Here is a 227,800-nt window from a genome sequence, read left to right on the forward strand (position 1 = left end):
CCCAACACCCTCCCCCCCTCCTTGGGCCCTGGCCCTCCATAATAAAAAGCTGACTTTTGAGATGAAGCACGGATTTGGGTTTTTATTGCCGTGGGCAGTGTCGCAATTCGGTTCCGCCTGTGATCAGGCCTGCTGAGCTGGGCTGGGCTGGGGTAAACCTGAACCCTCGCTCCTCTGGTCTTGAGGACCTAGCCAAGGTGCTGGCTGTCCTCCTGCTGGGAAAAGACAGGTTCTTCCTCTTTGGTCTGGGGAGGGAGACAGTTCTCTGAAGGGATGGGGCCTACAAGGACTTGACCCTAAAAGGAGCACATCCTCTAGGCGTTCACTGACACGGAAACTTCTCTGCGAGTCATGCCATATTGATGACTCCTTGAGTCTGGCCATGTCAGACTCCCAGCTCCCGTGCAGACCTTAGTCACCTCCCTCGTAGGGCCGTTCGTGAATCTGATGGTGGCAGAGGCAGGGGGCTGGCTGACAGGTCCGGGTGCCCTACCCCGCTGCACGCTGCTGGGTCCGGTCTGGCTGACCCCCTTATTGCACACATCTCACTCAGCCTGGAGGCTCTTGAAGGGGGGAGCCCTCTCTCGGGGATCTCGATTTGCGTGGGTTGTTCACTTGGTTTCTCGTGGGGGATAGAGTGGGCACTGGGGTTCCAATTCTTTCCTTATCCATTCGAGAATCCAGGAATGTTCAGGTGGAAAGTCCCTCACGGTCATGGCAGTCAGCCTTTGAGCATTTTATAGATGTTAAGTGAGGTCCGCAGGGGAGAACGGTCTTCCCAGGGCCACAAACAAGTGGGTGTCAGTCTCTCCGGATTTCAGCTCCCTTGAGGCCCCCAGCAGGGCCTGAGTCAGCCGTCAGATGGGTGGGTGGGGGCTGAAGGAGGGTGTGAATTCTCATCAAGCAGTGCCTTGTGCCCTCGGAGCCTTTGCCTGAACTTCCACCCTGTGTGGCCCGGGAGTCAAGGCCTGGGGGTCGGTGGGGCAATGGGTACAGGCAAGCCCAAGGGGTCATGCAGCGAAAGAGCCGCCGGGTCACACTATGTGTGTCATGGCCGTTCACAAGTATCGGGATGTGGAAGCCAAGCAGCCTCAGCCACCGCAGGGAACGTCATATTCACTCCACCTGGGACCCAGCCTGGAGGCAGGACATCTGGTGGACCCAAGGGGACTTAACACAAAGCCATTTGCAGCGTAGGTGTTCCGGGACATAGTAGCTAATGTGGAAAAGAGATGAACGTACACCGAGCGCCTGCGTGTGGGGGGCACGTGGGAAACATGGCCTAACGACAGCCCTCAGTAATTCCACCTGCCCATTTTAGAGGCTAGCGGACAGGTGCAGAGAGGTCAATAACTGGCCCAAAGCCACACAGCCAATGAAAGATGAAGGAAGATTTTAACCCAGGCGGGCTGACACCAGGGCTCAGGGGAAGCTGTCTCTAGATAATTGGGGCCTTCCTGGGGCTAAAGCCCGGAACTGATAGGAACACAAGCATGGCTGGTCCCGAATCCCAGACCCTCAGGACCTGGCCTCCTGTCCTCCTTCACGAAGCGCCACGGGTATGATGGAAGCAGCCGCTTTCCGTGCTGCTCAGAGCCTTCCACACACGCACCTGGCTACCTCACTCTCCTGCTTGAACACCTGTTGCCCTAAGGAGGAAACTGAAGCTGCTTCAATTGTCCAGCACGCCCCCCGCCCCCGGTCCTCTTCCGACTCTCATGTCTGTGCCCCAGTGGCTCGGTGAGTCAGCAGTTACACGCGTGCACCCAAGGACCTGGAACTCCCTCCCTCTGACCGTCCCACCATGTCCCGCCTAACGGGCTAACTCCCAATTCCCATCTATTACTGAGTCTCCGTCTTTGAAGTGGCAGGTGCCTGGGGGTGGGGGTGGGGAGCGCTTTCCTCCGAGCCCCAGGTTCGGATTCACCTTTGCAAGCACAGCCTCATCTAGTTTGGATCTGACAGCCTACTGGGATCAAAGGTGGTGAGGGTATCAAAGGAAGAGGGGTGCCTGTGACCTGGAGGGGAGAGTGTGTGGCAGACAGGTGAGGATGTGAACAGCCCACTAACACCTGGAACGTGGTGACCATACACAGTCACTGCAGACGCCAGGCCCAAGACCCGTGAGCACAGCGGGGGCCTCACGCCCCTCTTCTGTTCCCTTCGTCCTCCTCATGCGGGAGGAGTACCAAGGCCAATCTACTTGGCCTATCAGAACAAGAGTAATTTTTAAAAATGGGTGGGTATTTACTCAAGTTGGCTCCTATGGTGCATTACCTAACCGGGTGGAGGATACTGACCTTGACTACCAACTGGTTATAACCTGCACAGCATAGTCCTTGCACACGTCTAAGAGATAAACAGAGGATAGGCGCGGGTGAAGGGATCGTGACCCCCTCATTTAACCTCCCTACCCCATGGTGGCCCTAAGAGTGCACTCATCAGTTCATTCATTAACATTTATCGGGAACTTCTTCTGTATCAGGACCCGTCCTTGGTGAAGGGGTTCCAGAATCCACCAAGATCGGTCCCTCGCTCTCGAAGAGCCCAGGGTCTATTTGGGAACGAGGGGCTTGCACATCGACAAGTCTGAGAATGACCACAGGAATCAAAGGGTCCAGAAAACATGCGGGTGACACTGTCGACAGCCCCTGGAGTTTCCGGGCACTCATCAGGCCCAGTGGACGGACTGGGACCAAGGCGGTGGCTGTGGTAGGGAAGACAGAACAGAGGAACCCGAGGAGACAGGACTGTCTGCGCTGTTGTCTAGTGCCGGGAGCCATTCACTCCTCCATGTGAGGACAGTCTGGCCCCCACAGGCTTGCAAGAAGGGTCTGAGTCAGTTTCCGAACCAGAGTCTGGGTCCCAGTCTTTCAGGCTGGGAAGGAGCCCTGAGATGCTCCTTTCTTATGCCAAAGGGCCTCGGGAGAAGCACCAGGGCTCAGCGGAAGACTTGGAACTGGGGCTTCTTCTAGCAGGCACTGAAGGAGGCGGGAGGGACCCCTGTGCTGCCGTGCTGTGGGAGAGTGTCTTGGCTCCTTGTGAGCAGTGAGCCTGTTTAGGAAGTATGGGCCTGAGGACTATTGGGTGTGGGCCTGTTTTCTGGCCTGTGTGTCTGATGCTGACCATTTCACCTGTAGGACCATGGCAGGGCAGGGTGGGGGCACGCGGCGGCCAGTAACTGCAGGCTTGCTCCAGTATGGGTCATCTCTGGGCCATCCCACTGTTCCATCTCTGAGGGTGTGGGACCTGGCAAGATCAGCTCAGAGTGCACAGAGATGTCCTTCCCACTGCAGAAGTGCTTAGAGGCTGTTCTAGCCTCTACTGGTTCTGGGAGGCCGGCACCCAAGGGCTTTGCTGGCCAGCGCAGTGCTATTCCTAGGATCCAACATCGGGAGCACTGCACACCATGCACTGGTGTCAAGGGCAGCCAATGGCTGTGGGTGGTCTCTAGGTTCCGGCCTGGGGAGCTCAAGATTGTCCTCACCCCCTCCACTGGGCTGAATCCACTCCTGGTCCCAGGGTTGCCCCTCGTCGGCCCCCCTGGTCTGCCTCAAGGCTCTGGATGGGTCCCCTCCCAATCAGGACCCTGGGCCGGGAGTGAGGTGTGTGGCCCCTTCCCCTTTATAGGCCTCTCTTTTCCCAAACGAATAATGAAAATGTTGGATAAGACCAGTGGTTTCAAAGCTTTCTCAAGTTTTTCTCACCTTGTCAAGTGAAATCTTGTGTGAAGCCCAGTAGATAATACAGATGAAAATAAAGCTGCTGTGAATAAGCTGGAGGGAGGGGACCTGGACCTCTGTCCACATGGCTTTCCTTCACTCACAGCCCACCAGGCGGCCACTGAATTCTCTGGAGACTTCTAGGGCTCTAACAAATGCACCTGGAAGGCTGCTAGGCTAGGAGGTCGTCTCTCCAGTCCTCTGCTCCGATGTCCTGGGGTTTTGTAACTTCCTAAAGCCTAGCCCTCACAGACCCAGCCCTCTCCTGAGTCACAGAGGGGAGGTGGTGTGGAACGGGCCACAGATGGGGCTAGCTAGCTGGTGACACTGCCACACAGTCCTCCGGGGAAAGCCATTCTCTGAAGCCCTCTGGCCAAAGGCCTGCTGCCAGTCATAGCAGAGAGACAGGCACTATGTCCCCCAGAGCCACAGCTGCCACCTGGGGAAGGCTGGTGCCCATTTTACCTGAAGGCCCTCCTCCTGCAGAGGCAGATGTCAGGGGTTAGGGTCAGACTCCCCTTCCCATGCTGTGGACCATCCCTCTTCTGAAACTACCCAGCATGGCTACTAGTTACACAGACCAGATCCAGGGTCCTGCCTGGCTCGGATGAAGACACCGATCTTCTGAGAGCTTACTGGTTCTAGATTCCCTTGTCTGTCCCAGGCGTCTCCTCTGTTAGGTCTTCCCAGAAGTCTCTTCTCTTTTCTGTCTCTTCCTCCACTCACTCATCTCCACTTCCTTCCAGCCCCGTGTCCAGAGCCTTCTCCCTTTTCCCTTCACCCAGTCACCAAGACAAGAATTCCTTTCCGTCCGAGTACCCACCTGCCTGACCAGGGTACCCCAACGTCCTTGAGCCAGCAAACTAATGCTCCAGGCACTGAGAATCCCGAAGGCTGCTGGCCCATAATGATCACAAGGGACGGGGCTGGGTTTTCTGTCCCCACTAGGTAAAGACAGGCTGGAGCCTGCTGTTTTCCATGTCCTTTGGCGATTTCAATTTAAATGTTGCTTAGAGACCAGATTCCCCAGCCTTGCAACCAACTTGGGTTCTTGTTATTGCCCTCATGGGGGTCCCTGTTCCCATCCATCTGTGTCCTTGAACCCCAGACACTGGCCACACCGCCTCCCATCGTTCTGGCCTGTGGTCAGCCCAATCGTAGTGCCTCTGAAGTCCTTCTCAGGCCAGCCCCACAACCTGACCAAGCAATCCTCTGGGAACACATTGGGTGGGAAAGGCTGTTTTTATTAAAGGGCCCCTGTCACAAGCCCCTCATTTCTGGACCTGCCAGATGGGCTTCGGGTAGAAGTTTCTGGTTGCCTTTCCTTCCAATTTCTCTCTTCGTTCATGGCTTCCCGAGATTCAGCGTCCTCAGTGGCATCTGGGGAAGAGCCAGTGACCTTGGGGCACCGGCCCAACTCAGGGAGGGCTGGCAGCTGGCAGAGGGCCAGGGAATGGCCAGCCCCACAGCCCACAAGGAGTCCCAGTGACGAGCGCAGAGCCTGCATGGGCTTCGGGGCCCAGATGTCAGCTTCGGAGCCATCCCCGCACATGCCGTGCTCGTTCCAGCCCCAAGAGTAACACGTCCCTCCTGTGAAAGAGAGAGAAGACTGCTCTAGAAGAGGTTTTGAGCACAGGGCTGAAACACTCACCCTGGGGGCACAGGGAGCACCACGAAGAAACCAAAGCTCGACCCTACGTGGTGGCATGCTCACTACCCTGGCTTCCACTCTGCCCCCCAGAGCCTTTGCAGCGTCTCCCACTCCCCTAGTCCACAACTGTCCTGTCCCAAACACGGCCTTCCTCCTTGGCCCTCCCTGACTATAACCTCCTCTACCACCGGCCCCCACCCACCATGATCCAAAACCTGCCAACTCTGCCTCCAGAAAGACCCCAAATCTTTCCGCGTCTCTGCATCTCCACCGCCGTCCCTGATGCTGACACCACTCTCCCACACGCGGAGCCATGCCAACAGCCAACAGACTAACCGGGCCGCGCACCACCCAGCCCAGCCCTCAAAGAGCATCTAGGTGATCTCTGACACCTGCAGGTCTGCAGGTCCCCAGCAGTGACTGCAGCGACTTCCCAGGCCCTTAAAGTCCTTTCCTTGGCCTGCAAGGCCCTGAGTGATCTGGCTCCTGCCTACCTTGCTGGCCTCCCCTTGAGCAACTCCTCCCCCATCCCACTGCATTCCAGAACCCCTGCCTTCTTTCGCTTCCTTGCATAGGCCTCACAGGGCCTTCCTTTCTCTAGAGGCCCTCTCTTTACTGGGCTCCAGACCTCCTCGTCCTTTAGATTCCAGTTACATGTCGCTCTGCAGTCCGATTCCCTGGCCACCCAATCCAACTTAGATTCTTGCTATCGCCCTTGGACTCTCCCCTCATGGGGGCCCTCGCACTTTGCGGTGGACCGATGACTTGTGTGGTGATGTGCGTACTGTCCCCTCTCCCTGGACTATCTGCTCTACAGGGAGGGAAGGACTGTGTATGCTCCGTTCCCTGCTGTATCCCTAGCCTGGCACACAGCTGGTGCTCAATAAGGGCTCACTGATGGGGTTAAAGATTGAACGAACTGAGGCACAGAGCCAGAGAGTCTGCAGGCCAGTATTCGAGCACAGATTTCTCCTATAGCCTGTGACGCCCACACCCCATCACACACCCTCTTCCTAGCCTTTAGACCCTTTCCTAGAGCCAAACTCACTTATGTTTTCCTGTAGTCATTAAAAAAATTTTTGTCCAGTTTATTAAACTAATACATCTTCATGACAAAAATTGGAAAATATGGATGAGTGTAAAGAAAAAGCAGACTTTGAGTCTCGCCACTAGTATGAATATTGTAGTCTCTCTCAAGACCTTTAATTTGTGAAATTTGTAAATATTTGTGTACATTTTGTCCTGCTTTCATTCCTCACTACTATAACACAAGTACTTCTCCACAGAACTGCAAATTATTCAAAAACTAAATTAAAAATAATTTGTTTGAAATTTTGAAATTTCAATATGCAGAAAGTTCAATATGCAGAAAGATACAAAAAAATGATTTAACAGAAAAGACACATGCCCCATCCAGACTTAGAACATTAGTCAACATTTTGCTGTATCTGCTCAACCCTTCCCTTAAAAAAAAATAAAAAATCATAAAGAAAGAAACAGTCTAAGCCCCGCCTCCCATTCTTGCCCTCCAGCCACTTCTCCAGGAGACAGCCGCTGTTTCGAAGCTGGTGTTCATTACTGGTGTGCTGGTTTTATACTTTCTACCTACATGCCCTTAAATACTCTGTAATGCTTTTAGTTTGTTTTAAAGATTTACATAAATAGTATCATTGAGATATCTTTTTATACTTGCTCTTTTTTTTTTTAAGATTTTATTTATTTGATAGAGACAGCCAGAGAGAGAGGGAACACACGCAGGGGGAGTGGGAGAGGAAGAAGCAGGCTCCTAGCAGAGGAGCCTGATGTGGGGCTCGATCCCATAACGCCGGGATCATGCCCTGAGCCGAAGGCAGATGCTTAACGACTGCGCCACCCAGGCGCCCCTATACTTGCTCTTTATTCTCAGTATTGTTTTTTGAAATTTATCTGTGCTGATAGTTAGGGATCGAGTTTGTTTATTTCAGCTGTGCATAGTATCCCATCAGGTAGAAGTCAGATTTTACTTACCTATTTCCCTTCTGATGGACAGTTCTTTAATGATAACTGTTGCTATTTTATTATACAATATAATGTATAATATACAATAATATACAATAACAGTAATATTGCTGCTATTAAAAGAAGCACTACCATGAACGTTCTTGAGCGTGTCCCCTTGTACAAAGTGGTGTTTGTGCAGGGTTGGTCCCTAGAAGTGTGAGGGTGGTGGAGTCACGTGTTTGGACTTAGGTATGGCCCAATAGCCGTCCACAGTGGCTGCAGTCGCGTCCAGCCCCATCAGCGATGGACCTGAGTGCTTCCCTCCATCTTTGCCTTTAGACTCTTGCTATTCTGCTAAGTACAATGAATGAATCTGCATTTGCCTGACTACTAGTGAGACGGATTGTCACTTCATGTATCGCCCTGAGTTGCCTCTTCTTATGAATGGCCTCTGTACATTCCTTACCTGTTTTTCTGTTTGCCTTTTTCTTACCGATTTGTAAGCTTTTTGTGCGTGTTCCTTTATTTACATAATTCCTCGCTGTGCTATGCATTCTAAGTGTCTTCTCCCACAAGTCCATGGTATGTCTCTTCACTTCGCTTATGGTATCTTTTGTTAACAAAGCCCTTTAAAATGACCGTCTAATTGTCCATTGCAGAGATTCAACAGTTTCCTTAACCTGTATCCTATTATCAGATACATAGGTTGTTTCTAATCTTTCATTATTTGGAACAATATTCCTATGAACATCTTTGCACGCGTGAATCGTTGTCTATCTAATTGCTTTCTCAAATTAGATTCTTCGAATGGGAATTCCTCATCAACTGGCATGGACATTTCTGAGATTCCTGAGTGCTGTTCTGAGTGCTTCCACAGTATTTTCTCAAAAAGGCCACCTGAATATAACTACAGCAACCTGCGGAAGTCTCCATTTCACTCCAGCACTGCCAGTATTTATTGTTTATTATAACATTTAAAAATCTCTAATTTGAAGACAGAAAAAGTATGTCATTGCTTTTATTGGTACTTTACTGCCATCGAAACTGAAAAATAATTCTTATGTTTCTCAGATATTTGTATTTCCTCTTTTGTGTACTGTCTGCTTTGTATCTTTTTCCTCTTTAGTACAGAAGGCTTTACGTGTCAGACCCAAGGGCCAGATGGTCTGGGTTCAAATCCCAGCTCCTCCATTTATTAGCTGAGTGACCTTGGTCAAGTTACTTAGCATCTCTGTGTCTCAATTCCTTCATCTGTTAAATGGGGACAATAGTACTGTTACCATAAAGTTGTTTACAAGAATTAAATCGGTAAGTAAGTATAAAGTACTTAGAATGGTGCCCAGCACGTAGTACTATATAAATATTTGTTACTGTTCTCAGTCAAGAACCTCCTTGTTTTAAAGATTTTTGTTTTAAGAATATTAATTCTTTCTCTGCCATATCCGGCATACATATTTTTTCTCAGTTAGACTTAAAATTTTGTTTTGGGTCTTTTGATATAAAATCAGCTTTGTGGTTCTTTGTACTAAAATTCATTGATCCTCTATAATTTCTTCTACTGCTTCTAAGAACTGAAAGCCCATCCCTATCTTATCAGGAAATATTCTTTTTTGATTTTTCAATGATTTGATTTTCTTTCTTTTTTTTTTTTTAATCTTTACATTTCACTCTTTATCCACTGAAAATCTGTTGCACAGACCACTTTTTCACAGGGGGAGGCTGGCTGGCCCGGGATTACCCTTCCTTTTCCTTTCCCCTAGTAGGAAGGGAATCACTGGCCAAGAGCTCCGGTTTGGGGAAACACAGATGTCCCCCTGTTTGGCCCACGAGCGAGGAAATGCACGCAGAGAGGACGGGCCCCGGGCTGCGGCTCCGACAGCTATACAGCACTCTCAGCCAGGTCAGTGCGAGGCCCGAGGTGGGAAAGTGGAAGGGGCCTGGTACCTTTGGGCCTCGCTCGGCACCTGGCGTGGGCCTGGTGCCCGGCCCCGGTGAGTGGCAGCAGCTGACGGTCAGCAGGAATGGGGGCGGGAGGAAGGCAGAGCTGACCCACCGGCAGGATGCCGCACAACGGGCGGCCGGCAGGTCCCTCTCCTCCTGCCAAAGGAAACTCGCTCCGAGGGGCCGGGGCAGCCAGAGGCCTTGAGCCAGGGCTTTCATGCCCACTGGGTCGAGAAGCCTGGCCAAGGGCCAGAAATTTCCTCCCCCACTACTTCCAAAGAAGCCTACTCGAAGTGAGGTGTTTTACAGTCTTTATCTCATTTAGCTCCGACAACCCTGTGAGGCAGCCATGTTTTCTAGATCATCCTCGTTTCGTAGAGGAGGCCGCGGAGGCGCCAGGAACCAGGCGCGGTGGCTGCGGCATCCGAGCCGACGCTGCACATGATACACCGGGCCTTGCCAAATTCGTTCTCAAAAGGCGGATAGTAAATATTTTAGGTTGGAGAGCCTCATTTGGTTTCTGTTGCATGTTCTTCTTCTTTATTACAACCCTTTCCAAACCATTCTTAGCCCACAGGGCCACACAAAACAGGCCACAGGTCAGAGGTGGCCCATGGGCCACCCTTCGCCGGCCCGTGGCATATATGTAGAATTGCACTATTTGCTGTGGACTGTGCTATGCCATCCTGGGTCCCACGCTCCCAGACATCTGCATGCTCGTGGTCGCTCTGTCCCCATCTCTGTCACAGGGTTGCTAGGGGGAGGACTGCACGAGGGACATACATAATGCCCCGGCACAGTGCCCGACCCTCCGTGACAGCGCATGCCCACGTATGAAGCAGACCACGGGGAGGGGAGGGAAAGGCAAGAGAGGCCTCGCCCATGTCCCACATGGGGGGGCACCAGCAGATGGGAAGGGCTGGGGTGCAAGATTAGCTAGCCCCTGAACAGAAGACACCTTTAAGTACTGAGCCCCTCCAGCACTTTAGAATCGGTTTCCTATATCCCCCTCCAGCCTCAGCGAGAAGCTACTGGGCCGGCTGTTCTCATGAAGACGTGAGAGGAAGGAGAACGCGGCCTACGGTAGGCCTCTCCCTAAGCTACCCGGAATACAGAACACCCAGTTTTCAAGGCCACAGGTAGGTCACAGGATGACTCCTGGCTTTATAGAGGGCTCTCTGCCACATGCCTGGCACTTACCAGGGCCCCGAGGCACTGAAACCCACCCAACTGATCCAGGTCTGCTTCGCTGGCCCCGAGGCTCATTGCTGGGCCTTGGGTGGAAAGACCACAGTTACTGGGGGATTCCCTAGCCTCTTAAGAGTACAGACCCCTGCTCATGGGGCTCAATGGAGTTGGCCTGATCCAGGCTGTGACAAGTGATGGGCTTGTGGCCCACCACATTTGCGTCAGCCTAAGAGCCCTGCAGGCAGCGGAACCTAGGGACTGGCAGGGTCCTGGCACAGGCTGGACACAATACTCAAATCTGTTCAGGCCTTGTGGCACCTGCCTGAGCTTCTTGGCAACCTGGGTCCTTCTAGGGCCTTATGGTGCTGGGATTACAGCCCAGTGCGAGGGAGGAGGCCGCATTTCCACTGGAGGGCCTTGCTGAAGAGGGGCGAACACCTGAGCATGCGCAACAGCGCACGTGTGGTAAAGCGTCCTTCTGAACCACACAATGAGGACTACATTTCCCAACCTCTCTTGCAGCTGGGTATGGCCAATGAGATGTATGCCAGAAGGTTCTGTAACAGCTTATGGCACCCTGCCTTCAAAGATGGATGGCATGCACCCTTTGCTCCTTCTTCTATCTTGTCACTGGGAATGTGGATGTGGTGGCTGGAGCTCTAGCTGCCATCTCCAACCACGAGGATGAGGGCTGCGATCTCCCCAATTTCACACAGATGGCACTTAATCACCACAGCAACCTCTGAGGTGTTACGATCTCCATCTTACAGATGAGGTAACTAGGCTCAGAGGGGTGAAATAACTTGTTCGTGGTCACACATTCTGAGCTAGGACTAGAATCCATGACTCCCAAGTCTCAGGTTCATTCACCAGTGCCAAATCATGTGAAATGTAATAAAAGTCACTGAATGCTTACTGTATGCCAGGCCCTGTAGTAAACACTTAGTTCACTGAATCCCCCCAACCAGACTGTGAGGTAAAGCTAACATTATCCCCATTTTCCAGAGGGAAGGCATGAACCACGCAAGGTAATTTAGCTGGTAAGCAGCAGAGCTGGGTTCAAACCTGGCCAGTGTGACCCCGGGGCTGCTTCTGCTAATACACTGTCCTCTCTAGCAAAAACCCTGCTTCCCAGGGAATTAGGGAAAGGTACAGAGTAACAGCCCACCTGTGTGGGGACAAGGGCCACGGTGGAAGGCAAGAGCTGCAGTTGGCGGGAGAAGCTCTCTGCAGAAGAGCACAAAGCACAGAGCCTGAGGAGGCCACGCAGGCCCTGCCCCTCCCACCTCTGCTGGTGGGGACGGGAGAGAGGAATGCGGGCAAAAAGTCAGGCAACTAAAGGCTCACCTTGTCTCCCGTCAAAGACCTCCCTAGACCTAGAGCACCAGGAGGGGCTGCTCTTCTGTCACTCCAGGCAGAGCGAGACAGGACGGGTGAGGTCTGAGTACCCTCACGGAGCAGGTCCTGGATTCAGGAAGCTGGTAAATGTCAGTGTGGCCACAGCTGGCCTGGGAGCTGAGTAAATTTGGGAAAGACTTCTGGGTGTCCAGCCACAAAGCTCATGCAGATCCCACCCCTTTGGAGGTAATTGCTGGGGTGCTCCCTAGGGTCCTGCTGTGTGAGCAAGGCATGTGAAGAACCCAGAATTCAGGCCTCCTGAAGTGTTTTAGGTCTAGGTGGTGACTTGAGGGTGGAAAGAAGTTCAGGTCCTCACCCTGTCTTGCCTGGACAACTGTAACAGCGACTCTACCCTTTACGCAGAGGCGGCTGGCCCGGGTGGGGGGCTCGGGCAGCAGCACAGCCTGGAGTAGCTCCTCCTGGGGACAACCTCCCGTCTCCTGCCACCAAGGAGCCCAAGGCCAGCACTCTTAGCTGGCTCTCCAGGCCCTCTGTGGTCTTGGCGGTGTCACTCCTCCTCCCATGGCTTGCTGCTGCTCCCCAAATTCCCCCGGGCCGTTCGCACTGTCATGATTTGGCTCAGACGAGTCCGTTTATTGCATCACGTGGGCATCTCTTCTGCTTAGGCCCCGTGCTGGACACAAGACCCAGAAGAGGAAAATTCAGTTTCTGCCGTGGAGCTCCCAGTCCACTGGGGAAGACGGCCATGAGAAAAGAGGATGATGGGGACCAGTAGCCTGTGTTCGCACAGAACAACACACAACTGTGTTAACTGCAGCACTGTCTGAAGTTGCAAAGGACTGGGTGGGGGTGGGGGCAAAATATTCATCAATATAGGAGGGTTTAAAGAAACTATGATTCAACCCTACTAACTAGATGCTATGCAGCTATTAAAAATAATGAGGTAGCTTTCTCTGGCCTGACATGAAAGATATCTAAGACATTTTAAAGAGAAAATCAGTTGCAGAACAATACAGAGAATATGGTTCAATTTATGTAGATCCCCTACATATTTCTAAACGCACAGATCTTGAAGAATACATCCCCAACTAAGAACAATCTCGGAGAAAGAGAGGGAGAAATGGGAGGGAAAGAGTGACCAAGATTTTGTCATTTGTTTAAATATTTTACAAAGTAGTAACAAAGGATGATGATTTAAAAAAAAAAAAACTCAACAGTATTTCTAAGGGACAGAGGTAGCATAGAGGACAGGATGACATGCTCTGCTGGGGAGAGGAGATGGGTGTCACTGAAAGTTAATTCTTAGCTGGGTTTTGAAGGGTAAATAGGAGTTCACCAGTCTTAAATAGAGGGTACCCATTGAAATTTGCCCAATCTGAGCTGCTTTCATTGATCCCAATGGCATCCTGTTTTGGTGCGGAAGTGAACAGTGGCTGGGTGTAGGGCTGGGTCCCACTGGCTTGTGGGAAGGCTGTTAATTTCACTTCCTCTGAGCTCCTAAAGCACCCAGAACCCTCTAAGCATATGTACCACATCCCTCCTAGTTCTATAGGTATTTATATTTGCACTTGGCTCACCAGTCTGTGAGCCGGGTGGGATTGGGGTGCTGAGAACAGGGCACACTCATCAAGCAGTCCTCAGGCACGTGGGACAGGCAATCGGGATCCAGCTACTAAGGGAAAGTGAGTACATGTGGCCCTTTCCCCGCCTGCAGTCTGTCTGGAAGGCAGCAGGGAGGGGCATACTCATAATGCTGAAATCGGGTGCCATCAACCCCAGTCCTATGTCTGCTTGCTTGCCTTTATTCCCTGGTCCATGGCCAGAGCGGCCGCCTGGTCACAGGCATCAAGAACAGAGAGCTGCAAGTCTCTGTCCCCAGTCACACTGCCCAGAAGAGGGGCAGATCCTACAGACAGTAGTCATGGGAACGGCTGGGAGGACAATGGCCCCAGTAGGCCCGGCTGAGGGACGAGGCATGGGCAGTGCAGGACCCTTCCAATAACTAGTCCATCCCTCACTCTCTAGGGCCAAGGATGCCCTGAGGCAGGAGCTGAGGCAGCAGGAAGAAGCCATTCCAGAATCAGAAAGTGGGGCTATTCGCCCACAGAATCACTCTGGAGATGTTCTGGGATTGTGGCCCAAATTGCCTCAGGGAAGGCTGTCAGTGGAAGCGGTCTGGCCTCGGGGCCCTTGCAGACCAGGATCCACGGCAGCACTGAGAATGCACTGAGAAGATGGGGGTGAACGCTGAAGGCAAGGCAGAGGAGGGTGGAGTGTTCGCGTGTAAGAAAAGATGAGGGCCTGTGGAAGAAGGGATTCAGGGAGGTAACGTTCAGAACACGGCCAGAACCTGGCCACTTCTCGCCAGCCCCATCACCTCACACTGAAACTCTGTGAGGGTTTCATACTGTTCTCTCTGCTGCCTCTCTTGCCTCTCACGGTCTGTCCTCCACACAGAGCCTGAGTGATCCTGTTAAAACCTAAGTCAGACACAGCACTGCTCACTCAGAATCCTCCAGTGGCTTCTCTGCTTACTCCGATAAACAACAGCATCCTCTCTGACCTCAAGTCCCATGTGTTCTACCCTGCTGACATCTCAACAGCTACGCTGACTTCTTGCTCCTCAAACAGTACTCACCTCAGGACCTTTGCACTTGTTGTTCCTGCTGGCTGGAATGCCCTTGCCGCTGATATCCACAGGTTCACTCCCTCATGCTGCTCAGGTATGTGTTCAAATGTCACCTTATCTGAAAGGTCTTCCCTGACAACTCTATGTGAAATAGCTATTTATGACCCTCTCCACCTCTGTCTCCTCACCTGCTTTTTCTTTATATTTTTACTGTCGGTTTATTATCTATCTCTCCTGACCAGAACACAGCTCTTTGAAAGCAGGGACTCAGTTTTGTATGCTGCAGTATCCCAGCACCTAACAGTGCTTAGCATATATTAGTACTTAATAAATAAATACCTGTTATGGGAATGAACCAACAAACAAATGAACAAATGAATGAATGAATGGCTAGTGAGAGAAGGGAGCTGCCTTGTTCTCTCCCGGAGGGCCAAAAGACAGCCTACAGATGTGGGGAGGGAGGAGATGCCGTGGGCAAACCGATTTCAGCTCACTCTCAGGAAGAAGGCTGGAATGGCTGGGAGGCTGCCCAGGAGAGCAGCAGGCGGCCTGCCGCTGGAGGTTCCAAGCCCCTGGCTGGCGTGGGCCCTCCTATGGTGACAAATCAGAAGTCCCTCTGACCGTGGAGAGCTTGTGCGGTGGTGCAGGTGGGTGTGGACGTGCATGAGAGAGGGAGGAAGGGAGAGGCCGAAGAGCAGAGTGGGGGCGTACCCACCCAGGCCCCAGGCCTTCAGGTTGGCTCCCTCACACCAGACGGACGAATGGCCTTGGTTCAGATGATAAATAGAAATGCATTGAATTTCTGGGTTTGCCCTCATAGGTCTCACTTTGAGGCTGCAAGGCTGGGACTGCTTGAGAACCTCTTTTAAAACCCCGTATCTCCAAAAGTTGCCCAGTTCTTTGTCAATTTCTGTCCCGTTACCTAAGAGGAAAGTGAGGCCCAGAGTGGGGGTCCTCGCCTCCACGAACCTTCCCGCTGCTCTCCGCCTCCCCCTTTGCACTGCTCCGGGCACTGCATGTGGCGGTCAGGGCGGCCCAGTGAGGAAGGCGTTGGATCCACACCGCATGGGAGAGAAAACTGAGTCTGGGAGAGGTTCTGAAGCAGCAAAGCTGGGAGAGGCAGGGGCCAGCCTTCCCGCCCCCCCAGAGTAGGAGGTGCTGGGGCTGCTGTGGCTACATTTCCCCAGTCACCTGCGCAGAGAGCGTGCTGTGGCACGCGGCACGTTGGCTCCGCTGGGGGACTATTCTTAGATCTAGGGAGCTAGGAATGATGGATTTAGAACTTACGAGGTGGAAACGTGTTGGCCTGTTTTATAAACAACTGAAATCCTCCCCACAGATTGTCTTTCTGAATTCTGTGTTCTCTGCGGAACTGCTGGCTCTCTGGGCTTCCTGGCTGTGCCGGGAGAGGGAACAGAGAAGGCAACTAAGCCTGTCGAGGGCCTACTGTGGCCACATATGGTACCAAGGCTTTTGCATGACCCACCCCATTTAACAGGGCAGCCCTGGGAAGATGGCATTGTGGTCACACTCTGTGGAGGAAGAAACGGGCTGGGAGAGACGCTGGAATGAGTAGGCCTGCTATGCAGCCTGGTCCTGCCAGCAGGGGTCTGGCCCTGGTGGGTGGAGCGTTAAGGGCACAGGGTGGCATCTCTGGAGTTCAGTTCCTTCACATGTTGCAAGGAGCTCTCCTGTCCTCTAAGATTTCTTCACTGGAGGTGACATATCATCCCCTGTACAACCTGGTGACCTGTCCTCACTGCCAGCCAGGGACCCTGCTCTCCGTAGTGTTCCAGGTTGCCATCACCCCTCTCTGAGTGTGCTCCCAGACCTGGCCAAGGGCTCTGGGGCCCATGCGCCCCACTGCTGGTATACCTGGTCCCAGAGGCTGTCTCTATCAGTGTAGCCTGAGGTCACATTAGCTGCACTGGAGTCCAAGCCTGCTGACGCCTGCTGAGCCCACAGCCCACACGTATACTCCTAAACTGAGCACGAGAAGTTGTGCTGTCTCCCCTGGCCTCTCCTGCGGGCTGCTGTTCTGGACCTGGCCAGAACTTTCAAACTGTCTCCATTAATTATCATCTTATTAAATGAACAGCCATCCCTGAGGGGCACCTGAGAGGGGCGGGGGCACAGATGCAGCTCTGGGACCAGGGGCAGTGGGACTCCTGCCATTTCTGGAACCTGGTCATCAACAGAGTGTCTCTACGCTTTGCTCCCTGTGCCTCTTTGGGAATCACCAGTGTGCAGGAGAGGAGGCTGGGAGTTAGAGCAACAGCGGGGGTGGGGGTGAGAAGGTCTGTTCTGGAGCCCAGAGCCAGGGCCAGAGCAATCCACATGCAGATCAGAAGATTAGAGAGAAACCGCTGGATAGCACACACCTGAGAAGGAACCCTCCCTCACTCTCCAGTCACTTACTACACGCCTACTGAGCGTCCGCCCTGTGTTTGGTGCCGCACCTGATTCAGTTCACTGCTCTTGGCACAGCGAGCAGCCCTCAGACAGCGCGGGTGCTGGGTCTGGGGCACCCGGAAGAGCAGCGGCCCGTTCCTCCGGGGGATCAAACCCTTTTGGGAAGAGAGTCTGGTTCTTCCTTACTTTTCTCTTTTCAGATAGTAAATTTTTATTGAACTTCATGACAGAAAGGAAAAGAAAAAAGAAAAGAAAAGAGAAAAGAAAAGAGGAAAGGAAAGGAAAGGAACATAGTAGTACAAAATAGGAAAAAAACTAAGGGATTAATCCTTTTAATTTACATGAATGTATTGTTTTCCTTCTAAGAAAACTCTATTTTAGAGCAGTTTCAGGTTCATGGAAAACTGAGCACAAAGTACAGAAAGCTCCCCGCCCCCACACACTCACAGCTCCCCCACTGTCAACATCCCCCCCTGAGCGGTACATTTGCTACAGTCGAGGAACCTACCCGGACACATCATTACGGCCCAAAGCCCACAGCTGACGTTAGGGGCCACTCCTGGCGTTGTGGTACATTCTGTGGGTTTAGACAAATACCCAACGACATGTATCCACCATTACAGCATCAGACAGAATAGCTCCACTGCCCTAAGTCCTCTGTGCTCCACCTACTTATGGTTTTATCCATCAGAGTGAACACATGAGTGGAGGAATGGTTCTAGAGTGCCCGAAGGTTCACGCATGGCTCTAGCGGGAGAAGTAGGGCAGTAATAAGACACAGGTCCCTGTCCTCCAGGGGCGTACATTCTAACGGGGGAGCAACAAGCAGGGATCCACAGATGCAGCTAGCGAGCAGAGCTATAATGAAACAGAATGGAATGATGCGATGAGAAGGACAGGTGGTCAGGAAGTCCTCTCCAGGGAGGTGGCCTCTGAGCTGTGCCCTGGAGGACGAGAAGGAGCCAGCCACACAAACACCTGGAGGAAGAGCTCTCCAGGCCGAGGCCACGATAAATAGAGTCCTGAAGGGGGACGTCCTGCCAGGTCCAGGAACAGCGGCGAGGAGGCCGTGCCTGTGTGGAGCCCCGGGAGCTGGGGTGGGGTGGGCCTTGGGAGGGAGGGGAGGCCTGCTGAGGAGCTAGGAGTTTATTTTGAGAATGCTGAGAAGCCACTGGAGGGTTTTAAGCAGGGACTGAGAAGACCTGACTTCCGTCTGAAAAGGCTGCTCTGTGAAAGGCGAAACAGGGAGACATTCCGAGGATGGCACGAGGGGGCGAGGCTGAGCGGCTGGGGGCAGTGGGCATGGACAGAGTCACTCTACTTTGATAGTAGGGTGTCTAGGACCTGCTGATGTGCTGACACAGGGAGTGAATGAATGGGGGGGTTCACTCCAGTAGCACTATTGATGGGCCGAGGAGCCTGGGGGAGGGCCAGGCTTGGCGAGAAAACCCGAGAGTTTGGTTCTGGACATTTTAAGGTAGAAGTGCCTATTAGACATGAATGAATGAATGAATGAATGAATGAATGAATGAATGAATGACTTGCCCCAAAAGACAGACTTCTGATGAGCCTAAGAGATTATGAACCTGAGAGAGAACTGGGAAAGCGCAGGAATGACAAACGTAGGCGCTCCCAGGTGAGCAGCGGGCAGCTCTAGGTAACTGCTTCTCACTCCATGGGGCCTGATTTGGTGCCTTCATCACTCTAAGGTCCAGTCTCTGTTCCTGTATTTTCTTGAATGAAGTGCATGATGGGGATGCATGCATACTAGTCAGGCTAATAAATATAAATTCCCTTTGTGCACATCCCTACTTCATAAAAAAAATGCATAATGCTTGAATGCAAAACTGCCCTTTGGGTAATTATAACCCAAGTTCTCCTGCTGGTCAGGCAGGAAGCAGCAGCCTGCCAGTAGCCTGGTGAGTGGCCAGGGCTGCCGGGCGGGGACCCACATCAGCACAGCACTCCACCCCCGCCCCCCCGGGGGGGAGGGGGCGTCAGCGGGAGGAGTGGCAATGGTAATCCGAGAGCCTGCGGGGTCTGCGCTGCTGGGGAAACGCTGCAGCTCCTGCTGCCAGGCCATCGAACGTGTTCCTGGGGAGTGTGAAGCCGCACAAAATGAGGGCCCGCGAGAGGGGCAGCTCAGGCCCTGGCCCTGAGAAGAACACAGACCTTAGGAGCTGGGGAGGCCTAAGGGCAAGGCCGGGCATGTGCCCCCAGAGTGCAAATCTTCCAGTGGTGCCTTAGCTCAGAAGGAAATCCAAAGTCCGGGCCTTGGTCTACAGGGTTCCACACCATCTGGGCCCCAGCTACCTCTCTGATGTCTATGCTGCTGCTCCTGTCCCCACACAGTGGCCTTCTTGCCGTTCCTCCAATTGGCCAGTCAGGCTTCCAGCTGCAGCCTTCACCCTGGCTGCTCCCTCTGCCTGGGACTCTCCTCTCTGGGTATCCACATGGTGCCCACCCTCCCTCCATTCATTCAGGTCTGTTTCAATGTCACTTCCTCAGAGAACTTTCCCTGACCACTCAACCCCATCCTGCTACCCCCTCACACTGCTTTATTTTCCTTGCTGGCACATAACACCCCATTATATATTTACTTGTCTCTCTACTAGAAGGAAAAACTTCATGAGAGCAAAAATTTCATTTTGTTCAACCGCTGTGTCCCCAGCACTGAGAATAGTTACGGGTATATAAAAGGTGCTCACTATTTGTTTTAGGAATGAACAGGTCACCTGCCCCAGGAGGAGCTCCCTCCCTTGAAAGGAAAGTCCAGTCTAAGAGCTGGGCAGGCCGCCCCCGGGGTCACCAATCCAGAGGACCGCTGTGGGGGCGTCTGGAGGGGACAGTCAGGGCAGCCTGTGTTGAAGGGACGTGCAGTTTGCAGAGTGCCCGCAGCCTCGGTTGTGGGGAAGAGACATTACAGCTAACGACTGGTCGGACTCGACCTTTGGCTCTCGGCCTGGCCTGGCCAAGTCTGTCCTGGCTCTTGGAATAAGTACCCACCCAGTCCCCCGCAGGCAGACGCCCCACTGCCCCGGACCAGGAAGAGCCCGCTGGACAGCATGTATCTCAGGCTCTCCCTGGATGGGCCAGAGAATGTGGAAACCATTGCCGCTCCTCACTAGCTGTGGAGCCAAACAGGCCTGGATACGATCCTGCCTGTCACCCGCCGTGTGGGTCTGAGCTCTGGTTTCTTCACCTGTAAATAAGGACAATCACCTTCCCTTCACCATTTTCCCCCGAATGAATGTGTAGCGTGCCCAGCACAGAGTCCATCCTGTGATACCTGCTCCGTTGACACTTGTTCCCTCCCCCATCTCCCCAGCTGCCGCTGGGGTGGCCTCGTGCCTCCTGCCCAGGATCCAGTTCCCTGCCCTCCTTGGTCTGGTCTATCTTGCTGCCAGCTGCTAGTACATTTGGGAGAACCCCATGATCAAAGCATGCCATCCCTCCTCTCCTCCCATCCACCAAGACCCCTCGTGTGGAACAGGGAGGTAACACTTCACACGAGTTCTAGCTGAGAGCTCAGATCAGTGATTGAGGTGTCCCGACAGGCACAAGCCACTGAGCATTGCTATGGAAACCAGTCTGTTATTCTCCACGGTGTCACTCGTTTCCTGGCTCGGCTGCCTTTGCGGCTCAGGGGGAAGGGCGTGGAAGAGGTGGGGGAGGATGAGACTCCTAGCGGGGCCTCTGCGCCTATGGGCTGCCTGACCGAGCCTAACTCTCTGCTTCTTCCTGGGTCTTACCTTCCCCAGCACTAGGCTGTAGGCCCCTGTTTCTCAAACCATGGCCTAATGACTATCTGCACCCATTAACAGCCAGAGTTCTCATGTCTGGTCGCACCGGCCATCAGAGTCTCCCTTGGAAGGTTATGATGAACACCAGAGTTTGAGAACCAGGGTTAGACAAGCTAAATTGTTTTCCACCTCCCTGGGGTAGAACAGGTAACACGGAAGCTCCTCTCACTGGAACAGGGGTGATGGGCTCAGAGGCCCACGTGCTCAGCACCCCCCACAACCCCATCTGGCTCCATAGGATCCTAGAGCTTCCACCTAGACTCAGTGATTTCTAGCATCTTCTTTAGAAGGGAAGTCAGATGTTCATTCATAGATACGTAGTAGGTGCCTTCTGCTTTCTTTACGCAAGCATTTGTCGGAAGTCAGTAGCTCTACTACTTACATAGGTGTGTAAACTTGGGCCAGTTAATGTCTCTGGGGCTCAAATCTCTCATTTCTAAAATGGGAAAAGAATACCTTTTTCCCTACCTTACAGGATTCTTATAATGGCCAAATAATCAAATGAGAACACCTATGAAGAAGTGATGAGGGGCTTCTGGGGGGCTCAGTTGGTTGGGCATCCGACTCTTGGTTTTGGCTCAGGTCATGATCTCAGGGTCATGGGTTCGAGCCCCACGTGGAGGGTGTCTGCTTCCCCTTTCCCTGTGCCCCTCCTCCCACTTGCATGCGGTCTTTCTCTCTCTCAAATAAAGAGTATTAAAAAAAAAAAAAAAAAAGAAGGTGCCTGGGTGGCTCAGTCGGTTAAGTGTCTGCCTTCGGCTCAGGTCCTGGGATCCAGCCCCATGTCAGGCTCTCTGCTAAGTGGGAAGTCTGCTTCTGCTTAATCTCTTTCTCTCTCTCACATAAATAAATAAAATCTTTATATTAAAAAAAAGAGAGAACTGGTATGTTACCCGGAGGAGACTCTCCAGACACTAACCACCACTGCTCCTGCTATTAGCAGTAGTATATATAACTTTCTCAAGTCGCTGAATGAATGGTCCTCAGAGGCGTCTGGAAATGTTAATCTCCTACTTTAGCTAAACTTCCAGAGGGTGTTACAGGGCTGGGGGAGCCACTGGTCTGAAAGCTTCATCTGAAAGACAGCAAGCCACCCAACAGGGGTGTTCCTGAGGTTTAAGATCATTACTCAGTTTGTTATCTTCTAAGTGGATTATTTCTCTACTATCCAAACTTTCTTCATTGATCATGTATTACTTTTATAATAAAAGACTTTTTTAAAAACTGTTGAAAATACTGTCTGATATACAAAGTTCTTAAAAACTGTTGTGCCTTTATCTGATGCTTTAAAATGAGTTCAAATAAGAGCAAAGGCAAACGTCAGGCTCTGCTGGGTGTGGGCCGCATGGCCCTATCAGAGGACTGCGGGGCCAGCTCTGCCACTGACTCAGTGCATGGACGTGGGCGAGCCACTGCCCCTCCCAGGTCCTCTGCTTCCACTTCTATAAACTGAAGGCACCAGCTTTACTGATCTCCAGCTGTGACGGTTAGTGTTTCAGGATAATGCTCCCAACACACCCAGGCTGTCTGTCATTTCAGAGCACGTCCAGATGTGCTAAAAGGCTGCAGACTTGCTGGGCTCGAGGTGGCACATGGAGAGGCCGTTGCTGAAAACAATGTCCCTCTCCCTAGTCACCCAACTGGAGTTTCAGACTTTCCAAAGCACCCTCAGCCCCACTATAAACCCAGAGCAGAAAGATCAGGGGACGAGCGTGTCTAGAAGAGAGGTGCTCACTTAGGAACTGCACCCTTGGAAGTGACGGGGTCATGACCAAAATCATGGCATCTTGACTCCAAGCTCAGAGCTCCTCACCTCACTGGGATCGGATCCCAGGGCTCTCAGTCCCATGGAAGAAACATGGACCCAAAGAGCTTTCATCTGGTGGGTCACCAGAGCTGAAGTCGGAAGATGGGGCCATGCCCCTGCTCCAGCTCTTCCTGCCGTGTGTCTCCGGACCATCCGCTCCCTGGTACTAAGCCTTGGGCACGTCCTCCTGAACTCGGGGAGAGTACTCCTGACAATCCCATGCTACAGTGAGGTTCGTGTGAGGGAATGCAAACCTTTTGTGTACTCTAAAGCTATTCATTACCATTTACACCATATATCGTGCCCAAAGGTTGACAGAATCTATTTGTGTCCTTCAAGAAACCAACAATCCTGGGAAGTACAAGTCCTGGGCCACAGGGCAGCTGCATCCGGGACCCGAACGGGCAAGTCACTTCCCTCTGTGGGCTGAGCAGCACAGGACCCTGGGCCTGCCTGACTCCAGGCGTGGGGAGCCCAAACAGCACCAAAGCTGAACACACCTGACGGGAGTGGAGAGCCCGCCAACATGGGCAGTTCTTCACTCTGAGCGGTCATCCAATCCACAAACACCCTTCTATCAACTCAGACGCAGGCTACCGAGGTGCTCACGTGTACGAGGAAAGAGAAGGAGGAAGGAGCGAAGATGAGGAAGAGTCCCCATTTCTTAAGGAATTCCCAATCTCTTACTAACCAACATTTCCTGAGCACTCAACGACATTCCGGGAATCCCGTAGAACTATTTCCACTCTCTCAGTTCACACCTGTCATACCGCGGTGGGCAGCCATGTTCAGGATCCCTATTTCACCCCTGAAGAAGCTGAGGCTCAGGCTCCCCTGGAAACTGAATGGTGGAGCCAGGACTCAAACCAGGTCAGTCTGTCTCCAAATTTGAAGTTCTTAACTCCTGTATTCCATGGCCTCTGTATCTCGGATACCTCAGGCAAGCATCTTCCTCTCTGGATCTCAGTATGCCTATGAAACGCAGAGGTTCAATGATGCTAGCAGGTACAAGAGATAAGGCGAACACTTGTGAGCCAAGACAGAGAAGAAGAAATGGCCCCCTGAAGTAAGGTGTGAGGGGCAGAGACCAGTCCCCACGCCTCAGGAAAGGAAGGCAGAGTGTCCTCCCCCCATTGTCTGGGTGGAGTGAGGCCACCGTCAGGCCTTTGCCTAGGGCTCAGAGCAGCAAGTTTTGGAGAGACAAGGCTGACACCTGTCCACCTCTACCAGTGTCTTTTCTCCCACCAAACCTAACTGCCCACCCCATCTACTCTCTCCATCTGCCTTCCCGGCCCGGCCTTTGTTCATACTACTCCCCCTACTCTTCCCCATCTCCTCTCACTTCTTTCCTCTGCGAGGTCTCTCCTGATCCTGAGGCTCTCCCGGACAGACTAGAACAGACAGAATGGATAGCTTTAACTACTTAAATACCATTTCACCAGAAGCCCCCATACCAATGGAACAGCATTTTCCTTTAAGATCTGGTCCTCAGTGCATGGCTCCCTGTCTTCACAATTTGCTCTGTCTCTACTGGAGAAAGAGCAGTGGCCCTTCTCCATCTGAATCGTTCACAGCAGCAGATGCCAGGAAGGTTGCCTGGAGAGTCTGGAATGCCACGTTGCCATGGTAACAGCACACTAAGGTTCGGGATGCTTTATCCCCCATGAGCTGCCCTGGCAGTGCCATGCCAGGCTGCTGGTGGAATCTTCCTTGATGAGCCAAAAAGAATCCCATTAATGGACAAGAAACTGCTCCACTGGTGTTGAGGTTCAGCTCTTGCGAGCACACTTGTGGGCCACTCAAGTGGCTGTTGGCTGATAAGGACGCCAGAGTCCGGCTCTCTGCACTACGGCTCACTCGGGGTGATACGGTTTTTAACTGGCTCAGCCAACAAAGCAGGCCCTCCCCCACTCCAGCCCCCAAATTACCACTTCTCTTGTTTGATGCTGCCAGCCAGGGATCTGCCTGCATGGACCCTGGCAATTAGCACAGCACTTGCATTTGTTGGGGAATTAAGAGTCACTGATTAGCCTAATTCCACGTCATTTACAGGCAGTGAGTATCAGCCTGAGACTGACTTTTCCCAACAGTGGCCCAGAGGTGGCTAGATCATGGCCTGAGTCTGAAATGGAGGCAAGGGCCTGGTAAGCCAGACTGCGAACCAGGAGGAGAGACAGAACTCACCTCCAGGCCTGGCAAAATGTCAGCCATTGCCTCCCCCTGTTCTGCCTGCCTCAGGGAACCGAAGACCAGAGGAAGGTGTCTCCAAATTGAGGTCATGCCTGTTTCCAAGCCAATCCTGACCAGAAAGGGAGCCCATTTCCCTTTGACAGCCTCCCTGCTGACCGCCCCAGGGAATGCCCAGCCAAAGGCCTAGTGACCCCTAAACTGAGGATTGCTGAGGCTAGAGGGTCTGAGTTCACTGTAGCTGGATGGGCAGGACTCTGACACTCTGCCTACCTCTGTTGCCATCTCACCACCTCAGGACCTGAACCTTGTATCTGTCCCCCAAGTTGATATCTAGCTGGATCCCCCTGGAATCTGAATGCCCCGCAATAATTACTTTAAGATTCCTGCTCTCAGACCCCTTACCTTCCTGCTGAAGGACCCCAAACAACCCCTCCAGGATACATTCCCAGGATCATACAGCCCCTACACCTTGGATGGTTGATCCCTATCCTGACCTAGCAAGAGCCAAGTCCATAGCTAGTATGGTTCTCCTGGGTTTCTACCCTCTTCTGCCAATTTGCTTGTATGCAGCAGAGAGGCGGCACGAGCATGTGGAGCTTGCTGGCTGAGTATGTGCCCACGGACACTGGGTAACTTCCAGATCCCCTCAAGGAATTGCATAGGATCGAGGCCCTTCTGGACAGGCCTTGATGACTGAGCTTCCCCTAATTTCAAGCTTGCTCAAAAACAGGGGGCTAAACTAGGTCTTTCTAGTCACTCACCCTCCCCCCAAAACCATGTGAGTTTACTTTGGTAGATGCTATAAGGGATACAGAATGAACCATCAACGAGTATGTAGTCTAGGTGGTCAGAGGAGACATCCCGACGAAAAAAGAAAAGTTAAGAGAGGGGGAGGAAGGGCCTTCCAAGCAGGAGTAGAGTGAGCTTGTAGAGCTAGTGGTGGTAGCTCGGTCTGGTGGAAGGAGAGGCAGTGCAAAAGGCAGTAGAAGGAAATAAATTTGGAAGGATGGGTAGGGGGCATATCACTGCAGATGGCTCAGGAAATATAATCCTCAAAATGCCTGACTACAGATTTTGGACTTTATCCAGCAGCCACTGGAAGCCACTAAGACTTTTGAGCAAGGGAGTAGCAGAATCAGAGCTGTGCTTCAGAAAGAAAATCTGGATAATAACTGTCATCATCATTGTCGTTGTCGTCACGGTGGATAACACTGAGGGAGCACTTGGACTGAACGCGGAGGAGGGGCTGCAGGAAGATCTGCTCGGAGGCAGAGGCAAAGTTCAGGGGGAAGAGCATGAGCGAAGCCCATACTGTCTCTCAGAAGCAGTGGGATGAAGAAGACAGACGGCGGGAGAGAAAGCAAGGAGGCGGGACCAAGAGGGCCTGGCATCGTGAAGCTGCGGGTTCGGAAGGGTGACAGGAGTCAGCCTGAGCCAGAGGACTGGGAGGATGGAGGTCACAGCGAGGTCTAGGATGTGACACTCTTTGATTCGTAAGCCTCATAGATGGATCTAGAATCCACTCCCAAGGACACAGTCAAAATACCCCTCCTGTCACCCTGACTTCAAGAAAGCATCCGGGGAAGAACAAAGCATGACAGCAGGGCAGCTCTCTGGGGCAGACTTACTCTTCTCCACTCTGCCCTGATCCTACCAACCAAGAACCTGCTGGCTGAAGCGAGAAGGAAGGGACCTGGGGGGGTGTCCTCTCCTAGCTTTGACCCATGTCCCTTCTTGGTTGGAGGTCTTTCTGTCACAAGAAGCATCAGACTGGGGTCCCCCGTTAGGGAGGGGCCTGGTTTTAACCCGCGTTGTTTGCTTCTCTGTCCGCAGGGACCGCGGCTGCCCCACGGCCCTGGGGGTGAGGGCTCTCAGAGGGACGGCAAGAGCTACCTCCTCCGGGACTGCTCTCACTCCTCACAAGCCACATGAACCGTCTGCCTTGATCAGGAGGGCTTTCCACCCTGCTGCACCCTCCCCCACGCTCTACAGTCTCTGACTGTGCTCACACACGCTCCTTCCACTTCCTCCAGTCAGGAAGGCCTTATCCATCTCTCCTGGGCCAGTCCAAATCCTCGTCTAGCCTTCAAGGCTTGGCTCCAGTCCTCCTTCCCCTAGAAAGTCTACAACGAGCATTCCTTCCCTGAGCCGAGCTACAGCACTTCGAAAAGAAGTTCCAGAGCAGGAAAGGAACTTTGAGATCACTGGCCCAACCCTCTCAACGCGACTGAGGAGGACACTGGGCACTGGAGAAGGGAAGAACTTGCCCAAGGCAGAGGACTAGGACTAGGTGAACTCCGTGGACAAGCCTCTCATGAACTTTATGGCTCTGCTCTGTTTCACCTATCCATAACACAGATCGGGGTACATGTATGACATTGTGGGGGAAATGCCTCCTGTATCTCTTCTGCACTGGCGCAGAGCCCTGGCTTGCAGGCAGCTCAAGAAATACAATCCTCACTAGCCAAAGGCTCAGGAAGGCAACAGGTCCTGAAGAAAAGCAAGACACAGGTGAAGAAGGAAAAAACTCCTCCTTCCAGCAATTCTTCACTGTTCTGGGATACAAGCCAAGCCTAGTCTCTAGATTGGGGTGGGACAGAGACGATGCATTCAAAAGGACTATGACATCCAAAAGAAAGTTCTGCAACCAACAGAGTTCCAGCCCAGAGCTTCCTGGGAGAGTAGCTTGAGAGGCTGGCAGAAGGGGCCATGCTGAGGCCAACCTCCGACCTGGGGGCTCTGGCGGTGATGGTCATACCAGCTGTGGGAAGATTTTCCTTTTAAAGCTGAATCTTCGGGTTTTTAGAGTGAAAAGAACTCCTCAAGATCACCTAATCCAATTCCTGAATTTTTCAAACAGGAAAACTGAGGTCTTGGAAAGAAAAGAGACTTGATCATGTCATACCACACCTCAGGGTCACAGCCAGAACGCAGCTCCAAACCTTTTCTCAACTGGGTCCCACATGGGTGTGGAAGGACAGGGCCCAGTAGGGGTAAATGGCCACCAGTACTTCCTACTTTGATTTTTAAAACGTCCAAACTCAATTACTGACTGACAGACGATTTGGGTTTAAAGAAAAGTACTAGGTTTGACTAAGGCTCCAAGGGAAGAAGCCACTTGCTTGAGATCATACAGCTAGAAAAAGGTGGTGCCAAAACTCAAGCGCAGACTGACCTGGTTCCAAAGTCCTTCCTTTTTCCACTGGTTCATGCTGCCAGCCATGCTGCCTCTAGGCCCAGAAGAGAGGAAGAAAGACAGGACAGACAGACACCCTGAGAGTCTGAGAATGGATTCCATTGGACAGATACCTTCTGGAGGAGCCCCTCTTTTGTCTGAGATCCCGAGCCTGGTGCTGGAGACACAGAGAGGAAATGAGATCCAGAAGCGCGGAGACTGGTAGGAAACTCCCAGGGAGATTCTAAATGAGCAGTGATAAAGGTTGGAGGAAAAGCACACACAGTCCTTTAAATTCTAAGAAAGAATGAGGTTGAGGAACAGACAAGAAAGGGATGGTGAGAAAGAACTGGCCGGCAGGGTCCTGCCTGACGATGTGTGTGCCCCCTGGGCCACAGTCATCTTGGTGCTCGCGGAGCACAGCGCCATGCCTGGCCCACAGAGGCAGGCACGACAGAGCTGCTGAGTCAGTACACAGATGAATGAAACTCCTACCCCACAGGGAATCGAGATGCAGCTCCAGTCCCTGCAGAGAAAGGGCCTGCCCACCCAGTGGGGTCCTGCGCCCCCTCCATCTGTAGAGGGACACGAGGCAGCTGGCGGGTCCAAAAATGCTGACACAGAGAGGGACAAGAACTTCCAGCCCCAACCGACTTCTCCATGGCAACAAGCTGACAGAAAACTGCACAGGAGACTGAGAAGCCAGTTTTAAAATAAAGACACAAAACACTCTGAGTCTAACATTGCACACGCAAAGTAATAGCTCAGCCTCCCAGGCCCCTAGGAGGGGTAGGCACAATCACGAAAAAAGGTACCTCCTTCCAGGCCGCCCATTCCCCTGCCAAGGGCCCCCATGCCTCCTCTCCTCCTGGGTACTCTTCCAAGAGCTGCCCGGCACGGGCTCTCTTGCTTTGCACTATATGCTTTAGGCACTGCGTCAAATCTGACAAGCAAGGGTAGAGGCTCCTCCGGGGCTGGGGCCGGCCAGCTCCTACAGCAAACGGGCAGTGGCAGCCGGCTTCCGGTCGCACGGCAGCAGCGGGGGGCTGCCGCAGGGGGCCGAGGAGGAAGAGCAGGGCAGAGACCCCTTTCCTCCTTCTGTCTCCTGATGGTCAAATCCTGCTTCATCCTTCAGGGCTCAGCTGTATTTGCCTTCATCTCCCTAGGATGACTCAATCGCACTCACCTTCCAGTGTAAATCCAAAGCCCGGTGTTTACCTTTCAAATATAAAACTTTTCATTATACTTCTGCTTGCAGAAGTCGACAAGACAGTCTACTTTGCATTCTACTTCTGCTGCCTTATTCTGCCCCCCCTCCAGTAGAGAGCCTGGTCTGTGATAAAGCCTCAATAAATGTTTTCTGAATTGAATCAACAGCACGAGAAAACATTTTAATTTGAGGAGCTGGAGACTAACCCTCCTAGTGTCCACTGAGACAAGCTTGTCCGTCCAAAGCCTTGGGTGCTTTGGGAGCATGACGGCAGTACCACCCCCTCTCTGATGCTGCTGTCCTTCCCGCTGGGTCCCCCCACTGGCTTTCTGTCTCCTCACTGTGTGCTCTCCTTTACAGTTCTGTAGACGTTACCGTATTTGAAAGGATACCCCGAACAAGCTGGGTTCAATGCTAGCTATATCGCCTCCTGTCTGTGCGAACTTAGGCAAGTCATTTAATCTCTTTGACCCTCGTCTACAGAATGGGAACAGTCCATTTCTGTACCTATATCCTGTCTACCTCCTAAGATTGGCGTGAGGAGCAGAGATGACAAATTGTGAAGATGACTCTAAAAGCTACAAGGCAGGTGGGTTCAGTGTCCGACTCTTGGTTTTGGCTCAGGTTATGATCTCAGGGTCCTAAGACTGAGCCCTGCATCCGGCTCTGCACACAGCACAGAGTCTGCTTGAGATTCTCTCCCTCTCCCTCTGCCTCTGCCCACCCCCCTACACACATACTCTCTTAGTAAATAAAATCTTAAATAAAATAAAAGCGGTAAGATGGTAACTAAGCAAAGCTAAGGTGGAGTGGATTTTGCTAAGTGCGGATTAAGCTAAGAGCTTTTTCCAAGATTTGGTAAAAAAAGAAGCTGAGGCCTCAATTCAGGAAGTGACTTGTCCACGATCACACAGGGAGGAAGTGGCAAAGCAGGGTCCAGGTCTAATTCCTGGTCCGGAGCTTTTCCCCTAACCCTATGCTGCCTTAGAAGTCCCATCCGGGCATTCTTTGGCAAAAGCAATTCCACATTCCATTACACTGAGAAGCACTTTGGATCACCTGAGGAGTATAAATCTCGAGATGGAATGGAGTCCAGCTCTCTACTTCCAGGCAGAATGCCACCTGAAACGTTCTAGGCAGGGAGTTAACTCTCACTCGCCCAGTAAGCCTTTCCTCACAGTCTCTCCGCCCGTGCTAACTCGCCCCGCACCAGAAAGGCCGTCCTGGCAGGTCAAACAGTCTTGCCCAGGTCTCCCAATCCAACCCAAGAACAAACATAAGGAATGCTACACTGCAGGTTCCGGAGAAGCGGATTGGGAAGAGCCTGGACAGCACACAGAGGAAAACTGGTATGGCTCCGACTGCAGACTTTAATGGAAAACCGTGAAGGCTGCTCCAGCACTTGACTCAGGAAGCAGGGACACCGATTCCCTAGGGTGTGAAGTCAGCAGAAACAGATCTCAGAGAGACAGGAGGGACACACGGGTCTCACTGCCCAGATTCTAACAGCTTCCAGGCCCACATGCCAGAGATGTCACTGAGTGAAGCCTCTTCAGACCTCAGCAATGACTTTGAAAAGGAGGGAGAAAGAGAGTGAAGGGAATGTTTTTGTTGAGAACCCTAGCCCTTTCATGGTGTAATGGTTAACTCTGTGCCACCCTGGCTAGCTTACGGTGACCAGTTGTTTGGTTAAACACCAGTCTAGATATTGCTGTAAAGGTATTTTTTTGGAGACATGATTAACATTTACAATCAATTGTGGTGGGCCTTATCCAACAAGACTGATGTTTCCTGAAGAAGGAATCCTGCCTCAAGGCTGCAACACAGAAACCCTGTCTGAGTTTCCGGCCTTTGGATTCAGGACTGCGACATCTACTCTAACCTAAATCTCCAGCAGGGCTTGCCCCAAAGATTTCAGACTTAGCAGCTTCCATGATCATGTGAGACAATTCTTTAAAATAAGTCTAGATAAATAGATAGCTAGAGATCGATCGGTCCTATTGGTTCTGTTTTTCTTGGAGAACCCCAATCAATACATGAACACGTGTGAGACTGGGTGTTTTCATCTAGCTTACTTCATGTAACCCTCCTAACGACCTGAGAGGAGGTTTTGCTGTTTTGATGTTTGCTTACAGGTAAGGAACCCGAGGTCCAGAGAGTTGAGTCACTTGGTAAGAGAGACCCCAAAGCCCATGCTTTACCAATTTCATCACAGGGCCTGAGGGAGTAGAATTTCTCTGAAGAAAGCCAGGACAAGAATTCCTCCCAAATACTATTGCTGATTCCTGAGTTTTTCTCCATGGCGACGCAGTTAATGCCAACCAGAACTGGGGGTATGAATAGGTTTGCTCATTCAAGCAGCACAACCTGCTTTTGTAAAACATGGTCTCTAGGCTCTCCATTATGCCCTGGGATTTGTATCTGATTTGGAATTTGGGTCTGCATCAGTACTTCAGGGTCTCATTGCCTTTAAAGCTGAGCTCTGAGTGTCCGGGGAAGACACGGATTTTGTTAACCTATGAGTGGTCTTCTTCCTGAAGGCAAATCCAGCCTGGAGACCATTTCCATCTGACTCCTGGTGGGAAGCAGGTGGACTGTGTTCTCTGCTTGAACAACAGACCCTAAGGGACTGTATTCCCTGGGGTGGTGACGGAGCAAGCAGCTTTTCCTGGGCGTCCTCGGGCTGCCCCTTCCCCACCACAGGCCACTCACCACTGTCTCCGGGGAAGCACAGGAATTCTTCCCCTGAACGACGTTAGCCCAAGGATGGACGAACCTCTTTCCTCAGTTCCCATTAGCAGAGCAGAGGCAGCACAGGGTTTGCAGAAGTTTACTAAATGCTAGCGGCACTGAAAAGAAAGAATCCCAGCAATTTAAAACACATCTACAGACAGGCAGGGCTGCCAAGATGAGGTTTCTGACCCTTTGATATCGCCTCTCTCCCTCCAAGGGGTTGGGACATACATCTGCAGCAGTCTTTGCTTCCTGTCATTTGAACTTCCTGCAGTTCCCACTTGGTCACTGTCTTGCTTACTGTCTCAAAGGCACAGCCTCCCAGAGCAGTACTTCCTGACATGTTAAGGCACACAGAAGAAATGATTGTGTTTGACACACTGGCTGAAGGGAGAGGTGACTGTGTGGTCCCAACACTGGCTCCTGCCAGCCCAAGCTTGGCCAGCCCCTACGCCCCACCCTGTCCCAGGGGATCTTGGTCTTCACACCCTCGTTGGGTAATCTGTCCTACAGAGCCTTGCTGCCCTTGTGACCCAAGTCAGGAGATCCAGAATCAACTCTGCCTTCTGCCTAGGCCAATCCTTTCACTTCGGAGCTCCGGTCTAGGGGTCCTACTTCCTCCTCCGATGATGGCCTGGAATGTGATGACAAGCATATTCACCTCTCAGATGAAATCTGAAATAGAGAAGTGCCCTTACCCATTATAGACCAAAGGGTCCTCCTTCGAGGACCAGGAAAAGTATTACTTTCCCTTAGGAAGCCTGCCAAGCTTTGTTTTGTGCATTGTTTTCTGTGTCTTTTCGAAGACCAGGGATCCCGCCCTTCCTCTGTGGCTGGTGTTACTACTGTGCACCCCTTCCTCCCCCCAGAAAATAGTCACATGCATGTTTACAGTAGCCGCTAGAGCTTATGGTCACCATCAGCCAGAACTCCAGGGAAAGGCAAAAGCTAGTGTAATAACAACTAGCATGTACGATGGACTAAGCACTACTTTGAGCACCTCACATGCATTAACTCACTAATCGATCTTCACCATAACCCTTTCATTATACCCATTTTACAGACAAGAAAATCAAGGTGCAGAGAGAGTAAATGACTTATATAACTAGTACGTGGCAGAGCTGGGATTCAAAACCAGGTACTCTGGCTCTATAGCCTTTAATCCAAACAACTCTGCCAGGTTAGTTTTATTAATTGAGGAAATTGAGGTTTGCGCACTCGACTAAGATCTCACAGCTAATAAGAGACAAATCGAGTTATTCAACCCAGAGGTTGCATCCCTTCTCAAACTCTCCCTGGTAAGGATTGTGTTGCAATTACTCCAGGCTGAATTCAGGGAGGCCAGCTGACTTCATTTATCCTCTGGGTTGAAAGGCCACAGAACCAGGAATGGATGTCCACTGCTAGCAGGAAGGTTCTTTCAGCAGCTGACTTTGAATGAGGAGGTTTCCAAGGCACTTTATATATAAAGATTATATATATAAAATTCTCTCCTTCCCTTAGATGGAAAGAAGGCCTAGGAGAGCCTCATTCCTGTGACCAGGCACACACTTTCCTGTTATTGTTCTGAACAACACATGGTTATAGCTTTCTGGATGTCCACTCTACCCAGGTGCTGCTCTAGGAGTAGTCTCATACATGAACCTACTTGTTTCCGAGACTGAGTGAGACACAGGAAGCAGAGTCTCCAGTGGAAGGGCAAAGGCTTAGAGGGACCCAGAGCTACTACCGACTTCCTGTGGGGATTTAGGCCAAGTTTCATAATCTCTAAGAGTTTCAATTTTCTTACCTATAAAACAAAAAAAGCAAACAAAGAAATTCTTCCTTTCAGGGTGGTTATGAGGAAAAAAAGAAGTATGAAATTTTACAGCAGAGAAAGAAAACGCTCTATATGTATGTATCACATTCTGCTACCTCCCCTTTATCATTAAGGAAACTGAGGCTCAGAGAGGTTAATGCTTGTTCACTGTCACATAATTAGTTAGTGGCATGGCTGAGTCGTGAACCTACACCCTCTGGCTTGAGCCTGGAAGCTTTACTGCCACACCATCTGCCTCCCTACAAAGGCCCAACAGGCTCCCCAGATTGGTGGGGCACCTCAGGCCTTTCCTTGTCAGCTCAGCCCTCTCCTACGGGGCTGAGGCGGCATGGACCTCCCCGGCTTTGGTTTCTGTAAGGTTTCCATAAAACGTAGGAATGGAAATTCCATGCTTGAACTTGAATGATCAAAGGGAAGGAGGAGAGGCCATCGTGGTAAGATCGCTGGGTTTCAATTTTGAGGGACGGAGGCTATTCCTTTGCAGAGCCTTGAGCACCCATGCCTGGGATGTGGCAGCTGCTGTTGTCTGGGAGATGGGTACAGAGATGGGCCTTTGGCGGCACCAGACCCAGTGGGTGACTCAGCACCAGCTGGCTCTGGCCCTCTGCCCCTGCAGGACAAACCGCAGAAATTCATGGGTCCTCAGAGCGGCTCTGCTGGGGGTGTGTGGCCTGGCTCTGTGGAGTCCTAGTAGCTGTAGCTGTTGTGGTTCTGTCTGATCCCCGTAGCTCCCGGTCACCCAGCCCTATGGGATCTGCCTAAAAAGATCGAGATGCTGTTTCCTCTTCTCCATCCTCATTTTTGCTGCCCTAATGTCGGCCCTCATCATCACTTACCTAGCACAATAATATTAACTAACATGCGCTTGAAGCGCATTTCTTTCTTATTCTTTTTTGGAAAACTGTGCTAAAACATACCTGACATAAAGTTTGCCCTTTCATCCATGTGTCAGTGCACACAGCTCAGCGGGATGAAGTACACTCACCCTGTGCCACCGTCACCACGCCTTTGTGTCTTCCCGCAATGAAACTCTGTACTCGTTAAATAATAACTTCCCACTTCTCCCCCTCCTCAGCGCCTGCCACCCACCACCCTAGTTTCTGTCTGAGTGTGCCTGCTCTCGTGCCTGCTAGGAGTGGAGTCACACAGCATTTGCCCTTTGTGACTGGCTCGTGTCACTGTGCATGACGCCCTCGAGGTACGTCCGTGTTGTAGCGTGCGTCAGAATAGCCTTCCTTTTTAAGACTGAGTGTCCCGTGAAGTGCATTTGCTTATTCAATCCTCCCAAGAGTCCTCTGAGGCAGATACGTTATTATGGCCACTATACAGAAAGGAGATGGAGGGACAGAGAGACGGGGTACTTGGATCACTCAGCTGGCAGGGAGCAGAGGTGCGACTGAGGCCCAGGCTGTGGTGCTCCGAACCCTCGTGCTTCCCCGCTCTGCTGTGAGCTCCGCGCCTTCTCCCCGACATCCCTCCTACTCACAGGCCTCCTGAGCTCCACTCCCCATCAAGGCGGTAATCGTTCTAAAAGGCCAATCTAACATTGTTACGCTCTCCTTCAAACCCTTCCTTGGTTCCTCTGCCTATGGTGATCTTAAACCCACTAGCACGGCCTTCAGGCCCGGCCCTGAACCAGCTCCCACCTCCTTTTCTGGCCTTTCCCCTCTGCTCCCCCAAACCTTAGTCCTCAGCACCCAGACTCTGTGCCTTTTAACCTGCTGTTCTCTCTACCTGCAACACCCGCTCCCCAAATGAGACAAATTCCAAGTCATCTTTGAAGGCCTAGTCTAAGTATCCCCTCTTCCTCCTCCCCGGATCTCTCCAGGCAGCTTGTCCAGCTTTCCTCTCTGCTTCTGTAGAACCCAAACATCGCTCTGTAAGAGCACGGCTCACATGCCATCTGATTGGTCAGTTTAGAGCTCCATGTCCCAAGCTACTGCTGTGCTGGCCAACATATTTGAGTATGAGGACCCCTCTTCAGTATCAGAGAACTTCAGGATCTTTCCAGACACACAGATCAAAGCAACACGTAATAGTAAGAAGTCACTATGAGTTCAGTAAAGCTTTTAAATGTAACTGCAGGGGCGCCTGGGTGGCACAGCGGTTAAGCGTCTGCCTTCGGCTCAGGGCGTGATCCCGGCGTTCTGGGATCGAGCCCCACATCAGGCTCCTCCACTATGAGCCTGCTTCTTCCTCTCCCACTCCCCCTGCTTGTGTTCCCTCTCTCGCTGGCTGTCTCTCTCTCTGTCGAATAAATAAATAAAATCTTTAAAAAAAAAAAATAAATGTAACTGCATCCGAGTCAATATGATACCATCTCTATATATTTAAAAGCAATGCTGCTTATAGGTCTATATAGTGATCTGGGGACCTTTTCTATACACTGGATTCTAAGTGCCAGAGCTTACAGTTTATGAACCACTGCTCTGGCCCAGAAAGTGAGCTTTCTGATGCAATGGAAGTAACACTGATGGCCTCTATTATATTCTGGGCTGTGCTAGTCCCGTCTCACTTTTATCTGCTTAGTATCTCAAAAAAAAAAAAATCCATATTTTTTCCAGACAAGAAAACAGGCTTGGAAAGGTAAAGTACACCTGGTCCGCGGTCACACGGTGAAAGAGAGGCAGCGCGGGATTTCACCCTCCACATTTTTCTCCTTTGCCACGCTACCTCCAGGGTAAGGACAACACGGTATCCATCTCTGAGTTCCCAGGACCTCCCTCAGAGCAGTGCTCAGGAAATGCAGGGGGCTTGGCTGACACAACCAGAGAGCCCCCTCCAGCCCCCTGCCCCCAGCCTGTACCAGAGTCTCTGGCCAGGTTTCCCCAGCCACAGGCGAGCACAGAGAAGGCATGGTGTAAACCTCGGAGATGGCAAAGCATGCCCCACTTCTCCTCTAGGTGCTATTTCCCTCATTTAGTACTTACCCCCGCCCCAAGCCTGGCTCGAGGCGTCCCTTCATCATCAGAGCCCTGAGCCCCACCTTCCCGTCCCTCCCCCAAACTTCCCGTCCCTCCCCCAAACTTCCTGTCCATCTCCACTGCAGCCTGCTCTCAGCAGTGGTCTCCCAGCTAAGACTAGTTCCCACCAGATCTTAATGCTGGTAGAGCTGGATATGGGCTTCCCATGGCCACTTGTGTTTTAAACCAAAGGACAGAAGCCTCAAAATCTGGCTGGTCAGGAGCCACGGGATGAAAAGAATGGGTTTCAAAGTCAGACATCTCCTCGTATCCATCCCTGATTCTGATACTTCCTTTTTGAATGCCTTCGGGTAAAGCACTTACTTTCTCTGAACCTTAATGTCCTCAGGTGCAAAATGGGAACACAACCAATCTCACGGGGAGAATATCCAAAGGCTGTATAGCCTTGCACTGTGTGCTGGGTTAAACAGTGGCCCTCCAAAAGATATGTCCACATCTTAATGGTATGTCCTTATTTGGAAAAAGAGTCTTAATAGATGTGATTAAGTTAAGATCTTGAGACAAGAAAACTGTCCTGGATTATTTGCGGGGACCCTAAGCACCACAAGTGTCCTCTTAAGAGAAAGGCAGAGGGGCCTCTGACACACAGAGAACAGAGGAGGAGGCAATGTGACCTTGGAGGCGAAGACTGGGGTGATAGGGCCACAAGTCAAGGAATGCCAGCAGCCATAGGAAGCTGGAAGAAGCAAAGAACGTGCTTTCCCCTAGAGTCTTTGCTGATGTAACTGTGTGACTACATGAAGGGCCTTGAGAGGAAATCGTCTGGGATCATCGTGGTGGGCCCTAAATCCAATGACAAGTGTCCTTATAAGAGTCACACTGGAGACACAGACACAGGGGAAGGCAATGTGAAGAGGAAGCAGAGAAGGGAGTTCTGCAGCCACAAGCCCAAGAGCGCCTGGAGCCACCAGAAGACAGAAAAGGCAAGGACGGGTGCTCTCCCAGAGCCTCTGGAGGGAGCACAGCCCTGCTGACACCTTGTTTTCAGACCCAACGGTGACAGAATGAATTTCTGTTGCAAGCCCCTCAGGCTGTGGTACTTCTTACTGCAGTCCTGGGAAATGAACACCACCTATCTTCCAAACTTATCACATACCACCCCTTCTCTCCTGCTTTCTGTCGGAGCCATACAAACCACATGTACAAGAACACAGGCTTCTGGGGGAGTGGACTTTTGTCTGATGAGGGCACTACTCTACCCCAATGATTAGCATGATATCAGGAACATGGTAAAGGCTCAATCCGTTTGTTCGAATAAGTGAATGAGCTGTAGTTCTCAGAGGGCAGGGGCTATATGTGATTTACTTCTACATCCTCAGCGCCCAAAGGAGATACTTCCTCCTTTCATATATTCTAGCACTGAAGGGGCGGCTCTCGGAAAAAGGGGCAAATTTTATCATGTCGGTACCCAGAAATAAGCCTACAGGCTCCAAAGAGTCCTTCAGTCCTTTCTAGACCTTGTTTCCAAGTTCCTTCTAAACAGAAGCCTTGGAGAGAACCCATGACTGCAGAATCCTGGGGATGATACTGTTTAATTAAACAGAGACTCAAGTCACCAGCCTCTGGCTCGGGCTGGGCTTCTGGGACCTGAGCAGGCAACATTTCATCATTAGGAGGAAAGGAGATGACAAACTCTTTCCTGAAAGAACCCAGCAGGCAGTCAGAATTACTGGATGTAGATAAATAAAACCATTATTTCCAAATACATATCCCAGGCAGCACTAAATGCATTCTCCGTATCACAGGCAATACTAAATTTAGAACTGGCAGTTTGAATCATATGCTGATTCCTGAAGAGAAACACCAAATTCAAGGGGGAAAAATCAAGTGAAATATGAAAATAAAAATTCAGTCTCGGTCCCTCCGAGCAAGCTGTCAGGAGAGGTGAGGGAGAAGTTTCCTGCATAGAAATCTGGCTAGAAAGGCTCTTGGGCGGGGCGGGGCGGGGGCAGTGCCACGCTGGGTGCCACAGGGACAGCAGCCTCTGGGGAAGCCTCTGGAGCGCCTCTCTGCGAGGAACTGCAGGGGCAGGCGGGGAACCTGCGTGCGGAGCAATAATGTGGGCGCACCGCTTCCGAAGCCTGCCACACACTGTCGCACTGAAGCCTTTTCTCAATCCTGCAGTGAGGGTGCCATCACCCCCATTCTGCAGCTGAACCGAACCCAGAGGGGTGTGGGGACTCGCCCAACTCATATAGTCAGGGAGCAGGAGAACAGGGACTTATTTTAATCAAGTTCTAATTTTAGAATAGTGTTAGATTTACAGAGAAATTAAAAAGATAGTACAGCTCCCAAATGCCTCTCCCCAAATAGGGGGGCCTTCTTAGTAACATCTTATGGGACCGTGTGGCATCTCTGTCACAACGAAGGGACCACTATTATTCACTAAATGCCACATTCTGTTAGATTCCCTGAGTTTTTCCCCTACCGTCCTTCTACTCCAGGATGCCCTCTGGGACACCACGGAAGACTTAGAGGTCATGCCTCCTTAGGCTCCTCGGGTCCATTACAGTTCTTCTGACTTTCCCTGTGCTTGCTGGCCTTGACCGTTTTAGAATTACTAGCCAGGTATTTTGTAGGATGTCCCTTAGTTTGTTTTTTCCTGACCTTTTACTCATGGTTAGGCTGGGATTCACAGAGGTGAAGTGCCCTCCTCATTGCGTCATATCCAAGGTACATAATATCAACACAATTTATCCCTCATACTGTTAACTGCGATCACCTGGCCTCAGTAACGTTCGCTGGGTTTCTTCACTGTAAAGTTCTGCTTCCTTCTACCAGCCGTCCCCTGTCTACTCTTTGGAAGAAATCACTGAGCAGAGCCCACACTTAGGGAATGGAAAGTTAAGTTCCAACTCCTTCACAGAGGAGTATCTACATAAATTATGTGGAATTATTCTGTATAGGAGAGCAAGGATTAAAATCTGGTCTATGTGACATACCACCTACAACATGCCCCCCCCCCCCGTTTATCTCTCATTGCATCCTGTTTTTTCCTTGACACTATTTCTCACAATTTGCAATTACATATTTATCAATGTTTTATGTATTTATCAATTTGTTGACAACTGCTACTCCCTGTGTCCCCACGGTTAGCAGGCATCATGAGGTCAGGGACAGTTTTGCCCATTGCTATAACCCTAGGGTCAAGCAGAATGCCTGACATTTAGTAGATGCCCAATAATGCTTGTAAAATTCTGGTAGTATGGCAACAAGATGATGCCATCCCTGCCCTTGGGGCAGGCACACATGAAAAGCTTATTACACAAACTTCCAAACATACGCAAAAGTAGATAATATCCTGCATAATTCTTAATAGCAAGCAGCTCATGATGAATATTAAAATATACACATAGGCAAAGTGCACAGGAATATAGGATAGGGAACATTCTGCATGTGCTTCCAGTAGGAAATGTTTGGGTGGGCCTGAAAGGATGGATAAGATATTAGGGTGTCAAAGGGCAGAGGGCATAGTTCAGGTAAAGGGAACTGAAAGGCAGGTGAGTGCAGGTATATTCGGGGAATGGGGCTAGGGACACGGTGTCGGTGAGTGGGGAAGAAAAGGTTGGGAAGACAGCTGAGAGCAAACTGAGCCATTCCCTCCAGCCAAGCAGAGGCATGGGCTACCCTGTGGACAGCAAGACCCATCTCCTCTTGTATCTTGCTCAGGGTACCGGTGGTGGCTCACAGGCTCTGAGAAGTGGGACGGTTCTCGTGACTGAGAAGCTCATTTCCACACTGCTCTTTCCCCAAAGTGCTCATGCTTCCTGAGGCAGAGACTACTGGTTATCGACCCAAGATCCATCTCCCCAGATTTCATCCAGGGAAGCTATGTGTCCAGCTAAAAGACTAATTTCCCAGCCTTCATTACGACCAGGTGTGGCTATGTAACTAGGTTCTGGCCAAGAAGTTGTAGGTGGACCCTGCTGGGTACCACCTGAGGGAAAGTGCCTTAAGAGGGCTACCTTTCGTCCTCTTTCCATCTACCTGCCTCCTGCCTGAATATGGATGTGACAGCCAGAACTCGAGCAGCTATATTAGACCATGAGAAACCTTGAAGAAGAAAGCCTGTGCTAAGGAAAGTGAAATAGAGAGATCGCTATTTATTCAGCTGCTACACCAGCCCTGGACTGAATATCACCAGGACTTCTCATATAGGAGTCTCTCAATCTCCTCAGGCTGCCATGACAAATGCTACAGACTGGGCGGCTTCAAGAACAGAAATGTACTTTCTCACATTTCTGGAAGCTAGGAATCCAAAATCAACATGCCGTTATGGCTGGTTTCTGGTGACACCTCTTCCCTGGCTTACAGATGGCCTTTCCATTGTGCCCACACGAAGGGAGAGTGATCTCTAGTGTCTCTTCTTCTGGAAGCAGCATGGTTTCAGTGTTTTTTTCTAGAGCAGAGAGCTTATTAAGACTGTGAGTGATCACTTTGAAATGGTGCAGAGACTGGGGACTGGTAAATCCAGAATGCTCTGAAGCTTGGGCATTAGGCACATGACTTTATGAAGAAATAGCAAGAAGACAGGAGTCCAGAGAAAGGCCAGGGTAGGTGGAAAGATGAACTATCGAGAATGAAGTCAATATGACTCACCCACAGAGCTCCTTTCTTGGTATGCCACGACGGGTGGCATCTTATGAGAGAAAGGGTATAGGTTTGAATCCCCACTCTGCTACTCACTACTGATAAGCTCGGTAATTTGGGGGGTGTTAACAGCTCAGAGCCTTAGCTGCTTCATGTAAAATGAAGATGATATCCATCTATTGTGGGGATTAAATACCAAAACATTATACATAATAGCTCCGCCAGAGTGCAGTAACAGTAACAAGAGCCTGCCCAGACAGGTCTTATCTGTGCCAGGCGCTGTACTATACACATGACATGAGTTCTTTCATTTAATCTTCACCAGGAGGTAGATGCTATTGAAGAATTTAAAAACTGTTGGTTTCTCCCCAAAGCGACGCCAAGCCACATCCTTGGGTATTTTTAGAAGAAATGTACCAGTCCTTGGAAGGCTCTTCGCAGATCCATCCCATGCAAAGCAGCTGTATTGACATCTATTTTGTAACCGTTTGCAATCCCCAAAGTTTGCAGCAAATGGCACAGACCTTTAACTCCCAGGCTCCCCCGCGGGAGTTTGGAGAACTCAGGGAAAACCCTACCAAGAGCCCCTTTCCAACCCCCATGAAATGGGAAGAAAGACAGTGAAGAATTTGGAGCATGCTATTGAAAAAGAGAGTGACCAGAGCAGAAACGGGGGATGGGGAGTCATTGTTCAATGGGTAGAATTTCAGTATGGGAAGATGACAAAGGTCTGGAGATGGATAATGGTGACAGGTGCACAACGATGTCAATGTACTTAATGCCACTGAAGTGTACACTGAAAATGATTAAAATGGTAAGTTTTGTTATGTGCATTTTTTACCACAATAAAAGTTCTAACAGTAATAGTAATAATAATAATAAATAGAGTAACCATGGTGGTGAGTGGTCTAAAATCCATATATGATAGACAGCACATGAAAGAACTCAGGTATTCTTCAGGCAAAAGTTTGGAAACCTCTGGTTTTCAGAATCATGATATTGCCTGCTTATTATCAAGCACATCATGTATGTAGCCACTTTATCTGCATTATCTTTATCTTTCAGTAGGGCTCTTCAAGGCATTTCTTGCTTAGAGAGATCAGGTGACCAGCCCAGGATCATACAACTAGAAAGCAGTGGAGATGGGATATAAAACAAATCAGTTCAAAATACCATGTCCTTTTATACCATGCTGCCTCTCACTCAAATACTGAATAGACACCTGGATTTTAAAATGCTAATGATTTCTTTTAATCTTATTGTTCTGAATCGGGGTGTGGGGTATAGGAAGGTCAGATGTCCATCTTCTTGAAGGCTCCCTGCACTGCCAGGGCATGCAGGTGAACCCAACCCTATTGCATAGGTGTCCTGCACTCCAGGGGTAACCATTCTAGTAAGAGGAACCTGGAAGACCTTTGAGATTAGAAGCAGCAGAAATACCAGGTTGACGCTACCAGGGGACTGTATCAGGACCCATGGACCACAGCTAGCTCCCATGGCTGTGGAGGAGGCCATCAGCCAACAGAGAACACAAAGCAATCTCCAGATATAGCAAGAGCTACTGAAAGCATTTCCCTCCAGCTCTCTCAAGTGTAGCCTTCACATCCCAGAAGAGAAATTTGGAAGAGGAAGAGGAAGGAAGAAGATGAAGCAGAGGAAGGAATTAGAGACAGGTGAGAGGTTCTGAAGGCGATGGCTTCTCTTCAAATCCCAGTCCACTGTTCTGTTGGTAAAAGCAAAGTCGTTATCACTCTAAAGCCAGCACATAATCTCATGACTGCCTTGGGTGTCCTCAGAAGTCCCCTGGCATCACCTTCTGTTTTTCAGTGACCTCCTTCCAGCCACCAAATCTTGCCCCCTATGGACAAATGGGTTTGGGAAAAGGTCCTCAGGTCTAAGTCAGTATCACAAGCACCCAGACAAAGGCATTATGGCAGAGTCAAGGGATGAGTGACAGGAAAATGGGTTTTCCATAATGCTGGCTGTTGATCAGAGACTCCTAGACACTGACTCTGTTTCTTCCATACTGGCCAAAATGTGGACTTGCTGACCCCGAGTTTGCTTCCAAAAGCAGGAGAGCGTTTTGTAAGAGAGGTGTTTGTATACATTCTCTTAAAAGAAAACAGAGAAATTATTAAGTTCTTCAGGAACGATGAGCCAGGCCTTGAGTAAAAAAGATCGGAGCTAGAAGTGGCTGTTTCTTGGATGCAGTAGGGCCTCCTCTGCATGGACAGCATCACGGGCAGCCACACGCGCCATGGTGGAACCAGGGGCCAGCGAAGGCAATGCTGAGATACTCCGCATCTGCTCCAGTCCTGCCCGGCCTCCTGACTCCCAGTACATACCTGTATCCTGGCGTTATTAAATCAGGAACTCAATATAATCTTATAAATGGTCTGTGTGTGTGGGGGGGTGTTCATTCCCACCAATCCAGAGACTCTCACTGCCTTTCTCCCATTCTCTTTCAAGAATCTCATTTAGCTGATCTGTGGTACTCATTTGTAATGGGGACCCGTTCACAGGAGCTACACGGCCACCGTGTATCGGCAGCAGGAGCAAGGAGCCCTGAATTACTGAGCAGAGCCAGGGCTGACCAGCCCTGCCACGTGGCTCGAGCGGGAGTCGGCTGGGCTCCACTCCACAACGGCGCTTGGCTGTCGCCTGCTCACTTTGAGTGGAAGATCCGGCACTTATTTTAGGCCCTTATAAATAATACATTTTGTCATCTTGATTCTTCAAGGCCTTCTTTTAAGCTATTTTTTCCTCTTTGGGAAAACCTCTTTTACTCTATGAGACAGAGTTGTTCATAAATCAAGAGGAGTTCCAAGTGACCGAAGCCTGAATTCCTGACTTTGGAAAGAGTGGGAAGACACCAAACCTGACTAAGTCAAGGAAGAGGCTGGCCTCACACAGGAAGAGGATCTTTAAGGATGAAAACAAATGCTCACAACATCTCTGAGGCCTTAACCTCTGCCCCAGGAAGTCCTCGTATCAGACCTTTAAATATCACCTCCAACTCCTGCCTTGTTAAGAGTCCCTACAGGTGGGGTACACGCAGGAAAATGTGAAGGGTTCTTGCTATCTGTAAAAGGGAGACAAGGCTACCTGTCATGCAGACTTGTCCAAGTGCCTGGCATAAAGTCAAAACTCAGTATGTGAGCTCCCCTTGGACTCTCCTTGTCCCCTGCAGCTCTCAAGAAGATACATTTGTACCTTGAGAAAGTGTCATTGTCCCCACTCTTCAGTGACCAGTAACCACTGAAGAAGAGCTCTTTAATTAATATGGCGCAAAGAAGCTCACCTGTACAGGAGACAGAGCCCTAAACTTGGAACTGGATAGAACAGGGCTTGAGTCCTGATTCTGCTGCTTGTTATGTGAACTTGGGTAAGTTCCTCAGTCTCTCCAGACATTAGTGTCTTAATCAATGGGGATAAATCACTAAGTTCATAGTTTCTTTTAAACTCGAATGGGCAGATGAATTGCCAAGGAATCTTACTAAAATATAGATTCTGACCTAGCAGATCTCAGCTAGGGCCTGAGGTTCTGCATTTCTAATGACCAAGGCCAAGGCTGCTTGGTTTGTGGATCACTGTTTGAATAGAAAGGACATCCACGGTCTGGGCACTGGGTGAAGGGCTATGTCAGTTTAAGCTCTGATTCCTTCTCTGGTGTTCTACCTTAAAATGCAAAGAAGGTCATTCTACAACTCAACTTAGACTATGTATTAATCCTTGATTCTTTACAGGTAAGCCAAATACCAATTATTTAGTAAAATAACAAGGGTTGGGGAAAATCACTTGTCACCAATCCTCTTCCCCACAAAACAAAACAAAACAAAACAAAAAACAAACAAACAAACAAACAAAAACTAACCAACAAAGCACAATACATCAGCTGGCTGATGTAAAAGGCAAATTTACAAACAAATCTCCAAAAGAACTTAAAATCACTTCAGATGAAAACTTGTGGGGTAACAATGTAAACAGCACCTCTCCACACACAAAAAGGCATTGTTTAAAACCCCAAACCAAAGCTTTGGCTTACACTGAAGGCAGGATTTGGGAGGATGAAGGAGGAAGCAGCCAAGACCATTGAGTCCCTGAGACTGGTTTGATGGGGGAGGTGGGGAGGAAACTGATGAGAGAGTTTGATGGAACGGAATAAGGAAGCCAGCGGAAAGGACTATGAAAGAGGCTTTTCTTCTTGGAACAATCACACTTGTGTTCAAGACACCGCTCCAGGGTCACCTCCTTGGTGACACTTCCTTGGTGACACCTTCCCTGACAGCTGGTTCCTGCTCTTGTTCCCAAAGTACTAATGACCACCTCTCTACCCCACCCACCCCATCCCCAGAGCTGGTCTTGAACTGTAACTGAATGCTCATTTCCATATTGATCTCCAACTCTTTGAGGTCAGGGACCACTTCTTACTTATCTCCATATTCTCAGCCTGGCACAGCGCACTGACACATATTAGGCATGGATTAGGCACCCAGTGAATGATGATTTGAATGCATGAGGTGGAGGATATTAAAGAGAAAGCTTAATGACTTTGCTTCAAGGTTTATCTTTCCTGGAGGTATTCACTCATATATTCATTCTCTCGGTAAACATATATGCTCCAAGTGTGAGTACTCAGACCTTTTACCAGTTTTCAGTGTATTTTTGAGAAATGTCTCAAACTTTCTTGATCCTAAGATTGTCAGCTTAGTAATATATATAGTAATTATATGTTATAATTTTTATAAAAGCTTTTAGCATTTTTCCAAAGTGCTTTTCTATTTTCATAATAATTGAATACATAATTTCTCCATTTTCAAACAAGGAAACTGAAGCCCAGAAAAAAAAAATTAAGTGATCTAAGGCAGAGTCTCAAACTTTAGGTTGATAAGAATCACTTAGGGGCACTTGTCAAAAATAAAGTCCTGAAGGAAAAAAAAAAAAAGAGTCCTGTCCTCCTGCCCCCAGAGATTCTGATTCAGTAGGTACAAGATAGAGCCCAGGAATCTGCATTTTAATGTTCTCCAGGTTCTGCGGCAAGGGGTCTACAGACCTGGGGCCAGGCCCCCAGATGACTAGAGCTCACCCTAGTGCCTTCCTCAGGCCAGGTACCTGGCATATTCTAGAGCTCAGTCTCCGCTGAAGGTTGTTTCGCTTTGGTTCCAAACCTAGAGTCATGGGATAGGACGCAAGTCATACAAGATTGCATCTTCACAGGGCCTGGCAGGAAACCTAAAACCAGAGACGCTCAGATGATGATGGCAGTTCCCATATCCCACCTGTAAAACCATGAAGCCAGAGTGGTAGCTGGGAAATGGATCATATTCCTGAAGACGTAAGACCTAGAAGGCCAGGTTCTGGAAAAGAACCAGACCCTCTAGGCAACAGGGACCAAAAAAAAAAAAAAAAAAAAGGAAAGGAAAGAAAGGAAGAGAAGAGAAAAAAATTACAAAAAGGCTCAACTTAGGAAATACTGAATTTGTTGGATATATTTATTTTGGATTTGTACCCCTTCTTTCTCACTTCAAGGTAGCTTACCAAAAGGAACCCAATGGTACAATCCGGTAAAGAACAGAAACCAAAGGAGGACAAGCAGAAGTCTCCCTCTTGTTTGCCTTCCACACGCACACCCTGCTGACTGGACCTCTGCCTTGTCTCTCCCATCAGCCCCTTCTCATCACCCACTGCCATGGCCCTGATTAAAGACCCCGGGTGCTTCCGTTCCTCGGAACTTTATATAAAAGCCTCCCCAGGCTTTCCCTGTCGCCCTTCCCTTTCCCTCAATCTACCTCCACCAGAACGACTCATGAATCTCCCGAGCACAGATCTCATCTTGGAGTGGAAAAGACCACTGTATCTGAATCCAGAAGATCTGATTCTGGCCCTACCTCCAGCTCCAGCTCCGTCATCAACTAGCTGCCTGACCTTGGGTTGCTAACTTCCCTTCTTGGGATTTGGTCTTTACGTGTGAGGCAAAGGGCTGCACTGGCTCATCTCCAAAGTCCTTTTCAACCCTAGGATTTTATGCATATTCCTGCTTAAAAACCATTAGTGACACCTTATTGCCTGTAGAATTAAATATACAATTGCCTCACCCTGGAACACTTAAGGGAGCCCTCCGTGATCTGGCCCTACCACGCCCTGCGTGTTTGTGTCCCCCCAGAATTCATACGTTGAAACTCTAATCCCCAGCGTGACGGTGTTTGCAGGTGGGCCTGTGGGAGGTGACTAGGTCATGAGAGCGGAGCCCTTGTGATGGGCTTAGTGCCCGTATAAGAAGAGACACAAAAGAAAGCTTGCTTCCTCTCTCTCTGCTCTCCACCATGTGAGGACACGGCAGGAAGATGGCCATCTGTGAACCAGAAGGAGGGCTCTCACCAAGAACCTGACCATACTGGCACCCTGATCCTGAACTTCAAGTCTCCAAAACCATGAGAAATAAAGGTTTGTTTAAGCCACCCAGTCTATAGTATCTTGTTAGAGCAGCCTGAACTGACTCAGAGAGGCCCCAACTTCTTAAAAAGCATTATTCCCTTTTATGTTCCCTTTGTTAGAGTCAAAGTGAAGTATTTCCATTTCTTAAACATGCCTGGAGTTTTCTGCTTCCTCAGTGCTTTTGTCATTATTTTGGAAAACCTACCACACCGATTTCAATGGGGACGATCCCTACATTTTTCAAGGTCCAAATCACATATCACATGGATCTCTTTTAGGTTTTCCCTCCATGCCCCAGCCTAAAAGCAAACTCTCTCCTCTGACTGCTGGTACTTCAGCTGGCCCTCTCTCACAGCTGGTATTACAGCCCTTCCTGGGCTTGGCTCACACGTGAGGGCGGGGCCTGTGTGAGTCTCCTCCCCAATTAGCACAGGGCCATGCACAGCGAAGGGTTGGACGAGTAACTGCGGGGGTAACTGTCAGAAAGCAGATGCACTCATTGTAGTTACATCCTGAATTTCAGTAGCAGCCAAGACAGAGAAGGTCACACGGGCAAACAGTTTCCAGTCTTACAAAAGAAAGAATATAAATTCCTGTTAAAGTCAACAACCTTTTCTTGAAATCAACTCCAAGGCTGTGAGCCATAAAAAGGGGCCACCTTATTTGGCCAAGCAGTGCACCCATTGCTCATAAAAGCCAAGGGCTGGGGCGCCTGGGTGGCGCAGTCGTTAAGTGTCTGACTTCGGCTCAGGGTGTGATCCCGGCGTTCTGGGATCGAGCCCCACATCAGGCTCCTCCGCTGGGAGCCTGCTTCTTCCTCTCCCACTCCCCCTGCTTGTGTTCCCTCTCTCGCTGGCTGTCTCTGTCAAATAAATAAATAAAGTCTTTAAAATAAATAAATAAATAAACAAATAAATAAAAATAAAAGCCAAGGGCTAAGTGCCTGAGGCAATTTTCCCCTGCCAACAACAGCTTGGGCTGAGGTGCTTGGTTTGGTGGTGGCAGGCTGACTGGGAGCTCCATGCAGCCACAGAGCACGTCCTCATGGCCATGATGGCTCCGGGATTTTAAGCCCTACACGGTGTGGTAAAAGACAGACTTCTTGCTTAAATGATGTACTTGAAGGGATTTCTTCCTCTGACCTTCCCTGGCCCTGGATCCGGCCTGTCCCAGCTTATTCTCTGCCCAACTGAGGTCACAGTCAAGTATGTATGTGTTTTATCTCGCTGTCTAGACCGTCAGTTCCTGCCTGGAAGGATCTCATTCATCTGGTATCTTGATCATCCTCCTATCTCCCACATGCCTAGCACAAAACCCTGCTCATAGCAGATGTCAATAAATGTTCTCTGGATGGATGCTCAAATTTAGATCAAATTGACTGAAATCCCAATTAAAATCCCCAGTCAGGAAGACAAGACTTAATTCATATGTTTTTCCTACAAAAGGGACAATCTTGCTGTTTAATATAACCTAATACATTTTCTTCACAACTCAGAGATAGACACAGGTTTTGTTTTTAGAAGGCATATCTGAGATGTTGTAAAGTAGTGTTTAATTTTGATATTTTATTCTGATTACATTTGAGGACTATCAGAAATACAAGCGATGACTTGGCTTGCTCTGAACCATTCTGTGCATTATCCGAGAATCCTAGGACAGAACAGTGAAGGTCTGTGGAAACCAACCAAGTCATTACATGGCTGAGAGAAAAGAGGTGCAAGAGCTAGGCTTAGAACCCATGTTTGGTTGGCTGGTTCATTGGTTTTCTTTGCCCTGTTTGTTTACTCAGGTCCTGTGTTAGGTGCCAGGGATACGGAACTGGCATAGACAACCATGGCCATGACCGAGTTCCCAGACTAATGGTCACTTCCTGGTCCATTGGCCCAGGACATTTTACTCTCTTCAAAGGAGCAACATGGCCCCTTTAAGAGCGCTTCCTGGAGAAAGCACCAATGTCAGCTGGACAAGAAAGCCTTGCATTTACTGGAGCACTACACATCCCTACCAGTCAAAGGCATCCATTCCAGGGCTAGTGCACTGGAACTCCTTGAAAGCCTAGTACTTTCTGCCTCAGCACCACCCCCTTGGAATTCATTACAACCATGGCCACACTCAGAAATATCTTCCTTCAGACTAGATTGTTACTTCTCCCTTCACCGTTCTCTACCACGTCTTACACAACGTAGGCAACTTATACTTGTGGCTGATGAGACAACTGTACAAGATAGTTTTGGGTCCTAAACACCTTCCCCTTTCAACTCATACACAGACTCGTCTTCTTTGGGGAATGGAGAATAGGCCTCATCCTCTGCCAGTTCTGGCTGACTGGAAGTGACCACCCGGTGTGCTGTGTTGAGAACATTTCTGAGGCTGCATCCAGATGCAGTAGGAAATGGGGATTTGACTGATTGGTGGTCTATGGGGGAGCTATTTGCTTTCTACCAACTAGACCCTGGCTTTAAAATCTCTGTTGGTCCCCTGGTACCTAAACCATTAAGTCCAACACTGTCAACACGGCACACAAGACCCTTCACAGGGCAGTCACCAACCTTCAACACCAGCCTGTGCCTACGCCCCACACACCCTATACCCTAGCCATGCTGAGGTGTTTTCTGTTTCTTGAATATACCCCACTCCTTCAGGATTCTGGGCCTTTGCAAATGCTATTCCTTTTTTTCTGAAATGCTCTCTCTTCTTACCACCCCTGCCCCCTTTTTAAGTAGAGAACAAATAGATATTAATGGTCATAAACTGTTGTTCCTGGCTATTAGTTGTATTATTTTTAACTACAATTTTTTTTATTGATATATAAAGGATAGTTGTCTCCTTAACCCCTTTTAATGCCTAGTTTCTTTGTGAAGGCTTCCCTGACTTACCGTATGAAAAGTTAGTCCTCTCCTTCGTGGTCCTATACTCCCTTGTTTGTCCTCTTGCCATGATACAGACTGAGATTTATCTATTTATATTTCTATCTCCCCCAAGAGGGGAGGCCCTCAAGAGCAGAGCCTTATCTTGTTTGCCAAAAGTAGAACACCAGCCACAGATAAGGCACTTGTTACAGGACTCAAGAATGAATGAATTCTTTGAAAACGTCTCCCTTTTTCACTTCTCCAAGATGTCTTTCTGAGATGCAAGCACTGGCCCCTACCTACAGTCTTGCAAACTCGCAGACGTGCGTCCTGGCAGTGAGGTCTGTCACCTGTCAACATGTCCTCCCGGTTTAGGAACTGAAACTAGGTATCACTTGATATACACGAATTGGGTACTGAGCAGATTCAGCGGAATGGATTACTTCATCTAACCCTTCGTCAAATCCTGTTGCCCTAACTTCAACATAATCACAAATGTATCTGACAGTCTCCACTGTCCTAACCCCGTCCAGGCCATTGTCACTCTCCTGGATTATTATAACAGCCTCTTAACCCGTATTTCTGCTTCCCTGTTCACATTTTACAATCCGCTCTCCACTTAGCCACCTCAGTTTTCTTTAAGATCACACCTTTCCCTTGCTTAAAGCCCTTCAGTGGCTTCCCACTAATCCCAGGGGGAAAAAAATCCAAACTCTTCTGTGGCCTCCGAGGCCCAACACAATCCAGCTCATGCTTTCTGATCTTATGGCTCCTCCCTCCGGCACAGTGTGCCCCAGACATCCTGACCTCCATTCTACTCCTCGAATGGCCAAGCTCTTTCCAACACCGGGTCTTTGCTCCCATGGCTCTCTCAGCCTTGAATGCCTTGCCCTGGCTTTTCACTTGCCATCTCGGCTCAAAATATCACCTTCTCCAAGAGTCCTTCCCTGACCATTCTATACAAAATGCACAAAATATCTTCCAGTTACTCTCCATCCCAGAGCTCTATTTATTTCATTTATGGTACTTAAAATCTAAAATCATCTTACTGACTTATTTTTTGGTCATTGACCTCTCACAATACAATATGAGTTCCGTGAAAGACAGACCTGACTCCTTCAAGACCACAGCTACTAACACCGGGTCTGGCCGAAGCAGGTGCTGAGGGGCTGGGGCCTGGGGTGGCTCAGTCAGTTAAGACTCTTGTTTTTGGCTCAGGTCATGATCTCAGGGTCGTGAGATCAAGCACCATGTCAGGCTCTGTGCTCAGCGAGGAGTCTGCTTGTCCCTCTCCCTCTGCTACTCGCCTCACTCTCACTCTCTCTCTCAAATAAATAAATAAAGTCTTAAAAAAAAAAGCAGGTGCTGCATAAATAAATTTTTACTGAAAGCCAAATGAATCCATTTCTGAGAATCCCCAAAGACAGGGCTCCTATTTTTTCCCCTGACCTACGGCATACTCCTCTTAAACATTAAATTATCATAAGCTGGAGAACATGATGCCGGGAGTCAGGAGACCTGGATTCTAGGTCACTTCCATGTGTGGCCCCTCGTGAAACTCAACACAACAACCTGAAAGATCCAGGCAGGATGCCAAAATAAGGAAAACAAGCTGTATTTGCCTTAGAGAAAGTCAGGAAAGGGGAGAGCCCTGCAGCTGGAGAGGCCAGAATAGGCTTTAGCGTTCCAGAACACGGCCCTGGAGCAAATGTCAGGGGTGTGGTGCAGCATGCCAGGGAAGGATGGTGTTTCCTGAACTGGCAAAAGACTAAACAGGCAGCATCTGACAGGGAACTCAGATCAGAGGCTGCAAGTGTCCTCTGGGGGGTTGGCGGGGTGTGATGAAGAAAACTAGGGAGAAGACTTCAGCATGACCTCAGCCTCTAAATATATTAAATGGGATGCAGTGGAAAGACCACTGCCTTAGGACGCAGAGGGGGAACTAGAGAGGGCAGAGGAGCACTGACTGAGCACCCCCTCTGCGGCAGGCTCTGTGCTCGGCAGTGCACCCACCTGACCTCATCCAGTCCTCGTGATCACCCTCCCAGGGAGGGAGCAATATTCTCATTTTATAGAGAAACCGAGGTGCAGACAAGTTACTTTAGCTCTCTGAATTTCAGGACGCTTCTCAGTAAAACGGGTCATAATAAAACCCATCTCACAGGTCTAGTGTGAGAAAGCAGGGAGACATGGTGGGAGAACACCTATACCGCGCCAGGTGCTTTGCCAATTTTACTGTTACTATTAATATTAATCACTACTTGTAATATCAATCACTAGCTTGTGCAAGGTCACACGGCTCATGAACATCAGAGGTGAGATGTGAATGCTGGATGGGGTTTTTACCGTCAGGCTGCCCCGTAGAAGACCAGGAACTGAAACACAGCTTTGCCAATAATTAGCTGTGTGACCTCACAGACTATTGCACCTTGCAAGAGCCATGCTCCCTTCATCTGAATAAAGGGGCCAAGAACTCCACCTGCAAGTTGGTACAGCCACTCTGGAAAACAGTGTGGAGGTCCCTTAAAAAGTTAAAAATTGAGCTACCCTATGATCCAGCCATTGCACTACTGGGTATTTACCCCAAAGATACAGACGTAGTGAAGAGAAGGGCCATATGCACCCCAATGTTCATAGCAGCATTGTCCACAATAGCTAAATTGTGGAAGGAGCCGAGATGCCCTTCAACAGAGGACTGGATTAAGAAGTTGTGGTCCATATATACGATGGAATATTACTCAGCTATCAAAAATCTTTCTCAACATTTGCTGCAACATGGACGGCACTGGAGGAGATAATGCTAAGGGAAATAAGTCAAGCAGAGAAAGACAAATATCATATGGTTTCTCTCATCTATGGAACATAAGAACTAGGAAGATCGGTAGGGGAAGAAAGGGATAAAGAAGGGGGGTAATCAGAAGGGGGAATGAAGCATGAGAGACTACGGACTATGAGAAACAAACTGAGGGCCTCAGAGGGGAGGGGGTGGGGGAATGGGATAGACCGGTGATGGGTAGTAAGGAGGGCACGTATTGCATGGTGCACTGGGTGTTATGCGCAACTAATGAATCATCGAACTTTACATTGGAAACCGGGGATGTACTGTATGGTGACCAACATAATAAAAAAATATTATTATAAAAAAACTGTATAATAGCACTTGATACTATGATAATGTATATGTTTAATAAAACCTTCACAGATTAAAAAAAAAAAAAAAAAAAGAACTCCACCTGCAGAGCCTGCAGGGAGGCTGGAGGAGTAAATAACCAGTGAGCGTAACTCTGCCTTGGGTGTGCAGTTGGGAACCACGATATCTGTGGTAAGTACCCCAAACGGGGACAAGCGTCTTCAGGTTGGCATGATTCAAGTGTGTTACATGGTGACACATAAAGGCAGAGCCATGCCTGGGGTGCCAAGGATTTGCAGGCAGCAAATGGCCTTGAGTTTACAGCGACTGTGCTGGCTCCATTCAAAGGCTAGTCTATAGCTTGTTAATGTTCCCCTGGAAAATAAAAACAGTGTGCACTTCCTAAGGCAGCATCAGAAACATGCTACAGGATTTTATCCAGTACATTAGGACAGAAATCGGCTTTAGGACAGAGCTGGCATGAAAAAGGGACACCGCCAGAATTCTTAAGGGGGTTGAATTGCAAGCCATGTGCCACCTTGGGCACATGAAAGGATCTTTTGTAATGAAGACGGAGTGAGTTCTTTGGAGAAACTTAAGCCAGGTGGGCTGCTTGCTGAGCGGGTGTCTTCTCAGGCAGAAACAGGACAGTGTGTCCCTGCCCCCTCCAGGCCGCCAGGGAGCTGACACACGGCCTGCATATGTGCTCTGGGGGCAATAAATGTTCTGGGCACAGCATGCGGATCCAGGCCACGCGCACACACCAAAGAGCTCACAGCTGATGGGAGGCACCGCAGGCTTCGCCCATTCTTACACCCTGGGGTGCTGGCTGCGAAGCTTAACTCAGCTGGCCCTGGTACACACACAGCTCTGCAAGGCATCATGAAGCTGGTTTGGCAGACCGGGAGAAGGAGGTGCAGAGAGCAACTCGCCCAAATCACAGTTAGAAGAGGTGGAACTGGGATTTAGCCGAGGTGCTTCTGACTTCAAGGACCCTTCAAGTCCTTGACAGACTTACTCGTCAAGATGAAAGGCAAAGCCAGGAATCAGAGAATCTTCAGAGATGCAATTCTCAGCCCACCATCCCACCCTGGGAAGCAGTCTCTCTGTCCCACCTGACACATGGTCAGCTCTCTGCAGGGACATCTCCCCTAACAGGGGCCCACCATCTGCTCCCGTTGTAAGAGGTTCTATGTTCCACTGACACAGAGAAGGTCAGCTTTCCTTGAGTACCTGACTTGGCATAGCTTTTCCCCTCCCTCACTGCACGTTAAATATACTAGAGGATTTTTAAAAGGACGCCTATGCTCCCTTTGATGATGGTAATCGCTCACGTAGCTCATGGGTTTACATTTTCACCAGGCAGACATGTTCTTGGAGCACGTATCTATTCCACTTGGGTATTCATAAACCGTATCACGCGCTGCCAAGGCTGGATGTGTCACTCTGCTGCTCCCCTCCCCCCACACCCGCCCCACTGGCTGGTTGAACTTCCTCGACCATTCCACGGGAGGACACAAAGCCTGCTCTGCCACTTCTCTCCCCTCACAGGGACACAAAGAGACGCTCTCAGACAACAAGCCAGAGCACATGGCACAGGCGTAGGGTGGGCAGTGGGGCTCAGACTGCCCAGCTGAGCCCCATTCAAAGTGAAAAACTGGCATTGATGTAGTTACTGTCTAGGGAGACTCTGCAAAAGACAGGAGGCCCAGATACAGACCTGGGAGTCGCAGCTGCAGAGGGAGCCCCTGACAAACCAACTCTCTGAACTCAAGGACATGCCCCCTCGATAAAAGTCAGCAGCTCAGCATCCCAGAGATTTAGTATTCGGAGAAAGGGCAGCATCCTGCTGGCACCCTTGTGATCACAGGAACAGCAATGCCAAATGGGTTCTGGGGATGTCACTTCCCAAAGAACCAGGGGTCCTTTCTGACTTGGCATTGTGCCTGCCCCATTGTAGATATATATTAAGAGCAAATATTTTAATAATAAATGAATAAAGAAATGAATAAAAGAACACCCATCAAACACAAGTATCTCACACACAGATTTGGGGAAAAAAGCACCTCAAACGACATGCATCAATATCTGAACTGTTTCTCCTGAAGGAGCAGACTCTCCCCAGACCGTTCATGGGTCAGACTTCACAAGCTGAATTCTCTCGTGTGTCCCTTTTCAGGATATTCTGGTAAGGAAACAGAACCATGAGGACCCGCCATGGGTCAGACATCATAGGCTGAATTTGCTCATGTGTTCCTTTTCAGGATATTCTGGTAAGGAAACAGAACCACGAGGGGAAGCAAACTAGGAGTCCTCAGACTAACTGGACTAAAACAAGCCTGACCCCCACAGAGGCTGGATCTGGGTCAGACTACCCAAAGGCATTCCAAGGCCATTGTGTCCTACCATGGAACATGCATGGAATACGCTTGGATGTCTAAGAGGCACCTCGAGCACAGTGTGTTCAGATTCTCAGATCAAGATATTTCTACCCAAACCAGGTTTTCTTCCACCCTTTTTGTTTTTTTAAACTTAGAATGGCAGGAAACCTAGTGGTTGGGTTTTTTAAAATTTTTTATTTAAATTCAATTTAGTTAACATATAGTGTATTATTTGTTTCAGGGGTAGAATTTAGTGATTCATCCGTTGGATAACACCCAGTGCTCATTACATCATGTGCCCTCCTTAATGCCCATCACCCAGTTATCCCGTTCCCCTCCCACCTCCCCTCCAGCAACCCTCAGTTTGTTCCCTATAGTTAAGAGTCTTTTATGGTTTGTCTTCCTCTCAGTTTTTATCTTATGTTATTTTTCCTTCCCTTCTCCTATGTTCATCTTTTTGATTCTTAAATTCCACACATGAATGAAATCATGTGGTATTTGACTTCCTCTGACTTACTTCACTTAGCATAATACCCTATAGCTCCATCCACACCATTGTAAATGCCAAGATTTCATTCTTTCTGATGGCTGAGTAATATTCCATTGTATATATATATACCACATCTTCTTTATCCATTCATCTATCAATGGATATCTGGACTCTTTCCATATTTTGGCTATTGTAGACATTGCTGCCATAAACATTGGGGTGCACGTGCCCCTTTGAATCACTATGTTTGTATCCTTTGGATAAATACCGAGTAGTGCAATTGCTGGGTTGTAGGGTAGCTCTATTTTTAACTTTTTGAAGAACCTTCATTCTGTTTTCCAGAGTGCCCACACCAGCTTGCATTCCCGCCAGCATTGTAAGACAGTTCCTCTTTCTCCACATCCTCATTAACATCTGTCTTTTCCTGGCTTGTTAATTTTAGCCATCTGACAGGTGTGAGATGGTGTCTCATTGTGGTTTTGATTTGTATTTCCCTGATGCCGAGTGATGTGGAACATTTTTTCATGTGTCTGTTGGCCATTTGTAGATCTTCTTTGTGTAGAAAGTCTGTTCATGTCTTCTGCCCATTTCTTGACTGGATTTTTTGTTTTTTGAGTGTTGCATTTGATAAGTTGTTCTTTAAACTCTTTCCTCATAGCTGTATCTAAGCCATCATCCAGGCCTCCAATTCTACCTCCTAAATATCTCAACCCCCCTCATCCCTCATCTCTGCCATCACTACTCCAGCTTTGCCCAACATTATTTCCCACTGGGACAAATGCAAAGCCTCCTCTGACCTGGTTTCCCACAACCACTCTTGCACCCTCCAACCCATTCTCAAGACCCCTGTCAAAAAGATCTCTTGTAAATATCAAATTGGTCATATCTCTCTCCACATGTGCACACACACATATTTTGCTCCAAAGCTTTCAATGGCCCCAATGCTCTTAGAATAAAGAAAAAAAATCCTTAACAAGGCCCCGATTTCCCTTTCCAGTCTCTTCTCTTCTCCTCTTCCTCTCTCTCTACACTCAAGTCATACTGAGCCTCTCAGTTCTCTAAAAGCACTAAGCTGCCTCTCACCTTCGGGGCCATATTGGTACATATGCCTATAAAGCTTTCTGCCCAACCCCACCCACTCCCTTCACCTAATAAACTGCTAATGACCCTTCAGATCTCAGCTCAGATGTCACTTCCTCAGGAAATAGGTCAGGATCCCTATTATATGCTCTCATGGCAGCTTGTCCCTTTCTCTCGTAGCATTTATCCTAGTTTGTGATTTTAAATGACTGGCGCAACTAGTTCAATAGTACCATGCATGTGGTATTCATGCAGTCCTCCTCATACTATGGGGTGTACATTATTAATCTTATTTTGCTGATGAAGAAACTGAGACTCAGAGGGGGCTGGATAAAACATGATGGGGGATTTGCACCCGTTTGACTCTAAAGTCTATAGTCTTAATTACCACCTGCTGCCCAGTAAAATGGAGCTAATCATACCTACTCATAGTGATGTCATGAAAATTCCAGCATAGCAGGCACTGGGTAAGGGGTGGCTGTTATGATTATTGTGGTACTGGAGGCATTGTGGAGTGATCATTTACCATTTTGCCCAGGAGAGAGCTAATCTGATTGCCTTTCTGGGGCTGAAACAGTTGGACTTGGTTTGAAAAAGAGACTTTTATGAAAAGCAGCATGCTGTGGCAGTTCCAACACCGAGTATGTGGAGAGGGGAGCTGATGTGCTAACAAAACCAACCCTAAGATCTCTGGCCCCAGGAACTAACCATTCTGAATGAACTCGGGTTTCTCACGGTAAGTCCAGACATTGGGCCTGCATGGGGAATCCAAACCTACAATAGTTCCTTGAATTTCTTTTGCTACTTCTTTTTCTACGTCCCTGTAGCAGAGTGAGAGAGAGAACACACTGCGTCTGCAGTCGGATTCTAAGTCTGAATTCTGATGCGCCCAGGGCTAGGCAAGCAGGGATGCACCAAGGTGCCTGCGCCTCAGTCAGAGCCTCAGGGTCCCAGGGAGCCAGGAGACAACAAGGGACCACATGTCATTCTCTTGGCCTGCTTGCGGATGATCCACTCTTCTGAGTCTCCCCTTTTCCTATCACTCACCAGTGGCCATATAAAGGAAGAAAGCAGCCAAAGGAAATGAGTTCCTACTCTACTATGTCAAGAACTTTTACATGCGTATTCTCATGCAGGAAGTTAATCCTCACAAATACCGTGAGCAAGAAGAGCTATTATTCACATTTTATAACGAAGGAAACTGCATTTTAAAGAGATCAAATGACCTGGGACAAACTACTACACAGTAAGAGGTGAGATTCAAATCCAGTTTTGTTAGGTTCTGAAATCTGTATTTCTATTTACCATATCAAAAGACTTACAACGACTGAGTCTACAGGAAGAGTTCTGGAAATTACTCAGATGTGCAGAGTGGTAGTGAAGCCCATCTGTTCCCTCCTTTTGTTTACTAAGTACCTCCTCTGTGCCTGATATTGTGCTGGATGCCAGAGAAACAGAGGTGGGCAAGATATGGCCCTGCTCCTGAGAGGGAGCAGTACAGCAAGGGAAAAAAGGCGAAGACAAAATCAGGAAACTGAGCAAGAGAAAGAAGGCAGAGGATTCCGAACATCAGAACCAGATGGGGTTCTTGGAAGACAACTGCTCAAAACCTGGCTGCATCACCTGGAATCACCTGGCTGAATCACCTGGGAGATTATTAGGACTAAAAATTTTCAAGTATTCAAGTACCAATTCCACAAATGTGCAAGTGGGCCCAGGAATCAGTACATTTCACCATTATCCCAAGTGGTTCGGTAGAACTGGCTCCCAGTCCAGGTGAATTAAACCACAGATCCATCTCCTTCACTTGGCAGGTCCGAGAGCAGACGGGCAAAAAGTGAACATTAACCCAAGGACACACAAGAGTCCATGCTTCAGACTCCCAGCCACATGACTTGAAGTCATTTTTCAAAAAACTCAGAATGATTTACTTTTAAGCATTACATATGCATTTATAAATGCACACAGGACATATTTTATGCACATGGACTGGGTAGTTCTTTCAGGACAATGTGATGTGCCTACTGGAAAAATATTTTTTACAAAAGTGTGGTGTGGAAAATAGCACAGATCAATTTAGAAGACTAAACCGGATATACTGAATGGATGTAGGTTTTCATAATCAAAAACAGTATTCTTCGCCCTCTCCTACCTCTGACCACCTCCATCCTAGGGGAGCACTACAGGGCAATAAACTTTAATTAATCAAGGACAGCGCTTCAAGGTACAGGTTCCCAGACTGCGGTGAAGGGCAAGAAAAAGCAGCAAACAAGCACTTCACGTTGGCTAAAGCCTTGCTATACCTACAGCATCTTTTTCCACCCAGGAGGGGACATTCTGGTCACTGAAGCAGCGCTGAGCCTCCTGCCCCTGACTTCTCCACGGGCAGCTCAATTCCCCTGCCTCACTAAAGTATCGGAAAGATCCTCTGTCCGTCCAGCCTTAGATTCCTTCCACTGGGTAATGCAGGTGACATGCAAAGGTCAGAGGAATAGAGGTTCTGAGGCTTGAGCGGAGGTAGGCCTTTCTGCAGGTGCTCTGAGCTACTTACCAGCCATCTCCACTGCGTCTCCTTCTTTTTCAGTTCACTGAGGTTTGGCCAGACTGCTTGTTGGAGCCCTCTGACAGCAAACTACATGCTCTGCCTCAATTTCCTCGCATCCTGCTTTTTGGTAGTCTTGCCGAATTCCAATCCCATTTACCAATAAGGGTGTCGTCCTTGTCCAAGGCCCTGCTAACCTTCTCTGTATCATTCCAATTTTAGTCTATGTGCTGCCAAAGCAAGCACCCAATTCCATTTACCTTCTGAGGCCCAGCTACCAGAGCTACTCCTTCCTCTTCCACTCGCAGGCCCCCGGCTCTGAGGCTGGTAAGGGAGCCCAGAAGCAGTGTTTAGAGAGGTAGGCAGGAGAGACTCAGCAGAGCTCAGTGTTAGAGAAGCTAAATACAGAAAGGGTTCCAAGGAGGGGTGCAACAGCAGGGTTGGGTGGGGAAGGGGCCTCGGGAGGACTGGAGGAGAGACAGGCTCAGCTCACTGGCCTCCCCACCCTGGCTCTGTCACTGATATGCCAGGCAAGTCACACCCTTCTTTTAGCCTCATTTTTCTCATCTGTAAGTGAGGAAATTGAATTAGCTTGTGTCCATGGTTCCCATCCAGATTCTGAAATTCTATTTTTTTCTTTTTGGCATTGGATACAAATGACTAAGATTGACACTATGACTCAATAATAAATGTTTATAATCCAGAACTACAGATTCTGAAATCTTAGAGCTAGAAGATATTGACCGATCCAGTTTTTTTCTTTCCTACCCATTTGATGATAAGGAAATTAAGGCCCAGAGAGGGACTATAAATTCTCTGAGGGCTGGGGCTATCTGTCTCATTCCCCACTGCATGCCTGGCACATTTTCAGAATGTTTGTTGAATGAATGAATGAACAAATAACCTCCCTCCAAGGTCATGCAGCCTGGGGGCAGGGGAAATATCCTCACTCCTTGCCAGGAGGGAGGGAGCAGGATAAGATAGCAGCCTCAGGCTGCTTCTGGCCCTTGAAGGTATGGTGCTCTCCAGCTGGAGAGCCAGAACAGAGCCAGGAACAAATTCTCAAGGCTGGTGGTGCCAGCGGCGGTTGGCCACAAAGTGGGCTTCTGCTAGAGTCCTCCGTGCTGTGCATAATGAATCACGATATGTCAATTACTACATTCTGTTAACAAGCTCGTGTCTGCCTGTGCATCGCCAATGAGTGCCCTGCAATTTGCCACGGATCTGTGGCAGAGCAAGTGGGGCAGAGGATTTCGAGACACTCCAGGCCCAGGGAAATCAGGTGGTTGGGTTTTTTTTGGCAACTACTGGCCTCAGAGATTGGGCAGCAGTATGTAGGGATGTGCGTTGTTCTTTCTAGGGAGCAGGTCTGTGTCCTGGGTACCCTTCCGTGTTCTGGAGGGAAAAGGATGTCAGACTCAGGTAAGTCCAGCTAGAGGAAGCCATCTCTGCACGATTTTGTCTGAAGTACCAAACAGTATGGGGCAGAGGTAGAGTGGGAATTTAAAATCACCCCCAGCATGGTTTGATGGCCTGGTCATCTATCACCAGCTCTGGAATCACAAACAGGACTCAAAATGTGGCTCTACTGCATATGAGCTCTGTGACCTTGGGTAAGTATCTTAATTTCTCTGTGACTCAGTTTCCACATCTGCAAATTGGGGATAATAATACCTACTTTGCAGGGGTATTTGTAAGGACTAAATGAGATAATGCATATCAAACCCAGAATAGCAGCTGGCACGTAGCGGGCGTGCAATTCATCAGCCTCCTACCATATTCGAGATGTTTTCTGAAGGGATTCTAATCTCTGGAGGAAGACTGGGGCCAGGACCCTAGGCAATCCCAGACAAGCGCGTTTCAGATGTGCATGCGTGCCTCCCTGTCCTCCACCAAGTGGCCCCACGGTGACGATTACAACTGCAGTCCTGTGAGGATGTCAGATGTGCCTTCCTCACCTCTACACTGGCTGCGTGAGAAGTGAAGAAGCCTCCCGGTGAGAGGGGAGGCTGCTCATTGCTCAGGCAGCACCGCTGCAGCCCCTGACCTACTTTCTTACTAAAAATAGCCCCTCTTAGGTCACTGCTGCAAATTGAATTCCACTGCTTCACTGCACCCTGGAAGCAGGTGGGTGGGCGTCAGAGCACATTTGGTGAGCCCAGCCTCCGCCTCTGTGGCACATGGCTGCCCACTACGCATGCTAATCCCACACATCTGCACACAGGCCAAGGGCTCCAGCGCCCACCCCGCCCCCCGCCCCGCCCATCTGCACACGGCAGGGCTGCACCTGGCCCACGGAGGGTGCTTTGTGGGGGGCAGAGAGGAAGAGAAGGGGCGGTAACAGAGGTTCCAGTTCCTGGGCTTATTAAGTCTGATAGAACAACATTCAACTATGAGCTCCACTGTGTTCTTATTGCTTCAACTTGAGTAAGACACTTAACTTTTCTTTGCCTCAGTCTCCTCATCTGTAAAATGGAGATAATAACACTGACCTCAAAGTATTATACAGATAAGAAATGCTGTATGTAAAGCAGTCGCTGGCAAAGAATAGGTGCTTGATAATGTAGTGATGACAGTTATTCTCCGCTGTCTGGTCTGCTGCTCCACAAGGCCCTCATGCTGAAGCCTCTGAGGGCAGCAGGGGCAGGGCCAGCAGACTCCCAGAACCAGACAGAGTTTAGGCTGAAAGCACCTTAGAGGTAGTTAGGTCAAGGGTTCCCACACATGGCTAAGCATCACAGTACCAAAGTAGCTTGTAAATAATACTGATTCCCAGGGCACCTGGGTGGCTCAGTCAGTTAAACATCTGACTCTTGATTTCCGCTCAAGTCATGATCTCAGTACCGTGAGATCCAGCCCCACATCGGGCTCCATGCTCAGCTTGGAGTCTGCTTGGGATTCTCTCTCTCTCCCTCTGCCCCTCCCCACCACTCTCTCTCTCTCTCTCTCTCAAATAAATAAATAAATCTTTAAGAAAACCAACCAACCAATACTGACTTCAGGTCTTTGCCCTGGATTTTGGGATTTGGGACACCTGTCCGGGACATGGGAATCTGAATTTTAATAAGCTTCCCAGGTATCTGTGATGCATTGCCAGGTTTGAGAACCTTTGAGTTAAGTCAGTCACCTCCTTAAAAATAAATGGGTAAATGAATTACTGTTATCTGTCCTCCATTATAAGGATAATGAATGGTCATTACAAAATATGCATAGAACATGGAAAAGCAGAAAGTAAAAGTAAAAAGTGAAAAACAATTCAACCAACATGTATTGAGTACCCATTAAATGCCAGGCCCTCTGCTAAGCAGTGGGCATTTGGCAATAACACAGTTCTGACCAGGACACCTGGGTGGCTCAGTCAGTTAAGCGTCTGCCTTTGGCTCAGGTCATAATCCCAGGGTCCTGGGATCGAGTCCCACATCGGGCTCCTTGCTCAGCAAGAAGCCTGGTTCTCCCTCTGCCTGCCGCTCCCCCCCACTTGTGCTCTCTCTCTGACAAATAAATAAAATCTTAAAAAAAACACACACAGTTCTGACCCTCAAGGGGCATCCAGTCTATGTGCAGAGACAAAAACAAACACGGAAAACTAACATGATTACAGACATGTTAGAGCCTTCTTACAAAATGTACAAAAACGGAGATGAAGGCGCAATTCACTTTTTCTAGGAAGTCAGGGAAATCTACAGCTGGCCTGGAACGAGAGTAAGTATTCGCCTGCTGGCCAAGGGAGGAAAGGGCATTTCAGAAGGAATGAACAGGACATACAAAAGCACACATGGTGTTTGTTGGGAAAATGTCCTAAGGTCACCATCTTTGGCAAATGGTGGCACAGGGGTAGCTGGTGTGAGTGACTGGCGAGATCATGAAGGATCCTGGACGATATCAACAATGTTGCCTACATTGGGAAGTATGATTTTTCCCACTATATATGTATTTTTTATAGATGCGTTTTTGGTTTCATTTTTACATGACCAACGCTGGTACTCTTGGTAAATACTGCAAATTAGTCAAGGAGATGAACCATAATTTATCCAATCCCAATTATCAGACATTTAGGCAGTCTCTAGTTTTACTAAATTATGCAAACACTATGATGAGCTCCTTTAACCATAAAGCTGTTTCCATATTTAAGGTCTTTTCTTAGGAGACAATTCCAGGATATAAATTAATAAATGAAATTGGATGGGCATCTTCAAGGCTCTTGATTAATAGTTCCAAAGGATTTGCCAAAAGTGGTCTGTTTTTGTAAATGAGTTAAGGCCTAAAGAAGTTATACGTCTTGTCCAAGTCACACTGCTCAATGGGGGTGGAACCAAGAGCAATACCTGAGTCTCCTAACTCCTGGTCCAGCATTCCTTCTTCTACATCACATTGCCTTCCTACAGAGGAGGGCTGAAAGCATTAAGATCTATTCAGCCAATGCCTGTGATCACTTCTAACTAAGGATTTTAGGTTAGCAATGTACATGGGTAGGATATTAGAGTAATATGTGTATGTTTACACACAAATACACATGTGAAGCTCTATATGAAAGTCTGTTTTTCTACCCCTATCATGTATGCGCCCCCCGCAATTACAGTTTCTGTTCTAACCAAGCCAAGCATATCTTACACTGTCTTACCTCTGTACCTTTGATCCTCCATGAAATGTCGCCTGTCCGCCTATTCAAATTCTATGCGTATTTTAAAAAGACAGACCTACATGATCCAAAAAGCATTTCCAGACTGTGGGCATTTACCATCATAACACCCATATATGATCCTTAATTTATTGCTTTGCAGCACCTCTGGTATTGATATAAATTATGTAAGTTTATCTACAAAAGAAAAGTCTGTCTCAGGCCTCCGTTATTAGAGGTAAAGCAAAAACCCCTGCACCCTTCTAAAGTTAATGAGAATAGATTTACTTCAAAAAGGCACTTCTAGAGTTTGATGGGCTCAAGACAGATCAGTCCCATACCCTGTATCTTCCGTATCACTACAGCAGACAGACATCCTGGTAGATTGGCAAGGATCGGGAGAATAATAGTGTCCATGTGCTGAGGACCTACCCTGACCAGGCACAATGCCAGCTGCTTCACACACATTACTTAGAACGACCTTAAAATAATCCCAGCAAGGGAAATAATTATTCTTGCCGTTTTACAGATGAGGAACGGTGGGGCCTGTGAGACTGAGTAACTTGCTCAAAGGTCAACACCATTAGAAAGTGTCAAAACTGGGATTTAAACCCAAGTATGTCTGACTCAAAGAACCTGTTTTTTTGTTTGTTTGTTTGTTTTCCTGCTTTACTACACTGTCTCAGCAAATGTCATCTCAATTCTGGCTCTGCTGTGATCAAGCTCTATGGTCCCCAGGGAGGATTCATGCTGAGTCCTCGCTTTCTCGCCTGTAAGATGGAGATAATTATCTCCCCATCCTGCCCTCACTTCCAACACACACACACACACACACACACACACAGCTGTTGCCATGACTGAATGATATGAGGGTCAGAGATCCAGACAGACATACGATTAGAGTCGTGAACATTACAACGGGTCATTATGACAATGACTGGAGACCCTTCCAAGAGCCTCTGTCATTTAAGAAGGATTTACTGACGCTTACTAGTCAGCTTCTCCTAGCACCAGAAAGTGACTGGCTGCAATGCATTTCATAATGATCCACAACAAGCTCTGAAACCAAGAAGTTAATACTCAGAAAATCCATTAGCCAAAATACTGCGTTCATGGAGCACTCTAGAGAATCATGGTTTCCCAGGACATTTTCCTGCTTCGTCATTTGCATATATGTATTTGTACATGAACCCGTGTGAGCACTCATACACGTCTGTTACCAGCAGCCGTTTCCAGAAAACAGGATTCAGCAGAAGGAAGGCTGGGCTCGGACTCCACCACCAGGGGGCCAGTTTTAAATGGGTTTGGGGCATTAATTCCAGTTTTGCAGAGGCTTCTGGTACAATGTCAGGAGACCGGTTGAGGTGTCAGGAGAGCTGGCTTATCATTCAGATTCTGCAGCTTACTAGTTGTATAATCTTGGGCAAGATCTGTGACCTCCCAGCCTCCATTTTCTTTTACAGAAAATAGGGATAATGTCTTATCCTACACCAATGAGTTAACCTCCCCGGACTGCTGTCCGCTGTGCTCTAAGACCAATGCCCCAGTTATGATGTGTCATGGGCTCATTGTGTGCCTGGCCCTGTGCTGAGGCTTTGCAAGCAGTCTTTCACTCAACCTCACCTTCCGAGGATATGGGGACTATTATCTCCATTCAGTAGACGCGGAAGCCTACACTCAGAGGAGCTCAGCAATTTGCCCCACGTCGCCCAGTGTTCGGCTGCAGAGTCAGGATTCAAACCCTCATCTCTTGCATTTGAAGCCCTGTGGTCTTCACCACCAAACCAAATTCCTGCCCACCAGAGAGCTGTTGCAGGTGACACGAAATAACATTTATTACTGTAATGTGTGCATCGTGAGAATGGAAGGGAGGGATAGGAACTGCCAGAAAAAGATTTACCGCTGTGCTCCCCAAATTCATGAAGTCAGCCGCACAGTGAACATGGGCAGGGTGATGGATGAAATCCTCACAAGCTGGAACAGCCAGAGAGCTGAAGGCTGGTTTGGCAGGGAGAGCCCTGCTGAAGACCAGGACAAAGTGCTCATGTCCACACATCAGCATAGCTCCTCGAAGCTCATGATGTCCAAGGTGACCACGCTGGACACGGAGGAGGAGGAAGGTGCTGCCTGTGAAAGTGGGACAGTCCCGTCCCCACTCTCACCCCGACCCCCCACTCTTACACTGAAAGGAGAAGGGACACTTGAGGCAGACACCACATTTTTAAACCTTAGGCAGCATCGAGCTAAAAATAGAGTTGTGAGTCAAGTGTCTATTACTGAGTCCTCTGCCTCTGCACTCTGGAAATCAGACCATGTCCTTCCTCATCAACCCCACCATCCCAAAGGCGCTCATTGCCACAACTTGGAGACGCGGGGAAGTAAGTGTTACTGGGAGTCTAATGAGCACTGCAATCATGCTTTGCCATCTCCTCTGAGCTGCGCGACAACACTGTGAGGCCGGTCTTATCACTCCCATTCTACAGATGAGGACACTGAGGCCCGGGTTGGCACGAGGACTTGCCCAGGGTCACTCAGCTTGTAAGAGGTGATGCTGGGAACAGAACCCAGGTGAATCTGGGTCTGGAACTCATGCTCTTTTGAATACACATGCCTGCTACACTTTAAAGAAAGAAGGTGAGCTTCACTTAAGAATAGTGACTGGTGAGGGGTCCCTGGGTGGCACAGCGGTTAAGCGTCTGCCTTCGGCTTAGGGCATGATCCCGGTGTTATGGGATCGAGCCCCACATCAGGCTCTTCCACTATGAGCCTGCTTCTTCCTCTCCCACTCCCCTGCTTGTGTTCCCTCTCTTGCTGGCTGTCTCTCTCTCTGTCAAATAAATAAAATCTTTAATAAAAAGAAAAGAATAGTGACTGGTGAAAGCAACAGTGCTATCCAATTTACCTTCTGGCTCTGGGAAGGACACAGAAAGCAGCCATTCGAATGATTCACTCCTGTGATTGACAAGAAGATTCCTCTCGGTTATAGCTTTGGCAGCTGCTGAATCTACGTGGCCACCCCACGCCCTCCAGCCGGCTCGGGGAGATGGAATTATTTATATGAGAATTTTGGTGGCCTCCTATCTCAAGGCATGATCATCAGAGACTTTTAAGTGTTAATGCCATAAATCAAAATAAAGGACACGAGGAGTCAGGGTCGGAGGAAGATAACAGGAGAGGATTTTCTGAAAAGCAGGGCAGTTGGTACCAATGGAAGAGAACAACCCCCAAAGTTTATGAAAACACTTTCCTAGCAATTCTTCATCTGATGTTCATAACACCCTGGGAGGTAAGTGTCAGAATTTCCATTTTATAGGTGATGAAAACATGGTTCCAAAAGATTAAGGTCTAAGGTCCCAGGTCAGACAGAGGCTGGGACAAGAACCTATGACTCCTAATTCCCATCCGGGGCTTCCCCCAACCCACTCACTCCTTAAAGCTGTGAAGACAGAAATCTGTGAGCCGTGTAATAGAAAAACCCTGTAGTCTCGCTCCCCTGAACGACAGGACCAGTGAGGCTCGGGGCCAGAGAGAAGGAACATAATGTCCAAAAGTCTAGGCTTGGGAATCAGAACCTTTTTTTCAAATCTCACCTTCGATATCTACTAATTGTGTGTCCCTGGGCAAGTTACTTGATCCCTCTGCCTTGACTTCCTCACTTGTTGTAGTGGTTTTCAAGATTTATTTATTTGAGAGAAAGAGAGAGAGAGTGTGTGAGTGGGGGGAGAGGCAGAGGGAGAAAATCTTCAAGCAGACTCCCAGCTGAGCGCAGAGCCCTATGTGGGGCTCAATCTCATGACCCGGAGATCATGACCTGAGCTGAAACCAAGAGCCGGATGCTCAAACGACTAAGCTACCCAGGCGCCCCTTGACTTCCTCACTTGTAAAATGTGGCTAATAATAGTATCTATCTCACACGGTTGTGGTATCAATTAAATGGAAAAGAAAAACAATATATGCCCAGTGCCTGGCACCAAGGCAAACGGAAAAGAAAAACAATATATGCCCAGTGCCTGGCACCAAGGCAAACGCCTGGTAAGAGTTAATTGTCACTGTTTTCATCATTATCGTCATGAAGGAAGGTGCCCGGCACACTGCTTGGCCCATAGGAGGTGCTCAGTGAATACTGTCCCCTCTCCTTGCCCATGCTCCCACACCTCCCAGGGCAGAAACTCCCCATCCATTATCTGCAGACCTGGTGAGAGGAGGTCTAGGGTTGGAAGTTGGGAGAACAGGGGGTGTTTCTTCCCAGGCAGCCTGATTGGGCCAGCCTCGCTTTCTGGGGCAGTGAGTGGCTACATGATGACATTAATCATCCTCCGTGCTACGTGCTTTCAGGTCATTCCCCAGACATTAGTGATTCCATCCTGGATTTTCCTCAAGGAGACACAGCCCTCACGTGTATGGGCTCCTACTGAGAACCAAACCCTCACAATGGCTTCTTGTCATGTAGGGAGAAAGTCTTGCAAGCTGGGCAGATACCTGCAAAACATGGCGAGGAAAGCCATCTCTACCTGGGGCCAAACTACTACAGTGGCAGGACTAATCACAGGACAATACAGGATGGCTACATCGATGTAACAGTATCAAAGGCCTGACAACAGCATACCCTAGAGCAGGACCACTTAGCAAAAACACTACCCACATAGACATGAAGAAAGAACTACTTAGGTAGTCCTGCTTCACTAACCCTTCTCTAGAGCAACTATCTGACCTCTCTAAAGAATTAAAAGTCTTCATCCCAATCTCCTACCAGGTAGTTCTAGATGGATGTTCCACAGGCATCGCACACTCAGGTATGTTCAAAAATAAGCTAATCACCTTGTCTCTAGCCTGCTCTTTCCTCTTTCCATGTATTTCCCTTCTCAGTCAATGATGGCGCATCCACCCAGTCTACCGAGCAGATCACTGGATCCATCCGCAGTCCTGCCCGTTGTTCTCCTTCCCTTCTCAAGCCTGTTCTGTGTCACTGAATCCCAATAAGCTGAGCTCGGTCTTTCCAATCTCTTCTTACTTTCTATCTCAGTTTCTCAGTTTGCCACTACTCATTTCAGGTCCTCATCACCCCTCCTTTAAGGTAATGCTCTGGCTTCTCTACTCATCTCTCTGCTTCCAGACTCTCTCCCCTTCAATTCAGCCACCCTCTTGTCCCTAGAACAATTTAAAATACAAGTTGGACCATGTGACGGTCAGTTTTATGTGGCATGTGTACCCAGTTATTCAATCAAACACTAATCTAGGTGTTGCTGTGAAGATATTCTGTAGATGTGATTAACAACTATAATAAATTGGCTTTATGGAGAAATTATTCTGGATGATCTGAGTGGGCCTGATCCAATCAGTTGAAAGGTCTTAAGAAGACACCCCTTTTGCAGTTTGTCTTCAGACGGCTCCACTGCTTATCCCACTGACAGCTTAAAGGCAACATAGCCATGAAGTTCATCTTCTCCCCTCTGCCCACATCTCCACTGCCATGGCTGGCTTCCTTGGTCTTGACCTCACTGCAAGCTGACCAGGAATCGGCTACACAGCTAACACCCAAGACTCAGAATTTCTACCATTAGGCCCACTCTTACATTTATACCCAGTTAAACATTACTTTGTTGGCCTCAGCTCACATTTCCACCCTTGTTTTGTTCCTGATTTTGTCATTCTTTGCATATATAAACCCTCCCAATTTTCTGATATCTCAGAAAATGGAACATTAATTCTTCTCTGCCGTCATGGGGACAGTCTGAGGCTGGAAACTTTGGCAGCCATAAGAGATCCCTTTGTAGCTCCTATCAAGCTACTACTGAATAATTTGGGAGAATATCACCCACTAATTATGAATCCACCACGTTGGATAGCTAGCGCCTTACAGTGTAGAGTACCCAGGACAATGCTCTTCTCCTTGAGCAAGTTACTTATCCTCTCTGTGCCTTAGTTGCTTCCCCATCTGTGAAACAAACATAATAACAGTACCTACCTTATGTTTAATGTAAAGAATCAATCAATAATGCATATAAAATGTATAAAACCATACATGGTCCATGGTGAGGACCAATAATGTCAGTTTTTATGTTACTATGGTCAATAAATATTCGAGAATTGGGAATTTACTGTGTAGGCTTATTTTCCCTTACCTTCCCCCAAACCTGAGTTATTGAAGTCTTTACCTTTTTTTTTTTTTTTAACTGCAGTTGAGTTCATATAGCAACCCCTGAGAGAGCCTCAAACCTTGGGGAACGAAAGGAAACAGGTCTACTTTCTGTATTGTACTGGGCCGCATGTGCTACCCCGTGAGCTGCTGCAGAGGAGGGAAATGGAGGACACGGTATGTCTAGTGGGGACAAGCAGCAGAAATCACCCAGAAGTGAACCGAGTCAAGGGCCCCCCATGCCATGGCTGCCAGGTGACAGTGACAAGGGTGGGGCCTTTGGAGCTCACCTTCAATGTTGCTGATGCTCTGTCTCCAAAGAGGTGTGATGATGCCAGTTGGAGTCAAGAGTTGGGGGCATCATCCTGGGCTTAACCTCTGACTTGCTGTGTGACTTTGGGCAAATCATTTCCTCACTTAAGCTTTCATTTCCTCTTTTGTGGGGATCAGGCCATCTCTAAAGTCTCCTCTACCTTTAAAGGTTGCGGTTCTATGACCCCAGGCTTCTTCTTAGATTAGAGCAGCTAAAATTCTGCTCCCCTCCCTCAGGAAGGCAGGCCCCTCCCACAGTAGAAGCCCATAAACATTTGGCCATCCATTTGGCAAAGTTAAGTTTTTAAAATGCATTTGTCCAAGAGTCCCTATCATTTACTTGGGGTTTTTGTTATTGTTGTTTGCCTTCTGTTACGTATTGCCATTTGTTGAATTTTTTACAAGTCAGTTCCCAACTGATTGAAATAAATTCCCTTCATATGCAGAATTTTTCTAAGAGGTGCTGCCTGAATAAAATGAACAGACTCACAGAACTCACAAAACCCACCATCGCAAAGGCCCTGGTGTGGAGGCTTCCGCTCTGGGTAGCTGACCTCCCATTGACCTGTGGCCTGCCTTGCAGTCTCTGGGCCACTCTGGGGCCACCTTCTCTGCCTTTTGCAGCTGTGGGCTACAAAAGCAAGCTAGGAACTTCCCACTAATCAGGGCAGACTGAGCCCAGCCTTTTATCCCTACTCCCTTCCAAAGCCCCATTTAACTGACTAGAAAGAACAAAAGAAACTATAAATCCACCAAGGGAAGGAGACTAGAAGGAGAAACAACAGCAGACAAGATAGCACAACACATTTCAGAGGAAACAGAGATGGAGGAGATAACTAACTTCTCAGAGTGGAGCCGGCTGCAGCCCGGTGCGGGCTGAAGGGGGGGCGGTAAACATGGAACCCGCTTTTCTTACAAAACTCGGGGAAGCCTCAGGACTGAGAGGCACCAAGTGCCTTTGAAAGTGGGGTAAAGACAGAGCTGAAATCAGAGGGACTGGCTGAAATCATATGTATGGGACAGTTAGGTTCTCAGATTCTTCCCAACACACACAACCAAGCAACCTACTTCCTGAGGGAACACTGGATATTTGTTCTCTGGAGAAACTGACCCAGGGAGGCCCTGGACTCAGGAAAAAAACAGATGCACTAGTTGGTGGGAGTGACAATAAGGATGAAATAAACAGTTTCGGTAACAATCTGTGTACGAGTGATGGCATCCCAAGCCTCCTTCCTCCATCCTGTTTCAGAAAGTCAACAGCCAGGCATATATATGCCAAGGCAAGAGATTAGAAAAGCCCATAAATACTGATCTCTGGAGGTCCATGAATGAAAAAGCTTCCCTCGCTCTTCTGCCCCTCATCTTACAAGAAAGTCTACCAGTCAGTCAGCCCTCTCCATGCACACAGGGCCTCGCTTAGTGTCTCATTTTCCAATATGAACAGACAGCTAAGGATCACCACGTTTCTAGAGAGGAAAACTTCTGCAACAGTCCAGGCCTCAGCACAAGACAGACTGCACCTCTAAGGAGCAGCAGGGAAGAGTTTTATAAAGGAACCTTTCACAGAGGCAGGGACAATGTTTAGGGAAACCAAGAGGGACAGTTTTGTACCTCAGGACCACTCGGTAAAGAGCTTTACCACCTCTAAGCCAGTAGAGCAAGGGAAGGTTGTGGCTAGAAGAACCAGAGAGGGTGGAGTTATGGAGAGGGATGTGAAGCAGCAGGAGCTGTGGCAAAGGAGCAAGGATCCAAGCTGGGGGAATAAATACCCTGACCTCACCTTTTTCCAGTCCTCAGATCTCCTGCTGTGCCTCTCTCTCATTAGCCAAATGCCACCAGAAGTCAGAGGGGGCAAGGGAGCCTGCTGGTGCAGGCCACAGAGATCGGACTCCGGGAGGCGCATAGCAAGGTGTAAAGGGCACATCTGGGGGCAACAAACAACATTCAGCAAGTCTCCACAGGTAAGACAGAACCCCAAAGAGAGAAAAGGAAAAAGTGGAAGAAGCAGAGACAAGGCAGAGGGCAAAAGAACACATTTTTAAGACTCTACGATAATATCCACTGAGAAATGATAGATGGCAAGGCTATAATAGGATCAAGAATAGAAATTAGAAAAAAAAAAGGATTGAAGAAGAAGAAAAAGTGCTTGAAAATTTAAAAAGAGAGCCAAAATAAAAATTCCATTTCAAGTTTGGAAGATCAAGTCAACAAAATTTCCAGAAAGTGATCCAAAAAGTAAAAAGATATCCAAGAGGAAAGAAAAACTAAGAAAATTAGAGGGTAAGTCCGGGAGATTCAATATACATCTAAGAAGTCCCAGAAAGTGAGAATTGAGACAAATAAGGAAAAAATTATGAAAAACTATTTCAAGAAAAATCTCCCAGAACTGAAGGGCATAAGCCTCCAATGGAGGGTTCAGTGAGTACCAGGACAAGGAATAAAAGAACACCCACACCAAGGCACGTCATCATAAAGTTCAAAACAATGAAGAGAAAGAGAAACTCCAAAAAATTTCGAAGAGGAAAAAAAACCTGATCTCATACAAAGGAACAGAAATTAGGAAAAAAAACCAGACTTCTCACTAACACTAGAAGCTAGAGGACAATGGAAAAACCTCCAAAAATCAGAAGGAAAAGGATTTTCAACCTTGAATCCTACGCACAGCTAAACTGTCAATCAAGTGTGAAAACAGAGTACATGTATTCTCAGAAATTGAAGGAATCAAAAAATTTATCTCCAACTACTCTTTCTTAGGGAGCTACTGGAACACAGCCCCACCAAAGTAAGGGACCAATCTCAAGAAGGAGGAAGACAGTGAGCAGATGAAACAGGGTTTAACACAGGAGAGCAGTAAAGAGAAATCACACCGTAACAGCTGTGTGGGCCTGAGGTAAGCACTTCAGACGGAACCGGGGTGGGGGGGGGGGAGGGCTCTGGGGTGGGAGTGGGGACGCTGCTAACAGACTTAACGTATTTGACCATATGAAAAGAGTATCAAGAGGTGCAGAGGGGGGCACCTGGGTGGCTCAGTTGGTTAAGCGTCTGGCTCTTGATTTTTGGCTCAGGTCATGATCTCAGGGTCATGAGCTCAAGGCCCATGTCGGACTCTGCACTCAGCACAGAGTCTGCTTGAGTTTCCCATCCTCTGCTCCTCCCCCTGTTCACACATACTCTCACACCCTCTCTCTCTCTCTCAAATAAATAAATCTTAAAAAAAAAAAGAGGTGAAGAGGTGTTTTACAGACATTTTGGGGGCACTTGGGAAGAATCAGTGGTTAGTATATCGAAAATCAAACAAAGGAAGAGGGGGAAAAAAAACCAACCAGGCAATACCCCAGGAAAAGAGAAAGTACAGCACGAGAGCTATATCATGATATATTACTTGGCTCAGCAGTGAGAACAGTATTTACACTGATCTTAATAACAGACTAATGATTTCAGTACAGCGGGAGGATGGAGGGAGAGGAAATGGGGGTGGTGGTATAAGAGAATTAATTTTTATTTTTATTAAGAAATCAATAGATACAATTTGCTTTGTTTGTTGGTTTGTTTGTTTGTTTATTTATTTATTTAAGAGAGGGAGTTATTTATTTATTTATTTATTTATTTATTTATTTATTTATTTAAGAGAGGGAGAGAGAGAGATAACGAGAGAGCAGCGGGGACGGTCAAAGGGTGAGCTAGAAAGGGAACCTTAGGCGGACTCCACACCGGTGCCGAACCTGATGTGGGGCTCAATCTCACAACCCTGAGATCATGACCTAAGCTGAAATCAAGAGTTGGACGCTCACCAGGTGCCCCTAAATTGTAATTTATATTAAGAAATCAATAGATACAATTTGTTTCATTTAAAACTGGCATCTTAAATGAGCATCTGATTTACAAACACAGAGGTAAATACCTGAAAAGAGTTCAAAATGGCTGGCTCTGGGAATGGGTCTTGGGATGGGAAAAGGTGAGGCAGAAATTGCCATTATTGAGGCTTTTAGTATTTTTTTTTTTACTTTTTAACTATATATATGTGTGTGTATATATATGTACACACACACACACACACACTCACATATATACACACTATTCTGTAATAAACAAAAAGTTATCCAATAAAAATAAAAAAGTGCACGCTCCAGAGTCAGATAATCTGGTTCAAATAGTACCGCCCAGTATGAGTTGTAGATCTTAAGACAAGAATGCTTACCTTTTCTAAGCCTCATTTTTCTCATGTGTAAAACAGGCTTGCGTGTTACAGTGTAAGTAAGCTACAGGCACACGTGAGTATGTAGGAGTGTATGCCGGAGCTTAGTGAGACAGTATGCGTAAGAGCTTAGTCTGGCGCGTGCCACACGGTAAGTTTACAGAGGAGGAAGGAGATCAGTGGCACGCGTGACGGTCACATCACCTTGGCTCCGTGTCAAGAGTGAAGGCTAGACCCTCTCTGCTCCCACACACACCCCAGCAGGCGATAAGCAAAGTGACGGCATGGGCCATTCCCTGTGTCCTGGCAGCCCAGCCGCAGGGCCTAGCTTCACACTGGGCACCCAGGAAGACTATTTCCACTAGTGTCTGCCTGTGGCATCGACTTAAGAACAGAGGAGCAAGATGACAAAGAGGGCCATATGGGAAGCAAGGCGAGACACCAGAAAGAGCCCCCAAGTGAGTCAGAATCAGACATGCTGAGCACCTACTCTGTGCCAAGAGCTTTTCCAGAAACCACACAATTCCCTCTAGTGACAGGCATTTATAGAAGCGGTTATTACCTCAATCTTCGAAGAAGTGGAACCCACAGTTCAGAGAAGGTGGCAACGTGCACACGGTCACACAGATATGAAGCAGCAGAACTAGAATTGGAATCCATGGCTTCCTAACTCCAAGGCCTCGGGCTCCTTACACTATCTTATGCTGCCTGGGGCAAATCAGGCAACCTTTCAGAAGACTCCCTGTCCTCCCCTGTGTGATAGGGACTGAACCTCCCCTGAGAACCTCCGAGCAGCGATAACAGTGAAAAAGGACAGGTGAGCTGGAGAGCCTTGGGCATTGTGAGCCGTGAGCACACGTCAGAAGCACCCACATCCACACGCATGCCACACGAGGACTACACCGTGAGCTTCCTGTCCCTGTTAGCCTCGTGGCTGCCTTGGGAAGAGGAAAGGATTAGCCCTGAGCTGGGCCTGGAGTTGCACCTAGGGTAGGGTAGAGTCCAGGCCAAGGAATCTGATGGGGATTTTGGAGCCACGACGCCTGGTCGGAGCCATCAGACATCCAGTGTGCTGAGGGCCAGAAGGTCAGCAGCATCTTTCTTGTCTCAAACAGAAAAGCACAAGCTTACTGAGTTAATATCTTACAAAGCCACAAAATCGAACCCACTGCCATTCCTTTGTGATTCCTCTGTTGAAGTATATAGAAAATCAATCAAAGGAAGAGGGGGGAAAAACGGACAATTTTAACCCCAGGAAAAGAGAAAGTATAACACAGGAGCTATATCATGATGCATTACTGTTACCCTGCAAGATGAAGTCCCAGCTGCTTCGCCTGTCATTCAAGGCCTTTGTGACCTGGCTGCAGACATCCTGCAGCCTTGTCTCCCACTGCTCTGTTTCCCTCCTGATCCCTTCTTTCCCCCCCCCCCCCCGTTTGCCATGCCTTCTCCATGCTCTTGTTCATACTGATCCCATTTGCTGGAATGCCTTTCTCCTTCTCCTCCTCCTCCTCCTTTAAGACCCACCTTAAACATGAACTCTTCTGAGAAGCATTCCCTTAATGCCATGTTAGGGGCAAGGCATGACGATATAGAAGAACAAAACCCAGAACGGGTCAGAGCTGGAAGACACCTTGAAGATTATCTTATACAATTCTCTTCTTTTATCCATAAAGAAAAGGAGGCCCAGAGAAGGAAAGTGGCCAGCCCAAGATGACAGCAGCCGGTCTTGCACTCAGGTCCCTTGGCCCAGGGCTCTTTCTACCACATGGTACAGTCTCTAAATGAATCAATAAATCCATGAATGGCAGACGGGCAAACAGAGCATTGCTGAAGCCCTGCCCAGAGAGCACACTCTGGAGTGAATAGTCACAGCTGTTCTGTGTTAAGGGCTTTTGGTGCACCCAGGAGGAAGAGGGACTCCAGAGAGACAAGAGGCAGTAGGGACAGCAGCTACAGGGTAGGTGGTATTCAGGGCTCTAGTGTAAGCCAAGGCCTTTGGGTGCTAAGAGGCACTGTGAGTCTAGGCGTTCATGGTGCCACCCAGGCTCAGGAAGCTTGCTCAAAGGAAGGACAGAGTGGGCCCACAAGCCTGACTTCTTGGTCATTGTCAAAGCTGTCCCATGCTGTCCATAGTCCCCTGGGGCTATGCTCTGAGGATAGACGATGAGGCAGAGGCTGACCTCTGCCCCTGCAGACAAGTGCTATCAGTACTAGCTCTGCTATTGCTTCTTCCTGGCTTCCAAAGTCACCTGCATGCTGTAAGATTAGTTGGTGCTGCCTGATATGCTAATTAAGCTAAAGCATGCCCCCCCCCCCTTCAGGGATGGGGCAGGATGAGGGGGGAAAGTGCGGACCTTGGAGTCAATAGAGTTAGTCTGAATCCTGGGCTCCACCTCTTTGAGTCTTCAATTTCCTATCTGAAAAAACAGCGACATTTCTCATTACTTTCTATCCTACATGGTGACGATGAAATGAGATGATATACACAAAATGCTCAGAATGGTGCCAGCGCGTAGTAGGCGCCCAGCTGCTGTCCGTTCTCTTTTCTCTGCAAAAAGGCATTATCCATTTTTTTAAAGCCTTTTATCTTCTGCTGTAATTGTCAACTTCTGAAGTGTCTTCCCAAATGACCCATATGGCTCCACACTGTCTCTACAATAAAGTCAATGCCCTTCAGCATGCCATTGGAGACCTGGCCCGAGCTGACCCTCAGTTGTCCTGATGGTTGGCTACTGTCCCTCAACCATGATTCACTCTCTAAAGCCTTCCTTCTCTTTGCTCATGTTGGTCCCTCAGCATACAAGGCTCTTTACCCTTCCTCTGCTCAGAAGTTACTTTTTCCGTGAGGATTTCCAAAATTAATCATTCCTCCTTTGCAACCCTTTCCTCTAATTCTTATCATTCGCTGCTCGGGACCCATTCAGTGTTTATTAAGTACATATTATGCGCCAGAATTAATTCATAGGTCTCTTTCCCGCTCAATGTGGGAATGCTACATGGCAAGCTGTCAGCCACTAGTAGGGGTGACGGGAAGGAATGAGGACAATACTGCATGTGACAGTCAGTCAGTACTTAACAAACAGGTACGGCACTCCTACATGCAAGGCAGGGGGAGACAATTCAGTCTATTAAGAAAAAGCACTCTGGCTACCATAGACCCATGCCACAGGACTTCCATTTACACCAGCGGTAGGGAAGAGAAGGGAACGCTGGTATAGTTAGGGTTATAGAAACAGTCCCAAGGAGAGACTTTGGTGGCCTGGACTAAGCAGTAGTAGTAGAAACAGAGCAAAGTGGACGTTCTTGGGATACATTTAGAGGTAAAGTCAGCAGGACTTACCAAGGGATTAGATGTGAGGATAAATGGAGAGAGGAGAGGAGTCAATGTGGAATCCTAGATTTTTGGATTCAGCAGTTGGGTCGATGGTGATGCCATATACTAAGAAAAAGACCTGGTAGATATGGTCTTGAAAAAGACAGATAAAAGTTCTATTCTGGGCACAGTATATTGGAGATACCTATTTAAAATTAATGTGGAGATGTCAAATGGGGACCTGGATATATAATTTGGTGCTCAGAGGAGAGGTCAGAGCTGGACATAAAAACTGGGAAATCATCAGCATACGAAAAGTTTTTAAAGTCATGGGACTGAACGAGTTGACTGGAAAACCTGCAGACAGAGAAAAGACGGGAGACTAACACAGAGCCCCAGAGTGCTCAGACCTTCAGCATTTAGGCAGAGGAGAGGTGGAGCCCATGGAGGAGACTAAGGAGAAGCAGCCAATGAAACAGAAAGAACCAGGAGAGCAGGGTGTCATGGACACCAAGAAAAGTAACTGTTTCAAGAAGGAAGATGAGTAAGTTCTAGAGGTCCCTGGTACAACAGGGTGCCTACAACTAACAATACCATATCGTACACTTAAAAATCTGTTATGAGAGTAGATCTCATTAAGGGACAACACAATAAAAAATTTTTTTAATAAGTAATTTTTTTTTAAATGTGCAACACAGTTTGTGGACACGAAGCCAGACTTGAGTGGTGCAGCAGACTTTAGAAACATTTCTCACATGGGATCCTCAGGCCCAGAGCGGGAAATGACTGCCCGGGATCACATAGAGAGCTAGTGGCAGACAACACTGGGGACCAGCCCTCAGCCCCTCCACTGCGGAAGGCTGCCTCTAGCTCACTCTACCTCTCTGTGGTTTTTCCCTTGAGTTCACCTTTGTCAGATTTACCTTTGCAAGGCCCTAAGCCTTGTATTTGTAAACAAGTACAGTGGGTCATGATTGTGGTTTCCGCTCCTGGAAGAAACCTTAAAAGGACCAGAGCGCTAAATGTGGTAAAAAATCTTGTGCCCAAAAAGGCTGGCATGAGAAGGTAATTAGCAAGTATGTGAGCCTCCTTGACAGCCTGGAACCCTCATCTGTGGTCTAATATAGAATGACTCCTGCGGAGTGATACTACCCTTGCTTCCCAAAGGAATAATAGTGGAAAAAAATCCACCTTTACTGAAAGCTAAAAAAGCACACCTTGTGATGTGAGGCCATGTCTTGAAAACAAATGACTCAACAGAAATGTGATTTAAACAATAACCAGTGGTCTGTAAAAACATCTCTGCATTAATTGTGAAACACCTCTCCTGAATGCCAAAGATCTTATCACATTTCTGGCCTGATAGAGAAGAAAACGCAGTACCCCGAGCAGCCAGGTGTGACAGTGGCAACGAATATATCTCACTCTGGAGATGAGCACAGCATGACCTGTGACAGCGCACTGAGAGCCCGCGGAACCAAAGGGCTGCTCTGCCTCAGCAGACAGCCCAGGAGCCACAGCCACCCGGGAAAGCTCCTTGAGAACCAGCCATCAGCTTCAGACTGAGCAGCATGAGCCGGACCTGAGGTCTAGCCCCAGCTCTGCCACTGACTAGCTGGCCGTCTTGGGTCAGTCACTGCCTCTCTTGATGCCTTAGGGTTGCTCTGGGAGAGCAGTGGGATCCAGGAGGGCAGCCAAAGAAAGGGAATTCAATAGCGTTGGGGCAGTATTAGGTAGCCATCTGGAAAAATAATGAAGTTGAATCCACACTTGACATTGTGTATCAGAATAAGTTCCAAATGGATCAAACACTTACATGTTAACAAACAAACAAACATAAAAAGTACTAGAGTAAAATAGAGGACAGTCTAGAATAGGGAAGGCTTCTCTAACTCAAAATCCAGAAGCCACATGGGAAAAGACTGATAAATTTTGTCTATAGAGAAAGAAAAGTTTGCATGGCAAAAACAGGACAAAACAAAACAAAAAAACACACCAAAAGGAGAAACAAAAAAAGCTAAGAAAATATATTTGCTGTCTGAACCACAAAGGCCTAACATCCCTCATACATAAAAAGCTCCTGGAAAATTTTTTTGAAGACTTTATTTATTTATTTGAGAGAGAGAGAGAGCACCGGGCCAGGGGAGGGGGTGGCAGAGAGCCGGGCAGGGCTCGATCCCAGGACTCCAAGATCATGACCTGAGCCAAAGGCAGATGCTTAACCAACTGAGCCACCTAGGCGCCCGGCTCTTAGAAATTAATTAGTAAAAGACCAATAATCTAACTGGAAAAAAGGGCAAAGGATATTGAGGCAGACCATACGACACCATCTCAAAGACCTAATTCCTGGAGGCTGTGAGTGTTACATTACATGGCAAAGGAGAACTGAGGTAGCAGATGAAATTAAACTTGCTAATTAGCTGACCTTCAAATAGGGAGATGATGCTGGATTATCCAGAGTGGGAGACGCGGCCTAAAGGAATCACGAGGATTCTGAAATGTGGACTAGGATGGCAGAAAAGTCAGTGTCAGAATGATGTGATGAAAGAAAGATTCCAGCAGCTACTTCGGGCTTTGAAGATGGCAGGAGCCATAGTCAAGAAGTGCAGGTAGCCTCCAGAAGCTGGAAGAGGCAAGAAAACACTCTCCTTAGAGGCTCCAGAGAAAAATGCAGCCTGCTCACAGCCTGATTTTGGCCCGGTGAGATCCACCTCAGACTTCTGACCTCAAATTCTAGAATAACTCATTTGTGTTGTTTTAAGCCACTAATTTTCTGGTAATCTGTTATAGTAGCAATGAAAAACAAATACAGGTATGGAGAAACCCTTCATAAAGAAGAAAATACAGGGGTGACTGGGTGGCTCAGTCAGTTAAGTGTCCCAACTCTTGGTTTTGCCTCAGGTCCTGATCTCAGGGTCTTGAGATCAAGCCCCACATCAGGCTCCACACTCAGCTGGGGGTCTGCTTGAGATTCTCTCCCTCTCTCCCCCCTTCTGTCCCTCCCCTACTCGCACACACACACTCTCTCTCTAAAATAAATGAATAAAAGCTTTTTAAAAAGACAAAAATACAAAGAGCTCCTGAATATACAAAAAGATGCTCAATTTTCATTCATAACTACAAGTAGAGTGATTAGAAAGGCCACAATCATCTTCTTTTTAAAAAAAAGATTTTATTTATCTGACAGAGAGAGAGAGAGAGACAGCCCGTGAGAGAGGGAACACAAGCAGGGGGAGTGGGAGAGGGGGGAATGGGAGAGGAAGAAGCAGGCTCCCGGCGGAGCAGGGAGCCCGACGTGGGGCTCAATCCCAGGACCCTGGGATCACTCCCTGAGCTGAATGCAGACGCTTAACAGCTGAGCCACCCAGGCGCCCCAAGGCCACAATCATCTTAAAGAAGAATAGAGTTGGAAAACTTAATACCAGATATCGGAATTTATTATAAAGCTGCAATCAAGGTAGCATGGTACTAGCATGAACATAGAAAAATAAACTATGAAAGAAGAGAGGGTCCAAAACCAAATTTACACATATATACAAGTCTCTTGATTTACAACAAAGGAGCCTCTAAAATTCAATGGGGAAAGGACAAACTTTCCAATAGATGGTTTTAGGGCAATGTGTTGTTATTGTTGTTGTTGTTGTTTAATACTGATTCAAAATGGATTCTAACCCTAATTGTAAAAGGCAAAATTAATAAAGTTTCAAGATGAACACAAAGGAGAATATTTTCATTTCATGACCTTGGAGCAGACCAAAATGTTTTAAAGAGGCACAAATACCTCAAACCATTAAATAAAAGATTGATAAACTGGACTTCGCTAGAATTAGGGATATCTGTATATCAAAAGACACCATTAAGAGAGCAAAAGAGCAAGCCACTGACTGGGGAAGAAAAGATGTTCGCTATATATATAAATCAAAGGTCTTGAATCCGTAAGATAAAGGATGCCCGCAAACCATCAAGAAAAACATAGACAAAACCCACTTGACGGTGTTGCACCTAAGTCCTTGCACTAGACAGAAGAAGCTGCCCGAGTGGCCTCTAAGTATATGAAAAGATGCTCCACATCTTCGGTTATCAGAGAACCGTAAATTAAAATGACAGTGAGGTTCCACGCGACTTACTCCACAGGATGGCCTCGATCAGCAAGACTGAAAATACCCGGCAAGGATACAGCACAGTTTGAACTCCCATATATTGCTGATGGGCAATATATAACTGGCACTACTACTTTGGAAAACTGTTTATCTACTAATGCTAAGGATATGATCCAGGAATCCTACTCTCAGTTACACACTCAAGAGAAACCAATGTGTGTGTTCACCAGACGGCATGGGTAAGAATGTTGACAGCAGCCTTGCTCACAGGCTTCAAGCTGGAAGCAACCCAAATCTTCAACGACGAAATGGACATCTAAGTTATGGTATGTTCATCCAGTGGACTATTACTGACCAGTAAAAAAGAACTTCCACTACACACAGAATAGATGATTCTTAGAGACACAATGTGTTGAACAGAAAAAGCCGAACACAAAAGAGTACACGGTGCATAACACCATTTACATGAAGTTCAACCACAGACAAAACTCATTTCTGGAGACAGAAGTTGGAGTAGCAGGGGCGCCTGGGTGGCACAGCGGTTAAGCATCTGCCTTCAGCTCAGGGCGTGATCCCAGCGTTCTGGGATCGAGCCCCACATCAGGCTCCTCCGCTGTGAGCCTGCTTCTTCCTTTCCCACTCCCCCTGCTTGTGTTCCCTCTCTCGCTGGCTGTCTCTCTCTCTCTCTGTCAAGTAAATAAATAAAAAAATTAAAAAAAAAAAAAAAAGAAGTTGGAGTAGCAGTTAACTCTAGGGCTGGGGTATTGCCTGGGAAAAGATATCTTCTGGGGTGTTTGAAACGTCCTGTCCCTTGTACTGGGTGGTGGTATCCTAGGTACGTGCGTATATAAACACTCATCAAACTAAACCTTTAAGACCTGTACACTTTACAGTATATATACTCTATGTCAATTTAACAAGTTAAAAAAAAAACATCCTTTTAGTTTTTCACCTATCAGATTGGCAAAAATCTAGAAGTTTCTTAACACACTCTTAGGGAGGCTGCAGAAACAGGCACTCATATATTGTTAGTGGGAGTGAAAATGGTATAATTTCTATGAAGGCAAAATTGCCTATGAAGGCAATTCCTCTCTTGCAAAATTGATACACTTACTCTTTGACAATAATTTCACTTCTAGGGATTTATTCTTCAACATCCCACAAATGAAATGACATATATACACAAGGTTATTCACTACATCATACCTATAACAGCAAAATACCAGAGATGATCTGCATGTCCATCAACAGGGCATGGGTTAAATAAATCATGGTACGTGGGTATCCTGGAATATTATATACCTGTAATAATTATCTAGGAAGGCTTTTATATTGATATGTAAAGATCTCCCAGATGAATTGTTGAAAGAAAAAATAAGACACGACAAAGTATGTACAATATAGTACCACTTATGTGAAAGGAGGGATAAAAATATATCTCAGCATTTACTTAATATATGCAAAAAGAAACTAGAAAAACACAGATTAACAGACATTAGTCGCACATGTGGTAGAAGGGTTTCTGGGCGTTGGACAAATGGGGGGACAGGGAAGGAGGGAAGTTTTTCATTTTAAATCTTTTTATGCCTTTTAAGTTCAAATCATATGCATGTGTTAATTTTTCAAAAATTAAATACGCAAATTAATTTTGTAAGAGGTAAGGGACAGTGAGAGAGGGAAGAAGAATCCTAAAAGGGGTGGTTTTCCACAACAATGTCACCAACTTCACAATTCTATCTGGCGATTATACAGAGAACCGCTGAATCTGAAGGAGAAGACATTTAGGCTGCAGGACAGGAGAAGCTGCTAACGTGAAGGGACACTAAGTACTGAAATGAAGAGATGAGATCATCTTATCTGGTGGCCTTAACACCAGGCCGGACTGTCAGTGGTCCGCAGGAAGGCAGCATGGGGTAGTGGACCACAGGCTCTGAAGTTAGAGGCTGGGGTGAAAGACCTGACACACTGATTCCCCATCAAACAGCTTCCCTCCTCTAGAAAACGGAGTTAACAACAGCACCAACTCAGCAATTTGCTCTGGGGATTAAATGAGATAATATAAAGCATTTATGCGTTGCCAATCACACTGTGCACAGGACCATACAGTTTACACTTGCCTCTAAGCTCTCTGCAAGGCCCTGGGGCTTGGAGGTATGGCCTCTCAGAGGAACAGCCGGTGTCAAAAAAGATTTAGTTCTCACTATTAAATTCCTGTATGACTCTGTTTGATGGGTTTCAAGCCAAGGTCAGATGCTGTGCCCCACATATGACAAAGGTACAAAGGTTTGATGATTGAAAATCATCACTGAAATGAAGGGGAAAAGATCCTTACACAGATTATAGCTCAATTTGGTAAGAGAGCTGGCTTTGCTTGGAGGAGGAGGAGGAGGAGGCATGACACTTTCTTGCCAAATATCTAACTCTTTAACAATGCCTGTCTGGCAAGCCTGAATGCTCCAGGAAAAGGCCACCAATAAAATCCTTTCCAAAGGTCTGCGTGGAGCAGGGAGAGAGGAAATGCAGTCAGCTCTTTTTTCTCTGCAGGAAGGGAAGGCTGAACAACTGCACATCAGGAGAGAAGGCAAACAAATTGCCCATTCAAGCCAAAATAAGCTGCTCCTAGGGGAAGCAAAACAGCTGGAGCCAATTCAGCCAGACACGGAGGTGAGGGCCCCGAAGACCAAGCTGGGCCTGGGAGCCGGGCTCTGGTAGGCAGGGATCTTCTGAGCGAGTGGTGGTCACATGCCCTCATGTCACCTCTGCTGACCTCAGTCTCTGCCCACGAGTGGGAGCCAGGCAGCCAGCTCTGTGAGATGTGGAGGGAAATCCTAGGTGGGAAGGCAGAAAGAAAGAAAGGGCCCAGCGAACCTGCCAAGTGAGCGAGCACCTGCTGAGCACCTGTTATGCGGCGGGCACTGAGCAGGCGCCTGGCTCACCTATGCCACTTGCAGGAACAACTTTCAGGGGTAGGTTGATTGTACACATGAGGAATCAGGCTCCCTGAGGTGGACTGACTGTGCACGGCACACAGTTCGAAGTGGCCAGGCGAGCTGTGGCCTCTGGCCTCAACCCTCTCCTTCCTGACTGTCACTTGTGTTCTAGTTCTGTGTGTCTAGCTCCAGCAGTTCCTCCTTTGTCCGAAGCAGGAACTCGCCTGCCTCACCATCCTGTCTAGCCACAGCCATGCCTGGTGGCAGACACTGAATAATATGTCAAGAGAGGCCTCATGGGAAAACTAAGGAAAGAACCAAATCAAATTGCAAAAGAAGGGGAAGAAAGAAACCTGGAAGCAAATGAAGCAGCAGAGTAGAATTAGTTTGCTCCCGAAAGAAACCTGAAGTGTGGCTGCTGTGGGGTTTGCTTCAGGCTAGAACATGAAGGGTCTGAATCCCTGTCTGGGAAGGTGGATAGCAGAAGCCTGATCTGGAGCAAATCCGGGCTTGCACTGTGTCCAGGGCTATTGGGATGTCCAGATCCCCCAGACTGGGGTGCCCAGGCTCCACGTTTTACAAATCCCTTCTGCAGCTATGCTGAGATCCCGCACTGGTCCCCAGCATTCTGGGTGGGGAAGACACTTCCCTCTCTAGCTCCTGAGCTTCCCACCTTGAGTGTCAAGGCTTCTTATACTCATCTTACAACTACTTCTTTCCTTGAAGTCTTAATATAGGATGACGACGATGATGATGATAATAATACTAGCTAACATTTATTGAGCCTCTACTTTTGTGCCAAGCACTGTCAGTACTCTATATAACAACCTTATGAAGGCAATAATGTGATATTTCAGATGAGGCAATCAAGACACAGCGGGGTTAAGCCACTTATACAAGGGTACACGGCTCCTAAGTGTAGGAGCCAGGACTGGAATCAGGCAATCTGACCCTAGGGTCTATGCTCTTCTTGACCACCTCCCACGCTGCCTCAGGCCCTAGGATAGGATAGGGCCGAAACAGCAGTCTTGGAAGTCAGGCAGGCAGCTCTACTATTTATTGCTACTTACCCCTGGATAACCTGGATAACCTCTGAGTCTCAGGTTTCTTCTCTATAAAATGGGTACAGCAAACATAGTTTGTGGAGTGCCCATTCTCAGACAGAGCAGGTCCTGAGTTACGTCCTTCTACCCGTCTCTATTCCACCTCCCTTTCTGGTTTGTCTGTTGCACATTCATTAGACACTAAAGCTGCTTCTACACTTGAGGAAAGTTTGGCTCCCTTATATTCTGTTCTAGTCTATTCTGCAACCATTTTGCGCCTACCACATGGGACACCCAGCACCAGACACAGAGGGCCCAGATCTCAGGGAATGAAACTGAAGGCAGAGAAATCCATCTAAAGCAGGCAATGGTAGAAGGGCTGAGGCGAGGAGCTGGCTGTGAGAACCAGGCTTTAAGCTGGTAGGAACTCTCCTCCTTCAGCTTGTCTCCCTCTTCTGGCCTTCTGCCAGAGCCAACAGGAGCTTCTTGTCACTTCCTGTAGCACAGCTTGCACCCTGCAGGGTACCCATGAAGGGCCCCATCCCTCCAGTGGTGGGGAGCCTCTGCTCCCAGCTCACAAGCAGGCAGGGACACATGCCCGAACCGTGTGACTGGGCCCACCTTCCCTGACTCTGCAACCAAGCACTCGACAGAGTGTGAGCCAAGACGAGGGCACTGAGGACAAAACAGAAAAGAACAGGTCCACCCTCCAGGAGCTCACCGGCACACCTTGCTCTCCGTGGGCTCTGATGTTCTCCTCACTTGGGTAATGCTGGACGCCTTTCCAGAATGTTATCGTTTCTCTCTCCCAAGTAACAACAACTTCACTAGCACAGTTACCCTAACAAGCCGTTCTCCCCTCTCCCCACCTGACCAAGAGAAATGAGAAGCAAACAGAATTATACACACACACACACACACACACACACACACGTTTCTCTCACACCCCCTACATACCAGGTATCTCACATACATCAATCCTCCCAGCAATCCTGCAAAGTAGAATTCTCTCTGTGACGGACATGAGGGGGGACATGGAAGCTCAAACAGAGATGGAGCTAGTGTGAACCAAGATTGTCTGCCTGCAGTCTTTGCTCTTTCTGCAGCCCTAGGCTGCCTCCGTCAGCTCAGCCCGCCACCCTGCTAGCTCTGGCCCCTCCTTCATCTGGATTGTGTTCTTTCATGTATTTAGATACCCTGCAATCTTCCTGTTTGTCCTGGGCGCAGAGGGAGCCAACCTCTCTCCTAGACCAGGGAAAGCAGCGGCGGCAGCATCCTAGGCACCACCTCGGATTCTCTGATTAGCTTGTCTGAATTACACCCAGGCTGGAGCAGTTCCGGTATAAAGGATCTGGTGCGGCTGCAAAGCATGCAGCTTTGCCGTTACATTTTCTCGCTCCTTCTCTGACTCCAGCCCAGTTTACTCCCCACCCCCTCTGCTGGCTGGCAGCCTACCTCCTCAGCTGTCCTTGGTTCTGCCTCATTGCACATCACGTTCGGGCCTACAAAGTAGTGCTTCAAACTGCTGCCATGGCAGGCGGCTGAGCCAGTCTCAGCTCAATTCAGAAAACAGTGCTCGAGTCTCTGCCGAGTACCAGTCACTGCTCTGTGTGCTGCAAATAGGCAGGAAACAAAAGGAAAACGCAGGGGTCTTGCCCTTCAGGAGCTGAGTCAGAGGCTGGGAGAGAAGTAGCCAGGAACAGAAATCACCAGCAGAAGGCAGGCAGGGATGGGTTTGTGATCGGACCCTAAAACATCAGAGCAGGAGGAAACTTTGATTTTCTGTTTTAACCCCTCCATTTGACAGATGGGGAGCTAAAGCCCAGAGGAGGGCAATTAGAACAAATATCACATACTAACAGTGAACACTTTTAAAACCCTCACTAGGAGCTAAGCACTGTTCTAAGTGCTTTAAATATATTAACTCCTGGAACCCTCACAACAACCCTAGAGGGTAGGCGCTACTGCCCTCCCATGGAGGGCCTCAGTACCTTGTCCAAGTTCACACAACTAGAAAGTGGAAGCCTGTATTGAACCCAGGCAGTCGGGCCCTATACTCGTGTCTCTTGATTGTGTTGTGATACGGAGATTAGTCTACCTGGAGAAGTAACGAGGAAGCTTCTTGAAGGAATTACTCATAGGCCTAATTATAAAAACAGTGAACCTTGGTTATCCAGAATCAATTAAGAGGAAACCTCAATCAATCAGAAGGTTGGCTTCATCTGGGAGCTCCTGAGTGACACAGAATACAAGGCAGTGGGGGGCAGTGAGCAGAGCCCCATATTTCCAAAGAAAGAGGAAAGAACTTGGAGTAAGGGATTTATTCAGAGAAACAAGAGCAGCCCAATCCTCTTCCCCCTTTATATCTGGATTTCTACACATGATGTGCCTGGTCTGTAAAATCTTTAACATCTTCAAATGCCACTGCCGGGGGCAGGGAAGCCAGCTTAGGTACCTTAAAAAGACACTCAATGATGTGTATAGAAATTTTTAGAAAAGGGGCTTCTAGTAAAGCCTTGGGCAATCAAAGACTTCCATTTTCTAGAATCTCCCCCAACATGTACACACGCATACACAGGCACCCCGGCCTTTGGTTAACCAAAAGTCTTCTCTAACTCTGCCACAGGAGTTTCAGAACACACACAGTTATCAGTATACTAATTACTTACCAATCACTGCCAGATTATGCTCTGAGCCACAAGAGACCTATAAAAGAAAAAAAAATAAGTTATATTAGAGAAAGAAAACTCCTTGTCCAAGGAAAAGTGCTTGATTTTTTCTCATCTGCTCAATGTCCCTTTCACCCTCCAGCCTCACAAAGAACACAACATGTACTCTCATACCTCTGGGCCTTTGCACATGTGGCTCCTCTGTTTGGAATGCCCTCTCCTCAACTGCCTAGAAAACTTCCACTCATCTTTTAAAGGCTCAATGTGTCCACTGAGACTCTTTTGCTTCTAGGCAGACTCAAGCACTCCCATCATTATGCAACTTATCTGTACCCCTTCATTATGTGACTTATCTGTACCCCATCATAGCAATTCTCTTGGTGCCTTTTACACCTGCCCCTGTCTCTCACTAGACTGTGTGTGTCCTGAGAACGAGCCTGAGTCTCATTCACCTCTGGATTGTACAAGGGCTGGGACTCAGTTAACACCTGCTAAGTGAGAGAATGAATGAAAAAACCAAGTTCATAAAAGAAAAACTACCTACTACATAAGAGACAAAGAATCATTTGGGGTTCTGAATCTAGTGTTTTCACCCAGCGAGCAGCACTTCCTGCCTTTTAGTCTCTACTCGTCCCAGCCCCTACCAGGAGGAAGTAAGTGGGAATATAAAAGCTGAAGTGCTTCCCCAGGTACTAATTAAAAGAAATTCTGTACCCTGGAGAAGCATCCTGTGACCTTTATCAGGATGCTCACTTCAGCTCCTGGCAAGAGGAAGGCTTCAGGTCCCCACGGAACATCAGTGCTGGAGGGGCCCTGGAGATCATCTAGTCCGATCTTTCTACATTGTAAGGAGACAACAGAGGCTTGGTAAGAGGAAATAACTTGCCTCAGGTGCCGGAGCAAATGTGCATCAAAACAAGGACTAGAGCACCCCCGATTCTTCTGAGGCTCATGCTAGTTCCTTTCTTGAGGCTGTAGCTTCTCACCCCTTGCCAGTGAAAACCACTCGGAAGTGATATTCAGAGGTCATTAGCACGGGCCCCTGACAGTCAAGGTAACAGGCTCAAAGGCATTTGAATATCAGAGGCCTAATAACACACTGGTAGGTGAGAAGGGTCAGCAAAGCTTCTGAGACTTTTATCTTTGTGAAAGCTGTGTGCTCCAGATCCCAGTTTCTAGAGGAAACGGAGATACCCGCACTTAGGTGAACTCCCTGACAGTATCGGGCAAAGAAGCACCTGCATATTTTGCCCCAGTCCATCTTTCCAGGTGTCTAGTCTCTGAACGCTCTTGAGGCAGGCTCAGTGCCTGATTTATCTGAGAGGCCCCCCACCCCCGCCCAGGACTATCCACACAGCACAAGTTCACTATATGCCTCCTGGTGACACTTGGGCCGGGTCCCAAGGTTCTGTCAAAGGAAGCTGCTTAGATTGAGGAACTGGAAAATACTTAGATGTCTAGAGTAGGGGAATGCTTATGTAAATTATGGTGGAACCATCTGATGGACTACTATGTAGCCTTGAAAAGTAATGTTTACAATAAAGAAAAATGCTCATGATATCTTATGAACTGAAAAATCTCAGGAAAAACTGTATATGTAATACGATCTCGGCTCTATAATAAAACACAAACAAAAGACTGGAAGAAGATACATCAAAAGTTCATAGCGATAGCCTCGGGGCTAGGAATGAGGTATAAGTACGGTTTTCCCTTTTGCTTTTTCTATACTTCTCTCTAAATCTTATATAGTAACCTTATCATCAGAGAAAAATTTATTAAAAATAAATATAATGTACCTACTACAAAGGCAAAATAACAAATGGCTATAAAATAAATATGCTATAAAATCTGATATGTTCTGAAGTTGTGGGGGAAAAGATTTGAAGGAACTATAACTAATAATGGATGGTAGTTGCATCGTGATGGTAGGACTGTAAGATACTCTTTCTTCTAGTCTCTGTTTTTCAGTCTTTATGACGTGTAGCAGTCGTGGTGGGGGCAGCAATAACAGCGGGAATCAGAGTCACCATATATTGAGGATGTACAAAAGCCAAGCAGCACGCCAAGGCACTCTGTCAACACAATCTCATCTTAATCATCCCAACAATCTTTTCAGGGACGTTTGTGCTCATTTTAGAGATAAGAAAACTGAGGCCCTCAGTGCATTAAATAACTTTCACAGCTAGCTATGTGGCAGCAGCAGACCTAAAACCAGGTCTGCCTGATCTCCAAGCTGATGTTCCATACCACTAGATGTTACCTTTGTTTTTAAAAAATAAAGTTATTTCATTTTAAACTGCAGACAGAGAAAGGGCCCGCCTCGGCTCGCCGGGGTTCATCCTGGGGCTGCAGACTACAGAGCTGTCCAACCTGGAGGACCAGGGCTTGCAGAAACAACCCAGTGACCAATGCCACTATCAGGCGCAGATGCTGCCCTGAATTAATGAGCGAGGCGCTGATGAATGGAGTTTGTCAAGGCAATGCAGAGCTCGAAGCTCAAAGCTCCCTGCTGCTTCTTGCTGTCTGTGTACTGGCACACAGATCAGGAGACTGAACACCACAGGCCACAGAATCGCAGGGCTACACTCCTTCAACAAGATCGCATCAATGACCATTTGCTTCATATAGCTCTTGTCAGCATCTACCCACTGCCCAGCTGCAGGCAGCTTTCTAGAAGACTCTGTTAATAATGGAAGCATGCCCAGGAGAAAAAGATTCAGAGCCAGGAAGCCAGGTGAGTCCTAGGTCCTCTGCTCTCTGGCTCTGAGACCTTTGGCAAGATATTTAACTGCTAGGGCCTCGGTGTTCTCAGGTGTAACAAGCAGATAATAGTGTCAACCCATCTACCTCACAGAATTGCTACAGGACAAACGAGACAATCCATCCCCTCACGGCCATTTGTCTTACCTTCCTTACATATAAATCTGAATGTCACGCCCCTATATGAAGCCCTTCACGGGCTCCCCGCGGTGGCTTTCAAGGCCTGCATGAGTAGGTCCCTATTTAGCTCTCTGGCCTCACTTCTTCTCTCTGCTACTCATGAACCCTCAACCCAAATAACATAGTCTTTTTTTTTTTCCATTCACACTACATTATATTTTCTCTAAGAACATAAGGCAATTTCGGGCTTTTACGAATGCTATTTTCCTTGACTTGAATTCCCTTTCTCCCATTGTCTACCTAGCTAAATCCTTTAAGATATTGCCCAAACATCACCTCCTGGTAAAGACTTCCCTGACTCTGGAAGCAGAGCCAGCTGCTCCACCCTACCTACTCCCAGCACTACGCATCACGGCCTCATCACACAGGAGATGTCTATTTATGAAGTGTGCCTGTGTGAAGCCCCTCTGTCCCTCAGACGCACAGCAGAGCGCCTCCCCGGGCAAGTCTCTGTCACACAGCCCAAGGACACAGGGCATGAAGTTGGGAGGGAGGATCCAGAAGAGCGAGATGATCCCAAAACAAGAGTGAGTAGTGGTGCGGCCACTCCAGCCCGACAGGAGCCAGGCACTGAGATGCACAGTGAGGGCAGGAAGGGAACGGGGCTACAAGACCACGGTGTTGAAGTGACGGGAGCCTGAGCAGCGACAGTAGGACTGTTTCAGGAACTCCAGCATGGCAAAGCACAGCAGACCAGCAAGGGAGATCAGTCCTGGGAGACGGGAGTCCCACTACAGAGGAAGTAGGTTCCAGCTTGCTGATTGGGACCTTCAAGAAAAGAGGGCACACCTCCCCACAGGTGAGGGGAACAAAAGTGGCTGTGGTAACCTGTCTGACTCAGTGCTGCTCAAACACTACCGGGGTCTGCTCTGTTCAGGCCCCTTGGCCACAGGAGGCAGAGCTACAGAAAACAAGATCTCCCAGTGAGCCTCCCGCCAGGCTAGACTCCATCAGTTCTTATGAAGAGAGTCACAACTCCCCTAGGGGCTGGATTCCACTAAGTACAGCTGGGCAGGGATGAACTGGCTCGTAGCAGACGCCCAGAGAACATGGGCTCGCTTCAGCAGCACAAAGACTAAAATCAGAACGATACAAGAGCAGACGCCCAGAGAATATATGCTGAATGCATTAATGGGTTAAATGAATGAGTAACTAAATGAACAAGCAAAAATTAGATGAATGTGAAAACACCTGCCGAATGCTACATGTGAGTACTCCAGCTCTGGGCAGTACTGTCGCACTATTTCTAAAAACAGGTGACTGTCCCTTCCTGAGTCTTATGGCCAGCCACCTGACTGCTTTGCCTGCATTATTTACTTACAGCAGCATTAGCAGGTAGATTCTTGTGTTACGACTGTTCTTACAAATGGGGTGATTGGGGTTCGAAAAGTACAGTAACTTGCCCAGTCTCTTACAGCTGGTGGGGGCACAGGAGTCTAAGATCTTTCAGATTCAACTTTTCTGTCCTCCCAATCGTTTTAACCTTCCTATTGGCAAACAGGAGGGAAATAAACCGACCACCCAGTTCCAGTTCCCTATACCTGGAAACCATGTGCCTAGTAGCAAGGGGTCTTAAGCTTGGGCAGCCCTAGACTTACAAGGCCCAAACATCCTCCTGGGGCTAGGAGCGCCCACCTGCGGACCAATCCAGGAGCTGCTCCGTCTGGAGCTTTCTCTTGGGGGAAATGGCTGTAAAGTGGCAACAGGCTTCACCCCTGCCCTCCCTAGTGGGTAACTCCAGCAGATTGTTCAACTCTGAAGGGCGGGGTGGGGGGCAAGCAGGGAAGGTGTTTGAAACGGGGACTCAGGGGAAGTAGCACTGAGACCACCAGGAAAGGATGCGGGGCCTGGCCCAGTCATCTTCCTGAGAGCAGCCCCCTGCAGCCCTGGGACCACCCGGGAGCACAGTGGCCTGCGGGGCCTTCTGATTGGTTCCCGCCCTGTGCCAATGGGCCCGTGTGCCCCGCCGACGCTATGGCAACCCGGCGCCTGGCGGAGGCGGGCCATTCCCGGGGACTCGGAGGAGAGACTGAAGCCTGGGCTCTGCGCCGCCGAGAGTCTTTGGCAGGCACCATCGCCTGGAGGAGAAGCGTGTTGGGAGCAGCTCCAGAAAGGCCGCCTCCCGGCGGCGGGGGTTCATAGGGAAGGGAATGGGCGCCTCAGTGCAGCCTTTGCTAGAACTCCGCCCCAACCCCCCGTTGCCGTGTGTGTAGAACTCAGAGTAGACAACTGCAATTTTCAATTAGAAAAGCAGGCTGGGAAGCTGGGCGTGCTTTACAGGCACACTGCAGTCCGGTCAGCCAATGGAGTTTTACCTTTCGGCTCAGAAATAGCCCCAAATGGGGGTCATGGAGCAGCAGAGAGGCACAAGGTTGCTTGCTTTTGGAGTACCTAGCCTTGCAAAGATACTTCTAACTCCTTTGTGAGGCTTCAACTTTTCACTGCAGCCTCGATGTCAAAGGAGGCCAAAAAATAAGCCGCTCCATCTGTCCTCCAACTCAAAGTCCCATTGACTGGGTTCCCAAAGAACCCGTTTTCCCTGTAAAGCCAATTCCTTTTTTTTTTTAAACTACATTTTATACATAAGAAGATAAGGCTTAAAGTAGGTTCTATTACCTCCTCAGAGAGATTGGGATGGGGAGGAAGGGAGCTCAAATTTAGTAAATGCCTGGATGCCAGCATGTGGCATAGAATTTCACTCTACCTGCACAGCCCAACATCCTCACACCTACTCCGGGAAGTGGGAATCTGCGTCCCTACTCAGCAGGTCAGCAAACTCAGAGGAGCTAAATCACTGGTACCAGGTCACAAGGGCTATACACCCGAGTCAACTTCGATCCAGAGCCTGTGAGCACCACTACTACACACACTTCTGGTTCTAGTACCAGATCACCCCCATCACTAAGGCTCAAACTCTCAAGTGGCAACTCTATCTCCTCCTACTCTGTCTCCATCCTGTTAGTTCTGCCTTCTCAAAGACTCTCAAATCTATCTCTTGATCTCCAGCTGCTCCATCTTCAGTCCTTTTCACTCCAGCCTGGATTCTTTTTTTTTTTTTTTTTTAAGATTTATTCTATTTATTTTAGAGAGAGAGAGTGCTGGAGCAGGGGCAGAAGAGGGAGAGAATTCTCAAGCAGACTCCCTACTGAGCATGGAGCTCCAATACGGGGCTTCATCCCAGGACCCTGAGATCATGACCTGAGCCAAAACCAAGAGTCAGATGCTCAACCAACTGAGCCACCCAGGCGCCCCCACCCTGGGCTTTTTTAAGAGCCAACTAAATGACTTTAAGCTTTCTTTTGTCATGTCAGAATCTGATTTTTTTTTTTTAATTTGGAAGTTCTCAGTCTCAAAGCCTCCTAACTTCCTACCACACCTGATCTCTCTCTTTTCTTTGCTACATAGAAATCTACTAACCCATCAACACAAGTAGCTTCTTTGTCCCTGGGAAATCTGTTTCCCCACTTTTGTACCTTTATTTGCACCTCTCTCCCTTCTCATATCATTATGAACCCAACCAACCCAACATGACTCAGTTCCAAACCCACTGCCTTGAGGCAGCCTCCCAGATCTTCTCTCAAATCCTACCATTTGCCTTGGCTAAAGTTTACTTTTGTCAACTTTCCTTTGTACTATTAATAATTTGGGCACTAGGGGCGCCTGGGTGGCACAGCGGTTAAGCGTCTGCCTTCGGCTCAGGGCGTGATCCCGGAGTTCTGGGATCGAGCCCCACATCAGGACTCCTCTGCTGAGAGCCTGCTTCTTCCTCTCCCACTCCCCCTGCTTGTGTTCCCTCTCTCGCTGGCTGTCTCTATCTCTGTCGAATAAATAAATAAAAATCTTAAAAAAAAATAATAATAATTTGGGCACTAGGGTAGGGCATGTCTCCCCAGTCAGTGTGGGGTAGAAGTTATGGAACCAGAAGACCTGGATGTGAGTCCTGGCCCTGCCACTTCCTGGTCATGTAGCCTTGGGCAAATCTCTTTGCCTCTCTGGACTTCAGTTCCCTCATCTTTAAAACGGAATAGTAACAACCAAACAGATCTCATACATACTAAAACCTGTTCATGCCCCGCCCCCAAACTATAGAATAAAATTTACTTTGAGCTTGACACTGCTCTGCACATACATGTCCACAATATATAATTTAGGAACATATAAAAGGAACTGGCATAGCTTCATTTCCCTTTCCAACAGAGTTTCTCTATTGGCAAAAAAGGAGAGCGCTTAAGAAATGTCTGCTGAATTGGAATATAATATACACAATTAAGCTAGCAGACACTCAGAATGCTTGCTATCCCCACTTTAAGGGAATTCCTTTCTCTTAAGTTGCCATGTTGATACCAGGAACTCCTGTTTCCTGTGGTCAACCTAACTGGTGTGGATGGACTATGGATGGACACCTGTCTCAGAGCACGTTAACATATAGATTGGCTATAGCCTGTGAAGTGGCCTAATGGGAAACTTCTCCCTGCAAGGGGTTAGCGGGAGTGAGTCCTCTAGTTGGTAGCTGGAGCAGTGGCTGGAAGAAACAGACACAAGGTCAATGTAAGAAGCAGTTACAGGCAGAAGAGCCAGGACAGCAGGAACAATCAAAGTAGAGAAGAGTAGGTAAGTCGCTAGAATGTGAGATTTCTTGATTCTATTGCTGAGGGCATAAGAAGGTCTAGGTTTGGGGGGTGGCTTGTGTTCTAAATGACATTCTAGTTGTTCTTTTACGGGATATTCGCTTTACCTATTTTCCCTACTTAAACTCATTCTTACAATACTAAAGTAACCTGAGACTACCTCTGATCTTTACTAAAAGCACCTAATGCAGTAATGCATCTAGACTTCAGGAAAGGCTCACCATTAAGTTACCCTTGAGAACCACCATTAAGTCTACCCTTGAGAACAGCATGCAACCATGTGAGCCGAACAACCAACCTCAAATACAGGTAATTAACAGAATCAGGCCAGTTAAACATCCTACAGCATCTTTCTCAAAAACAATTGAACTCTTGCCCAATAATAGCCAAGACAAGCTGAAATTTAAAAAGACTGCCAATACCAAGTGCCGGTGAGGATGTGGAATAACTGGAAAACTCTTACATTGCCATAAACTCAACAACTGCTTTGAAAAACTATTTGGCATTATCTACCAAAGCTAAACACAGAGATAGATACATAGATGCCAGGAGACCCAGGTACCCAAAATGAATGATTACTTCACTCCATCCAAACACATGTATAAGAATCTTCATAGCAGTTTTATTCATAATAAAATAAAAACATAAAATTAGCCAAATATTCATTATCAGTAGAATGGATAAGGTGTGGTATTCAGAATACTTTATAACAATGGGGGAAAAAACTGCTATGCACAACATGGATAAATCTTCAAGAATCTTGGTGAACAAAAGAAACCAGACACAGAAGGGTAAACAGTGTGTGACTCTACTTACATGAAGCTGAAAAATAGGCAAACTGTACTTCAAATAAATGATATAACTGTTCTGAAGGGGGGGGAAGTAACCAATCCTACTAACTTTTTTTTAAAGATTTATTGATTTTGAGAGAGAGAAAGAGAGCATGTGCCTGTGTGTGCATGTGAGTGAGCAGGAGTGGGGGGGCAGAGGGAGAGTGAGAATCCCAAGCAGACTCCCCACTGAGCTGGGAGTCCCACAGGGTGTGAGTAGCCTCGATTCCAGGACCCTGAGATCATGACCTCAGCTGAAATCAAGAGACGGACACTTAACTGACTCAGCCACCCAGGCGCACCCCCTAAGTAACTTTTTTTTTCTTTTTTAAGATTTTATTTTTATTTATTTGAAGAGAGAGAGACAGCCTTCGAGAGAGGGAACACAAGCAGGGGGAGTGGGAGACGAAGCAGGCTCCCAGCGGAGGAGCCTGATGTGGGGCTCGATCCCAGAACGCCGGGATCACGCCCTGAGCCGAAGGCAGACGTTTAATGACTGCACCACCCAGGCGCCCCGCACCCCCTAGTAACTTTTAAACAAAGTTCTTTGACTAAATAACTTCCATGTAAAAACAAAAAACAAAACTGTAAAAAAATCTTTAACTTTACTTAGTGGATTCTTTTTTTTTTTTCATAGTAGTACACATGTATCAATTCTGAAAGTATTTTGTATGTATTGTAGGACTGTGCAACTGAGGAAATATGTTAATGGCTCTGGGAGCCAGAGGTTTCATTGTAGACAAAGGAAACACTAATATGGAATAAAGGATGGCAAAGAGGAACACTGTGGACATTGGATTTGAATGAGAGGTATCAGTGTGAACTCATAGTTTCTCACACACACACACACACACACACACACACACAGGCGGAGTTCAACCAATATGAAATTTCCTAGAAGCAAGGACACCCTAGCAGCAATGTGTTCACTTGGTGACCAATTTTGTCTTTTAAAAATATTTGACTAAGAGGAATCAGAGCTCCTCGGAGAAATGGCTGATTCCAGAATTGGGACAGGAAAAGAACTATTTGAGCCTGGAACATCTATTTGTGCCAGGAAGTAAGGAAGTGATCAAAAGATGACAGGGAAATGTCAAAAGGATACCAGGTTTTCCTGAAGGGTTTTCCACTGGCTAAATCAGAGGGAATTTGAATATCAGAATGAATAATGACAGTAGTAGATTATGACTCATTGAATAAAATAAAAATTCATAAGTACTTCCTGAATAATAAATAAATAGGGGAACAGGGGAAGCTCTTCCTTAGAGTACAATGTGAAAAGTAATAAATGTAAAAGGAATAATTGAGAAAATAATTTTGCAATAATAATTGTTAATTCAAGCAAGAATCACGAATGCATGTTGAAATTACTGGGCAAAAGCCTGAAGAGGAACAGAATGCTTACACAGTTTCAGAGTATCTCTTCACAGATCATTTCTTAATTACAAAGGAGAAATGGTAACTCTGTAGCAGAGAAAGGAGGCAGACACCACCTTACCCAAGCCATCTAAGTCAGCATCACTGACAATGGGATAAACTGACATCGGTTCCCTCTTCGTGCAATGCATTAAAGACACAATATCACTTATTTAGCATTCCTGCCCAAAGTGCCTCTGTGAAATGCAATCACGAGGGAAAATCACATAAAACCAAATTGAGGGCCATTATACAAAACAACTGTCCTGTACTCTTAAGAAATATCAATGTCATAAACGATAAAGACAAGCTATTCCAGATTAAAGGAAGCAAAAAGACATGACAACTAAATGCAGTATATGATGCAGGGCTGGGTCCTGGACCAACGTGAGAAACTGCCATCAAAGATATCATTGAGACAACTGGAGAAACATGAAGATGCTCTGTGCATTAGATAACACTATTCTATCAATGTTAAATCTTCAGAAAAGAAAGAGACAGAGGAGACAAATGCACACATGGGGTAAACCGTGACTCGAACCAATGTTCCTTCAGCAAGAAACCCACAGGCACATGGAAAGAGAACTAAATCTCATCCTCAGCCTCTGTCACACTGAGGGAGGCAGAGAAACGGTCTGGGTGCTAGCTCTGGTCTTAGCTCTGGCCTGGAACGCTGCAGCAGCTTCCCTGGTACTCCTCCCCTCTCCTCTCTCTCCCTGTTCTTCCTAAAGTACCTTAGGACTATTTTGCTCCCCATTGCCCAAGCCCAAACTCCTTTGTCTAGGACTGAAGATCCTCCATGGTCTGGACCTACTGTGGTCCTCCAGCCTCTCTCCCCAGTAGAATCAGCCACAAATACTTGTATGTCTGCGCCTCTTCAACCCCCCAGCACAGCATCCTACCCCCCCCCCCCATGCCCGGACTCCTCATCATGCCCAGCTCATGCTGCCCAGCTGGGGCAGGGAACCTTCACCACTCATCCTTGGGAAGGAGGGAGAAAGGGGGAAAGGAGAACGAAAGGGACTGCTAACATTTATTTTTTTTTTTTTAAGATTTTATTTATTTATTCGACAGAGATAGAGACAGCCAGCGACAGCGAGAGAAGGAACACAAGCAGGGAGAGTGGGAGAGGAAGAAGCAGGCTCCTAGCGGAGGAGCCTGATCTGGGGCTCGATCCCACAATGCCAGGATCACGCCCTGAGCTGAAGGCAGACGCTTAACCACTGTGCCACCCAGGCGCCCCGGGACTGCTAACATTTAGTAACTACTAAATCCCATTCTAGGCACTTTATGTGAATTAACTCGTTATGCCTTCATTTGATTGATTAACTGAGGAACAGATTGGTTAAACACTTTGACTAAAAACATACAGCTAGTAAGTGGCCAGGCCACATCAGAAGTAACTGCTTCCTCCTCTGGACTCTGCTACAGAAATAGCACTTATTCCTCCTATTATTAAGTGGTTCACATGTTTGTCCCTTCCCAGATTATACGGATTATAACTTTCTTAGGACTGTGTCTCATTAATTTCTTTGCTCAGTGGCTCACACAGTGCCCTGCACATAGTCAGTCCTAATCATATGATTGTAGAAGTCACTCATCCATGTACCTCCCTCCCACAGCTCTTGGCTCTGAGTCCAGCACAGAGTAGGTACTCAGGAAATGCTAGATGAATGACACTGGATTTATCCTTGAATTTCCTCAGCTCCTTAACAGAGTCCCCTAAATGCCTGGAGCTCTGTAAGTAACAGCTGAATTCAGAAACTAGATTATCCTTCAGATGTTCAGAATTTGAGTCAGTGGATAAACAGAACTGCGTCCCAGGACAAGGCAGGTAGATGCCACCAGGCCTGAGGGAAAGCCCTGGGTTATCCCCCAGGGTGGGAACAGTAAGAAAGTGAACCCCCTGGTATGTGAGGGGAGATAGCACAGACCCTCCTATCCCTATTCTATCCCCAATAATAGTAACAGTAAAAAAACAAGCCACCAGGCTGACCCTGACCCATTTGTATACAAGGCCCAAGAATGTTCCCCTTTGCAGTAGCTACACAGCAGAGCCTGCTGGGCCATCGCCCGGAATGGGGCAGGAGCACCTGAACGTGGCCCCGGACCAAGAGGCCAGGTGGGGCTCCTCACAGAATGGATCCCTTTTGCTTTTTTGATTAGAAAAAAACAAAATAAAATCTAGAGGCCCATATTCTAAAGCATTATTCTTTCTGGGATTAAAAAGTCAAGAATGCAGATAAGATGTGACAGAGAGATCAAAGCTTATCGTAACAAGCGTGTGCACCGTAACAATGAGCACAGCATGGCCAATGACGATTGAATCTGCTGCAACTGGGGCCATGTGACCCAGCCAGCCAGACTTCCTCCCCAAGCGCAGCCCCACGAGTCAGAGGTCTGATGAGTGCTGCTGGCCTGTCCCCAGGGCAGCCTGCTAGAGTCTCACTGCCTTCCCTCCAGTTCCCATCCGAGTGACCGTCAGAGGTGCCGTCTTGATCTACGATGTGACTGCAACTCTCATGGTTCAAGACAAAGTTGAGGGTTTTCAGGTTCTGTGCAGGGCTACACCCCAAATAATTTTTAAATAAAGTGTGTTCATATATTTTCAGATTATAAACGTAATAATATACAGTTATGGCAAAAAATATATATAATGAGGAAAACTTTAAAACACTTATAACCTCACCACCTACTATTAACACATGGTGTGTTTCCTTCCAATCTTTTCCCTACCAATATTTGTGCATTAATAAAATATATGTAATCTCAGAAACACAGTTGGGGTCATGCTATATATTCAGTTTTCTATCATGACTTTTGTACTTAACATAATGTTGTTTCCTATGTCATTACTTTTAATGAAATTGTCATTTTACAGCTTTAAAGCATCACAGAAATGTACCCTAAACCCTAATTTCATTATTTCCCTACTGTTGGATACTCAGATTGCTTTTAATATTTTGCCATTATAAATTATGTTGTGATGAACATTCTGGAACAAAAATCTTAGCCTACATCTCTGATTATTTCCTTGGCATAAATTTTCTAAAGTAGAATTATTGAATAAAGGACTGTAAACCTCTGTAAGGCACTTATACGATTCAGGCAGTACATTTTATTAGGGCCATGGACAAAATAGATCGCATGCAGCAGAAAAAGAACAAAATGAGGAAAGGGTAACAATATGGGAGTAATAATACTGGCTAACATATATTGGGTGTCTTTGTGACAGGGAAGGTGCTTAAGAGCTTTGCATGCATTAGCTCATGTAATCTGTGGATTAATCCTATAAAGTATGCGTAGATAAGGAAACCAAGGTTCAGAGACGTTACCTGGTCCAACATCACAGTTAGTAGGTGGCATAGCTGAATTTCAATCCAATTACGTGTGCGATTCCAGAAGAGTATACTTACTGTTCCACTGCAACATGTCATGTAAAAAGTAAAGTGGGGAAATGAGTGTTTTCAATCTGGAGAAGAGAAAATTTGGAGGGTACAAGGGCCACAGCACAGGGAGAAGGGGAATCAGATTGCAGAATGAGATGGCAGAATGAGGATCAACGGATAGAAATGTTTAAACTGTCAAAATACACCTTAATATCGGAAAGGCCATTCTAAAAATGAAAATCTACCAAAAATGGAAGGGCCTCCAGGAATTTGGCCTCCAGGTGGGCCAAATTTAGTCATTCAGACCGTTTAGAAACAGAGTTTCGCCAGCTGATGGCAGAAGAATCCATCAAGATTTGAAGTACAACAAGAATCAGAGGCACTGTAGCTGGTTCTGAAGGTAGAGGGGCTGTATGCAAGGACTCTAGCAGCACTAACTGCTGAGAACAGCCTCCGGCCAACAACCGGCAAGGAAACGGCCCTCAGTCCTACAGCCAATGCGCTGAATGAGTTTACAAGCAGATCCTTCTCAGAGTCTCCAGATTAAGAATCCAGCTCAGCTGATGTGTTGATTTTGGCTTTGTGAGATCCCAAGCAGAAAGCCTGGCTTAGCCCGCCCAGACTTCTGACCTATAGAACTATGAGTAATAAAGAGATGCTATTTTAAGCCGCTGAGTTTGTGATTATGGGTTATGCAGCAGAAAACTAATACAACAGGTAAATGGATAGACTGCAGTCTATCATATAATGGGATACTACTCAATAAAAAGGGACCATCTACTGATCCACATAACACGGATGAATCTCAAACACAGTGTGCTGAATGAAAGAAACCAGATACAAAACAGTACATACTATATGATTCCATTAATATGAAACTCTAGGAAAAACAAATCTGATTTATAGTGATAGAAAGCAGATAGACAAATCGAATTTATAGTATACGAAGGCTGGGGGTGGGGTCGGTGGGCGGGCTGGTCCCATCTCCTTCCCATCTGACTTTTCGGCCTCACCTGCACCCTCAGTCCAGTACTGGAGTGAAGGAGGCCCGTTCACTTCTTTCCCTGCCACTCTAACAAGACAGAAGACCCCATTAGCCCCTAATGTGGGTAAAATGTTCTATCGAAAGCACAATTTGAAACTTTAAAACACACATTCCAAAGGGGAGTAATCAAGTTTTCAAAAAGCTATGCCACAGGGGTTCCTGGGTGGCTCAGTTGGTTAAGCATCTGCCTTTGGCTCAGGTCATGATCCCAGGGTCCTGGGATCGAGCCCCGCATTGGGCTCCCTGCTCAGGTGGAGCCCATTTCTGCCGTTCCCCCTCCGCCTGCTTGTTCTCTCTCTCAAACACACAAATAAATAAGCTCTGCTATAGATTTCTCTTGTCAAGTCCCTTTTAACAATGTGTCCCATTTATAGAGGGGCCATACTGAGAGAGTTGAGTATTCCCAATAATTTAACACTTATAAAAACCATTTTAAATAAGTAGCAGACAGCAATGGTGACGGAGGAACTCGGGAATCTGGCCCTGACTTCGAGCAAAACGGAGGGCAAGTATTTCTGAATGAGCTACTTGTTCCAGCAGCTCTAGTGTGAAGCTGTAAACACAGCCGCCGCCCTCGGCCACCAGCAGCAGCAGGCTCTCCATCACAGACTGTCAGGAGGCTGCTGCAGAAGCCCAGGTCAAGGCAGGCTTCACCTCTGCTCCTATTGCCTATTCGGTCTGTGAACTTGGCCAAATTACTAAAACTGCGTAAGCCTCAATTTCCTCATCTGCATAGCTGGAATTAAAGCAATAACCTCACACGGCTATCATGAGGATTGAATTCAATGGCCTATATTTAGTACCTTGGACAAAGTAGACACTTCTATGCTAACTCACTTGCCCCTTTGTCCTCCTGGAGATCCGATGGCCCAGAGAAACAAGAGGGGAAGTGGGAAATTGTTGAAGCAAGGAAGCAATCTTTTTTCCCAGACCTCTTTTATCCTCCATCAAAGAAAAAAAAATTAGAAGAGGAAACCAACTCTTCCAAAATTTTCTGAACTTGATTCTCTCTAAATGTGTGAGCTATGATAACTTATGAGCAAACACACATTTTTATATTCATCAACCAGCAACAATTTAAGACATCTATGGGGCACTTTAAAAGCACTGCATTTATTTCCATATTAATCAAAAACAGTCCTAAACAATGGCTTTTTTCCCTTTTACAATTTCAAATTTTCCATCAGTAATAATATAATTCAACATTGATTGTGTGCTATGTGCCAAGTACAATGCTAAGAGTCTTTATTCTTAATACCAGAAAACATCCATCTTAGTATTGGTATCATTTGGAATACATTTGAAAACTTGACCATTCTTTCTAACAGAGGCTACCTCTTTAGAGCAGCTACAAATCACTCTAACTTTCCCATCTGGTATGTGCTACTGTCTTTAAACTGCATTTATTAGTAAAGTAAAATCTACCACTTATTCCCTAATAACTTTTCAGCTTATTGAGTCAGTGGTTCAGTGACCCTACCTGGGGCAGCCTGGCAGGGAAATGCAACATGCTTCTGACCATTCCAAGTGCTGTACCAACCATAAACATTCCCGCAAACATGAACGACTGTTGCGATTATGTCAGTTGTAACCACCAGGTGTTCATCCCACATATTCCAGGTATCGTTATGTGTACGCGGCACATGCTGGGGAATTATTGAGTGGCAGGGATGGTGCATCGGAAATTCAAAGATAAACAAGATCCCTTTGAGGGCTTCATTCAACTGGACCATAAAAGGCACCCAAGAGTTCTCTTAACAAAGAGGAAGGACAGAGGGGATCAGGAATGGTGGCAGTAGTGGTGAAGAGCACTGAGCACAGAAGTGAAATAAGCAATTTACGGGCACCTGAACAAAACAGAATGAACTACCTCCCATCCCCAGCCCCTCCCACCCCCAAATCTGATTTCCCTCCCGGCCTTCCTCTTTCTATTAGGTGCTGCCACTGCCATCTTCATGGTCACCTCGGAAGCACCCAGGAATCCCCCTCTCACTCATCAGTCCTGCCAAGCACCAAGTTCTATAATTCCGTCTCCCTGGTCCTGCTTTCATGCTGCCCCTTTTCTCCATCCCCATTGTCACTGTGCTATTTCAGACCCTCAGAACATCTGTGCTGGACAATTGCAATAGCTTCTAATTATTTCCTTTCTCTGTTGTTTCCCTTCTCTCCAATTCACTGGGTGCCCAAGGTAACCTTTCTAAATCTCAGCTTTCACTAGCAACTCCCCAGCTCAAAACCTGCCAATGGCTCCCCTGTGCCTAGATAGCAAACCATGAGTCTTTTCGTCAGACATTTAAGTCCATCTGTGAACCAAATAACAGCTCTCCTTTGTAGCCTAATAGCCTGCTACGTCTCCCCCAACAAGAACTCTGTGTTCCGACCAAAGTGGCCCATTCACTGACGATCTCTTGCACTACCAAGGGCATTTCCCTCTCTGTGCCTTTGTCTATGCTAGTCTCCCCTTTCCTATCCTGGTCTCCAAGCTCCTTTGGTCAAATTACTGCCCATCCTTCACACTCAGTGAAGACCTTCTCCATGAAGTCTTCCCTATCTCTTAGCTGGAAGAAATTTCCACATCCTCAGAATTTCTAGAGCACTGTATCTACAGTTCTTAGGACAACGGCATTTCCATCCATGACAGCTGCGTATGTGCTTGCTCTATCTGTCCTGCCAGCCTAGAGACTTCTAGCTCCTATCTCCCACTCTACCTCTAGTACCAGGTCCACAGCATCACAGAAGAGCACATGATTTTTCTCGGGGCCCCCGTTCCCATATCTGTAATATGAACACAACTCAACCTAACTCACAGGAAAATCAAGGGATTAAAGAAGATAACATATGCAAATTATCAGCACACTGTAGGTAGTCGCCAAATCCCAAACCCCTTTCTTTCTTTTCACATAGCAGAGTACTTCTTGAACAAATAAAAGCTTGCATGCTTTATAGTTTGCAAAGAAAGGTTATTATATTTTTTTCACTGAAGGAAGGAGAGGAGGAAGGAAGGAAGGAACAAATGAGCAAAGAGTCACCAAATATGTAGGAGATGTGAATAGCCCAGTCTGACTGGTATAAACAACTCACACTGGGGCTGCAAGGGTAGAGTTTGAAGGAGCTGGAGTGTTTTGGCCTGGTGGTTTCAGGGCGTTTTAAACTCAAAAGGGGTCAGTGCTTAGACTCTACCAGTCTGCATGACGGATGAAGAACTAAGGACCAGGAGATCACTAAGAGGCCACTACGGTAGTCAGAGGAACAGGGCACGAGCGCCTGGCTGTGGCTGGTGGCAGCCACAAGGGAGCAGACAGGAATGGTCGGATTTGCAAGGCAGGCCCAGGTTAAAAAACGACAGGGTTGGTGAGTGCTGACAGACTGCATGACTGGAGAACTCTGATCAAGCTGCGTCTCAGAGAGCTCCGAGCCTCGGTGACCAGGAGGACAGAACACCTGGGGGAGCGCCTGGGTGGTGCAGTCGTTAGGCATCTGCCTTCGGCTCAGGGCGTGATCCCGGCGTTCCGGGATCGAGTCCCACATCGGGCTCCTCCGCTAGGAGCCTGCTTCTTCCTCTCCCACTCCCCCTGCTTGTGTTCCCTCTCTCGCTGGCTGTCTGTCTCTGTCAAATAAATAAATTAAAAATCTTTAAAAAAAAAAAAAAGAAGAAGAACACCTGGGGAACCGAGGGCTCGCCGGGAGGTGGGGAAGATATGCGGGGAGCGGCACATGCAGGAAGAACACAAGTTACTTTTTGTAGTTTGGGGTGGAACGCAGGCAGAGATGAGGAGTTAGTGCGTGGTAGTCCTGAGGGACTGAGAAACCACTTCAGAAACAAACCCAAACCTGCTTTTGTACATGAGGGCCTATAAGGATTCACTGAACAAGAATCACGTAGGACCAAGTGTCCCACACAGTGACTCCAGGAGCCCTCTGAGGAGCAAGATACGCAGGGATGTTCACCTACCCATCAGACATCACCCACTTCTTCTAGGCTGCCCTTCCTTACACTGACAAGGCATAGTGCTGAAAAAACAGGTCCCAAGTTGTATTATGTGCAAACAGAAATTCTCTGAATAAAGGCTTATGTGGACAAGATAAAGTACATTCACAGCCTAAAATCTAGTCTGGCATTAGGATCCAAAATTTATGAGCCGGGTAACCTTGGGTTAGCCACTTAAACTCTCTGGGTCTTGGGTGTTTTATTTCTTAAGTGCAATAACAATATCTCACACGCCAGAAAGAACCAGAAGATTTCAGGAGGTCTCACAGTTCTGAGATCTTTGATTCAGTACTTAGGCTAAATCCTGCAGGTCAAACTCCAATCTCTCCGAAGCCCTGGACAGTGACTCACTGCAGAAGCCTCCATGGTGTGGCGATGTGGAGAAACCTGGCAAAAGCACAGATCAGGGGCAGAGATTCCAACTGCCAGGTCCCTGTCACAAGAAGATACAGCTAGAATATTAAAGCTGGCCCAGGGACAGAAGATAATTAATCTTCAAAGCAATAAAAATATTTAATTCATTCATCTGAGAGAAATGACAAGAGAGAAGATAGATATTTGCTTTTTCGCTCTCTGTTCTGACAAGGTTGCTCTGGATGGATTGTAGAAAGAATGTTTAATGAACATTTAATAGAAGAGCCTGAGACGCAAACAAGTAAATGACGATGGGGCCTGGGTGGCAAGCAGTGGAAGCTACAACCGGGGCAGACATTTCCAGAGCAGAGCTTTGGGAAGAGCAGCTCATCTGCAGTAGTTCAGGTGACAACAGAAGTGAGTAGATGGGGATGGATATGCGGGAAATTGCACAGGTGGAACTACCTGAGCTTCCTAACCAGCATCAGAACCCGGAAGTCACCAAAGTAAGCAAGAGGACAGCCAGGGAGAGAGAAGGAAAGGGGAGTCCTTCGGTCTTGTGGCCAGTCTTAAAGGACCAGACAACAGTCATCAGCAGTGAGCACTACAATCCGTCCGTCACCTCAGCCTTACGGCCTTTGCAGGAATGACCACAAAGTACCAGGGCAGTCAGCCCGCATCTGCTCTCTGGCCAAAGCAGGGGGGCGGGGTCTAGCGTCAGGGAAGTGCACTCAGGGAAGTGTTCAGGGGCTGAGAGTAGCAAAGCAAAGCAGGCGAAGAGGAAAAAATGTAGGAACCCCACTGCTTTAGACCCTTTACTGGTTTTGTGTCTCAAAACCAGTAGGGCCAGTGAGGGAGGGCCAGTGAGGACTCCAAGAAACAGAGAAGCATTTCCAATGCTGGAAATGGGATCCTGGGCCACAGCCTGAACCAGTGGAGCAGGGAAGAGGGTGGTCCTCAGGGAAAGGAGCCTGGGTTCTCCAAGCTGCCCTTGGCAACAGCCAACATGAATGGTTGAAGACTAAGGACCACTCCTAAGCATCCTTGACCAAGGAGGCTATGGGCAGGGGTGGACAAGTTCAGGCGAAGACTATCCAGACAGCCTCCATCATGGCCGGGCAGCCACTGTAATTGTAGCCTTGCCTTTTGCCCCCCTCTATGTAACCCTGTAAGGAAGACAGGAGACTTGACAAACTTCAAATTATAATCTCTCTCCAGCTTTTCTCTGTCTATTCCAACCACTTTTATGAACTGTTCAGGTGATGCTCACTCTGGTGACAAGTCCTAGTATGACCCCAAAATGAGAATATATGGAAATTTCTATGAATGTGTCAGCCTCTGGGTAGAAACCTGCCTAAGCATCAAGAAGGATTTCATCTCTCCTTCCCTCCCTTCCCTTCACTCCTTTCTTTCTTTCTGCAAATGCCAACTAGATGCAAGGCCTACTAATTTACAAATGAATATACTTCCAAGACCAGGGAAATTATTTAAAGGCATTTAAAACCGCATACTCTGACCCAAAATAAAATAAGATAAGATAAAGTAAAATAAAATAAGGGAACCTCACTTTGAAGAGGTCTGGATCTGATCTGGCCACCTGACTTCCAGCGCCATCAAAGCTTGATTTCACAGCCAGAATGCCTCATGTCTGCTGCACATGTTCTGCTCACTCCTCTTAGCTCAAGCCACAGACTACTTGACATTTGAATTGTCAGCTGTCTTCCAAAGCATCTTGGCTCTTAAGTTGGCTTTGAAAGACCCTGCGCAAATGGTTCGCTTGATTAGCAAGCTTTGGTATGTCTATCAGAAAACGGGGATACATTTCTGCATTTCAATTGTAACATCAGTACTTGGTCTGAAGACAGAATTCCTCACACTGAATTGAGACCATCCAAAAGATTCGGGGAAAATTACTAGGGAGACTGTTTTATTCCCACCCTCTGATTTCTCCTCAAAAAGGAAAGAGATGGTGCACAGAATTTAAATGGTCTAACAGAAGTTGTCTTTAAAGCAAATTTCAGTAAATTTAAGTATACTTCATTGAAAACAATTTTCAGTCAAAATAAGCCCAATTTTCTCACAAAATAACATAAAAGTACAATGGCCTGGATTTCTGCTACACTCAGCTTTTCTGTCTGTGAGAATCTGAGCCCTCGCTCTGAGGCAAGACCCATTCCTACCAAACGTTCTTGGGGAGGCACCAGCCCTACTGAAAAACCAGTTCTGGCCTGATCTGGCTTGGCCTAGGAAGGAAGGGATATGACTGTCCAGCAGGGATCTGAGTGACTAGGAATCTGATGCCAGCAGGACCCAGGTTCTCTCCTTAACGGTAATTGACAGGTAGAGACCATTGGGCATCTCTGCGTTCACATGAGACGAGTCAGAAAGGAGATGACAGGAATCGAATCCCAAAGGAGGACGTGGATGTTCTGAGAGCCCCATCTGAAACGAGGACAAGTGTGTAACTGGGCATAGTGTGGTTAGAATAGCATTGGGCTGGCCTCTGTTCCAGTCTCTTCCTCTCTGTGCCTTCATTTGCCCATCTATAAAACAAAGAGCTTATGTGAAAAGGTCTGTGGGGCCCAATCAGCTCCAATGTGAGGAGATAGATTCTAGCCCCAGGTGACGGGAGAGGTCTCCAGCCTCCACGAAGCAGTCCTGAGACCAGTGTGGGTAGGCCACCAGTGTCTTCCCCTCATTTATTACTATCTTGACCCAATTCATCACTCAAAGCCTAGCTCGAATGCCACTGCCTTTAAGAAGCTCCCCCTGACCCTTCTGACAAATCGTTCACTCCTCCTCCTAGAAGCCCCTGATTTGTCTTGGTGTTCAGCACTGAGACTTTCGGAGATTAATGCCATATAATTGGGTGGCGGTGGGAGGGGGGACTGGAGAGAAACAAATGGAAACACTGCAACCACTTTCCTCTTCACTGTGTAGAACTCTCAAACCCAGTTCCAGCTTCCTGACAAACCCAGCTCTGGAGAGCCAAGAGCCTCGCTCCATGATTTGGAATACCAATGGCTAAAGATTCCATCTGAACCAGTCTTTGGCTTTTTAATTGAGAAAAATGCCATTCCTGAGCTTTGCAGGTATAAAACCTTTGCAGTTTGGAGAGAAATAGAAGGCAAAATGGCCACAGGAACAATCACCTGCAAAAGTTGGGGGCGGGGTGGGGGGGCTGCAGTGCAGGGCTGGGGGGGCGGGGCGCTCAGTGGCTCAGGCTCTGGGAGACAGTGCCATGCTGTGGCCACCTGCCGCCTGTGCGCCGCCTTCCGCAGCCGCTGCAGGTACAGGAGGCTGTTTCCTGACCCAGTTTTCTTCCCAATCTCTATTTAGCTGTTCGCTAGTGATGCTCCCGGCATGCCAATCAGATACTGCAGCCTGCAGTGCAGTTTGCTACAACAAATTCACAGTTCCTAGTAAATTCAGTGGAAAAGTACTGTGTCAAGCAGCCTAATTAAACTGACGTAATTTCCACAGCCATACACTTTTATCAAATAAGAAAAAAAACACTCAGGGGAAAAAGAAAAAGGAAAGAAATTGTGTCTTTCAGAACTTAAGAAATTGGCTGTGGTTGTGATGCATTTGAAGAATGCTGCTACTCAGTGTCACTGGAACCCAGCTGTCCAAGCCTTGGGCCCCGGTGAGACCTGAGATGATGCTGGCAAGAGCAGGAGACTACAAGTCTGGTGGTCCTTCTACCCTTCACTCACACTGTGACCTTGGACAAGCTACTTCCATTCTCCTGGGAAAAGGGAGACTATCAAACTATACTGTCATTAAAACTGACTGTCAAACTGTCAAACTTATGACCAAGAAAAAAAAAAAAGTGCTTTCATGGGACTAGTGAAACAAGAGCTGAACTAGAGGGCCTTGATTTGGTCCCAGTTCTGCCACTAGCTAATTGTGACCTTGGGTAAACCATACCACCCCTAGAGACTTCAAAGTCCTCGCCTGCAAAATGAGGAGGATGAACTGGATGAACTCTAAGGTCCCTTCCGATGCTAGTGCTCTATTCTATTCCATAAAAGATTAAGTTGGTCAGCACTAACCACAGAGAGGACAGTTCCAAATGTCACCAACCTGGAGCATTTCAATCTACCCACACCAGGCTTCCTCTTCTCTTGATGGGAATCAGTTACATGTTCTTTCCTGCTGTATTTAAAGATTTTCTGTTCTAAAAATGCAAGAGAGTTACTTGCCTCTTCCTCCTTTAGAGGTAACTCAACAAATAAGATCACCTTTTATCTCATTCCTCCCCAGGAACCACTCTGAAAAGAGGATGGCACCACCCAGGCAGAGGGAGAAGCTCCCTAGGTGGAAACTTGAGTGACACCTCTAGGTTGACCTGTGGTGCCACTCGGGTTTCCAAATGCAAACTGAAAGAATGCCCTGGACATTGATCAGGCAATGATAAGGGGAGGGTTAGCCAAAAGGAGAAGAACCTTGCAGGGAGAAGGGGGTATGGAAAGAGGGATGGGTAAACACAGCCAACCAGGAATCAAACATCAGATTTCTCTTCTGACAGTAGAAAGGGGCTGCATGTAGGAGAAGGCAAGGCAGACAAATGTAGGGGTGAGACAAACAGCATGCATCTTCTTAAGTCTGTGCACAGCTGATCAGCCCCCAGCCCTAGAAATCCCACGTTCCTTATATCCTGCAACCATTTACTTCTCTCCTTTATCACACTGCCATACCTTACTCAAGTTCTCAGCTCGAGCCTCAATCACTGCCCCAGTCTTCTGACTCACCTCTTATCTGTCTCTCTCCAAGCCACCCTTCACCCTGGCATCATAATGATCTTTCTAAAACACTATTCTAAACAAGTCACTCCTCTACTTAAGATCTTTCCATGACCTCTCATCACCTTCAGAACAAAATAAGAGCCCTGAACAGTCTGGTTCCAGATTACCTCTCCTTCCTCATCCCTCATCATCCCTATAATCTCTGTTCCAGTCAGGCTAAAATGCTTGCAGGCCCCTAAACGTACAGCTTCATATAGCTCATTCTGCCTGCTGTGCCCTCCTCCCTACAGATCACCACCACGACCACTCACTCTAAGCCAACTCGAACTTATCCCTTAGGACTCAGCTCAGACATAATCTCTTCTAAGATTTACACCCCCAAATTTGGATGACACGTCCCTTCTCCTATGTTCCCACAAACATCTTTTGTTCATGCCTTCATAACCATGACCATAGTGGATTGTAAAGGGCTCCTGATTCTGTAGTCTCCTGAACCACGCTTGAACATCTGGGAAACACGCCCCTCCCCCCACCCTCTGCTTGGACCTAAATACAGTGCTTGACACGGGTACTCCAAAAGTAGCTGATGAATAAATGAATGAGTAAATAAATATAGGAAACTGAGCCTACCTCATAGAGGGGGAGCCTTAGCTTATCAAAGAAGCAAGACTCACAGGAAGAACCATAAGAACTATGGGAAAGATCAAGAGAAAAAAGACAAGGGACAAAGCAGGGTCTAAGGTTCTGACCAAAGATAAACCTGACAGTGGGAAAAATAAAGGCAGAGACCAGTGGGAGCTCTAGCTAGGGGAGATAGATGGAGTTCCATAGTCAGCATGGGAAGTCACAAAAGAATCTCAGGGTCTGAGAGGAATAAATTTCCTGCTGGAATCTATGGAACTCTCCCAAAACTAAAAAGGTATAGAAGCAGCAGAGAAAGTAATAAATAGTTTAGCCTGGAATCACAGAAAAACCTGGGGTTAAAGCCAGAACAAGCCTAGGCAGATCAAAGAGAAGATACTGGTAGGAGAGGCCAGGAGGTACAATGGAAAGAGAACAGGGTTTGGAGCCAGGCGCTCCAGCACTTACCGCTCCATGACCTTGGACAAGCCAAGCCTTTTCTCTAGGAAGCTTAGGTCTTTCGTTGGTAAAAATTGGAACACAACACCCATTTCATAGAACTGTTTAAAGAAACACATGAGCATGCTATACTTTGTAAATGAAAAGAATAATGTAATGGGAGCCTGTTATTATGAGTGTTGACCAGAAACTGTGCCTCTTCTGTCCCAAGGCATCTAGTGCTTATAAGTTGTTCCAGATTTCTTGTGAAAGGGAGGAATGCCACGTTGATAAATGAACATACTCCAAGATATGAGGGACCTGATATGTCACCATTCCCAGTGGGAGATGCTGCTGGAAAAAGCAACGCTTAATCCAAAGAAAAGGCAAGAGTAATGATCAACTTTTAAGCTAGATCAGGGCCCAGCAGGGGCACAGAATAATGTGTTGTGTGAGTAACTGCCACAGTACGATGTCTAATTGATGATATGGCGAAGGTATCATTATATTATTAGATTTGCACAGAAGACAAGCCAGAACGACGTCTGTAAGAAATGGAGCATGGAGAGTGTCGCCTAAATAGTGATCATCCTGAGCGTGTCCCTCAAATTGGAAAAACAGAAACCAGGTCCTCTGGTCCACGACACAAAAATATCAAGGTGTCCAAGAAGGAGCTTCTAACAAATTAGTTTTCAGATTGGACCCTCCACAGAAGCAAGCGGCTGCAGCCAGAAAACAGAGGATCAGGTCAGAGTCAGGGGAACCGTACCCAGCCCCTGGGCCAGGAGACGCAGCGTCTTGGCCTGAGTGAGCCGGTCTGCTTCAGCTGCTCCTCCCCTTTGCCGAGTTCCCTTTGGCTCCCTCACTGTGGTTCAGACAAGTCTTTGGAACAGTGCCAGCGGCCTGCCTCAGCTGTCCTCAGGGGACTCTGAGGAAGGTCTGGATAAGCTTGGGCCAAGGTGTTAAAGGAGGTCTACAGCTCCCCCAAGACCCAAAAGGGAAAGTGAGATCAGAGGGTCAGAAGTAGGACCGCTTGCCATGTGTGTACGCTTGGAAATTTTCCCTTCAGGGATAAATTTTATAAGTTTTGTGTTTGTTTTAATAAGCTGATGGGAGTTTGTCTCATTGCACGAAGCCTTCCTAATACCTTACAAATCATATACCATTCATTCATTCATAAAGCACCTACTGTATGCCCAGCATAGGCAAAGGGGAAATAGAGAAAAACAATGAGAAAGGACACATGCCCTCAGAAGACACTGCGGTGGGTGCAAAGATAAGATACGTACACATGAGGCTGCTTGAACACGCACACAAAGAAACCTGGCTGCGAGTCAGTGCCAAAAACACTAACACAAAACATCGGGGAGGAGAGAGAGGAGGGAGGCCAGCAGAACCTTGTGGACTCAGGGGAGGGGAGAAAAGTGCAGAACTAGAGCTGAATCTTAACAAAGCAGAAATATTTGGATGAAAGCTGGGGAAGAAAAACAGCACTTCAAGATCACGGCAGCATTCATTCATCCATTCATTCATTCACAAATACGTAACGCACGCCTCCTCTGTGCCCGGTGCCGTGAGCCTGAGATGAGTAACGGACAACAACATCAAACGCTTGGAGAGCTTCACCTGCGGCAGGTGAGGTTCTAAGCACTTTACCTGAATTAACTCATTTAATCCTCCCCAAATTCCTATATAGTAAGTTACTGTTATTATCCTCCTTTTACAGATGAGGAAAATGAGGCACAGAGACGTTGAGTGACTTGTCCGAGTGGCAGAGCCGGGACTCAGACCTAGGCTGTCTGGCTCTGAACCGCCCTCTTTTTTTTTTAACTTTTGAAAAACGTTTTATTGAGGTATAATTGATATATATGCATGTAACACGTACAATCTGATACATTTTGACATACGTATAAAGCCAACAAAACCCTCACTACAATCAAAACAGCATATCCACCACCCAAAAGTTTCCTCCTAAGCTCTGGGCAGTGGTAATGCGAACTCACCAACAGAAACAGGGAAGTCCAGCAGAGAGGCAGGAGCGCATTCGTTTGGGGTTTAAATAATGACAAGTTTTATTTTGGTTAGGATGAATTAGAGCTTACATTCAGCAAACAGCCAGAAACAGGGAACTGGAGAGAGGCTTGGCACTTGGAGGTGGGAATATTGACTTCAGAATCCTCCAGTAAAGATGGAAGCAAGATTCCACCTAAGGAATAACCCCGGAAGGGAAGAGCAGGGGCTGAGACCTGAATCTGAGGAGACATACAGACAGGACAGGAAAACAGTGAAGACAACCGAGAAGATGTGAGGAGGTCATGAGAGAGGCATAGTGCTATAAAAACCAAGGGAGGAGAAAGTTTCTAGAAAGTCAGATGCCACAGAAAAGTCAAAGACAATGAAGACACTGTATACAGCATTTTGGAGCTAGAAAAGAAAAACTCAGAAGCAATATAATTTTTATCTGAATAGATGAATGGAATCTGAATAAAGTGTCTAGTATACTTAACCATAGGTGTTGTACCCATGTCAATTTCCTAGCTTTTTTAAGATTTTATTTATTTATTTGTTTGTTTATTTAACTTATCGAGAGAGAGACAGCACGCGTGCGCACGAGCAGGAGGTGGGGCAGAGGGAGAGGGAGAGAAAGAATCTCAAGCAGACTCCGAGCTGAGTGTGAAGCCCGACACAGGGCTCGATCTAACAACCCTGAGATCATGACCCGAGCCGAAATCAAGAGCCGGCCACTCAGCTGACTCAACCACCCAGGCACCTTGATTTCCTAGTTTTGCTACTGTTCTATAACTACTTAAGATTCTACCACTAGAGGAAGCTGGGTGAGGATATCCAGGATTCCCTGTACTATTCTTATAACTTCCTGTAAGTCTGTAATTACTTCAAGAAAAAAATTTTTTGTTTTGTTTTTAAAGGAACTAACTGAACTAATTGAACATCTATTTTATGCTCGGCACTGTACTGGACACTTTTCTTAATAAATGATCATTTAACCCTCAAATAGTCCTATTAAGTAAGTATAACTATTCTCATTTTATAGCTGAAAAAGTGAGACACACAAGAAAGGACTTGCCAAAGTCACCACCCAGTTAATGAAGAAGCTAAACTGTTAACTTCTCCTACTGCAACAGGCATAAATGCCATCAAAAGCAGCCCTGACAAGTCACCTCTTGGATCCTGCGTAAACAAGTCACAGCCCTTGTGCTTTGTATCCGCATGACTTTAGAATAAGCTACCTAACCCCACCCTAGCCCCAGTTTTCTCATCAGTAAAATGGATCAACAACTCCCGTCCTCATTAGTTCACGAGATTTTTGTGAGATTCCGGAGGCAGAGTGTGAAAGCTCCTTGCAAACTGTTCAAGTCTGTGCATGTCTGAGGGACTGACATTCTGAAACGGACTGTGAATAAGGTCAGTCCTGGCAAAACAGACAGAGGGAAGGAAAAGCATCTACACTCACAACTCCTGCTGGCCTGTCCTGTGGGGTAGTATATGACCCTGGGGATGCACCGGCTACCAGCAGCATCTGGCCAAGGGCAGGCAGGCCTCTGCACGAGCCTGTGTCAGCAAACTGGACCCAATCACCATCCTCCCTCCACCAACCCCACTTTCCCCCAGCCCCACACACATATGGTGCCCTTGTCTATGCAGATGTCCTGTGCCCCCAGAAGCTTCAGCTCTTTGTAGAGGAACATTCTGCTGTGAGGCTACTGGAAATACACCCTCTGGCCCATGGCCCACGGCCCATGGCCCCCAGCCCTTGTTCAAAGCTGTCTAGCCATGCTGAAGGCAGAATGTCCTCAGTACACCCAGAAATTAAGAAATTAGCAGCTCCAGATCCTGATAGAGCTGACCTCTACCAGTCCTACCCCATAGTGTCTTTGGTGCTGGAATTAGCCAGAGATGAAGCAAAGACACACATCGCTGTATTAAAACAACAGAAACCTCTGTTTCAAAAGTAGGTTGCATGGTACCGAATTTCACCTGTAGAAATGCTTCTGTGGATGAAATGGCCTCTTGTTTCACGAGAGAGGCCTGGCTGTACTACCGGTTCATCAGTCACGCATAGGAAAAAACTGGGCTAGGGACACCGGTGCAGCCTGATGCCCTGGCTTGAGCCAAAGGCACCACTCGCTGCAGTGTCAGCGACTCCACCAGAAGCTCTCGAAGGAGGATCAGGACTGGAGGCTGGGCAGGCCTTGCAGCCCGGCTCCACCTCAGCCCTCCTCTCCAACGGCAATGATGCAGCCCAAAGCTGAGCCCAGGCTATGTGGCCTCCTAAACCGGTCTCCTTGTCTGCTTCCGAGCCATCCTCCAGAGAGCCAGAGAGAGCTCTGATTACATCGCTGCTGTTAAAAATCAGTCACAATTCCCACTGATTGCAAAACCAAATGAAGCCCAAGTCCCCTAGCCTAGCATCCAAACACCTTCTCAAACTGGCCCCAGCCAACCTTTATATTCCCTTTTGTGTCCTGTAGGCTCTAGCAGAAATGAACTTCATCTTATCCCTGAGCTCAGCTTGTGACTCCTGTCTCTGTACTTTGTTTACGCTGTGTGCTCCATCTGGAATGCTTCCTTCTTAGCCAAATGCTAACTGATTTTGAAGACAGCTCAAATCCCACCTCTTCCATGAAGCTTTCCCTGATTATTCTGGTTCACATCATTTTAACTACCCACTATCATTACCTGGGGAGCTCTTCCAAAATACTGACATCCACTCACCACCCAGAGATCCTGATTTAACCAGCATGGACTAGTACATTATTAAGTTCCCAAAGTGTTTCTAATATGCAACCAGATTTAAAAACCATTATCCTTAGTTAGAAGTGATCTCTCTCCACTGAGCTCTCACAGCACTCAATCTAAACATGTTTTATGACACATAACTCCTAGCTTCTTATATGGATATTTTATTGTTAAAAGATTGTTGAGTGTTTGGCAGGCACTGTTCTAGGTACTGGAATATAGCAGCAATCAACACAAAGCCCCTGCCCTCATGGAGCTTACATTCTGATAAGGAAACAGACACCAAACAAATAATATACAGTAAGGTCAGGTGGTAAGCACTTCTAAAAGTAGGGGAAGGGGATGGAGAATAAAAGGAGAGGTCCTCTTTCAGAAAGAGTGGTCAGGAACCCCTTCAAGACATTGCCTGACAACAAAACCTGTGTCTAATTCACCTTTGTATCTCTCATAGCTTTTTTGCATAGTGCTTGGCACAAAAATAAATGCTTGTCGTATGAATGAATGAAAGCACGAGTGAGTGAATGGATCGGCGTGCCTTATCTGTGGATATGCCCCCCCACCCCGAGTGCCCAGGGAAGTACTTGAAATACACTAGAGTTCAATAGATACTGATTGAATGGGTGAATGGCACATGTTCCTAGGAACAGATCATCACAGGATCACAGAATAGCAAGCTGATCCTGAGATTGCTGAGCCTGATCTTCTCATTTTAAAGATAAAACTGACATCCAGAGAGGGGATTACTGGGCCAAGATCATAGAAGAAATCAGACGAAGAGCTGACCTGAGTCCCCAGCTCTTCTGACTCCTGGTATAGTGCTCATTCCATCAAACTGAAACACTTTTCCCATTAGCAACGGAAAATTATTCTGAGGGCTATTAACTGGCCCAAGAAGGAACTCAGATTAGCATCAGTAGAACTTAAAAAAAAAAAACCCAAAACTCAATTTTCTTTCGTTTCAGAACTGTCTCTCCTGATGGCTAAAATATGGTGCATTTAACAGACAACCTCACCCTCGCTATACCTCACTGCCCCATTACACCACCTCCATCAAAACAGGCAAGGGGTTGGTGAATTTCCAACTGTATCCACAACTCTGAATGTTTCCCCTTTTCCAACGTCAGCCAGAGTTCCAACAATATGTGGACTACACCACCATAGGCTAAATGGGAAAGCCTATGTAAAGAAGCCAGTGGCTGGGAAACCAGGGAGGTGCTGAAGACCCTGGCCAGGTAAGGGAGACCAGCAGGTACTGGGATTGCTGGTGTAGTGATGGGGTAGGCTCCAAACAAGTGGTTGGCCAGCTGGCCTTAGATGTGGGCAAACAAGCTCTGGCCTGACAAGAAGCAAGTACAACATTTTCTTTTCATTTTTCTTAAAACCCTGTGGAAACATAGAATCCATCTGGATGCAATGAAGACCAATTTCCTAGAATAACATTCCAAACAAAATGCTCTTCCTCAAGAGAGCCAAGTATTATACTGTTGGCATGGGCTTCCTTGGCCTTCTAGTAAATAAAATGCCCTATCACCTGGCCTTGTTGCACCTCTACAGTCTCGAGATGGTCAAATGAGAACCCTAAAGCATCTAGAGATTACAAAGTGTTTTCTGAATTCTCAAAGAAAAATGTAAATTAGCGCAACTTTTAATGTCAAATATATTGTGTTAACATTGACAATGGTACTTCTTCGAAACTGGCAATTTTCTACTGGGCATAGGTGAAGAAGCAGAGAGCTGATTAACTACAGCAAAGATTCCCAGCTTCACCTAATCGTAAGTATCTCCTATGGGGCACTGGACCTCAGCAAATTAGAATCACCCAAGTAGAGACCTAGAAATCTGTATTTTTAGCAAGCACGCCAGGTGATTCTTATGAATTGGTTAGTGTGGGAAACATTAAGCTAGAAAAACCGCAGTATCCACTCCCTAGGATTATTATCAGAATTAAGTGGAACTATATAAAGCTCTTGGCACACTGCCTGGCACATAATAAGTGCTCAGTAAGTGTTGGGTGTTGCTGTTATTTAATTATTAATAAGACATTCCAGAGCCTGATCAGATAATCGTTACTATATGGCCATCCAGAGTTAAAAGAGCAGAGCAGAGAGAACAAGTATGCTACAGTGGAAGAACTATCATTATTTACCTCTTTTTTCTTATTAATTTCATCCCTGTTAGCACAGTAGTTTTCAAAGTGTGGGCCCTGAACCAGCAACATGAGCACAACCTGGGAAATTACTAGAAATGAAAATTCTCAGGCCCTACCCCTGACCTACTGAATTAGTACATCATTGGAGGTGGGGCCCAAGAATCTGTTTTAACAAGATTTCCAGATGAATGAGAGGCAGGCTATAGTTTGAGAACCATCGACCTAACATCCTCCCACTCCAAGTATGGTCAGCAACACAGCATATTAGAAATGCAGAATCTGGGGCGCCTGGGTGGCTCAGTTGGTTAAGCGTCTGCCTTCGGCTCAGGTCATGATCCCAGGGTCCTGGGATCAAGCCCTGTGTCAGGCTCCCTGCTCAGTGGGGAGTCTGCTTCTCCCTCTGCTCCTCTCCCAACTGGTACTCTCTCTCTCTCTCTCTCAAATAAATAAATAAAATCTTAAAAAAAAAAAAAAAGTAGAAATGCAGAATCTCAGGTCCCCATCCCAGGCCTACTAAATCAGATTCTACTAAATCAGGTTCCACATTTTAACGAAGGCCCCGGGTGACTCACATGCACAAGACCGTCTGAGCAACACAGTCCTAGGCCACAGGAATTTCACAGACGCACAAGAAAATAGGGAGTGGACTGTGGCGTTCTGATTGTTGTTAAATGGCATTCTAAGGACTTACCAGGCACTATCATTTACCCAGGTGACCTCGTTCATTCTCACTATGCCTAGTGGTAGGTATTTTTATTCTTGTTTTACAGATTAGAAAGTTGAGACTCAAATCAGTAAACAATTTGCTGACGGTCACACGACTTAAGTAGTAGTAGAGCTGGTCATCTCTGTGTGACCTAAGTCTGTGTGTCTTTCTCTGCCCCATGGTGCCTGTGGTCGGTGACTGACAGTATGGCTAAGCAGATATCACCTGCCTGCTGGTGCAAATGGAGCAACTTCAAAAAGGAAGCAGTCCCCAACCTATGAAGGAGCAAGCCTCCAAAAGTGTGTGCTTCTGAGTCCGCTATTTGGAACTCCTGAGGGAAGTACTTGCAGAAACTATTTACATCATGACTTCTACGAGAAAATGCATTCTGAGTTATAGCACCAGATGGTAGCAGCTCCCTGCAGGGTCATTACCTCTGGGCTCCAGAAACTTGTTAGTGCTTCATTCATATCACCATAAGAGAAGAACGCACCTCCAAAGCAAATCCGTCCCAGAAGTTATGGCTCAGGAAACATCCATTCGTTCCCTCACTAAAGGATTTATTGATTGTCTCCTATAGAAAAGGTGCTATGCCAGGTGCTGTGGGTGATAAAAGATGAAAATGATCTGTGCCTCAAGGAATTTTCCAGTAAGGGGAAAAAAGCAGAAACATACACACCACTACCTAACACCCAAGGTAGAATGTGGTGAGTGACAAAAGAGAGTGCTGTGGAAGTTGAGAGAACGAAGAGATCACTTAGCATCTAGCAGAGCAGACTTCCCAAGGAGGTGCCATCTAAAGCTGAGCGTGCACAGCCAGCCAGAACACACGTTAGCCAAAACTGGCACTCCCAGCAGAGGGAAGAGCCTGAACCAAGGCTTGGAGGTGTGAAAGGGAAGGTCATACTGTAGAACTGCAAGGTGTCTCCTTGTTTGAAACCAAAGGTTCACTTAACTCAGATGTGGGAGATGAAACTCGAAAAGCAGGTCTGCGCCTAAGCAGGGGACTTAAATGGTAGGCTGAGAGATTGGAACTTTGCTTTGTACATATAGAGCTGCTTCACATTACTCATCATATTATATAATAAATCTATTGAACTCCAAATCCTTTTTGAAACAAGCTAGGGTAAAAACAAACATTTCTGAATTGGTATTATAATTATTTTCAAGTCTGCTTCCTCCATTAGACTCAATTTGAATGAGTTTGAGCGTTGGTAAATGCTCAAACGATGCTGATGGGTGAACGAAGGAGTGAATACACGAGTACACCAAGGAGCAGGAGAGGGTGGCTCCACAGTGCACCATGGCACAGAAAGGAAGGAGGAGTGGAGGGGTGGCAATGGAGAGACTGGAGACAGTGGGTCTAATGGTTAGGAGGCTACTGTGACTTGACAGGTGAGAGGCCAATGGGGTAAGGTCAAAAGGAACGAGGAGAAAGGGACAGAAGAGAGAGAGAAACACCTAGCTACAGGGCCTAGCAAGTGATTGGCAATGGGCCAAAGAGAAGGGAGCCAGCAGGGTCTTGCTGAAGTCAGCAGCCTAGGTGGCTGGGCGAGAACAGCGCCATTGGAAAATCGGGCCATCGGGTGGAAGAGCAAGGTCCTTACAGATGCCACTGCACTGAGTCCTCATCACCCTGTGGATACCTCTCTGACCTCAGCTTCTCTTATCCTCGCCCATGTTCCTTCTGTTTGAGCCATGCCAGCTTCCTTACAGGTTCTTGAGCATGCCAGGCCTGCTCCCGCTTTCAAGCCTCTGTGCTGGGACACTCTTTGTTGGATACCTGCAGAGCCAAGTCCCTTGTCAATTCCATATCTTTGCTCCAATGTTACCCCTCAATGAGGCCCATCGAAAACTGTAATCCATGCATTCCAGCTCCTCTCCAGAGTTCCCAAAGTCCCATACCCTGCTCCTTTTTTCTTCTTTTTTATTGTACTTACTACCTTCTAACATATAACTTTTTTTTTTTTTTAAAGATTTTATTTATTTATGTGACAGAGAGACAGCCAGCGAGAGAGGGAACACAGCAGGGGGAGAGGGAGAGGAAGAAGCAGGCTCATAGCAGAGGAGCCCGATGTGGGACTCGATCCCGGTACGCCGAGATCACGCCCTGAGCCGAAGGCAGACGCTTTAACAACTGCGCTACCCAGGCGCCCCAACATATAACTTTTTTATTTATTATGTCTACGGTTTAACATCGGTCCCCTCCCACTGAAACGTAAATTCCACAAGAACAAGGATTTCTATTTTGCAAATACCTTGAACACTGGCTAGCACATACCAGGCTTTCAATAAATAATTGATCAATGTATTATCTCCATTTTACAGATATGGAAATGGAGGCTCAGAAAGGCAACACAACTTTCCCCAAATAACACAGTTTGTCAGTCAGTAGTGGGAGCCTGAATTCAAACACAGATCTGCCCAACTCTAACTTCCTCTCAGCCAGGCTGAGTCTTGCTTTGGACAGGCCACCTCTGAGGGGGCAGTGATCCATCTGGGAGGAGATAATGAGCAAGCAGTGAGAAATGTGAGATTCAAGCCAATGGCAACCACACTCACAACACAGGAGACCCAGCCTGGCTGGGGGCAGGTCCACGAGTGCAGGTCCTGAACTGCCTACAGCCTGAAACACAGGCACTCTGACCAGAGAACCACCAAGAGAACCGATGGCTTCATTTCCTAAGTGTGAGTCTGAAGAATCAGGCCAGATTCTCCAGCGAACCAGCTCCTAATCTTTCCAGCTGTCTAAACTGTCAAATCACAAACTTCTCTTCAGGGGAATGTACTTAACAAAGGGACATGTCCAATTTCCCTTTATACCACCCATCCAGCGGGTCTGCACTCGGTTTCACTGCCACTCAGATCCACGCCCCCCTTCCCCCCACCGAATAATCCGTATATCACAGGCTCAATTTACAGCGCAGCACATTAACCACACTGGAGCTGCTCAAAATAAACAGGGTTGGCAGAGTGTAATTATTTCCAGCAAAAGAGTTGGTTCTGCATTTTGACAGTCATCTGATATATTATTGTACTCAATACTAAACTGTGAAACTGCAAAATTAAAAGAAAGCATTTTTTTAAGTTTTGAAAGTACTCATTATTAAATTATAAAGCAGGTCATTTATGGTGAGTCAGTCCAAAACCAAGGATAACAATGAAAGACTGCAGGAATCTTGAATTCTTTCTGTAACCTCTAATGTCCGTGATCCAAGGCCATTGTGAAAGTTGAATGAGATAGCACATCTAGCCCAGTGCCTGGGTCATAACAGGTCCTCAATTAATGTCATTGTCTTACTTAATTATTATTGCTATTTTCCCAGCAGCAGAATTTACGAACTACCTCAATTTGTTCATTTAGTCATGATTCCATCATCCCCAAAGAGCTCTGGGTCCACTGGTGAAAGACAACCAAACAGGTAACTCTCGCACAGGAAGAGGGGGAGACACACAGGGCTGAGGGGTGTGCAGAGAAAGAGCCCTTTCCCAGGGAGAGCAAGGCCAGAGCTGAGCCAGAAAGGGGAAGAGAAGTCAGCAGAGTGCAGGGAAAGGTGAGGAGGGCAGGGAGGCTAAAAGCAAGAAAAGAGCACATGACTGGGAGAAACTGCAATTGGAACCAGCCTAGAGTGACCAATGCAAGGCTAACGTTGCAGGTATTTAGACCTGCAATGGTCCTTCTTTCATGCTGAAGCAACAAAATGCACCAATTCCTCAGCACAATGGAAAGTGGCTGAGCCTGTCTCCTGGAGACCACCCACAGGAGCCCACATTCCCAGGAAAGCGACGGCAGGCCCCGGCTACCCAGCCTCCCATGCTTGCTCTCCAAGATGAGACAGGAGAGATCTCTCTTGCAAAGAGGATGTGATGAAATCCAAGCTATGCAATGGCAGCATCTGAACATGCTGAATCAGCTGCAGTTCAGGAAACAGAGCGTCCTTCGGGGACAAGGCATATCACTGATGCACAGAGAACCACTCCTATCCATGAAGGACACACCGTGAAACGTTTCACGCTGGCCTTCAATTATTAAACGAGCCCAAATGAGCTCTGGCAGTAAGATGGATCACACGCACTCACAGAGAGGGCTCTGGCTGGCCAGCCTAAATTGTCTTGGGTTATTCATCAAGGCACCAACAGACAGGGCGAGACACAGAGCTCTCTCTGAGGTTGCAGGGTCGTATGGTTACCAGAGCTTTTGGAGACCCCTAGAAAGCGGCGGTCATGGCCAGAGCAGGGAAGAGAAAGTATAAAGAACCTGACTCTGTGGAAAGCATGGGTTTTTTCAAGGCATAACAGCCCATGCTGGCAAAGAGCTCATTAACAACTTGTTGCACCTTGGTTGACATTTTCACACTGGCCGGTTTGGGGCTTCCCGTGTGGTACTTCAGATTTGACCCAGTTGTCTCCCGGGGTGTACCTGTCCTCCCGTGGGAAGAGGCAGCACACTGAGGTGAAGCTCTGGAGCCTCGCCTGGCCACGAAGACCGCTCTCCCGTTTACTAGCTGCATGGCTCTCAGTCCCAGCTTCCTCATCTGTCAATGGGGTGATTGGGAAAATTAAATAACACACACGTGATTTAATAACCTGGCACAATGCACATGGGAGGGGCTTCTTACCTTTTGCTTCCCATTCCCTTTACTCCTTTCCTTTGTGCCTCTGAAAAATTAGAATGTTTTCCTGGCTGGGCGCTGGGTTCACCTCTTTTGATTTCAGATCAAAACAGTACCCTTTGGGGCCTCGGCCTGGTTCAACACCGACTTCTGTTTGGGAGTTACCCTAACGGGAAGACACGCAGGTAAGGACCCCAGCCCTTTCACACCTCTCCTCACTCGGACCTCAGGCAGTCTCCCCCACCTGGTCACACCTCTGCCTGCGCTCCTCCCTAGCTGACTCATCCGTGCAGCTGGCCTGTTGTCCTGCCCAGGAAACCCACCTCTCCCTTCACAGCTCATTCCTGTCTACTGGTCCAGGCCTGTCGTAGGCCCGGGGTCCCCCATAAGGCTAGACAGCCCTCTGCCCTCACCTGGTTCCGCTACTAGATCCTGAGCCCCTGGAAAGCAGGGGCCACATCTCTGCGAGTGGCACAGAATCCAGCATATACAGCAGAGGCTGGCCAGGGCTGGTGGGGTGAGAAGGACACGGTGCCAGAGGGCCCAATCCTGGGACATGTTCTTAGAAGTTCTGTCTTGAGGCCAAAAAAAAATTTCCTAGGATGGAAACACTCCAGGAAGCCTAGGCAATGACAAATGAGCTGAGCGCAGGCAACCTCCAGAGACCTTCACGCTCCCACGCACATTCCTCCCACACTGGGGCACTTCGTGTGGACGGGGTGGCCCAGGATGTAGGCAGAACCGACTCCAAGTCCATGTAAAGGAAGGTGCTGTGGCAGAACAGACAAGAGTGTGGAGCATGGGACAAAGGGTGATGGAGATATGGAGTCCTGATCACAGGAGAAAATAATTTGACACAGTGCTGGGTGCTGGGGATGGCAAAGTGGGTATACACACAGCCCCAGCAACCCCCCCCCAAAGTCCCCTGATCCTCCTCAGCACCGGATCGGCACCCTGGATTGGCACTCTGACTCACCTGCCTCACCTGCCAGACCACAAGCTCCTTGAGGGCACAGGTGACGTCCTAGTGAACATTATATCTACAGCGTCTACCATAGTGTCCAGCACAAGCCCCAGGTCTACCAAGTCCTAACTCTGTGGTCTTGCCAAGTCACATAAGCTCTCTCAGCCTCAATTTCTAGTCTGTAGAGTAGAGATAATGGTAATCTCCACACCCAAGGAGGAGGAAATGAGTGATGTAGTAAAGCCCTTACTTAGCCGCAGCCTGGTTTAGTACGTGACAATGGTTAGGTGGTAGCGGTATTACGGAGCAGATTGCAAGCAAACGCTAGATGAACTAGGGGTAAAAGAGAGGGATACACATTCACACGAACTGCTACAAAAGTATGTGGCAACACAGCAGGAATATATTTGAATTACTCTAAGAGCCGAAAGGAGAGAGCGCGCCTACTTTTTGCCTGGCTGTATACAGAGAATTCCACAGAGGAGGTAGATACCATTTGACTTAAAATCTGAAGAACTAAACTCCAGTCCAAGGCACAGCATTTGCCACGGCACACAAGCAGGACAGAGTCTGGTGTGTTCAGGAACTGCAAGTCTGGGCACAAGCAGGTCTGTACACAGGAGCAGCGGTAACGCGGCCTGAAGAGACCAGGAAGAGCCAACAGTTCCCAGCATGCTCTGCCAAGGAGATGGCCTTCTCCTGCGACAGCCCAGAGAGCCACTGCAGGGCTCTGAGCAGGGAGGGAAAGGCACAGGCACGCTGGTGGCTGTGTGGAAGGTGGGCAAAGGGGGCGAGCCGGGGGGAACACAGGGCAAAGAAGGGAGCTGATGTGGGCTGGGGTACGGGAGGGAATGGAGATGGGGGTGGGGAGGGGGAAATGAAGCAAGCCAGCTCAAGGAGTCGGGTAGAAACTGAGTCTCAGAGAAACTGCACCTGGCCCTTGGTGCTCCCCAAATCTCCTTCATATAAAGTATGGCTCTATGAGTTAGATAAATCCCCTTCTCTCTATATTGCCTGCCTCACAATTTGTGTACAACTGAGGAGCACAAATATGGAAAATTGCAGCCGAAAGCTGTGACTGGGGTGAGCAGGCCCAGAGGTCACAGTCACCACTGGACAAAACCACCTACAACAGGCCTGGGATCAGGGCCAGCATTTTCCCACTCACATGCAAACTTGGGGCCCGAATTTTAGCAACAAAACCTTTCAGGTGTACTTTTTTTTTTAAGCTATTTACAGGAACCCAAGGTCTTTCAAGTACTTAGAGAAATGGCTTATAACTAGTTTGTTGTTAAAGAAAAAACAATAGCCTCTTTGCCCTACATGCCTGGGTGCCAACAAAAAGATGCAATGATTCACCAAGTCTCTAGGGTCCCAGAAATCAGTCTGTCTGTCTGTCTGTCACACACACACACACACACACACACACACACACACACACACACACTCTAACACACACACTCCCTCTGCCTGTGCCCTCCTCCTCCCTCCCCCCTCTTCCTCCTCCCTCTCTCTCTTCCTCCAGTCTTTCCCCCTTTCCCCCTCACTTCTCCCCCCTCCTCTCTCTCTCTCTATCTCATTCCACCCCCTCCTGCTTCCCCCCACTCTGTCTCTCTCTCTTTCTCCGCAATAGAAATCTACTACTGTCCTATGAAAGGAGCTGCATTCTAACGGTCCCCTGGAGAGGGGAGAAAGGGAGGGAGGGTTCAAGGCCATACATGACCATTCCTGCTAAACACAAAATGGTCGCCTTTGCTGCTTCCTTCCTCGGTTTCAATCTAATTAGACAGAGCTAATGAGTAGGCAGCAATGGTGCTTGGTTCAGCTGTTCCAGACCCAAGTGTTTCTTCCTTATTAAAAATAAAGACACCCAAGGGCTCAATTTGGTAAAAATGCACACAGAGAGGCACATTTCCTTTAAAAAAAAATGTTTTGCATTAAAAAACGATATCTGTTTAATAAGTACCAAAAATCAAATATACAACAGCAAGATCCCTGGTAGCACCTGTGTGTGTTTTCAGACAGTGTCTTCAAGGACAGAACATTAGAAAGAGACTCAGAAGACCTGAAGGCTAGTGTCAGCTCTGCCACTGAGCAGCGGTGTGACCACCCTGAGCCTTGGCTTCCTCAGTATCAGATGCATGAAACGCTCCACCTATCTCACAGAATGTATTTGGAAGTGTTTTGCAAACTATAAAGCACTTTGTTAACACCTATTCAGTCAACAAATATTTACTGAGGGCCGACCAGGTGCCAGGCATGTGTTTACCCTTGTTACCATCACGAAGAACACTGCACCTCTTCAGCTCGGTCCCTGGGTATCACTTTCAAATGCAGCCTGGTCTCTGGGCTCAAGCCATGCACCCATTCACCCAGTATTTTCCCCATTGAAGCATTAGTCACTCGCCCCCATCATTAGATACTTAATGACATCTCAGCCCTGAGAGACCCTGGGGCATGTTAGTACAAATGATGGTGGGAGCAGGGCCTCTTGCCACCTTGCTGCTCCAGGGGGCCTGATTCTGTGAAGCTTCCAGAACCTTACTCCCCATAACTACAGAATAAGATGATTCTTACAACCAGGGCTAAGGCAGGTGAACAGATGGGGAGCCTGCATGGCTATGTCCTTCTGGTATCAGAGTGCCTGGTGCCGTGTCCTCACCAGATGACCTTTACCTACAGGCTCAGCCCCAGTCCAGCCCTGACCAGTCAGTACTGTTCTCAGTTCAGAAAGGTTTAAAGTCTCTGAGGTTAGCAACTCAGAAGCAAATTCCATGTGCTGCCATTCCTGTTCTGACCTTGTTCCTTGGTTTTTCATCACTAAGCATCATGCCTGATTCTGGGAACCAGGCCCTGCTTTGTGCCAGAGGTCCAGTAACTATGACCCTGAATTGTTTCCTCTGTCTGACTCCGCACCTAGTGACCAGTTCCACCGAGCCCAGAGTACTGCTTTACTATTACTCCACGAGATTGTCTTGATGCAGAATCTACCCAGGAACCTCTGGAGGCCAGAGGTCCCAGGAATGCATCTCCATATTTCCTAGTGTACAGCCCAGCCTCCGGCATGTGGCAGACACACTAAATATTTATGCAATGAGAAGTTTGCCCACTTGCCTAGATGACTGCGAACTATCTGCTCCTATGCCCCTCCCCACACACAGGACCTCCTTGATGGACAAAAGTACTGTTGCTTATTGCTATATCTCTGGCTGTTGTGCTGTTCCCAGCAGAGTCTCTGGGTCAAACCCAGTACGTCCCCTTCGTCGATGAGTGTATGCTAAGAGCAGAAGGGCTAAGCCTGTTCTGTACTCTGCTGCCTGGCTCAGCATCCCAGCCCCATCTTTTGTTCCTGGAGTCTAAGAGTTAGTTCAGTCTAAAGATTCATTTGAGGCCATCTGGCACCTTCTGGCACCAGCATGGAAGGGACTCAGCTCCATCCAACAAGCACTGCTGAACACCAAGCGTGGTATAAGGGAAGCTCTGTTTAAGACCCAGAGGTTGACACAGAAAATGTCTCCCTGAACCCTAAGAAAGAAGGGCCCCAGTCAGGCCTAGAGCACAGCACACCGAGTTCCGGCTCTGGGAGGTTGCTCTACAGTGGAGAATGCAAATAGGAAAACTGATTTCTGCCTCTTTACTTCTGTATTGCGACTTCCTTCCAGATCAGCAGAGGAAAAGCACATCTGGCACAAAGGGAGAAAGTGGGGACTAAGATTTAGTCCTGCTCTCTTCCACCAATTTGTTCTGTGACCCCCAGTGGATCCCTCTCCTTGCCTGGGTCTCTAATATTCTCCTTCATGCAGTCACAGGCTTTCATCTGGTGATCCATTTCTTTGGCCCCATCTATGCCTGACATGCAGCAATTTCCTTGCTACTCAAAATGTGTTCTCAGACCACAGCGTTGGCATCACCCAGGAGCTTGTTGGAAACACAGAGACCTACTGATTGGACCTACGGAATCAGAATCTGCATTTTAACAAGATCCCGAAGTGATTTTGCACACACGCTGAAGGTTGAGGAACACTATTCTGCAGCTCCTCAGAAAGACCAGGCCAACCTAGAGGGTGACCTCTTCTGCAAGAAGCTGGAAGAAGAATGCGCTGGTCACAGGACTTCACTGAAGTGATTAGAAGCAGCTGGCCAGTAGCAAGGGCTGGGGAGAGATGCTGCAGGATCCTTTTAGACTCAGCTGTGATCCATAAAAGATCTCTCAAGTACTTAGAGTCTCTAAATTTGAAGTCTTTAGATAAAATGACTTTAAAAATACTAATTATGTGCGGAAGTCTAACCATGAACCAAGCATTAGTGAATCCAGAGCTCCTTCTGTCCTGGCACCCTGCCAGCCCGCACTGAACAGAGCTCTAAAATCAGCAAAGAGGTCACCTCTGAAACCACAGCACTTCTCCCTACCCCACCTGTCTCCTGACTGGTCCACACCTACCAGAACTTCGGTCTCAACTGGAATCCCATGGACAAGACCACACTCACAGGAACACTGCCCAGGGCCAAAGCAGCAGGGCAGCGGGGGAGGCGGGGGAAGGGCGACAACCTCTGGGGTCACACACCCACATAGTCAATCCCATGGGACAGAAAGAGAGGGGGAGAAGCACGGACTGGAAGTTTATCAGAGACAAACAAACCTTGCCCTTGCTTCCAACATCCAGGGAGAAGACCAGCTTCTGGCTTGGTGACCATCCAGCTGAGAAAGTCTCATTCAGCCAGTGAGGCTTTGAAGACAAGCAGAGAAAACATCCTAAGCCCTCGGTTCCAGTCCTGAGGCTATGCTAATGTGCTATGTGACCCTGGGAGGCAGCCTCCCTGCCTTGTCCCATTCCCGCAGGAGAAGAGGCACCACTTGCTCCGCTGAGAGGACACTCTACTGCACGCTGCAGAATTATTTATCTGTGTTTGCACGGCCACATCATCCACTATGCAAGCGCTCTGTCTCCATTGCCTGTCTCCCTAGCAATGAAGACGGTAGGAGGAAGGAAGAAGGGAGGAAGGACGGGAGGGAAATGGAGGCCAGACTTGGACCTGATGACTGCGCAGGTCACTAGCAGTTCAGAAAGGGGTCCCTTTCTTGAGGCACTCTCCATGTCACAGTGTCCATTTTACATCCTAAGCACACTGTGAAGAAATAACTTATAACCCTCAGAGCCCACCTCCAAAGCTCCTCACTGAGCCTGCCCAAAGCCCCTCTTCCCCCTTAGGATCGCAGGATCACACAATAACTACATCCGGCATCTGGGAGGATTTCTGACCACCTGATCGCCCCAAACAACTCTGCCAGAAATCTCGAGTGGAGATGTGACTATCAAATTCTCTATAAGCACTGGATATAGCTATATTCAGCCTGCAAAAACCAATCTTCAAGACCTCTGAACCTTAGAACCCAGAGGAAAAAACAACACGCCTCCTCATTATCCTTCACAAACAGCCCTACTCTTACTGCAGTGGGGACACAGGCAGGATTACTCTGAGTAGTTAACTGAATGGATGGTGGCCTGCCCCAGTCCTCACTTAGGGGGGGATGGTGGCTCATCTTTGCAAGTCATCACTGAGAGCTGACTCCTGGCGGACCTCTAAGATTCACCTCCTCTGCAACACCTCTCTGACCATAGTGTCATACTAGCCCCCCGCAACACTCCCCACCTCATCTCCTATCACATGCTCTTATCTGTCTCAGCCATGCACTGTGAGATTTTTGAGGACAGTACTGTAAAACTAGTCTCTATACCTATGGCAGCCTGCACGTAGAAGTCATTCAACAAAGGTTTCATGAGTGAGTGAATGAATGAACCAAACAATGAAAACCAAACAAGGACCAAAGATTATTTACTGTTTCATCAGTGTCTGTCAAGACTGACGTTCAGACTCCTTGTGAGCCAGGCCTCCTCCTCCTCAGTCGGGAAGCTAGAACAGAAAGAGAAGACCTCAGAGGTCTGGGAGAGTTAACTCTGGAAAAACTGGGATTCAAATTGACCTGGAATTTTTTCTGGACCCATGTCTACTAACAAGTACGCTGTTCTCACCCTCCTTCAGGCTCTGCAGTGTTCTGTGCTCCTCTTACCAGAATCGTTGGGTCAGAAATGTATTCTTTAGAAATGGGATACTGTTTATATTTTAGCTATTAAATGCAGTGTGAAAGTACCTAGCACATGGTCATTGTTTAAATTAGCATTTGTTAAACCCCAATCTATAGAATGCTATTTCTCTGAGTCAGGAATCAGGAATTTGCAAATAGTGGAGTTACAGAACGACTCTGGGCCACCCACTTTTGTGAATATAAAAGCATTTAAGTAAGGCAAGCTGACTTTGGTGGAATAGCCTCTATTTTTCATCTGCTTATATAACTCTGCATTGTCAAAGAGCACCAATAACTGGTGCTGTCATCTCTCATGCCCCCAAGAAAAACCTCCTTTGGGGCTCTTTCTACATTTATTTTCAATTGCCAGATCCCCAGAGGAAAAAATCAAATCACTGACGCTATTTCAAACTTCATGCTCAAGGCAGCCACTAAGAGGATAATAGGGCAGCTCAGCTTTTGCTCTCTTTGAGGCAGGAAGACACCCCATGGCTGTGAAGGAAAGGCAGGACACGTGTGAGGACATTCAAAATAGAGCAAGGAAACCCAAAACAACAGAAAGATAAGAGAAGCTGGAGGAAAAAGCTGTTTGGAACCATGAATCATTCCAAGGTAACTTATGTGATTATGTAAGAAACAAAATGAGCTCTCAGCATTGCCGGTCATTTACTGTTTCATCCATTCATGCATTCGGTCAACAAACATCCGCTGGACACCCATCACATGCCAGGGAATGCATGAGGCAGGTGGGTAGCACAAGGAGGATTTCTAGTAGCAGAACATCAGCCCACAACTGCTCACTATGTTCCTGCCACACTAGCCTTCCTTCAGGTCCAAGGTGCAAGGCCCTTTCATGCTTCGATGTCTTCAGCTTAAATTTCTCTTCCTCCAGGAGGTCTCACCTGATGCGCAACAAATATTACTCCATTACCCCCAACAACTCTTCTCTAGTGAAGAAATAATGGATAATAAGGCAAGGCTCCAACCCTAAAGAACTTAGCGGTTATCCAGGCAGAATCAGGCTCAGGGTAACAGGACAGGAACTGGGGCAGATCGGGACAGGAATAGCAGCCCAGATGACATCTTACTGACTCCCAGGCTCTGAACATGAACTTCTTCAATCTCTCCAATGGAAGTAAAATGCTGGGCCCTAGACAGAGCCTGCAGGTGGAGATCAAATGGCTGCAGCTATGGGAGAAAATGGTAGGAACCGAGCCTGTTCCTCATGCCAGAAAATGGCCTTTGAAGCATTCAGACAGAAGCATAAATGACTCTCCTCCCCAACTATGCTGTCCTTAGGAAACTAAAGGGAACCCAAAGGTTTACAAGTGGGCCACAATCTCTGAGTAAGACCGTAAGACCAGCGAGGGGAAAGGCAGTACAGTGGAAAGGGAGGAGGGCTTGGCCTAGGCCCGGGAGGACAGGGCTCAAATCCAAAGTCTGCCACCTATTAGATTCATGCTGTGGGGCAAGTCTTTCCCTTATCAAGGCTTCACTTCACCATTTGTAAATGGAAGGGGTTGGACTAGGATGATGTCTAAGTGCCCTCACAGCACTAAAGATCTGAGATTCTAGATGCATGCCAACCAGCCATAATCAGTGAGCAGGAGAACTCATTAATCGTGCCCACCTCTGATCTGACGTTCGGTTGCACTCTCAGTTACACGGTGGATAAAATGCTCAGAAGGAAGAGCTAATACAGTATTTCCTGAGCCTATTTAGTCTCCTGATTCAGCACTGCACCTGCTTCTTCCGCATTTGCAATTTACCAGATAATATCATCACAGCACTCCCTGAAACAGCTATCATTTGTCACTTGCTTGGATATTTAAGCCTGTCTTCTAATTTTTTTTAAGACAACTAGATCATTATAAAGACTAGTCATTAAAATTGCCAAATAAAATTTACTCAGAAAACAAGTGTCTCCTCTCTTTGTTTCCATTGTAACAGCAATACCTATAATGAATTGCTGACCTACACTGAGAAAAAAAAACCTATCAGAAGGAACATGGGGGTAAATATATATGTCTACTTTGTGAATAAATAATGCCACACAGAGCAATGTAGCCCATTCATTACCCAGAGCCTTTTTCTTATGGAAACAATACTATAAATGATACTTGATATCCCAGACTTGCTGCCTTGCAACTATACCCACCCTCACCCCCAAACATATCCCCAACATTCACTAAGTACCTTTTAATATATCCCAGCCTTCTTTTCAGGGCTGGAGAAACTGATAAAATGCACTTTCTGTCCCTAAACAAAGTGTAAGGCTACGGGTCAAGTGGTCCCAGCTGTGGAAGAAAAAGTGGCAGACTGGAACCCAGCAAGCACTGAGGCCAAAGAGTAGATTGCAAAGCATTGCCCAATACCCGTACCATAAGGGTCACATAATCCCGGGGCAGCAGTTTTCAAAGTGTGGCCCCAGACCATCAGCATAAACACCACCCGGGAACTTGATAGAACTTAAATTCTCAGCTCCCCCCCAGACCCCCTGAATCGGAAACTCTCAGCCCTCTGTTTTAACAAGTCCACCAGGGGATTCTGAAGCAGGTTTAAGTTTGAGAACCACAACCTTGGAGCATCCAAACTGCTGCATATGTGCAGTAAAAATGGCAGAGAACTAAGCTGCCATTAAACTGACAGAAAAACAAGAACATTGGGTAAGAAATTGGTTTTTAAAAATATTTTAGATGGTATTTGGGAAAAGCAGATTTACTAGAGAAGGAAGAAAGAGACAGAAGTGCTGGTCTTGATCCAGAAGGGACTGTCTGTGCATATTCAGAAGCCTCTGAGGCAAGGGCCCCAGGCCTTTTCCTGTGCGGTACTTCATTTCCGAATATAGGCCTGTTCAGTCCCTTCAGCTGACAGCCCATCATTTCAAATGGCGTTCCCACACATTCACCACCAGGGCTCTCAGACCTAGCAACCACCATTAAGGTCACTTGGTTTTGAACTCATAAATAGGAGAATGGAAAGTAAACAAACAAGGAGCAATAAATGTTGTAAGGTCGCTAAATTTAAAAACGTAGGGACAATTAAAAGAGGGAGAAAGAAATATGTGAGTATATATGAGAAAGAGATTGCTCAAAGTAGGATTTGCTGAGCTCTGAAAACAAAAGAGAGAAGACAGTTGGATCATTCCAAGAAGAGGAAATGAAGGAATACTGAGTCATTTCTCGGCCTCTGCCACCAGGTGGCGAAACTAACCCAGAACAGCTTAGTTGCTGTCCAAAAGCTTTTGTTTTGATTTGTCTTTTCCTGTTTACTTATTGCTTTAGGGTGGAGATGGTGGTGGAGAGCAACTTCCAGCTGGGTGGCTGGAGGCAGAGAGAGCATATTGTGCAGTGGATTGTTTTTACGCATGTTAATTCAGTCAGTGACCTTAATTAGGAGTATTGTTATATTTTAACATGTTGAAACAACCATGTAATAAAAAGTACCCATGATGACAAAGGCTATGCTGAGTTACACATTAATATTCTACTGCAACTAAATTTTAAGACAACACATTTGATTTTAAAATATCTGTTTTCCTGGAATGAAACTCAATGTCAAGTTTGGTTTAATTTTATGGTCCAAATGCAATTTTTCCTCTAGCAGACCACAAAATGTTAAATACCGCGGAACACAATAATGATGAAAAGGCGGCTTTACTGTAACGGCAAATTTCCTGTAGAGATGACCTGAGGTTCTACAGATCAGAAAGGAAAAGACACTCGTGGTTAATCATAAACCCATCTAAAGATAGTTCATTTCTAATATCTTTCATTTTAAACAATGTAAACAACTCTCTGGGCTTGGAAGGTTGTAAATTTAATAATGTTGTTTCAATTCACTACTAGCTCCCATTGACTTTCTCTCATTTTAATCTTTATTGATTGATTAATGTCATATTGAAACATCCAAATGACAAACTGAAGGAGAAAAAATGATAAGCCTTGAGTTGGACCTCTATTGGAAAGAGCACTAATCTGAGAATCAAGAGACCTGGGTCCTAGTATTTGCTCACCCTACCAGCTATCAACCCTGGGGAAGTCACTCCAGCTCTCCAGGCTTCAGCTTCCTCATATATAAAATGACACAATAATCTTTGCCATAATTCACTAAATTGTTGTGATTAACAGATGAAAAAATAAGGAGTTGTTACTATGAGACAGTACTGAGATTCCCATAAATTCAAATCAAACAAGCAAACAAAACTTCTACTGAAAAACAAACTACTTTAAAAAGCTTTTAAAATTAGACAAAAATACACTACTTTAAGGATCACAAATATCAAGGTGGGCAGGTAGAAACAGTGAAAAATTGTTCTCAGTGTGGCTGTATCCTCAAATTTTGGATCATCAAAATAAGCGTCTTTGGAAAAATCGAGTTTGAATAATCCCAAATGATGCTAGAGTTACCATAGCAACAAATGGGACCATTAGGTTGGGGCAATCAATAAAAGCCATCAACAAGTGGCTCTCCCTTACTTATGAAAACAACCACAAGAAAGTTTCTACTAAAGGTGGTACCTCTATGCTTATAACTTCTTTGAAATATACAGTTGCAAAATGCTCATGAAATTAACAAAATTCAAGTGACTTTCAGAATAAATTGAATAATAAAAAAGACTAAGAAAAATAACTTTTTAAAGTGTTGAGATCCTTGAATGAAAGGTATTTGTCTGGATACATATATCACTGCTCTTTATCCAGGGAGGAATACCAATCAAATGAGTCTATAGACAATCTACTCTGAATGTTTCTTTAGCTGCTATATTAATAAAAGGTAATATAATACATGGTAAATATGTACTCGACAAAACAAGAGCTTTCGATCTCTCCTGATTATTAGTGGATACTCAAATTCAAACAAGCCAAACCATCCTTCAAACAATTCAGATCACAGAGCTAGACAAATATTAGCTTAGCTTGCTTCCCAGCTGGTAGGCCAGACAGAGTTCAATCTAGTTACAAATTCAGGGGAAAAGAAATGGCCTATGTCATTTAATTCACTGTCCTATTGAACCCACATATCTGACAGCTCTTCTCCAAGTAAGATCCAGGGCTTAAAAATTAGTTCTACTATTAACTACAATGGTCCACTTCAATGTAATGGGACTAATGGTAGGGCCATGACTGGGAATCTTAATGTAAAAACTTTACAAAGACCCTTAATCCTCTGGCAATTACAAAACAAACAGATCTCTAGGCCTCAGGCTACATGATATTTGAAGCCCTGTAAGATAAAGGAACTAAAGACCAATATGTATTAAGTAACCTCAATCACATGAGTTTCTAATAAAAACACATAACTACAAAATTTTATCCTGGTTTTATTCTTGTATAATAATAAAGGAAATTATTTGTACAAAGAAAACTCCATCTACAAGTCCACCATCTAACACTTTTTCCCATTATTCAACATTCTCTTTCAAATCCACATCTGAGCACAAACAAAATTTTACTCAGAGATATGACCCAGTTCCCATTTCTCACTTAATCTAGAGAAAGGGTTTTCAAACTGTCCTGTGTTCCCTGGATGCCCCCCAGGGGCTACCATGAAGAGCAGACCTACCAGCATGCAGCCAAGTGGTAAGGCTTTATTCTCCCTTCCCCCACCTTCCTTTCCCTGTTCCCAATTCAATCAGAACAGTTCCATTTCTGTTTTACATTTTCAGATTCTACATAAAATTTTATTGGAAAATAAAACAAAAAAATAGTTCTATTACTACTAAGCATTTTAAAACTAAGAATGCACAGAACTATGAAATTTTTGAGCTAGGAAGAAACTAAAGAGAGCCAATGCTCTATTATTATCTATTTTACAGGTAATAAAAGAAGACCCAAAGAGAAGACAGACTTGCCCAAGCTCATACAGCAGTTAGGAACTGGAATTAGATCTCAGGTCTCCATCCCCAACTCAAAGATCCTATTCCTAATTCGGGAACTATTCATTCACTTCTTCAATAAATATTTATCAAATGCTACTATGAGCCAAGCACTGATTTAAGTGCTGGGAAATTAAAAGGGACAAAAAATCCTGCCCTCATGGCACTTATAATTTAGTAGAGAAACACAGATAATAAATATAAAAAATGAGTATATAGCATATTACAAGGCAATAAAGAAGAAAGATTGGGGCACCAGGAGAGAAAGAGCTGAGGTTACAACTGGGGAATTTCCTCAAAGACCACTGTCATTAGTTCTTTATGTACCTAATAAAAATATGTAAGAAGATCCTGAACTCACCTTCTCTCACAGACACAATGAATCTATAGCTATATATGGAACAATGTTCTCTGAAGAAAACCTAAAACCTGGCAGAGGTACCTCCTCACATTGAGCAAAGGAGAAGGAAACCACATCAAAGGAGGTAGGAAAAGCTGAGACACAATGAATAAAACCTAGGAGTACAGGGACTTACCATCAGGAGGGAACTCAAAACCCAGAGCAAAGGGTCTGTAACCCCAACTTTTAAGACTGGCAACTGAGAGGCAAGCCCCCAAAACATCTGGCTTTGATGACCAGCAGGGCTGTAGTGAATGGAGGATGGTCTCATAAAGGGCCTGCACACAGACTGACCTGATCCAGGGCCCAGTGTGGAAGCAGCACTTTGAAAAGTGTCCAGACTTTATGTGAATGACAGTCATTCCCTAATCTTCAAGTGCTGGACTGAGGGACAGGTGCCTGCTGGGATACTCTCCAGGGACAAAAGCTGGAGAGCACCATCTTCCTGCTCTCTTTCTGCCTTGGTAGAGCAACCAAACGCCATCTGGGTTTTTTCCTCCTTTTTTTCCCTTTCCTGTAGGTGCCATCTTTATGCTCCAGCTGGCAGGTGCCATCTTCCATGGTCTCCCTCTGCCTTGCTGAAGCCAGCAGGTGCCATCTTTTTTTCTCCTTTGTAGTTCCCTTTTTTCCTTCTTTTTTCTCTTTTCTTTTCCTCCCCCCACCCTTTTTTCACCAAGTGCCATCTTTGCACTCCACCTCCACCTCCCTCCAGCCAGTGGGCATGATCTTCACACTCTCCCTCTGACACACTCCAGAGCACCAGTATTTCCCAGAAGGGAGCTTCTACATATCTGGTACCCTGCTTTTTATGTCCAGGAACCCAGTTTTTGTATCTATGACCTGGGTCATTGATCACCTGGCTCTGAAGGTGAGGGGTTTGCGTTTCTGGGTCCCACAGGACTGTAACAATCAGAGAAACAGTTCTTGGCAGGCTACCAATCCCAGGGCACTGCACAGACAGCACACCAAAACACACCCTGAGTCTTTCTGAGAAAGAGGTCTATTTCCTTGTCCAGGAGCTTTGGCCTGAAGGGCAGGCCTCTGGTTTGGCACACCTACAGGGGCCTACAGAGGGACTCTTAGGGAACAGAGCCTGGTGTTCAATCTCTGTGCTCTCCCCCTGCATCCCTCCAGCTCACCAGTATCTTATAGAAAGGAGCCTATCCCCTTCTCTGGGGCCCTGATTTTTGTGGCTGCTGCCAGGGGACACCTCTAGATTGCCTGGCTCTGGTAGCTAGTGGGGCTTTTGCTCATGGGTCTCACAGGACTATAACCAATGGAGAAACAGTTCTTAAACAGCTACTACCATGGAGCAGAGCAAGAAGCAACAGACCCAGGAGCTCTATCTTTCTGGAAAGAGGCCTATTAGCTTATCATCATAACTGCAGCCTGAAGGACAGGTTTCTAATTAAACACACATCTAAGCACTGACTGCAAACCTTTCCTGAGACCTCAAAGGACAGGCATTATCTTTGTGCTCTCCCTCTGCCATGCTCCAGAGCACCAGCATCTCTTGGAGGGAAGCGCTTATACATGTCTGATACCCCAGTTTTTATATCTGGTGCCCTAGTTTTCGTGGCTCCCACCCCGGAGATACCTCTTGATGGCCTTGCTCTGGTCACTAGGATTATTTGTGTTCCTGGGTCCCATGGGACTGTAACAATCAGACAGATGGTTCTTGGCAGGGTACCATCCCAGGGCACTGCAACCACCAACCTTTCTGTAAAAGAGGCCTACTTGCTAGTCCTGCCAGTTCAACCGTAAGAGTAGGCTTCAGGTTTGGCACATATTGAGAGGCCTTAGAGGTGTAATCAGGGAACATAGGCCAGGAGATGCCATCTTTATGCTGTCTTTCTGCCTCACTACAGTCACTTGTATCTCCCAGAAAGGAGCCCTGATTTTGTAACTGCTGCCTAGGGGACACCTCCAGATTGACTGACCATTGGGGCCAGCAGGATATACACCTGCAGTCCCACAGCACTGTATGTATTTGCATTATTTGAAAGCTGTTGCCTGAGGTTCTGGCTTCCAATAAGCTTGAAACTAGGTGCTGGCTGAGATCATCCCCTTTAGGACACCAACTGGTCTCGGCACACTCTCAACTACTAGGAGCTATTAAAAATAAAAGAGGCTGCTTGGACAATCGCAAAGATTTCAGAGACAACTAAGACTTAGGGCAGGGTTGAACAATGAGGTTCATCTCCTACATAAGGCCAACCTTTTAAGGCTGGAAGAAGTGGCTGTTTCATCTAATGGACAGAAACCAATACAGAAAGTCAAGCAAAATGAGGGAACAAAAGAATATGTTCCAAATGAAGAAAAAAAATAGATTAAATATCAGAAAAAAAACCCTTAATGAAACAGAAATAAGTATTTTATCTGATAAAGTGTCCAAAATAATGGTCATAAAGATGCTCACCAAACTTGGGAGAAGAATGGATAAGCAGTGAGAGCTTCAACAAAGAGAAAAAATATAAGAAAGTTTCAAATAGAAGTCAAAGAACTGAAGAATACAATAATTGAACTGAAGAATACACTAGATGGATTCAATATCAAAATATATGAAAGAGAGGAAAGAATAAGTGAACTTGAAGACCAGGCAGAGAAACTCACCCAATCAGAGCAGCAAAAAGAAAAAAGAAAGAAAAAAAGTACAGATAGCTTTAGGGGTTTATGGAATGCCACCAAGCTGACTAAGATTGGAATCATAGGAGTCTCAGAAGGAGAAGAAAGAAAGAGGCAGAAAACTTATTTGAAGAAACAGTGGCTGAAAACTTCCCTATCTGGGAAAAGATATATACATCCAGATTCAGGAAGCCGAGAGTGCTTCAAAAAAGATAAACCCAAGGAGACTCACAACAAGACATTATGATTAAAATGTCAAAAGTTAAAGACAAGGATAGAATCTTAAAAACAGCATGAGAATAACAACCTGTTATGTATAAGGGAACCCTCAGAAGAAAATCAGCAGATTTTCTAGCAGAAACTTTGCAGGCCAAAAGAGAGGGATGCAATATATTTGAAATTCCAGAAGAAAAAATTTTTCCAACCAAGAATATTCTACCCAACAAAATTATCATTTGGAATTGAAGGAGATAAAGAGTTTTCTAAACAAGCATAGCTAAAGGAGTTCTTCACCACTAAACCAGCCTTACAAAAAATGCTAAAGGGATATCTTTAAACTGAAAATAAAGGGTACTAATTAGTAAGAAGAAAACATATGAAAGTATAAATCTCACTGGTAAAGGTAAATATATATTAAAATATGGTGAATAAATCACCTATAAAGCTATATGAAGGTTAACAAACAAAAGTAGTAAAAATTGGGCGCCTGGGTGGCTTAGTCAGTTAAGCATCTGCCTTCAGCTCAGGTCATGATCCCAGGGTCCTGGGATCAAGTCCCACATTGGGTTCCTTGCTCAGTGGGGAGCCTGCTTCTCCCTCTCCCTCTGCCTGCCGCTCCCCCTGCTTGTGTGCTCCCTCTCTCTCTCTCTGTCAAATAAATATTTTTTTAAAAGTAGTAAAAATAACTAACTACAATAATTAGGTAGGTATACACAAGATAAAAAGATGTACAATGTGACATCAAAAACATGAAACATGGGCACAGGGGACAGTAAAAATGTAAAGCGTTAGAAGGCATTCAAACTTAAGTTGTTATCAACTTAAAACAGACTCTTATAAACCTAAGTTATTATATGTAAGCCTCATAGTAACCACCAAGCAAAAATGTACAGTAGTTATACAAAAGATAATGAGAAAGAAATCTAGACATTCCTCTAAAGAAAGTTACCAAACCACAAAGGAATGGAGTAAAAGAAGAAAGGATCTAAGGAACTACAAAACAGCCAAAATACAATTAACAAAATGGCACTAGGTACATACTTATCAATAATTACTTTAAATGTAAACAGCCTAAATTCTCCAATCAAAAGACACAGAGTTGCTGAATAGATGAAACAAACAAACAAAAAACAAGATCCAACTACATGCTGCCTGCAAGAGAGTCACTTCAGATATAAGAAAGATACATATACATACAAAGACTGAAAGATATATATACATACAAAGACTGAAAGACAGTCCATGCAAATGAAAACCAAAAGAAAGCTGGGGTAGCTATACTTATATTAGACAAAATAGACTTCAACAAAGATTGTAACAAGACACAAAGGAGGGTATTACATATTGATAAAGGGGTCAATCTAACAAAAATAACATTTTAAAATATTTGTGGATGCAACATAGGAGCACCTAAATACATAAAGCAAATATTAACAGATCTAAGGGGAAAACAGAAATACACCAAAAGTAGGGGACTTTTAATACCCTATTTACATCAATAGATACATCATGCAGACATAAAATTAATAAAGAAACATCAGCTTTAATCAACATATTAGACCAGATGGACTTACGAGATATAAACAGAACATTCATCCAAAAGCAACAAAACACACATCTTCTCAAGTGCACATGTTTCTCCAAAACAGATCATATACTAGGCCACAAAACAACTTAGCAAATTTAAGAATCTTGAAATCACATCAAGCATCTTTTTCAATCAAAATGATATGAAACTAGAAATCAATTACAAGAAGAAATCCGGAAAATTCACAAATATGTACAGACTAAGCAACATGCTACTGAAAAACCAAAGGGTCAATAAAGAAATCAAAGGAAAAATCATAAAACACCTTGAGACAAATGAAAATACAACATACCAAAACTTATTGGATGCAGCAAAAGCAGTTCTAAGAGGGAAGGTCATAATGATAAATGCCTACCTAAAGAAGCAAGAAAAATCTCAAATAAACAACCTAGCTTTATACCACAAGGAACTAGAAAAAGAACAAATGAAGCCCAAAGTTAGTAGAAGGAATGAAATAACAAAGATTAGAGCAGAAATCAATGACATAGAGACTAAAAAGATAATAGAAAAGATCAATAAAACCAAGAGCTGGTTCTTTGAAAATATAAACAAAATTGACAAAACTTGAGCTAAACTCTCCAAGAAAACAAGGGCTCAAGTAAATAAAATCAGAAAGGAAAGAGGAGATGGTACAACTGATATTAAAGATATACAAAAGATCAGAAGACACTACTATGAACAATTACATACCAACAAATTGACAACCTAGAAGAAATGGATAAATTCCTAGAAACATATAACCCTTCCAAGACTGAATCATGAAGAAATAGAAAATCTAAAGTAACAAATTACTAGTAAGGAGATGAAATCAGCAATTTTAAAACTCCCTACATAAAAAAGTATGGGATTAGACAGCTTCACTAGCAAATTCTGCCAAACATTCAAAGACAAATTAATACCAATCCTTCTTAAGCACTTCCAAAAAGTAAAAGAGGAAGGAACACTTCCAAACTCATTTTACGAGGCCAGCATTACCTTCACACAAAAACCAGTCAAGGATACCACAAAAGAAGAAAATACAGGCCATTATCCCTGATGAACATAGATGCAAAAATCCTCAACAAAACATTAACAAACTGACTTCAACAATATATTAAAAAGACCACACACCATGATCAAGTGGGATTTATTCCAGGGATGTAAGGATGGTTCAACATCTGAAAATCAATTGACATGATATGCCACATTGACAAAATGAAAAGTAAAAATCATATAATCATTTCAATAGATGCAAAAAAAAAAAGCTTTTGACAAAATTCAACATCCATTTATGATGTTGGATACAGAGGGAACATATCTCAACATAATAAAAGTCATATTCTGGGGCGCCTGGGCGGCACAGTGGTTAAGCGTCTGCGTTCGGCTCAGGGCGTGATCCCGGCGTTATGGGATCGAGCCCCACATCAGGTTCCTCCGCTACGAGCCTGCTTCTTCCTCTCCCACTCCCCCTGCTTGTGTTCCCTCTCTCACTGGCTGTCTCTATCTCTGTCAAATAAATAAATAAAATCTTTTAATAAAATAAAAGTCATATTCTGACAAGCCCACAACTAAAATCATATGTAATGAAAAACTAAAACCTTTTCCTAGAAGATCAGGAACAAGACAAGGATGACCTTTCTCATTACTTTTATTCAACATTATCTTCGACATCCTAGCTAGAGCAATTAGGCAAGGATAAGAAATAAAATGCATCCAAATTGGTAAGGAAGAAGTAAAACTGTAACTATTTGCAGATGACATGATACTATATATAGAAAATCCTAAAGATTCCACCAAAAAATCGTTAGAGCTAATAAATGGATGCTGTAAAGTTGCAGGATACAAAATCAATATATAGAAATCTGTTGCATTTCTATATACTAATAATGAACTATCATAAAGAGACATTAAGAAAACAATTCCATTTACAACTGCATCAAAAAGAATAAAATACCTAGGAATAAATTTGAGAAAAGAGGTGCCCACTAAAAACTATAAAATACTGGTGAAAGAAATTGATGAAGATACAAATGAATGGAAAGATATTCTATGCTCATGGATTGGATTAATAATATTGTTAAAATGTCTGTGCTACCCAAAGCAATCTACAGATTCAATGCAATTCTTATCAAAATTCCAAAGACATTTTTCACAGAAATCGAACAAACAATTCTAAAATTTATATGGAACCACAAAAGACCCCAAATAGCCAAAGCAATCTTTTTTTTTTTAAAGACTTTATTTATTTGAGGGAGAGACAGAGAGAGTATGAACAGGGGGAGAGGCAAAAGTAAAATGACAAGCAGACTTCCCACGGAGTGCAGAGAGCAACATGAGGCTCTATCCCAGGACCCTGAGATCATGACCTGAGCCGAAGTCAGATGCTTAACCAACTGAGCCACCCAGGCACCCCCCAAATAGCCAAAGCAATCTTAAGAAAGAACAAGGCTGGAGGTATCACACTCCCTGACTTTAAACTACATTACAAAGCTATAGTAATTAAGACAATATGGTATTGGCATAAAAACAGACAGATCAATGGAACATGATAGACAGCCCAGAAACAAACCTATACATATGTGGTCAATTAATTTCTGAGAAAGAAATCAAGAATATACAATGAGGAAAGGACAGTCTCTTCAATAAATGATGTTTGAAAACTGCAGCCACATGCAAAAGAATGAAACTGGACCATTATCTTACACCACACACAAAACTTAACTCAAAATGGATTAAAGACTTGCATATAAGACCTGAAAACATAAAACTCCTAGAAGAAAACATAAGCAGTAAGCTCCTTGATGTCAATCTTGGTGATGTTTTGGGGTTTTTTTGGTTTTGTTTTGTTTTTCTTTTTTATTTGACTCCAAAAGCAAAAGCAACAAAAGCAAAAATTAAAAAGTGGATTGACAACAAAGTGAAAAGCTTCAGCACAGCAAAGGAAATCATCAACAAAATAAAAAGTCAACCTACCAAATGGGAGAAAATATTTGCAAACCATATATTTGATAAAGGGTTAATATCCAAAATATATTAAAACCATACAATTTAATAATCAAACAAACCATCCAATTTAAAAGTTGGCAGAGGGGGAGCCTGGCTGGCTCAGTTGGTTAAAGTGTCTGACTCTTGGTTTCAGCTCAGGTTATGATCCCATGGGTCATGACATCAAGCCCCATGGGGGGAGTTGGCTCTCAGTAGGGAGCTGCTTGGGATTCTCTCCTTCAGTCGTGTGTACTCGCTCTTGACAATTAATGAATCTTTTAAAAAAATAAAAGTTGGCAGACCATCTGAATAGACATGTTTCTAAAGAAGGCATACAAATGGCCAACCAGTACAAGAAAAGATGCTCAACATCACTAACCATAAGAGAAATGCAAATCAAACCCACAATGAGCTATCACCTCACACCAGTCAGAATGGCTAGTATCAAAAAGCCAAGAAATAACAAGTATTGGTGAGAATGTGGAGAAAAGGGAGCCCTTGTGCACTGTTGATGGAAATGCAAACTGGAGAAGCTAGTATGGAAAACAGTATGGCAGTTCCTCAAAAAAATAAAAATAGAATTATCCTCTGATCTGATAATTCCACTTCTGGGTATCTATCTGAAGTAAATAAACACACTAACTCAAAAAGATAAATCTGTCCCCATGTTCATTGCAGCATTATTTACAATAGTCAAGATATGGAAACAACCTAAGTGTCCATCAATGGATGAATAAAGATGTGATATAAACACACACACACACACACACACACACACACACACATTGTATACAAATATATGTGCATATTATACATACATAAGCACAATGGAATATTATTCAGACATGAAAAAGAAAGAAATCTTGCCATTTTCAACAATATAGATGGACCTTGAGAGCATTACGCTAGGTGAAATAAGTAAGACAAAGGCAAATACTGTATGATCTCACTTACATGTTTAAAAAAACAAACAAAACAAAACAAAACAAAACAAGCTTATAGCTACAGAGATCAGACTGGTGGTCACCAGAGGCAGGGAGTGGGGGTGGGCAAAACCGGTGAAGGGAATCAAAAGGTACAAACTTCCAGTTATAAAATAAATAAGTCACAGGGATGTAATGTACAGCATGGTGACTATAGTTAATAATACTATATTGCATATTTGAAAGTTGCTAAGAGAGTAAATCTTAAAAGTTCTCATCACAAGAAAAAGAATTCTGTAACCATGTATGGTGACAGATGTTAACTAGACTTACTATAGTGATCATTTCACAACACACACAAATTCAAATCATTATGTTGTACACCTGAAACTAATATAATGCATGTCAATTACAACTCAATTTTTAAAAAGTGTTAAACAGTACCCTAGAAGCACACATGAGCAAGATACTCATTGTTGTACGTGGCTCTAGAAGTCCACAAATGTGACAAAAAAAAAAAGAGAGAGAGAGAGAGAGAGAGAGAGAAGTGAAGAGACCTGGCTGCCAGGCTTATTCTGCAATGTGACACTGGATAGGATAATTAAGTTCTCTGAGCCTCAGTTTCCTTATCTGTAAAATAAGGGGGCCAGGGCAAATATTCTCCGAAATTCCATGCCATCATTCAAATATCAACACCCTCTAATGTGCCAAAAGCATTATATAATATCTTAGTAGTCATATCAGCATTATTATTCCAATCCAAAGTAACCCTAATAATAACATTACATTTATAGTTCTTCACAGTTGTCAATGTGTTTTCACATGCATTTCTCATCTGACAAGTAACAGGACAGCATTTTTTTCCAAGTTATAATAAAGAAGAATGGCCCCTTAGTCAATGCAAGGTAATAGGAAGCCTCCTGACCTCCAGAGCCTACATTCTGGTCCTGGTGTGGCTGTGGCCAAGGAAACCAACAAGACCCCTCACACAAGACAGACCCCCAGATTTAGGGATGCCATTTAATAGGGTTGAGGATGACAAGAGCATTTCATATTTTTTTAAGATTTTATTTATTTATTTGAGAGAGAGAGAGAGAGCCCAAGTAGGAGGAGGGACAGAGGGAGAAGCAGGCTCCCCATGGAGCAGGGAGCCCGACGCAGGGCTCAATCCCAGGACCCCAGGATCATGACCTGAGCCAAAGGCAGACGCTTAACGAACTGAGTCACCCAGGTGCCCCCAACAAGAGCATTTTAAAGATTCTATCTATCTATCTATCTATCTATCTATCTATCTATCTATCTATCTATCTATCTATTTATCTACCTACCTACCTACCTACCTATCTGTAGGCTCCACACTCAGCATGGAGCCCAACATGGGGCTTGAACTCACGACCCTGAGATCAAGACCTGAGCTGAGATCAAGAGTCAGACGCTTAACTGACTGAGCCACCCAAGTGCCCCTAAAGATTTTTTTTTTAAGATTTTATTTATTTATTTGACAGAGAGAGACAGAGAGCACAAGTAGGCAGAGTGGCAGGCAGAGGGAGAGGGAGAAGCAGGCTCCCCACTAAGCAGAGAGTCCGATGCAGGACTCGATCCCAGGACCTGAGCCGAAGGCAGGTCACAACCGAATGAGCCACCCAGGTGCTCCGCCCCTAAAGATTTTTATTTTTATTTTTATTTTTTTATTTAGTAATCTCTACACCCAACATGGGGCTCGAAATCATAACCCCAATATCAAGAGTCACACGTTCCTCCAACTTAGCCAGCCAGGTACCCCAAAAATCCCTTCTCCATTTGAGGGGTATAGGCAATTTTCAAATGAGACACTTCAGACACTTAGGCGTCTGTCACTATAGCTCAGCATAGGGATTAAGGACTAAAATGCAAACTTTAATAATTCTTGCCATACTGAATATGTGTCAAGAGCTATTAAAAAGTCTATATCCCTTGATCCAGGAATCTTATTTCTAGAAATCCTTCCTGAGAAAATAATCAGAGATGTGACCAAAAATTCAGGTACAGCTATACCTCGTTTTCTCATGCTTCTCTTTATTGCATTTTGCAGATACTGCATGTTTTACAAATTGAAGGTTTGTGGCAATCCTGCTTTGAGCCAATCTATTAACGCAACCCTTCCAACAGCATTTGCTCACTTTGTGTCTCTGTGTCACATTTTGGTAATTCTCACAACATTTCAAACTTTTTCATTATTATTATATTTGTTATGATGATCTGTGATCAGCCATCTTTAATGTTACTATTGTAATTGTTTGGGGATGCTACAAACTGCACCTATATAATAAAGTGAACTTAATAAATGTGTATTCTGACTGTTTCATGAACCAGCTGTTCCCCCATCTCTCTTCCTCTCCTTGGGTCTCCCTATTCCTTGAGACACAAAAATATTGAAATGAGGCCAATGAAGAACCCTAAAACGGCCTCTAACTGTTCCAGTGAAAGGAAGAGTCACATACCTCTCACTTTAAATCAGAAACTAGAAATGATTAAGCTTAGTGAGGAAGGCATGTCGAAAGCCGAGATGGGCTGAAAGCTAAGCCTCCTGCGCCAGTTAGCCAAGTTGTGAATGCAGAGGAAAAGTTCTTGAAGGAAATTCTGAGTGCTACTCCAGTGAACACAAACTGTAAGAAAGTGAAATGGCCTTACTGCAGATAGGGAGAAAGTTTTAGTGGTCTGGACAGAAAATTAAACCCAAGGCCCCAAGGCAACACTCCCTTAAGCCAAAGGCTAATCCAGAGCAAGGTCCTAACTCTCTTCAATTCTATGAAGGCTGAGAGAGGTGAAGAAGCTGCCGAAGAAGTCTGAAAGCAGCAGAGGCTGGTTCATGAGGTTTGAGGAAGGAAGCCATCTCCGTAACATCAAAGTGCAAGCGAGTGCTGATGTAGAAGCCACGGCAAGTTATCCAGAAGATCGATCTAGGATAACCCTAATGGAGCTGCTGCACTCAACAACAGATCTTCAGTGTAGGTGAAACAGGCTTCTATTGGGAGAAGATGTCATCTAGGACTTTCATAGTTAGAGAGAAGTCAAGGCCAGGCTTCAAAGCTTTAAAAGGACAGGCTGACTCTCTTGTTCGGGGAAAATACAGCTGGCGACTTTCAGTTGAAGCCAATGCTCATTTACCATCCCCCAAATCCTGTGACCTTTAAGAATTATGCTAAATCTACTCTGCCTATGCTTTGTAAATAGAACAACAAAGCTTACATGACAGCACATCTGTTTACAAACTAGTTTACTGAATATCTCAAGCCCACTCTTGAGACCTACTGCTCACCAAAAAAAAAAAAAAAAAAGATTCCTTTGAAGACGTTACTCCTCATTGACAATACACCTGGTCACCCAAGAGCTCCGATGGAGATGAATGCTGTTTTCATGCCTGCTGACAACATCCATTCTGCAGCCCATGGATCAAGGAGTAATTTTGACTTTCAAGTCTTATCGCTTGAGAAATATAATTCCTAATGCTAGAGCTGCCATAGGCAGTGATTCCTCCAATGAATCTGGGTAAAGTATATTGAAAACCTACTGGAAAGGATTCACCATTCTACATGCCATTAAGAACATTTGTGATTCATGGGAAGAAGTCAAAATATCAACATGAACAGGAGATGGGAAGGAGTTGATTCCAAAACCCATGGATTTTGAGGGGTTCAAGATTTCAGTGGAGGAAGTAACAGCAGGGTGGCGGAAAAAGCAAGGGAACTAGAATTAGAAGTGGAGCCTGAAGATAGGACTCAATGGCTGCCATCTCATAATAAAACCTGAATAGATGAGGAGTTTTTCTCAGGGATGAGAGAAGAAAGTGGTTTCTTGAGATGGAATCTAGTCTTGGTGAAGATGCTGTGAAGATCGCTGAAATGACAACAAAGGATTTAGAATGTTACATAAACTTAGTTGATAAAACAGCAGCAGGGCTGGAGAGGAATGACTCCAATTTTGAAAGAAGTTCTACTATGGGTGAAATGCTATCACACAGCATCACATGCCACAGAGAAATCGTTTGTAAAGGGAAGAGCCAATCAATGCGGCAAACTTCGTTGTTCTTGTATCTTAACAAATCGCCACAGCCTCCCTAACCTCCAGCAGCCACCACCCTGATCAGTCAGCAGCCGCCAACATTGAGGCAAGACCCTCCAGCAAAAAGATTAGAACTCACTGAAAGCTCAGATGATAGTTAGCACTTTTTAGCAAAAAAGTGTTTTTTAATTAAGATACATACATCAGGTTTTTTTAGACATAATGCTATTGCACACTTAACAGACTACAGTGTAGTGTAAGCATGACTTTTATATGCAGTGGGAAACCAAAAATTCATTTGACTCACTTTATTGGTCTGGAACCAAAACTTCAATATCTCTGAGGTCATTATGTTGATCATGGCACAATTTTTAGGAGCAAAAATTTGGACCTAAATTTCCATAAATAAGCACATGAACTGTGCCACATCCAAATAATGGAATATTACTTTTTAATGTTAAGTAATTATTCTAAAGAATATTTAATAGCATAGAGGAACTGTTCCCAATATAACTGCAGGTGGAAAATCTGGATATAAAGCAAACATAAAATACACATATCTTGCTTTTTTAAAAAAAATACGTGTTATACACAAGTAATAAATCATGGAACTTTATATCAAAAACTAGGGATGTACTGTATGTTGACTAACATAATATAATAAAAAAATATTATTATTTAAAAAAATACACGTAGAAGACGGAAAATGCCTTAGAATGATTATAAGTGGTTTTCTCTAGGTTGTAAAATTATGGATGATTTTGATGTTCTATAATTCTACGATGAGCACGCACCGTTTTTATAACCAGAAATTTAAAATTTAAAAATCTTTGTCCTATCTACCTCCCAGAGTAGTGATAAAAACAAATATGAAGGATGAGCTTTCTAACAGTAAGGGTGACCCTAAAACGGAATCTGTGCGGCGAGGACTCAAGGGGCATTGTGCGACCACATGACCCCTGATCAGGTCAGGCTTTAGCAACCTGGGATTCTAGAGCCCTCTGTGAAATCCTTCCATCCACAAGATGTGTCCTGCATTGTTAGCAGGGCAGGGCTGGGCTGGGCTGGTCCCACCCTTTCTGCCTAGTGCCCTAATGCTCAGGGATAAAGCAAGCAATCAGTGGCCAAGAAAGACCCTGTAGAAGACCAACCCTAGCAGCCAATGGCAACTGTGCCCTTACCAGCTAACTCCCCAAGCGGTAAAGGCCGTTCTGGTCAGCAAACACGTTGCTGGGACCTCTGCTACTGGCTCCAGGATATAGTGCTCATGATAACGTCCCTGGGGATCCAGTCCCAAGGCTTCGCTCTGCAACTATAGTCCCAGGCATGCCATGGGAGAGGAAAGACCAAGTGAGTGTATCAAATACAACCCTCAGATATTTTTTGTTTGGCCCACCAAGCATTTTAAAAGACAATATACCTGAGTAGGGGTTTGGCTTGGTCACAATACAGTATAAGCAGTTTAACTTATACCCACACCCCTACGAGGCACCAAAGCGTTGGGAAAACCTGGACTCAAAGGACAGTGATTTATTCAAAGCCATGCAGCAAGTTATTGACAAACTGGGTCTAGAACCTGGGTCTCCTGACTTCCAGTTCAATGTGTTACATTACAGAATCGCTGGCTCTCCAGAGACTCTAGACCCCTTATATCAGGGGGTATCCCCGACAATGCCACCTCTTCTAGGTCTCTTTGCTGAGGATCACAGGAGATTTTAGTTATTATTTTAGGTTGTCATTGACCAAAACATGGGGGAAGAAGAAGTTCATATTTGACTCAGAAATAATTGACAGTGGACAAGCAGGAAAAGACAGGATGTGCTAGTAATGAGGGGTTGAGGAGACAGAAGAGCCCCTGCGTCTTTAGGCCAGGTGACAGCGAACCACGTTAAAGAAAGTGCACACAGCACCTTCATAGTAAGTAGCTGCTTGAGCAAAGCTTCAATCATCCATACTGCTCATAAGAGAAGACAGGAAGGAGTGCTCAGAGAATTAGAGGAAGCTAAATTGATGAAACGAAGGAGTTAGGGAAATCCACTTCTGCCTTGATTTCTTGGTCCTCCCTGGCTTGGCTGTAGCCTTGCTCTCATCACCATGAAATGTGTGGGACAGCGTAAAATGTGATAAACTCTGAATGAGCAAATATTACATTCCGGACTTCCTGCTAAGACGGTGACTCTGTTACCTGGGGAAAGGGCAGGAGGAGCTTGATGATGTGCTGTATTTTCCCTACCTTTCCTTATTTTTCCTAGTGTCAGAAAACAAATGATAAAAGAGTGGACGATGGGGTGGGGGTGGGAGGAATAGAGGGGTGAAGCAAGAGAGAGAGAAAGGAAGATTAGGGTAGAGGAAAAAAGAAAGAGTAGAAAAGCAGATAAACAAGTTAGATGACAAGGCAGGAAACAGAAGAGTTTTTTCTTTCTAACTTAAAAAGGAAGATGGACTTTATTATTCTGATTTCTATCCACCCACGGACCTGTCTCCACCTCCCTCCCCAGCCTGTGGGCTTCCAAGGTGCATCAGGCAAGAGCATCTGTATGTGGACAGAAAAATCTGCCTCTCTTCAGCACCCCGTCTTGCACCAGAACACTGTGAACTGCCATGAGTCTTCTCAGCTGGGAGGACTGCTAACAACAGTGAATTAATTTGGCCGTTTCACTGCACAGAAGCTGACGTGCCCCCTCACTGCATGAATACAGTGTGCTGCTGGCTTCCTCTGGATCACCAGGTGTGCAGGCATCACAGGCAGCATGACTCCTGAGGGACTCCTGAGGGACTAGGCAGCCTGAAGTGGGGGGAGGGGGGAGGGCAGGGAAGGCCGCCAATGAGCCAGCAGGAAGCGAAGACCCAATGGGTATTCCCAAAGTGCAAACACACAGAAAAGGCCAGCCTCCAGGTCAAATTCATAGTCAGTGGAGCCCTATCCATCTGGCAGCAGATGGCTGTTCTATTCTAGACTTGGTCATTCCCCTTGAGAAAACCTCTTCGATAACGTGTTGTCAGTCCGTTTCTCAATTTGCACGTAATGCTCAGACGTCACCAGGACATGCAACCAAGAACAACACCGCAAAGACTCTCAGCAATATTTGGAAAGGAGGAGGAACACAGTTATTTGCTTGTTTTATTTTTAATTAAAGGTGTTAACTGCAGAGGAAAGAGACCCAGAAAAATCCTTTCTAATAACCCAGTCAGTGCACTCTCCTTAAAATCCTTTCTAATAATAGCACACTCTCCAGCCTGGCTGCTCCTTCCCTCTTCCAGTCTAGCAAAGAAGGGAAGAGCGCAAGGGGTCTATCAGATCAATGGAGGCCATGACAGAAGGCTCAACAGGGTGGTTGGAAGAGCACTTTCCAGACCAAAGAAAGCAGTCAGAGGAAACCCAAGCCACCCTGCACCCCCAGCACTCCTCTCAATGTGTTAATGTGCTAATATCCCAGAATGCTAACAAGGCCGCCTCGGGTAGTGAAAAACATAGAGCACTGGGAGTCAGGACATCTGGGTGGCAGGCCCAGCTCTGCCACTGACCTGCTGTGCAGCCTTAGACCAGGTGCTTAGCTTCTCTGAGTGCCAGTGTCCCCATGTATGAAACAGATGACGTGTACCTAATATTATTGCCTGTTAGAATTCCATATATATGGAATCATGCACTGTGTACTCTTTTGTGTAAGGGTTCTTTCACTCAATAATGTTTTTGAGATTTCATCCACGTTGTTGGCTGTATCATTTCTCTCCTTTTGAACTGTAGATTATACTACATTTCTTTATCCATTCTCCAGTTGATGGATGCTTGAACTGTTCCCAGTTTGGGACCACTATGAACAAAGATGCTCCTTTCTGTCTTTATGATTTTGACTAGTCTAGGTACCTTGAATAAGCGAAATCATCCAGTATTTGCCTCTTATGATTGGCTTATATCACCTAGCATAATCTCCTCAAGGTTTCCATGTTGTAGCATGTATCAGAATTTCCTTCCTTCTTAAGGCTCAATCATATTCCATTGAATGTCTATTCTTCCGTTCATCCGTTGATGGACACTTGGTTGCTTCCACCTTTTGGCTCTTGTGAAATGCTATTACGAATACTCTTCAAGATCCTGCTTTCAATTCTTTGGAATACATACCCAGAAGAAAAATTGCTGGATTTACTATTTTGAGGAACCACCAGATTGTTTTCCACAGCAGTTGTACCATTTTACACTTCCACAAACAGTGCACGAGGGTTCCAAATTCTCTACACCCTGAACAACACTTGTTACTTTCTGTTTTTTGGGTTTTTTGTTATAGCAGCCATCCTAATGAGTGTAAGGTGGTATCTCATTGTGGGTTTTTTTTTTAAAGTATGGTTGACATATAATGTTATATTAGTTTCAGATGTATGATATAGTCATTTGAGAATTCTAATAATTACACAATGCTCACTAAAATAAATGTAGTTAGCATCTGTCACCATGTAATGGTGGTTTTGATTTGCATTTCCATACTGCTTCACGATGTTGAGTATTCATATGCTACATGGCCATTTGTATATCATCTTTATTATTTTTAAGATTTATTTATTTATTTGAGAGAGAGAGAGAAAGAGAGAGCGTGATGGGGGGCAAGGGAGAGGGAGAGAATGGGGAGATGTAGAGAATCTCAAGCAGACTCCCCGCTGACTCGGGGCTCAGTCTCATGACCCTGAGGCCATGACCCAAGCCTAAACCAAGAGTTGGACACTTAATGACTGAGCCACCCAGGATCCCTGTATATCATCTTTAAAGAAATATCTATTCAAGTCCTTTGCTTATTTTTTAATCAAGTTATTTGTATTTTTGTTGTTGACATATTATAGTTTTACAGCAAATCTTCAAGTCAGGCAATGTGAATCCTTCAACTTTATTCCTTTTCAAGATTGCTTTGGCTATTCAAGATCCTTTACATTTCCATATACATCTTAGAGTCAGGTTGTCGATCTCTATCCCTAAAAATGCCGTCTGGGATTTTGAATGGGATTGCTTTAAATCTACAAATCTACTTGGGGAAAACTGACAATAACATTGAGTCTTTTAATCCAGGAACGTGATATATCTCTCCATCCATTTATGTCTTCTTTAACTTCTCACAGCAATGTTTTGTAATTTTTATGTACAGATCTTCCACATTTTTTGGTTAAATTTATTATCTAAATATTTTATGCTTTGTAATATAATTTTAAAAGAAATTATTTTTAATTTTTATTCATTTTTTAAAAGTAGGCTCTGCACCCAGTGTAGAGCCCAATGCAGGGCTTGAACTCATGACCCCAAGATCAAGACCTGAGCGGACATCAAGAATCGGACGCTTAACTGACTGAGCCATCCAGGCACCCCAAAAACTGCTTTTTAAAGACCTTCCAATTATTTGCTACTGCTATATAAAAAATATAATCAATTTCTTAATGTTGACTTTGTACTGTTAAATCACTTCTTGGTTCTAATAGTTACTTTATGGATTGCTTAAGATTTTCTATGTCAATGATCATGCCATTTGTGAATAAAAACAATTTGCTTATTCTTTTCTTTTTTTAAGATTTTATTTATTTATTTGAGAGAGTGAGAGAGTATGAGCGGGGGAGAGGGTGGTGAGAAGGATAAGCAGGCTTCCCGCTGAGCAGGGAGCCCAACATGAGGCCCCATCCAGGCCCCCAGGCCCCATGACCTGAGCCGAAGGCAGATGCTTAACTGACTGAGCCACGCAGGTGCCCCTGCTTATTTTCTTCTGATGGCTAAGACTTTTATTGCTTTTTCTTACTTTATGGCACTCACCAGAACCCCCATCCAGTATAATGTTGAACAAAAAAGGTAAGAGAAAACACACTTGCCTTATTCTGATCTTAGGAGAAATACCTTCCATTTTTCACCATTAATTATGATATTTGCATTTTATAAATATTCTTTATTAGATTGTGGAAGTTTCCATCCACTTTTTTTTTCTTTAAGTAGGCTCCATACCCAGTGTAGAGCCCAACACGCCTTTGAACTATGACCCCGAGATCAAAACCTGAGCTGAGGTCAAGAGTTGGATACTTAACCAACTGAGCCACCCAGGTGCCCTAGTTCCCTTCTATTTCTAATTTGCCAAGAGTTTTTATCACAAATGGATGTCAAATTTTTTTCCAGCCTTACTGAGGTAGAATTGATGAATATTAAAGATATACAATGATGAATATTAAAGATGAATATTAAATTAATTAAATTTAATTAAATATTAATTATAAATTAAATAATTATATAATATAATTAAAATATGATATAAATATATTTTATAATAAAATAATATATATTATATATAGTACAAATATAATATAAATAATTATATTATATTTATATAAATTAATTAAAATTAAATATTAAGATGAATATTAAAGATATACAAAGTTATTTGATATAGACATATACTGTGAAATGATTACCACAATCAAACCAAGTAACAGATCCATCACTTCACCTCACATAGTTACTATTTTTGTATGTGGAAAGAATACTTGAGATCACATTTAGCAAATTTTAAACATATAATACAGTATTATTAACTACAGTCACCATACTATACATTAATCTCTAGAACTCATTCATCCCACATAACTGAACCTTTTATACCCTTTGACCAACAACTCCCTATTTCCCCACATGACAACCACCATTCTACTCTGCTTTTAGAAGTTCATCTTTTCTAGATTCCACATTTAAGTTAGATCAAGCAGTATGTGCCTTTTGTGTTTGGCTTATTTCACTTAGCATAATGTCCTCCAGGTTCATCCATATTGTCACAAATGGCAGGGGTTCCTCTTTTTTTAAGAATGGATAATATTCCTGTGTGTGTGTGTGTGTGTGTGTGTGTGTGTGTGTGTGTGTGAAAGAGAGACATTTTCTTTATCCATTCATCCATCATATCTTAGCTATTATGAATAATGCTGCAATAAACATGGAGGTGTTAATATCTCTTCAAGATACTAATTTCATTTCCTTTGGCTATACACCCAGAAGTGGGATTGCTGGATCATACAGTAGTTCTATTTTTAATTTTAATTTTTAAATTTTTGAGGAAACTTCATACTGTTTTCCATAATATATGTACCAATTTACATTCCCACTAATTATGTGCAAGTGTTCCCTTTTCTCCACACCCTTGTCAACATTTGTTATCTCTTGTCTTATTGTCTTGTCTTATACATAAGAGGTATACAGTGATATCACATTATAATTTTGTCACTGCTTTTCCTGCATCTATTAAAATGATTATATGGTTTTGCTCCTTTATTTAGTTAGCATGGAGAATTATATTCTTTTTTTTTTCCCCAAATGTGAAAGCAAGTTTTCATTCCTGGGATAACACAGCTTGGCCATGGATGAATTATCCTTTTTATATATTGCCAGATTTGATTTGCTAATATTTTGTTAATGATTTTGTGTTTATGTTTATGAGAGATTCTAGTTTGTAATTTTTTTGTAATATCTTTGTTGGGTTGTGGTATCAGAACTATGCTGACTTCACAAAATGAGTTGGGAAGTGTTCACTCCTCTTCCTCTATTTTGTGAACGAGTTTGTGTAAAAATTGTGTTTTTCCCTTAAATATCTGATAAAAATTACCAGCTAAGCCATCTAGGCCTAGAAGGTTCTTTGTGGGAAAGTTTTTGATAATGAATTGATTTCTTTAACAGATACATAATTGTTCAGCTTTTCTATTTCATCTTGTGTCAGTTTTGGTAAGTGTATTTTTTTTTTCCAGAAAATTCATCCATTTTATCTGATTTGCCAAATTTATTGGCACAATATAATTCAGAATATTCCTTTAGTATCCTTTAATGTCTGTAGAAGCTGTAGTGACTTATATGCTTTCATTACTGGATACTGGTATTTTGTGATCTCTTTCTCTTTTTTCTCATTGGTCCAGCCAGGTCTTCATCAATTTTGTTGATATTTTCAAAGAATTGCTTTCAGTTTTGTTATTTTTCTCTAATTTTGTCTGTTTTCTATTTCATTCATTTCCGCCCTTACCTTTATTATTTCCTTCTTTCTACTATTTTGCATTTACTTTTCCTTTTCAGTTCTAAAGATGGAACATTAAGTCACTGAATCTTGTCCTTTCTTCTTTTCTAATATACGCATTTAAAGACATAAACTTCCCTCAAACCACTGCTTTAGCTACAACCCACAAATGTTAATGTGTTCTATTTTTATTATCATTCACTATGAAGTTTTTAAAAATCTTTTCATTTTCAAATAAATTCAGAGAAAAGTTAAAAGAACTATATGAAGAACTTCTTTTTACCCTTTACTCGTATTACTAAATATTACCATTTACCATCTTTGCTCTATATTACCTTCCCTCTCTTTCTCCATTTTTTTCTGAACTACCTCTGAGGAATTTGGCAAACTGATGCCCTACCACTCCAAAATACATTAGTGTATTTGTCAACCAAACCGTCAACACTCTCTACAGAGCGACAATTCAGCCACAAAACTAAAAAGTTAAAACTGGTATGTAACCACCAACAAAACTTCAGACTGCATTTAGGTCTCACCAATTGTTGCTGTAATGTCCTTTACAACAAATGGATCCATACATTGCATTTAGTTGCCCTGTCTCTTTAGAGTCCTTTCAATCTGGAACTCTTTCTCAATCTTTCCTTGGCCTTCAGGCCCTTGATATTTGTGAAGAGTGGGCGGGCTTTTGGTCACCTTCCAGTTCCTTCAGCTAGTTCTTTTTTATATTTTGTCTGAGTTTACAGTTGTTTTCTGTGGGAGGGTTGGTTCAAAAGAACTACTCCACCATTACCAGAAATGGAATCAAGATGGAGTTTAATCCTCTTCTGAACACAGATCCCACGTGAAAAACATGCCTGTCTTTGTTTGACTAGCATGACAGCTCTCATATCTACAAAACAGGCACAGATCCATAATGCAGCTTCATAGCATTTCATATAATTTTCCCAAATATTTATTTTATTTTTATAATTTATTTTATTATTATAATTAAGTGATGCCTATAGTTAAAAAAATCAAATAGTACAGAAAGGTATCAAATGAAAAGAAAAAGTCCCCCTCCTATCATTAAAAGAATTGCCTTAATGGGCAGAGTCTCTCTAACACCATGCTTGGCACACCAGTGATAGGAAAAATAAAGGAAACTCTAGCCAGGAATCAAAAGACCTAAGTTTCCAGTCCTGGGCTCCAATTCCAAAAATGGCTTTAGGTATATCACTTATGCATGCAGAAAGTATTTACTCAGTTCCTAGTAGCAATATTTAACTGCTCTATGCCTCAGTTTTCTACTCTGAGAAATGCACATAGCACTATCCATCTTTTCTATTTGTCTCATGGGCAGGAGAAAAATGATACAATATTATATGTTTGAATTGCTAAAAGTTGAAAGCATAATACAAATGTAAAATATATCAGGTATTAAACCTCTAGAAAAATTAACCATGGAAATCAAAAGCCTTAGTTGGAATACAGGAGATGGCAATGGAAGAATCTATATACTCTATTTGGTTTTATACCATTATACTATCTATACCTGTACTGTCCAATACAGTAGCTATTATACATGTGGCCACTTAAGTTTGAGTTAAAATAAAATAAAACGCAAATTCAGTTCCTCTGTCACATTAGCCGCATTTCAAGTGCTCAGTAGCCACATGTGGTTATCAGCTATTGTACTGGACCTATAAAGACCATTTTCCTTATAACAGAAAGTTTTAGTGGACAGTACTGACCCCATACCATTTTACACTATGTATATTCTTAACTGCCTGGTATTACTGTTGTTGCTGAGGAATGACTGCATAGTAGCTAGCCTTCCACTATACAACAAAACAAAAATCCTAAAAGCTAAAAGAAATCCAGATAGGTAAGAGTTCTAACCAAATCAGAATGGTACTGGGCTTAGTGCTTTGGAAGACCCTTGGAACTGGTTCTCATCAGACAGATTAGGAAACCGAAGCCCAGGGAAGCAGAGTCTCTGGCCCCAGGTGCCACAGTGAATTCACATTAGAGTTCAACATGGAATCCTGGTATTTCATAGCATAGGCTTTGCAGTAGGATCTGTCAGTTATTAGCCATGTAGCCTTGGACAAGTAACCACCCCCAAGCCTCACTCTCATCATCGGCAAACTGAGGAATAATAATCCCAACTTTGCTGGGTTGTCATGAAGATTAAAGAGATGATGTCTAGAAAGCGCTTGGCAGAAACCCTGGCACCCCACCGGGACTTGGTGAATGCCACCTGCTGTCATCATTAGCTAATACACTGCTCTTTCCACTATACCACGAGCTCATCAGGAGGCTTTGGCCACCAGATGCATCATCGTCATGGAGCTGGCGAGTGTAGGAAGGAACGGGGAAATTATGCAGCTTGGCAAAATGTGCCAGGGGGCAGAATGATAAATGCATTGTACAGCAGCACCTACAGAACTGCTCCTGCGGGTCCCCATGCAGTAGCAGAAATTTCACCTTGAGGGGTGCAAAGGGAAATGTACCATTCGCATGCCTCTGTGTTCTTACCTTTAAAAAGGCATCTGAGGGATGGAGCACTACAGACGGAAGGAGATGTTTATGTTTCTATAACCCTCATGCTGAGACAACTGGAGGAGTCAGCATTCTGTTTTTGTTCTTCTCCCTCCAGAAGTAATATATCACAACTCTGTTAGCTACCAACACAGCGACCCCACCACAGGCCTCCCCAAGCTGCCTTCGGGGTGGGTGGAGCTCTCCCCAAGGCTTCTCCAGGTCCCTCCTGTGTGCCCTAGCCCCTTGCCCCCTGCCCGGCATGGTGTGAGGTCCAAAACAATCCTAAAATACCGGGCCCACTCTGCAGCACCATATGCTCTCCTCTGGAAGACCACCACACATGAGGTGATCAGATATTAGAGTAAAATCAAATAGCAACAAGTGACTCAGACTCTAAGTGAGAAGAGGTTTCCATTCAATTCCATAACAAATCCTACCCATGTGCTTTCTGACAGGCACTATGCCCTGCACGAATGATACGGCTGCAACCAAGACAGAGTATCTGTCCTCCAGGAGATGCTATTTGAAATGGTGACTGGAATTGTCCACCAAAAATGCAACTGTTTAAACTCTAATCTGAGCCTTGTGAAGTGGTACAATTTGGATTTGCAGGTAAGGAGGGAGCTGGGGTTGGGATACTCTGAAGCTCATCCTTGCTGCCACTCTGAATGAAAACAGAAGCCCAAGAAGGGACCACAAGGACTTCAAAGGCACACTTCACTGTCCCAGCTTTAAAGTGGCAGTTTCTGAGGAAGGAAAGCCACTTAGTGGTTCTGCGCACCTCTCCTAGCCTGTGCCTCGGCCCCAAAGAGATCAGAATAAGCTGTCACAGGCTCTACGTCTTCTGGCACGAGAGGGGTGAACACCATTCACAGTCACCTCTTTGTCCTCCGGCCTAGTAAACCACCATCCAGGCACCTGTATGTCTTCTAACCACAACACAGCCACCATGTTAGCTTTATTTCCTAGCTGTGTCCTTAGACAAACTTCGCCAAGTTTCAGTTTCCTCATCTACAAAATGGGAATAAAACAGTATATGCTTCACCAGCATGTGGTAAAAATTCAAAGTGATATTTATACAGTGCTAAGCACCATACATGGTACACAGTCAACGATCAGCATACAGGAGCTATCATTATTATTTCTAAAAAATCCTACTGTTCCCAATCAAGTCTTTCTTAACTGGGCATTCAAGCCTATCAATACCATCCTCAGGGTTAGCACCTCAGAAAGAACCAGCCTCTTCCCAGAGACCCTTCAGGAACCTAAAAAGAATCTTCTCAACCACCAAATTCAGTCTGACCCAGCCTTCAAAGGTCATCTGCTCGAAGAAGATCCCCCAAAGACTCAAGAGACTCAGCCATCAACTCTTCCCTGATACTGCCTCTAGATCTCTCTGGTCACAGGTCCTCAGCTCTGACCTGTAGGAGATTCATACTATCAATCACATCCCATTTAGAAAGTTTTAGGACTCTGTGTCCTCCCTATTGTCATAGTCCAAGTTCACAGCTTGAATGCACCCTGGGTACTCAGCAAGTACTAATGGCTTAAGAGGAACACAAGAATCATGGAAATGATTCACATCAAATGCCAGCCCTACAATAACAGTTAACAATTTCCAATGAGCTATAAGAAATTGAAGTTTCCTGAAAACCCAGAGAAGGGTGGATATGACAAAGAAATCTCCTAACATAACTTACATTTATTGCTTCATAGTTTACAAAATGCTTTTACATTCACAACATCATTTTGACAACAACTTGGAGAGGTAGGCCAAATAAGTATTAATACACAGACGTCAAATCTGAGGCTCAGAGAAGTGAAGCAGATTGTCCAAGAACGAAACCACAACATTAAGTCTCTTGATTCTTCCAAGTTCCTCTTCTGTTTGTTGTTCCTTGATACACACTCTGTCTTCAAATGATATGCATGCTCCAGGCTATTAATAAAAAAAATCGCACTCAAAAGGAACCACGTGGAAATAAAACCACAAAGAAGATCCTCTGGAATGACTCAATTACCTTTTTAGAGTGAGGAACTTTCCTCACACAATCCTGGGGGTGCTGGCTACAACGACCTACATTTTGTTCAGCAGCCGGGAGCCACCGTGCCCAGCCAGCTGGATCTCCTGAGGCGGCACATGGCAAGGTCCTCACGGGAGCTACAAACAGCCTGCCAGTGCCCGCAAGCGGGTTCCCACTCTGCCTCCTGCTTCCCTTTCCCCTTCCACTTCTGGCCTCTCTGAAAAGCCAAAAGCTTCACAATTGATTGTCATAGCAGCTGCTCCTTTTGCAAAGATATCTGATTTCTTCTAGTTCTGCTACCCACAGCCAGTCTCCCCCAGTGTTGGATGATACCACGCATTCAGGGAAAAGAGCTCCCTTCCAAACAGTCATCTGAAGGTGCAGAAGGTCCCCACCACCGCTGACAGTGCCCCCACAGAGAGAGCCACTGCATCACAAAAGGGAGTTACGTAATCACACCAAGACTAACTCTCCCCTTCTCGTCATAATTCAGTGGTCCCTCCACCAATGGGGGTCCTGGGTTCTGAGGGTCACATCCCAACAGAATGGCCTCGTTTTGCTTCCTTGGAAATGACAAGAGTAATGTTTTCTCTTTATCTACCTCAAATAAAGGGTTCCTACCAGGCAAGGCCTCGGTGGCAGCGGCTCAAGACATTACATGCCAAGAAGAGGCTGGAAACTCAATGGCAATAGCCTTTGGAAAGAGGGATGACTACAGGACTGGCTCCTAAAACAGCCTTCCAATATAAAGTACCCAAAGGGGCCTGGCAGAGAGACAGCGCATTGGACCAGTGCCAATACCAAAAAGGGCCTCCAAGCAGGAAGCTCCGAGCAGCAGCAACCCTCCGAATCGAGCACATGGCATTTCAGTGAGGAATCAGCCATTCAGAACAAGGTCCCGGACAGTGATCAGGGTCCAGGACACAGAGTCTAGTCCCTGGGTAATGAGACTGGCAAAATCCATGCCCTGCTCTTAGTATGAAGTCTGTGTACACGCGGAACTGGCAGAGAGGTCCAGCTATCTGGACAGGGCTGGTGTGAGAGGGAGAAGATGTTGAAGAAAGACAAAAGGAAGGCCAGGGTTCATCAGCCAGCACCCAACAAACTCTAGATCTGGAATCTGAAGAGGGCTCAGAGACAAGGAAGGTAGACGGAAGGTGGAAAAGAGCTTCAGGGACAGCAGCCTGACAGAGCCAAGGAAAGTGGGTAATGACACCAAGCAAAGAAAAACTCAATCTAGAAAGAAAAAAGGAGCAGATTTTCAGGCCGGATGGCAGGAATACTAAGATGAACGTAAGATATCACCCTTGTTATCCACTGGGGGATGAGTAGCAATTGTCCAAGCAGCCAAGGGCAAACGGATGCAGAAGAACCAGCCTGTGCAAGGACTCAGACATATCAAACAGCATGATAATTCCGTTGGTTCAGTATAGATGAAGTGCAGAAAACCATGGGAGAGGCTGCTAGAAGGTGAGGCTGGGTATTCTGATGGGCAGGATCAAGAAGAGCTTCCTATGTCAAGGTGGAGATTTTGGACTTCTCCCGATGGGAGAAGTAAGGGCACACTTTCATCCCTGTCAGTTATTTGCTGAGCACCTACTATGTGCCAGCCGCTAATCATGATGATGGGGATACAGTGGTGAACAAGGCCAACAGCAACCTTGGAACATACGCTCTAATAATCCCATTCTTTGCACACTGGCTGTGGGGATTACAGACTGTTTCTCCTTCCCCTTGAGGGCAGAGGCTGCTGGGCCTTATCCTCCTCTATATTCTAAAGGCTTGGGTAACTTTCTTCTACATAGCAGGTTTCCAATAAATGTTTATTGTGGGAATGAATTTTTTTTTCTGTATTTTCTAAGAGTCAAAATGTAAGGGCATCACAAAATCGGATTTAGATTTTAGTAGTACATCGTGCCGGCAGCTGGGTGGGGGCAGCTGCGATGAAGCCAAACTAGAGACGAGAGGTTCTCACTTGAGAGACGGCCACTGAAATGAGGTGGCAGATAATAGGGCCCAAGCTAGAGGGATGGCGGCAGAGATGGGGGCAGTTTTAGTCCCCCGGCCAACCGGCCTTCACAGAGCTCACACGTCTCTCAAACCGCCACAGCCTCCTTGAAACCCTCACTAGCTTCTGTTTTCACTCTAAACCTCTGCGTGGTTTACTTCCACCCTGGGACAGCCCAGTTTTCAAGGTCAAATGCAACAAAAGACAGCTGGTCAGCTCCAGGGTGACCGTGGGTGCAGCCTGGGGCAGTTGTCATGCTGCAGAGCACGGTGGTGACACGTGAGGTCACTGGGACTTTAAATCAGTGCTGATGAATTTCCTCTGCAGCTGGGAGAAAGCAAGCCAGAAGCATCCTTGCTGTCAACACTGATGGCTAACCTCGACAGGAATCCACGCTCTGTGGCCCTGCATGGAGGCTGGCCGTGGATTACCAAGCATCTGGCCTCTGCTATGTTCACTGGTTCTGATTCTAAGAAGTGTTTATCACAAGGTCCAGCACGGTTCTGTGTCGCTCCTAAGATCTCGAGTGATTAAGAGAGAAGAGCAGCTCCGACCCATACTTAGAACAAAACCCGTATCCGAAGCACAGAGCACCTCATATGCCGTGAACCCAATAACATTTGGACAGCACTTTAGAGTCTACAAAAACCCTTCTCTATCTTATTTGCATACTTCAATAATCTTGTGGGCAAGATAAAGCAGGTATTATTACTCCCACTTTGGAGAGGTCTGACTGACCCAACGTCACAAGGATTGTGGGTGATAGAGCAGAAATTCCAACCCAGGTCTCACTCCACATTCAGGACTGCCCCTCAGACCTCCCCCCTCCAGCAAGCGCTATGGCTTCCCACAGTCGTGGGTTAACTTCACTGTCCTGGTCTTTGCTGAGGCTATCCTCTTCCTCCTGCTGTTCTCAGAAGACACTGACCCGGGCTGCAAGTCTGGAGAGAGCCACCGGGTCTCCATCAGACCCAACTATCACCTAGTGAGAGCCAGAGCCAAAGCCAGAGCCCAGGGCCACACTGGCGTCAGAACTGTCCTGAGAGGAAGCTGCTGGGGTACAGACAGGGCTGGCAGTGAGAACGAGGGCTCCGAGCGCGGGGTTCCAGCCCCGGCACTGTGTCACCATGTGCTGCGTGACCTGGAGCTCATGACAGCTTTCTCTTGGAACACCTGCTCCCTCGCCCCTGGAATGAGGGCAGCCACCACTGCCCTGCCCACCACTCAGGGGTCAGAGCCAATAATAGTGTCTTTCTTGGGCCATTTCCAGGCATTTGCTAGACTGTGCCGGATGGAATCGCTACAGAGTAAAGCCAACGCGTCCCTGCCCGGAGCCCTCCCCACATTAACCTCATCGCGGCAGCAGACAATCTGGCTTTCAGTCCAACCAGGACGACTGAAACCACCCAGCAGGGGATCTCGCCCTTTCCTCAGCACATTCGCACCAATCCCTTGCTGTGGACTAAGCTGGGCCCTCATCACACACAGATAAATAAGATAGTGTCTGTGCTCAAAGAACTCAGTGTGTGATTTAGAGATGGACATATGAATAATTACTGAAGCACTAATAAATACCGTGTGACAGCTACCGGGCAGCAACTTTGTCTTTGCTCTGTGAATTCCTGGCACCCGCGCTGTGCACGTCCCACACTCGGGTGCAGTAAACATTTACCGAATAAATAAATAAAACTACCATGTAACACGATGACAAAAGATATACACACTTCAATGAAAGCATTTCTGTTCTCCACCTCAAAAATTCCATCTTCACACGTCCCCTTTTTTCTTGACTCCTGTGCTATGAGGAGGTGTCCTTGCGTCTTGTTAGAACTCTCCCCTTCACAGAGATTCCAAGCCCCTCTCATCTCCCTGGGGCGCCTTGCTCCAGCTAGGCCCCCTGCCTCCTGCATCGTTGCTCACAGCTCATACTCGCTCACTCGCTCACTCACTCACTCTCTCTCTCATCCTTTCCTTCGGCCTTCTCACACACTCCAGTTTCCCCAAGTTCACAAAACTAACTTGAACCAAGCTCCGTCCCAGTTGCTGAACTTGTTCTCTCATCCTCCTTTGGCCACTGAATCCGGGCAGGGTTGTTCACACCGGCAGCCTGCATTTCTCACCATCCCCTCACTCCCCGTGTCCCAGCTCAAGCCTCTCAGAGGTGTCACCACAACCTCGCAGCCGTCTTTTCTCAGCCTCGACCTCCCTGACCTCCTTGTTGAGACTTCCTGAGTTTCTGAGAACACCGCGGTTCCTGGCTTGCTTTCTCCCTCTCCTGTCAATACACAGTCTCTAGCCGGCTGCTCTTCCTCTGCTTTCCTCCTAATGCAAGGTCTTGCCAAGATTCCCCTGTTATTTTGCATTAGCTCCCTTGAGAAATAATTTAATGTCAAAGCTTCCAATTTAGGAAGCCTTTCCAGTCACCACTTCCCACCCCAACCACCCCCCACCCCAGCCCTGCAGGATCCAACAGAACCAGAGGGGCTGAAAATGCAAGACAGAAAAGGTCCCCAAGGACATGGGTAGGGATGGGATCATTGTCAGACTCTCTCTTCCAGTCTTTGTCACGCTCAGCTCGTCCTGTAATGAACTGATGTTAGCCCTGCCACTAGCTCACGAGCTCCTAAGACAGGAACTCTTCCAGCCTTCCCTGCTCCCCCCATCCGCCTATGCCTGGACAGACAGGCACACATAAGCATCTGCTAGGTGAAAGACGGACAACCGAAGACACACATGCGTGGCAGTGCTTGGTAAACTGTGAAGCCCTAAAGGACGATAAGCCTCATCCTCAACAGATTCTGTAAGAAACTTCTGGGTTGTTCGAGCATATTACAGGGTCAGACGCTCTGTTCTCTGGCTCCGCAGGACATGTGATGCCCAAACGCCTGGAAACATGCAAATGCCTATTCCTGCACTGGCCCGGGTCTAGGAAGCGCAGACCGCAGGGGGAGAGTGCAGGTGACCTGAAGAAGGTCATGTATCTCTGAAACCCTTTCTTTCGTCCTGTTTTCATTTATTCAGTCAGCAAACATCCACTGAGCACCCACGAGGTGCTGGGAGCTACTCGAGGCCCTGGGAACACAGCTTTGAAGGAGGCAGACAAGGCCCTTGCACTCCCAGATCCGGTATTTTCGTGTGAAGGGATGATAAATACAAATAAATAAGAAAACAGCAGAGAGTAGAGACGTGCTTGCTGTGTCATAGCCTTTACCATCCCTTCAAACAAAACAGCCCTGGCTGGTGGCTCGCTCTCTCTCCTGAGTGTTTCAGGGACAAACCCAGTCCGTGGCTCTGACGTTTATTTGTGCGATGATGCCTCCTGTCGGGTCGGCCGCTGCACACAGATGTGCTGGCTGTTCTCACCTCCCAACAAAACCAGCTTTGGGTGAACACTGCTCCCCCATCTGGGGAGGCCCAAAGCCTGCTGCACCTGGAAGGTCTGGGCCGCAGGGCTGCACAGTCTCAGAGACCTCCTGCTCCTCTAAGAACAGCAATGATGCTGGAGATGACTTACGGGAGAGCTACCTGGGGATGCTTTTTCGGGTTGTGTTCAATTCTGTCAGAGCCCTCCGGACTCAGCTGATTGCTGGTGGTAGATTTCTGTGTTATTTAGGGCACCAAAGTCCCACAGTCTTGACACAAACTTAAAATTAGAAATGCATTAAATATAGGAAAGGAGGAAGGTCATTCAGGAAGGGCAGCCTTCCGAGGGAGCTGCAGGACAAAGCCGCCCTGGAAACTTCCAGGTTCGTTAATGGGTTTTACACAGCATTCGAGTGGTATTTCTCCTTCTGAAATAACCCTGTGGAAAGCGTAGGGGACTGGCTCAAACCTCAGCTAGCACAGCCGAGTGAGTGACTCTGCAGACTAAAAATAGCTTCTTTCCCACTCGTTCTGACAGATCTCACCCAGACCCAGTGCACAGGTAGGTCCTCCAACAAACACTTTCAGTCCTGCAGTAAAGTCAGGGTTGATGGCTTTTGGGCTGAACAATACCCAATCCTTGGTTCAACTCTTGTTTATTTCCACGTTTCCTGCTCCTGCTCTGAGGGCTCCGTGTGTGTGTGTGTGTGTGTGTGTGTGTGTGTGTGTGTGTGTGTGTGTGTGTCTGTGTGTGTGTGCACGCGTGCATATGTGCGCTGAGCTCCCGGACTGGGATTCAGTGCTCCTCAACCAAACGTGGGCAGAATTTAAACCAGGAACATGACTCAGGCCCATGGCTGCAGACTGAGCCCAGAGCAAGGCCCTCCGAAACCCTGGGAATCAGGCTGTTTGTCTTGGGCCCTCTCCTAATTCCTAGCTAGCCTCTCTGGGCCTCAGTTTCCTCAACTGTAAAAGGAGTATAATCGTTTCCAGTCTGGCCTATTTCACAGCATCATGCTGGGAGCAAATGAGATAAGGGACATGGAGGTTATTTTCCTTCAGACAGTAATCCTATCAGAAAGATGGATGGCAGGGATGGGACAGGCCAGACAGACAGCGAGACCACAAAACGAGGCTGGTCCCCTGGAACGGGCAGGCATCCCGAGCAGCTGAGGAGCTAGCGCAGATCTAGACTCACAGCTTCCGTTCATGTTGTCCCCTCTGCTGGAATGTCCTTCTCCCTTTGCCAAACTCCTCCTCATTTTTAAGAACCCAGTTCAAACAACATTTCTGTTCATGGGTGTCTTCAGTGTAAATCTCTCCATCTTCCCTGTTCTCTTGGCTTTCCGTACACACCTCTCATAGCACATCCACTCTGTAAAGTAAGGATTTATTTACAAACCTGGAAGTTCTTTGAGGGCACAGGCATGGATTCTTTATCCTTGTATCCACCCCCGCCCCCGCCACCGCCACTGTGTGGCCACTGCAGGCACGTGGCAGGTGTCAACCAATGTTTACTGGGTTGACTATGCAATAGGCAAGATCCCAAAGCCAAGAAGGAGGTAAACGAAGGAAAGCAGGAAGGTGGGACAACACACACAGAGCCAGCAGAGGGGGCAGCAAGTGGGGAACCCAGGAAGTACTGTCACAGAGGTCTGCCTGCCCCTGGCAATAAGGTCACAGCCACAGGGACAGCAATCAAAGCTGAACGGCAAGTCCTGGGGGGACCAGGCAGCAACATCACACTAAATCCCAATGACCTAAACTGGAGCAGGAGGCCCTGGGGATAAGGAACAAGGGCAGAGAACAGAGCCAAGGCAAAGAGGCAGAGCCAGGCTCAAGTGCTACTGAAGCCTGGAACATCTGGTTTAGTTAAAACGCCCAGGTCTGCCAAAGTTGAGCCAGCAGCTAGGGGTCAAGTGATCTTGACTATGACCCTGAGGGACACCAGGGGCAGGAGTCATTATAACTTTAAGTAGTGATCATTTCCATAAAATAAGAATCAGATATGGAAGGGACTCTAAGATCTGTAAGAATCATCAGGAATCACCTGGTCTAATATCCCCCACCTATATCTGAGGGGAACTAAGGGTACAGGAGGAAAGGGGGCTTGCCCAAATTCACTCAATTTGGGCAGAAGCAAAACTAGAAGCCAGGTCTTTTGACTCTCAATCTGGACCTCATCCCCTCACAGGCTGTCTGCCTTCGGTCAAGCAGGTCTTCTGATGGTCCCACGCACACATTGGGTGCCCAGCTCTAGCTGCTTCTGAATCCTGGGGAGCCCCAACATACCCACTAAGTGAGCACAAGCACCTCTGCCCCACTGTGAAACACAGGCTTCCACCTTTGGGCAGAGTTTAGAGCCAAGGTTCCATGGGAAATGTGTAGGCGACAGCCCACCTGGGGCTGGGGAAGCTGTTGTGATTCACACACACACTCTGCCCTGATATGTACATGGGGGGATTAATCCCGATTATTCTGCTACACCTGAAATTTTCCAAGAGTGGCTAGAGGGGCCGAGTATCCAAGGCCAAGCTGATAGAGCATGAAACACACAGTCTTCACCACTGTAAGAATATTAAAGAAAGGCCTGCCAGGGCTACAATCTCAAAGTCTTTCTCAGGCTGGAGATGAGACATGGCTCAGAAGAAAGAACTGAGACTCTCAGGGGACCAGAGACTGCCTCCCAGACTCCCGGAACTGTTATCCAAGTGAGGATACATATGCAAAAGGACAGATGCAACTTCATCTATACAGAAAATATGTGAGCTTCAAATACTCAAGTTCAAGTCCCAGCCCCACTGTTTATCTACTGTGTGATCTGGGGCCAGTGACCTACCCATCCTGAGCCTAAGTCTCCTTACTCATAAAGCAGCGATTATAACACTCACACCCAAATTTATTGTGAGGATGAAATAATACATGTAAAGTTTTTAGTATGCTGCCTGGTCCACAATAACCACCAAGTTACATTGTGTTTATTTGCTTTCCTTTGTTCACAAAAAGTGATGCTTATACCACCTGTGTTTCTCCCTTCTGTGTGGCTGTCACTCTGGATCCCAGACACCTCGCTCCTCACTCTGTTTATCCCTTGCACATGGAAGAAGGCAACTGGTCAGCCATGGGCCACACTCGATTCCTTGAAGGTCAGGAATTATTAGCTTAGTTCAAGGCTGTTCCTGCTCCCCAGGTGCCCCTGGACCTCCCTGGGCAAGCCCCTGCCAGGGCAACACCTAATTTATTAGAGCTTTTTATCTTTTCCAAGATGAATCCACTCCTAGCAGCTTAGAGCTGCCCCCTGGCCCAGCTCTGGGCCTCAGGCAAATAAATGTCTGACAGGTCTGACCTGAACATCGACAGCAGGGATAATTCCCAGACCAAATTTACCAAAAGGAGACAGCCCGGGGTTTGAACCTGCAGTGAGACTGGCAAGTATACACACCAGCACCCCAGAGACTGGAGCAGACATGGAGGGAGCACTAAAACGAAGCTGCCTCAAGGCTCAGGGCTCAAGCCAACTCCTCGGCCCCGCCAAGAAGCTAACCAAAGTCACCTCGATGTCAGCCTCTTAGATTATAGATGTGCACTGGCCATATCTGTCACAGTGCTACACACAACGGCCACCACACGGTATTAAAGGGCAAAGAGGAGAAAGGGCCCAACAGTTACCGAGTGCCAGCCGCATGCCAAGAACCCTGTGTGTAGTCCTCATTGATGACATTTTGTGGTAGGCATTATGGTCCTCGTCTTGCCAATGAAACCAGAGACTCAGAAAAATCCATGAAGCCTCTGGGCCTCTGCTATGCTAACCCGACCACAAAGTCTTAAATGTTCTGAGAAAGACAGAGAAGAGGAAAGGGTCTAAAGCACTCGGTACCAAGCCCTCGGCACCTTCACTGGCTAAGCAGACAATACTAGCGAAAATAGTGCATTCCCTCATTCGCAGCTGGGAGAGTCAACTTCTTTCAAACAGAATCTAGAGAAATACAGCAAAAGTCATAAAGATGTTCATGGCCTTTGCCCCTGCAATTTCATCCCCAAGACTGTATCTTAAAGAAACAGTTCAAAAGGGTGTTCACTGCAGAGTCCACCACGGTGACAAAAAAGAGGAAATGAGATAAATGTCCAACATTCAAAGAATAGTTTGGAAAATCCCAGAACCTCTGACTCATATAATGTTCCATGGCCCATTTTAAATGACCTTAGAAATCAGGAAGAAAAAAGCAAAGCATTTGTGAGCAAATAAATGAAGACTGAATTCAAACGTCATCAGCGCCAGCGCTCTAAATTTATAAAGGGGGTCCGTGTGCGTGCAGAAAGGAATGCAGCTGTGAGGGCAGTTAAGGTTAGGGAGGGTTTTTCTATTGTTATTATTAATATTATCATTACCATTATCATTATTATTACCATGTCTAAATTGCCTTTGTGGTTTTGTTAAATGAGTGCCTTTTCAATTAAAGAAAGAGTGAGAAAGACAGACAGACTTAACCCCAGCACTAAGGAAAGGCCCAGGAGGAGCAGGTCTGGGATGTGAAGCAAAAACTGAGAACCGTCCTACATACCCGGAAGGAGGAGGCCAGGCGGGCCCGGGGGAAGGGAAGCCCTCTAGGTATGAAGAGGGTTGTAATTAGTCTGATGCTAATTACAGAAGTCTCGCTAGCTTATTAATTTTTTTGACAGACTCTGAATGAAGACTGAATTCCTTCATTAAGCCAACTTGGGTTCAGAGGCACATTTCCTACGTGGCCTTCCTCATTCTTCTCAGAAACCTAGGCTTTTCTTTTTTTTAAGGACAGCAGTAAAGTAAAATTTAGTAACAGAAACACACACCCTGGAGAAATTAAGACTCCTGCCTTAAATGTAGAAATTCAAGACATTTCAGGGAATTAAAAGGGCTTGAATAAGGAACTGAACTACAATATCTTCCACACTGGGAAATATAAACAGAAGTGCAGAATACTCAGCTCAGTATAAAGGCCCTCTTGGTCAGGTTCCAACCCTCTTTCTGATACTACCTCATATTCGCCTCCACAGACACCCCATGCTCTAGCCAAACTGAACCACCATGGTCCACCGAACACTTTCTTCGCTTCACCCTGTTCCTGCTATTGTACCTACCTGAAAGTCCTCCTCTTTCTTACAGCTGCTTGCTGGAGTCTGACCCATCCTCCCAGGCACAGCTCAAAGCCATGTCCTCTGTGATACTGGCCTAACCCAATCCCCAGAAACTGAATTCATCTCTCACTCTTTGCAGCAGACCCAGAGTACTTGGAATCTCTCTAAAGGAGCTACACACAGTCTTCCTTGCAGTACAGTTAACCAGATTTTCTACCTTTTCTACCATATTGGACCCTAAGGAACTTGAGGCGAGGACCCCTTCAGAGTCCTGCATGGAACCCACCACAATGTCTCCACTAGAAACACATAGTAGGCCCACAGTAAACGCTTCAATGCAAGACAAGGAAAAGAGATGCATCACTTCTAATGGAAAGTCACTTCCTACCTCAGCTGCTCCTGTTAAGCAATGCAGAGAGGAAGGCATGCTCTTCTGAGGTCCTGAGCAGGGGTGCGACGGATCCTGATTTTGTAGTTTCCAATCTTCATGAGACTCCAACTTCCTCCCTAGTTGACCATAGTCCGCTCGGCCCCAGGTAAACACCTTCCCAGTTTCTAAAAACAAACATTAGTTGAATTAAGGTTACATTCCACAGCTATGCTCTCATGGGCAGGCAATGAATTACAAGAGGAAGTGTGAACATTTATTTTAGTACCAGCTGCCAGGAGCCATCCTCTCTTCCTGTAGGGAGAGCACAACTATTCACACTTTCACAGACGTGGGGACTGAGGTTCGGAGGGGTGAAATGGCATGACCAAGATCAAACAAGCCGTGGACACCAGAGCTGGATTCCAGTGGAGGCAGATTTCAAAGCCCGTGTGCCTGTGTTTTGACAGGCACAGGGTGACAGGGAACTCTTTGACCACACCTTATGGCCTCTCCAACCCTCCTTGCGCTTCACCCAGATGTCTGCTCCCAGGCCGTCAGCCACCTTGAAGTCCTTGAGGCTTCTGCCTTGCCCCATGCCACAATCTCTTAGCACCTTCCTCCTAGCACAATTAATGTCCAGTTTTGTGTGTTTTTTCTCCATATAACAACAAGAGGACCTTCAGAGTCTAATGCTCTTACCCAAACGAGCAATTCTCATAGTCCCAAGGCAAGTGTCTATGTGTGCTGGAAGGGAGGGAGTGAGAGAAGGGAAAAAAGACAAAATCACTTACAGCCAGGAAAGCCTCAGTCCCCCAGGCGCACCACCTGGGAAGCTGGCCAGCGCAGAAGATGATTGAAGAAAATGGAGTTTGGAAAAAGAGAAATGCCTTTCTTCTCCCAGATAAGAAAAAATTCACCAAACTCATTCAGTTGTACCAAGTGCCACATTTGTTATTTCAACAGAAATGCAAAATCCGATGAGGCATAGATTATTAACAGATTCTCTGCAATAAATATGCATAACCATGTGCGCTGTATAAATTCTTTATACATGTTTATTTTAACAAAGAAAAACTTTGCTTAAGAGACAAAACACCAAGCAATGCATATTAAATTCTAGACAAATCTACTACTATGATACTACTGTGTTTAGTATCAAAGCTTCATCTGGCCCCATATCCAACATACGGTTTATCGTGTCAGCTACAATAAACCACAGACTCATGGGGGAAATGTCAGAATACTGAAGGGATGCAGTTCAGAAGATTAGTCTGCTCACGGACACCACCTAGATACCAAGGAGTTCATAAGAAGTTCTGAGCTTCCTCACAGAGGGAACAAAGTCTGTGCAGCCCATGGGGTAGCAGGTATACGACAGGAACCGGGAGTGGGTCCACTCAGATGTGCTATTTCATGGCCTCACACGTGTTGTTCCTTTCGCCACGGATGCCCTGTCCTTACATTATTCAATTAATAAACTACGGCTCTACCTGCACAGTGCAGCTCACGTACCACCTGTTCCCTGAAACCTTTTCTGACCCCTCAATCCCTCACAGAAAGGATGAAACCCACCCTCCTGTGGGCCACCTTTATTACTGTACTCATCAACTACTACGTCCCCATTTACCAGGTGAGAAGTTAAGGTTCAGAGAAGTGACCAGCCCACAGTGACACAGCTAAGCCACATCTCCTTCTACTAGCCCATGGCACCATTCTGTATTGTTTATTCACACAAGGTCTGTATCAATGGATAACCAATACCAGCACTCAACACTCTTCTCTCACTTCTGTAGGACCCACAAAAAAGCCCATGTGCCCAGGACCCACAAAGCAACCAAAACTAGCAAACTGTCACTCTACTTGAGCTGGGTAGGACATATAACCAGACTGCCCTAGAAAGGAGAGTCCCGAGAAGCTAGAGGATGAGACTGTTACTTCTTAACTGACCCTACATTCTTCTGCTGGAAAGAACTGGCAAGTTGCTATCTGCAAGACAATCAAAGAACTACGTTATCACAAATCCCACAATGAATCCTCTCTTATCAAGTAAAACATCTTAGAATCTTCTCTCCTGTTGATTATTGATGTCCAAGGCAGGCAAGACTGCCAGGATATGGTGCCGCCATTATTCCATCTCCAATAGCAATTCAACCATTCTACTTACATAGCACTTTTCACCTTCAAAGCACTTTACAAAGATTAACTAATTAATTCTCATGTTCCCTGAGGAGGCCACAGACATTCTATTAGAGACAAGCCCAAAAATCAGGCTGACTGGATGTCCGGCCTTCACTCTCCTGCCTAAGTTTGCTCAGTCAGGAAGGTACATTCTCTGAAGCTGTCTGTTTCTCCCCAAAACATACCCTGCATCAGAAGGCTCACAGAAGACACAGAAGATTCTTATTTTTCCTTGTCTTTTAAACAGACACTTATTGACCACTTCCTAGGTGCCCGGCACATTCAGAGCCACTATCTCAATTAATCCTCAAAATAGCTCTACAAAATAAGGTCTACTAAACTTATTTCACAGATGACATTAAATGACTTGGTCAAGACCAAACAACCAGCAGGTGGTAGAATCAAGATTAAAACCTGTGTTTTCTGACTCCAAGACCACTGGTAGCTCCAATGACTGCTCAGTTGCTGTCAAGTCCTAACAGTATTTGAGGAGGGGGAAAGTCCAGATCGAAAGGGTATGTTCTGTGTACCCCACTCACTTCCCAGGACACCTTGCAGAACTCAGGACTCTAAGTGCTGAAATAAAGGCATTTAACACAAGAATGATGACTTTAGGTCATCTGGACTAAAATGAAAACAATGAATCCACATACAAAAAATGTTCACTAAGGCGCTGTCGACAAAAATGTCTCAAGCAGAAGCATGCTGTCAAATCCAAGGAGATTCAGAATGTAACAAATGAATTTTTCCTTATAGTCAAGAATTATGTATTACTGTGATAAAAGATACATACATTAATGTCATCCAAAAAGTATAGGTGTATGTCTTCAGATAAATGAGAAAAAGGACCAACAGCAGAAAATAAAGTCAGCAAATAAAATATCATTTCAAGGCAGGTCCATGTGCGAATTAACATAAGATCACTATGGAGCCAAGACGTTAGGTATAGGCGGCAAAAGATCCCAACACAACACAGAACACAACAGGAGCCAAGTACCATTGACAAAGAATGCCTAAGGACCTTGGAGGATTTCAGGCTGGAATCGTCCTGGCAGGCTTGACAGAACAAGTGACACTGAAGGTGAACTTCTAGATAGGAAAAGAAAATGGGAGAATGAGGTAGAATATTCTAGGAGTGGGGAGAAGGCACGAGCGATGACAGAACCAAAAGGCACAAGGTGGGGCAGGGGGAGAGGGAGGGCCACGAGGAAGAGGGACTGCAAGGTGAGTCAGGACTGCAGGCTGGGTTCACCACAGGGAAATGCCAGGCTTGGAGTCTGGATCTCACCTTCTAGACCAGTCCAAACTTGCTGGCTTGCACCCCCTTATGAGTAAAATATTTGTTGACATACCATATATATGTATACACACATATACACCGGCATACACACACACAGTCATCTATTTATTGAAATATACACTTGTATTATATACATACACCAATTACATATATACCTTTATTTAAATATATACAGTGTAAAATATACTCACAAAGTAGAAAATTTAAAAGAATGAGATTAAAAATACATAAAAGAAATCATAATTTGTTCATCCCACACCCCGGCAATTGTTCTCACATGCTCACTTTAGGAACTGCTGCTAACTAGACCATGGTGAGACTGCAGACTGGGCGCAGGGGTGGGGCCTGGTCAGAGAAATATTTGGCGATGGCGCATCTGATAAAGGTGGAGGGCCAGTAATAAGAATATTCATAGCTAACACTTGTGTCACACCTACTGTGTGCTATGTACTGGTCTAAGCATTCTCTCTATGGTATCCTGTGTATCACTCTTCCCAGCTCCATTAATGCACAAGGAACTACGCACTTATCCAAAGGCACAGCAGTAGTAAGCGAAAGGGAAGGAAGAAAGTCACTACAATTACACAAGCCTGAGACAGATCAGGGTGAACCTAAGGCTGAAGTCACAGGGGGAAAGCAAGTTAAGAATTTGCAAGGCTTGGCACCACATCGGATGTCAGAGAAAGGGAACAGGAGGAGATGAACACCACTCTGAAATCTCGGGATTTCAACGTTGGTGGGAAGGTGGTGGTGCCATTAAAAGAACTAGACAAAAGGGCAAAGATGCCAGATCTGCAGTCCCATCAATGGGAATCATGAAATATTATTTCATTACTAAATGATTTAACTCTTTGGAGGCCTTTTGCAAACATCTTATCAAATAGTCAAATATAAATAAAGAGGAAGTGGGGCACCTGGGTGGCTCAGATGGTTAAGCCTCTGCCTTAGGCTCAGGTCATGATCCCAGGGTCCTGGGAGCAAGCTCCATGCCCTCCCTGCTCAGCAAGGAGTCTGCTTCCACCCTCCTTCTGGCCCTCACCTCCCCCCACCTGCCCACAAGCTCTCTCTCACTCTCTCTCTCTCTCAAATAAATAAATACAATCTTTAAAAAAAAAAAAAGAAACAATGAGGAAGTAAGTGAGGATAAAGACAATTCTGTGCAAAGCCCTGGCAGGGGCAGAGGGGGTCAGGAGGCTGGGGGGCTAGTGAATATTCAAGGGGGCAGCTTCCTTCAGCATCCATCAGAGGGCTGTTTGGAATGGTGGTAAAGGCAGGTAAGAAGCCACTCCAGCTCTTCAGGGAAGGGGAATTTCTACCCCATTCCAGGGAAAGGGGTCCTGAAGGTGAGAGGAAGATGGATTACAGTGTAATAGAAGGAACATTTACACTTCTTAAGAGACTGTCCCAAAAGGGAACAGAGTGTCATTGAAGGTATCAGAGGGAGTCAGCAGAGGTAGATGTTATAAAAAGCACACCCCTGGGTCAAGGCAGAGAAAAGGCCATATAGCCCCTTAGTCTCTCCCGTAGCATATTCCAGGGTGATAGGAACCCTTGTAGAGCACACACAAAGGTAAGAAGTGAGCCGCTCTCTAGCTAGGAGTTTGTGACATTTATAATTCATCTGCTGACAAACATCCGTTACTCTCAGGTTATTAATTCTAAGTCTGTGAAGTCTAAGAACCTGATTTCTGTAACTCATTCTTCGTTCTGCCACGTGGACAGAGATTTTATAAAAAGGTGCAGATGACAACAACCAAGGATTGGTCACACGCAGATCAAACTGGCGTCTGCCAGCTTAATCTTCCCACGGGAGGAGGAGAGTGGAAAGGGAGAGCGCTCAAGGCACAGGTGGCAGAAGCGGTCACACCAGGCTGTGAGTGTGCATGAATGTGCCCTGCCACTCTTCCGCTGGGCGGCTATGCCACTCCCCTCTGTCCCTGGCTGTCTCTACCACCCCAATCCCCTTCACCTAGTCAACTCCTACTGCCTCTTCAACTCTGTGAGCCCTCCATCCAGACCAGGTTCCTCTGTGCAACAATCTGGGAGAACCACGTTCCTCATCTTGGGGCGCTTCTCTCAGTTTATAACTGTACACTCATTAGGAAGACTTTTGATTAACATCTGCCTCCCCTCCAGAGAGTGAGCTCTGTGGCTTCGGGGATTGTCTGGTTTCGCTCACCCCTGCATCCTAGAACAATGCCCAGCACAAAGCAGATACTTGATGAATATTTGTTGCCAGAATAAACAAATGAAATTAACTACTGGATTTTATCATTCATTGCTTCCATAATCTTGAGCAAATTACTCAACATTTATAAAACAGAAATAATAACATCTACTTCTAGGGTTGTTGTAAGGATATTTTTGCAAAAAGTATGCAACGAAGTAAATGTTAGCCACTAGTTCTCTCATTCTCCAGGCTCACCGCCATAGCCCTATCAAGAATTTCCAGTATCCACTCACAATGTCTACCAATTTGTCAGATCTTCTCAGCCAACGCCCACCTACCAATGTCTTAGGGTCAATGTCTCTATGGACAACCAAAGAAGCAAAAGAGCATTGAAGGTTCCATCTTGGAATTTTGGATTTTTGTAAGATTCGAGCATAGTATCCGGCACATCAGAGGCCTCTGAAGTACCGTGTGATACCAATAAATGGAAGCTACGGAAAGAGAAGAGAGAAGTAGGGAAGCGAGAGGAAGCTTTAACCTGGAAGAAGACCTGGATCCTACTCCTGGCTTCTTTTAGGCTATGTGATCTTGAGCAGGTCCCTTCTCCTCCAGGGGTCTACTCTTCCCAACCATAAAATAAGAGGACTGGGTTAGATGGTCTCTGAGACATTCCTGAGCTACACTTCAATGACGATGTCTAAAAATCTTCACTGTCAAAATGAGTGGCGTACAGTCCAATTTTATTGGCATCCTTAGAATATTTAGTCTGACCAGTGTCCTAAAATAAAGCATCCGCTTTAATATAAAAGACCACTCCTGGGGCGCCTGGGCAGCTCAGTCAGTTAAGCGTCTGCCTTTGGCTCGGGTCGTGATCCCAGGGTCCTGGGATCAAGCCCCATGTTGGGCTCCTTGCTCAGGTGGGAGCCTGCTTCTCCCTCTCCCTCTGCCAGTTGCTCCCCCTGCTTGTGCTCACTTGCTCTCTCTCAAATAAATAAATAAAATCTTTAAAAAAAAAAAAAAAAGGACCACTCATATAGCTAACAATTTAACTGAAGACTGGGATTGACTATATACCCTGTTATTCCTTAGCAAAATTTCCTTAGTTTCCAAAGTTGTATCATGGATGACATCTCCAATAAAAAGGTTTAAAATTTTTGAAGTTAATGCAGGAATAAAGTTTCCAAACATGGGCTGCCCAACTGAAAAGGAGAGAGAATGAACAAAAGGTAGGGTACTGGGGAGACTTCTACAGAGAACTGACTCTGGGTAAAACTCGACTTTAGGCACTGCCATTAAGTCATCTACTTTAATCAGCCCTGAATGGTTGGTGTGAACCCCCTCTTACAGATAAAGAAACAGATCACAGAAGTTGAATGACTTGCTCAAGATCACACAGCTCGTATGCTGCAAAGCTATGATGATAATAATAGTAGTAGCTAATATTCTGAGGACTCTTCTTTTATGCTAAACTCTCCCATTTAGTCCACAGAAACACCTCATGAGTAGGCATTATAATCCTCAAATTACAGGCGGAGAACTTAAAGCACAGGAGAGCTGAGGTCTCAAGCTCGGGCTCCTGCTGCTGTCAGTGGGACAGCTTGGTGGCACGAGCGATGGGGCCCCCAGTCACTGCCCTGCAGAGGACATACTGCTTTTCCCTGGGTCACACGGTCTCTTCAAAAGGGAACATTCCCAAGGACTTCTGGAGGTTGTTCAGGGTCACAGGGACACAAAGAGCCTGACTGCTGAGTGACTGAGCGAGCTTCCTCCTTGGCCTACATGGCAAAGATCAGAAGCCCACAACACGCCAGGCATTCCACGCAGCTGCTCCATTTTTTCATCACTGACTCTATTAGCTATCAAATCGGGAGCACTGGTAATAGAAGTCAAGACAGACGCACCCTGAGGAGGCCCCAGACCAGCTACAGGACTATCTATACCACGCAGGGCTGGGGCTTCCCAGACAAAAGCAGGGAAGGAATGGTTTCTTCTCCCAAACTGGGTCCTAGTTTGTTTAAGAGGTTCCTTGGCCTTCCACACCATCCCTCTGTTCTCTCCATGCTGGACGCCTGCCCCTCTGTCAAGGGCATACCTCACTTCCTCCCTCCCAGGCTTTAGGGTCATGCTGGGCTCCAGCCTGCAATGCTGGTCAACGCATAATGCCTGTGGGCTTTGCTCGTTCTACCTCCAGAAATCCTTCTCACCCTTCAGGGCCTGGCTCGAACGCCACTGCCTCCCTAAAGCCCCCGTCATCCTCTTGTTCCACATCCCTTCCTTTAGGAGCCACTGGCATGATGCTCGTACCTTGTTCCAACAACTATTCTATGCCACCAAATGCAAGATTCTTTGATGACAGGTCTTATGTCGCCCTCTGTATTAGTCAAGGTTCTCCAGGAAACAGAACTAAGAGGATAGAGAGAGAGAGATGTATAAGGAACTGGCTTACATGATTATGGAAGCTGGCAAGTCCAAAATCTGCAGAGCCAATGTCTCAGCTCAAAGGCTGTCAAGCAGGAAGAGCTAATGTCCCAGAAGGACAGCAGCAAGAGAAGTCCCTCTCACTCGGGGAAAAAAGGACTTACTTGTTCTATTCAGGCCTTCAGTTGATTGGAAGAGGCCCACTCATATTAGGGAGGGCCAACTGTACTCAGTCCATGATGTAAATGTTAATCTCGCCCAAAAACACCCTCACAGACATACTCAAAATAATGTTAACCAAATATCTGGACACCTCATGGCCCAGTCAAGGTGACACATTAAATTAACCATCACACCCACTAAGGGGTGAAGAGCAGTGATCCTTTTTTATTTTTTCTATATTCCTCCCAGCACCCAGCACAAGGCCTGACCCAGAGCGGGTGCTCAATGTTCATTGAAAAAAAAGAGGTCTAGGCATCGCGCTTACCGTGGACTTTTGTATGCCACCAAGGACATCAGAGACCATCCCATCCAACTCCCCCAAAGAGAAGACAAAACTGAAGAAAATAACTTTTCCAAGTCACAATGACTACTTAGAAGCAGAGCCAGGTATTCACAATTCTCAACACAACATTATTGCCCACTTTCTATATGCTGGGTGCTGTCCCAGGTACTAGGGGCTACAGAACTCTCTTCCCTCATGGAGCTAATATTCAAACGGGGTTGGGGGCAGGAGGGTAAGACAGGCAACTGACCGAAAACCGTATAAAACATATGCCCTGGCAAATGACTCTAAGTGCTCTAGAGAACACACAGTAGGGAAAGGGGACAGGCAGAGCTAGGGAGGGCGGTGGAGGCCCAGGACCAGCACCCAGCTCCCAACTTCCCATCTGGGGCTTTTCCTCTGTGACACACCGCCTTGCTTAAAGGAAGAATCTTTAAGAGAACTCAGCCAACTGAGGGGGCAATGAAACTTGCTCTAACTACCTCTCAGGACTGTGATGAAAAGTAAGGGAGACAAACAGGAAAATACTTTGTAAACTACAACAGAGGCATTATTAATACCACGACCATCACTCTTTGTCTAAAGCCAGATTGCAAAGAACCATCAGGAGAAGCTGGGCCATGAGCCCCTGCTCTCAGGGGGCTGCTTTGGCTGGATGCCTGGGTTCCCTGCTCCTCCAGGAATCCGGGCATACAAGAGGCTAATGGTCACACCCAGCACTCGCTGAGCGCCTGGAGAAAATTCTCTGGGGAAGGCTGGAGGCTCTGCAGATGTTTCTCAGCTCATGTCACATTCAAACTCCAGAGTTTCTTAACACACTTTTAGACTCTTATTAATAACATTTTAAAATGCAGATTGCTGCCTAATCTTAGCTGCGTAATTAAAAAAATAATCTTGCTTCTCTCCCTCCCAGCTAGAAAGGAAACTATACCCCAGGGCTTCTGCAGCTAAGAATCACGCCCTGCAGAAGAGCTGGTAGGAGGCTCAAGTGGAGGTGGGGGCAGGGGAACGGGGTGGGGGGAGGTGAAGCCAAGAAGCGAATCTAATCCCTTGACTTTACAGAAAATGAAAAGGCGGCTGAAGGAGAGGAGTGATTTGCCCAAGGACACACGATGTGTTTTGGCAGAGCCAGAACCAGAATCCCACTTCCCTGCTTCCCAGCAGATTCTGTACTGCCTCGTGGGCCGAGGAAAGAAGAAGACAGCCTGTAAGTTCTCAGAGGGTAGAAGTCATGCCTATGTCCTCATGCGGTGAGCGCTGGGGAAGTAGCTACAAGTTTCCGATGTTCAAGATGGTCATGGGATCAAGGCTCAAAATTCTTTACATTGGTGACAAACTCACTTGCAGCAGGAAGGAACGACCTCAGAGCACTCTAACTCAACCATCCATCCGCTTCTGGCTGGGAAAACGGAGGCCCAGTAAGGAACGTGACTTGCTTACCCAATGGTAAATAGCGAGTTAGAGGCAAAGCAAGACTAGAACCCAGGCCACCCTGACTTCTACTCCATCCTGTCCAAGGTTTCTGAAAGAAGTCTCTTTCTTTCAGTCAACCTCTCACAGCTCCCACTGCTACCTGCATCAGCGAAAGCTTTCTGGGCTCCTTGGCAGAGAAGAGAGACAGGTGAGGCCCGCACAGCCCCTCACTGCCTTTCTCCCTGGGATGACTTCCTGGGAGGCCCAAGGGCTGGGGGGCAAAAAGACACATATTCCTACCCCATCTCCTCGGGGTTCCTCCTCTCCCTACCTAGAGCTGCCGCCCCAGCCCTGGACTCCACCTTCAGTCACTGTCCGTTACAAAAGGTCAGCAGCAGCTTCCGTCTCTATGAAGTTACCAAAAAAGAAGGGAAAAAAAGGCCAGGCGCTGCACCCAGCTGTTGGTGAGGCCGCGTTTTCTGCTGCTGCTGATGACTCACAATGCCCAAGCTGGAGGCTGGAGCTGGGAATGAGACCTGAGAGGCTGGTTTGCCGAGGAAAGCCGCAGTTCCCAAGCACGCCAGCCTGCAGAGAGGAACGCTCCAGGCCGGTGAAATCCCAGCCCCTGGCAGCGGGAATGCAGCTCCCCCTGCAGCCCACCCCGAGGCCCTGCAGGAGCAGGACCAGAGACAAACCATAAACTGGGATGGGAAGCCAGCAAACCTCACCTGGGTGTTAAAGCTGTTAAGGAAGAAGCCAGGGCTCCAGCTCGGAAATCCCAAGAGATCCCAGAACCCCCCAGAAACACTGCTTGCACTCCAAAGAGAAACTGGCTTTCTGTTCATGAGAGGCCCAGTTTAACATCTTCAAACAGGGGAGACAAAGGTCGCCCCCACTCTTTCAACGGGCATATAATTCAGCAGGGGCAGGAGCAAGGAGGGGAGGGAGCCTATCCTGGGATGCCAGTCAGCGCATGCTCCACCAGCGAGAATGTCTTAGGACATGACTTAGCCTGGTGCCTCTCAAATTTCCTCCAACCCCACCCCCGGGAAACTCTTCCAGGCTCTTCATGACAGGTGTCCTAACAAAGCTGCACTCTCAAATAGGGAAGCACTCTCCCAACCCCTCGTGTGAGGACCCTTTAAGGGCAAGAACTGAGCAGCAGGACAAGGTCAGGAGAGGCCCTTAGAAGTGACGCCCACTTCACAGACAATGGCTTGGGGATTTCCCACTTGCATCAAGTGGTGTTGCTAATGAGCATGACCAGAGGAGGCCACTGAGGAGAATCCATTCTGATCAAGCACTCACCAGGAAAGACAAGAGAATCAGGAGACCTGGAGGCCCAATAATTTCAATGCAAGGGGTTGGGGGAGGCCCGAGATCCAAGTCCATGGTCAAGGCTGACGTGTGTGACGAACGTGGCAGTTAAATTCAAGCCACTCATCTGGAAGTGCATGGCCTCCTAAGTGTGAAGGTCCACCAGGCCAGATACATGGTGGGACAGCCTGTCCTTCCTTCCCTTCCACATCTGCTCATCTCCCTCCCACTCTGCTCCCCGCTCCCATCTGTCCCTCCAGCACCAGAAGAAACACCCTTTACCAGCACCCCACCTGCCAAGAAACTCTAAGTCACCAGTGTGACCTCCTGTGAAAAGCTGACACGGTTTAAGTCTCCCACCGGTGGTATTCACCTCTAATCACACCAGAGACGGGAAGTAACCAAAGCTACAGTGCCTTCCCTGGAGAGGCTGACTTTTCCATGGCCAGGGACTGGGAAAGGCATCTGCTACACAGGATTTTTCATTTCATAGGATCAGCTCCAACCAAATCAGCAAAGCACTGTTACTATGGACCATCTGCCAGGACCCGGAAACAGCCCTGTTACATAAAGGGGCTGGTGTAATGAAATTTATTAAGCTGGATTCTTCCTCCAGAAAGGCGATGAAGCACTTGAAGTCTCCCTTAAGAGGGGCGATGTGGGGCACTAAAGAGGCCCCGGGCGAGGGTCCCACTGGGTTCCAGTCCTAGCTCTGCCCCCATTAGCTGTGTAACTGCCTTCCCCAGGCTTCCCAACTAAGAAGACGGTCCCCTCCAGCATTAAAATTCTGTGACTTATTACTGCTTTCACCAAAATGGAAAAAAAAAAAAAAGTAAGCTCACTTTGATGTTACTGTTGTACTACAGGGTTAATTTTCTTTAAAAAAAAAAAAAAAAAGAACAGTCCTTCAGATTTGTGGGCTTAAAAGGGAGAAGGGTCCCACTGACTCTGGGACTGGCTGGAAGAAAGTGCAAGGAGAGGAGAAACCAAAGGCTGGAACCTTCTATCAGCCCAAGCAGGAAGGACCCAAGCAAATCTCAAATAATTTCACTGGGAGGCGGTACTACCGTGACTCCCTGCCCGTGCACACAACAATTCCCAGCCCACAAACCCAGTGCTTTCACACCCTGGGTCTTATCTGACCCTCACCACAGCCTCGAGCTGACCAGGAGGTGCTGCTGAGCCCCCGCTGCACGCGGAGCAGAGTATGGCTCAGTCACTAGGGAGGAGGAGCCCACATCTCTTAGTCTCCCTTTAGGTCCCTGCCATGTGAAACGGGAGTGAGCCTTCCTCAGCAAACTCTGTGCAAACAGATGATTCTGTCAAGCCTGGCAAGCGCCTGGCATACCAGTGTGTCTTTGGTAAAGGTGAGCAGCCCTTCCCCACACACCTCCATTGCCTCGGGCAGGTGTGGGAGAAGCCCCCAAGCTGCTCATTTTTAGGCCTATTTAAGGCAACATAATGGCTTCCTCCTAAGCGACCTTCATGTGGCCTGGGACAGCTCCCCAGAAGACAGACCAATGAGCCAGATAACTCCAGTCCCTACCAATCTTGTGCATTCCGCTGGTCACCTAGCTCATGGGGGATAGGGCCAAAGGACCTAAAAATCAGCCACAGACATGAGGCCTGAGGCAGGCCAGTGTGAGGCTGTAGCCCAGGAGCCTGCGAGAGCCACCCTGAGGCCTGGCCTTTCTTTCATCGTTCCTATTTGTCACCACCACCCCCCACCCCCACAGAAACCTTCAGCTGCTCCTTCCATGGCTCACACGTGAGGCCTGAATAAGGACCCATGTCTAGTACACTTGAATGATTCCAGTCCCTTCGGCTTCTCTGGCCCCTAGCCAAGCAAACTACGCCAAGGGGCACCTCCCACTTCTACACCTTTGTTTCCAGTATTCCTTCTGCCTAGAGTGCCCTCCCCTCACCTGTGCCTCTTCAACAAATATTTATTGAATAATCGAGTAAAGGAGTGAAAAAGGAATGTGTGAATGAGCAAATGACATAATATATCCCTGTGAGGCAGACAAATTAGAGATCATGATGTTCATTTAACAGATGCGGAAATTCAGGCCTAGAGAGGTTATGTGACTTGCCTAAGATCACACAGCCAAAAAGCAGCCAAACAGAGCTTGAACCTGGTTCTTCAGGCTCTTTTGGCCACATGAGGCTTCCTCGTAAAGTAAAAAGTCACTCTCGGATTAGGAAAAAGCTGACCCAAGATTCCTCAAAATGGGCCACTTTCATCTTGGCACACATCCGAGAGCACTTTAAGGCACTGGCTGTCACTATGATTACTGAGAGCTCCCATGAGACAGGCAAGGTCCCCTGAGAAAGGGCACGCGCAGTGCCATCTGTCAAGAACCTAAAAATGATGGTGAAATTACAGGCCAGTCACTTAATGCTCACTTTGAGAGAGCTCCTGGAATAAATCAATCCCCACCAGGAAAGAGGAGAAGGATTCCTTGAATGGAAACCGAGCCCTCTGCCTGGGACCTCTGAGCCCTTCCCAGAACCATCTGGTGAGCTCACACAGTGGCTGGTGTTCCCACCCACCGTGGACAAGTGCAGAAACCAAGGACCCAAGGCAAGGCCTCGCAGAAGTGCAGGGGCAAAGCTGGCCCAAACACCATGCAGCAGCAGGCATCACTGTCAGCCCCGGGGAGCGGAGGCTCTCCGCCCTGGGCTCCTCCGAGGCGGCGGGAAGAGGGCAGGGCCACGGGCCGGGTCTCCTGAGCACAGGCCCCTGAAATGGCACAGCTTCCACGTCCAAAAGCTGCAGCCATTCCGTGCAATTCCCACTCACTGAGCCTCGCCTCTGTGCCCGGCGAGATGCAGAGGTGAATAACGCAGGACAAACCCCGCCCCTGGCAGGGCTCACATTTGCTGAGGAGACGGTGACAAGTAAGTGAACAGAGATACCAGGGTTCCGCGCAGTGAGAACTGCTATCGTGACAAATAAAGCCAGGCAGGGAGAGGAGCGTGCTGAGAGGGTGGTGGTGGATAAGGAGGGCCTCTGTGTGAGATGACCGTGGGCAGAAGGAGCCCAAGTGTGGCAACAGCTTCGCGGGGACACAGACACAGACACGCACTCCCGGCACAGGAAAGCACTGGAGCACAGGCACAGAGAGCAAAGGTACTCCACATCCCCTCAGCCGCCCCCCGAACCTGCCCCGTGACTGCCCCCCTTCACTGCTCCTAAGGCCTCCTTCCCAGCGGCACCCCCACCGTAACTCCCCTACTCCCGGAAAGAGAGAACAGTATGAGTTCCTCCCTGTTCTGCAGCCTGACAGTCGCCTGCCACATTTCCAGCACAGTCTCCGTGGGGGAATAGCATGATGAAATAAAATGAGGTCACCTGTGACATCAAACAGAGCTTGGTTCAAGGGACTGCTTTGCTTAACTGGCTGTGTTACTTTGGACAAACCACTCAGCCTCTCTGAGCCTTCATTTCCTCACTTGGAATGCAAGGGAAGTGAAGCCCACCTCACAGAGTTAGGAGGAGTATGTAAATGGCAGCATGTAAGTGGCAGAGCACCTAGTACATGGGACGTGCTTGGCAAAGACTGGTTCCCTGCCCTACGTGGACACCCTTGGAAATTAAAACAATATTTTTTTTGTTCAACCAACTATGTTAACTAGTGTCTTATTATAGCATAAAGCCCTGGGCCTACCCATCTGTTGGGTGTGGTGGGGGCTGTGAGATGACGCTTGAGGGAGATCCCATCATGGCCCAGCCTGACAAGAGGGCTCTGGTCCAGAGGAGAGCTGGGCACACAGGCAGGAACAGAAAAGATACCAGGCATGGCCCTTACTGCAGGTGCAAGGATGAAAATGATTAGGACCAGACGCTCAAAGAAACCAGGATCAAGGCAGGACACTTAACTGCTGTCCTCTTCCCTTCCCACCTCTGGCTCACTGGCCCAGGGCCCAGACCCTTGTCTCCTGGCTCTCCTGGGGGGCAGCCAGCTAGAGGCCAAAACAATCTCAGTTCTTCTCACGGGCAAGGAGACAATCAGGTATTAACTCACAGCAAGACCTTAGGTAACCTCTTCCTTCTTTGGGTCTGAGTTCTCCCATCCATGAAAAGAGGGCCTGGATGACCTCTAGGGGTCCTTCCAGCTCTGACCTTGCTAATTCTGACTCTGGATGCTGGCCCTTACCCATCTCACCCCAAGGCTGTCTGCCTGCCCACTGCTGCCATCTGGTGGCCCTCTGGGCCCAGCCGCCCTTGGCTTTGGCCAGGCCCCCCAGAAAGCCCCTTATTCAAATGATCCCGCTTCAAAGCATGAATCTTGCTTCTGCTTCAGCTGGACACCACATTTCCATGACCACAGATCAATGGGTATTCACTGCCAAACACAAAAACCAAAAATAATGCCAGAACTTCATCTCTCTAGCAGAGATGACACTACGGCAGTTGAGAGCCTGACCTCCCTGCTCAAAGACAGGAAGGAACTGTCCAAGGTCGCACAGCTGCCTGGCTCCCAGACCAGCCCACAGTTCCACTTTACCACAATGCTTAGGGCTGGGGGGCACCCTGCAAACCAAAAATAAAGTCAGCCCAGGACCAAGGAAACAAAGCCTTTCAAAGGTGGGAAACAAACTGTCAGGATTCCTTGCAAACTTCAAGAAAGGGTAAGACAGGACATGGGAACATGTGAGCACTGCTTGAAGAAATGCACTGGAAATAACAAACTGTAGGTGCCCGGGGTATCTATCTCCTAACCTTGGAGGGCATCAGTCACGAGGACACCTGCTAGGCCTTCCATAAGCCAGCCTCCAAGTTACCACCCAGAGCAGATCCCATGCTGGGCACACCACCAGAAGATGAGGAAGACACGCTGGGGTAGCAACATGTGTCTGCATGTGCTTCCCCCACCAGACACGGGCTCGTCGGGGTAGAGTCATGTCTCTTCTTCTCTATCTCCAGACCTCTCAGCACCTGGCCAGAGCAGCTCCGTAAAGGTGCATCCAGGCAGATCTCTCAGATTCCTGCACAATCGCGGGAACTGTCCACATTTTGTGGACTCAACTGACCACATTTTTCGCTCTGTCTGCAGCCTTCTCCTAAACCCTTTAGTTCAGACCCTAAGAAAACATTCTGTGTGGCTTTAAATAGGTCACTTGCCTTTTCTGGCCTCTATTATCTCACATTTGCAGCATAATGGGGGTTCTACTAGATGATCCTCAAAGTCCTTATAGTTCTAAGATTCTAGAATTTGAAACCCAATCAGGGCAAATCAAGGCTATTCTTCACCTGCAGAGCAGATAGGGACAGTGGAAAAGGGGAAGCAATCAAACAATGCTTCCCTCTAGTGGTGTAATGCGGTCACTACACCCTCTCAGCTCCAAGCCCTATCAACAAACTCCATTCAATCCCACCCTGAACTCTGAACAGGAAAAGTCGGCTTGCACCCAGTGCAAAGGAGCAGGAAAAAAAGCAAGGACACCAGGAACTAATGCGGCCTTGAGCCAGTGCCACGACAGTGGAGAAATTCTCTCTTGAGGAGCAAGTATATCTTGGAGCTCAAAGAATCTTTTGTGACCTCCAACTCCCATCTTCCGATGAGGAAACCAAGGCTCAGGGATGTTCAGAAGGGACTTGTCTGAGGTCACAAAGCTGACTCATGACTAAGCCAAAAATAGATCTCCACGTTCCTGCCTCCTTCTACAGTCTCTTGCCTCTCTTCCATGCGACCTCCCAAGTGAAGCCGTGAAGGCGATTTGTCAAGGACACATACCCCAGAAGTGATGAAGGGGCTACTTCCCTGCACGAAGGGGCAAGAAATTTTATTCATTAACCTTAATGCTTATGCAGGATATAATCAGACTACAAACTATTCAGCATAAAAATATAAAAGAAAATAAAAGCCTCACATAATTCCACCAATTGGAGATAAAATTCTGCTACATTTCCTTCTAGTCTTTCCTATTCAAACATTCTTTTAAAGGAAAAGTTGGAAGTTATAGTGTAGTAATTTATTATAATCCACTCTTTTCACTTACTATATCATCAGCATATTCCTGTCATTAAATATCCTTCTTTTTTTTATTAAATATCCTCCTAAAACATCCTATTTAATGACTATATATTCTAACATATGGTTGTATCATAATTTAACTGGTCCCCCTACAACCCCTTTTGTATCCACGCATTTGTTGTCACAAATTAGGCTGCAATGAATGGCGTTATAGTTAATCTTCCAATACTTCCATAATTATTTCCTTAGGCCAGTTTTATTTTAATATAGGAAAGAATTTCAGAGTCGGAATGGTCCCTAGAGATACAACCTCCTATTGCCCAGAGGGGAAGAAAGGGACCAGGGAGTTTTGTGTCTTGCCAGAGGACAAAAAGAAATCAAGAGAACCAAGTCCCGAACTCTCCATCCATTAAAATGTGACCTTCCTGGGACGCCTGGTGGCTCAGTTGGTTAAATGTTTGCCTTTGGCTCAGGTCATGATCCCAGGGTCCTGGGACTGAGTCCAGAGTCAGTCTCCTTACTCAGCGGGGAGCCTGCTTTTCCCTCCGCCTGCCACTCCCCCTGCTTGTGCACTCTCCCTCTCTGACAAATAAGTAAATAAAATATTTTTTTTAATTTTTAAAAATAAATAAAATAAAATGTGACCTTCCCTGACGACCCTCACCCACATGGACCTCTCCTTCCCCTGAAACCCTAGAGCCTTCAGTGTCTGGGCCACTCTTCTCACTCTTCGCCACATCATTCTTTTTTATTCTTCTACTAAGTATTTCACCTGTTCATCCAAAGTAGTTCTGGATTTTATATTCCCCTGTATTCTGTAGCACAGTGTTAAAGACATATAAGTAAGCATTCCACAAATACCTGCCAAAGGATCAAGGATAACTAAGAATTTCCTTCCCTATTGCTTGGAAGAATCACTGGCAGAAATTGGAGAAAGACACTTCTCTGAAGAGCAAAAGAAGTTCAGTTAATGAGCTAGAGCCTTCTGAGATACGTTCTTGGAATGAAAGCAGCAGGCTTGGGGACAAAAGACCGGGTGCAAGTTTTAGTTCTGCCAGTCTAGTAAACCAGGGCGATGCAGTTAACCAATTAGATACTTGTCTGTCACACAAGGATAACACCCATCTTGCCAGCTTCACCTGAGGAAATGGATACAAAAGCACTTTATAGCAATAAAAGTGATCCATAGAGCTATGATTGCTACTGTATTATCACAAACAGAAATGCAGCTGCTTCTGTGAATCCTGGCATGGCGTCCTGACCCTTGCTCCTGGGCACCATCTCCTACTTTCTACTGCACACACAAACCCATTAAGGGAATCTATGGCTACACACCTGAGGTGAGAATCAGTGTTTTCTTGAAGCAGAACTTCATGTACGGAAGAAACTACTCTTCCTGGCTCGGGTCCCTGGGTTGGTTAGTGAGGTCCTCCACATCTCCTCATCATCTCTGGAGAGGATGAGACAAGGTGGAGAGAGCACTGCATGGAGAGCCTTGAGACCTGAGTTCTGCTCTACCTCTTCCACTCACGCCCCGTCAGTCCTCAGTTTCCCCATCTCTAAACTGACAGAGACAGGCCAGATGAGCTCGAAGTTCTCATCCATTCCTGACATTCTAAGGATTCTCAGATAAAAACGAATGACTTTAATAATAAGCAAAGCTATTCATTTCAAAATAGTCCTTTGGGTTCGCTTTGACTTTCAACCATTGGGTTTTCAGAGTTCTAAAGCACAACCATCATGAATTCCAAAACTCTGCTTTAAATAGAGCCCATGAGGTCAGAATCTCCCCGAGCTCAGTTGAGGTTTCACGATATTTGGTCCCAAAGAAGATGGAGTAATATACACTGTCACCCTATTCTAAAAAGGATCTTGGCCCTAAAACAAAAAAATCAGCATGAGATATATTTATAAATTAAAAAAAAATAGTGTGAATCAATGGCTGGGCTTGGATTTCACTAATGCTTAGACATCAAATACAATAAAATGTCTCTTGGCCGGTGACACTTGAAGCAAGAAAGGACAGTGGCTAAGAGTTGGTCCCTTCCACGTGTGTCCTGCAATTCCCCACTTTAAAGAAACAAAAGAATAAAACATATCTCAACTATAAAAGGCTATAACCAAGAACCAAGAGGACTATGACGGGAGGGGGAAAATTTTACTGAAAAGTAGAATTGGATTTCCAGCTTAACTGCTGCCATAAATCACTCTCTCTCCTCTTTCAGTTTTCTCATCTGCAACGTGAGGAAGTGTCTTCTTCCATCTCTGATTCTCTAAACTTCCAAGTCTCTAGGACTTTCTTAGGGAACACTGAAGAAAGTGAAGAATGTCAAGAACTCTGTCTTTGGGCTCACTTTCTCAGTCCACAGCTATTGGGGGACCACAAGACTACTTTGGGATACTGCGTGGCTCAGGGAAAGCTTCCAGCATTCCAAAAGCAACCTGATTCTAGACACTCTGACCAACCCCATACTAAGGTCGGGATCTTGTGTAACTCATTCCCCTTGAGATTCTAATAAATTACCAGCCACCAGCCCTTAGCATTTGTAAGCATCGATCTTTCTGCACTCGCCAGGAGAGTTCTGAATCAACCTGTTACCTGTCTGGAGACATCCAAATCAGCCCCATGGAGACTTCTCCCGGAAGAAGATATGGGGCATGTGACCTCCAGAGAGCTCCAGAGTTCCCAAGAGCAGAGGACGCTAATGTGCACTAAATCAGGACATGAGCCCAGTCCTCATGGATGCTGGAAGCTTTAAGACCTCATCTCATTTAGTCCTCACGCAAGGTCAGCAATATTTCCCCATTTACCTAATGAGAAGATAAGCTCATTTATTCATTGGTCCAACATGTATTGAGCACCAACCTCATACATGCCACGTACTTTGCCAAGCACCAGGGATATACTGCTGAGAGAAAGCAATGTAGCTCCTGCCCTTATAAGGCTCCCTGTCTAGTGGGAGGAGGAGCTAGTCAAAGAATCTACAGAAAACAGCACAAAGGAGAAGTTGTAGTGCTATGAGACAGATGAAAGGGAAAAGTGATTAGTCAGGGAAGTCAAGGGAAGGCCTCCCTAGGGAGGCAATGACTAAGCTGAGGTCTGAAAGAAAAAAAAAAAAAAGGATATAACTAAGTCAAAGTGAAGAAGGAGCTCAGGGATAAGTGTGCTGAATCGAGGGAACATGAGGGGCAAAGGGTGGAAATACACGACGCAAAGCGCAGATTGGCTGGACAGGCAAGAGCTGGCACGGTACGAAACAGGGCTGGCACAGCAGCAGAGGGCAGACCACACCGGGCCTCGCAGGACCACGAAGGAGTACACTTTCATCATAAGAACACTGGGAAGCCACTGGAATGTGACATGATGGGTTTGTAAAGACCTTCCAGTGGAGGTATGGAGAACAGATGGGGGGGGGGGTGCAGGGAGTGAGTGTGGGAAGACGAGGAGGTCAGGGGCCACAGAAGGAGCCAGAGAAGAGGTTTCAGGGGCCTGACCCACGGTGGTAGCAACAAGGGTGGAGAGAGCTGGGGCTGCCCACAGCCATACAATCAGGATGCCACAAGAGCTGAGATGCAGAAAACTAGGCCTGACTTCAAAGCCCATGCTGCTCCTTACCTTGTCATTTATTCACTCATTCAACAATTCCGTTACTAATCGTCTACTATGTGCCGGGCCTGTGCCAGGTGCTGGGGACACAGCCACGAGCGAAACTGACAGTGTTCTCAGAGGGCTGACAGTCTAGGCATTAAACGAGAATACACACGGATATATACAATTACAAACTGGGATGTGTGTCATGAAGGACCAATAGTGTGATCAGAAATCTTCACAGGAGGGGCGCCTGGGTGGCGCAGTCGTTAAGCGTCTGCCTTCGGCTCAGGGCGTGATCCCGGCGTTCTGGGATCGAGCCCCATATCGGGATCCTCCGCTGGGAGCCTGCTTCTTCCTCTCCCACTCCCCCTGCTTATGTTCCCTCTCTCGCTGGCTGTCTCTCTGTCAAATGAATAAATAAAATCTTTAAAAAAAAAAAAAAAAGAAATCTTCACAGGAAAACTATCTGTAAGGCCATGAAGATCTTCCTAGCTGCTGATGAAAAGAAAAAAAGCCACTTGCCAGCCTAAATGTAAGTGAAGGACTTTAGGAAACTTCCCCCCTCAGAGCTGGACACTGAGCAGCTCTGGCCAGCTCATAAGCCCTCAGGGGAAAGCTGGTATGTCTCAAGCTCTGCACAGACCCTGTGGACACAGAAGGCTTTCTAAAAGTCTCACACACTCCTTAATACACTCACATATCCCAACCGCAGGCACCCCTCACCTAGGTGTGGACCGCATCTCACAGTTGGGATCTTTCACACAGATCTACTCATTTGACCCTCACGGCAGCCCCAGGTAGAATGCAGGCAGGCTGGAATATCCTGCTTGGGAGAGGAGCAAGTTGAGGCCTAGACAGGTAAAGTGACTTGACCAAGGTTGCCAAGCTAGGAAGGCACCCAGATCTGCACCCAGACCTCACCAGAAGCATCTCGGGCCAGGAAATCAGGACTCTGGGATGAGACGGCTACCGGTCACTGAGCCTGGATAAAGTCACCCAGGAGTCCCGCGAAGTTCCTGAGAACAATGATCAGGGACATTAGGCAGCTTGGGAAAGGTTTCTAGAATGCAGCTTCTCCAGCCTGAGACACAGGTATCCTTGCCAACTTTCCCAGATTAGAACAGGTTCCCTTGGACTCTTTCCAAGTGCCTCTGACTAACAGAGAAAAGTATTTTTCCATCGCAAACACTGCAGGCAGGCACCAGACTCCTGAAGGGGGAGGGCAGAGACTGCATCCCAGATTCCCATACAGACAAGCTGTGAAGTTATCCTGACACCGTGTGAACCAGCTAAGCGCCTTCCATGGAGATGCGGGGCAGCCTCGGGCCGCGCGTCCCAGTGCTGGCCAGACCCGCACCGGGGGCTAGGTAGCTCCTCGCTGTGGGGGCTGTCCTGTGCATTGCACATCTTTAGCAGCACCCCTGGCCTCCGCCAACTAGATGTCAGTAGCACCCCCTAGTTTGAGAACCAAGTATGTCTGCAGACACTGCAAACAATCCCTGGGGCACAAGATCGCCTGGGGCACAAGATCGCCTGGGGCTGCGAAGCACTAGTCGAGGGACTGTGCAGAGGGGAAAAGCAGAGTCCACTCCTCTTTCTCTTCTCCTAACCCACCCATCCCATCTAACTGGACAGACAGATGGCCAGTGTACAGAAATCCTTCTTTTAATCAATATCACACAATGAATGCCTTCCAGAATGAGCCCAAGAGCAGCCTCTGTGCTGATGTGGCCTGCAGGTAAGTCCCAGGAGCAGTTCGCCACTGGGGCTTGTAAAAACAACTAGAGCCAAATAACTCCTTGTTCCACTAATGAGCTGCTTCTGACCCCGTGAGCAAATCTCCTTCCCCTCAATATCAGCAGCTGAGTCTGACTGAACCGGAAGCCCTGGGTGTTTCTTCTCAGTGACGCTGGGCCGGGGCAAAAGCTTCCACTGCTGCTAGAATGAGCACAAAATCGGTGAATCGAGTAGCAGGAGACTCCCATGTACCCAAATTCAGTACAACAGGCAGGACACTCTGACACCCCAGCTCACAACCGTTCTGGACTAAGGAGAAAGGGGAAAGTGACAGAGCACATAAACAAGAGATCTGCATTAACAAGTTAATTAAACAGCTGAAATATTCCCGAAAACTCTCGCTGTCAAGTGGAGGTGCTGATGGGAAGCTGAGCTCTAGAGCAGCTGGGGTGACTCAGACAGTGTCAGGGCCGTGGGCTGCGACCTCCCACCCCGAGGGCCGGCCTGGGCTTTGGCCCAGCTGTGGAGATCGGTGTCAGTTACAGCGCTACAAAGCTAGTGCCCAAGCAGCAGCATCTCTGCTACCTAACTAGTTAGCGGGTTTACTGACACTCAACCAAACGCACTGCCATTTGGTAGTAAGTGTATCTGACTACACGGGAGTTCTTTGAAGACTAACCACGAAACACCCACCTGTTAACACCCAATTACTCACACTCCCACTCCCTCCTATGCCCCTTCTGCACGCTGTACTCAGCTCTATCACTGCGTATCTCCTACTGCAGCGTGCCGAGATTGGATAACAGGTCGGTCTCCCCCAATGCACAGGCGGCTCCCTGAGGGCAGGATTTGTATCTAGCACAAGGCGTGGTACATAAATAAATGCTCACCATTTGCATGAAGGACGGACGGACAGACGGATGGATAGTAAAGTCTTCCATGTCTATCTTCATAGACTCAGGCCTATCTACACATTCTAGGGAGGACACAGGCCAGGTCTTTTCTCCAACGCTCGCCACATTGCTCAATAGGTTCCCAATAAACAATAACTGATTTGGGGGCGCCTGGATGGCTCAGTCGTTAAGCCTTCGGCTTAGGTCATGATCCCAGGGTCCTGGGATCGAGCCTCACATCGGCTCCCTGCTCAGCAGGGAGCCTGCTTCTCCCTCTCCCACTCTCCTTGCTTGTGTTCCCTCTCTCGCTGTCTCTGTCAAATAAATAAATAAAATCTTTAAAAAATAAATAAATAACTGATTTGGCAAACTGAAGCTTTTTGTTCATGAACCAGTGAGACCAAGGAAAGAGGTCAGAAATCCTAGCCTTGACTCGTATGTATTTGAAGATATTTACGCTCTTCTAACTAGAAAGTGAAGATACAGAAGTGAACAAGACTAACACGGTGCTATCTCTCACAGAGCTCACTGTCTGGGGCAAAAGGGAAATATTGACAGTTGTGCAAATACACAACTACTGTGCTCAATGAACCTCCTTAAGAAGAGTTTTTGTAGACAGTCCCAATCCTCCAGCAGTCTGAACCTCTTTGAGGAAAGTCATGATTTTCCCCTTTAGAGCATCCTCTGAAGTAGTCAATATGGAAAGTCTATTTTACACCTTTGTGAGACAGGCCTCTGTTCCAAAACAGTCATAAAGTTTTTTAAAAGACCAATGAAAAGCCTCATAGATATAAAGACTCATAAGTGTATGTCTGTGCGTTCCAGTGTGTAGTAGGTGGGACTTGCCAGGAATAACTGAGGCAGACCTGAAACCCTATAAAAACCGGAAGGCACTGGAGTAACTAACAGTCACTAGGTCGGTATCTGGGAGTCTGGAGATCTGTGTGTAGCAACAAGCAGGCCAAGGGCAGGCAAGGGGGCTCCTGAGAACCCCTGAAGTTCAGAAGGCCCTGACATGATCATAGATCTTAAGAATTACATGTCTGGGAAACTCCACGTAAGTCAGCGGAAGCTCTAGGAAGGCAGGGAAGAAGAGAGGCCATAAAAAAACAAGCCCAGAGAACAAAATCAGCAATATGAAGACCACAAAAGGAGACGTGCCCTAAGGGAAAGATGAGAAATAAATAAAGACTCAAGAAAAGATGACGATCCCAGAAGCTGGATGGCATGGCATGATAAGGTGACATCTGAGGGGACGTATGAGATGTCCGAATCAATGTATGTGGTTAGGGTTAATGGAAACGTAAATCAAAATATCCTGCCAGCCATGATTCCAAGTAATGCTCCTGCCTCAGTCTTGAAATATTAATCTTTAAGTTTCGGAAGCCTTTAATTTAGACTCAGGTGCAAATCCAAGTAGAGTCATGTCTTCAGCGAGGACAAGGCAAAAACTCCCCAACAACCCGGACAGACTTCTGGGTGATGCTACAATGGGTTCCTTCTCAAAACCTCACAGATTCGTAGGGCCAGAAAGAGTTCATCTAACCTAGCCTTGCCTCTTTGGGTGCAAACCTTTGCCCTAGAGAGGAAAAGCTCCGTATCTGGCTGACTGCAGAACTCGACCCCAGATCCTCCCCATCCCAATCCGTAGAGCTTTTCATAGTAAAAACCTACCTACTTAGTCCTGAGCATTCATAGCTGTTTAGACAGCTGTCCTCCCATACCCAACACCCGCCCCCCCCCGGCCCCAGCCCACTGTTCTTACCAACCACAAATTCTCTGCTGCTCTCTCACCTGTCTGAGCAACCAGGTGTGTCCACCCACTCCAGACAGAAGTGACCTTTTCATTCTGAAAACAATGTGCTTCTATTTTCTGGGGCATAGGAAGAAAAGCAGCCAAGGAAGCCAGTTGCCCATGCTTGTTGCTTCCCCAAACATACAGCTCTCCTGCATCTTAAACAAACAGAAGGGAAACAAAAGAGGTGAAGGAACATTAGTTCAAAATGATGGGAAATAACACAAATCTGAAAACAAAAAAAAGTGGTTAAGAGAAGTTGTATTATTCTTATGCTATGACACTGAGTAGAGCAAAGCAGGATACAAAATTCATGTATAGCATTTTAACATGTAAGATTGTTTTTAATTCTATAAATAGGAAACAAGGCCAAATGTTCTTAGTAGTTTGTCAAGGAATAGGAATATGTAAGTTTACTTTTTCATTAATTCATTCAACAAAATATTTACTGAACATCTACCATGAGAAAAACATGTTTCTCCATTTTCTCCATTTTTTAAAAAATATATGCTTGCATTGCCTTTGATTAGGAAAAATATATATTAACTTTTTAAAATAACAGGTTAAAAGATATATTATTTAAGCTTAAATTTTTCAGACCTAAGATTATCTCACAACATGCCCTGTCCATCAGGAAACACAACACTGCTACCTCCCATCCGCACAGCACTGCAGTTCATTTGAACCTCACAGTAGTTCTGTGGTATAAGCAGGAACACCACTGACTGACATTGTGAATTAACAGAAAGAAAGCAAATTCAGAGTCAAGTGACTCTGGCTTCTATTCCTGGACCTGCTAACCAGCTACTGACCTTGGACAAATCACTTCCTAAGCCTTAGTTTCACCAGCTGAAAACCAGAGGGGAGGGCGGATGGCCTAGAAGGGCCTAGAAGGGCAGACCGTGTAACTGATGACACAGGCCACAAGAGAGACTGGTGGGCCACGGCACCAAGCCACAGGGAACATGCATCTCTAAAAGGTATTCAAGTTCAAAACCATTTTTAACTGGAAGCCAGACCAAATGGAGCCGTGAGCTACACAATTTGGTCCGTGAACCTACGGTCTGTGACTCCTTGAATGATCTCTAAGAGCTTTTCCAACCACCCCTAACATTCCACGTTTCTACACTGTAGCATATAGCACAGAGCACACACGTGGCTCCCGAACGCTTGAAATGTGGCCAGTCCAAATTGAGATGTGTTGTCAAACAAAAAAAGCACAACAGATTGCAGATGGAGCACAAAAACACCACAAAGAGCGTAGTTCCTTAATAATTTTCATACTGATTACTGGTTGAGATAATATTGTGGGTACATTGGGTTAAATAAAATATATTATTAAAATTAATTTACCTGCTTTTTACTTTTTGAAATGTGGCTCACATCATATTTCTATTAGACAGCAGTCTTCTCAAAGCTAAAGAAATCAAGGCTTGGAAATGTTAAATGACTCTCAAGATTACATGGCTAAGAGAAAGCCAAGTCCTCTGCTTCCAACTGCATTTTGTGACTGCCCAAAAAAGCTTTCCAGCACTGCTTGCCACAGGGCAGTGTGGCAGAAAGCCAAACAGTATCATTAAAGGACATCAGACCAAGATTCGGGGTTCCAGTCCAAGAGCTGCCACTCCATCGCCCTTTGACACCGGCTGCATCACTTCACATTCTGGGCCTGTTTCATCAGGTCTAAGATGAGGGAGGGTAAGTCAGTGGAGCCATTCTGTCACTCAGGTGACCTTGCAGTGCTGACATTCTGCAGTTCGATGATGTGAAATTTGGTGTACTTCATGCCCTGAGGGAGGGCAACCTCCACGGACTTCACCAGAGGGTACAAAGTAGGAAGATCCCTTAAAGAGGGCAGAGAAGCCCCTCAGCAAAGTCTCAGCCCATTGAATGGACCGGTTAGCTACCAGCTGCCGCTGACGGGGAGCTGGGTCTGTAACAAGCCTTCATTTATCTTAGAAAGTCTAAACCATCTTTTTGCAAAGGCAAACAGTCTTCCACATGCGGATCATCACACTGTTGCATCAGCAGGCAAAACCACATTCTGCTGCAGTGCCAAGTAGTTATATAATCTCCCACAACCCCAGAGAGAAGGTCCAAAGAGCAACGAACAAAATCCAGTGTGTAACAGCTTGAACTAGACCAGGAAGGAGGGAGATTCATCTTGACAATTTTCAACTCACTTTCAAAATATCAAAAACCAATTTCCTTTGTGAATATACTTTAAACAAATCACTAAATTATACACCTTAAAGGGGTGAATTTTATATGTGAATGCTATCATAATAAAACAAAAATTCAACATCTATGTTTTTAAAACATCATAGAAGTGTTCCACATATGAAATAATAAATAACTTCACTAATTACAAGATTCTTGAAGAAATTGTTAGCAAGCAATTAGAGAATCTCTACGTTTACATATGCTGGCTATTCAAATTGATTGGGACAGAGTAGAAACATCTCATACTATACTCTTATTCTCAGAAAAGAATGCCTTCCTCAACCCTCACTGACTGTGGGGCACAAACTAGTCACTCCTCACCCTGGGGCCTCCAGTCCTTCCTCTACGAAAGAAGAGATGGGGTCAGATACCCAGGGGGCTCCCTTACAGTTGGCATTCACTTCAACTCAACCCTTGTAACATTTGTGTAAGTCTACCTAATATGAGACATAGGCTAAAAGTACGTATTTCTTTTGTTAGTTGGTTGTTTGAATTTGTTAAATAACAATTATCGGTAGTTTAGAATTCGTTAAGTATTTCAACTCTCACATTATGGCTCTTGTACTCTGGAAACAGTAGCAGCTTCTCGGTTGGGCTGCATTACACGTTTGAAGTTGAGAATGCATGCTACCGTTAATTACCCAGACTGTGTACCTATGTACACATACACCTTAATTTCCACATAAAACACTAAAAACACTATGTATGAAAGTCATTCACCTTTGCTCAAAAAAGGTCCTGCCTTCAGCTCTGGTCTTACCAAAATAAATCTCTCAGAGCTCTTGTCTCAGTCTACTGGTAGGGATCAGAGCAGTCGTGGCTTTGAAAGAGAACCTTTGGAAGAGACAACCTTCACTTCCAAGAAGATGCTGCTTTGTCACTGCAAAGTTTGTACTGTATTGGCGGGGTGTGTCGAATGGATGGAAGGATGCGTCACCAAAAAGAGAGATATAGTGTGAGAGAGAAAAACAGTTTAGACAGAGAGATGGAGGGATCAGAGATGAAATAGATTGCAGAAATGCATAAAAATACAAAATAGATTAGAGAAATATGTGCATAATTTGATTTAGAAAGATATGTAGACACAGATTAGATGGAAGATACAAAGACGAAAGGTAAATAAAAATGGAGATAAATAGATAAATAAAGAGTCGATGAACACAGAGCAGAGAGGTAGATAAAAGCACTGGAAGACAGGTGGAGAGAACAGACTAGTCAGAGAGCAAAGAGCTAGAGGGAATAGACAGCTGTATTAGACACCAAATGGATCGGGTGGATAAGATAACGGTGTGCTATACCAACTAGCTGCTAGCTGTGTGATCTGGCGATCACAACTACCCTGAGGGAGTATTCTTGTCCCTACTGTACAGCGGAGAGGAAAGGAAGCGAGCCTGTGTTTCCTTCATATGGACGCCTTACACGTATTGTCATCTTTACTTCTCAAAACTACCCACAGAGTACTCAACGGAGAAGGCAATGGTCTCGGAAGGTAAAGTGACTTCCTAAGATCAGACCAGGGGAGGCAGCAGAATTCTGACTCCAAGTCTCCGCTCTTCCCTCTGTGTCCCAACATCCACCATGTGAGGCAGAAACGTGCAGAACTCCGAACAGCGTGTTAGACTCTTTTGAAGAGCTGGTTCTTACCTGTCAATGAAGCTGAGTGATCTGAGCCAGCAAGAACACAGGTTGCTTTCGAATTCTCCAGGCCTATTAAAAAAAAAAAGAAAAAATCTTCTGAAAGCACATTTATAACAGAACAAATTAGGCAAAGAAGGGGTTCATGCAGCACCACTGGGGCCTGAAAGAAACTTGCAGCCAAAGCAGGCAGGTCTGAGTCGGTGGCACTGGCCAAGAAGATGGGTGATGTGGCGGGGACACTGTTTACATACCAAGGGATTAAACAAATAAGTAAAATATACTGAAGATAAAGGAGCCCGATTTGTCACTAGCAGACAGGAGAGGAAAGGTACAGATATGAAAAGGTGGAAGGCTAGAGTCGACCATGGAATAGTGGATCGTAATTGGAGAAATCACTGTAAACTCATGGTTTCGAGTGGAAACAGACAAATAGACATGGGTGTACATATGTGTAAAGATGTGTGTGCACACATCTATCTCCTAGCTCTGTCCACGCGTGAGCCTAGAAGCGACATCTCATACATTCAGCTGCCGTGTCATATGTGTGCAGGCAAACTCCAAACAACATACAGGCAGAACTAAGAATGTGAACCGGCCTTCCATCTCCAAACGTAGCACTTTTCCTCCCTTAATTACACACTGCCTTCACTGAAAGGTTATAATCTCAACCAACTCTGCTAGAAACCGTGGTCACTGGGTCTAGCGTGCAGAGAAATGCAGTCTTATTCCATAATTCTTTTCTGACACTTCTGTTTAATTAACTAGTACCTTAATAAAATGTGCCTCACACCTTCGAGTATCCTGTGGAATGAGAAAGGGACAAAGCAGATGTTTCCAGCACATTCCCCGGAGAGGAAGCACGGGGCCTCGTGGCCAGGCAAGGAGAGGACAGCCAGGGTTGCAGCTCCAGAACTAGCAGCAAAGAGGGAACGATGGGGAACAAAAAAGGAAAGACTTTGAGGGCAGGAAGCTTACGATCTATTCTAATGTCTCATCGGAAAACTCCACCATCAACTTGAAATCTAAGCTGTGCCCCTAAATAGACCCCAGATAGGTCGTTTAAATCAAATCAAAGCATTTCTGATTTCTTCCAATTACAGGTCCTGTGCTGAAACAGAAAGTAGACACAGTTCCTGCCCTTAAGAAGCTCAGTCTGTGGCATGTGGGAAAACGTACAAACAATTCACAATACTGCAGTACCTTGTGCCACCCATGCACGTGGAGAAAATGCAATGGAGTCAGAATGGGGAAGACTCTTCACTGAGAAAGCTGTATCTGAGTTAGGCCTTGAAAAATTATCAGGATAGAATAAAGATTACCAGAAGGAACGGGAAGGAAGGCATTTCAGGCAGGGGTAAGAGCTTGCCCATAGACACAGAGGAATAAGAAAGCAGGAAATGCCCAGGGAGCAGCGAGTACCTAGATGAGGCAGGAAAAACATGTTTGGAAAGTATGAGTTTATTTTATGCATGGGTTCAAGGTCATGTGCAGTGGACTGCCTGTCCAGCATCCAATGCCCCCTTCTCCTTCTCCAAGAGTCTCCCCCCCAACTCTACCTCTGGGCTTCAGGGTGACCACCCTTGCCCGCAACTGAATGGGAGCACCTCCAGGACTTAGGAAAATCAGAACGACCCCAACACCCTGTGCAGCACTCCCACTGTGGCTTTCCTTTCCCTTCTCTCCCTACTTCCTATCCCACCCACAAAAATTCCTCCTTTGTTCTCACCTAGAGGATAGCAGAGCTTTTCTGTGCGGGTTTTTCCTACCGCCAACCCTCGGGAGACTGGGCCACAAAGTAAGAGAGCAAGAGAGAAAGAAAGGAAGAGGAGGAGATGCAGACACGGTGCTATACGGAGAAAGGGAAGGGGGCCCACAGTGAGATTGTAGAGCAGAGGGAGAGGCGGGCAGAGAAAGGAGCTGAAGGAGACTGAGCCCCAGAGTGAAAAGCAGAAGAGAAAGCTCTACAGGCTAAATGACCAACAAAGACAGACCAGACCCATGGGCAGAATGGTCACTACCCACTCCTCATGTGCCCATGTAAAGAGATTTCCCTACAGAACACTCCTTGCCCCTCACTCTACACCCTCACTCTACAGCCTCACTCACTCCTGCTCTCCTTTTGGGAGAAGGAACTGGGCATGCGAGGCACAGTCCCTCCAGGTTCTCCCTTTGAGATGTGCCTGCCTGCAGAGAGGGCGCCGCCTCACACGCTCCCAGCCGTGCGGCGAGCTTAGCAGGGCTGAGGCCACGCAGCTGCTACAGTGCCCGGGGAGTACATCGAACCAGGGCTTCAGAATCTGGAGGTTCACCGATGCTACACATTATTTCCAAACACCTAAGTCAGGTCTCCCAACCTAACTTTCAACAGCTCTAGAGCTACCATTCTGATCTCCACTTATTTGACTTGCATCGATCCCTCAATGGGTTCCCCCTCTTGCAGCAAGGAGGGGCACTTTTACTGGGTCCACAAAATTTCTAACAAGACTAACAGATGAACCAACACAGAGACTGAAGACAGAGGAACTAAGAAAATAGCAAAAGCAGCATAAAGAGTAAACTCCATTTACCCATTTTCTGCATGCCTCTGTCACTATTTCTTGAGAAAGAATAAATATAGGACTCAAGAAGTACGGGCCTTACCTGTCACTCTGCTTGGTTCCTTTGCTGTCAAAAACGGTGGGAGAGTCTGCCCAGGGCACAACCGCCGTCCAGATGATGCCAAACCAGTCCCCCACTGGAATACAATGCCACTTGCTTCCCGATGGAGCAGAAGAGGAAAACGAGAAAATGTTTAATAGGATATTAAGACCAGACTGCTCCTGGAGCCCCATGATATGGGAGATTCTCAATGCATTCGCAGTTAACACACCTGCTATGGAGAAGCTCGGTGCTTCCAGGGGCCCTATGACTTGGTTACCACCAAGCCAATCACAAGTCCAATCTTCAGGGCAATCTAAGACCACCAAAGAAAATTCCCACATACTAACACTCCTTCCAAAAAGTTCCAGGACACTCTTCCAGAGTCAAATTACTGAAACAACACCTTGTTCATGACTAACCAGGAAGGACAACTCAAAATCCAGACCCAGCAGGAAAGAACCCTGAAGATTATCAAGTCCATTCCTCACATTTAGTAAACGAGCAAACTGAGGGCTTGAAGAGGCGATGTAATGTGCCCAAGGCCATACGGGGAGCTAGTAGCAGAGAAAACACTAGGACTCACCTCTCCTAATGTCTAACGCAGTATCTTTTCTACTGCACCAAGGTAAATGCAGTGATTCCTAATTACCAAATAAATACATATTTATGACTGCAAGATAGCTTAATAGCCACTCCTTCAGTGGCATGGCCTTTTACTTCCCTATCCGCTGAATCTAGTTCATGTGCCCATGTTCTGAACCTCATACAAATGTGTAGATGACATTTCATGTATTTAATCTACAGTCACTGCTCTGGAAGCATCCTGTGACCCACGGTCCTTTAGACTATAAACAGATCAGCCCGCTTTGTGAAATACAAGTGATGACGACGAGCGAAACACGGTGCCGAGATAAAACAACACTTACCATCTCTTCCACAAATAAACTGCAAGGAGGAGAAAAAGGAAGGAAGGAAAAATTTATAGATTAAAAGAATCTTGTGATATCCAATAAGGGATTAATACTCAAAATATATAGAGAACTCCTGAAACTCAACAACTCAAAAAAACCTGATTCGAAACTGAGCAAAGGACTTGAAGAGACATTTCTCTAAAGAAAACGTACAGAAGGCCAAAAAGCACATGTGAAAGAGGCTCAATATCACCACAATGAGATATCACTCCACACTCATTAGGATGACTATTAAAAAAAAAAGAAAAGAAAAGAAATGTTGGCAAGGATGCGGGGTTATTTGGAACCCTTGTGCACTACTGGCAGAAACGTAAATGGTACGGCCATTGTGGAAAACAGCATGGCAGTTCCTCAAAAAATTAAAAATAGAATTACTATATGATCCAACAATTCTACTTCTGGGTATATAGCCCACAAAACCGAAAGCAGGACCTGGAAGTGGTATTTGTAACCCATGTTCGTGGCAGCAGTATTCACAACACCTGACACGTGGCGGCAATCCAAGCATCTATCAACAGGTGACAGATAAGCAAAAAAGTGGTCTATCCACACAATGGAATAGTAGTCAGCCTTAAAAAGGGAGAAAATTCTGACACACTACAACATGGATAGACCTTGAGGACACTATGCTAAGTGAAATAAGCCACAAAAGGACAAACACTGTACAATTCTACTCACAGGAGGTACCTGTGTGAGTGGTTGAAATCAGAGTCAGAAAGTAGAATGGTAGTCACCAGGGACTGTGGGGATGGGGGAGGGAGGTTATTGTTTGTGGTTCCACAAGATGGAAAGAGTTCTGGAAACGGACGGTGGTAATGGTTGCACAATAATGTGAAAGTACTGGATACGCAAAAATGGTTAAGATGGTAAATTTTGTCATGCGCATTTTATCACAATAAAAAATCACAAGGAATAAATAAATAAATATTTTTCAAAGGAGAAAAACGACATTCATATCCACCACTTGCAGCCTAGACATCATTCAGATCCTGACTCAAACAAACTGTTAAAAAATATATTTTTTTAAACAGAAGGAGGAATGAACCATGAGAGACTGTGGACTCTGGGAAACAAACTGAGGGCTTCAGAGGGGAGAGGGGTGGGGGATTGGGATAGACCGGTGATGGGTAGTAAGGAGGGCACGTATTGCATGGTGCACTGGGTGTTATACGCAAATAATGAATCATAGAACACTACATCAGAAACTAAGGATATACTGTATGGTGACTAACTTAACATAATTAAAAAATTATTATTTAAAAAAGGTAAAAAAAGGGGCGCCTGGGTGGCACAGCGGTTGAGCGTCTGCCTTTGGCTCAGGGCGTGATCCCAGTGTTATGGGATCGAGCCCCACATCAGGCTCTTCCGCTATGAGCCTGCTTCTTCCTCTCCCACTCCCCCTGCTTGTGTTCCCTCTCTCGCCGGCTGTCTCTATCTCTGTCAAATAAATAAAATCTTCAAAAAAAAATAAAATAAAATAAAAAAATAAAATAAATAAAAAAGGTAAAAAAAATCAAATATATATATATATATATATATATTTGAGACAGTCAAGAAAATTTAAACACTGGATACTTGATCGAATTACAGCTTTATTGTTAGTTTTTCGTAAGTATGATGATGGTATTTTGGTAATGGTTTCAGAAAGAGTCCTGATCTTTTAGAAATGCCTGCAGAAATATTTACAGATTAAATGGAAGAGATGAGGACTTACAATTAAGTCCATCAAATGCATAATGGAAACTGCTGCTTTGTAACTGGACAGAAGTGTACACATAAGACTAGCAATTACAGAAAGTTGGTAAGAAAGGGGGAATTAAACCAATAACAGGCAATTCTCCAGTCCTGCTCATTTCTAAAAGGAGAAGCAGCTTATAAAAATGTAATTACTACCATACAACTCAGCAATCGCACTCCTGGGCATTTATCCCAGAGAAATGAAAATTTATGTTCGCACAAAAACTTGTCCACAAATGTTTATAGCTTTATTCTTAATAGCCAAAACCTGGAAACACTCAGATGTCCCTCAATGGGTGACTGGTTAAACAAACTGCATTGTTGTGGGCTGAATTGTGCCCCCCAAAATTCACATGTTGAGGCCCTAACCTCCAGTGTGACTGCATTTGGAGAGAGGCCTATAAGGAGCTAATAAAGGTTAAATGGGTCATAAGAGTGAGGCCGTCTGACAGAACTGGTGTCCTTATAAAAAGAAGAAGAGACACCAGATGTCTCCACCTCTCCATGAGCTCACAGAGCCAGCGCCCTGAAGGACACAGCGAGAAGGCAGCCATCTACAAGTCGGGAAGGGAGGCCTCACCGAGAGCAACCCTCCTGGCACCTTCAGCTGGGACTTCTCGCCTCTGTAACTGTAAGAAAACTGTTTAAGCCACCCAGGCTGTGATATTTCGTGATGGCAGCCTGAGATGACTAACTCAGTGGTACATCTATACCGGGGAATACTACTACTCAGCAATAAAAAGGAACAAATTATTGACACACACACCTTGGATGACTCTCCAGGGAATCCTGCTGAGTAAAGACAGTCAACCCCAAAAGGCTAAATACCGTACGATACCATTATGTAATGTTCTTGAAATGACATGACTGTTGGGGAACAGAAGAACGGCTGCCAGGAGCTTAGAAGGGGTGGGGGTGGGTAGAAAGTGAATGTGTAAAAGGTATATAAAAGGGGATAAAAGTGGGTGCTAGCAAAGGGCCACAGGCAGGATGGTTATGGTGCTGGGACGGTTCGTATCCTGACCGTAGCAAGACCAGCCAGGCTGCTGAGCTACCGGTTCACCTGAGTGTCACCGTGGGGAGAAGCTGGAAGAGAGTGCATGAGATCCATTTTATTGCTTACAACTGCACGTGAATCTGCAATTATCTCGTAACTTGTTTCCTCCGTGAGCAACATGAAGCCCCAGGCGAGCACCCGCAGCGAGCTGCACCAGACCCTTCCTGGCCTCCTCCAGCCTCCCCAGGCCGTGGCTCGACTCGTCAGCGCTTGAGCCTAAGCTGCCGCGCCACTTTAGCTTGCCCTGCGAAGACCCCACGAGAGAGGGAGCAGAAAAATGACCCAGGGAGAGAAGAAAGACTCACTGCTCTTCTGCAGGCCTGCCACTGGCACCCTCACGCAAACTGTCAGCCCAAGGTCCGTCACCACCCTCTCACTGTACAGGAGGCAAGCTCACTGGAAGCCTTTGCATTAATAAACGTTAAAATCCACTAGGAAAGCAGCATAGTTCACAGCAAAGAATGTGGGCCTCAGAAACGAGATCATTCCAGACTCTGTTCCCAGCTCCCTCTTTGACCACCTTATTCCCTGTGCAACCTTAGACAAGCACTCGAGTCTCTCTGGACCTCAGTTTCTTCACATGTAAAAATGGAACTCGTATCACAGTGAGGTTGTGAGGATTAAATGAGGCACTGATGAAATCAAGGGAATCTAGCACCATGCCTAGAACATAATAAGGAGCTAGAAAAGTTCATTTCCTCCCTCCTCATCTGCTAAAGGTTTCCCACATGACTTTGGCTTTATGTCCCCTCTTTCAATCAGAAATGCAGCATGGGAGGACACTCTGAATTACTCCTTAAAGTTTATTTCCTCTAAAGCTCTGTTTCTCCTTATGATGAGCCTATTTTGAAAATAAAAGCCAAATGATCACCTGTAGCAGCTAAAGCATGCCTCAGTCCAGCAGCAATGCAAACAACCTTCTCGCTCAGGAGCTGTGGAAAGAAAGAACAGGACTGAGATCTTAGAATCACCCGTCTGCAAAATGTTACATACTTTATGCCCTGATACAATGCAGCATGGCCCTCATTACGTGTCTGACTGGTTTAGAGTCCCCAACCTCCAACATTTCCATCCCTAAACACCTATATATGTAACCCTAAAGGGAAAACATCCTTTAAAAATAAACATATCACAATGTGTCTCAGGGCTGCAAGGGACCTTCAAGGTCATCCTGTCCAGGGGTTGGCAAATGTCTTCTACAAAGACCAGAAAGTAACTACTTTAGACGCTGCAGGCCATATGGTTTGTGCCATAGTCTCTGCTCTGCCACCGTAACATAAAAGCAGCTACAGACAATACATGAATGAATGGGCATGGCTGTGTCCCAATAAAACTTCATTCACCAAGGGTTCTAGCTGGATGACCTCTCATCTAGTCCAAGCCCCATCCAATGCCAGAACCCCTCCATAACACTCCAGGAAACCATCATCTTACCCCTGCCAAGCAGCTGCTTCCAGTGACGTGGGCTCACTATCCCCAGGTGCCTACTCCATGTTTCCACCATTCCATTCACCTCCTTAGCTGCCTCTAGCCTCTCACAATGCTTTCCAAATATGTGAAGACAGTTGTCGTGTCCTCTCTAAGATGTCTTGTGGTGGTTTTAAAACTAAGTCCTCGAATTCTTTGAAACCCATCCCTTCAAGATGCAGAGCCTAATTCCCCTCTGGCTGAATGTGGGCTAGACTTAGTGACTTGTTTCTAGTGATCAGGATAAAGAAGGGATGAGTGGCCTAGAGACAAGGTGATAAAAGGCACTGAGGCTTCCTGCTTGGCCTCACTCTCGAATCTCTCTTGGGCGAAGCCAGATGCCATGCCTGTACCATCCCACAGATAGGCCCATGTGGCAAGGAATGGAAGCCAACTGCCAGGTGAGAGCGCATGGAAGCGGATCTGCCCACCCAGCCCAGAGCCATCAGCACACGGCATGCAGTCCTAGCTAACATCTTGACCATAACCTCATGAGACCAGCAAAGCTGTTCCCAAATGCCTGACCCTCAGAAACTGAGATAGGAAACACTTGTTTAAAGTTGGGGGTTTTTTTGGTTTTTTGTTTTTGTTTTTTAGAGAGAGGGAGACCGTGCGCTCCTCACTCCACCCTCCACGCTACCCCTTCTGGCCCCTCCCTAACACAGTGTTCTGACCATCTGCCATACACGACCCCCTGGATGGTCCCCTCCCCGCTGGCACTTCTACCCCTTTCTTATATTCCAATCATACTGAACTGCTTGGTCTCCCAAACCCTGATATTTTATGCTTCTACACCTTCGCTCACAGTTCCTCCTGCTGGAATGTTCTTTTACAGCTACTCTGTGCATCTTACCTCAAGCCACCTAAACTTCTACTCAACTGTCAAGGCTCAGCATAAGCCTGTTCTCACTCCACCGCCCTCCCTTAGAAAGAGTTAAATATTCCCTCCTTTGAGGATATACCTGCACCCACCATAGTTTTAACATGGTAATGCATTTAGGTGTTTCTGTATCTACCATGTACCTGCAAACTCTTAAGACCCTCAAATGCTAAGACTGGGTCGTACTCACCTTTGTCCCCACGGCCCAAAACACAGTGCCTACAGTTGCTATTAAATAAATGAATGCATTTCTCTTATATTTCACTTTGGCACATTCCTCCTGTTGTTTGAGAGGATACAGCCTGACAAATGTTTTCACCTCCTGATTCTGTCATCCAACATATTTTAACCATTGTTCCCTTCTGTCTTCTTTAATCACGTGACCTAAGCTAAATTAATTATAACGTATGTAGGTTCTTAAAAAGCCATCTATGTGTAATTGGCAACTGTAACACTTCCTACGACAGGGACCGCAGAGTCTAGATTTCTGTGCATACCATGTGTTACAGACTGAATGTTTGTTTTCCCCTGAAATTCATATATTGAAACCTATTGCCCAATGTGATAGTATTTGGAAATGAGGTCTTCTGCAGGTGATCAGGTCATGAGAATGGAGCCCTCATGAATGGGATTAATGCCCTTATAAAACAGGCCCCAGAGAGTTCCTTTGTCCAGCAAAATAAGTGTCTATGAACAGGAAGCAGGTCCTCACCAGACACCAGTTCTGCCAATGCTTTGATCTTGAACCTCCCAGCCTCCAGAAATGTGAAAAATAAATGTTGTTTAAGCCATCCGGTCTATAGAATTCTTGTTACAGCAGCCTGAGCACTCTAAAACTCTGTGGAGATCATGACAAGCCATTGTAATTCAGCAACATGACCGGAGTAGACAAGTTCTCTCCAATGAAAACAGATTTCCCCCTCTGAGTCAGAGTTTAAGAAAATTAGCTAGATGTGAGCAGCTGAGGTGGGGAAACTGCTTTTACAACCCAGTATATTTCTTTTAAAATTCCATACTCCTGGGGTGCCCGGGTATCTCAGTCAGCTGAGCGACCGACTCTTGGTTTTGGCTCAGGTCATGATCTCAGGGTCATGGGATCAAGCCCCGTGCTGAGTGCAGAGCCTGTTTCTCTCCCTCTCCCTCTGCCCCTCCCTCCCCTACACATGCTCTCTGCCTCTCTCTGTGTGTTTCTCTCTTTCAAATAAATAAATCATTAAAAAATTTTAAATAAAATAAAATTCCACAGTCCTATTGTGAGCACTTACCATACAAACTTCATAAAAATGTGTACATTTTAAGTATGATGCAGTGGCGAGAGCTCTGAACTAGGGCCAGGAGTCCTGTCTAGCACCCGTGCTGTCCAGGAGGAAGCCACTAGCTCCATGCAGCTACCAAGCAACTGAAATGTGACTCGATGTAACTAGGCTGAACTGAGGCACACTCTGAGTACAAAATGTACACCAGAGTATGAAATAGAGAACATAAAGTATCTCATTAGGAAATGTTAACATTAGTGACACATAAAATGAAATAATAGTTTGACTACATTGGGCTTAATTTAAAAGTTATTAAAATTAATCTCCCCTACACACCACAATATGAGTGAAACTTAAAAACATCATGTGACGTGAGAGAGGCCAGACACAAAAAGCCACATATTGTATGATTCCATTGATGTGAAATGCCCAGGACAGGCAGATACACAGAGACAGAGGAGTGGTGGCCAGGGGCTGGGGGAGGCGGAAGGGGAAGTAATTGCCATTGGGTACACAGTTTCTCTCCTGGTGATGAGAATGTTCTAAAGTTAGATAATGCTGATGACTACACATCTCTGTGATATACTAAAAACCATTAAATTATACACTTTTAAAGCGTAAATTCTGTGGCATGTGAATTACATCTCAATAAACCTGTTATTTTAAAAATTAATTTCATATTTTTCTCTTTACTCTTAAATGGTGCTCCTTAAAAATTCTAAATTATGTATGTGATTCAAAAATATTCACACCATATTTTTATTGGGCACTACTGGCCTACCATTTGCTGAGCTTAGTGTCTTTAGATAAGTCACTTCTATCTGGACCTGTTTCTAACCTCGTTCCCATTATTACTAATTTTAGAATTGTAAAATGTCATTAATGTCTTTGTGACATTTTTTCCTTCATTGTTTTATTTCACAAAAATTTATAATGTGTCTGAGGACTAACAGGTTTTTCACTCACGATCTCCATCCCCCCAAACAACTTTTTACCGGGAGAACCTAGGTTTTCTCAACTTACACTGTGACTAGCCCCTGGGTTTTCAGAGACCCAGACAGTCCCTGAGTCTGGGGCAGGGAAACGCTTTAACAGGACGTGGTCAGTTACACATTAGGTGCTATCCTTACCTCGATAGCCTGGGGAACCGTGCATCTTCGAGGGCCATGAGGAACTCCTAACTGGCCAAAGGAATTGGATCCACAGGACAGAACTTGCCCACTTTCTGCAAAATTCAAATATTTAAATCATAAGCTAAGAAGTAAAATATCTGTGACCAGCGGGTAAACGCTGAAGGGTGGGAAGAGCAAAGGGAATGAGACAAGGAAGTACGGCCGTGAGTCAGCACACTCAGTCACCACAGTCCCTGCTTCTATGGCTCCTCTAGGAATAAAAACACAAGGCACAGGGCTAGTTTCCCAGATTCCCCATCACACTACCTAATTAATGGCAGCTTATCTGTGCAGAACATTAGCCCGCTGCCCGGCGCTGGGATGGGAGGATACTTACTCCCCACTTTTCTTGTTTCTATGCATCATAATTTTCATTATTTGAACACTCCAGGCCTCGCTCCCTGGCCCTTCCCCATGCTCACTGCTTTCCAGGGGAAAAGGGATAACCGAACCAACTGATGAGTTTGGGAGAAGGAACAGGACACATGTGGCTTGGCACCTCCCTCTCAGGTACTCCAGACTGATGCACAGTAACTGTCTCCCCTACAGAGATAACCTAGTGTTTGCAGAATAAGTTTGGCTCGGAGGAGTGTGGTAGAATACACTTGGCCTGGCCATTAATTAACCCTGTCCTCCAACGTAGCCTTTATCAGTGAAAAGCCAATCGTGTGATCTCCAGCTAGCTGACTGCTCTCCCTCCACCTTTCTCACGATTTGTTCCAAAAGTGAGCAGGAAACAGAGTGTTATCCCCTGACACCCTACAACCCCAACACAGTCCACGAGAAGCACTTCAGAAACGATAGCTATTATTTAGAGTTATTACTACTAAATTCAGCACACATTATAGAACCCCTCTGCAGAAGAGAAGGTGAGCCCTGAGCAGAGTTTTAAGGAAGGGATAAGAGTTCATGAATCAGATAGACAAAATATATCGGAGAACAATGTTCCGCGTGATATTTCTAGAAGGAAAAGCATGGGGAATGTGGAGAGTAAAAGACAAGGCAACAACAGGGATAGGTAGGAAGCAATAATTGAAGCCATGTGCTAAAAGCCTGGGACCTGAGCTATGCACATGAGAATTCACAGGGGTGGGGTGGGAGAAGATATGGTCAGAAGACACCCTTGCCAGAGGACTGTGTCCAAGAGGGAATCTAATCAGAAACTCTAGATGGTCTTTTCCATCCAAAATGACAAGCTAGACAGGGCAAAACTACTTCCAGGGAGAAGTTAGCGGACAAAAAGTAACTATTGCTAGCTGCTCCCAAGAGCATTATCCTATTAACCCCTTGGCCATATCCCTCTACATCCTATTCTGCTATCTGGGCTTTGCAGAGACCAAACAGTTCTGCCCAACCATATTTAATTTTTTTTTAAATCCTTCACTGGGGAAAAAGCTGCCCCCACTGTTATGTGCCCTCTGATTTCCTCAAGCTTCCCCACCACATTCCCCCATGAGTAGCCTTTAGCCAGCCTGACTGGTCAGCTAGCCCACGCACGCAGCTATCATGAATTTCTGGGACAGGAAGTAGCCACCAAAGTTAATCTAGTCCATTCCCCAGTTTCTGGCAAAGAATTTTCCAGCCCAAAATTTTGCTGTTCAAACTCCTCTTGCAAAAGGCACCCACAACTTTCCTCAAAAACCAGAGAGAAATTTGTATGTGTTTACACATAAAGAGCCTTTCACTTAATCAGGATCACCACCATCAAGCTTTTCTCACCCAACGCCCTGAGCTGATAAAGATTTACCCAAGAGTGAACTCACCTGTGAGAATAATGGTAAAATCCCAGCCACAGGCTACCTGTTGGATAGGACAGTCCAGGAGGGATCTGCAGGCAGTAAAATACAGAACATCTTCTGTGTGACCAAGCCCCAATTGCCCGTCTTTGTTCAGGCCACAAACAAAAAGGCCTCCACCATCTACAAAAAGCAAAGGCTTTGGTGATAGTGTACACAGGGGAAATGACAACTGTCAAAGCGAGAAAAAGGATTTCACTAATTAGTTGCAGTCACAAACCCAGCAACTCTTTTCCCACTCACACTAATAAGCCAGGTAGGTTAACGTGCACTGGCCTAAATGGCATAGGGCCACGGCGCTCAAATCTAGTATCTACATGGGACACTCCAAGTCCTAGAGCAGTGGCCAATCACCAAATTGAGCACCTACTATAACAAGAAAAGCCAACATTCATTTAGAACTCAGAATGTGCCAGATATTATGGTACGAGCTTTATCTGTGGGGCTGATTTATCCTTTAGGCACAGTGCCTAGGGCTCACAATACTTTTAGAGGCCCACAAAAATGTTTTAATTTTATACTCTTTTTTTAAAGATTTTATTTATTTATTTCACAGAGAGAGAGAGTGAGAGAGCACAAGCAGGGAGAGTGGCAGAAGGAGAGGGAGAAGGAGGCTGCGTGCCGAGCAGGAAGCCCAATGTGGGGCTGGATCCCAGGACCCGAGATCAAGACCTAAGTCGAAGACAGAAGCTTAACTGACTGAGCCACCCAGGAGCCCCTAATTTTACATTCTTTTAAAATAAGAAAAAAATAAATGCAATAATAATGAATATACAATGCTAAATCTAGCCTGGATTAGACGAATCTTTATATCAATGCCGTTGTAAAGTAGAATTCTTAATATTTCTTTATGGAGGAAAGGGTCCACAAAGGCAAAAGTGCCAAGGACCCATGAAAGTCACAATGCAGCCCTCTCACTCACTGATTCTCCTCAACCAGCATTATTACCCCCATGTAGCAAAGGGGAAACTGGCACAGAGGAATTAACATGCTCAAGGCCACCCAGCTAATAGAAGAACCAGGATTTGAACCCAGAGAGTTGATTCCAGAACTCATGTTCTTAACCAGGATGCAATATGCCCTTCTTTGCAATATCATGGCACCTGTAGTACATGATAGTTAAGTACTATCATAGGTACTGCGAAGGAAATTAAGGAAAACACAAAGTTCTTGCTCTCAAGGAATATTCAATCTAACTGCAAAGACTTGTAACTCACATGTCAAAGTTAAATAGCAATACATGATATAAAATGTTATGTGTGTTGCAACTCTGCCACTAATGTGTTTTGTAACCTTAAGCAACCGGTTTTCCTCTCTGTGGGGGCAGGGACCCTAGAAGATCCCTGAAGGCCTTTCAGCTCTTGACAATCTAGAATTCTCTAAGGGTACTTGGCTCTTTCACAAAAAAATGTTTTCCTCTGCAAAATACAAGAGGCTGAAAGATGGCAACATAACACACTAGTGGGAGATGTCTAAATAAGAAATGTCTACTCCAGAAGGATGTTACCTGTGACAACAGCAGAGTGGCCCCCTCCTCCTGTGATCCTCCTGATACACTCAGGTTTACAGAAGTCATTCAGTTGCTGGGGCAAAAGTACGTCTTCCTTATGGCCAAGGCCAAGTTGCCCGTAGCTGTTTGCACCCTAGGGATAAAATAAGGCAAGGATGAGAGTACAGGAACCATAACTGTCAATGTGCATTTATCTGTCCCTATCTTTCTCATGCTGACCTGACTCTCAGAGCCTATAACAGACGAGATTTCATAAGCTCATGACTGAGAGGTTGTTTTACGCAACCCCTACTTAGATGGTGGCCATATCTCCAGAACACCACGATTTCCCCATGAGAGGAGCCCTTAGCATCCACTACTTATCCAAAGATACTCCTTGCCTTCTCCTTCCAAAGCCCCAGCCCACATGTGTCACCTTTGGGGGGCAGCATGGGAGTTCCTTTTGATAAAAGCTAATTCTCTAGGGAGCCTAAGAAAAGAAATAACGAGGGGAAATGGGAACAAAGTGGGTGGGCAATGCACTGGACTTGTCCCTTCCCCTTATGCCCTGGCTGAGAAAACAGGCAATGACTTCTGTAATCAAAGTTAGCTGAGGGCTTTGTGCCCTCAAGCAGGGCACCTCCTTGTTATTTCATTGTAAAGTGAAAGAAGTTGGCAATGATCTCGAAGGGCCATTCCAAGTACAGTGTTTTGTGACTCTGAGATTCACATGGTGAGATTCCTGTAAAGGAACAGATCTCCCCTTGGTGGGCAATATGTCTATCTTTGTTATTATGAAATAAAGGTCCAGAATCTCTAATCCAAAACCCTTGCAGCCAGATGTATTTCAGATTCAGAATTGTATCGACTTTAGAAAAGTAATACCGTATATAAATCTTACACACTGCTGCAAGGTTCAGGAGCTGCACCCATAAGCAAAATAGCATTATTTCTGCAGTAAAAGGTACAAATACAGTGAGAAGGCAAAGACTAAAAATAGCATTACATCAGGTCAGTTTTGGGTTTTTTTATTCAAAACTGAAGATAAAGAATTGTAGACCTGCAGGGAGAATCTTTAGATTTCAGAAGTCTTTATAATTCCTTCAAGTATCTACTCCTGGCTGGTTCTTCCCAGATATGAGTAGTAAAACCTTTCAAGTGTGTTTGTTTTTTAAGACACCTGAAAGAGAAAAGGTGATTTAAAACAACTACCCCCAATACATACATACATACAAACTTCTGCCCCTCCCGGTCTATTTCAGAGCTGTACTGGGCTGCAAGGACTCCAGGGTGGAAGAGCAAAGCCATGGCAGGGGCACAGGTCCCAGACGCCCTCAGGGGCGGTATTAGCTGCCAATTACTGAGTGCTTCTCCAATGGGTGGCATTCACCTTTAATTCTCACGATAACAGAGGAGATGGACATGATCGCTCTCATTTTACAGATGAAGAAACTAAGGCTCAGAGAGGTTAAGTAACTTTCCATAGTTACATAGCTGGGAAGGCAACAAGTCAGATATGCCCCGCTCCTTTCATTATACTATATTGTGTCTCTAAGGATATACGGCGAACTTCAGCCCACAGGTTCCCTGGCAAGAGGTTAACTGTATAACTATATCTACAGTACCCCCATCACTTTATCCCCCTTTTTCTGCTTTATTTTTCTTCATGGCACTCCCTGACATGACATTTGCTTATTGTTTATTGTCTACCTCCCCTACTAAAAAGTAAACTCATTGAGGGCAGGAACTTTGTTTTGTCCACTGCCATTTCTCCTGCATCTGAAACTGTGCTGGCCCAGGGAAGGTGTACATATATTTTATAGTGAACAGAGTAAAAGAATGTAAGATCTGATGAGGCCCTACCTAGGAAAGATGAAAGGAAAGACATGCACACTGTGGGGAACACATGCACAGGATGTCTCCGTCAGCCCTGAGATCTCTGTGGCTGCCCCATTAGCAGGACTGCAGTCTGCTGAACAGAAAGTGAGAGAGACTTGAGGCTCAAATTATGGCACTCAATTTCTATAATGCAGCAAGAGGCCCAAAATCCAGGCTAAAGCAAAACAGAGGAAAATTTAATACAGCATGTTACAGCTGTATTTGCCTCCTTTCCTTACAAACACTTCAGACATATCACACACACATACAACTCCAAGGAGGTAAATTTCCTTGTTATGGGCTGAATTGTGTTCCCCTAAAATTAATCTGTTGAAGCCCCAGCCTCCAATATCTCAGAATGTGACTATATTTGGAGATAGGGCCTTTTAAGAGATAACTAAGTTTAAACGAGGTCATAAAGGTAGGGCTCAAATCCAGTGTAAGAAGAGAAACAGGAATGCTCTCACATAGAGAAAAAAGCCACATGAGGACATGGTGAGGAGGCGGCCATCTGCAAGCCAAAGAAAGAGTCTTCAGAAGAAAGTAAACGTGCTGACACCTTGTTCTTAGACTTTTCCTCCAGAACTGCAAAGAAATAAAATTCCATTTTCTAAGACCTCCCAGTCTGTGGTATTTTTCTATGGCAGCCCTGGCAAACTAATACACCCCTCCACACATTTTATGCAGCAGGAAGGCCAGCAGCCCTCCAAGCAGCAGAAGGGGCCATATCTGACACGTCAGACCCCAGCCACCTGCCTGGGGAAAGCCAGAACCAGCACCCACCCCAGGCACACATTCAATCCCCAAATCTATCCCCAGCTCAAGTGCCACCTCAAATGTAGTACCCAGCCAGCCAGACTACCTCAGGCCACACTGCCGGCTCCCTCCTGCCAGTCTGCTGCTTTACGTTCAACAAGTGCTGCCTGGTACTAATAATTACCTTTGTTCGACTAGTCAATACATGTTCGTCTTAACAGTAATATAGGTGTTATCCCACTCCCTCAACTCGAGAGCTGGGTCTTTCACTTGTATGTTTCTCTCAAAAGACCAGGCACACAAAAGGGCCTCATTCATTCATTCGTCAACAAATATTTGCTAGGCACAATACCCACCCTTATGATGCTTACATTCTAGTCAAGGAGACTGACATTAACAAATTCTACCACTCATTACAATTGTGATATGGCCTTTAAAGAACAAGACACTACGTCTGCTTATTCCCGTGCACCTGTCTGGTCGGCCGCTTGCAACACACCCCTGTGCAAAGACCCTCCTCTCTCCCAGCCAGGACACATAAAGATGACCCCGTCTCTCAGTGCCTCCGTCAAACTGACACCGGCGCAAACTCCCACGCCAATACAGGCAAGATCCGGTCACAGAAGAATATCAGCAAACATGCAGGATCTCGCCTTGTGTACGGCCCACCATCACAGGCCTGGCATCAAAGGATGCTCCCGCCAGGCTGGGGTGGGGGTGGGGCTGGGAAGGGGCCGGCATCCTCCGGACACCAGGAGGGTGACCGGTACAGGTGGCCCCACAAGGCTCTGGGACCGGGCGATCCCTCCACGCCGTCTCTCCCGGCGCTTTCTGGGCCCGAGGGCTCTCGCGGAACCAGACACTCTGCCCAGGAGGCAGATGCTTCCCGCTGCGCCGCAGCCCCTCGGGTCGGTACCCCACCAGCCAGCAGGCCCCTAAGTCACCCGTGAGAGCCCCTCCCTCCCAACCCTCTCCACCTCAGGCCCCAGCCCATGGTCCTCCAACCCAGAGCCTGGCCCTGACCTCTGCCGACCAGCCCAGGAAAGCCCACGCCGAGGCCGCCAGCTCCCGGAACCTCCGCGCCCCCTCAGTCCCAGCGACCCCGGCCCGGGGGCGGAGTCACGTACCCAGGCGAAGAGCGCGGCCGCCGCAGGGGCGGCCTCGGAGGCGCACGGCTCGTGCTCCATGTGGGGCCGCTCGGCCGGCGCTTCCGGGAGGGGTCGGGGGTGGGGCCCGTCAGGGGAGGGATTAGTGACTGGGGTGTGGGCCCGACGTGGGTGGGGCCTGTGATTGGGAGGGGCCGGCGCGGGGGAGGAGTCTGCAGCGAAGGCGGGGCCCTTGTTGGGGAGGGGTCTACGGTGGGGAAAGGGCAGGCACGGGGGAGGTGTCTGTAGCGGAGGCGGGGCGGACGTGGGAGAGGGGCCCAATGTGAGGGGGCCGGAGCGGGGGGAGGGGTCTGCGGTGAGGGCGGGGCCGGTTCTCGGGAGGGGGTCCGTGATGGGGCGGGGCGGGGGAGGGGTCTGTGGAGGAGGCGGGGGCAGCGTGGGGGAGGGGTCCGCAGTGGGGGCGGGGTCGGAGCCGAGGGAGGGCCCGCGGGAGCCGGACCACCGCCTCTGGAGCCTCCCACCAGTCGCCCCGCCCCGCGCGCTCCGACTGTCTGCGCCTCCGGCCACCAGCCTTGCGGTGCCGCCGAGCTTCTGCCTCCCGCCCCTCGCACTCTATTTTTAGTAATATTACGAAAGCACTACGCTCCTTTACGTTTTCATCTCCTTGGAGTCCCACGACAGCCCGCAGGGGCTGGCAGGGCAATGATCGTATCACCACTTGACGGGGAAGAAATTGAGCCTGGGAGCGGGGCGGAAAGGGTCAGGCCCCAGTGTCAGCCGAGCCGTCTTCACATCTGCTTTAGGGTGCGTCTGAAAAATCTGAGAAAGCTTCTTGGTAAGCGACTTACTCCTCTGGACACTAAACCGAGGAGGCTGGGTCTCATGGATTCCTGCCAGAGCAGCCTTCTAACCCTCAGCGCTCAGAGCACGGTCCTGCCCTGATTCTGGTCAATACTGGGTAATTTTCACCCAACAGAGGTTTTCGTATAAAATGGCTTTTATCAGACACCCTCATACACTGCTGGTAGGAGCTAAATTAGTACAATTTTCCTGGAGGAAAACATCAAGATAGATAAATATGTACCCAGTAAATTCCACATATGTTAATTTATCACATGAAAATAATCAGAGCTGCGCACAAAGACTTAGACTGCAAGTTATTCATTATGGAATTGTATATAATAGAGAAGAACTTTATTACCTGAAAGTCCAAAAATAAATTGCTTAAATTGTGGCATAGCCATGCAGTGGAATACTAGGCTGCCATTCAAAAAATATGTTTTGGAAGATATTAAGGGAAGTGTTCATGATATATCATAAAGGTAACTATTATAGCGATTTTCTACACAACACGGACGCATATACTCAGGGTGGCGGATTATGGCTGAATTTTATTTTCTTTGTTGTACTTTTTTTGTACATAACCTCCATTTCCCAAGCCACCCATAATCTTGTGGGTACAAATGGGGTCACATTAAAGATGATAATCCATATTTACCCCCTCTTGCCCCATCTACTGACAGAAGCCTCCAGGCCTCACTGACCTTTATGCCTGGGAGGCCTGGAATGTATCTCCAGCAAGCTCTGAACAGACAAACCTTTCCTGTTCTTTCACTCCAACTACTCCTTGGTGTTTCTGCATGTAAGATCACTTGAGGGCAGCACCTCACTTCTCCCTCTCCAGCCTGGGGCATCTTGAGAACATCCATGACCTTGCTAAGAAAAATACAAACTTGTGAAAAAAAAAGGTATCTAGAAACCAGTATATGACTGCCAGTCTATGAAAGAGGTTGCAGAGGCTGAAAGAAATCTGATAGGATATAGGGGGACCATTGTCAATGTGCTGTGAGCGCTGCCCATCTCATGTCTCAGGAAAGGCATGCTGTTGCAGAACCACTTAGAGAACATGGTATGTATATATCTCTCCACACTGGTGCCTGGGTAGGCTGTTGATTCATCCTGAGAAATCCAATGGCTTGTGGCCAGATAGCTGACAAAGAGAGATCGATTTGGAGAGGTCTTTCATGCCCAGAGTATCTCCCATGTATTTCCCATGCAGCAGTCTGGCTAGGGGATGGTCTTAGACCCCGACCAGGGAAATTTCGGGGGGGGGGGGTGACACCCCAATGCAGTTAAACACTAGATTCCTAGAGAGTGAGGGAGATGAATTCAACAGCCCAGTCACATCAAGAGATCCTAAAGAAGAAGAAGGTGGGAAGTTCCTCCAAAACACCCCCAGAGAATGAGTCAGCACTGAATACTTACCAAATACAGAAAGCCCTGATGCCAACTCACAACAGTAGCAGACCAAACAGAACTTTCTACTCATTGCCTCTCCCCCCACCCCCATTCCCAAACCATGGAGGAGCCAGTGGTGTCCCAGTGAGTGGGCACAGAGGAACAAGAAAAGAGAGAGAGAAATTAGAAACTAGGGGCTGGGAATGAGCAGAAAATTCAAGGCCAGGACCTGAGATTTCAGCCAAAGAGGCAAGGACTACCCACAGAGTCAGGTTCAATGGAGAGAGGATCTAGAAGAATACACTTGTCTTCCAGTTTCACCCCTTGAATGTACATACATCTATACTTCGACTAACTTACAGTTATATCATTATGTTATATCTTTTAATACAATTTCTAGGAGGTGCTGTGATGTTGCCACTATTTCAACTATGTACATGCCACTGAGTAATTCTTCCCGTTAGCAGTCTGGCTGAGTTGCAGCTCTTGAATGGGGCTAAACTATTTGATGGTATCTCTTTCAGATACCTTGTTTCCACATAAGAGCAAACTATAAAGTACTTTGGGGCCATATAGACTACATCTATGTACCATACAAGTTAGGAAATGTTTATGGATGAAAAAACTGAGGCTCAAAGAAGTTAAATGATTTACTCCAAGGTCAGATTTCTGCCTTTGATAAAGACAGATTAGCTAGCTATAGACCAAGCCTCTCAAAAACAAACAGAAAAGCTGGGGGATAATATTTTAAAAATCTGTTTCAAGTCATTGGAGAACTATCAAAGCAGCCAGAACTTGAAAGGCCAAGATCTGGAAGCTGAGAGATTATATTTGGCACTACTTTTCCACTGGAAGTGTTTGCTAATTAGCAAGCAATGAGTTGGAGGCTAGGAAACTGGGCTGAAAACTGCAGCTGAGAAGCTGAACAGTACTTTCAGCAATCATATAGGGGTGGGGAAAATGACAGAAGGAGGGGACAAAGGTAGGAGTCCAGGGTCCCCAAGGAGAAGCCCCAATACACACCCATAGCTTTTCTTTGGGATTCCCTAAAGCGCTGTACCCTGAGAGGAGAGGTGAACTGGAAATGGACCAGCCCTCACAAAGACTGACACTCAACTTCAAACTGACTTAATCCCTAAGTGGACCAAGATCTTCCCATGCCATTATATACTGCCTGCTAGAATTCCCTCTGGATGAAGATAAAGTCATCCAGAAGTTATGGGGGATCCCAGATCAGGACAGAGATTATAATGATGATTCTTTACATATGGATGTTTCTTTTTACAATGTCCTTTCGCAACATAATTCCTCCAATAACCCAGTGAAGTAGATTTAGCTCCTTATACAGATGAGGAACACATGATTGAGACTTTATCAAAAATTCCAAAAGTAGTTACTAGGTTCCAGGTGTGTTTGGTTTCCCTTATATCTCATATTCACAGGCTTTTCAAGAAATGTAAGGATGTTATAGATTTCTTAAACTTATGAAATTACTAATATATATTTAAATCAGGTTTGGTTTTGTTTGGTTTGGTTTTGAGAGAGCGAGAGCCGGGGGGGGGGGCAGGCCGAGAGAATCTTAAGCAGACTCTATGCCCCCCCCGGGGCTTGATTTCACAATCCTGAGATCATGACCTGAGCTGAAATCAAGAGTCAGATGCTTAACCAACTAAGTCACCCAGGCGCCCCATAAATCAGTTTTTAACTTATGTTTGAACAAAAAATAAAATGCTTGTTAAAAACATGAATTTTGGGGAGCTGGAGTGGCTCAGTGGGTTAAGTGGCTGCCCTCAGCTCAGGTCATGATCCAGGGTCCTGGGATCAAGGCCCATGTTGGGCTCTATCCCCACTCGGTGGGGAGTCTGCTTCTCCCTCTCCCTCTGTCCTCCACCCAACTTGTGCTCTCTCTCAAATAAATAAATAAAATCTTTAAAGAAAAGAAAAGAACATGAATTTTGTGTCCATTTATTATTATCCAGTTTAATAACAAACTTACACATCATAAATGTATATTACATAGTAAAATAAAGACTAGACTGAAATGGATCATAGCATCTTTATTCATTTCCTAGAAATTAATGTATGAACTCTATTATGTGTACCTTTAAAGAACTCCAGGATTTTTTCCTTTTTCAATTTGAAAGCCAACTTAAAAATTAAGTATAATTGTATACATTCTTGTGTGTCATTACCATTATATAACTCTGAATTATAAAATACGCAGATTAAGAAACATAGGCATTCTGACAACCAGCTTTTGGGGCTTTCTTCAAAGAGTCAGGAAAATACCACGTAAGTCTTTAAGTAAAAAGTCACTGATTAAGAATTTTAAACCAAACTTTTGGCTCAATTCTGTTCTCATATTGGATTGGATCTCATAATAAATATTAACATATTCTTAGATGCTTTGAAGATATATACTTAAAATACATGATAAGTCTCAGGACTCCTGACTTACCAAATATCACAAATCCAGAGGTTAGAAGAACGGAAATGAATCATTAAATATTTCCATTATTCTGAAGTTATAAATAATAATGATTGTGCTTTAACATTCATCTTAGTGTGCTTTAGTCAGAGTGATTTTAAATACCATAATTTTAAAATTCAATAACTATGATTCTTTACCATGATCAAAGCTGTATGAAAATAACCAGATACAGTATGTTTAATTTACTGTTAATTGTTATCTATCATGGTTTTCTTACAATAGATTTCCTTGCAACCAAATACACCAACTATAAACCAGCTAATCCCTATTTCAAGTGATTTTAGATTAGCTGACTTAGATCAATTACTATCAAAGGCATATTAATAGTTATACTTAACTAAAATTATAAGTAATGTAAAAATCTGAAATAGCATGAATTATTCTTCCCAATTCTATTTCATTGTATCACATAAAGGTTTTTTTTGTTTGTTTGTTTGTTTGTTTGTTTGTTTGTTTTAAAGATTTTATTTATTTGACAGAGATAGAGACAGCCAGCGAGAGAAGGAACACAAGCAGGGGGAGTGGGAGAGGAAGAAGCAGGCTCATAGCGGAGGAGCCTGATGTGGGG

At 46.3% G+C, this 227,800-nt stretch overlaps 1 protein-coding gene and 1 non-coding gene across 7 annotated transcripts; both read right to left on the bottom strand.

Moving 5' to 3' along the window:
- Positions 1-4,945: 4,945 nt before the first annotated feature.
- Positions 4,946-222,621, bottom strand: SERGEF (secretion regulating guanine nucleotide exchange factor). 6 transcript variants are annotated; one of them, XR_015721542.1, is made up of 13 exons: positions 222,525-222,621; positions 218,782-218,917; positions 217,242-217,397; positions 215,437-215,531; positions 211,575-211,635; positions 206,939-207,052; positions 204,305-204,367; positions 200,437-200,595; positions 175,157-175,323; positions 125,850-125,964; positions 89,420-89,456; positions 88,206-88,498; positions 5,176-5,312 (listed from the first exon to the last, which is right to left on the bottom strand). XR_015721542.1 is itself a non-coding variant. In XM_087855334.1 (12 exons), the coding sequence occupies exons 1-11, from the start codon at positions 222,582-222,584 to the stop codon at positions 89,434-89,436; spliced, it is 1,149 nt and encodes a 382-aa protein (XP_087711460.1). In that variant the 5' UTR covers positions 222,585-222,621; the 3' UTR covers positions 5,174-5,312; positions 89,420-89,433. The 6 variants fall into 6 exon arrangements, 4 of the variants coding, with proteins under 4 accessions (XP_045652566.1, XP_045652569.1, XP_087711460.1 ...); XM_087855334.1 differs by lacking the exon at positions 88,206-88,498 and having other exon boundaries at positions 5,174-5,312; XR_006779473.2 differs by lacking the exon at positions 125,850-125,964.
- Positions 60,241-60,346, bottom strand: LOC123791691 (U6 spliceosomal RNA). Its single transcript, XR_006779479.1, has one exon. It is a non-coding gene; the product is annotated as a U6 spliceosomal RNA (small nuclear RNA).
- Positions 222,622-227,800: the final 5,179 nt, after the last annotated feature.

Source organism: Ursus americanus, chromosome 24 (genome assembly GCF_024610735.1).
Source record: "Ursus americanus isolate L20-20 chromosome 24, mUrsAme1.1.p, whole genome shotgun sequence".
Taxonomy (NCBI): Eukaryota; Metazoa; Chordata; class Mammalia; order Carnivora; family Ursidae; genus Ursus; species Ursus americanus.

Coding starts and splice junctions, on each gene's coding strand:
- SERGEF (XM_045796610.2), bottom strand. CDS start 222,584: ATGGAGCACGAGCCGTGCGCCTCCGAGGCCGCCCCTGCGGCGGCCGCG. Junction 175,324..200,436: donor ACACCTGGTTGCTCAGACAG/GTGAGAGAGCAG, acceptor GTTTGTTTTTAG/AAACTGGGAAGGTGTTTACC. Junction 5,313..89,419: donor GCATAATCTGGCAGTGATTG/GTAAGTAATTAG, acceptor TCTCTTTCACAG/GAGGGACGTGTTACTCTTGG.